General features: G+C 42.0%; 2 protein-coding genes across 2 annotated transcripts; one reads left to right on the top strand and one right to left on the bottom strand.

Moving 5' to 3' along the window:
• The first annotated feature begins 108,835 nt into the window (after window positions 1-108,835).
• LOC144258944 (vertebrate ancient opsin-like) lies at window positions 108,836-231,654 on the top strand. Its single transcript, XM_077807088.1, has 4 exons — window positions 108,836-109,181; window positions 156,898-157,223; window positions 198,614-198,847; window positions 231,409-231,654. The coding sequence occupies exons 1-4, from the start codon at window positions 108,836-108,838 to the stop codon at window positions 231,652-231,654; spliced, it is 1,152 nt and encodes a 383-aa protein (XP_077663214.1).
• Window positions 229,090-255,107, bottom strand: ST6GAL2 (ST6 beta-galactoside alpha-2,6-sialyltransferase 2). The gene is made up of 5 exons (XM_077807087.1): window positions 254,162-255,107; window positions 250,141-250,238; window positions 247,739-247,840; window positions 245,477-245,651; window positions 229,090-229,358 (listed from the first exon to the last, which is right to left on the bottom strand). Exons 1-5 carry the CDS (start codon window positions 255,105-255,107, stop codon window positions 229,090-229,092), a joined length of 1,590 nt encoding a protein of 529 aa, XP_077663213.1.
• Window positions 255,108-288,358: the final 33,251 nt, after the last annotated feature.

The raw sequence follows: 288,358 nt of genomic DNA, 5'->3' as shown, positions 1-288,358 counted from the left end.
TTGGGCTTTCATAATATTTGTTAGTTTATATCATGCCCTCTGGCCCGGGTCAGGAGTTGTGGGTACTCTGTACCTCTCCAGATCATATTCCTTGTTGTTTCAAGACAGGCTTTGCACAGCACGTAATGGCTTTTCTGATAATAGTTATATTTTGAAACCCTGCAGCCTAGGTTCTAGATTGAACCAGTATTTAGTTACCTACTGTAAATGATCCTTCATCTTGTCTAAAACAAGCTGTTGTGTAATACTATTTACTGCACTGTAATGGATAAAGAGGTCTGCAATAATCCTTGCAGGTTAAGTGCTTATCTTTAAATAAAGAAAAAAACCCAAAACCCCACCCCTAATTGAACATATATGTGAAGGATGAGAGCAAAATCCTCAGAAAGTCCTTTTTTGATTATAGTAATTTGGAAACAAAAAATATGACTTTCTCACTAACCAAATCTCTCCACTGTGGCTGTAGAAAAAAGATTTTCTCTATTCCCAACCATCAACGATAATTTTTAACTTCAGGGACCTATTGGTAGCAAATAGGATAAAAGGGGCATAATATTACTTTTACCACACTGGCCCAGCAAAGTTAGCTGTTCCAGCAGAGTTAATGTCGTGCTTTTCATAGCATTTGCTAGATATTTATATGGCATTTAAATAGATTTAATTTTAGATGTCTCCATTAAATGAAGGAAGGAAAACTCTATACTAAAAGTTCTTTGTTCTCATTAAAGCTTTCATTTGGATTTATTTGTGTTGGAGCATTTATGACTTGAATGTCAGTTACTTCAGAGGGAGGACAAAGTGAAAGACATTAAACAACATGGCTCTAAGAAACAGAACCTGGACAGTCGGACATTTCATAGCGTAAGTATACTGCTGTTAAGAAGTTTTAAATGGTAAATTGAAAGATTTTTCTCAGTGTAATCAGAATTCTTACGTCAGAGGCCCCAGGATCACACAATACATAGACTAGGATTAACAGGGGAACAAAAGCCTCTGTCTCTAACACAGTAATCATATGACTAGTGTTATGAGTAAAGCAGGCCAGAAAATGCATACCTTTTTCTGCAACATTTTTTGCATTTTTGAAAAAAATTTCCCTACCAAGCCAGCATGAAACTAAGAACTGTGACATTTTTCACTGGAAGGGATTTAAAGAAAAATTCCATTTTGGAAAACCCAAAACGGACTATTTCGGCGTCTCAGCTGCCCACTTGGAAGGCGCCCATCCGCTGTCCAGAAGCAGGTTGCTATAACTGTCTGGAAGCTGGCTACCCCAGAGTGCTACAGGTCCATTGCTAACCAGTTTGGAGTTGGAAAGTCAACTGTAGGTAAAGTGGTGGTGGAGGTTTCTGAGGCAACCAGGACTGTGATTTAGCCGATGTTGGTGGGCACAAACAATATCCCTGAAGTAATTGCTAGTTTTCAGAGAATGGGGTTTCCAAACTGCACCGGGGCCATTGATGGAATTCATGTTCCTATCATTTGCCCTTCTCAAGAAGCACATGAGTACATCAACGACAAAGGGTACTACTCCCTTATTATGCAGGCCCTTGTGGACCCCAGAAGCCAATATATAGATGCCAAAGTGGGCTGCATGGGAAAAAATTAGCATGCCAGGGTTTTCTGACAATCAGGAGTCTACATTCATAGACAGGATGGGACACTATTTCCACCACATGATCTTCTCATAATGGAGTTACTGTCCTCCCGATTATCCTGCGAGGGGCCACTTTCCCCCTTTTGCCTTGGCTTATGAAACCGTATCCTGATCCAAAGCCCTGCACTAGGACTGGGATCCCGCGGGTCCCACGGGACTGCTGCCATAATAGTGGGAGCGGGTAAAATGTACTTAGTTGCAGGCAGGATTGGATAGGCAAAAATAAAAAAGAGACTGTGGTAATTTGCCAGAAAACACTTAAAACTTTTAATACTTACATTTAAGTGAGGGACAGAAGGAGATTTGATATCTATTATAATGGGAGTTAAAGTATTTCCCCCCCTTGGTTTAAGCAAGATTTGTTTTATTCATGTAGTGGTAAAAATTGTGTCTGAATTCCATTATGTATAATATATTAACTGACCATTGTGGGGTTTGGGTTTTTTAGTAGTATGAGGGAATCTGTCTCTCTGGCAGGGTTTGTGGGATCTAAGGTTTTTGCAGGTGGGGACTGGGATAAAAATGCAAAACACAATGTGGGAGAGGGAGTGGGTATTGCGGGGTGGGACGGGAGCAGGATTTAAAAAATAGCCTGATGCAGAGCTCCCTCCTGATCTCAGGGGGCCTGGCGAAAGAAGGTTCAATTACTCTCTCATCTGGTGCAGAATGGTGGTTGAATGTGTGTTTGGAAGATCAAAATCCTGCTGGTGCTGTTTACAGACACATTTAGATGCCTCTGTCATTAATGCTGTCCTCACTATTGTGGCTTGATGTACTGTTCATAATCTTTGTGAGGCATTTGCCCTTGAACTGAGCTGTCACAGTAGTGGATTGCTGAACCTGTACACTCAGCCCGAGAGTGCACCTATCATAGCCGGGGCAGGATGCCCTGAGGCAGCGCAAATCAGGGATGCTCTGTGCTCCCATGATATGGACTTGCATGGACTGATGGAGGAGGGAGACTAGTATGTTTGTGAATGTGCTCATACAATCTTTATAGTAAATGAGGCACTGTCATATCATGCAGTGAAAAGTGTATGGGGGGATGGATTACCATGCACTGTAGTTACGAATGACACGACCGCTTAAGAACTGTGGATTTACGGTATGGCTTCATGTAGAGAAATGTATTGAGAAATAGTGTTTTCATAAACTTCCCAGTTGTCCCGTACCATGTATCTGCTCTGACCAGGGGTACTGAAAGCAGAGACCGGGCTACACTGGCGTTCCCAAATTGCTAGTAATAGCAATGATGGGCAACTTTTATATTATTTCCTCAGGCTAAAAAGAAAAGGAGGACTCGTGGCACCGTAGAGACTAACCAATTTATTTGAGTCTGAGCTTTCGTGAGCTACAGCTCACTTCATCGGATGCGTGCACTCTTCAATATTAAACGTAAAAAACTAGCCCGGACTCTCCTGTCTGCTGCGGAGGTACCAGACAGGGCTCTGCGGGTTCGTGCCGAGCTCCAATGCTACAGCACAGGCAGCATAACGAAAATGTAACCTGACAACATGCAATGTTTGTGGTCGCTGAAAGGTTCAGCTGCGTGTTGGCGGAAAGCAGCTCTAAAGCACTTCAGAAATAATGACATCAATCTGAATGCTCTCAGCAACGGAAGCAAGAGTCACTGTAGAGGACGCCTTTGTCTTTGCATAATTTCTGACAGTTCATGAGACCCACAGGGGATCTGCATAGAGCAACGCGCTGCTTGTTTTGGTTTGCTTTCTTTTTTATAAAGAGAAAAGGTGCCTTAGAGGTGCCACAAGTCCTCCTTTTCTTTTCGCGAATACAGACTAACACGGCTGCTGCTGCTCTGAAACCTTTCTTTTTTGTCTGGAATGTTTATTGGTCTCCAGTCAATCCCTGTTGGAATTGCTCTCTTGCAATATATATGGCTTCTGTTATGCGATAAATAAATAAATAGAGAGACAAGGTGGGTGAGGGAATATCTTTTATCGAACCAACTTCTGTTGGTGAGAGAGAGACGCTTTCAAGCTTACCCAGAGCTCTTCCTCAGCGTTCTCTCACAAATAAAGTTGGTCCAATAAAAGATATTATCTCACCCATTTTGTCTCTCTAGCCTCCTGGGACCAACACAACTACAACAACACCGCATACATAGAAGAATAACTAAGAAGAAAGACTTTGCAAACTTTTCTCCACTGACATATGCTTCCTCTAATTCATTAAGTACTAGTGAAGTACTACTGCCATATCTCTAACACAGGAAACCCAAAGATACTCTTGGTTTCTGTGCAGGTCTCTCATGCACAGTTCTTTATTTTAGTTGTTCTATTGACCCCTCCCATCACATACACTGACATATACCCCCAGCCGCCAAATGCATGGGGAATCTCACCGGGAAACATTCAGGTTTCCTTTCTCAGAGCTGTAGAAAGTGATCTTGTGGGGAGGGGATGGCTCCAATATCCTTGCACTCAGATGCGATGTCAGTAGAACTGGAATACGACAGATGTTGTTACACTTGGGCTCTCCCCATGGCTCCTCTTATTCAAAAGCCTGACAATGACAGCACATCTGTACATATTTGTCACTGATTGGCTGTCAGAAGATAAATCTGCCAAAAGGATAAACAACATATACAAGCTCCTATCTCTGTCTGGGATTGTGAGTACAGCTGGCAGTAAGAGTAGGCATGATTTCGCCCATCCTTCAGATGAAAAGTGGGAGAGAGGGATGCACACTGTTAAAGAGAGGTCAATACATACCTTTAGTGCCCCCACCCCAACACCAGTGTACGTTCATGGGTATAAGAGATGAAATATGGATATACACAAAGTTCCACATTCTTGTATAGTCCCCTCATTAGTCCTTATTCCCCCACAGCTGTTTCTGAGGCCTCAGCTACGCAAGAAAGTAGTTCCGATACAACCTGAATTGGCTTTTTAAAAAGATATAGTTAAACAGGTACAAAAGGGCTGTGTGGCCACATTTATTTTGATAGAAAACATGTTTACCTTGGATTAGCTTATATCAGTTCCTAATCAATTTAAGATAACCCAAAATAAGATGCTCTTAAACCAAAATAAGAGTGTCCACACAGCCTTTTGCATCAGTTTAACTATGTCTGTTTACATTCACACCTTAAATTATATGGATGCAGTTTTCTTTTGTAGGCCAGTCATTAGCTAGAGAAAAACACCTTAATGAAAACCCCGTGATCCTTCAGGAAATGAAGTTAATGTGCCTTATAAACAGAGCTGTGTGAAATTCAGCAGTGTGAACAACTTTTTTTGTTTCATTTTGCACGTGATTAAATGCTGCCCCTTGAATTTCACGGCAAGCTCTGGGTTCTAATGGAAAATGTCAGAGGAAATGGTTTATACAGCAATTTATTCTGATTTCAGCACAAAAACCGGGGAGTGGTTTTGATTCCAAGGCATAATTCCTGTCCCCTGAAAGTCAGCCCAAGTTCACTCAAAACTAAACTCAGTTTTCCTGTAAGGTTCACCAGCCTTGGCAAACCACTCAGATTTGTAATTGAGTAAGTTTGGATTTGATTGTGAAAGTTTACTCTCTTCATCAAACCTTATTCTCTGCAGAGAAGAACCTTTTACATCTCGCAATAAGAGAAAGATTTTCAGCCATGCTTGTTTTATGTCATGTTTAGTGCCATGTGAAATTTCACGTTCTCTCTGCAATAAAGCAGGCATTTTCATGAAAGCACAGAAGTTTTCTGTTGTTAAAATGTTTACCTCTCTTCCCAGAGACAATCCCATGTCTAATTTAAATGGGATAATAGCAGTGATTTACTTCCAGGAAAACAACAAACCCTGGCCTGATCCTGCCTAACCTTCTACTGAAACCAATGGGAATGGAGGGCACTTCGTAACCAGCAGGTGATGCTCAGCACCTCACAAGATTAGGCTCTGTGTGCATGGCCAACAACTGGGAAAGAAACCAGTTTCTTTTCATGTCTGATCATTTCTGGCTGCACCTTTCAGTAGACACATGGGAAAAAGTGAAAATCTCCTCAACTGATAGCAGGGTCTAATGATGACTCCCTCATAGAGCAGAAGAGATATTTAGAGTTGAAAGCTACTGGAGTGGTTTCCCCCAGTGTATTTCCAAATGAAATTTTCTCTTGTTCCTCAGGATGCCACTCAGTCACCATTAAAGTAAGGAACATGCAATAAAGCAACAGCAAAGAGTTCCGTTTTAGTGAGAAAGTGTGCAACCCTCCAGGGTCCCAAAGACGGTACATTTGCAAATGAAGAATCCATTTGTCTGACTCACATGAACCTATTTTAAAAGCGCTCTTTCCTTTGGGCCAATTACATGCTCTTTGGTTTAGCTAAATGAAACAATGGAAAAATACACCTGGGGCATTCAGTAGAGTCTTGTGGCCCGGTGGTTGATTTAGTCTTGAAGGAGTTCTATAATCTTTCTTGGGGACTGTAACTTGCTGGGATGATCACATCTGAGCTTTCTCATAAGGCTGACTAACAAAGAAAGTCAGACTCTCTGAACTTTGTTTCACTTCCCTTACACTAAGAACTTACATTATTGAAATGTAACTTGATTGTTAGTTGTTATCGCTGTCCTTTCTTGAGCACACCTGTTATTTATTTAGTTGTAAATAAGCTGATTGATGTTTTTCTGTACAGAAAAGTAACTATAGATGAGAGGGCATCAACTTTAACACTCCTTACTAAAAGTTGTAAATGAATGCTGTAAACACTGTAGAATTACATTACAATTTTGATTCTGTTAAATAACCCATTTCATGACAGTCAATATGTTTTACACTTATTATAGGAGGTGCAGACAATAGCTACTACAGCTAAGGTTATAGTTCTAGGCATTCAGAGAAGGAGGTGCTCAGATATTACACTGTTGGGGGCATGGAGCAGATAGGTCTTCCCAATTTCAGATGCTTATTTAGGTCCATCAGACCATCCCTATTCAGCAAAGCACTTATGGACATGCTTGACTTTAAGCACGTGTTTAAGTGTTTTGCTGAATTGAGGTCATAGAGCTTGATCTAAAGTCCACTGAAGTCAGTGTGAGTCTTTCCAGTGGGTTCAGGGTCTGACCCATAATTTTGAAACTTTCACCTTTTGGACTGAAATGTTCCCATCTCAATCTTGGTCCCCTGGTTGATTGTTTTGGAAAATATGAGCAAACCCTCATTCTTTTTTGAGTTAAGTAAGGATGAAAAAGGTACATTTCTTCTCACTGCAATTGTCCTCACTGTCTTTTTTGTGGGGGCTAAATAAAAAATAGCTAAACTTAGAAGATGAAACATGACATGAAGTATAAAAGTCTTCAAAATTGAAAAAAATATGATTGTGGAATAAAAGTTATGAACCTCTGGCAAGATATGTGCCGTTGAGTCTCTTTATCAGAAAAATGGTATCCACTTTTATTCAATAGGAAAATATGTAAGAGAAATTAAGCCTTCAGCCTATAGCAGCTAGGCTAATCTTCTTCTCAATATGGTCTACAAAGCAAGCCTAATTTGAATTCCTTTCTTTAGTAGCCATAGAAGTATAGAATCACAAACCTTTGGTGTTAAGAAACTTAGAATGCACATGCATCTGAGCCCTGCTTTCTTCTCTCATTGAGAGTTCCCCATTCTATATTTAAAGTTTGTTACATTTGAATGCAGCAGCTTTCTGATATTTGAAGGTAGAAATGACTGGATGGGAAGTAGCCAACTAGAAGGGAACTCTGATGCCCCTGCACATCCATGTCCACCTATGACTTATTTAAATGTTGTAGCTTTCTGAGGAAGCATTCTGGTTTAGCGTGTGAGATGCCATTTCTTCTTCTGCTGCGGCTCCAGTTTTGAGATGTAATATTCTGTTCCATGCAGAAAGCTACATTCAAGGAAAGTACATGGCTAAGCACTCCCAGGTTAGGGACTAACAGAGTAAAGACTGCATGTGCTACCATAACCCTACTTTCTAGTCTATATGGATTGTGATATAGTCTTTAAATCATGTAATCACATACTATTCTCAAATAATATATCCAGGGTTTTCTTATAAAAATAGGAGGTCTCCAATTGTAGGAGCTCCTTTTCTACATCCCCTCACCCTTTAAGGTTTGTAGGAAAGGCGCTTTGCTGTTCTTCTGGAGACCTTTGTGAGCCAAAGGAGAGGAGCATCACTACCGTGTGCCTTCTAAGGTGTGCAAGGGTTAGGCTCAGAGCTCCTGTGCACATCTTACCACATTTTTTCAAATGCTTCACACCTTTCAAGGCCTGCAGAATGATGCAAGGGTTCCCTGTTCAACCTCTCTCTACAGCAGCCCACCTTCTAAGGCTGCAGAAGCCGTGTTCTTCTCAGGACCTAGTCCAGATTCACATCAGTGTAAATGAGATCAGCATTGGTCCCAGATTTTTACACAGAGGATGCAGTAAGCAATTACAATGGCAGTCAGATAAATAATATTAATCAGAACCGTGAAGTAAACTCTGTTTCCAGTTGGTTTTATCTATTTAATTCCCCAGCACACACACTTAAATCCTTTCTATTATCACCTCTGCTCATGCTGTCCTTCCATCTGGTGTGCACACAGTTTTGGTACCAATGTAACGATTTCAGTGAGGAATCTAACATTTTACCAGAATAGTAAATCAGTATAACCCCCTCGTGTGGGTGTAGTTATACTGGTATAAAGGTGCCTTATGCTGGTACAGCTTGTGGGAGTAATAAATATATCCGCACTCTGGGGTTGTACTGATTTAACTATTTGACTATTTTGGTATGGTTAAAGCTTTACCATTTTTGAAATTTTACAATTTTTTCTTGTAGTCAAGCTTTGAAGATCACTCCCCCACCCTTGCCAGTCAAGCGGCCCAGATGTCAATCAATATTACCCGAGCCTTGGAATAGAACACATGTATCTGCACTATTAGACCAAAGGAAGCCATCCCCGCAGTTCAGAGGAATCTGTGTCCTTGAGACAACGAGTGCTCTGAGCTCTCTCTCAGGGAGACAGAGTGGTATCAGTAGTTTACATTGCTCATTTAAATGCCTGCTAGTGGGTTGGCTCAGTATCCAGTAATGGTTTGAAAATGTAAACCTTCTATGGGAAATCTCTCTCCTGAATAGATTTGGTTTCGTATTGTTTTCATTACAGTGTGTTATGAATAGAGATGGGCTAGACCGCTGAACCGCTCAACCTGCCAAGGCCCAAAGGTGGGACCCAATGCATGACAAAGAGCCAAAATGAGGGACACACATAATTATTCATGGAGGAAACTTAAAAATGTTGTCAGCTTCATTCCTTTGGTGCAAATAACTATTTCTGTAACCTCAATGCCAGGATTTGTGTGTGTGTGTAATTTCTTATGTGTAAGGCCCTACTTAATTTGTGATATTGAGGAAATTGCTGATCCTGCAATACTAGGCTTCCACCATAATTTTGGCAGTGGGAGCCCCGGACTGCCCGAGCTCCCACTCTCAGCCCCAGGTGACTCCCGCTCTCAGTTCTGGGTGGCTGACCGCAGAAAATCGCAGCAAATAATAAGGTCCGTCATTACTTTTTTGTGATTTTCCATGGCTTGTCCACAACTCAGTTGTAATTTTTGGACAATCATCCCGTGATTCAGGTAGGGCCTTACTCATGTAAATAATTTGACAATAAAAGTGGTGGACTCCACTGAATGCATCCGATGAAGTGAGCTGTAGCTCACGAAAGCTTATGCTCAAATAAATTGGTTAGTCTCTAAGGTGCCACAAGTCCTCCTGTTCTTTTTCCAAATTTTTGTGGACTGGCAGTAACTATCAATAAGTAACACTTGATAAGTTTGCTGAGCTTCACAGGCCTTGTCTAGACTAGGATTTTAAAGTGTATTATCACTAAGAATAAAAGGTACATTTTTAATTCACATTCAACTCACCTGTGTTACAGTCCTAGTAAAGCCAAAGCAGTTGTAAACCCTAGACTTTGGCTATGTCTACACTTAAAATGCTATAGCAGCACAGCTGTGCTGCTGTAGCGCTTCAGTATAGATACTCACTAGAGTGATGGGAGGGGTTTTCCCGTTGCTGTACTTAATCCACCTCCCCAAGAGGTGGAGGGCTGTCTACACTAGGGGTAGGTTGGCATAGTTATGTCTCTTTAGGCCACTTTTGCACAATCATTACAATTGCTCTGCTCTGCATGCAGAACAGCCAGAACCAAGAAACTGGGCATGAGTACCAAATACTCATGGTAATCTGTTCAGAAGCAACGAATAATGGTAAAAATATTGTGAACACATTTGTCATGTAATTGTTAAGAACAAGAAAATTGTGATCTGATTGGACATTCTGCAAGCAGAAAAAGAAAATTATGAATTGCCAATTATATAGAGAGCTCTATTTTTGATGTTAACTCTATCAGAATGGTATATTGTTACAACTATGAACTAAAAAGTCCTATTATAAAGAGAATGGAATAGTTGCATATGAGAGAGACCACACTGAGGAAGAGTTCTTGCTCTTCCGGCACAGGAGGTAAGTGTTGTTTTGTTTTAAGAGAAATGTGTGTCTAGTGGCCTCTGGTGATTTTCTCCTGCCTTTGCAAGTAAAAACAGTTATTCCATAGCCTGGAAATGCAAAACCAGATTATTTTCAAAGAATAATCTTTGAACTCATTTCCATGCTCAATACATTTGTTGTTGTTGATGGAAGGAAACATCTGTAAGGTCGAATGGCAGTCATCATTCTGGTTTCCAGTTGTGATTAATGGCAAGACCATCCCCTACAATAATATAGGTATTTTTTATTGTTTGTTTGCTATCTGTATCCTATGATCTGTGGTTTTAGACCATCATTTATTTGTAAATAAGCTTCCATCTTCCTATGAAAGAGGGCGCCAGGCCATGTGGAATCTGCTGCAGACTACTTTTCCCCACCTTGTAAAGCAACCGTGGCTAATGAAATTCAGAACTTAGGTCCGGATTTAGCAAAGCACTTTAACACAGATGTAACATGTGCTTACCCCCATTCTTTTCAGCCAAGCATTTAAGTACATTTTCAACCTTAATCATGTGCTTAAGTCCCATTGTCATAACTGGAACCACTCCCATGCTTTAAGTTAAGCATACTCTTTGGTGCTTTGCTAAATCAGGGCCCAAGTCTTGGAAATCTCCTATAGTCCTGACAAAGTCTTGATCTAGTTTTGTTGTCCTGATACACATCATTATTTCTGTCTGTGATGGGGCTCCTGCACCACACTGGGCTCTAAGGGTGTTAATAGAGCCCTGCACAGGAGGCAGCCTATCAGAGAAGGGCTGAACAGAGCAGCCAATCAGGGCCAAGCAGGCCCATATAAAAAGGGAGCTGCAGGACTGAGGAGGGCAGTTCTCTACTAGAAGCCCAAGGAGGAAGGATTGTGTCTCTGGAGGGCATAGAGAATTGCCAGCACCCTGGACAGAACAGTGCTGCGAGCAGGGACTGGGGGAGCGAGAGACAGCTCCTGGCTGGCTCCTGGGTTTTCAGGCTGAGGCCCTGAGGCAAGGGCAAAGAGGATGCTGGGGCCATGAGGAAATGGCCAGACAATTCGCTACAGTAGCCAGTAAGGAAAGTGGCTGAACAACTGAATGGAGGTCCCCTGGAAGGGGGGAGTCCAGTGTGTGGCACAGCCAGAGGGCTGTGTCACTGAAGAGGATGCCATGGGCCTTGGAAAGGGTGCAGGTCCTGGAACAAAAGTGATGGCGGTGAGGCACCACCAGAGGAGGGTACATTGGCCGACAGAGCTTATCCCCAGGACAGCCAGCAGGAGGTGCCACAGCGGTGAGTGAACCCCGTTACCCTCTCTCTCTGGTTTGGGGATGTGCAGACCAGGGCTCGGGAGAGCTTCTGCCCCAAAGGAGATGTTTCCCCTATATTCCTGCTCCCATCTTGTTCTGCTCCTTAAGATCAATAAAAACTACACATGGGAGCTCTGAATTGAGGAGGGAGGATGAATAAAATTTAATTTTAACTTCACCCTCTCAAAGTCTAATCCTTTCCTAATGGGCATGTTTCTTAGCTATGACATTTTTAACTCCTTTTTTTTTTTCCAAACTGGCCTGTGAAATGTTTTCCTTTTACATACTCTTAATAAAATACCTCTCGTTTAGAAATCTCATTCCAAATAAGCTGTAACACAAACAAACTTCTTTGATTAAACTTTTAGTTTCACTTCAGATTTCTTTGGAGATACGGTAATGTTCTTTTTTTAATATGACTGATTCTGCTTGTAAGTAGTATCACAAGGTTAAATCCTAATGAAGTCCTTTCAATGCCTACAGCTAGATGACCAATATCTGGATTGCTTTAGTCATCTTATTGATGACTTTCACAGGAAGATCATTCTCAATTAGCTTTCATTTCATCTAGTTAATGCACTTAAGAAGAGATCATCAAGGTACTTATTATCTGTAGTACATCATGTCAGTGACCTAGAAAAAAACATAGTACTAGTAATTATGTTCCTCTTAACAAGGATAATGAATCATGATTTTCTCTTCATCTCTTTGTCTCTTTTGTGCAGTACCTAGATGTATAGAATATTTCTCTTTTCTTGTTTCGGCAGCAATTTATGGCCATATCCTGGTTTTTTAATTACAAGTAGCCCCATTGACTTATTTGGAATTACTTGGGGGAATAAGGAAAGTAGAATTTGGCCCTACAACTCAGATCCACAAAAGGACTTAGTCCTTGCAACACCTAACTTTTAGGTGCCTAGAAAATCCCTGGAACAAAGCTGTGATCCACAAAGCTGAGTTAGGTGCCTAGGCCCCCTATACAATGCATGGGAGGGAGAAGTGCCTCAGAATGTGATCCATAGAAGCCATCACGCTAGCTGCCTAAGCTGGCCAATCGGAGATGCTGAGGACAGGTGTGTGTGCTAAGCCCCGTCCTCTCACAGAGATAGGTGCCTAAGCCCAGGCTGCAGGGAGGCGCCTAGCTCTGCTTAGTGATTGACGAATGGAACATCTCTCTTTGAGTCAGGTAGCTTAAGCACCTGATCAGTTTCCTGTAGGAATAAGTGGGTGCTTGCCTTGCTTCACCCAAAACGGGAGTAGGGGGAAGCATGAAGGAGATGTTGGTGGTGCCCACCTTGTAACTTTTAGCTTGCTCTCTCCCTGTCTCTGGCCCAGTGGCTATTTAAGTATTTATTCTCAGTGGAACAGTCACTGGGCCAAAGAGACAGAGAAAAAATGACTCTGTAGCCCAGTGGTTAGGATACCAAGCTGGGAGGTGGGAGACCCCAGGTCCAGTCCCCCTGCTCCAATCACTCTTTCATTATTTATCCGCAGTGGACTGGTTTCAATGGTAGAGAATAATGGAGCCCCACATCAGAATATCCCATAGGTCAGTGGCTAGAGCACTATCCTAAAAGGTGGAAGACCCCTGTTCAAATCCTTTCTCCCCATCAGGCAGAGAGGGGGAAATTGACCCTCATAGACTCATTGACTTTAAGGACAAAAGGGATCATCATGATCATCTAGTCTGACCTCCTACACATCACAGGCCACAGAACCTCACCCACCAACCCCTGTAATAGACCCAAAACCTCTGGCTGAGTTACTGAAGTCCTCAAATCGTGATTTAAAGACTTCAAGTTACAAAGAATCCACCATTTACCCTAGTTTAAATCTCCAAGTGACCCACATCCCATGCTGCAGAGGAAGGCAAAAAACCAACCAAACAAAAACTCAGGGTCTCTACAACCTGACATGGGGGAAAATTCCTTTCCATCCTCAAATATGCTGATCAGTTGGACCCTCAGCATGTCGGGAAGACCCACCAGACATCTGGGAAAGAATCCTCTGTAGTAACTCAGAGCCCTCCATCTAGCATCCCATTACTGACTGTTGGGGATATTTGCTTCTAGCAGTCGCAGGTGGGCCACATGCCACTGCAGGCAGTCTCATCATACCATCCTCTCCATACACTTATCAAGCTTAGTCTTGAATCCAGTTAGGATTTTTGTCCCCACTATCCCCCTCGGAAGGTTGTTCCAGGACTTCACTCCTCTGATGGTTAGAAACCTTTATCTAATTTCAAGCCTAAACTTGTTGACGGCCAATTTATGTCCATTTGTTCTTGTGTCCACACTGGTGCTTAACTTAAAAAACACCTTCCCTGGTGTTTGCCCTGTCATATAGTAACAGAGAGCAATCATATCTTCTTCCCAGCCTTCATTTTGTTAGGCTAAACAAGCCAAGTTCCTTAAATCCCCTCTTGTAAAGCAGGTTCTGCATTCCTCTGATCATCCTCGTAGCCCTTCTCTGCACCTGTTCCAGTTTGAATTAATCTTTGTTTAACATGGCAGACCAGAATCGCATGCAGTATTCCAAATGAGGTCTTTCCAGTGCCAAGTAGTGCTTTTACTGGAAATACCTCACCTGATGCATCTTAGCATTGTGTTAGCCTTTTTCATGGCTGCATCACATTGGTGGCTCATGGTCCTCTTGTGACTAACCAGCACACCCAAGTCTTTCTCCTCCTCTGTCACTTCCAACTGAAAAGTCTCCTGGATCTCCCACATCCCAGGCAAGTGCTTTAATCACAGGGCTAAAGGTTGAGATGGGTAGTTGGTGTGTGTACACTATTCCTTTCATTGGAACTCTACAGAGCTGCCTGACTGTCTAGGGCAGTGTTTCCCAAACTTGGGATGCTGCTTGTTCAGGGAAAGCCCCTGGCGGGCCGGGCCGGTTTGTTTACCTGCCGCGTCAGCAGGTTCGGCTGATTGCGGCTCCCACTGGCCGCGGTTTGCCGTGCCTGGCCAACGGGGGCTGAGGGAAGCGGCGCAGGCCGAGGGACGTACTGACCGCTGCTTCCCGCAGCCCCCATTGGCCGGGCACAGCGAACTGCGGCCAGTGGGAGCCGCGATCGGCCAAACCTGCGGACGCGGCAGGTAAACAAACTGGCCTGGCCTGCCAGGGGCTTTCCCTGAACAAGCAGCATCCCAAGTTTGGGAAACACTGGTCTAGGGTATAGGCTAAAGCCTGGGTGCTGCTGCTCACACTCCCTGATAACCTGCCCACTATGCATGATGGACACAGGGTAAACCAGTCCAGTGCTGATTGTCTGTCTGTTTTTCCAATGCCTTCTCACAATTCCCTGCATGCAAGAAGGACAGATAATTCACTGGGAAAGAATCATGCAGCAGCTCCGCTTACTGAGATGCAGAGAAACATGGGATGTGCCCCCAGAAGTCCTAGCACCTCTCGTGGGGGAGTACAGCATCCAGTGACTTGGCTTTTCAGTGCGGCCACTCACGCCCAGGCTCAGTTAACCTGGGCACTGATCACCCCGGATAATTCTGCAGTGAAGACACACCCTAAGTGCAATATAGGAAATACAGTTGTGATTAATGTTCCCTCTAATTTTTGACAGGGAACATTAATCACAAAAAAAAATGTGTGCAAAAAATTTCTTCTGTGCAAATTGTTGTGCTTCTGTGCAAATTTTTGTGCGTGCGGTGTTTCGCTGTGTGTGTTCCCACACGCGCACAGCTTAGAGGGAACAGTGGTTGTGATGTTCCATTCCAGCACCCCTTGCAGTGGGACAAGACCCTGAATTGCTCGAATTTTGGTTTTCCCCTGACTTCTGGTGCAAAAAAGGCCTCATGGATAAAACTGGTCTCTTTCTCCCTGGATAGTAGAATCTAGGAGCTTCTGCTTTCCTCTCTTCTGTCCAGGCTTAGGCAGGCTTATGTCTTCTGTACCTGCTAGTTTCAGCTGGTGGCTAGTGCTTACTTGTTGCAGGGGAACTGGCTTCCAGATGCCTATGGTAGCTCAGGTTTTTGGGGACTGCTAGCTTAGAGCGATATTCCCTGTAAAGCTGGGTGTTTCAGGTTAGTTGGCTCACTTTGCATCTCAGCAAGAGGAAATTTTGCAGGTGAGCATCAGATTAAGAAAACTCCAGCCAGAACTACTTATCCCTAAGAACAATGGATAGGCTCATCAGAAAGCAGCCAATTTGGTGGGTCAGGTGAATACGTGCAGGATGACTTGTGCAGTGCTATACTTAAGATTTAGAAACAGAGAAAAAACTCCCACTGGGATGGAGGTGCCCCAGCTAGGGGAGGGGTGTAGACCAGTTAGGTTTTGGAGAGAAAGGTTACTAGGAAGGATTATTTTCTAACCATACAAAATTCTTGCTTGTTTCTTTATTGCAGCTCAGAATGCCTTCCTAGTTTATCTTATGAGAAGTGTAAATCTAGGTATCATAAATGATGTGCCTGAATTCTATTTTTTAATAAATCTTTTAAAAATAATTTTACTGTTGTATGGGTGTTTCAGACTGACCTCAAGGGTAAAAGAACCCTGCAACCTGGAAGGAGAGAGAATGGAGAAAGAGCTTATGGGACCTACATGACATACTCAGTTTAATCAAAGGACACAGGCAGAGCTGTTCTTTCCCAGTAAAGTGTGTTGCCATCAGGCTGTGGTGGGCAAACATCTGTAGAGGTGCCACCATGACCAAGGAAGAGACATGACTTGGACAATGGTTTTAGGTCAATCCCATCCCCAGGTGATGTATGAACCAGTTGCAGGCAGTTGTCATCAGCAAAATGTACTATAAAGTATGCTAAGAGATTAAATTTAATTGCATCAGAAAGGGGATATAATGTGTACTCCAAATAAAATGTCTCATCTTCATATCAGCATGAATGTGTGGTTAAATTGCAGATTCTGTGAGACCGTACATTGAGGAAACCTCTGTTCTCTAACCGCTCTGTTCTACTCAGCTTCAAACCATTTGTCGGCAGGAAATAGGCTACCATGTGTGTCAATGGTTAGATGAGACAGTGTAATGTGGTAAATCTGCTACAGAAGGCAGAGTGCAATTCTGGAGTGTCGCTCACTGCGGAAGGGATTCACTATAACCAGCAATCATGCCAAAATAGTAGAATAGAGAAACTCTACACAGAGACCAAGCTTTATTCACTGCCTTAATATACTGAGACAGACATTTTTGTGATATGTTTGATAATAACAATATGTTGCAGATGCAAGGCGAGACTTCTGGGCACTGGGCCTCTGTCCTAGCTGTACAAAGAAAACAAATTGTCAAGCCAGCATTCTGAAACAGGTGTTCAAGCACATTAGAACCTATCTGAGGCACTTGTACTTCAGCATAAAGCAATACATATTGTACTTGCTGTATGTTGGCAAGTACATGAGGACTAAGAGCAGATGTTCTCTTCCTCTTGTGATGGGATCTAGTTAACAATGTACTTTGCCCATTTGTACCTTTTGCTTAAGAAGCTAGCAGAAGTTATGTATATACCCTATGTTGCCTCTTATGGCTTCTCTAAATTACTATTGCAAATAAATGCACGATTAATTTAAAAACAAAAGAAGGTGTTCCCCCCCATACATTAGTAGATATAATTATCACATGTAAGCTCTCTTTCTTACCAGCAGGGGTCATGCCATGACCATGGCTGCACTGATACTTCTGTGTTCGTGCTAACACATTTCTAGAGGAGATCCATTTGGAAATGCAGTTCAAATATTTCTACTTATAGGATGGAAAAAAGGGAGGCTATGTAAGGGCAGTATGCATTTGATAAACAAGACCCATAATGTTTATATTGTGTTTTTGAAAGCTTAGCTGTTAAATTAATTCTTGTATTTATTGTTTGAAAAAATGAATCCATTCTGCACTTCACCTTGTTTGCATGTCTAATTCAAAGATCAGTTGTTCTGTGTCATTGTCTTTTTACTTAAATATGTTTTACTTGACTTGGCATTACATTAAAGTATAAAACTTCCTGGAGGGGTGCGGAAGTTGATTATTTCAGCTACACTATGAGAAGCAGAATGGCTTTCAGGAATTTAAATGAAAATCATACACATTTTTATGAAGACTATGCTTTTACATCAGATTTCTAGAAGTGCCTGTTCTGACCATTTGCTTAACAAACTTTGGTCTGGGGAAACCATAGAAGTATCAGCATTTAAGATACAGAAATTAAGCATGTTGCAAGTCAATGTTGAAAAGCATCAGTGGAGCTGTGGTGTGACACTTCTAAATCACCTGTCCACATTATTATTATGTCTACTGCAGTAACATCTAAGGACTCCAATCAGCAGTCCATTCTTCGAGGCAGTCTACAAATAAATATCACAAAGACAATCCCTGATCCAGAAAGCTCAAATCTAACATTTGTACAAAACATGAATAAACAGATAATATGGGAGGGCTATATGACGATATAGGAGACAGGTATTTTTGCAGAAATTAGCCAACATACTGGTCACAGAAGATACATGACTTCAATTTAACTAGTGCCAGATGGCAGTAATATGTAGGTATCAGAACAATGGTAGGTTTTGAGGGGAGATCGGTTATATCTGGCTCCTTCTAGTATTGTCAGTCCGTCATTTCTATAAGCAGCAAATTCATTCAAGTGAAAACATATATAATCTCCTGAATTAAGAGCAGCTGGCTCAAATTCAACCAAGGCATGACCAAAGTGATTCTGGTCAGAAGAGGAGAAACACTAAAGAACCAGTTGGGACGTTATTGCTTCTCTTCCACTGAAGGGACTGGACTCCACTGAAGAGGAGCCCCCTAATTCATCACTGTGATTAGATAGTTTGGAGTCCTGGCTGACTCACTGCTATGCGTGGATGACCAGATAGCGTCAGTGACTAAAGATATCTCCTCTAGCTAACTAGGAAATGTCACCACTTCCTCTCAAGCAAGAACTTGGATGCAGGACCTGTCACCTCCAGGCAGGACTACTGTAATTCACTGGATGTAAAGCTGAATGCAAAAACAATGCAAAGTCTTCAGCTGGTATAAAATGCAGCTGCACACTTCCTCTATTATTTAGGCCATAGTGAGTAAATCAACCTTGTGCTCCAGTCCCTCCACTAACTTCCAGTCAGTGGCTGAGGCCACTTCAAGGCCCTACAGCCCATGCCTCAAAGAATTTACTATCCAAGTTTAGATTTAGCAAGTAATTTTTGTTTCATAATGGCTCTACTAAAGCCTGCTTCATTTCATGTTTTTATTGAAGGGAGGTCACTGAGTGTCACAGGGTTGATCTCCCACCTTGAGGACTCACCAGCCTCTGGTCCTCAATGTCAAGGCAGTCAACAACACAGCTCCAGCTGTGGGAGATTCAGCCCTCCAACTGAGTCTCATGAGAGTTGGTGCCTTTGAGGGCTATTAAAGATTCAAAAGGAAAAGAAACATGAATGAAGGAACACAAGCCCTGAGTTGCCCTCCCTTCCTTCAGGGAGCCTATGGTAGGCCATAGTCCTGTTCAGCACCCACAGGTGATCACTGGTAATAATCCCAAGGTGATTGTTCCATACCAGGCCCACCTTCCCCTGAGGGGGGAGAGAGGTGCAAGAGGGGACACATCAGCAGTTGTTTGAGCAGTTCCTGCTCTCAGTCCAGCTCCAGGAGCTGAGGACTGAAGGTCTGCTTTGCTCCCAGGTCTGCCACTTGCTGAGCTGGGCTTACCCCTTTTAGGTTCACCCTCCAGGCCAGACATTCCTTGCAGGTTGAGCTTAACTGAGCTCAAAGCAGCCCATTAACCCTTGCCTAGCCAACATGAGGTGGTGAAAGGGACAGGCAGTAGGAAGTGGGGTTGGAGAGAGGGCAGACCAAAGGTACCAAAGGATGAATGCAAAGGGCCTGAGGCAGTGGAACCAGCAGTAGGTTAGCAAGATTAACGACTAGCAATACAGGCACAGTGAATAATGGCAGTGATAGGTACACACCAAGCCACCAGCTTGAGAAGTAAGGGCTACATTCTGCTCTTATTTACAGCCTTATAGTACCATTGTCTTCAGTGGGACAACAGACTTGTAAATGATTGCAACAACAAACCCAGAGTTTTCGGTACCAAAATATACATTACAGTGAATGTTTGCGCATTTCTGCTAGGACGGTTTCGTAACCTTCATCTATTGTCATTGTACAAATGGACTGAGGCATACTAAAATAAAGGTAGAGAAGCAGCCAACATCTGTAACCATAAGATCTTACATTCCATGCATCATTATCGTTTTTTAAACCATTGAATCTTTAAACTGCGAGAAACAGGTGAGATTTGTACGTGACACTAGATCGCATGATTGGTGAACAGTCATTACCTTGAACAGCTGGTAATCTCTTCCTTTACAATTTATCAGTATTATTTAGCCCCTTCCGTCAAACTGGTTAAGACAATGTCAGGCATTTTATAAGCAAGTCACCCTCAATAACGAAATGTGTAGGGCTACTGACTGTAGTTAGTGTTACCCCTTCAAGCTACTTATATGAAAGCCTTTATGTGGTGCAAAATTATAGTACAGTTCAATATATTAATGTATGACATACGCATGACAATACAATCCTTAACTCTGATGTACTGTTGTTTGGAAAATTAGCTGTTCACTCACGAGCATTAGGTGAAGCACTCGTGAAGCACTTTGAGATCTACTGATGACAAGTGCTAGATACGTGGTAGGTATTATTATCACTATGCCTACCTGATACAATGAATGGTCTAAGAGAGCTACATAATATCAGACACACTACTCAGGAAGAGGTTTAATATTGTAGTGAACATATAGGTTCACTACAGAGCCCATGCCTCTACCTGAATGGAACCTGATGAAGGTCCCTGATGGACTTTTGGTCTAGGTTATATTGGTTGTAGACGCAGATATGCCTGGAAAACTGTAGGAGGCCAGTATATCCACTGTCTGGGAGGACGGTTTGGCCGTGGAAGCCAGGGAGTGTGCTGATTCAATAAACGACAGCACTCAGAGGAGGGTTTGGCCATGGAAGCCAGGGAGTGCGCCTCCAATAAACGACTGCACTCAGTTGAGCTCCTAATGAGTTTCAGCAGGAACTAAAGCTGCTCCTACTGCAGGAAGTCTCAGTAACAGCTTAAGTAAAAACAACTGAGTAAAACGAAGCAAGTGAGATGCAAAGAGGTGTGGTTTACTCCTTTCATGACTTCTAGTGAATCTGCCCCCCTAAGTTCAGGAGCACCAGTGAAAAAAGCTCAAAGTCAGGGGAACGCAGTTTATTCAGAACCAGACTTAGGGTTGGTCTTCAGCAGGTTTAAGTGAGCATTGCTCCATTGAAGTCTCCAGCTGAGGCTCTAGCCCAAAAACTCTGAAGTGGAGTAAACAGGTGCAAATCAGACTTAGGTCTTGAAACTGCTCTAAAAAAACTTATATCTCCATGTTCTTGAGTCTTAGGCCCCTGCATTTCTGTGCCCTTTTGGCCTATAGGATTTCTATTGACAGTGGAAAGGGAATAGAGTATTTGACAAACATCGCCAGGAGCCTGGCACCTCATGACCTCCAAGACCACTCTCGAGCTATCAGCATTTTATGCTGTTTTACGTCCCTGTGAACCTTCTGAATTCCTTGCATTAAGGAAAGAAAAGACAAGCAGCAGCCGTGCAAGAGAAAGGAGAATGCATCTATCAGTTAAGTTATTAGCTCTTAGATGTAGTTGCAGAACAATGGTAATTTTGAGTTGTCCTTTGTCATGAACGTGTACATCTTTCAGTAAATCCAATTTCAAGATTGTTTCAGACATGGTCCTGGAAAGATTGTTTCCCAGCTCAGCCAAACTGCAGTTCATTTCAGAGTTCCTGCTAAACTAATTGCTGACTTAGAGCTACCAGACGGGTCTCTGCCCACCACAGTAATTTCACTTCTTTTGACATTACGGATGGTCCTCATGACCCTCTGTTTGGCCACACAGATATGACACCTTGGAAGTGTTGTCTGATCTCATGAGCACTACCTTTTAAATACTGAATAGTTTTGGATCCAGCACTGCTCAAAGCACTGCCTCGAGTTCTGGCTCATTAAAACGTTTCCTCTTCTCCTGCTTTGAACATTTGTCCTCACAACCACAAAGTGACTCCTGAGAACTATTCACATGCCTTGCAGAGAGGATGAGTGTGTACTGATTATGATCCATAACAGCTTTGTCAGTACATCCTCTTAACAGATTGTTAATGTTTACCACCACCTGGGGGGAATTCTTTATGTGTCTGTAAACATCACTCAGTCCAGATGCTAAGCTAATTGCACTTAGAGGCAAGTTCATAGAGAGTATGAGTGAAGCCTTGCCCATGGAACTATGTCTAGGCATGATGACATTAATCCTATTAGGCATACTACTTCTCTTAATGTTCACATCTGACTTTATATTACCAGGACTGTAGCCTCTAATTTTCTGTGCTTTCCTGAAAAGGAAAATAATCCAAACCACTCTGTTGAATGGATCTTAATTGTCACAGAAGCTGGCCTGGATATACAGAGGTTTTATTGATGTTCACTACAGAGCCTAGACCAGGGGTCGGCAACCTTTCAGAAGTGGTGTGCCGAGTCTTCATTTATTCACTTTAATTTAAGGTTTTGCGTGCCAGTCATACATTTTAACATTTTTTAGAAGGTCTCTCTCTATAAGTCTATATATTATATAACTAAACTATTGCATGTAAAGTAAACAAGGGTTTCAAAATGTTTAAGAAGCTTCATTTAAAATTAAATTAAAATGCTGATCTTATGCTGCCAGCCCGCTCAGCCCGCTGCCAGCCTGGGGTTCCGTTCACCTAGGCCGGCAGCAGGCTGAGTGAGGCCTGCGGCCAGGACTCCGGCTGGCAAGGGGCTGGCAGCCAGAACCCCAGACCGGCAGTGGGCTGAGCGGGGATTGCGGCCGGGATCCCAGACTGGCAGTGGGCTGAGTGGCTCAACCTGCTGCCACTCAGCTCACTGCCGGTCTGGGATCCCGGCCCTGCCCACATAGAGTGGGTACCTAGCTTCTCCCTGGTTCTAGCCCATTCTCTTCCTCTCTCTCCGCACTGAGCACAGGGCTGGGGGTGAAGGATCAAGCTGGGCGTTGGGGTGTAGGGTCTGGCTAGGAGCTAGAATGAGGGAGGGGGCTCAGGGTTGGGGCAGGAGGTTTGGGTGTGGAGTGCTTACCAGGTCAGCTCCCATTTGGTGTGAGGGGGGCAGGTGGGAATGTGTGTGGGGAGGTGCAGGTGCTCCCGTTTGGTGCTCAGGGTGGGGGTGGGAATGTGGGGGGTGCAAGAGTCAGTGCATGGGGTGTGGGGGGCCTGGGTATGTGTGGGGGGTGCAGGAGTCAGGGCAGGGGGCTGCGGGTGTGTGAGGAGGGTGCAGGAGTCAGGGCTTGGGGTGTGGGGGGGGCTGGGTATGTCGTGGGGTGCTGGAGTCAGGGCTGGGGTTGTGGGGGGGTGCAGGGGTCAGGGCAGGAGACTGGGGTGTGTGAGGGGTGCACAAGTCAGGGCAGAGGGCTGGGGGTGTGTGAGGGTGCTGCAAGGGTCAGGGCAGAGGCTCACAGCAGGGGGCTGGAGGGGATATGCCCTGATTCCATCCCCCTCCACCAAGGCCCCGTCTCCACCTCTTCTCCGCCTCCTCTCCGGAGCAACGAGCGCTCTGCGGCTCCATTTCTCCCCCTCCCTGGCAAGAGCCATCCGCTGATGGGCGGCAGGGAGGGAGAGGAGAAGGGGCAGGAACCCCGCACCCTGGGGGAAGAGGCGGGGGAGGAGGGAGCTCATCTGCCCTGCAGCAGCAGCCGGCAGGACCAAGCTTCTTCACTCTGCCCCCGTGGGTGGAGGTGGGGGCGGAGAAGAGAGGGCTGGGGTGGGCAGGATTTTTAATGGCACGCTGCTGCCCGCCGGGGTCCCAGCCTGGGTTCGGCAGCAGGCTCATGTGCCATCTTTGGCACGCGTGCCATAGGCTGCCGACCCGTGGCCTAGACTTTGGTGCCTGTTTCTTTCCCTGCTGAAAAGGAAGTTGCCTTTGCAGTTCAGTCACCTAGACACGTGACAGTTGAATACTTTGCAGGCTGTTCACAACTGCAAGTACTTTTGGGAAGACTTGTTGTGGACAGCCACTGGAAACAGGACTACCAGTGTGCATAAAGTTGCTCACATGCATAGTATTTGCAGGATCAGAGCTTAAGGTTAACAGTGAAATCTTACAGCATTCAGCATTTCACGTGACAGGGCCCATAACCTAGTGCCTTGGTTCACTTACAGTTTGTAGCATCACAACAGTGTGGTATTAAAAATCTATTATCATAATGTTAGCTATTCCATGAAATGTAGTCCAACTTTGTAGGCATATTAAAAATGTTTTTAAAATAATTCTTACAGTTCTATCCTGTGAAATAAGGTCATGAAAATATAGTGCATAGGGTAGTATCCTTCTAAATAGTTTGTGAGCCTTCCAGTGTTTCTCACTGTATTTAGACGTTACCAGAAACCCATCAGAGCAGCAATAAGTATGTAGCTAGGCCTTGCATGTTTGTGTATCTTTAGTGAACAGGGTTATTTGGGATCCAAGAATTCAGCGTGGCTCCTCACATTGATTTTGTTTTGTAAAGAGCAAAAGACAAAAGAATTACCAAGAAATACCTCTTGTGTTTTCCTATCAAAATGCATTATATTTCAGAAAAAACACGTTATTCCGATTGACCCCTTCCCTACATTTTGAAGTGTCTACTTTGACAAAAATATGCATTCTGGAAAAACAAAATAACTCCAGATGGTAAAAAATGAATAAAACGAAGCTGGGATCTATTTTATAATAATACTACAGGTGGATTGGATGTAGTTAACAGACTGGTTAACAGACTAGCAATACTTTAAGAAAATGAACTTTCTATGACTGAAATTTTTTTTAATCAAGTTGGCAAAATGGCACCACTACAATGCCATCTTGTCATAGAAAGAGGTAACATTCATGGCTTATAAGTTTTAAAATGTTCTTTTTGCAGCATATAGTAATAGTTACTAGGGCAAATACTTCCTAATTTATGAAAAAAAAAAGATATTTAGATTTTTGTGTAGGCACTGAGACATACAGCCAGGCCTTGACCCTGCAAGTCCTTGAATAGCATGTAGCATGATGCATAAACAAGATTATGTGCCTTCCTTTCCTCTCCCACCCAAAGCCTTCCCTCCTGGTGCCTCTGTCCAAATTCACATATTTTCAAATGTATGGTGCAAAATAAAATGGAAAATAAGTTAATAATTAAAACAATTAATGACACATGCATAATCTTGTGTGGGTCAACGCAATAGAAGATTGACTCAACTACATGATTTACATAGAAACAATATTTCTGCTCTCAATATTCTATTGGCAGCCACAAATGTCTGTGCATATACAATTGTGTGCACAGATTAGAAGAAGCTTTGATGCACCTTTGAAAATGTGGTCCATTGAAACATCTGGTCTATCCTCCTTCCATAGTAGGATTATTCCTCATGGCATATTCACCACTGAACACTGGATGCCGAAATATGTCTCAGTGGTAGTTGATAACGATATTATAGGTCATTATTTTTCAATTGATATAAACGATCTGAGCTGGGTGGGAACCAGATTTTCCATTTCAAAGGAAATCTGTGATTTTTAATTTTATTCCCATTGTAAAACAAAAACAAAAAAGGAAGTTTCCTGTGAAATGAAATCTCCCCCCCCACACCAATTTTTTTGGTTGTCTGAAACATTTTGTTCTAATTTTGACCTTTTTTAAACTTTCTAAAATTTCTGTATCTAACAACAATGAATTTCTTTTGAAACCAAAAGCAAAATATTATATTAAGAAAATGTTGAAATGGGATGTTTTGATATAATAATTGAAATGTTTCATCCAGGGGGTTTTCAAAATAAAATTTCATCAAAATAGACGCGCTTTTCAGAACATTCCAATTTTAAAGAATATGGCATATTTCACTGGCAAACTGTTTCAACAAAAAAATTCCAACCAGCTCCATAAATATGGTTAGTCCGTTTCTTTGGAACAGTTCCAACCAGTAAAAGATAAGTTATTAAGAGGACATTACGAGTAAAGAAGCACAAAAATAGAGTTAAATTTTTAATGTTCAGGAAGTAGTAAGTTGTTTGATATAAGAAGTTTTGTGTTTGCTATAAAGCTTGTCAAGCTATTGTTCTAAAGCAAATTTATGTTTTTAAGGTCTCCAGGGAATATTTATTTTAAAACATCTGTTCCTCTAAAAATCTGGAGGGACTTGGAATATTTTGTTTTAATAAAATGACATTTTATCCATTTGGATATTTTTAAAAAGAGTAATATTTGATCTACATTTAAGCACATCGGAATAGCCTACGTGCTGCACAAGACATGCAAATGGCAGAGTCAGAGATGAGAACTATTTGACAAACATAGAAGACAAATAGCCCTAGGGTGCAACTGAGCTACACAGGGGGAACCTATCATTCAGAATCCAGTAGGACATTCTAGCTTCCCAATCAGCTCCTTCCTGGGCAGCAGGGGTCAGATTTGCTCTGGTGGTATCTCATTTTGACATCTCAAATTTGGCTTGTGTGTGGAGTTTGAGGAAGTATTAATGTTTTTTTATCCAGATAGGAGTAGCTGCCAACTGGGCCTCTTTTTCTGCACTTGGCAAGAAGGCGGTATTTTTTTTCCAAATGCAAACCTCACCTTGTGGTTAGATTGTTACAATGTGTTGTACTTGGGGCTACACCTTGAAATCATTGGATATTATAGCTAGTGTCATAGGCGCCGAGTTTCTAATCTGCCTGGGGTGCTCCTCCAAGCTCCGCCCAGGCCTCGCCCCACTCCACCACTTCCCCCAATGCCCCGCCCCTGCCCTGCTTCTTCCCACTCTTGCTCTCACCCTGTCTTGCCTCTTCCTGCCCCTCCCCACTTCTTCCGCGCCCAGTTCTGCCCCCTCCCCTGAGCACGCTGCTCGCTCCTCCCCACCAGCGCCTCCTGATGCTGCTAAACAGCTGATTTGCAGCAGGCAGTAGGCGCTGGGAAGGAGGGGATGGCGCTGATCGTCGGGGCCTGCTCGCAGGCAGAGGGCACTGGGGGAAGGAGAGGCGTTGATAGGGGGCTGCTGGTGGGTGCTAAGCACCCACCATTTTCTCACGTGGGTGCTCCAGCCCTGGAGCACCCACGGAGTCAGCACCTATGGCTAGTGTCAAATGAGGCTGCCCATTTATTAAGCAGTATTTCCCTCCAGGAACATGTTATACTCAAGTTCTGTATTGACTGGCAGTTGCATATCAAAATATAGTTTTTCTGTCTATACAGCCCTAAACGGTTTAGGACAGTCCTGCTTCCTTCCTCTTGTGACACTGCAGAAGTGGAAAGCATCTAGAGTACGTGAGCTAAAAACACCTGGCATAAGCAGGCAGAGGCAGGTGGGAAGACATTCTTGGTGTGTGTGGGGGGGGATGGAGGTGTCAGTGGCTCTGGAACATGTTTTGAATCTTGGTACCACAGAACCCTCTTGACTTTTTGTGCATTGCTGTCTGAAGCAAGAGAGTGCATAATTTCACTGGAGTACATCCCCTTGTCTGATTCCTCTTGTGTATGATATGTAGATTGATGTGTTGTAAACCAAAGCCCTTAAAATATATAGCAGCTGAATAGCTACTGAGACACATGAACTACAGAATGTTTCTGTGTAAGGCTACAATTTAGTCATGGGTAGTTTTAGTAAAAGTCATAGACAGGTCATGGGCAATAGACAGGTCATGGGCAATAAACAAAAATTCACGGCCTGTGACCTGTCCATGACTTATACTAAAAATACCTGTGATTAAATCTTGGGGAGATAATGGGGGAGTGTAGAGGCTGGGGGAGACATCTTGGGGGCAACACCAAGGGCCAGCAGCACCAGCTGCTGGGGGCTGTGGACCTTGGCTGCTCCAGCTGGCCGGCCAGCTGGGGACCGCTGCTGGGGCCAGTGGACCATGGCTGCTCTGGCGGGTGGACTATTCAGGAGGCCTTGCTTTGCCTTGGATTTACAGAGAGATTCTAAACTCTGTGCAGAACTGACTTTGCAGGACTGGAGCAAAGCTTCACCCTTTTTAATCAAACAGCGAGCAGATTCAGACAATATGCTTAGCATCTATTGCTTTCTATAAAGTAACCCATATTAAAATATGGACACAAATATAATTTGTAGACTTATAAATAATGATGTCAACTGTCAATGGCATTAAGGAGGGGAAAAAAGAGGATTTTAGATCTAGACTTTGACACCAGAGGTCCACAGAAATTCTCTGTACGTTTCTTATAGTGCTTAGCTACTGAGCCTCATCACAATTCTTTGAGGAAAATGTTTCTTCTTTAGCAGTTCTCGGTACAAAATGAGACTCCAGTCATGCAATGAGCTTTGTGTGATCTCAGAGAGCCCCAAAGCTCATTACAGGTTTGGAGCCTACCTGAGGAAAGTGGCAAGGAATGTTTACATGCATCTCCAGAGCAGAATCTTCATTCAGCCCAGCCCAAGTGAGACAATGAAGTAACATGACGTCGACAAAGGCTAAAACTTCACCTCATTCAGCCCTGATATTTGAAAGAAAAGTAACTGTAATGATAATAATTACGCACATACAATTAGAATAAAAAAAAGGCTCCAACATAAGTGGAACCTGACCCAAGCCTAGAGCTGTATGCTACAGATAGAATCTAAAACAAAAGCAGAGCAGAAAGCCTTAAATACTTGTATTTTCATTATGATAAATTGCCGGTGATAAACACTGTTTTGTTTAAGGTTACAAAACAGTTTTTATTATAACTGCCTGTTTTCAGATGCTGATATTTTTCATCTCTTAGGCTGGCTTAGCCTCCTTCTTGAGTTATTACTCTAATATTTTTCCAGTAAAGTAGACTGTTTTGGGATGCATCTGAAGAAGGGGTGGAAGAGTTAAAGCTGCACGCTTCAGTCTAAAGCATGCAATATCTGACTGGAGTGCTTTATTGTGCAACCTGAAAGTTACCATTTTTGTACACTAAAAATTAAGATCTAGAAATGTTCTCTTTCAGAGAATGATGGACATTTTTTTCCAAATGTGAATGCAAAACAAATATATTTACAAATCCAGTATAATTTAGTGCCTATATTTTAATATGCCTATATTTTAATGGCACCATGCCATGTACTATCTGATGGAATTACAGTAGAATAAAGTCACTGAAAAATGTGAAGTCTTAATTGTGAATAATGTAGCAGCCACTGGGAAGCTTGGTTTGATTCCAGCACAAGGAGCTGATGCCATTTTGGTTTAAAAGCCAAATCAGTGGTTTCTGAATTCAGCATATCTTTCCTGTATATTTTATAGAGCTGGGGACTAGCAATGTCAAATCTATTCAAAGCTTATGATTTACACAAATGTTCATGATGCGACTTGTAAGGGAAGCTTTTTAAGAACATGCCTTCAGAGAATTGCTTTAAGTGAGATATCTTTGCACAAGACATTTAGAAAGAGTCCAATAAAATTATAGCAGGAATTATACAGTGACAGAAAGAGCATGGCATAATCATTTAAGACAGATTGTCATCAGATGGGTGGATCAACCATGCAAGTGAGTTTCTAAACAATCACAGAAATTAACTAGATCTTTGCTGGACAAAAATACAAATCTTGGCCATATAAAGGCAAAACAGAACAAATCCAACCTCATTCTAATTACATAAAAAGACTAAATTTATCTTAATTGCAGTTTCATGTGACTTGTTAGAGTCTAGCCATAGAGAAATGCTGGAAAAAAAGAGATATTTAAAGGAAATTATTTAGCTTTTACATTAACTTTGATTAAATATCTCTGGAGGTTCCCCCCAAATCCCCCTATAAAATGGTGCATTTAATAAGGTTCATTTTCTTCCTAAATGTTGTAGGTTTCAAGGGATTATTGTGTAGTCTATTCTGACATCTATTCTGGCATTAGATATGAATGTGGGGCTCCCATTACTGGCAGTGGGAGCTCCATGCAGGCAATTGAGAGCTGAATCTGTTTCTCAAATTTTAAGGCTTATTTATTGAAATTAATTTATTTAAATAACTTATTTACTGCCCCCTCATTATGTCCCTTTACTGAACTACCCGCTCCCAATACTATTAATTGTAATGTGCGGATACCTGGTCAAACTGTACATCTTGTCATACGTCACTGCTTTTCTTATAGCATGGTCCTTCATGTCTCACTGCACAAACCATATAGAGTTCTATGTAGGTTTTTTTCCACACTCTTAATAGAAGGATTAGGAATTCTAAATATGACATATCCCATAGCAAAAACCTCAACCTTTGAATATCTACTTTTGTAAGCGAGAGAAGGTTGCAAAACTATTCCAAATGATCAATTGCCCTGCTTGGCAATGTGATTAAATCCATTCAATAGGAAAGCTCCGGTACTTTTTTCAATTTGATTATTCATTAAAATGTCCAGTGTACATTCTAGAATCATTACGATCAAACACTGAGGTTCTCAGTATTCAAAACTAAATCCAATAATATTGTGGTGTTTTGAGGATTATGAACAAATGTGCATTTAATTTGACTGCCTAATCATCTTGAATTTTTTTTCCACAACAGTGTTAACTCTGTCTCTCTCCTCTTATATAAGTCCTGCTCTACTGCAAGAACAGCTGCAGTTCTCTGCTTGTTTATGCCCAACAGAATAAAGGTCCCCATAGAAAAGGGATAGTACAGAGCTGGGACCAAGTCTGATTATTTGAAATAACTGAGCAGAAACTGAAATAACTTTAGCTCCTACAGGCTTTGAAAGGTCTTTTAAAAAATAAAATTATTTCTCTGTATGAGCATAACATTTCATTAATTAAAATGCAGCTTGCCAGAACCTTAGAGAGTTCATCTGGCAGTTTACCTACTTATCTTCAAATAAACAACCTTTAAAAAATATGACCCCTTATAAGTTTTAAAAACAAAGGATATTTAAAATGTATGTTTCTGCAGGTGTACTATATCTGACCAACTCCAAATGCCCTGACATCTCTCATAAGTGTGGTGACTGCGTAATATAAGTAGTCAGGGACAACAGGATAACAGTCATGCCGCTTAGGGACAAGTTGTCCATGGATAGAGCTGAAACGTAAATGCAAGATTAAAGAGCTGATTATTTTTATTTGCTGAGGAGAAAAAAATGGTGGTTGTCAGATCCACTTTTATTTACTTTTTCCTTCAATTGTCAGCACATTTTTCCAAATTAGGACCATAGTTAAGGTGAGTGTGTAGTAAGTGGGGAAAGTCTGGATACTGCAGTGAAGAAAGTTCTGCACATCTGCTGACACCATGAAAGTGGGCTTTACACAAAGCTGTCCCAAACTCAGAATTTCCACAAACTGTACTCTGAAAAACATTTGTTTCAAAAATACAGAGGCATGCTATTTCCAAAACAAATCTCCACTGTTCAGTGGTGGCTGGTCATGAAATTGACAAGAAGCATGTCAATTTCACACAGCAGCTGCCAGGAATTCAGTGATCTGTGTGGCTCTGGCTTAGCTCTCTGATGTGGACTGCCCCAGACTGGAGACCCTGGAGCTACCAGTCTTCCTGGCTAGCAGGCTTCCCAACTCTTAGGGCAGCTGGCTTACCAAGTGGCAGAGGTTGAGCAGCCTGGAGAGCCAGATGGCCCAGGAGTCTGGAGGCTCTGAGGTCCCCAACCTGAGGTAGTACACATGGAGGGGCTGTCCCAGAGCTGAAGACACTGGGAGCACTGAGGTGCCCAGTCTCTGGGGTCCTCCACTGGAACTCTGCAAATAGTTCAGCAAAAGTTTGTTGAATCTTATATGTTTTCATGAAACATTTCAGGTTTGGCAATCAGCATTTTCCTATGAAGCTAAGTTTCATCAGATAATTCCCAACCAGCTCTAGCTGTACACCCAGTTGGCAGAATAAGTACCAAGTCAACCAATTTGTGAAAGCCATTTAAAAAAATCTTTATATGTTGCCCAAACACAGGGAGGTTAGGAGTGCTCTGCACTTCACTAGAGTGTGCAATGTCTGATTCCACAGAAATTATACATTCATGCATAGAATCATAGGACTGGAAGACACCTTGAGAGGTCTTCTAGTCCAGTTCCCTGCACTCAAGACAGGACTAAGTATTAGCTACACCATTTCTGACAGGTGTGTTTCTAACCTGCTCCTAAAAATCTCCAACGACAAAGATTCTACAACCTCCCTAGGGAATTTATTTCAATGCTTAACTACCCTGACAGGAAGTTTTTCTTAATGTTCAACCCAATTTGCCCTTGCTGTAATTTAAGACCATTGCTTCTTGTCCTATCCTCAGAGAACAATTTTTCTCCCTCCAACCTTTTATGTACTTGAAAACTGCTATGTCCCAACCTCAGTCTTCTCTTCTCCAGACTAAACAATCCCAATTTCTTCAATCTTTCCCATAGGTCATATTTTCTAGACCTTCAATCATTTTTGTTGCTCTTCTCTGGACTTTCTCCAGTTTGTCCACATCTTTCCTGAAATGTGGCATCCAGAAAAGGGCACAATACTCCAGTTGAGACCTAATCGGCATGGAGTACAGTGGAAAAATTACTTCTTGTGTTTTGCTTACAACACTCTGGCTAATACATCCCAGAATGATATTTGCTTTTTTTGCAACAGTGTTATTCTGTTGACTCATATTTAGCTTCTGATTCACTATGACCCCCCAGATCCCTTTCCGCAATACTCCTTCCTATGCAGTCATTTCCCATTTTATATGTGTGCAACTGATTGTTCCTTCATAAGTGGAGTACTTTGCATTTGTCCTTATTGAATTTCATCCTATTTACTTCAGACCATTTCTCCAGTTTGTCCAGATCATTTTGAATTTTAATCCTATCCTTCACTTGCAACCCCTCCCAGTTTGATATCACCCACAAACTTTATGAATGTACTCCCTCTGCCATTATCCAAGTCTTTGATAAAGATATTGAACAGAACCAGACCCAGAACTGATCTCTGTGGGACTCCACTTCATACACCCTTCCAACTTGGCTGTGAACCACTGATAACTACTCTCTGGAAACGGTTTTCCAAGCAGTTAAATATCCACCCAGTTAAATAAAAGTCACTTGCCATTTCCACATTTTCTGTTATTGTTTCCCTGTCTCCCCTTATTGAATAATGGGTCTACCTTGTCCTTGATCTTCCTCTTGCTTCTAATGACTGATGTTGGTTATTTGGTCTCTTGAGAATCTTTCACAATGAAATAATGAACCAAAGTGTGGTCAAGAAATTGAGTATACAATTTATCAACAGTCTTGCTATTTTTAATATTACCTGTTTTTCCTGTCTGATTGGCCTGGTCATTCCTGACCTCAGTTTAAAGGAGAGACAGCCAGTAGTATGGTCTGGAAATATTCCCCTTCACTCCAGAACGCATGAGGGAATAGAAGCATCTCTTCCTGGCTTATATTGGGAATTGGCCTGGCACGTAATGAGGAGTGAGCCCCGTTCAAATACGGTGACCACATGATACTGGCAGGTTACCATAGCAGAGGTGGAGAGCACCATGAATATTTAACGCAACCTTTCTCTAGCTGCAACAAGGGGGTTTAGGCAGGGTTTCAAATTGTGATTAGACTTTTCAGTTATTAAATCTAGGCAGCCTGTGGAGCTTCGTCTGGCTCTCTTGAAGTGCAGGCTTTTATTTTAGTGCAGGACCTCCCCCCCCTTCCCACCACCTTTCTCACACAATTTTAAAATTATAGAATTCTTTCCAGTGTCTGCAAACTCTTCTGCCCACCATGAGGTCTCAATTTTTAAATCAACTCATAAATTTGCATACATGGTTTTGATCCCCTTGGCACTTTTAAATTAGGTCGTCAGAAGTTTACACAATTTGGACTTGGTCCAATGCTCACTGACATCAAAGGAGAGGCTCCTGTTGACTTCAATGATGCAGGTGTTTTGTGTACAAAAAAAAATCCACATACAAAACTGAAGATAGAAATTAAGAAACCAAGTTGAGGCTACTTTGAAAATTTGTCCACATGCTGTACGCATTTGGGAACAGTGGGCCTTATCCTGGGAGGAGGTGAGCACCCGCAACGAGAATTTTGTGTGGTCAGCCTCTTTCAAAATCAAACCCTTTATGCTCTACAATTACCCCCATTCATTTTAAAAAGCCTGTTATTTTTAGCTACAAATATACGGAGAATATTGCTGTAGTTACTCATTTTCATTTCAATTATTTGCACTTTTCCAGTTGTTTCTCTCAAAGGCCCTTGGAACTGATAAATATTGATGGCCTAATCTGGAAATCCCTACTTATATAGCTAGAGTTTTCTTGAGTAAAGGGTGGAGGATCTGCCCCTGAAATTGTCTTTTTCCCTGTTACAAACACCCACACAACACAAATGTGTTAGCAGCTGCTGAATCAATGTCACAAGTGCTTTTCAGAACAACTTTTTATAACAGCTGCAACATTAGTTTCCAATTACAATACATCAGGTACTAGCCAAGCAAGATGAAGAAGTTTAATTACTTATTCATGTGATTACACATTAAATTACACTGTCTTAAAACCCCCGAGATGAATACGCAGCATTACCTGCATCAATAAACTCTAATGCTGCTTTTGTATTCTAGCCAGCATGGAGAAGGGCTCATGTTCATTTGGGAACTCTTCTCTTCTGATGTTTCACCAGCAACAGTCATCTTGTATCTAGCACACAAAATATTTATTTTGTTACTTAGGAAAAACATTGCAATTCTAATGGAAATGATCGGCTAGATTAGTCAATGACAGAGCTGGTCAAAAAATGGTAAGTACATTTGATGAAATTTTGAAAAAGTTTTAAGTTTTCCAATATTTTGACAAAAACAACAAACATCTAAAAGTGTTCTGTTTTTACCCTTTTACTACATTTTTCCCTACCCCACCTCTGTTAGTGACAAAAGAACGTAGGGAGTGTGGAGCGAGAATACACACATGGAAAAAATAGAAAATGAAGAGTTCTCTGCTCTTTTATTGAAAAATTAGAAAAAATCCACAACAACAAAATTCTCCATGAAAATGTTCATTTTTGGGGGGGGGGGGAATGGTGATATTTCATTGCAAAAGGTTTAGAATGAAAAAATGCAGCCAGGTCTAGTCAACAGCATTTTCCTTTCCACAATTGATACTAAAATTTACCAAACCCAAAGCTCTTTTGGTTACATTAAATTGAAATATTTTAGTCCTGGTTACACAAAAAGAAATTTAGTTCTCATTATGTTTTAGATACGATGGGCTGGTTCTCCAATTCTCTTCTTTACAAAGTTATGAAGAGTAAATATCTTCCAAAATCGGAATCATTTTAAAGCACCTGGGAGCCTGATACTGGAAAAAGAATTATTTCTGGAGAATTGATAACAGGTAGATGCCTCTGTTCTTCCTTGTCTATACTCCTGATTGAGGCCTATGCCAGCAGATATAATGGTTAAGGTGAATATACATGTGCCCTACCAAAGTTTTAAAGTTGGTATTTTGAACTCAGTTATTTGCCTTAAATGCAGCTTGTACTGTTATTGAGTAAGGGCATCATACGCTTTTGGTTCTGAGTATTTGGCTAAGGACTGCAGTACGAATGTAATATGGACCTTGTGCATGGGCTAACTGGGGACTGCAACATCATGCTCCAAAATAAAGAAAAATTATAGCACCCTCTTTTTTTTAATCGCACTGGCTTGTATGTAAACAGAAAATAATCCCCCAAAAACGAAAAACCAGAATTCCCTTAGCTATGGATCAGTTCAGGGGAATCCCCTGAAATCCTGCTGGGTGGCTCCTTTCCATCTCTCCAACAAAGGAAATAAGGAATCTTCAATATCTGCAGTCTTTCAAGGCCCAATCCAGTCCTTTGGCATCCAAGAAGCACTCGGGTTCTCCTTGGTCTGGCCTGGACCCTTTCCTTCCTAACCAAGTAGAGGGAGGGAGCGGATTCTCTTCCCCTTTGAGGTTATGTCTACCATAGATGCTGGAACTGGGGGTGCTGCCATACCCCCTGGCTTGAAGGGGTTTCCATTATATACAGGGTTTACAGTTTGGTTCAATGGCACCCCCACTATACACATTGTTCCAGCACCCCTTAAATCTCCTTCCTTGGAAGTTTTTAAGGTCAGGCTTGACAAAGCCCTGGCTGGGATGATTTAACTGGGAATTGGTCCTGCTTCGAGCAGGGGGTTGGACTAGATGACCTTCAGGGGTCCCTTCCAACCCTGATATTCTATGATTCTATGATTCTATGTCTATGCTGCACCTGAGAGAGACCCTCCCAGCCTGGGTAGACCGCCTCGCCCTAGTGGGGTTCATGCTCATGGGGCTCAAAACGGTCACGTGGAAGTTCTGTCTCAGGCTGGAGCTCAGGCTCTCACACCTGGGGAGCAGGTGGGCTTGAGAGCCCAGAATGTCCTCACTACTATTGTTAGTGCACTCGCTCAAGCTGTCTACCTGGTCTGGGAGACTCCCTCCCAGCTGCAGAGTGGACATACCCCGAGAGGCCCTCTCTCTGCTTCCTGGTCTGGACTGAATACTCACCCACCTGGCCTGATGAAAGCTTTTTCACTCCAATTGGCAGGGAATACTGGTTCTAGGGAGAAAGGCAGGCCCCCTGCCTGGTCTCCTTTATAGGGAATTAACCCCTTGTTTCCCTGTTCCTGAGTGGAGTATACACCCCCCCATCATAAACACCTGGTATAGCCAAGGAGTTACAGAAAAGGGTACACTTTCTTTTACCATAGCACAGAGGTGTACACTAAAGAAATGGGCTCCCAAGGAATTTTTTATCTTTGAATCCCTTGCTATTATGCAATATGTCACTGATTATGGTCTTACCTGCATCTGAGCAAATAGAGACACGGCGAGGCCTTGGTACCTATTTACTCAACAATTACCACAAAGCATCCAGGACTGTTTTTGGAATTTCACCTCATAAGAGATCTATAAGAAGTTTAGGAAGAAACTGAATTACACTTTAGGTGATGAAAATAATTTGAACGCCATCTGGAACAATGAAAATAAAGGGGTTCCTTCCTCCTTGAGATTGATGTATTGGGTTTACATTTGTTATGATTTGTAATATTTCTTACTTGTTATGTACTGAACAACATGTTTACATTTGAATGGTTACATGCTTGGTATCATTTTGCGAAAATGTTGCAATAAAATGCATGAAAAAGTCTCTATTTTCCAATGTCTTTTCAGATATGGGAAACATTTCTGAGAATTAATATGACCTACCAAGAAAGCACACCACTGTCTGGTTGAATCAGGATCAGACAGAAAACGAGCTAGGCCCTTTGGGAAGATTTCAGGGTATGGTTCATATTTCTGCACATTTATTTTATTAATTGCTTGTTCAGTATTCAGAGTGACATGTGGAAAATGAGGATGTTAACTGTGCGACTGAGCCCCCCCAAAATAAAGCTGGTGTGCCTTTGCTCTCCTGCTTTGGTTCTTTACCTAGCATAGCTCAACTGGTCCTGAGGATCAGGTCCGAACAGTAAAAAGAGGGATTCCCTCTTAAATCAATGGTCCATCTAACCCAGTATCCTGTCTATGATCATGGCCTTGCAACCACCAGGGCCGTCTCCAGGCCCCAGCGTTCCAAGGAGGTGCTTGGGGCAGCACTCAGAAAGGGTTTCCGCTGCGGCGGCAATTCGGCGGCAGCTCCTATGTCCCGCCGGCCGCAGCGGCAAACCGGCGGCACCTTCTCCCCTTTGCCGTCCGCGGCGGCAGTTTTTTTCTCTGCTTGGGGTGGCAAAAACTGTCGAGCCGGCCCTGGCAACCACTACCTGCTCTCCAATGATTAAAGGATTACATTTCAGCCCAATTTCCCCTCACACCACTGCAGAGGACTATATAAGTGTATTCTTGGGCGACAGAGGAAGCAGAATGCTTGTGGGAATGTAGGGCTACACAAATAGGTGTCCCAAGAAGGGACTGAACACCAAGCTGGGGAGTTTTCAAGCTACATTAAGGGCCTGCTGCAAAGCCCACTGAAGTTAGTGGAAAGATTCCCATTTATTTCAGTGGGCTTTGGCTCATGCCCTAACATAGAAAACATCTTGCTGTAACAAGAACATACAACATCTTGCTGTAACAAGAAATTAAATTGACAGTTGAAGAAAATACGAAACTAATGCAACTGCTTTAAATGTTCTGCTGGATTCTGTTCCCAACTTTCACTACTACATAAGCCAATGAGTACAGGTGAATTGGCCATAAGGCATCAAATATGATCACATCTGCACTATATATTTTTTTCACAGTGAAGTCTGAAATGTCTGGCTATATACTCCTGTCATCATCATCTTTGTTTATATTGCTAATGATTGGTATAAGAGTCAATGTCATCTGAAGGATTTTGTTGTTTTGTAAAGGGAGGTGTAACAGAGTGCAATAATTCATTTGCATACAAATCCTAAATTGCTTATGTTAATTATTAGTTATATTATTGTAACTCCTAAGAGCCCCAGTCATACACCAGGACCCCATTGGGCTAGGCGCTGTACAAATAGAACAAAAAAAGACAGTATCTGACTCCTGTGTGACTTTCTACTGGAGAGACCCTACTTTTGTGTTAAGCCATGTTCTTTTTTGCAGTCATAATGACCAGATGGAAATAAAAGCATACTCCTAAGGATGGCATCTTTCTAATGCAATTATAACATGACACCTTTTGTGGCATCTGTCATTACTATGCACTCTCATTAGGTCTACAAATTTACCCAAGAATTTGGACCAAAAAGAGCCAGCAATGCACACATGAAGTCTTCGAGCATTAGTATTACACAATGGGTCAAGTGCATTATGGGTTTATTCCACCTTACTCTGAAGTGTCAAACATACATCATTGTTGGAAGCAGGGGCCAGGGTTTGATGGCAAATCTTCTCTTCTTGTGGGTAGCATTAGGCAGAAAGGGAATAATCTCTATGCTTTTAAATATTATTTTTCAATATGTCATTGCCATATGTTATAGAAAGAGTTGTTTTAGGTTTACGGTCTTTCATGTATCATTAAAAGTATGCCTTCCAGCACTGCTATTTGCATTTCAGAAGGGAAGATGCTATTTCAATCACAAATTTCTGATATAATTCAGGCAAAACGGCTTCTTGTGATGTAGACTGCATGAGAAATTTAAACTCTGTGTCACAGTCAGATTTTATATGTATATTTCATTTGATTATTTTCAGTTTATAAAAATGTACTCATCCAACTTGCTAGGTATATTTAATATTTTCATAATGTATCATAGAGCAGGTTGGAAATTTTCTAACAAAACAGAGTTTCACTGAAAAATGTCTGAAGAAAGTGAGTCAGCTTTGACAACTTTACTCAGGTCAAAGGCAGATTTCTGTGAGAAACCAGCCTGGATCCCTGTCATGTTGCCAAGGAGCCCAGGGCTTCCATGGTCCACAGCTCCAGGGCAGTCCTGCAATACAGACTGACCCAGGGCCAGGTCCCCCTGGATTTCCACGGTCCATGGTTCTGGGGCAGCATGCCCCCCTCCCTGGCTGTTTCTTGGTTGCATTTCGAAATCTTGAAATTTCTTATTAACCAAAAATCCTGAGTTTCAGACAGCTTTAGTAATAAAGATAGGTTTGCCAATTTATATTTTCTCCTAATGACGGCAGTTTGTCACACCTGGAAGTTTCTCTCTGACTTTTTGGCTTATTTCATTCAGCGTCATTATATTTATGACTCAAATCAGACTATTCCTCTGTCAGTGTATAATGCAGCATCTATGTTCCATTTCCCACTCTGCATCCTCTGTGAATTACCATGTTTTATGACTAACACTTCTACCAGGCGGAGCAAGCAAGGAGGGAGATGAGGGGAGATATGATGCAAGGGGTTTGCATGCTACAATTTCATCTCTAGAGTTTATATCATCATCCTCCACTGGGGACACCACAGACAATCTTGGATGTAGCCACAGTGATCCACAATGGTCTGGGTTATGGTGATTCTCCATAGCTAATTATGGACCCATCATCTTTTAAAAAGCTACTTTGATTCAGAACACAGAAGCCATCTGCTCAGTCATACAGGACACCCAGAATACATCCTCCCAGTGGTCTGCTTTGTTATCTATTCAAGGTTTTGGTTTTTATCTTCAAAGCTATTCATAGAAATGGCCCAGATTATCTGAGTGATCTTCTGTGCTACTGAGGAGTGGATCTTCACACAATTGTTGCAAGGCTAGAACAGTGGTAGTAATTGTGGTTCCATTGAACTCTGATGCAAAACTCCCAGCCAGGATGCCAGCTGGAGTATAGGACTTGCCCATCAGTATTTTATTAACTGCACGGCAATACTTAAATGATGTCTTTTAGGACTCATTTCATATTGATATTAGGCCACATTCACATTTGGCGTAAGCAGGTGTAAACGTCCTTGATTTCAATGGAGTTGTTTCTAGATTGTGTCATTGTGACCAGATGAATATTTCTGTGCTTATAGCGGTGAGGCTTTAAAACTGTAGTATTCGTAGGTTGAATCTTTACATTAGATGAGAAATAAAGCCAGAACAACAAAATAACCAATCATCCCAAACATACATGGACATGCTTTCAAGACTTACACCACACATCTTTTAGCAACAAGGCTGTGTCGACACAGCCTTGTTGCTAAATGTTGGCATGTGTAAGCACTCTTTGTTGGCACTTTTGCTGACCAAATACTGCTAGCCCCGCAAACGGCTGCCGACAAAGCCGCGTTCACACTGCCACTTGCTGGGCAAAACTTTTGTCTTTTTGGGGTGGGGAGGGGCTTTTTAAAGTGCCCATGAAAGACAAAAGTTTTGTTGACAACTTGGCAGTGTAGACAGGGGAGGAAAGGAAGGAAAGAAAAGGACACGTCTCCAAAGCTACCGACTGCCTGCCAGGAAGAGTAGCAAATTAATGGCTGGTGGCTTTTGGGTGCTTTCGGCAGAAGGCTGACTCCATAGGCTGCCCCTGCAGACATTTGCAGCAACAGAGCAGCCTTCAGTCCGACAGACTGGCATTATGCATTGCTACATCGTGAGTGACTGATAAGGATGGACACCATGGTAGACATAATGAATGGACTTAGTGGACCAAATTCAGTCCTGGTGTGAGACAATACAACTCCTTATACCGGGTCTGAATTTGTCCAGACAACAGAAGGGTTTCTTATCTGCATTCTAGTGGCTGATGACAATCACAGATGAGCCCAGGGCAGAGCTATTACTTTTGATTCATTACTCCCAGCTTCCTTACCATCTCTTCCTTTTTGTTTCATTCTTGCTGCTTGTTCTATAGCACAGTGGTGCCCTAGACCTCTACCATTTTTGCTGCTCCAAGCAGTGAAAAAAATCTCTTGCGCCGAATTGCCGCCGCGGACGGCAGGAGAGAGAGAAGCTGCCGCCGAATTGCCGCCGCTGAAACACTGCTGCCCCTTTCTGACTGCTTGGAACGCTGGGGCCTGCAGCCGGCCCTGCGTTTAACACACACATTTAGTTTTAACTTTGAAAGAGTCAATGGTGGTTTTATTAGATGAAAGAAATACATCTGAAGGGAAGCATGGCATTAATGACTGTGCTCCCTGCAGAATAAGTAATAACACAAATGGCCCATGAAACAATGAGATGTTATTTGTTTATTTCTGCTATTTGCATCAAAACAGGTAGCCCTTAAGTAAATAAATCCCTTTTTCAATACAGATGTTCCCTATCTGATACACTTAAAAATGTATAAAACTGGACCAAGCATTTATAACAGTGTATGACATAGTAGCAATAATCTCCTTAATGTTGCTTGTTGTTGTAGTCATTTTTGATAATGAATGTGTGCCAGGGTCATGGCTCTAATATAGGGAACACAGCCATTTACTGTTGTGCAGAAAGTAATGCGGATCATTGTTACCTATATAATTAATCTGGACTATGAGGACAAGTAATTACCAGGAAAAAAAAATCAAAACTTACTGCAGCATAAGGAAAATCATGTGCTTACTCTCAGATACCAGGTTTCCCTCGAGCACTCCCCCACGGTTCATTACAACAAGGTCCATTGTTTAAATTATTGGGTACCTATCTGAATCTACCTTTCTGATTCTAGGGTTGTGCAAGTACAGAACATGGGACAAAGGCTGGCCACACTGCATCTAGTTGTTCTTAGTCTTAGTTCGTTTTTTTTCAGATGACATCCTCCTAGTACAATATTTTCAGCTTTGATGAGCACCAAATAAATGTCTTATATGAGAAAACCAATTGAGTAAAAGTATGCAGCTTTAAGCCAACTAATAGTTAATTAGTTAATAGTTCAAAAGTTGAAATTCTTCTGCACAGAAGTTTTCTAATTCTATACAGGTGCAATGCATACCTTTTAGCAGAGAGAAAACATACTAATAACAGAAGGATCAGTAAAGAGTTTTTTGATAGTAAATAGTTCTGGAATATGTAAATAGTTCTTTTTGGTTTAGCAAACTTGGCAGGTTGTAAGTGATATTTGTATCCAATGAGGCCAAATAACGGTTTGTATTTTTCATGTTTTAGTGCACATTTTTTGACTGTTAGAAAGCGGAGTTGGCCAATTCCACCATGGCCCTGTCTCCCTCCTATCCACTTGGGGGTGCTATGCATCTCCAGGACAGTAGGGTGTGAGCATGCCTTGTGCTCCCAGAGCTCAAAGGCTACAATTCTACTTAACTATTATGTAGGCCTTGCAAAGGGGGAGTATGGGAGAGACTCCTTATACCACTCCCCACATCCACAGGAAAGACTCTAGTTTTGATCTAATAAAGTTCCTTCTGCTACCATAGTTGTAGTGCCAAAATATCAGGAAAATTTGTGTGGTCTGCATGGAGATGGGAGGTCCATCTAGAAGCGCTCTCCACCTTATATGCCATCCCACACTTCTCTACTGCTCCAGGTTTCTGCAAATTAATTTCTAAGGAAAACACTGCTTTTCTGAAACTGATTTGGTGATCCAGCAGGCCACTGAAGCAAATTCATTTAGATATCAGGAAACCCATAAAAGCCCTGTGGCACCAAACTGCAAAGGTGGACAGAGTGGACTCTGAGGTCTTGTTTTAGTCCTCAGTTCAATATTTCTCATGATTTTTAACCTCTACTGGTGGCTTATGTCAATTTGCCATCCAGATGCCATCCCCATATATCAGAAGGCTTCATCCTTCAGTTTTCTTCATCTCATTTGATATAGTTTAGGGTAAAATATGTGCTATAAGAATGCATCCCCTACAGCAGATCCATTAATCAAACAAATAAGCAAACATGCACAAACAATCCCTAGCAGATATTTATCTCACATTGGGTGCCTTGCCTTTGACATGCTGTGGTTTTACACTCACCCTGTGTGTCTTGTCATGTTGCATCACTTTATGTCAGTCTACAAGAGACTAGAACAGCAGGAGACAGAACTTGAGCAACCTTGATGGAAATTGATGACTCCTACTTTAAAGCAAAAGGCCTACTTTTTACCAATATGAAGTCTGAGCTGAAGTAAAGTAAACAGCCATCTTGTCTCTTTGAATATTTTAAGAATACTTTGGCACAGTGGTAAACCTTTTAAATTTGCTCGTTCTGTTTTCCACATGGTCTCACATTTTTATAACATTTTAAATTCCTTTTATGAATTACCTGTATGTTAGCCTATTCCCTACCTAGTTCTCAATTAATTTGTCCGTTTATCTTTATGGTCCATGATGTGCACCTCATCAATTCCCTTGTAATAGTAATACTCATTTAGATTAATGTACATTTTTAAAATACAGCATATTTCTAGCAGAAAGGACATCTCTTCACTCCACATCAGACCTGACACATTTCAGGCAAATGAGCAATCTGACACAAGAATATATGCTTTTACAGAAATTCTTAATTCAGCTCCATATTTATACTTCTAGAACTGCGCAAAATCTTTTGTCCAAAACTTTTTTTTTTTTGGCTGAAAAAAAATATTGATTCAGGTTGACCAAAACATTTCAAATTCATGTTGATTTTCCCAAAAAACCCTCTCCCCTTCCAAATCCAAAACAAAACACCCTTTCCCCCCAAAAGAAAACAGAAAAAAATCAAAATGTTTCATTTTGACATTGTCAAAATGAAGCATATCAATTTCTCAATTTAAAATTATTTTGTTTAAACATGTTCTTCAGTTTTATTAAAATACAAATATTTTTAAAATGTTTAAATTGAAACAAAACATTTCATTCAATACAAAATTTGCACTTTTTGGTTCAGACCTTTTTTATAAAATTTTTTTGAGCGACCCAAAATTATTTGTTTTTAAATTTTTCAGAATTACCAGTGAATCATAAAATCTGTTATTCACATCGCTCTACTTACTTCACAAAAATAGAACATGCAGACCAATTGACCACCCAACAACTGGAGAAGATATAAAAAAGAAAACTTAGCTCCCAAGTTGAATATCTCTTGTTTACATCAAAAATCTTTCTTTTTTCTGGCTAGGGTAACTCTAGAGATGACGAGAACTTTTATCCCGTAGAACAACTTCTGGCAGCATTGGTGGACCAATCAGAAGCTCTAGTCTCTTTTGTAAGAGAAAAGAAATGTTATTAACAGTTTTCTTTACATTTTGTCTGGGATGGGAACTTCTTGTATCACAGTCTCAGATACGTGCTTCTCAGATGCCCCAGTTAATCTTTCCTTGGCTGCGGGCTCCACAGGTTGTGGCATTTTACACTGGCCAGAAATATGCCTTCCTGGCTGGACAGAGATTTTAGGACTTAGAGATGGAAAGTAACTAATTTATTTTAAATCTATCCTGGGTACCTTCCCCCAAGCACGTTGGGAAATCCCTGGGCTCATATGCAGTTATGAGGTGTTTTCAGCGCTGTTATTTGTGTTTAATCCAGAACATTAGTGACAGGTGCTCAGATACTATAATGAGGAAGACCATATGTAGACACCTAAATAATCTTTCCTAGCAGTATCAGTAACTGCTTCCAAAATGAATAGCTTTGTCCTGTCCAAATCAACCACTTTCTCAAGTCCTTCTGTCGATTTCTCTGTAGTTCTCCTCTGTTTCATTGTACAGAAGGATGATTTGCAAGGATCCATCTTTCTGGAAAGGAATTTTTCTACCCTCACTACAGGATGCAGTCGAAGAGAGCTCTTTCCACTAGAAATACCACTCGCTATGGTATAACCTCCACAGTAGGGCTTTTATCAAAGAAATGCTAAGGGCCACACCACCTCCTTCACTATTTTAGGAGTAGGTGTGAGTAGAGCCGCTTGCAGCCTGGCAGTCTTGAGACAGATCAGAGTCTGTCTGATCTTGGGTCAGTGCAGAGTTTTAGCTCTGGGTATTAACAAGTGATTTTCCATTCCATATCCTGTACTCCACAACATTGTGTAACCCCCAAGGAGCTTACCTAGGTTTCTGGGGCTCTGTGTGCTGGTAGCTCGGGGAGAGGCACACTGAACCTGGTAGGGATGGGGAGCCCAGGGCAGACTCAGAGTCTGCTTGGCAACCACTAAGGAGTGAGAGGGCCTCCCAGGGAGCTGAGGAGAGGGGAGAAGCCATTTTGGAGAGGTCTGGAGCCAGCCAGGGGTCAGGACTGGCTGTGTGGGGAGCTGGTGAGTCCGAGGCCTGCATGCAGGATTCCCCCTGAGACCTGGCCTCTGGGGACCTGAAAGCAAGGTCCCTCAGCTTGGCCCTTTCCTTCTCCAAGGTGACTCCCAGTTTGTAGAGTTTTGCTGGGAAAACTTCTGCCAGCCAGGCTGAGTTAGTGCTGCAGGAGATCAGTCACCACATGACCAGTTCTGCTCTGGCTGCTAGGCCAGGGCTGCTGCCTGCTGTGAGTGTGTCTGAGACTAAAGTTAGGAGTTTAGGATAGTTTTGTAATCTGCACCTTGAGCCCTTAGGTGGTGAGGGGAAATCTGGCACCAGAAGCAGCCTGACTCCTGCATGAAGAGGATGCCTGCCAACAGTGATCCTCAGCCCCCTTGCAGAGATTGAGGAGTCCAGAGCCATCTCTGAGGATCATTCATGGAGTTTGCGAGTGCACCATCTTTTAGTTAGCTAGTCAGGGAAATAGTTTGGGAGACCCCCTCACTCCTTGAACTGTGTCCTCAAACCAAGGGGGAAGGGTTTGGGGATTTTATTACCTGCTGCCTGTGAAACCTGAGGAGGGATTTACCACCTTATCCTACTTGTGAGTCCTTTAGGCTGTACTGAACCCAGTCAGCCACATTGCTAACCACTGTACAGAAGATATCATGGTCACAGGTCATCAAGCCCCCCAACAAAGTATGCGTACCAACGAGACCCAGATTTGACATTTGCTATATCAGTCATGTGGCTGGGGAACTTCACAGGTATTATCAGCATCACCACCGGTGACCCCAAGACTAGTGTTTTACTCTGTTCTGTTTATCTCCCGTTTAATATAATTACTGTGTTGAATATATTGTATGTATTTTTGTTCTTTCTTGAGAGTCTCCAACTATTTGGGAAGTAAGTGGGAGTTACCCTGTGGTTAGAATTTTCCTCCCAAGCTGCCCCTGTCAGGAAAGAGTGAAGGGGGTGGAGAATACTGCCAATTAGATTCATATGGGAAGAAAATAAAGCAGTTATACCCTGCTAAGTGGGTGGCGGGATCCAGAAGAACCCAGGCCTGTCCATCTAAACCTGTAAGCAGACTGGTATTAAAGGCTGTAACTGGGTGGAGAGGGGGGCACTACAGTTGCATGTTCAAATCAAACAGCCGGAGCCTGCCTACCTACCTGATTTATGCCTGTAAATATCATTAGCACAGCGCAGGATGTGTTAGTTATTTATCAAGGTTACATCATTGCACGGTGTATCTTTAAATCTAATTTTTAAAACAAGGGTCAAAAAGGACTTTTAAATAATATTGATTTAGTGAAGAATGTACTCCATGCTACAACTTCCTTTGTCCAAACAGTATTCTTTTGAAGAGGTGTAGCAAAAAATTCTGAAAATTTGTAGCTCGTATGCCGGAGAAAATATAACTAACATATGTATTATATATGCGGGATAATCATAATACAATTGGAAGTGTGTGCTATAGTATATTAGAAAAATGTTCTTCTAAAGAAGTCAGAAAGCATTATAATATCTGCACAGTGGAACAGACATTTTTATTTTTACTGCACTTTGGAATATCATTGATTGCTCTTTAGTCATGGAATAAAGAAGATCTGGTGATTTGATCATAAATAATTTATTTAAGCAAACCTCTCAGGGCTGCTGAAATAGGCTATAGAATAAATGAAAAGAAGTTTTTGCAGACTGACTCTGAAGTCAATGGGCCTTGAATCAGGCACTTCTTCATTATCGCAGTGTTTCTGCAAGCCCTGTTAGTCACTTGGAACCCAAGTTAAACAAAGTCTTAACTTTTTAGAAGGTTTATCAGAAGGCTGCTTTTCCTACCAAAAATAAATAAATAAACAAACAAAAATTTAGCATTCTGTATAGCCAAGATAGAAGACTTGGGAATTTCCTCATATAGTAAACTGATTTGTTGTTCTTCATTGATAATAATAAAAGTTGAATTTAAAAAGCAGATGCTGTATCTTAGCACAATGCAGATGTACAGTTCATACACCGCACTGCAAAACCAACCAAAATGCAGTTGAGGGAGCATTTTACGCATTGTATGTATTGACATTGTCAGTTGTCAGCTTCTGCTGAAGCAGGTCTTGGAGGAACTTAAACCTTCAGCCTAGGCTTTCACCCTATATACACTTTGTAGCTACATACTGGCTAGTCCAGTTGCCTGTTACTTTCAAGCGCACTTGCGTTTCTCTTTGTCTCCTTTTACTTCTAGGAATTGATTCCTATCTCTATCGTTAGTGACCTTGAAACTAAGTCTTGTCCACTTTCACACAAAACATTACATTAGTCAAGACAGAGAAGGATCAAGACTCCTTTGTTTTTTGTGGGAAAGCATCAAACACCCTTGTTTTATGTGTGAATATTCTGCTCTGTATACACCATTCCTTCCCAGAGCCCCTCTCCCCCAAGACTAGCACATACTCCTTGTCTAGTAACAACGCATTCAGTTGAAATCCAGGGTCAAAGCAGTTCCAGCTAAGGAAGCTAAAATCATTTTTCATAACTCATTTACTATTTTTAACTTGTCCTCTGGTGTAAGCAGCTATGCCTACATTTTCATCCACTTTACTATGCATGAAGTATTAATGAATTATACAACTGTCTAACAGTGCAGCCGTGCAACTTAAATAAACTCGCATAATAATAGTTACAAGGCTAGATTACTGGGTTTATTATGTTGCATAATTTCAAAAAAATGTCCTAGCCATTTGACTCTGGAGAGTACCCTCCATTTAGTGCTATGGCCTCCAGATTACAGATGCTTTGTTCTACATTTGGAAAAAGAACCAGCTCCACAATGACTTCTCTTGTATTATTCACAATACCACGTTTCACCAACTAATGATTATTAGATACTAGGTCCCACATACAGCTATAAAGAGTGAATTTCTTGCATGTTTGGCATTTGATGGAAGTAGTGGTGGATTTTATTATTCAGAGAAGGAAGTTGCAGATTAGAATGTCTCATGCTCTGGCCCTAAATGACCTTGAATCTTGCCCAATTTTTTTATTGGCAAAGATATTGCCTAAACTAACCCCCATTCCACACCAACCTCATGTTATTTCATGTTTATTGTTGTAGAGCACTTAGCTCTGGATCCAAAGCCCACTCAAATCAGTTGGAGTCTATCCACTGACTTTAATAGGCTTTGGACCTGGACCTTACATCAGAAATGCTTACTGATCAAATTGGGCTCATGGAATACATCATTTTTGTTTTAAGTAGCCATGTGAGTAATGTCTGGCTTTACTGCACTATTTTCTTTTGCTGCCTTTTTTTTTAATTTGTCTCACAGTAATAGCAGTTTGTTAGGTAAAGGTCACGGTCAGCTGCTTAGTTTCTGCTGATCGTTTACATGCAGTCAGAGAATAAGGCTGCTGAAATGAAGTTGATGCTGTTTTTCATGCCTGCATGGAGAGTGCTGCTTTGATTAGGAAATAGGTTTTGACGTGCTGTGAGATACAGAAACAGATGACACAATGGAGTGTCTCTCCATATGCTGGGGGTAGAGGGAAGGAAAAAGATGGAAAATGAAGGTCACGGAATCTGCCTCCTTTATTTCTGGCTCTCCAGGCAATAAAGATAATTTCTTCCCTGGCAGATTCTCAGTTTACATATAACTGATGTGATTAAGATGGTATTTCTGTACATATTTATAAATATCAATAGAAATTCAAGAAAGCGCGAAGGATGATGGGAACTGGCTCATGGCAAGAGTGGGGCCAGAAAGGAGGGGTTCAGGGTGCAGGAGAGGGCTCTGGGTTAGGGCAGGGGTTTGGGAGGGGGTGAGGGCTCCAGGGTGGGGCTGGGGAGAGGGTTTTGGGGTGCAGGAGGGGCCTCCAGGCTGGAGCAGGGGGTTGGGGTGAAGGAGGGGATGAGGGCTCCGGATGGGGATGTGGCTCTGGGTGGGGCCGGGGATGAGGGGTTTGGGGTGCAGGAGGGGTCTCAGGGCTGAGGCATGGGAGTGGGTTCAGGGTGCAGGCTTTGGGCAGCGCTTACCTCAGGTACGTCCCCCCTCTAGCTCCTAGGTGGAGGGGCAGCCAGGTGGCTCCATGCGGTGCCTCTGCCTGCCAGCGCCACCCGCAGCTCCCGTTGGCCCTGGTTCCCAGCCAGTGGAGCTGCAGAGCCAGTGCTCAGGGCAGGGGCAGCGCACGGAATTTTCGTGGCCGCTCCTGGCACCTAGGAGCCAGAGGGAGTTGCCAGCACTTCCCAGAAGATGCGTGGAGCCAGGCAGGCACCCTGCCTGCCCCGCTGAGGGAGGCCAACCGGACTTTTAACAACCCGGTCAGCAGCGCTGAGCAGAGCTACTAGGGTCCCTTTTCGACCGGACATTCTGGTTGAAAACCAGACACCTGGCAACCCTAGTTGGGAACAGCGCTGCTGAGTTCAGCTGGAGCTTATTCCGATTCTTCCCTGTTGGTCGCTTGGCACTTAGCTTGGGGGCAGCATCCCATCAAGAGACTGCGGTGATGGCTCCCCAGCCACTTGAAGCAGCATTTCCCTTGTCCTACGGCTGAGTGCTGTATATTCAGGGTGGTGGGGTATTGGGGAAGGTGAAAAGTGCTCTAAGATTGGGATATAAAAGCAGCAACATGAGAGAGAAAGGAGGGAGTTGTGCATTAGTTTAATTGTTGTAATCTCCATTTTTAACAACATTTTATACGTTTTCCACCATTTTTGTTGTCAGAGGTTACAATATCATACAGTGACATGCATGTCCTAATATACTGCTTAGTATAATGAGCCAGTGCTAAACAACGCCCAATTTCCAGTCTCCTGTGGTTATCAAATATAAGGCATACTATTATGCTCACTGTGTGCAGTAGGAAATATCTAGACAAAGCACTAGAGAATCAAACCTTGTGTCTCTAAAGCATGACTAATATCACAGGAACTGTGTTCCTGAAGAATCTGACAGGCAAGTTTATATGTTGGATGTAGTCAGGGAAACTTAGGGCCAGATCTTCAGCTGGGATAAATCCTTATAGCTCCATCAACTTTGGTTTACACTAGCTGAAGATCTGGCCCACAGACTTGCAAAATCATTAAATGGTGTAAGAGGTGGTGACCACCCCTCCCCATCAGTCTTTGAGGGAGGCCACGCCCTCTTACTACAAATGGTTTTGTGGGGAGAAGGGCAACACTCAGGCTGGAATTAAACCAACCTCAGAACCACCACCACCACTTTAACGAGCCAATATAAACATTGGGACATGGAGATATTGGAACTATCCTTTTAAAAAAATACCAGATTTGCTAAAACTGGAATGCCAGGTTATTGATGAGAGCTATAAATCCCATATACTGTAGTATTAAGTACATACGAGGCTGTTTCTCTTTCCTATTACATTGTACTGGTAGGTCTGCCCCTCAATTTGTTTAGATGAAATAAATGAGTCTTCAGAAGAACTTGAAAGACTTATTCTGGTAGAAGGAAAGAGAGTTGGTTTATCTCTGCATGCATGTCAGGTGCCTTTAGGCACAGTACTTCAAAGCTAATCAGCAGGAGCTAAAGAGCATCTGTGAATTCAACAGCTGTGTCACCTGTGTAGGCATCCGATGGAGTGAGCTGTAGCTCACGAAAGCTCATGCTCAAATAAATTTGTTAGTCTCTAAGGTGCCACAAGTCCTCCTTTTCTTTTTGTGTCAGCAGAGTTACATTATGTCCTTATAAGCTATCATGGGCAAGGCTTGATGGGAGCCAGTTTAGCTGACTAAATTCAGAGTTGGGAAGGAGCTGCAGAAACCACCCAGCTGGTTTCTGTGAAAGATGATAATTTTTGCCCCAGTTTTCAGTGACTAATTTATCTAATTTTTATATTGATGCAAAGTTGGACAGGAAAAGGAGAACAGAGGAGTTTTATATTTTACCGTGAACATGCCCCCTGGTCATTCATGGCCTGCATATTCCGTTAAACAACTGTCCAAAAGGAGAGCTAACTGAGTCTGAGGACAGGGTTTCAGATTCTGATTTTAACTTTTTTTTTGTAAGCCTGCCATATCAAGGCTCAGATATTTCGTTTCTTGTAGATATTTCATTATGTTTATTTCTTACATCTGTGTGGTGCCTTCATCCTAAAAGTTCAATAAGTTCTTTATGAACGTAAGCAACTGAAATACAAACTATGTATCCTACATTTCTATTTTATGGTCCCCATTATCTGAGCATCTGTCAATCTTTTAATGTATTAATCCCCCGTGAAGTAGGAAAACCATTACTACCACCACATTACAGATAGGGAACTGACATACAGAAAACTCCTGCATGTTCCTCTGCTGTATGGGTCAATCTACTAGGACATGGATGAAGTCGAGGGCGTGTCTTAACAGGGTCCTCAGGAATTGGAGCAGTACGCAGAAGGCAGCAGACTGGGTTATTCCTGTGGTCTGGCCTATGACCCTCTGGAACAATCTGGAACAAAGTGGTAACCTGGACAGGCACTGTTGTGCCACAGACTCGAGATCATCACTGAGGAGATTGCAGAGGCTTTGGATGTTCTTCTGGGTCAGCCTATATCTCTGTTCGCAGACTTGCTTAGAAAGCTGCTGTACAGGTGGTAGGCGTGAGAGTTTGGGTATAAGAGTCACCCACCCCTCCTTGGATTTGGGCTCAGGCTGGAGTGCTGCTTTGATTTCTAGCAAGTACAGGACCATGCAGTCATTCCATATGATCTTCTGCACTCCAGCCTTCCCCCTCCAGACCTAGCAGTCCGCTCCCTCTTCCCCCCACTGGCGATCCTCTCGGTTTCCTAATCCTAACCCATCCTGCCCACCCCTCCCCCAGAATGCCCTCCCAGACCAACTTATCTGGGTTCCCTGCCTTGTCTAATTACCTGGCCTGAACCTATATATTTCTCTTCTCCCCTCCAAGTGTTCGACCAACCCCATCCTTGACCCTGACCAGCTAACCTACAGCCTGTCTATCTAAATGAAAACTGTCCTCCAACATGCATCTGTTGCTGGTTCACACTCAATAGATAGCTCACTTTTGCCCTCAATTTCCCTTTGCACCTGCTGCTTTTTGAGCAATTGCAATGGTACCTAATGGTGGCCTGCAAGGGGGCCTTCTGGATTCAGGCCATTATAGGTACTGGGTGTTATGATTGATCCAAGCAGGCCTACATGATTAGCTGCTGACAGCAAGATAGGCAGGCCCCTGCCTAGTTTAAAAATGGCAATAGGTGCTCAGGGAACTCCACATCAGGTAGGGGGCCAGGATTAATCTGTACAGCTAGTTGAGACTGTAGCTGTTCCTAGGTGTGAGCCCCAGACCCTGTGGCTATTGCTGTGTCAAGGTTCCTTCCCCACTCTGAACTCTAGGGTACAGATGTGGGGACCTGCATGAAAACCTCCTAAGCTTACTTTTACCAGCTTAGGTTAAAACTTCCCCAAGGTACAAACTATTTTACCTTTTGCCCTTGGACTTTCTCTGCCACCACCAAACGTCTAACCAGTATATTACTAGGAAAGAGTCCGTTTGGAAACGTCTTTCCCCCCAAAATCCTCCCAAACGTTACACCCCCTTTCCTGGAGAAGGTTTGATAAAAATCCTCACCAATTTGCGTAGGTGACCACAGACCCAAACCCTTGGATCTTAAGAACAATGAAAAAGCATTCAGTTTCTTAAAAGAAGAATTTTAATAGAAGAAAAAATAAAAAGAATCACCTCTGTAAAATCAGGATGGTAAATACCTTACAGGGTAATTAGATTGAAAACATAGAGAATCCCTCTAGGCAAAACCTTAAGTTACAAAAAGACACAAAAACAGGCATATCCATTCCATTCAGCACAGCTTATTTTCTCAGCCATTTAAAGGAATCAGAATCTACCGCATATCTAGCTAGATTACTTACTAAGTTCTAAGACTCCATTCCTGTTCTGTCCCCAGCAAAAGCATCACACAGACGGAGAGAGAGAGAGGCTTTGTTTCTCCCTCCCCCCAGCTTTTGAAAGTATCTTGTCTCCTCATTGGTCATTTTGGTGAAGTGCCAGCGAGGTTATCCTAGATTCTTAACCCTTTACAGGTGAAAGGGTTTTTCCTCTGGCCAGGAGGGATTTTAAAGGTGTTTACCCTTCCCTTTATATTTATGACAGGCTGTTTGCCATGGAATAGCACCACCGCTTAGAACACTGGTGGTTAGATGCCGCTGAGTCCCAATGGATGGGAAAACAGGCCCCTGGGATTAGGGAGCAGATGAGCAGTGGCTTTAAAAATGTCAGGGCTCCTAAATGGTGGATTTAGATACCCAAGCAACATGCCCGACTGATCAGAAGTTGAGGTTTGTGGGTGGTGGGGTTTTGCAGGGCAAATGCAAACATGAGGGTGGGTACTGTTTGGTGGAGGTGTGTATGTAATGTGGCCCTGAGAGAAGGCCAAGAAAGAGCTTGATGGGCAGAGTGCTGGCTGGAAAGAGGCTTGGAATTGTGAACAAAGAAAACACCACCTATTGTCAGATTCCTACTATGTTCAGGAAAGCAGGACTTTGTCATATTTATTTACAAAGAATCAAAGAAATATCTGAGTCCATCATCTATTTCTCCTCCTAACATAAACAAGCTGCAGCAAGACCCATAATATTAGCTGATCGCTCCAGTTAAAAGGAGAAATATAGAGTATATAGAGGAGTCTGGAATTAAAGAATGAAAACATGATATTCTGCTATCATATTTGTTGAGATACCTGCTGTATAATGAAGATTTCATTATTAAAAATTATTTGTCTTTCAGTCATGCATTCATTTTTGTCCTTGTTTTTTTCATTGCTGTTTTGTTGTTGTTCTATCTAGAATGTTTTGGGGTCTATTTTGGCTTTTGATGGTGGAGCAAAAGAGGATTTGGGCTGAGTTAATAACTGGACTCCAACATTTTTGTTTTAAGGAAATGATTATTTAAAGAAATTGTTACATACTGAACAAGGGTTTTCAGGTAACTTTATAAGTTTCTCAAATGCATAAGTTACATTATTTCTTTCTCTCTCAGAGATATGGATAGCCAGGTCAGGACAAAATGTGATGTTTTCTCCCCTCTTCCCCATTTATAAATTCCATTTTACAATAGGAATATGATGATTCAAACAAAGTTCCCCAGCAACTTGTGAATTTCCCAGAAGGTTAAAGTCAGTTGATGCCTCATAATTAGTGATAGACAAACTGGTTTGGGTAAATGAAAATCAAACTCAACCTTTGCATAAGTTCAAAAAAGCCATTTACAGTTTTGTTCAATTTCCCCCCCACCACTATATGCATACTGGCATTTCATGCGGAACAGGAAAACCAACACATAATGAGAGGCTATTTTTGCAGTAATTGTGACTGAGGCTGAAAACTGGAAGCACTGTCAATGTCATTAGCAGAGTCTATTCTCAAGAAAGAATCTGATTTCTCAAAGAGTTTTGAGAACCTTCTGATCATCTTGAGAGTGTTTCTTAATTTCTGCATTCAATATTTATGGTGTGTGATTAGTTATGAAGTCACACTAGGGTGAAATCTTGGCCGTCCTGAAGTGAATAGCAAAACTCCCATTGGTTTTAATGGGCAGAATTTCTCCCATATAGCTATTGTTTCTGCTCCCTCGTTAGATGACAACATTTTTAAAAACAGAAGAATGTCAAATGACCAACAGGGAATCATGAATTTCTGGAGAAATATTCATTCATACTAAAATCCATAGAACTAGAGAAAATTTTAACACCTGCTAAGCAGTCATCTGACTAAGGTCACTTCACAAATAGCCGTGGGGTGATGTTAATCAGGTTATATATAAATATGGTCAAACCTATTTTCCCATTGTTCAATCAGCTCCTCTCAGTACTACAAATACACAACACCCAACTGCCTTAAAAGAATATCATGGTTGCAAAGTCAAGCACTCAAAAGTAAGGACATGTCAGAATGAAGGTTGCCTGTGCAATTGGCCTCAGTTGTTCCCAGGGCAGCCCTAGGTGCTTTGCCAACCAGCCAGCCCTGGGCGGAAAATGTTTTTCAACAACACAAACAAAAAGAAACAAACAAAAAAAGCCACTGAATGGCACAGCAATGTGGTGCCCCCTGAAAGTTAGCAGTGACCCTGCTCCTCAAACTGGCCTCGTTGTTCCCCCCTCACCACTCTTTCCTCCCTCCCTGTCTCCTTGTCCCAGTCAGTTCCAGTTCTCCCCCTGCACCCTGGCTCCTTGTTAGATACGTCTCCCATTCCCTCACTCCACCCCCCCCCCCAAGTCTGAGTGTTCTCACCCATCCCCATTTCCCTCATTGGCTCCCATAGTCCCAGCCTCCTCTGGCTCCAGTCCCACTCTCTCTCTCTCTCTCTCTCTCTCTTTCCCTCTACCACTGTTCTCAGTCATGGTTTCTCTTTCTTTCCCCCACCCTTCCCCATCTCACCAGGCTCCTTGTCCCAATCTTTTCCTTTCCTTCTCTCCTCCTTCCCCCCCTCCCCCAGCCCTGGGGTCTGGCTCTTGTCCCCTTGTATTCGAGTCACGCAGCTTCCTCCTGGTGCCGGCAGGGAAGGTGTGTGTGTGTGGCAGAGCACAGGGGAGACAAGCTCCTTGCTCTCAGTTCTGGTGCCTGGCATCTCCCGATCCTTGAAGGAGCAGCTGGGAGCTACAATCACAGGGAAAATCCTGCTTCGCATGCTCATTCCCTGTGGAGATGGTTCATGTGCAATTTGGTGAGCGCTAGGAACTATGAGGGGCTAGAGCATGCCCAGTGTGCACAGAATCTTTGAAGATTTTTGCTGCTACACTCTAAGAAGCCTCTACTGACCATATGGAAACCGAGTTTTTTTGGAGGCTTGTAACTTGGCCAGATTTGGGTGGATTTTCACAGAAACAGCAGAAGAAACATCCCTGATACTAAAACCACCCCTTTTAAATTTCAAGTCGCTACTCCAAAGCATGATAGTGATAGAACTTCTCAAAGAAAAGGTTGTCAATTTCTTTAAATTACAAAACAACAACTATTTCCTAGCTTCATTCTCAGAAGTGGCTGAACTGTTTTAGCTGAAACTTTCCCAAAAACAATCAGCCCCAGGCAGACCCTTGGCTTGGAAAATTTCAGCCCAAATGGTTAACGTGGATTAGTGTTATAAGCAACTGAAATCAGAGGCTCATAATGGGAAGTGCCAGGCAACCAATAGGCAATGTTACCAGCCCTGCCTATAATATAGGGATATATTAGCACCTTACCCTTTTCCAGATATGGTTTGATTTTAATTTACTATCTTAGTACTTATGTTATGGCAAGAACAAATGTAGTTCTGGACAATTCATGTAAAGGGCTTCAATTTAATTCTAAACTGACTAATTCCCTTTTATGTGTAAAAACTGATCCTCATCTATAATTATATCCCCTTTTGCTTTATGCTTGGTGATATTGTGCACTCATTTTTTTTCCAATACTGTATTACAAACAATAAAACCAACTGCAGTATAGATACCATTTGAAGTAAAGTGAGAGGTTGTATTCCCGACTGTAACTGTGCCTCCCACCCTTCAGACCTACAGCTCTGTCTTTGCCCAGACTCATCACTGCCTGCTCTCTCAGGCCACTTTTAGGAAGAGACCCTGATGTTCTTTTCCCTTTGACAGAGTGTCTAGGCTGGACCTCAACCCTGACTCAGTTTATTCAAAGGTCAGACTGCTTCACTTACATAAAATCCAGTCATACTTTCCCACAAATATAACCACTACAATTGCATCTATCCTAACTAATGCAGCATTTAATTGCCAAAATGATTGGAGAGAGAATTAAAAAAAACAAAAAACCAAGTAAAATATAAAACAGAGCTAAACAAAATCACTGTAAAAAACAAAGGTAGCTGGGACCTTACATGTTGTCAGGTCAATATATATAGTTCAGATCTTACCCAAATGTCATGCTGACAGCCAATCCTTAATAAACCAAAGATTTATTAATAAAAGAAGAGAAGGGAGAGTTATTAAATGGCTAAGGAATCATATACATACAAGTGATTTTCACTATTCATAGATCAGGATCATAGCAATGATGTTATATCTGCAGGCTTGTAAAAGTCTCTTTGGAATTATCTACAGGTCAGAATCCAAAGGCAGCTTAGATGTAGTCTGTTAGAGTTTTTCCATGCATTTTCCAGGGTATTCCATAGAACTATTTGGAAGATGTCAGCCCCACAGCTTAAACTTTCCCTGTTCAAAGTTCAGCAGACTAGAGATGTAGGATCAGCCCCAAGGTTCCTTTTTCATAGCTGAAGCAGGCTGGCAAGCTGACAGGCAACTTCACCATGTGGGCATGGAAGAAAAGCATATGCCAATAGTTTGTGATCTTTATTCAAATATAATGCCCTTTGCAACAGCCGTTTAAACTATCAAGATAGTTTACAGATGTTTCACAATATGGAATCACAAGTTTCAAAGAGAGATGAGGACAATTATTACTTCCCAAGCTTCATTTAAATATTAATATCTCTTTTGATCTAGAGACAATTGAGTATAGTAATATAGCATTACAAGGCATGAAAAGGATTTAGCATCTACAAGCTAATTTGGTTTCTTCTAACAAGACATAGGTAACCACAGATAAATACATTTAGCATCTACTCTTTAATTCTTATCGATACAAACAAATGGGTTAGAGATTGCTAGCCTAATTAAGATGTATTTGCTATCCACACAAGTGAATTGTCCTGTTTACAACTGTAATGTCTCTTGTTAAATTGTTGTAGGTCATACACAGGTTGGCTGGTCTTCCAATGTCACATCAAGGGAGACAACTTGTGCTGAGATGCCCCAATAGAAATCCTCTTCCACTTGCTTTATATGTCAGACTGGCTGAAGGTTTCCTGCTTTGGAGCCAAGTGTTCTGAACCTCAGCTGAACAGATTCTTTCAGTGAATGTCATCAAGCCAGCATCCAGGCTCTCAGATGTAATGGTGCTGGGTCCAGGTGCAGGATCAAACCGTTGTTCTGTGAGCTTGTTTTAGGTAGGGTGGGGACTCTGTTCAGAGGTTCAAACAGAACTTAACACCAGATTACCTGTCCCAGGCTGGGGCTATCATCATCACCAGTCTTGCATCTTGACTCAGTACCTTCAGTATCATGGGGATCAGTGGAAAGTATACACCGGTGACAAAGATACGAGAAAAATGTCTGTCAGGGAACCTTGGCTCAAACCCCTGCTTGAAGAAAATGTTTGACGCTTGTTATTCTGCTCTTTGGCAAAACAGATCTATTTCTGGGAATTCCATCTTGCGAATGTTGTGTTGGACAGTCTTTCACAGACCACTCACTCGTGGTTGTCTGAGAACTGTCTGCCGAGTTGATCTGCTGAGGTGGTTCTGAAAGCTGGGATGATTGCAAATCAAATCACAACAGTGGCTCAATGTACCAAGTCCAGAGCCAAAGGGCCTTCTAACAGAGTGGAGAAGGCCTGGCTCCTCCTGTCTGTGGACGTAATGCACAGCTGTGGTGTTGTCTTTCTGACTTGGATTGTGGATCCCAGGAGTAAAGGCAGAAATGCTTTGCATGCCAGATGGATGGCACTGAGTTTTGTGACATTTATGTGCAGATGAGCTTCCAGAGGGGACTACTGGTTTGCTCAGAGTTTGAAGGCAATCTGGATGAGCTCCCTTGTCCCTAAATGGAGGTGTCTGTCACAATTGTATTGATAGATGGAGGTGCAGGGGAGTATATTCCATTGCATCCCTGAAATGGATCTGTCCACCAGTTTAATGAAGAAAGGACTTGTGCAAGACCTTGTGCAACCATGTTCATGTGGTGTCTGCCGGGCAGATAACACTGATTTTTAACCACCATTGCATGGAGCATAGGTGAAATGTGATAAAGTGCATCATGCAGGTGCATTGAGGCCATATGTCCCAGGGTTCTGAGGCATTCTCTCATTGATGTCTTTTGATGAACTTAAAGTTAACTGATGAGGTTCACTGTAATTTAGAATCTTTCTTTTGGAAGGTAAACTCTCACTGTCCTGGAATCTAACATGGCTGCTATGAACTCCCTGCTATAAGTTGGAATAAGTGTGAATTTTTGTCTGTTGACTCTGAGGTCCAGAGAGGCAAAGAGTTTAAGGTTACTTGGATTGAGTGGGTTACCTGTTGGAGTGATCTTCTTTGGTTCAGCCACTTGTCCTTGTTTTCTTAGATGAGCTGTCACAACTGCCAAGCACTTGGTGCCATGGAAAGACAAAAGAGAAGGACCTTGTACCGGTAGCAAGAAGTTTCTACTAGGAACCTGAGGTATTTCACATAGGCTGGATTAATGGATATATGAAAACAAGCATCTTGCAAGTTAAGAGCTGCAAACCAGTCTTGAGGATCTAACGATGGAATTATGGAGGCCAGCGGCACCATCCTGCACTTGAAATGATGGCTAAATTTAGTGAGACATTAAAGGTCCAGAGTGGGATACCAATTCCCTCTCTTATTTGGGATAAGAAAATAATGGGAATTAACCTCTCTGCCCCTGAATTCTAAGGGCATCCAGTCCTAGTTGTAGAAAGGAGTCTGCTTCTTGTTTTAAGAGTATCTCATGCAAAGGGACCTGAAAAGGGATGAGAGAGGAGAAGGGACTGGAATTGCATAAAATACCTCTTCACTGCAATTTCAAGAATCACACTAGACTATTTGTCCAGGCTTTGCAAAAATAATAAATAATAATAATAATAAAAAAGACAGCTGCCAAAGTGGGGATGGAGGGTAAGGGTAAAAGGGAAGAGATCTTCTGGAAATTCTGCCAGGCTCTCAACGCTGGCATCAAACCTGCTGCTTGATGTAGGACACTGACTGTGCAGAAGTAGAGTGTCATTGTCACAGAAATTTCTGCTTCTTTCTCAGCAGCTCCAGGGGGCATTGAGGCGAATAATAGTGCTGAGCAGAGGAATATTGCCTAAAGGAAGTCTGTGGTCCTGCTTGCTTCCTTCTTTGGCATGGAACATAGAGGCCTAGGGAATACAAAGTTGCCCTAGATTCCTGTAAGGAATGGAGGGCCTTATCCGTCTTGGAATTAATAAGTCAATTGTCCTCAAAAGGAAAACCCTCAATTGTTGTTTGGGCCTCCCTGAGAAGTCCTAAAGATTGGAGGCAGGAATATCTTCTCTTGGTCACTGATGTAGCCACAACATGCGTCATTGCATTGGACGCATTCAGAGCAGCTCATGAGGAAGTACAGGTTATCAGTGGTCGTTTACAGATGATGGTCTTTAGTTCCTCTTGGCATTCTTGAGATAGCCTGACCACAAATTAAGACAGTTTGTCCTAGTTCATATAGTCATATTTAGACAGATGCATTTGGTAGCTAGCCACACCCACCTGGAAGCTGGTAGCTGAACAGATTTTGCTTTTGAGAAGGTCTAAGGAGGGAGTTAGGAAGTATATCATACTTTTCAGACCCAGTGCAGTGCTTTAATACACATGGGACAAAAGCGAATAGTGATCCCTTTGATGTTTTGAATTCTATCAGACATAGCTGATGTAATTAATTATGGGTTCCTGAGGGGAGAGCTCCCCTGCATCAAGGAACAGGAGTCTGGCTGCTCTCACATTCAGCTATACCAGTTCAGTCTTCTTCCGCATCCACTCCCACAGAATGTGGCTGATTTTAGTAATCAATTTAGTCTGAGCCCTCTTTCGTTTCCAACCTTACTCTGAAATTATTCCTTAAGTTTAAGTTCAGTCAAATGTGTAAGATGTTTTTATTATAAAAAGTGGGCTCCCAGGCTCTCACAACATTAAGATTTACAGGACACATGGCATGCAAGAAAGACTACAGACACTGATATCTAGATGAACCTATTAACTTTGCAATGCACTCAGATTAGAGCTGAGTTTTGCTACTTCCAAGGTAATTCAGTCCATGAGCAACACAATAAATGTCTTCAGTGAAACATTATTTTTCACATACCCCCGAGGCAGTATTTCCGGAAAAGGTACAAGACATTGGAAAAAAACAGAAAAAATGTTTTTTTTCCCCTTCAGAACAGGATCCACTGAAATGTGTCTAGCACTATCTAAACAAGTATTGAAGTACTTGTTACAGTCCAGTGAGGACAGAGATAATGGTCCAGTTTCTGCTCTCCGAAACACCAGTCAAACACCACTGAAATCTATGTAGAGTTACTCCAGATTCACTCTGGAGAGCAGAATCTGGTCCATTTTTTCTATTGAAATAAAAATTTACACATTTTAAAAATGGGTTTAATAGGCTGTACAATTTTAGCTTTACAAATCTGTTCTGCTGGGTTTTGACCTGCTCTTCCCAACCCGTAACCTAAAAAGTCACAGGTTCAGAGAGCACCACAAAAACAGATACACCATTCATGTTTTTGTGGAAAACGATGCTGAATGGACTGAGACCAAGATGGCCATACTTATTTGACAGGTTCATGAACTTAGTTACGCTGAGTTTGGTTGATAGTGAAACCCCTAACCAGTTGTATTTTTTTGCATGGTTTCATAAAGAAAGTTTCACACAGCTCTCATGTGAGCTATCTGGTGTTTTTGTTTGAGTGAGACAACCTGACAAGTTCAGTGAGATGCACTTATCCCTAAATGAGAATCTGCAAAAGAATGATGCCTTTTCAAAAACACGTCAGGAAGTTGTTCTCTCTTTCACACATCATCCAGTCGTACCCATTTATCTCATTTACTAACCTGATCTCCCTTTCCAAATGCAGGGCAAGAAGATACAAATGCCCAGAGAACTTTTTAGCATAGCTGGTAAATTTTATTATTGAATATTACAAATAGATTGTAAAAAGAACCTAGCACTGTTAGAAACTGCATCATTGAAGAGTAAAACCTTCATAGACGGTGTCAGTTTTTACTAGGACTTGAAGGGTATGGGGATGCAATTACAGGGGAGGAAGGAAGTAGGGAAAAGTTGTGGTGAGGTCAGTACTGGCACCAGTGACTTACTTGATTGAGGTAGAAATGGGGAGGGGAGGAATCAAGTACTGATCACTTCTTACTAGATGATTTAGAAAAGGGAAAAAGGCACTGAAGCTAACAACTAGACTTGCTCAGGAATTTTCCATGAAATGATTTTTTTTTCTTTTTTTTTTGGTGACAGAAAATACCGTTCTGCAACATTGAAATTTTTCCCCACAGGAAATGTTTAATTTGCTGGAATTTTTCAATTTTCCTGATGGAAAATTGAAACAAAATACTTTGTTTCGGGTAGGTTAAATCCGAATCAAAACATTTCCATTTGTTGAGCAAAACCAAAATATTTCCTTTAGAGTCAGTTCAACATTAAACAATATATGCTTATGGTGCCCCAGTGCCTCATGGGAATTCTAGTAAGACTTCATGCTCCCATTCAGTCTTATGGGGCAGACTTTTTGGCTAGACCACATGATCCACTGTGGTTTCCCCTCTAACTGAATGTTTGGTGTATCATGGGAGATGCAGTCCAGCCGGCTAACCTGGCCTATAGAGGGGAATAAGGTCATGAGGTATTCAAACTACTACTCCCATTGAGGCACTGCAGCGCCATAGGTAGATGCAGTTTAATGTTGAACTGAATTAAATCAAAACTTTTCGATTTAGTTCAACATGAAAATGAAAGTTTTGATTTGGGAATGTTGAAGTGTTTTGATCAAAGATGTGAAAATTAAATGTTTTAATATTTTTGAACTTGTTTTTTGGAACAAAGTTTGATATTTTGAGTTTTTGTCCTGTTTTGGACAAAAACAAGTATCAAATATTCTAATTCCCCACAGGATAGAAATTCCGATTTTCACTCAGCTCTAATGACAATACAATTCCTGAAAGGAAAAATGGTTATGCTTTTTCTATTGTCCTAAAGTAGTATTGATTATTAATTATTATTATTATTATTGGCATAAGCATTATGATAGCACCTAGAAGCTCTAGTCATGGACTAGAACCCCACTGTGCAAGGCACTGTACAAACATAGAACTAAAAGATGGACCCTGTCCCAAAGATCTTACAATCTAAGTATAAGACAAGAGAAAAACAGCTGGATACAGTGTTACTTTACAAGACGAATTGCAGGAGGCAAGAAAGAGTAAGTATCAGCAGACCTGGCAGATACTCCAGCCCCCACATCACCAATGCAGACCTCCCGTAAACATGAACTTCTAATAAAGAGATTTATAAAAATTACAGGGGAGAAGTATGATGGATGTAACTGAGAGGCAGCTGCTGTTTCTGTGTTTCAGTTCAGAGAGAGAATAAATCATTTTGTTCTGTCTCTCTCCTGGAGACTCTGTTCCTTCTTTGTTTCCCCCTTAAGCTGAAATAATTAAAATCTATACAGAAAAATGTATGACTTGGTCTTTGGGTAAGAGAAAAGCCAAGAAATCCAAACATGAAGCTTTATAAAGCCTTCATGAAGAACTGTAGTTTGTAAGCTTGGAGTGTTTTGTTCACTAGAGGTTGCATATCTAGCAAGCCTTTTACTAGATTGTGCTCCCTAAGGACCAAATCCTGGTTCCAAGGATGTCAATGATAAAACTCCCATTGACTTCAAAAGGAGCTAGGATTTCCCAGCTCCCCAGGTGATATCCATAGTTAATATTTCTGAGTTTGCTCTGTCAACAGGCTCAAAATTAATAAAAAACCTTTAAAATATGTAGTCTATTGTCATTTGAGCCTTAAACATCAAAGACCAGTATTTAATATTATTTAATTTGATGTTTGGTCATCTTCTATTATGACATAAAAGCAGAATCAGATTTGTTTATATTAATACATGCCCCAGAGTCTGTGGTGTCTTGTGTAGAATTCAGTCAGAACAAAAGGTCTCAGACTTTAACCCAAGTGGCAGCCTTGTTCAAAAAGGTAAAAACTAAATTAGAACTAAAACTGCAAGAAAAGATTGAGCGTGTGTGTTTAAAAGCAAAATAGCCTTCACTCAGAAAGCTTGATCTAAACATTTCAATAGGCAGTCGAATTCAGCTGATACTGTGTCTTCTTTGACTGCCATATTTTATATAGACCTGTAGAATCATGGCCATTGGGCACATAAAAGCTCCTTTAGATCATCCAGTCCATTTTGTGCCAATGCAGAATTGTTTACTGTAGTACGCTTCTAATGCTTTGTCCAGTCGAATTTTAAATGAAAATGGTGGAAGCCCCGTTGCTTAACTAACTCAACCTTAAAACACTACTAGGAGAGAGGTAGAGGTCACAAAGCAAATTGGGAACAAGAATTTAGAAGATTCTGGACTTCAGTACTGGGCTTGGTCCAGGAGTCCCGTCTGTCCCAGGGGTGCACATAAGCAGTTCCCATTAACATTAAGTATGTGTGGCAATAGTGATTGGACAAGGAAGTGCTCCTCAAAGGCTCCACTCCACTGAGTTTTCCAATTATATTATTACCTTTCCAACTAGAACTGAATTTGAGCATGGTTCCCTTGGTCCTTGTCTATGCTAGGTGAGAAAGTGTGGCAACAATTAAGTGGTAGGGTCACCTTAAGTTGCAACACCTATACATCACCTTGCCCCCACAAACAGGCATTCAAGGTGTTTTAAAAGCACTGGTTAGACAACCTGCAGGTGGGCAGGGTGCATCAGATTCAGAACAGTTTGCAACATTTCTGTGTGGGGACAGAAGGATGGGGGAGGGCTACATGTCATTCTTACCTTTAAAATTAATTTCACAACATGCCCTAACTCTTCAGTTTTCAGCATTTCTCATAAAAGGAAAAAAACACAAGAATATGTATTGGAGGTTGATGTTTTTAATTAAATATTTTAAAATTAGGGTTCAATAATTATTTTTAAATTTCAAAATAAATAAATTGGTATTCTAATTGGTATTCTAAATACAGCAGCCGTGTTAGTCTGTATCCGCAAAAAGAAAGGGCGTACTCGTGGCACCTTAGAGACTAACAAATTTATTTGAGCATAAGCTTTCGTGAGCTACAGCTCACTTCATCGGATGCATTCCACTGAACGCATCTGATGAAGTGAGCTGTAGCTCACGAAAGCTTATGCTCAAATAAATTTGTTAGTCTCTAAGGTGCCACAAGTACTCCTTTTATTATAAATACAGTAACTCCCCACTTAATGTCCTCTCACTTAATGTGGTTCCATCTCACATCCCTGCTCCATTACAGAACATGCTCCATTTAAAGTTGTGCAATGCTTAACGTTGTTTGGCTGCCTGCTTTGTCCACAGCTGGCAGCCCCCCTATCAGCTCCCCTACAGCCCCCCACAGTGCCTCCTGCTCGCTGGCAGACCCCGTGGATCAGCACCTTCCCCCTCCTCTCCCGCCTCCTGCCTGCAGCAATCAGCTGGCTTGTGGCATTCAGGAGGCAGAGGAGGGATGGGGAGCCTGTGCGCTGTGTCCTCTCTCCTTCCCCCTCCCTCCTGCCTCCTGAACACTGGAAGCCAGCTGATTGCCGCGGGCAGGAGGCAGGGGAGGGAGGGGGAAGGAGTGAGGATGCAGCGTGCGGAGTAAAGGGGGAGGAGTGGGGGGAAGAAGAGGTGGGTTAAGGGTGGGGGCTAGGGGGAAGGGGTGGAGTGGGCGGGCTGAGGGTTGAGCCCCCCCGCCCCTGGTGCTTGCAAAGTAGGGGAAGCTGCTGTTGCTGCTGCGCAATGTGCTTTTCCTAGCCTACAGCACCTTCAGCCTCCTTGCCTGCCTCATTGTCTCCAGTGCCAGTGGGCTGTGCCTGTGTGGGGTAAGGCAGGGGCACCTCCCAACTATAATACTGTACTTACGGCAAAAAAAAATATCCCTGGAACCTAACCCCCCCATTTACATTCATTCTTATGGGGAAATTGGATTCGCTTAACATCATTTCACTTAAAGTCACATTTTTCAGGAACATAACTACAATGTTAAGTGAGGACTTACTGTAGGTATTGTATGGTGCCAAGCATTTTAGCTATCCAAACTTGTTTTGAGTGTATGTGGGGGAAAGGAGCTGCGAAAGACACAAAATCGCCAACAGATACAGCTCAACTTGACTGATTTATATGCTAAAGTTCCAAAGAAAAATAAGTTATGGAAATGTAACACACCAGCCTGGTGTATGTGCTCATGTGCCACCTTAAAGGATGGTCCCAACAGCAAACAGCCTAGTGCTCTCTCTCAGCTAAAACCAGAGTTTTCTTTTAAGAGAGATAGACGCCTCGTGTGATAAAGGCCAGTGATTTTAGTGCTGAGAATCTCTGGTTCCATCTCCACCAGTGACCAGGTGGTGTCCCTCTGGGGAATGCATGCAGGGTTTGTAACAAATAGCACTCTAAATGGGCTTGAACTTCTGTGGATCTCAGACACCTGTGATGAGCTCATCCAATAGAGTATTACTTTATCATCACACACTTGGCCAGTATATTGTAGATCTCTCTAGCGGCTAGTTTCAGCAAAAATACACCCTACAATTAACTTACAACTGAAGGAATTCTCCTTTAGATCAAGTAGTAGAGACCTGTGGTTATGGTGCTGAAGGCTTTGAGATTGATCTTCCACTGATGTCAACTGTGTGATGTGTTTCTGAAGGCAACTGGGATGAAGTAAATTCAGGACTTCAAATACAATAGTCCTTAATCTGACTCTGCGCAGGGCTTTTGGAAAAGTCCTGAGAAGACAGAACTGTGTCCTGTGATTCAGCAGAGTTAAATAGAGGTGCAAGAAAGACGAGTGTAAAATTTCTTTTATATAAGATTCCCCTATCCCATTTTACACATACACAAGTGTCACACATGGCATTCTGGATTTCAGATCTGCTTCATGGAAACTCCAGTGATTAAAGGAAGATTCCAGTGAGTCATTACAATTCCTCTGTGACATTACCCCCCATATTCTTATATGGAAATATGCTTATAATATGGACATGACATAACATACATATTTTATGCAAGATGGGTCTCGTAAGATATTATTGGAAAGGTTATAATATACTGAATGTAATTATCCAATTTGTATGCATGTATCATTTCTGTATCTAAAGTTAGGCATACTGGCTATGTAACAATTACAAGTGTGTGTGTATTTGGGAGACTCCCACCAGACAACAGGCCATCAGCTTTGATGGGCCATTAGGAAGAAACAATAAGACTTTAAAGTTATGAATCTCTCTCCTTCCTGAGAGGTGTCCTGGGACGTAGCTGTGACACTACTAGGTCAGGTGGTCCTGTCACCTGGTGCTAAACACTATCTTGGACTTCTAGTAATATTCCACTCAAAGGAGGTGGAGAGTAAGACTGGGAAACATCAGCTTCCTGCCTTATGTAAACCTTGCTTGAGGCTGTGGAGTAAGGCAAACAGGACTCTTCTCCATTGCCTTCCTTCCCAAGAAGAAAGACTGCTGAAAGTACCTGAAGGGACAAAGGAACTGAGCTGTGGGAAAGGCAAAGGCTGAGTCCAGACTGAGACAGAGGAGTCTAGTCTGTAAAGAGAAATATCTGGAATTCTAAGCTACAGAAACTCTGCGAACTCACCTAAAACAACATTTAGGGTGAGAAATTATTTCTTGAAACCAGTCTCTTTAAGATCTTAAGCTTACTATATGTGTTTTGTTTTATTTGCTTGGTAATCTGTTTTGTTCTGTTTGCTATCCCTTATAATCACTTAAAATCAGCCTTTTATAGTTAATAAACTTGTTTTTGTTTATTATTAAACCCAGTTCAGGCAATTTCTAACTGGGGGGTGGGAGGGGCAAGAAGTTGTGCATATCTTCCTAGACATTGAGAGAGGGGGCGAATTTATGAACTTACATTGTATAGATTTCTCTACAGCACAAGACAATATTATTTTGGGTGCATTTTCCAGAGGGGAGCTGCACTTGAATGCTGGGCGATTTCCTAGCTGAGTCTTCTAATAGAGAACCGTTTGCAGACTCTGTGATTCTACAGCTGGTGCGTCCCTACCTGTGTGTGTGTGCTGCCAGAGGCCGGAGAGCCTAATTCAGCAAAACAGGGAGAGGGAGCCTAGGCTAGTGGAACAGACGGGCTCAGTGAAATCCCACTACCTCAGGTGGCGTCCCAGAAGGGGGTCCAACCTGTCACAACTTCAATTCTATTCACATTCTATTCTATTCTATTCAACCCGTCACAAATTCAATTCACATAACTTCAATAGTTAAATAAATGGTTCCTGAAAAATATATATAATAAAATGAATGTTCAAACTACCTTTTAGAAATAGCTGCCCTTGTTTCAATGTCTCCATAACTTAAATGATCTACCAGCGGCTATTCTGATACTTCTCAGTAGGAGTCACGTTATACAGCTCACCATTTGGATGCATAAGCAAGTCGGAGACTTTCAAAGCTGTTGAAAGAGAAAACTTGATTTTTTTAAAAACTAATGGAACTTACCTTAAAAAAAACCCACAAACTTTGTAAGTGCCTCTTCATTCAAAGATGAAAGACAACCCAAAAGTCAACACAGCAATTTTATAGCCCCGCAGCCCAAGCCCAATTCAGCAGACCTGAGCCAGCTGCAGCCGTGAGGTGGGTCTTTTATTGCAGTGTAGATGATCTTGGTCTTCAGGGTCAGCACTGACTAGCTGCTATTCCTTTATGGACTGATCTAAAGCCCACAGAAGTGAATTGAAAGACTCCCATTAACTTAAATGAGCTTTGAAGCAAGCCCCTAGTCAGCTGCTCCTACTGTATAAGATTATATAGAACACTTTCCAGTCAAGGACTGTACGTCAGCAACAGGATTGCTTTGAAAAACTTGGCTGGATACAGCACTGATTGGCTGGTTTGGTTGGATCAGAGCACTTTCAAAAGTGCTCTTAATTACAATTGATTACCTCCAGTAATCTAGAATGCCTGTACATTTAGAACCACCACTGGCATTTACAAATTAATAGCACCGCCCTGCTGTCGAGTTTTATAATTCAACCTTAAAAAATTCAGGGTTACTGCCCACATAAGTCTGTCATTTTCCTGTAACATCCAGGAAAGGGGATGCAATACTGGAACTTTTGTAATGGATACACAACAAACCTGACAGGACTCTGTCTCAAAGGATGCTTATCAAGGGATTCACCCACTCAAATACATGCTATAAAGTGTTGGTTCAAATTTTCCCATAAACTATTTTTGTTGCATGCTATATATTTTCTGAACAGTATGATTCATATTTCATTAAAACACAGGTAGATCAAGTTTTTCAAAAATAACTAGTGATTTTGGCCCAAAGTATGGTTTGAAGAAAAATTCAAAAGTTATGATGTTTATACAAGGCTTTCCTGTGTTATTTGCATTTTTCTAATCATTTTTCCATCTAGAAATCAGATTAGAAGTTTCATAAAATAGATTCTATCAAGATTTCCTGTGTTTCTTTGTTCTATCGACCTCACGGTATTTCCGACAAGGATTTTTTTCTTTCCACAATGTTTTTCTATTGAGATACAAGAAGTTGTACAACTAGCAGGTAGTAAATACGGGTAAAGGTGTGTGGTTCAGGTAACAAACTAACAGAATTGAGTAGAAACAGAAGTCTGTTTAAATATACACTATTTGTTTGTATATTTTGTTTAAATTGTGTATAGCACCCAGATGCTACAGGAATAGGGGCTGAAAAAAAATCTATCTTAAAGAAATTAAATACAAATAAAAAGAAAAACACATTTAAACGGACACCTCAGAATCTGAATTCTTTCATCACTATTTCAAATTTAAAAGAGTTCACAAAAATTCATCCTTATTCTCAATCAAATGTAGAGAATTCTCATTTTTCTCTCAGTTTTTTGTAGAGTTCTCCTCAAAAAGGCCTAACAGCAAATTAGACATGCTATACAGTTACTATAACAACGGATGACAGTATCTGGGAGAAAGCTTCGCAACTCTGAGGTCCACTGAGTCTAGTTGCAGGCATTTATTGAGCTGTTCTCTGTTTCACTTCATGAATCAAACAATAGTGGACAAATTACAGAATTTCTGATGTGTACTATTGGTGGTGAGGTATGAAATAAAAATAAAATAATAATAATATAGGGTACTCACAATTTGCAGAAGCACTGCTGGCAAGAAGGAAAAAAGCCCAGTAATAGTTTGTAAATGTCAACTGAAAAGAATTTGATGCAGAAATCAGAGAGGTATTTGTACCTGATATCTAGCTGACTTTCCCACAGTGTGACCTTTTGCAGCACAGATGCAAGGGAAGAGGCCAATATAACTCTGAAGTATTTATTTTATGAATAGCAAATCTCTCTCACTGAGTCAGTGTTAAGAAACAAATTAAGGCTACTGGGAATTACAAATGGATGGAAAAAACTCCCTGCAAGTTACATACTCTCTATTTGGCACAAAAGTTACCACTTGGAAGCAATTGCATGAAGTGAAATTTGGCCTCAGTGGATGCCTGCATATTTTTCTAAAACTCACCAAAAAAGTTAGTCGCACAAGAGGAAATACCAAGCAGATTGTTTAATTATTTTCTTTACTATAGTTTCATGAAAACCATCTTCCTTGCAGTTTGCTCATGGGAGTTAGAAATGTGTTACAGACCAGGTGAGTGAGGTAATATCTTTTATTGGACCAACTTCAATTGGTGAGAGAGACAAGCTTGCACACAGCTCTTCTTCAGGTTTGGGAAACTTTCTCATGACAGGTCTACACCACAGAATTAGTCCGGTATAACTACATCGCTCAGGGGTGTGAAAAATCCACGCTGCTGAGTGATGCAGTTATACCAACCTAAGCGCCGGTGTGGACAGCGCTATGTCAACAGGAGATTGTCCTGCCGACACAGCTACCATGTTTTGCAGAGGTAAATTAACTACATTCACAGGAGAGCTCTCTCACATCAGTGTAGAGTGTCTGCATTAAAACACTAAAGCGGTACATCTGCGCCGATGAAGCATTTTAAATGTAGACGTGCCCCCAGAGCGTGACAGCTAAATACAAGATGGAACCGATTGTTATGCATAAGTAGTTAACGCATATTCAAGGTGAAGTAGCCCATTAAAGATAGTACCTCATCCACCTTGTCTCTCTAATAACCTGGGACCGACACGGCTACACCACCACTGCTTTATAGACCAGTGAGAATTTTTCATTTGCATGTTAATGAAATTCTGTCTAATAAGAGGTTGGGCACTTTACCAAACAAAAGATAGCTAATTGAAAATATGCCCAGCTTCATATTTATCGTGTCACTGGAAGGAAGAAGAGGGAAATGTTCTTGGTAGGAATAGCTGAAATTCAGAAGGGAGTAACTTTAAGTTTGAGGAGTCCAGGCTTCGCTGCAAGAGTCTGAAGGAAGGATCCCTGCTGTCTACACAGTCTCTGTATGTCTACACTGCAATTAGACTCTGGGGCTGCTCTGTAAGCTCAGGCTTACGGCACTTCGGCTGCAGCCTGAGCTCTAGGACCCTCCCACTTCGTAGGGTCCTAAAGCCTGTGCCCCTGCCCAAGCCCAAACATTTACATTCCAGTTAAACAGCCCTTCAGCCCAAGCCCCGTGAGCCAGAGTCAGGTGGCATGGGCCAGCTGCAGCTGTCTAACTGCAGCGTCGACATACCCTCAGTGCATAACATAGTTACATGGGCTCTTCCCTAAGTATTGGGTATGACCCTTATATTTTAAGCTCCTTAGCTCAGGAGGTGCTTAGCTCAGGTGTACAGCATTATGCACAGAGAGTGACTCCGTCACCCTGCCATCTCTCATGTAACTTCCTGTCAATTGTCTCTCTAATAATGTATGGTACCTTCCCATATTTAATCCATGTTTACTGTTACAGATTTTGAGAGAGCTTCATTGTAGCCTAGCCTGTGCTAACTAACAAGGCTTGAATATAGTAGTCCCGTCCAGTTTTAGCACTTCATTCTTATCTCTTCATGGTTAGTCATCTCAACTGTTTTGTGACACAATTTGGGAAGTCCCAGCCTACACAAATTAAATAATAATAGTTATAAAAATCACCGTGATTGCTGCTGTCTTTTGTACACCAGTCAATTTTTTTTTCCAAATTTTGTCCTACAGAAGATTAAGTGCTTCTGATGTTTGTTTCCTTTCCCTTTCACCTAACATCAAGATGTATTCAATTATTTGAGTATATTATTCAGGCAACTAACTTTGATTCCTATGACTAGGGATAAATGCTTCTGCCTTTTTTCCCCCTCTACAAATCAAGGTTCAGAAACAGAGGTCTGTCTATTCTGCATGGACATTCCCGCAGTCTCCACTGGCCTGGAACAGCGAACCACGGGCCAGTGGGAGCTGCAATAGGCCGAACCTGCGGACGCTACAGATAAACAAACTGTCCCGGCCCGGCAGTGGCTTTCCTTGATGGGCCGCGTGCCAAAGGTTGCTGATCCCTGGATTAGATCTTTTCCCAAGTAGCTTTAGCCAAAACTTTCCCTCCTCAAATTGGTGTGAAATGTGCTCTGTACCAGACAACTGATGCCCCACAACCCATAAGAATCTCCTTTTCAATGGTGTATTTTTATAATTTGGAAACCCTTAAGAATCATTCAGGTTGAAATGTGCTTTATAAATGTAATGTCTTATCATTCTTCTGCAGGGCTTTACACTAGGCCTGCACAGGGCTCTCATAGAAACAGTAATGTCTTGCAATTTTACTGCCTATTTATTAAATCTTCAGCTATACATGCCAAATGATGCTAGAAATTGACAGCTTGCAGAAATATTACACAAGACTTGGCCCACATTCTGGGTTGTGAGGAGGGGCCATGTTGCAGAACAAGGGAGAGAACATATTGGGATCAACAGCCCTACAATCCTTTGAGAGAACAATGTATCTACCCCCAACACACACAGAGCCAGCTCTGCAGAAAGAGGGAAAAGGGGCCATACCCTTATTTCCCACCCCGACATCCCTTGTCTTTTTTGAGAGACTATCTGTGATAAATGAAGCGGTGTGTAGCTCTCTTTGAGAGACACCCACCCAGCCAGTTAGCTGTAAAATCCCTCTGGGTAGCTGTTTTCTGCTTGCTTTACCTGTAAAGGGTTAACAAGCCCACAGGTAAAAGAAAAGGAGTGGGCACCTGACCAAAAGAGCCGGTGGGAAGGCTAAAACTTTTTAAAATGGGAAAGAAACTTTCCCTTTGTCTGTTCTCCAGAGAAGCAGGGGCAGAGCAGCAATGCTATAAGCAGGAATGCTGTGTAAGTTTTGAATCAGGTATAAAAAATTATCTTCTGTGCCTAGAAGGAATCATTTGGATAGGCAACATTTAAATAAATGCGATCAGGTTTATTTTTTGTTTTGGCTTGTGGATTTCCTCTGTGCTAACCCCAGATGCTTTTGTTTGCTTGTAATCTTTAAGCTGAACCCCCGAGAAAGCTATTTTGGGTGCTTCATTTTTGGAACTGTTTTTTAAAATCTAGCAAAAGCCTAAGTTCCAGATGTATATTCTTTCTTTTTGTTTTTAACAAAATTTACCTTTTTAAAGAACAGGATTGGATTTTTGGTGTCATAAGAGGGTTGTGCATATGTTGTTTAATTAGCTGGTGGCCACAGCTAATTTCCTTTGTTTTCTTTCTCAGCTCTTCCCTGGAGGGGGGTGAAAGGGCTTGAGGGTACCCTACAGGGGGGAAACCCCAAGTGCTCCTTCCTAGGTTCAAAGGGGTTTTTTTGCATTTGGGTGATGGCAGCATTTACCAAGCCAAGGTCAGAGAGAAGCTGTAATACAAGTTTAATACAAGCCTGGAGTGGCAAGTATTAATTTTTAGAATCCTTGTGGGCCCCCACCTTCTGCACTCGGAGTGACAGAGTGGTGATTCAGTCTTGACACTATCACTGACAGCACTTCCATTCCCAGTGGAAATTGTTGCTGTCCCCTGCAGATGCACAAGGGTCCCTCTTGCACACCTGTGCAGGACTGATCATACACAAGTCAATAGGAAATATACTCCATACTGAGAATCATTTTCAAACATCCTCACTAATTTTGGTTGCCCCACTTGGGACCTAGTATCTCATTTTCAGAAATGGCGACTTCAATACAAGCAATAAGCTCAGCACCTCTGAAAGTCAGCCCTAGGAGTCTTGTGCTGGGCACCCCACAATTCACACATTCAAAATACTGGATAGCTTGGAAAATTCAAGCCCTAAAATAATATGGACACTACAACTTTAAATCTCTCCAGAACCCCTGGACTCGGTTCTGTCTTTTCTAGAGCTTCCTGAAAGCAGCCTATACTCTTAAATAAACAAACAAACAAACAAAACCCCTCAACTAGACTATTCTTTCACACAGGTAAGACACCACTGAATTCAGTGGGATTACTCCTGATCTACTCAGACATAAGTGCAAGGCTCTAGGGTCTGATTCTCCTATCCAGACTGAGGAGCACCGGATTATCTCATGTCTGGGTGCGAAGCCTTGGGCTGCTGCCCTTAGTTTCTTTTAGGCAGTTCCAATGACTCTGGAAACACTATTGGCACTTAACCCCCACACTGACTTAGTAGATTTCTACCTAGGGACTTAACTGGCACAAGTGACTGTCATGAAGGTCCATGGGGGAACTGGCTCTCCTTACCTTCATATCCATTGCTGAGCTTTACATCTTTGAAGACTTCCAGCTCAGCCTCATTTCATCTGCCTGGCCCAGTGAAGTTCTCATGTAACCAGTTCCTTGCTCCTTGTCTCTCCTTGCCCGGAATACACCTTAAAAGGGATGCATGGGGTCATGCCCATTTTATGAAGTGGACCAAACAATAGGATAATTTTTATAGGTAAGTATTTTAACTAGTCCATTAAAGGATTAGATTATATCTAATCAAGATTTTAATGATGTTTAGCTGTATTTAAAGCTGGAATTGTTACAGCTGAACTGTTTTTGACTAGGGGGATCCAAAAGAGAGTTAGTCATTTTTAAGCACCAAGAAATGGTTTAACTAGCTACCTTCAAATGTTCAGACTCTAATTCTAGTCTGCCCTGAGCATAATCATAATGGTTGAAAGCTGAAAATGCATTTTTCCACTTCAAAAATATAAGGGGCATAAAAAAATTGTCTGATAATGGAACCCTGGTTGAAACTTGAACTAAGAGCTCCTACTTAGTGGGTCATAGTGAGTATATTGAATAACCTGCAATTCCAGAGCTCCTGGAATGTCTACTGGATCCTCCCAACTGGGCCAATACATAATTTTTGGCAACCAGGCATGATATTCTGAATACTCAGCTGCAAGATGTTCTGCAACAAACCCATTGCTACACAGAATTACTAGACCACATGTGCCTGGAGAGTGCAGGTTAGTGCATTAGAACATAAGAACATAAGAATGGCCATACTGCGTCAGACCAAAGGTCCATCCAGCCCAGTATCCTGTCTACCGACAGTGGCCAATGCCAGGTGCCCCAGAAGTGAACCTAACAGGTAAGGATCTAGTGATCTCTCTCCTGCCATCCTTCTCCACCCTCTGACAAACAGAGGCTAGGGACACCATTCCTTACCCATCCTGGCTAATAGCCATTAATGGACTTAACCTCCATGGATTTATCCAGTTCTCTTTTAAACCCTGTTATAGTGCTAGCCTTCACAAACTCCTCAGGCAAGGAGTTCCACAGGTTGACTGTGCACTGAGTGAAAAAGAACTTCCTTTTATTTGTTTTAAACCTGCTACCCATTAATTTCTTTTGGTGGCCCCTAGTTGTTATATTATGGGAACAAGTAAATAACTTTTCCTTATTCACTTTCTCCACAGCACTCATGATTTTATATACCTCTATCATATCCCCCCTTGGTCTCCTCTTTTCCAAGCTGAAAAGTCCTAGCCTCTTTAATCTCTCCTCATATTGGACCCGTTCCAAATCCTGAATCATTTTAGTTGCCCTTTTCTGAACCTTTTCTAATGCCAGTATATCTTTTTTTAGATGAGGGGACCACATCTGTATGCAGTATTCAAGGCATACCATGGATTTATATAAGGGCAATAAGATATTCTCTGTCTTATTCTCTATCCCTTCTTTAATGATTCTTAACATCCCATTTGCTTTTTCGACTGCCGCTGCACACTGCATGGATGTCTTCAGAGAACTATCCACGATGATGCCAAAATATTTCTCCTGATTAGTTGTAGCTAACTTAGCCCCCATCATATTGTATGTATAGTTGGGGTTATTTTTTCCAATGTGCATTACTTTACATTTATCCATATTACATTTCATTTGCCATTTTGTTGCCCAATCACTTAGTTTTGTGAGATCTTTTTGAAGTTCTTCACAGTCTGCTTTGGTCTTAACTATCTTGAGCAGTTGAGTATCATCTACAAACTTTGCCACCTCACTGTTTACCCCTTTCTCCAGATCATTTATGAATAGGTTGAATAGGATTGGTCCTAGAACTGACCCTTGGGGAACACCACTAGTTACCCCTCTCCATTCTGAAAATTTACCATTTATTCCTACTCTTTGTTCCCTGTCTTTTAACCAGTTCTCAATCCATGAAAGGATCTTCCCTCTTATCCCATGACAACTTAATTTACATAAGAGCCTTTGGTGAGGGACCTTGTCAAAGGCTTTCTGGAAATCTAAGTACACTATGTCCACTGGATTCTCCTTGTCCACATGTTTGTTGACCCCCTCAAAGAACTCTAATAGATTAGTAAGACATGCTCTCCCTTTACAGAAACCATGCTGACTTTTGCGCAACAATTTATGTTCTTCTATGTGTCTGACAATTTTATTCTTTTCTATTGTTTCAACTAATTTGCCCGGTACTGACGTTAGACTTACCGGTCTGTAATTGCCAGGATCACCTCTAGAGCCCTTCTTTAATATTGGAGTTACATTAGCTATCTTCCAATCATTGGGTACAGTAGTTGATTTAAAAGACAGGTTACAAACCGTAGTTAATAGTTCCACAATTTCACATTTGAGTTCTTTCAGAACTCTTGGTGAATGCCATCTGGTCTCGGTGACTTGTTACTGTTAAGTTTCTCAATTAATTCCAAAACCTCCTCTAGTGTCACTTCAATGTGTGACAATTCCTCAGATTTGTCACCTACAAAAGACTGCTCAGATTTGGGAATCTCCCTAACATCCTCAGCCGTGAAGACTGAAGCAAAGAATTCATTTAGTTTCTCCGTGATAACTTTATTGTCTTTAAGTGCTCCTCTTGTATCTCGATCGTCCAGGGGCCCCACTGGTTGTTTAGCAGGCTTCCTGCTTCTGATGTACTTAAAAAACATTTTGTTATTACCTTTTGAGTTTTTGGCTAGCTGTTCTTCAGACTCCTTTTTGGCTTTTTTTATTACATTTTTACATTTAATTTGGCAGTGTTTATGCTCCTTTCTATTTACCTCACTAGGATTTACTTCCACTTTTTAAAAGATGCCTTTTTATCTCTTACTGCTTCTTTTACATGGTTGTTAAGCCACCGTGACTCTTTTTTTAGTTCTTTTGCTGTGTTTTTTAATTTGGGGTATACATTTAAATTGAGCCTCTATTATGGTGTCTTTGAAAAGTGCCCATGCAGCTTGCAGGGATTTCACTCTAGTCACTGTACCTTTTAAATTCTGTTTAACTAACCTCCTCATTTTTGCATAGTTCCCCTTTCTGAAATTAAATGCCACAGTGTTGGGCTGCTGAGGTGTTCTTCCAACCACAGGAATGTTAAATGTTGTTATATTATGGTCACTATTTCCAAGCAGTCCAATTATAGTTACCTCATTGATCCTACAGTTCTGAAATCAGACATCTAGCATGTGATGTAAAGGGAACTCAGTGTATATAATCTAAACTTTCATTTAAAATTAGAGTTTTCAGCTCTTCTAAATATGCTGATAAGCTTTAGAATGTAAGCTAGTGCATCGTAGACTTTTTGAGCCTGACAGACAATAGCATCATGCAAAATATGATCTCTTAATAACCCACTCAAGTTAAGGGACAATCACAACAGAGTTTAAAATTAAGTGTCAATATTGTTAAGGTTTTCACATTGGTCACTGGATCAGTAATATCCTGCTATTGAGCTTACACCCAGCCACGCTTTCATGTTTTGATGTTCCAGTCATTTATTTCATAAAGTGCTCTTTAAGAACAAGGCTGTATTTTGGTATGCAACTACTTTAGCATTCAGCTCTTTCAAAAATGAACGCAGTTGCTATCCTTAAAAATGACATTAAAATGTAATGTGTTTAGTAGTGTCAGCTAGACCAGTGGTTCTCAAACTAGGGCCGCTGCTTGTTCAGAGAAAGCCCGGGCCGGGCCGGTTTGTTTACCTGCCGCATCCGCAGTTCCAGCCGATCGTGGCTCCCACTGGCCACGGTTCGCCGCTCCAGGCCAATGGGGGCTGCGGGAAGCAGCGCGGGCTGAGGGATATGCTGGCTGCCCTTCCTGCTGTCCCCATTGGCCTGGAGCGGCGAACTGCGGCAGGTAAATAAACCAGCCCGGCCCGCCAGGGGCTTTCCCTGAACAATCAGCGGCCCTAGTTTGAGAACTACTGAGCTAGACCACGTTGCTCTCTCATGAAGAAACTTGCAAGATTGTAGGAATTCTCTCTCACACTTGCTACAGCTGCAAAGGCAGTAAATGTACATAAGCTGCACTGGGCAAGTCAACTAGGGACATATTTTTAAAGGTATTTAGGCATCTAAAGATGCAGATAGGCATCCAGTGGAACTTTCAAAAAGTACTTAGACACTTCACTGTGTTTAACATTAATGAGAGTTAGGTACTTTTAAAAATTCCAAAAGGTACCTATCTGTATATTTATATGTCTTTAAAAATCTGGCTCTTATTCTGCCTCAGTTTCCCTAGCTAACATGGAGAGGATACTTATCTACCTCACATGGGTGTTGAGAGTTAATGTTTGGAGAGCACTCAAAGCAAAAAATCCCTTCAGAAATTCCACAGATTTTAGGAGGAAAATCTCCCCCCCGTTTTTTAGAGTTGTCAGTTTCCCATCCCCCTACCCTTTTTTTTTAAAACCATGCCTGGCAATGAACAAAGTTGAGTTTTCAGAATATCAAACCCGGTTGCCAAAATTCATGCATGACCACCGTTGGGAGGATCCAGTAGACATTCATTCATTTATAATAAGGTGACAGAGACATGACCAAAATAAGTCTGAAACCACTCAAAAGTTCCCTGTTCACACAAAAAGGTTGGCAATTTTAGTAAAGTTTTGTGAGAAAAAGCATGTTCAGGAGATAATTATTCTTAATCACCCAATATAAGCTTTGGAATAGCAAGAATTATGATGAAAAGCCTGACCAGCACAATTAGAAATGGCAGGTTTTGCATCACCTTGAAGGGTTTGGACAACTGCAGCTTGTGCAGTTTTATGGCCTGCGTAGCAGTGCCCAGTGGAATGCTGCCATCTTTTGGTTGTAGTCAACAGAAGCAGGTACAGATATCTAGAAGATTTTTCTTTTCTTTTGAAGGTAAACAACTGTTCTGAATAACTGAAATACAAATGCATGGCAAGGCCTCAATTTATGTTTCTGGAGCAGGGTTCCTATCCCCCCTAACAATGGTTACTACTATTTTTCTTGTGACGCTCTTTCTCTCACCCCCGCTCCTTTTAATCCAATCAAGTAATGAGAAAGAGCAACAGGGTACTTTGGACATCTATAAGAAAGATCATTTAATAATTCAATAATTTAATGGACTCAGCTGAGACAATAGAAATTCTTGCTACTCCACTGACTTTAGCATAGTTGACTCAGTTTTGCGAGGTCTCAGTTTTCTATTCTATGCATGTTCTCATCACTGTAGTATTAGAGAGCCTTCCAGCAGTACATTAAGCAACATGACTAACGTGTAGCTTTGGGCTGGCGCAGCAGGGACAGAAAGGAGCACTGTGAGTAAATGTAATGATGATTTACAATGGGAACCCTCACATGTTTTGGAATCAGTCTCTTCAAGCTAAAATATGACATGCAGATGACATGGTCATGAATTGAAACAGAGTATTTAAGTTGGATAGCAACAAATGCTTGCATCATTGTCCTTAGGATGAAACTAACATATTGGGTGGCTACTAATGCTGAGGAAGGTTCTTGGGTCAATTCCACACCAGTTTAGTAGGGATCAAGGCCCAGACTTTCAAAAGTATTTAGGCTCCTGACTCCCAATGGAATCATGACAAACTTGTTGCTTGTCCAAAATATTGAGGAGTGAGCAGATCAGAAATCAGGCAGTCCATTGGAGATTAGGAGCCTAAATACCTTTGAGAATCTGGGCCCAACAGACTGATGGCTGTTTAACAACCTCTATTATATTAGTTGATGGGGTAAGAGTGTGTCATGTGGTACCTGGCAAGGAGAGGACTGCCTGATTTCTGACCTGCTCGCTCCTCAATATTTTGGACAAGCAACAAGTTTGCCATAAAAAGTTTAAATTAATTGCCTGAATAGAATTGAAGAAAAAGATGGATTCCTGTTAATAAAAAGGTAACACAAGTCCCAGGCCAGCTGAATCATAGCATTGAAAGCTGCACCTCTGTGGATCTTTGCTGAAGGCACAGCAGCACTGAAAGACACCAGACAGGGAGACTGGCCAGGATTACAAAAAATATTCTTGGACCTTCTGGCGATATCACAGATATTAAATCTTACATGCCATACTTGGAAAGTGTATTACAAAAACTGCAGTTGAAATGAACAAGCTTATGGATGCAACTGCCTCTTTGGAAAAAACCCCAGAATGGACAAATACAAAGAAAAAGAGGACAGGCTGGCAAACAGACCTAGAAAAAACGACATTTATATATTAGAACTGTGTGAAGAGACGTGCTATTGGTTTTCTTCAGAAATTGCTCTCTGACACCCTTAAACTGAACCCTCAGTTTCCCACTCTTTACATAGGAAGGCCTCACACAGGGTGTCAGATCCAAAATTGGTGGGGTAGAGCGGCAGAAATAACACAAGCACAGATCTGCCTACCTATCCTTAAACTTTTGAAATCTAATAAGGTAACAAATGCTTCCAAGAAAGCAGGGGAAAAATACATCAGAATGACACAAACATTTCAATATTACTTTTTATTGTCTGCTGAAGGGACAAACAAAGGGTGGGGGAAGGGAAAGAGGGGTTGCATTTAAGGAAATTGACAGTACACAGATATCAGCTTCCCAGCTAACTTCACTATGGACCTAGCAATTTGCCACAAGATTTTACAAGGCACCAGCAGAGGCTTGGCTGACACTTCAAGGTCTAAGACCAGATTTTACCTAAATGCTTGTCCAAGATTGAAGTTTCATGCACAGCACTCAATATCCTGAGAGAGAGCATTTTCATTACAACTTTGCTCAAATTCTAGGGAACGAAACGATTTCAGTGTGGTGTAAAAGTGAATCCTTTTATCCGTTGCTTTGGAACTTCAGTATTTCATTTCATAAATGCCATCTATCACTATTTAAATGAGCATGGAGGGGGGGGGGGTCACTTCTAGAAATATCACAAGTGAAATGTGGACAGTTATATAAATAAAAGAATTTAGTTGGATGAAGCAAACTGTCAAAGTTACAGTTATATTGGTACAATATAGCTAGCTCTGCTTTGAAGAATTTTATAGATTCTTCAAAGTCTGAAACCAGAGCTTGAAAAGACAACCAGAACGTTACCATTAGCTTTAGCTTTCAGCTGTCAGAATTCACACTTGCAATTCTTGATTATTGTCGTGCAATTTTCCATGACTATAGGAGTGTGTACTATGGGGACGTTTTGTCCTCTCCATTCGGTCTGGATCCTACAAACCTTTAATGAACGGTTTACTTTTATGCACTTAAGTAGTTCTACTGGATTGAATTCTACTATCGGATACAGCAGAATATCCATACTCACTGTACTCTGCATGGATGCTGGAGGAAATGTGAGCAGAATTTGCCCAGTTTAATCCAATGACACAACTTAACTGCATAATGTTACTCCTCTGACTGAATGTTTTCAGGTTTGAGGCTTTGTTTTTAACTATATGATTTATTTAACAGTTAATTGTTGTTTGTACTTTTAAAAGGTTGCCTTTTTTTTCTCCCACAAAGAAATGGGCGGAATTGAAGGAAGGGTTATATACCATAATTAGTTCTTTGGTTTCAGCTCCACAGTTGTCTGAATAAGTTTTGTTATGTCTGTAGGGCTGTTATTCACCTCCCTTCAAAAGGGTGTTAAAAAAAAAACACAACAAGAAAGGAAATGTAACTGAAAAACCTGTTGATAAACTTTGGGCCAAATGTGCCTTATAATTTTGCACTGAGATAATGCCTAATTTTAACTACAGCTGGTATCAACAGAACACTGTTTTCCCTGACCCCTCTGAGCTTCATCTACTAGTAAAGCTCATCTAGTACTGACTTGGGGCCTGATCTCACAAACATGTACACAAGTAACTGTACTCTCTCTTCCTGTAGAGTTCAATGGAGCGGATCAATGGGACTATAAGTAGATCACTCTCCTTTATGGACTTCAGTGGGACTACTTGCATGAGTAAAATGACATTTGCAGGATAAACCTTCTGTGGTTTATTCCATCTGGTGTTTCCTTTCAGGAGATTATCCTCTGGAATTTTCTTTAATTTTCTAATATAGCAGAAGGGTGTGCTACACTGGGAACCTTCCAGCTCTATAACACCTTTGCAATAAATAAATGGGGGAAAAATCTCAAGGGTGATTTTCCATTCCTACATTTTGGAGTTCAAAGGACGAATCCATTCTGTAAGTGACAAAGTCAGGCTGGACAGCTGAAAGAGGGTGGTGGAAAGTAGGTATGTTAGCTCCAAAATGATAAAGGCCCTTTTCTACAAGCGACTCGTGCCTCCCCATAATGGGGGGGCACAATCAAAGGGGGGGGATACGTGACTGCCCCACGTGTCTCTTCTCCCCAATGACCCCCCACCCCGAGCCAAGCCTGGGGCTTCCAGCGCTCCCTGCCCCATGTTACCTGTGTGGGGGGTGTGATGGGTTGGATCACAGAAACCCCCTTGGGGCTGCCAACTGATGTGCCAAGACTACTTCTAACCCGTTTTCCCTGCCAGCTTGGGACTCCTTCAGTGCTCTGACTGGTTTGAGCCAGACCCACTAGCCTGCTGCAAACCCAGACCCAGGTCTGAACCATGTCCCCCAACAGCTGCAGGCTTAACAGAAAACATCTTAAGAAGTGTTCTTGTCTCTAACACTAGGATGCCCAGCTCCCAATGGGGTCCAAACCCCAAATAAATCCCTTTTACCCTGTATAAAGCTTATGCAAGGTAAACTCATAAATTGTTCGCCCTTTATAACACTGAGAGAGAGATACGCATTGCTGTTTGCCCCCCTCCCCCAGGTATTAATACATACTCTGGGTTAATTAATAAATAAAAAATGATTTTATTAAATACAAAAAGTAGGATTTAAGTGGTTCCATGTAATAATAGACAGAACAAAGTGAATTACCAAGCGAAATAAAATGGAATACGCAAGTCTATGCCTAATACAGTAAGAAAAGTGAATACAGATAAAACCTCACCCTCAGAGGTGTTCCAGTAAGCTTTCTTTTACAGACTAGTCACCTGCTAGTCTGGGTCCAGCAAGCACTCACGCCCCCTGTGGTTACTGTCCTTTGTTCCAGTTTCTTTCAGGTATCTTTTGGGGGTGGAGAGGGTCTCCCCAGGGTTTAAATAGACTTTCTTTTGTGGGTGGACACCCCTCCCCACCCTGTGTAAAATTCAGCTACAAAATGGAGATTTGGAGTCACATGGGCAAGTCACATATCCATGCATGAGAACTTACAGGTAGCAGCCATTGTTCAAATGCTACCTTGAATGTCCTCAGGTAGACTTCTTATGCTGATTGGAGCCTTCCAAGATCCATTGTCCATTCAGTGTTTCTTGATTGGGCACTTAACTTGCACATTCCTCTCTAAAGAAGCTGACCAAATGCCTTACTAAGGCTACTTAAAATCAAACAGGCACACAGCCAATATTCATAACTTTGAATACAGCGACAACACATGCATACAAATAGGATGAATAGATTCAGTAGATCATAACCTTTACAGAGATATGTTACAATGCATATGTAACATAAAACATATTCTAGTTATGTTATATTACATTCATAAGCATATTCCCATAAAGCATTGTGGAGTCCAACATCACAGGGGGGAGGCTCTGTCCTTCTCTCCCTATGCCTCTGACCTGAGATTGTTCAGCCACTCTCCCTATCAGCCGAGTGGGGAACATGACAGAGCTGCTTCTGCCTGAAAGAGCCTGGCTGGGAGGCAGCAGCAGCCCACTCCCTGCCTGAGCTCAGCTGCCAGGGACAAGGGCTGAGCATGCCAGGGAGGGAAAAGGAGGTTCTGGCTCGCTTGGCCCCTGCGCCTGTCAGCTGAGCCTGGGCAGGGAGCGGGCCAGTCCTGCCCCCCAGCCAGAAGCAGCTCCATCCCACTCCCCGCCCAGCTTCCAGGGTGAACTACTGTGCCGGGGGGACGCACAGGGAGAGAGGACAGAGCCCCTCGCCCTTCCCACCCTCGACAGGCCAATCAGGGTGGGGGGGCACTTTACCCTGTATGCCCCTCCCCCAGGCATTGCCACCCGAGTCCAATTAAGGGCTGCCTGAGACCTTTCAAAACCCCTCCTCTGGTGACAGACGGAGGAGACACAAGCTGCTGCAGGGCTAATGGAAGCGGGGAGATAGGTTTCTCCAGGGTGAGAGGCTGTTCTCCTCCCCATAGGGGAAACAACCAAACCTGTGTTCCCGTTTAGGGGAAGGGCTGACATCCCGGGGACAACACCAGGACAACATCCACAGCGAGAGGGCAGGGAAAGGTATCTCCCCTTTGTTTTTGTGTTTGTAAATTTGTTTCTCTTTGTTTGGTGGAGGAGCATTCCTGGGCTGCCCCAAGGCCTACCTTGAAAATACTGATAAGTAAAACCAGAGTGGAGGAAGCCAAGCACTGTCCAGAGTGGGGCTGATTTACCCCAGACTCCCCATTGCCAGAGGGGGAAGTGCTGAGTCCGGCAAGACGGAGGAGGTGCCTTGCTACATATAATAAAGTTTTTTTTCTGTTTGACGTAGATTCAACGTAGCTAATGCCTCTATCGGATATTTGGTCATGCCACAATGTTTCACAAACATCATATTCAAAACACAGGCATAAAAGTGGTTAGTGACCAAGCACTATTACTTATTTAAATGTCTGCAATCTTGTTATGCAAGTAGCGTGCAAGAGAACTTATAGTGCTAGTTCTCATTTGTTAAACATAAACATTTGAATCTAAGCACAGCACACTCACAAGCATCATTCCCAGTTCTCCTTCTCCTTCTGTCATCATCAGTCACTTGCTATGTCAAGATGAGTATGCCTTTTATCTTGGCATATCATTGTTTGTAAAATGTATGCTCATCCCTGCCTATATCCAGCTGTACTTGTGAATAATGTAATATTTATAAACATGGGTTGCAAACATCACCTGTTTGCCAATTACCAATGATTCTCTGTCTGTAAGTATCCAAAGATCCTGGAAGTGTAGACTGGTACATTTTACACTTTTTAAGAAGCAGCATTAAAATAGGGAGACCAGATGTCCTGATTTTATAGGGACATAACCGATATTGGGTCTTTTTCTTATATAGGCTCCTATTACCCCCCCACCCGCATCCCGATTTTTCACACTGGCTGACTGGTCACCCTACATTAAAACAATGTTGGCACCTACAAATGTGATTAAATACACAAAACATTAACCACAGGTACTACAGTTCTGTAAATATAACTGTATTTTCCATAATTTTACCAAAATTAGCTTAACAAAATCATAAGCTGACTTTGAAGTAGTTGTATACATAACTCAGAGACAACAGGCCAAATTCAGATTGTTTCCCTATACCCATGAGAGCAGGCACCTGAGTGGGGGACCCATCCCATGGTAGGGAGTAGCTGCTCTGTAGGCCTCCTGGCAGAACAGGGTTCGTGGGCCATTTACATTGCTACACCAAAACCAGGTCTACACTACAGACCTATATCGGTATAGCGTCACTCAGGGGTATGAAAAATCCACACCCGAGTGACATAGTTATACCAACCTAACCCCTGTGTCGACAGGAGAACTTCTCCTGCTGACATGTCTACCACCTCTCGGGGAGGTGGATTAACTACACTGGACAGGAGAGCTCTCCTGTCAATGAAACATCTTAAGTATAGACCTGCCCCTACACTCCTAGTGCACTGCCTGACTCCAGGAGCAGTCTGCCTCCCTCCATTTATCAGTGCAGATCTCAAGGTTGAATCCAATTCCTTAATTCTACAATAAAAGTTGAGCACACACATAGGCACGCACACATTCATCTTAGACATATAGTCTCTCTCTCTTTCTTAAGCCTCTCAACATTCTAACACTGTAACATCTTAAAGTCAAAACATAAGTGATTCACAAAAACAAAAGTTGTCTGCATAATAGTAACAACCCCCTCCCAGATATTATAATGGCAAAATAACAGGTTTCAGAGTAACAGCCGTGTTAGTCTGTATTCGCAAAAAGAAAAGGAGTACTTGTGGCACCTTAGAGACTAACCAATTTATTTGAGCATAAGCTTTCGTGAGCTACAGCTCACTTCATCCGATGAAGCTGTAGCTCACGAAAGCTTATGCTCAAATAAATTGGTTAGTCTCTAAGGTGCCACAAGTACTCCTTTTCTAATGGCAAAATAGTTTCCTTTGGTTTCTTACTGCTCAGCTCATAAAAACTATTCTGTTCCCACAACATCAAGGAAATCTTACATTATACGACACCCTCTCCCCCAAGACTTTCACAATGTAACATTCAGTCATCCACACTCTACTGAAGGATTTTCTGTCCAGCTCATTCAACAACAGTGCTTAACACCAAAATGCTTCAGCACCAAAGTCTAACACAAAACCCCACAATTGTCCAGCAAGTCATTCTTCAAAAACTCTGATCTTTATTCAGTTACATTTTGACAAGGATTTAAGAAAAATCCCAAAGTGCTCTCTCATGGGGTTTGTAAACTACCATTGCCAAGAAAAAGCAGCTGTTATTGTGCTAAAGGAATGTACATATTTTTGCAACATTCATCTTCTGGGGTAAGGTAGCTGCTGCTGGCAAGATGTAGTAAAGTTGCAGCTGAATCTTATCTTACAAGCAACTCTAAAATAGGAAGTTCAAAATTGTTTTCCATTTTTAAACTTTAAAGATACGACTTCTTGTCGGCACATACACCTATAGAATCATAGAATAATAGAAACGTAGGGAAGGGACCTCAAGAGATCTTCTAGTCCAGTGCCCTGCACTCAAGGCAGGACTAAATATTATTTAGACCATCCCTGACAGGAGTTCATCTAACCTGTTCTTAAAAACTTTCAATGACAGAGATTCCACAACCTCCCTCGGTAATTTGTTCCGGCGCTTAATTACCCTGACAGTTAGGAATTTTTTCCTAATGTCCAACCTAAACTGCCATTGCTGCAATTTAAGCCCATTGCTTCTTGTTCCGTCCTCAGAGGTTAATGAGAACAATTTTTCTCCCCCTCTCCTTGTAAAAAAACTTTTATGTACTTGAAAACTGTTATGTCCACTCTCAATCTTCTCTTCTCCAGATTAAACAAACTCATTTTTTTCCACTATTTCCACATAGGTCATGTTTTCTAGATTTTTAATCATTTTTGTTTCTCTTCTCCAGACTTTCTCGAGGTTGTCCACATCTTTCCTGAAATGTGGTGCCCAGAACTGAACACAATATTCCCGTTGAGGCCTAATCAGTGTGGGGTAGAGCGGAAGAATTACTTCTTTTGCCTTGCTTACAACACTCCTGCTAATACATCCCAGAATTATGATTGCTTTTTTGGCAATAGTATTACACTAAAATCTACACAGGAGTAGATGCTCTTAAATGCACAAAATACACAAAAGTGAGTTAACTTTTTACATTTCTATAATTAAGGCACAAATCACAGCCCAACTATTGCTGAATCTCATACAAGAATTAAATGGCAAATTAAGAGGGGTGAGCGATGACAGGAGGCCGTTTTGATATATACACCCTTTATTCTGTGAAGATGTTAGTGTAAACAAGCACAGAATCGTTAAATTGTGATGGTGATGACCAAGAACAACGTATGTCAGAAGAAAGCTACATTCACAGGTAGAGAAAACAATTTTTTGATCTGACATTTTGGGAAGGCACTGGTGATATTTTTGGTCTTTTTTGAGAGAGAGAGAGAGAGAGAGAGAGAGAGAGCGAGCGTCTCCTTGGGGTAGTCCTTCCACCTCATTGTTTCAGGGACTCTGTAAACTCAGGCATCTGTTTGCACTCAGTTTATTAATCAATAGCTTTCTTTGTTCATTCCCTCTACAGCCCCTGGCATTGGCCAATGGTGGAAGACAGGACACTGGGCTAGATGGATCTTTGGTCTGATGGATCTATGGCCGTTCTTATGTTCTTGGAAACATAATAGCTAAAGATTTACTTTAATTTTAAGACAAAAGCTTAAAATCGCACAGCTCAGGCTCCAAATAGCACTACTGCTTTAAAAACCATGAGATTTTTTTAAAAATAGGGCTGTCAAGCAATTAAAAAATTTACTCGTTACACATATAATCCCAGCAAGGATACAATGCACAGAGCTCTTCCCACTTCAAAAACAGAATAATGCTAATGTAAACAGCAGGTAATCCAAACCGCCTTCCAGCTTCAATTCCCAAACTAGAGTACCTCCTTCTCCTGGGGGTGTTTTGTGAGCAGCTGAGCTTGGAGGGGCAAGCCCCCATCTCTGGTGTGCCGTCAGGTTTGTGTTCCCCTGATCACCATGCTAATCGAGGCTTCCTGGTCCGGATCCTTCTGCCAGCCTGGTTGCAGCTGCAGCACTAGTAGTTCAGGTTGTATTGGAACCTCCTCCAGCAGCACACCCTCCGCCCCCCGTCAGCGCTGTGACTTTGAATGAGAGATTCAAATGAACTTTTAGTGGCATTGGTTTGTTTGTTTTTAATTTAAAAAAACCAAACCAAACCAATTTTTCTGAAATCTACAAACCATGAGTGCTGGTTTAGGTCCTTAAAACCTTACATAATTACTCAAAAAGATTCACACCCAAACATTCTCTTTTGCCCAACAACCCTTGCACTGCTTTCATTATTTTTTTTTTTTTACACAACTCTACCCAGATTACATTCCCATCTTGTACAATCAGAGACAGTCAAGTTTCCATAGAAACCCCCCCATATTTCTTTAGTGATTTTGATTAAATCATATTTACAAACCATTTATGTGGGAAAAGGGCCCATTTTCCTTCAGAATAGCTGTAAAAGCTCCTGGGGACAAAAACATAGTGGTGGTAGTAGTCACCTGACTACTATAATTTTGTATAATTTGTTTAACTACCACTGTTCCATTCAATGTGACTGTACCGAGTTGCACATATATTACATTTACATAACTGGGTTTTATTCTCAAACCACAAACTTCCTTCTCATGACACCACAACTTTTGCTCTTTAACATCTTCACAACTGTTACCTTTTAATATTTCCACAACTCCCAACTGTTTATTTCCCTCCAAACTCTGTAGTATTAATTTCTACAAAAGCTACTTGAAACTTTTTACTCACTTTAAAGCACTTACTTCTGCATTCAGTTCTTTAAGGTGGTACATTTTGCCTGTAACCCCTGAGACACAACTGCCTTACCCTCTGCTTCTTCAACCTTGGGATTATTTAAAAAGGCAGTAAAATATTTGTCTCCATGGTTGCTCAGGGATCTTTTACTCCAAAAATTTCAATGGAATATAGCAGACCTCTGTCCTGCTTTGTCCAAAAATTTCCCATAAGTATCCAATTAAACTTCAGAAGAACAAAAGTGGGAGGGGGTGGGTGGGTTGGAAAGCAACCGATTAACCCTGTGAGGTTAGTTTACAGTACAGGCTAACAGTTAAAACAGTTAGGAACCCTTACCCTTAGATTTGTATCCTTCTTCTGGGAGAAGAGTGGGGGTCGTTACTCGCTTCTATAAACCCTGAATTTGTTCCCCCAGAGTCTGTTTCTTTTGTTTGCAACCCAAGTGCGTTGCAGGAGTGCCCCTCTCCATTGCAGTTAACTGCTTCCAAGCACCTCTATGGGTTAACCTGCTCACTCTCTGTTTTCCACTTTGAAACTTTTTTTCCTCCTTCACTCCCCTAGGACCAAGTCCCAGCTCCTCTCTCTTAAGGTGGTCTGTTCACTCTGCTTTTGAATCCAAACCTTGTAGTGCCAAATTATTTTTAGCCACCCCTAACTCTAATTTACAATCCTCCAGTTGCCTTTGCCAGAGTAGCACCAAACTTGAAAGATTACTGGCAGCCTCCCATCATGCTGTCTTTACTTCAAACCTCTTACAAGTGGACTTAAGTGCCTCTTTTCCCTGGAAGGCATCTTGTCCCCATGGGCACAGATCTCATTCTGCTACCCATTTACCAAGGAGGGTGGGGTCCTCAGCCAGTTCCCATCCCTCTGAGTCCCCTAACACTATCCCCATTTCCTTTTTAATCTCATCCACGTAGCTCAAATGGGCAGTTACCCCAGCTTTCAAGGACTCACAACTACCATAATGAGAGCCCACCATACCCCCTCCAAACAGCTGTACAGGCTGTTAGGGAGGGGGATTTACCTGGCTGCCACCCTCCTATCCAACATGATGCATCTGAGTCATGGCACCAAGATATAAGAGGGTTTTCCCTTCACCCCCTTCCCTGGTTCTTGTCATGCAAACGGAAAGCAGAAGACCAGAAGTCTGAAGTACAGGCAATGCGATGTTTATTTGGGTTTAGTTCCAAGCAAACATATTCTGAAGCCCTTCACACCAGTCAGGCTTATCTGTATACACCGATAGAGTTTTCCCCTTCGAAGAGGGGGAATGTTTATCATCTGTTCCCCTGCAACCAGACCTTGAGGACAGGTAAGGTACAGGGATGTCTCCAGTTATTTCTGTTTTCCATCCTACTACCCAAACCAGCAAATCTTCTAAGGGCTGCTGCTGATTGAGCCTTGACTTTCGATAGCTCTTGTTGCTCCCTCCTGCTCATGACTTGGCAAGCAACTCGCAATATGAGGCAGGACTTATTCATGGACAAGGCTGAGGGTCTGTCTGAGGTGCCCCCAAAATAGCTAAATTAAAATGTATAGACATGTAAAATAGGACTATGAATTGTTTGGGATTCACCATAATCCTCAAAGTGAGAATCACCACAGGGAGGACAACTCCAGTCCAATTTAAGCCTGCAAGTGAATTGGACAGCAGCAGGTTTGTTTAAGGAACTTAGATCAACTACACAAACCAAGCTTTTCTGAGCCTTCCAGGATACTGAGTAAAAGCATCCTCAAGGAATAAGACAAACTATAAGAATACTTCACTGAAACAACAGAGACAAGGTGGGTGAGATAATATCTTTTATTAGACTAATTTCTGTTGGAGGAAGGAATAGGCTTTTGAGTGTTACAGAGCTCTTTCTCAGGTGTGGGGAAAGGAACCAGAGTGTTCAAGCTAAATACCAGGTGGGTCAGATTAAGCATCACATGCATCATTTAAGATGAAGTGGCCAATTAAGGGTTAGCAGGAAATAGGTTGTGTTACAAATTGTTGTAATGAGCCATAAACCCTGTGTCTCTTTTGAGTCTGTGTGTTTTAGTATCTAGCAGAGTTATGAATTTAAGTTCCTAGACTCATCTGTTGAAAGGGTTGTGTAGGTTTCTTTTTTTAGGATGAGAAGTGAGAGGTCAGATATAAAGTGATTGCTTTGTGAAAAGTGTTTGTCTATGGGTGATAGGGTGTTTTTGTCTTTCATCATTTTTCTGTGTGACTTAAAATTCACTAACAGAAGTTTGGTAACTAGTGATCCTGACAATGGGACTCTATGTCCTAGCAGTCTCTAAGAGCACACTAACTATTTTATGGCTCTCAATAATTCTCACAGCTCAAACATAAAGAATAATCTGGTGGTTAAAGTTAGGAAATCTGGGTTTTATTGCTGGTAGAGCTGGCTGAAACGTGGAGGTTTCAGTTCTCAAAAAGATGTGGTCTTTTGGAATTTGCTTTTGTTCCAAATTGAATTAAAACTTTTGTTGAAAAATTTATGATCAGGTCTATTGGCTGGAGTTCTTTGTGCAAATTATTGAAACTCTTTGTGGTGTAGTTTACCCAATTTGTGGAGTAAGCCAATACACACTAGAGCTGGGCAAAATCTTTTACACACAATTGTTTGGGGGTGAAAATGCAGATTTGGCCACTCCAAATCATTTAACATATTCATACAAATTTTCCTGAATTGCTTGTCAATTTTTTTTAAGCATTTCAATATTTTGGTTTTAAATAACTTCATTTCAAAATTTCCTTCAGTGTTTCTGAATGTTTTTAAAATAAAAATTAACTGCTCAAAATCAAAATTCACAGTGCATTTTGAATTGAATGAAATGATTTGCTTGACCTAAAAAGAATATCTCCCCTCCCCACTTTTTGATTTGCCAATTAAAAAAGAATTCACTCAAGGCTTTCCTTGAAATAAATAGTTTTTCAATTTTTCAGAACTGAACTGAAAAATCCAATTATTCACGCAGCTTTACACAGCACTACTGGGATACTTAATCCATGTTTGCAAAGCTCTTGTCATTTCTATAGCACTCACCATCTGAAGATCTCAAAGCATTATTTTATATTCCAAAACTTCTATTAATTGTATCAATATTTAATCCTAGCTGTTATAGCAGCCTTTTGAGGTTTATAATCATATGCTTTGTGCACATCAAGAGGATTATGAGCAGTTTCATCTTGGGTTCAAGTCAACTATTCTCTCTCCAAAAGTCACAAAATAGGCTTTCTGTGCCATCCAAATTGTGTTTAAACATGTATTCCAAGCCAATGTACCTGTCGTGTGCTGTAAATAAGTATTCTTCAAATCAGCTATTTGGATTTGCACATATAGATTATAAACTGCTGTGACTTTTCTAAGATACTTCTGTTTGAATTAAAATATACAAAGAACCTTTCGAATAAGAAGCTCAAGACTTACACATGAGTCCAGTGTTTGTTTACGGATCTCTTGGTAGCTGTGCACAGGCAGAAGGGAAAGGTTTCCCCCTAGTCTCACTGTCCTTCCGCCAAAAGCAACATTAGAGACCAACCAATTGACAACATGGATTTTTAATAGGTGTTTGTCAACCACCTACTTGAGTGATGTTGGCACCTTAGCAGACTTTGACAATCTCCAGCAGCAATACACCCACTATCTTTTCACAAGATTTTGCAAGCTGAGAAGGATATGGTCCAAATCACAGGTCACAACACTGTTTTCCCAGGCATTCCACCCAGAACCTCAGCAACACACACCAAAACCCAAACAGAGATCATATTGCATTTTATTGCCTGCCTCTTCTCCACTATCACAGATCTGCCACTACAGGGGCTTCTGATCTGAGAAACCAATGGAATCTCATGGTGGCAAGGGGGCATGTAAATTGTTTAGCAACCTGCTTATTGTTGGTATAGGTTATCTGAAAGTGTACCCTCCTTTGACAACTTACTCCTATGTTTCCTGTGGCTTGGAGACTTGATATTTAGGACTGAATTTTCAAAGTTTAGATAAGAGACTGACCTGACCTGGTTTCATCTGACAATAAGGTTTCTTTAATGCCTGCAAAAGATCACTTTCGTGCACATGAAAGGGCATTAGTATATGTCAGTTTGGTAACTGTGTATCTACTTGCACACTGCTACACCAAGCTGATGGGGGTGGAGGTACATTCCTCAGGACTTACATTGAAAAAATGGCCATTCAATTTTTCCCCCATTTTGGGTGGCTCTCCACATAGCGGATCCATTGGGGCTCACATGGAAAGGGGGCCTTGAACAGCTGAAAACTTGTAGGGGCCATCCAGTTCTTTTTAACTTACCTGCAAGGGGACTTCCAACCAGCAATTAGTGGAAGTGGGATATTGTCTCTTTGTTCACAGGACTGGCAGGCCTGTGTTAGGTTTTCTCCGGCTTATTGCCTGAAGTAGCTTTGTTTCAAAACTATTTCAGAGAAACATTATTTATTGTCAAGTATCAGAGGGGTAGCCGTGTTAGTCTGGATCTGTAAAAGCAGCAAAGAGTCCTGTGGCACTTTATAGACTAACAGACGTATTGGAGCATAAGCTTTCATGGGTGAATACCCACTCCGTCGGATGCATGTGACATGCATCCGACAAAGTGGGTATTCACCTGTGAAAGCTTATGCTCCAATACATCTGTTAGTCTATAAGGTGCCACAGGACTCTTTTCTATTATTTATTGTCTGTATTATCAGGATGACAGTCATAGATCAAGGCCCCATTGTGTTAGACAGTTTAAAAACAAACAAATACAAAAACCAAGCTTATCTCAATTGTTTCTGCTTGAATCTCTGAAATAACCTCTCTTTCTGACCTGTTACATGCATCGGACTAGCCATCTATCAGCCAGAGGAAGTGGAGAACTGCCTGAGTCCAGTTTTATAAAGGATCTTGTTCTACCTAACTGAGGTGGAGTAGGAGGAGGATGTTCAACTGCAGGCTTTTACCTCCACTTACAGTTTTAAAAAGCCTCAAGTTAGAAGCTCAGGAAGAAACGGAGCTAGAAGGGTCGTGTTAAGAAAGGTATAGCCCCAGAATAATTTTCTCTGTAAGGATTTTGTCTACAGATGCACTCCCCAGAGTCTTTTCCCCCCTATTAGAAGGAATTATTGATGGTATAAGTTTTTGAATTTTAAATTTGTATTTTTGTATGTTTTGATCTTTTTTGGACAATATATACTTCAGCACAGAATAAACCTAAGCCTAGAATTGCCTACTTTACCCCAAGTCATGAAAGTGCAAAAATAGACAAAGCTGCACCTGGCAAATGTGGATAAATCTGCAAACAGATAACTGCATGCAAAATAAGTCTCTGAGGGCAAGATTCACAAAGGGATTTAGGCTTACTGACGCTGAGCATCACAATGCTTAATTTATAAGTGCTTAGAAAATCACAGCAATAACACTGAGTTTCACAAAGCCTGAGTTGTGTGCTTGAGATCCCTGTATGACGATGGGGGAGAGAGATGGGCTTTAGAATGAAATTCACAAAAGACAGCATGCTAGGGAGAGAGCCACCTAAGCTAGCCTATGAGAAATGCGGACCAGATAGGTGTGTGCTAGATCCCATTCCTCTAACAGAGAGAGGTACCTGTAGAGTTTGGGCTGTAGGGACCTGCCTGCCTCTGCTTGGAATTCATGAACTAGGAACCCCTCTACAGGAGTCAGGTGGCTCAGGAACATAAAGTGTTTCTTGTGAGAATGACTTAGGTAAGCTTCTAATCCACACAAAACAGCAGTGGCGGCAGGAGGAGGAGGTGATGGGGGTGGTGCCCACTTTATAACCTGTGGCCCAGTTGTGAGAGCGCTCCCCTGGGATGTGGGAAACTTGTATTTATTTCCCCTGACCCCCACCAGAGGAGAAGAAAGAAGTGGGAGACCATCTCACAAATCATCAGGATTCTGCCCTAAGCACTGAGTTATGGGATCTTCTGATGTGTGGCTCCCTAAGTCTCATCTGGTGAAATGTCTTCCACTGTGGATAAAAACCTAGATAGTCATTGGGCCACCTGGTGGCTAGGAGGGAAGTCCTAGAGTCCAGTCCCCCTGCTCCAGTTATAGTTTAATTTGCCTCTAGTCAATATTACTGTTTCCCCAGTGTAGACAATTAATCAATTCCCCCCTTGTCAGTGGGTCTTTCACACAGCGACAAAGGAGAAGGAGAACGGGCTTATTAGCCCTGAGGGAAAGCCCCTTCACCTGCTGCCCTAAATTGATGAAGTCCAAGACCCTAGAGTTAACTTTTGCAATCCTAGTAGAGAGACATAAGAGATTAGAAAGAAATATTGGAAACCCAGTTTATCATCTAGCTATAAAGACGTAAAGACCTACATTTGTTATCACACACACTTTGATCAAATTGTATTACTCTTTGAAGGATACTGCCTTCTCTGCAACTCTGCCACGTTAAATATTCAGGAGCTGGGTTCCTCAGTCGTTGCAGGTTGTGTTTTCTTTCTTGAAAGAACGATCTATGTGTAACTAGCTTCACATTATCACTGTACTCAGCTGGCTACCTCCAGTGTGTAACTCAGTAAATCACGTGACACAACACTACACAGCAACACAACTCAAAAGTGACTGTATACACACGGAGCGGGTGGGAACATCAGCATGCCGTACAGCAGATACTGGGAGGATCTGTGCTGAAAGCCTGAATTGTGGATTATCCACAGCCCAGGTCATTCAGATTGCTGGATAATCTCGTGATCTCACTTCTGTTTTGTTTTCCAAAATTGCCTTTCAACTAGCAAATGATTGCTTCTCCCTTCAGAAACGAATTTTCCCTAATTCCTTGTATTTTGCTCTGGCAAAGCGTCTTCTCCTAAACGGGGAGGCTGCTTGTTATTATTTAAACGGTGCGGGCCAAAACCCTGGAGTTTGAGAGACAAAACTGTCTCTTTCCCCATTCGATCGTTTCCGAAGAGGCACACAGAGCCCACGCTGGGGGTTGAAGTGGGAGGACAGGAATCGCCGGAACGCTTCTCATTAAGGGAGCAACAGGGGACAGAAAGTGCCAGTGATTTCAGACAGTGTTTTAGGAGCAACAGGGGACAGAAAGTGCCAGTGATTTCAGACAGTGTTTTAGGAACACAGTGTCCAGTCCGCCTTCTGCCCCCGCTGGTTTTTAATGTGCAGGGGCAACAAGTAGGTTTGCCAGCTTTGGCTGGATGTATTCCTGGACGTTTTATCTCCAGATAATCTTTAATTAAAGATTAATCTTGAATCCCTGACTCCAGGACAATTCTGGAGGGCTGGCAACCCTAGCAAGAGCATAAACCTGCAGCCTCCTCCAGCTCTTAGGAAAGGGAAGGAGCCAGGGCACTGAGATGCGGAGCTCCCCAAGCTGTTGCACTAAGGGCGGCGGGGGTTGAGGGAGAAGTGTCTCTTAGAAGTGCCCCCCCAGGATGTGCACCCAGAAGCCGAACGCAAAACAGGATAAGCAGCCCCCACTCCAGGCACACAAATGCGCGCGTCTGTCATCTCTCCTTGGGCACGTGGAGCCGGGCTGGATGTCAGTGCCCGAGGCCGCGGCCACAGCTTGAGCCCTGGCAGCCGCGTCTCTTCCAGCAGCAGCTGCTACCCCGGGGGCTTTTGGGGGCGGGGCTGCGTTTGCAGCTTTCTCTGCAAGGCTCCTAGGGCCCCCCGGCCAGGCGCCTGGGGCGCCCTGCGCTGGCCCCGGCCACCGCTCCCCCCCTCAAAGCTCCCGCCGCCGGGGCGGGCAGAGGCGCCCCAGGGAAGGTGCGCGCGGGGAGGCGGCGAAGGGGCAGCAGCGCCGCTAGCGCTGGGACCCCGCCCCCGCAATGGGCCGAGAGCGGGGAGGAGCCGGGCCGGGGGTCGTGGGTGGGCTGAGCCGCTCGCCCTTTTTGAGCGCTGGCCTGGCGGGGGCGGGGTGGTTGCGGAGCGGCGCTTCCCGAGCCGGCAGCGCCGAGCCCCCGGCCCGCAGGGAGCGGGGCGGGAGACGGAGACTCACCAGCCGGCAAAGTTGGCGGGGACCCTCCTCGCGCCGGTGGCCGCGCCACGCGGGGCGGGCTTCGGGGCGCCGGCTGAAGGCTGCCCGGGGCCGGCTCCCACTTCCCCCGTGTGGCTCCGGCTGGGCGGAGCGGGAGCTGGACAGCCCCCAGCACCTCGGAAAGTAAGTAGCGTTTGCATAGACTGACCTCCCTCCCGCCTGCCCGGCTGGGCTGAGTCGAAATCCCGGGACTGTGAGTGCGCGGGGGGATTACAACGGCCAGGAGCAGCAGCCTTTCTACGTTGAGGACTAGGGAAGCTAACTCCGTCTTGCTAGGGGTCGTCAGGCTCCCTCCAGCTCTGCCCCTCTGCAACGTACTGGTAGCAAGAAATTAAATGATGCAGGGTTCCTTGCTGGTGGGGATGAGCTCATTAGGCGATGGGCATGTTCCGATGAGAATTATTTTTTCACTTACCCTGTCTTTAGCCTTGTTCCTACCCATAACTGAGAAACCTGCATGTAACTTTCAGACATTATTATTGTTTAGAGTAGCAGCCATGTTAGCCTGTATTCGCAAAAAGAAAAGGAGGACTTGTGGCACCTTAGAGACTAACCAATTTATTAGTCTCTAAGGTGCCACAAGTCCTCCTTTCCTTTAGACATGATTATGTTTTCTAATTCCTCGGGCTGCGGGGAAGCAGCCTGGACTGAACTGCAGGAGATTACATCTCATCTACATCACGTCTAAGAATCCCCGCGCGGAAGACCTGATTTTCTTTAAATCCTGACTTCTAAACAGATGTAGATTAAAATTGTTGTCTGAAAAATCTATAAAAAAAGTTTTGATAAATCAGATTAGGTCGCAAACAAAGATCTAGTCAGTGTGGTATTTCTTTCCCCTGGCATTTGGCCATACATAGTTACTCTGCTGACAAATGTGAGGGAGTTTACATGCTTGGGGAGTTTTAAGGTACTCAGTGAAGATGCTGTCTATTAATCTGTTGAAGAGTTGATCTGTTGCAGTTGGTAAAGCCTGAAATAGTTTCCCAGAATTACTCCCCAAGTCCCCAAAATGGCACCTCTTCATCACTTTTGCTCAATTGTTGATCTTAACTGTGTTGTCTAGTTGGCAGTTAGAATTGAACTGTACTGACAATTGTTTGCTTTTCCTTGTTGAATAACAAAGATCTCTAGGGTGTGAGTTTAATTTTTAAGGTGCTAAAGAAGTGTTCCAGCTACAAAGGTGGCTCAAAGTTTTTCTGCAACCCATTCACCCCCCTATTGCTTTAATATTCAAAAATTCCTTGCCCATCTTTACAACTAGTACATTTTCCCCTAAGCGTGGTAGGCTAAATAGTCTAGGTTTTATAGTTTGTTTTACTACACTAGTGTAAAGAGAGGACAAAGTTTTCAAATGTTGGTTTCTAAAGTTAATTATCTAAACAAGTAATTTTCAGAGGTTTGGGGACCCAGCAATCAATGGGATCTGTGAGTGATTCAAAAAATTTGGCCTGAGTTCTGTTTCTTAATTGCTTCTAAGCACTTGAATCTAAATCTTTCCTGTGCCATCAAATGTTGCTTTGGGCATGTACAAGGCTCTGCCATCCCTGTGTATCCTGGGTCGTTCTTTGAAAGTTCCATAAATTCTCTCTCTCTCTCTCTCAGTGGTGTTCAAGAGGGATTCTTTTGGTCTGCCCCTTTTGTATGTGGAGAACTCAAATAATTAATTATATTAATTTGGTTTGTCATATATAAACTAAAAAGGTCAGATCTGATCATGCTTATATTTACTATTTCAAAATTCAAAGTCAAATTTAGCCTTTTATTCAACAGATTAAGATAAATGGTGGATGTTCATTAATCTAGCATAAAATCCAAGAAATTAGTTGTTTGCATCTTTAAAAGACTTTCAGCCAAGATCTACTTTGAAATATCAAAACAGTTTTAAATGTTACATTTTTCAATACACTTTTATGCTGAATAAATGTATTAAAGTCATTATTTTTTTAAATGAACCACTGCATTTACAGTGAAATCTTAAATCAGGTAACTGTTCAGGGCTATATCCACAAAAAGATACAAGTTTGTTATACTGCTCTGATGTGTCCCAGTAGAATGAATCTTTTTTTTTTTTTGCAAGAGGTTTTGGACATCTGAATGTGTTTTTTACAATTTTATCAACAATTAAGTTTGGAAGTGAATCGAGGACCATTCTCTGGCATAGTTTACAACTTTGCAAGATAATGTACATTGAGAATCTCTCAACTGGAAATAAAAATGCAATTTCAAAAATATAAATAAAAACCCCTTAATGCTAGCAAGCTCAATAACTTTCAAGTCACAAGCTATGCCCTTCTTTCTGGGCAAAGTTGAAAGAACTGTTTAATCAACGCAAAGCACTGATCATACTTATTTCCCTCTTTCCCATAAGATCGCTTCAGAAGAAACTGCCAACAGTGATGGGAGTCCCTGCATTCAGCATCTTGTTGACTCGTATTTGTCAGAACTATTTTTGAAATTTGTAACGCATAAAATAAAAAAATGTGCTATTGAATTTAATTGGTGACTTGTACTGATGTCCAAGCCATTTCTTTAAACCAAATGCTTTAGATCATTTTCAGTGTTTTCCTTCCCACCCAAAAACAAGTTAATACAGAGAGACCTTGCAGTGCCGTTTGATGAATGCTACGCAATTCATTTACTAGTGCCATTTTTTAAATGTTGGAAAGCCACTTAGAGATCTAATATTAAAAAAAAAAAAAAAAACAGGATTGACTGTTCAGTTAAGAATTTCCTAATCAGAAGAACTGAAAAATCATACTGATCTAGGGCTCAGTCCTGCACAGTGGTGAAGTAAGTTGGCATTGAAAGTACTTGAGCATCTCACAGCAGAACTGAGCACTTGGGAGGATCGAATCCATGTTACTCAATTATACGCTAATATTAAGCCAGGATAAATCCAACTCAGGGTCTCAAATAAATAAATAAATTAAATGAAGCCCAGGGCTTTCTTAACACCATCATTTGGCATGCGGTTTGTCTAAATCTATAAAGAAATTTAGGATATTTGTATCTGCATTTGTGTTTTTAATATGGGACCTATTCTTAGCTAGCACGGAACTTCAGATTTTCCCCATTAGATACCTTTATGTTCTCTTGGGGACTTAAGCAAACCTTACTCAGCCTGCTTTTTATTTTATTTGGCAGTATCAGCAGACATCCCCAATGTGTGTGGTTTTAAAAAAAATAATATTTTGTTTCTCTAACCCATACATATTTCTGCATAGGAGCTAGGTATTATTGTCATATACATAAGGAGTTTATGGCACTTTACAGCAACGACAAACGCATACCTTGCCTTAAGGAGTTGATAGTCTGAGGTCCCAACTCTGCAAATATGCAGGTATATTGCTTTGTGCACCAAGGATTTATTCATAAACTCAGTAGAGATCCCCCCCCATGTTAAGTTACTCACATGCTTGTTTATAAGTTTGTAACCTAAGATCTTGTCTATGCACAAAAGTTATATTGTGTGCTGGTACGATTAAAGTGATACAACTCTCATTGTTTAGATGCAATTATATTGGTATGAAAGTGCTTATACTGGTATAGTTTATTTCCATACCACGTGAAAGGAAATAAGCTATACTGGTGTAAAGGCACCTTTACACTGGTATAGCTGCATCCACACTATGGGTTGTACCAATATAATTATTTTGGTTTAAAAATATTCCACACCCCTATGGTCTGGTCTACACTACGAGTTTGTCAGATTTAGCAGCGTTACATTGAATTAACCCTGCACCCGTCCACACAACGAAGCCATTTTTTTCGACATAAAGGGCTCTTAAAACTGATTTCTGTACTCCTCCCCAACAAGGGGATTAGTGCTGAAATCGACATCGCCGTTTCGAATCAAGGTTAGTGTGGATGCAATTCGAAGGTATTGGGCTCCGGGAGCTATCCCACAGTGCACCATTGTGACCGCTCTGGACAGCACTCTGATGAACTTGGATGCACTGGCCAGGTGTATAGGAAAAGCCCCGGGAACTTTTGAATCTGATTTCCTGTTTGGCCAGGCGAGCTTATCAGCACAGGTGACCATGCAGTCCCAGAATAGAAAAAAAGAGCTCCAGCATGGACCGAACAGGAGGTACTGGGTCTGATCGCTGTATGGGGAGAGGACCATGCTATCAGAACTATGTTCCAAAAGATGAAATGCCAAAACATTTCAAAAAAATCTCTGAGGCCATGAGGGACAGAGGCTACAGAAGGGGCGCAACACAGTGCCACGTGAAACTTCAGGAGCTCAGACAAGCGTGCCAGAAAACCAAAGAATCAAACGGACGCTCCGGGACAGAGCCCCAGACATGCCGCTTCTATGCTGAGCTGCATGCAATTCTAGGGGGGGCTGCCACTACTACCCCACCCCTGTCCATGGACTCCGATGATGGGTACTCTCTGCTATGCCTGAGGATTTTGCAGATGGGGAAGATGAAGACGAGGACTACGAGCTTGGGGAGAGCACACAGCACACCTTTCTCCCCGACAGCCAGGATCTTTTTATCACCCTGACTGAAATACCCTCCCAACCCAATGAAGCCGGAGAAGGGACCTCTGGTGAGTGTACCTTTTTAAATATAATACATGTTATAAAAGAAAGCGTTTTTTAATGATTAAGTAGCCCTGAGGACTTGGGATGCATTCGTGGCCAGTACAGCTACTGGAAAAGTCTGTTAACGTGTCTGGGGATGGAGCGGAAATCCTCCAGGGACATCTCCATAAAGCTCTCCTGGAGGTACTCTAAAAGCCTTTGTGGAAGGTTTCTGGGGAGAGTAGCCTTATTCCGTCCTCCATGGTAGGACACTTTACCATGCCATGCTAGTAGCAAGTAATCTGGTATCATTGCATGACAAAGCCTGGCAGCGTATGGTCCCAGTGTTTGCTGGCATTCAAACAACATCTGTTCTTTATCTCTCTGTGTTATCCTTGAAAGAGTGCTATCGTTCATGGTAACCTGGTTGAAATACGGGAATTTAATTAAGGGGACATTCAGAGGTGGCCGTTCCTACTGGGCTCTTTGCCTGTGGCTGAAAAGAAATCCTCCCCACAGTTAGCTGCGGGGGGCTGGGGGGAATTGGCGCTGAGCTGTTCGCGTTTGGCTAGCAGGGATCTTCCCTGATACCAGCCACACTGTGCGGGGAGGGGTAAAGCGATCATCCCAGAGAATTGGATGGTGTGGGGGGGGGGTTAGTTTGGTTTCTGCTGCTGCATGTTAACAGGAAAACCACAGCACGAAGTGGCCAACTAACGTGCTTTGCTTGGTATGGGAGAGGAGGGCGCTGCTGTTATGAAGGTTGCAGAAGCCGAAAGACTATGGCTTACCATGGCCGCCTGGAAGCCGAATTCTGTTGCCCGGCCCTGCGTGTGTGATCTCTAACACCAAAGCCACAGGCACTCAATATAAGATGTAAAATGCGACCTTGTACCAAAATCACATGTGCTATGTAATGTGAATGGCGTTGTTCACCATGAAAGAGTATAGTCATTGTTCTGTAAAATGTATCTTTTTAAATACTTCACTCCCTTTTTTTCCTCCAGCAGCTGCAAATGTTTCAAGCCTCCCTCCTCCGTCCCAAAGGCGATCTCAGATAAGGCGGCGAAAAAAACACACGCGCGATGAAATGTTCTGAGCTCATGCAGTCATCTGGCACTGACAGAGCTCAGCAGAATGTGTGGAGGGACACAATAGCAGAGTACAGGAAAGTGGGCGATGAACGTGAGGAGAGGTGGCGGCAGGAAGATCAGAGGAGGCATGAGGCAACGCTGGGGCTACTGCGGGATCAAATGGACATGCTCCGGCATCTGGTGGAGGTTCATGAACGGCAGCAGGATCACAGACTGCCGCTGCAGCCGCTGTTTAACTGCCCTCCCTCCTCCCCAAGTTTCATAGCCTCCTCACCCAGATGCCCAAGAATGCAGGGTGGGGGAGGCTCGGGGCACCCAACCACTCCATCCCAATGGACAGCCAAAGCAACAGAAGGCTGTCATTCAAGAAGTTTTAAAGTGGCCTTTTCCTTCCCTCCTCCCACACCCCACCCGGGCTATCTTGTGAGTTATCTCCCTATTTTTATAATCAATTAATAAAGAATACAGGTTTTTTAAATGGTAGTGACTTTATTTCCTTTGCAAGCAAGCTGTGATCGAAGTGGGGAGAGTGAGTGGCTTACAGGGAATTTAGAGGCAACCAAGGGGGCGGGTTTTCATCAAGGAGAAACAAACAGAAGTGTCACACAGTACCCTGGCCAGTCATGAAACTGGTTTTCAAAGCTTCTCTGATGCTCAGCACTTCCTGCTGTGCTCTTCTAACTGCCCTGGTGTCTGGCTGCGCGTATTCAGCGGCCAGGTGATTTGCATCAGCCTCCCATCCCGTCATAAACGTCTCCCGCTTACTATCACAGAGATTGTGGAGCACACAGCAAGCAGCAATAACAATGGGAATATTGGTTTTCGCTGAGGTCTGAGCGAGTCAGTAAACTGCACCAGCGACCCTTTAAACATCCAAATGCACACTCTACCACCATTCTGCACTTGCTCAGCCTATAGTTGAACATCTCCTTACTACTGTCCAGGGTGCCTGTGTACAGCTTCATGAGCCAGGGCATTAAGAGGTAGGCTGGGTCCCCAAGGATAACTATAGGCATTTCAACATCCCCAACAGTTATTTTCTGGTCTGGGAAGTAAATCCCTTCCTGCAGCCGTTTAAACAGACCAGAGTTCCTGAAGACGCGAGCGTCATGAACCTTTCCCGGCCATCCCACGTTGATGTTGGTGAAACGTCCTTTGTGATCCACCAGTGCTTGCAGCACCATTGAAAAGTACCCCTTTCGGTTTATGTATTGGCTGCCCTTGTGGTCTGGTGCCAAGGGGATATGCGTTCTGTCTATAGCCCCACCACAGTTAGGGAATCCCATTGCAGCAAAGCCATGTAGTATGACCTGCACGTTTCCCAGAGTCACTACCTTTGATAGCAGCAGCTCAATCACTGTGTTGGCTACTTGCATCACAGCAACCCCCACAGTAGATTTGCCAACTCCAAATTGATTCCCGACTGACCTGTAGCTGTCTGGCGTTGCAAGCTTCCACAGGGCTATTTCCATTCGCTTGTGAACTGTGAGGGCTGCTCTCATCTTGGTATTCTTGCACTTCAGGGCAGGGGAAAGCAAGTCACAAAGTTCCATAAAAGTGCCCTTAGACGCATGCGAAAGTTTCGGAGCCACTGAGAATCCTCCCAAACCCGCAACACTATGCGGTCCCACCACTCTGTGCTTGTTTCCCAGGCCCAGAATTGGCGTTCCATAGCCCCAGTAAGACCATGATCTCCAAATTGCTGGGGACTGTGGTTTTAGAGAAATCTGTGTTCATGTCCTCCTCACCGTGCTTCTGTCACCTCCTCGCCTGTTTTTTCAGGTGCTGGTTCTGCATAAACTGCACTATAATGCACAAGGTGTTTACAATGGTCATAACTGCTGCAGTGAGCTGAATGGGCTCCATGCTTGCCATGCTATGGCGTCTGCTCGGGCAATCCAGGGAAAAGGGCGCGAAATGATTGTCTGCCATTGCTCCGATGGAGGGAGGGGCGACTGACAACATGGCTTACAGGGTTGGCTTACAGGGAATTAAAATCAACAAAGGGGATGGCTTTGCATCAAGGAGACACAGAATGGCCCTCTCAAGGATAGAACTCAAAACCCTGGGTTTAGCAGGCCGTTGATTTCATGGAGGGAGGAGAAAATGAGTACAAAACAAATCTGGTTTGATTCTTGTTTTGATCCACTTCATCTATCTTTATACATCTTGTTAGCAGCAGACGGTGCAGTACAACTGGTGGCCCTCGTCGTCTCCTGGCTGCTCATTAGAAAACGGTGCAGTAGGACTGTCGCAGGACTGAATCGCCATTAGACAAAACTTAAAAGGGAAATGACCTGGCTGAGTCACTCCCATGTTTGCCCGGGCGCCGCTGACCAACCTCACCGAGGTCGGCTAAAAGAGCACCCTGGAGTACAGCGATGATGGCTACCAGTCATATTGCACTGTCTGCTGCCAAAAGGCAATGAGCTGCTGCTGTGTAGCAATGCAGTACTGCGTCTGCCAGCACCCAGGAGACATACGGTGATGGTGAGCTGAGCAGGCTCCATGTTTGCCGTGGTATGACATCTGCACAGGTAACCCAGGAAAAAAGGTGCGAAACGATTGTCTGCAGTTGCTTTCACGGAGGGAGGGAGGGAAGGGGGGGCCTGACGATATGTACCCAGAACCACCCCCGACAATGTTTTTGCCCCATCAGGCATTGGGATTTCTACCCAGAATTCAAATGGGTGGCGGAGACTGCGGGAACTGTGGGATAGCTACCCACAGTGCAACGCTCCGGAAGTCGACGGTTGCCTCGGTACTATGGACGCACTCCGCCGACTAAATGCACTTAGAGCATTTGTGTGGGGACACACACAATCGACTGTATAAAAACGCTTTCTACAAAACCGACTTCTATAAATTCGACCTAATTTCGTAGTGTAGATGTGGCCTTTGAGATAGTTATACCACTACAAAATCTGTGTGTGGATGAACTTTGAAGCCAAATTCTTCAATACTATTGGTTGGGTATACACAAGGACAGAGTTGGGGGGCTGAGAGCAGGATGAGTCTAAAATAAGTGGTCAGATGCAAAAGAGATGGGTAAAGCTGTATGGGATATGGGAAAAAAGTAGACTACATTTTTAGATTGATCTGAAAAGCATCTATAGTTTATAATTCACAAAGGTAAAGTCATAATACATTGTGTACTTTAAATACAATCATTACAGTAATGAGATGGATGTAGCAATATGGCTGTTTGGAAGTGCACAATAACTTGTAAGTATGGTACAATATAAAGAAAAAATACATGCTAGAAAAACGCATCATGACACCAGAGAGACATTGCATGAAACAGGTAAACAGAATTTTTAGTAAATTCTGTTTAGCTGTTTTGTGCCATACCTTTCTGCTGTTGTGATGCATCTTTCGAGCAAGTACTTCTCAGAGAAACTACTGGTTAGAAGAAATGCAAGGGTTAACACATTTCATTTATCTATATCCTTTCTTCTTAATGAATAATCTTTCTGGGAACACTTGGCTTCAGAAACAGAAATTTTAACTCCCCTTTTTTAATTTGTCTTTTAGTTCAGGAAGCTAAAGATACCATGTACTTTTAAATTCAGAATGGAAATCTCTACAACATCGTAACTGTCCTTTTAGTTCCCCTTTAACAAAAAAACTATATAAAATAAGAATATAGACTAATTATGTTCTCAGCAACCTGTCCTGAAAGCTGTGGCTAAAGAGTTAATACATCTTTCATGATATTGTACTTTACTAGTTTCCTTTTTCTTTGTGTTATAGTCTCTGTGGTATTAATTAATTACAATTTAATTAATCAAATACAATATATTTATATAATGAATATATGATATACATATTTAAGTCTGTGGGGGGAAAAAGCATTGAGAAGCTGGTTGGAGTCTATGAATCATGGAGACTAATGTCTAGTAGCCAGTGAATGCAGTAGATATGAAATAGATCTCATATGAAATAGGTCTTTCAATCTTGCAATGTGTTCTACCTTCAGGGGATGCACTAAAATGCTGCTGCTTGGGTATGAAAACTCTTCCTATTTCCCTTCAGATTGTTAGTAATCAGTAATCACATATAGTATAGTAGGCCCTGCCACCCCCCCCCCCCAAGGCCCCAGTCAGGATTGAGACTTTGGTGTGTTGGGAGCTGCACAAACACAGCAGGAGAGACACTGGAGAGCTTAAATAAAACCATATTCCTTACAGTGGTGAGCTGGAGCCAGTTCACCGGTTCGTTAGAACCGACTGTTAAATTTAGAAGTCCTTTTAGGGGACAACCGGTTCTAAAACGGCTTCTAAATTTAACAACTGGCCAAAAGTGGTGCCTTTGGCGCCAACTCCGTGGGTGCTCTGGGGCTGGAGCACCCACGGGGAAAATTTGATGGGTGCAGAGCACCCACCGGCAGCTCTCTGCCCCACGCCCAGCCCCAGCTCACCTCACCTCCACCTTCTCCCCTGAACATACCTCCCCGCTCTGCTTCTCCACCCCCCGCCCCAGGTTTCCCGTGAATCAGCTGTTTGCGTGGGAAGCCTGGGAGGGTTGAGAAGCAGGCGGCGGCTTCGTGCTCAGGCCCAGGGAGGCGGAGGCGGAGCGGAGGTGAGCTGGGGTGGGGGGGGGCGAGGAGGGCTGCCCGCGCCACAGCAGGTAACCCAGGGAGGGGAGGGGCGCGTAGGGGAACCGCTCCCTGCCCCAGCTCACCTCCGCCACCCTGGGCCTGAGCGCGAAGCCGCCGCCTGCTTCTCTGCCCTCCCAGGCTTCCCGCGCAAACAGCTGATTCGCGGGAAGCCGGGGGAGGGGGCGGAGAAACAGAACAGGGCGGCACATTCGGGGAGGAGGCAGAGGCAGAGGCGGAGCGGAGGTGAGCTGGGGCCGGGCGAGGGGTGGGGCGCTGCCGGTGGGGGCTCTGCACCCACCAAATTTTCCCCGGAGCACCCATGGAGTTGGTTCCTAAGGCGCCACTTTTGATGTGATCAGTGGGGGAGCGGCCGCTCCATCTGCTCCCCCCCCAGCTACGCTCCCCCACCCCTAGGAGCCAGAGGGACCTGCCAGGTGCTTCCTGGGAGCTGCCCCAGGTAAGCACCCCCTGGACTCCCCACCTCGGCCCCTGCAGGTCCCTCTGGTTCTTAGGGGCGGGGTGAGCACCGCTACAGTGGCCCATGAGACCCTCCTGCCAGTTCTGTGGGTAGTCAGGGGACAGGGGAGGGAGGTGGATGGGGCAGGGGTCTGGAGTGGGGGCGTCAAGGAACGCGGGGGGTTGGATGGGGCAGGAGTTAAGATTTTGGCAGCTCATCACTGATTCCTTACTAAATATTTTCTCACACTAGTGCCTGGGTTATAAAGTGCCTAAGTGGTCTTTTGCGTAATAGACTGCTGGCTAGAGGGAATCCTTCTAGAATAGCTTTCATAAATACAAAAAGCACTCTAAGACTTCAGATAACGGATTTTATTTATGCAGAGAGAAAACAAAAGACTGAGTTTTAACAAAAGTTCTTTTTGCCAAAGGGGAAGAACTGTTAACAGACAATGTAGCCTCTTGGTATTAATATGAAAAGAATTGTCTTGGAGATAATGCTTGTTGTTTTCTTTCCATGTGTGCAGGATGTTTTTGCCATGAAGAACTCCTTTGTGACAACGGGACTGATCACAATTACTAGAACTTGCTTTGCTCTGAAGACCTGGCAGTTTTTTAAGATGCCTTCTACCTTTGGTCTAAAAGTACTTCTATAAAGTAGCTAGAAGATCTGGGAGTAGAACTCTCCAGCCTACTATAATGTCAGAAATGAGCACCAGCTGGACAGCCAACCTGAGCTTTGGAGCATCTACAGATCCTCATGAACCACGACCTGGACTCTCTAGAACAGGGCACACCATAGTGGCTGTTTTCCTTGGATTTATCTTGGCATTTGGCTTCTTGAATAACTTGATTGTTCTCGTACTCTTCTGCAAGTTTAAAACCCTGCGCAACCCTGTGAACATGCTACTGCTGAACATCAGTGCCAGTGACATGTTAGTGTGCATCTCTGGCACCACACTCAGTTTTGCATCCAACATCCACGGCAGATGGATTGGAGGAGAGTATGGTTGCATGTGGTATGGCTTTGTCAATTCCTGCTTTGGTAAGAGTTTAAAGATTTTGTCTTTATTATTTATTATTATTATTATATGACTATTATTTATAATATGGTGGCTGTGGAAAATGTATGTGTACCATCAGTGCGACTAGCACAGTTCTAAGACTTCTAGCTTTCTAAGACCACACGTGCCACTTTGGATTATATACCCCTGTAGTATCTGATGTATAGTCATGCTCCCATGCAGCATAATTTCACCAAATGTAGCCTCCCTAGCCCCAGACTGATGCTCTACTGACGTTAAACATCCAAGACAGCCATCTTCCACTGGGCAATTGCCACTTTACCACAGTGAGCTGTCAATAGTAAAGTGGCAGTGTATAATTAAAGTGTATTTTTAGATTATCTGAAAATAGATTCTCAGCACTAAGACTGTCTTGTTTTTTAAAAACATATATCCAGATCAGCTTATCATCTTGCTCTGCCTGTCAGTTCTGTTTTTGTGAGCCACCAATGTATTGAAATATACAAGAATTCTGTTCTCTGGATTAATTGGAGATCAGGTTTGCTGTATACTTTAGTACCCAATCTGCTCACATGAATATATTAGATATATGACCCTTGTGCCAGTGATGAGCTGCCAAAATCTTAACAACTAGTTCCCTCCTCACCCCACGAGGGGGTCGTTGCCCACCCCCGCCCCCCCGGGACTCCTGCCCCATCCAACCCCCCCGCATTCCTTGACGCCCCCCCGGACCCCTGCCCCAACCATCCCCCTCCCCTGTCCCCGACTGCCCCCAGAACCGGGCAGGAGGGTCTCGTGGGCCACCGTAGTGGGTGCCCATCCCACCCCAAGAGCCAGAGGCACCTGCCAGGGGGCTACGTGGGGAGTCCCGGAGATGCTTACCTGGGGCAGCTCCCAGGAAGCATCCAGCAGGTCCCTCTGGCTCCTAGTGGTGGGGGAGCGTAGCTGTGGGGGGGAGCAGGGGGAGCGGCTGCTCCTCCACTGATCACATCAAAAGTGGAGCCTTAGGCGCTGACTCCCTGGGTGCTCTGGGGCTGGAGCACCCACAGGGAAAGTTTGGTGGGTGCGGAGCACCCACTGGCAGCTCCCCGGCCTCAGCTCACCTCCACTCTGCTCCGCAGCTGAACGCGTCACCCCGCTCTGCTTCTCCGCCCCCTCCCCCGGCTTTCCGCAAATCAGCTGTCTGGCGGGCCGGGGAGGGCTGAGAAGCAGGCGGCAGCTTCCCGCTCAGGCCAAGGGTGGCGGTGGTGAGCTGGGGCAGGGAGCGGTTCCCCTGCGTGTGCCCCTCCCCTCCCCCCCGGTTACCTGCTGCGGCGCGGGCAGCCCTCCTCGCGCCCCCCCGCCCCAACTCACCTCCGCCTCCCTGGGCCTGAGCACGAAGCTGCCGCCTGCTTCTCAGCCCTCCCAGGCTTCCTGCTGAACAGCTGATTCGCGGGGAGCCCGGGGGGGGCAGAGAAATAGAACAGGGCGGCACGTTCAGGGGAAGAGGCGGAGGTGAGCTAGGGCTGAGGGTGGGGTGGGGAGCTGCCGGTGGGTGCTCTGCACCCACCAAATTTTCCCCTTGGGTGCTCCAGGGCTTGAGCACCCATGGAGCCGGTGCCTAAGGTGCCACTTTTGGCCGGTTAAATGTAGAAGCCCTTTTAGAACCTTCACGGAACAATCGGTGCGAACCGGCTCTAGCTCACCACTGCTTGTGTCACTTCAGTTCAACCTATACATGCGCACACCAAATCCTCTACTGCCCTGATCTTTGTTACTACTGGAAGGTCTGAACAGGAGATTTGAAAAATTCAGTCTCTGTCCAGTGCTTTTTGGGATAATAGATGGGGAGGAATAACTTCAAGATGTATTCCCCTCCTTATAATTTAGCTTATTGCTATCATTGATGGAGGGAGGTGGAGGTGAAAGAATAGATTAACATGTACATTTAAGGGGTTAGCAAATGTACATGGAAGTGACATTTGTAGTGCATTTGGCATGTCAGGTCTCCTGTCTGTTACCAGCTCTTCTGTTGTGGCACTGGAAATAAAACAGAAATAAAAGGATGTCTTAGTTATAATCTGCTACTGTTGCTCTTTTCACTCAAAAGGAAAACAGAGACAAAACTACTTATTGAACAGTTTTTCTAGATAAAAGGAACTGATCACATCAAAATTTACCTAAATAGCCAAACTAGTAGTGGTAGAGTTGAAGAGGAGTCCTCAGCTCATATTTAAAGTTAGTGTTTATGTGTAATCCCAAGTTTACTCCAGTGCTCATGAGAGTTTCTGATGCACTCTCAATGTCAAAAGGACAGTTCTGCAGGAAAATATCTAAGAGCTCGATTTGTGAACTATGGTTACCTACAACGGGCCTCATCCCATCAGATATTGAGTAGAGCTGGTCATGAATGTTCAAAATTCACAATTTGACAATTTTTCCATTGCGATTTAGAATTTTTTGGGAAAAAGAAGACAATGTATGTGGGGGGTGATATCCACTCAGATTCAATTTGCCCTGCAACTCTGCCTATCTCACTTGCATTCTGCCCACTGACCTCCAGCTTCTGGGGCAATTTCTGACATTTCAATCCGCCGGGCAGTTTCAAGCAATTGTCATTTAAACAAAAACACCCTCTGACCTCACATCCACATCCTTCAGGCAAAGACATATTTCCTTCTTTTTCCCCAAACGTATGTTTTATTGCCCAAATTTAAACCTTTCCAAGGAGTAGGATAGGCAGTATTCAACCAGGGACCATTTTAATGTCTGATATCCAGTGACCCATCAGGACTATAAATTAAATAGGAGCCTTATGCCATTGGAAATATGAGATTCTTCCCTGCCTAGTAGAATCCAGCACTGGATTCTAGACCTGGAAAGCGCTGCAAATATTGGACTCTGAAATGAAGACAGTGTTGTGCATAGAAAAGCTTTTTGGCTCACTTTTAGAGATGTTTACAAATTACTAGTTTTTAATTTTTTATTTCTGAACTCTGAAGGGATAAAAAGAGTAGAGTTCCAATAGTTAAGAAAAACCCTCAAATGTTTCTAAAATAGTTTTGTTTTTCTCCTGTGAATTGTATGGGTGTATACCAAATAGAGGATAATGTGGTATACAGGTTGTACCAGTGCACAGAGAGGAACATACAGTATGGCAATTCCTATCTGACTTCTGCTATACCAGATCATACCCTTCAGTCCATTATCCTATCTTAGGCCCATATTCAAGAAAGCACTTAAGCATATGCTTAAGTCCATGCCTATTCAAGTCCAAATTAAGCATGTGCTTAAGTGCTTTCCCAGATGGGGATCCGTCCCTGAACCAGGGCTCAATCGGAAACATCAATTATGGAATAATCTGCCCATAGGAGATGTTTCTTTTTAATCACGTCAAGTTAGTGGTTGGTTTATGCCCTGAAGTAAAAGCACTATTTGGAAAGATAGACTTATGATTAAGACACTGGACTGACTCTGGAGCACTGGATTCTATTCCTGGGGTCCTCAGGAGACACTGCTTAGTGACCTTGGGTAAGTAATTTATTCCTCGATCATGTAAGCACTTCTGCATGTTCACTTTATGCATTTCACATAAAGAAATATGCTAACTATTGCAAGATACTCTCACTAGAAGTGAACGAGAACATGGAACTACTAAAAATACAGGATAACTGTGCAACGACTGGGGGTACATTTGTACCCCACATACATTTTTGATACAATTTTTTTTCATATAGTCTTTTTTTTTTTTTTTTTTGGATGAGTTGATTACATGTACTGAGGTGACAGTGTCCTAAAACAGCATGGTTGAAGGGTTACTAGTTCATGAGTTATTGCAATGTATATGCTTGCAGAGTACAACATTACTCCATGAATGTGGATGAGGATTAAGCATGTGCTTAACTTAAACATGAGTAGACTGCCCATATACTCAATGTTTAAATTAGGCACATGCTTGAAGTACTTTGCTGGATTAGGGACAGAATGCTCAGCACTTGCAGGATTGACCTGTCTGTGCCTCAATTTCCCATCGGGAAAGTGGGGTGATACTTCCGTAACTCACCAAGTATTTTGAGGCTAAATCTATCAGTGTTTGTGAGGAGCCCACATACCATGGCAATATGCACTGTAGAAAGCCTATATATCAGTAATAAAGTTTGAGTTGATCTACATGACCTTGTGACTTTACTAAAATAAACACTGAACAAAACAAACTGGACAGTCTCTACGTAAAAGAATAAATGGACACAAATCAGATGTCAAGAATTATAACATTCATAAACCAGTCGGAGAACACTTCAGTCTCTCTGGTCACGCAATTACAGACATGAAGGTCGCTATCTTACAACAAAAAAACTTCAAATCCAGACTCCAGCGAGAAACTGCTGAATTGGAATCCATTTGCAAATTGGATACTATTAATTTAGGCTTAAATAGAGACTGGGAGTGGCTAAGTCATTATGCAAGGTAGCCTATTTCCCCTTGTTTTTTCCTACCCCCCACCCCCAGACGTTCTGGTTAAACTTGGATTTATGCTGGAAATGGCCCACCTTGATTATCATACACTTTGTAAGAAGAGTGGTCAGTTTGGATGAGCTATTACCAGCAGGAGAGTGAGTTTGTGTGTGTGAGAGCGGGGGGTGGGGGGTGAAAAGACCTGGATTTGTGCGGAAATGGCCCACCTTGATTATCGTGCACATTGTGGGGAGAGTGGTCACTTTGGATGGGCTGTTATCAGCAGGAGAGTGAGTTTGTGTGTGTGTGTTTGTGGGGGGGGGGTGAGAAAACCTGGATTTGTGCTGGAAATGGCCCACCTTGATTTTCATACACATTGTAAGGAGAGTGGTCACTTTGGATAAGCTGTTACCAGCAGGAGAGTGAGTTTGTGTGTGTGGTTTTTGAAAGGGGGAGAGGGGTGAGAAAACCTGGATTTGTGCTGGAAATGGCCCACCTTGATTATCATACACATTGTAAAGAGAGTGGTCACTTTGGATGGGCTATTACCAGCAGGAGAGTCAGTTTGTGTGTGGGGGAGCGGAGGGTGAGAAAACCTGGATTTGTGCTGTAAATGGCCCAGCTTGATTATCATACACATTGTAAGGAGAGTGATCACTTTAGATAAGCTATTACCAGCAGGAGAGTAGGGTGGGAGGAGGTATTGTTTCATGGTCTCTGTGTATATATGACAGGTTTCAGAGTAACAGCCCTGTTAGTCTGTATTCGCAAAAAGAAAAGGAGTCCTTGTGGCACCTTAGAGACTAACCAATTTATTTGAGCATGAGCTTTCGTGAGCTACAGCTCACTTCATGAGCTACAGCTCACTTCATGAGCTGTAGCTCACGAAAGCTCATGCTCAAATAAATTGGTTAGTCTCTAAGGTGCCACAAGGACTCCTTTTCTTTCTGTGTATATAATGTCTTCTGCAGTTTCCACACTATGCATCCGATGAAGTGAACTGTAGCTCACGAAAGCTTATGCTCAAATAAATTGGTTAGTCTCTAAGGTGCCACAAGTACTCCTTTTCTTTTAGTCAAAGAAATGGCTGTATATATTGTAGGCAATAGAACTAAGGAAGCAGTATTCCAGAAAAGGTCACGGCGGATAATCAGATATTTCCATTTTGTTTATAGTTTGAAGTTATTGGCAACTCCTTTGCTGTTACAGAAGGTTTTGTACGTTATTTCATCAATTTAAAGGACAATGATGTGCTCCTTCAAAGTGAATCCTGTAGTGAGAATTTTATACGGTTACTTATCACCTTTTTATCTTGCATTGCACGAACTAAGGAGCTCCATGTAAGTCAAATCCCATTGACTTCCGTGATACTCACTGAGGCAGGGACAGTTTTGTTCTGTGTTTGTACAGCACCTAGCACAGTAAGATCCTAGTCTATGACTAGGGCTTCTAGTTGCTATGATAAAATAAATAATAATAATGCCACTCAAGGCTCTGTCCATGCAGAGCTTGTTGCAGCAGCAAGGTCTTAATTCTCTTCTGTAAAAAGGTGTCACGGGGTTCACTCACTGTATCTTGCACCTCCAATGGCAGCTCTGGGGATTAGCTCTTGCCAGATGCTGCCCTCCTCTGGTGGTGTCTCTCTCCATCATCTCTTTCAGCCTGTGCCCCTCTCACTCTCAGAGCTGCAGCTTCCTGTTTGTGGCTTGGTCCTCCGGCCAGGTCACTCAGGACCTCTCCTTCTGGGGAAATCAAAGTCCTTCCAGACTGGCTGGCATCTCCAACGCCCTGCACCACTTCCCAGTGGGTGGTGTCGTCAGACATCACCGGTGTGGTGCTCTGCTCTGTTTAATGTTGATAACAGTCGGCTGCGAGCATGTGTTCCTTCTGTGTGCTGCCCCGGCTCTGCAGGTTGCTGACACAGCAGACCCCGAGAGAACCCCCAATGACCATAGACTCTGATAAGGTACGAGGCACCTGGCCAGGTTTATTGCCAAATGAAGCACAGTAATAGTTTCCTGCAGACTTTATAGGACATACTACGAATATGTGCCCCCTGACAGTGGACCGTCTCAGTCAGTGGCTGGACTCTCCACTTCCGCCTAGACTGGACAAAGACACCGCCCCAGGGATGCATTCTTATACACAAGTACAAACAAGTTACACATCACTCCTGACGTATTGAGGTGCAACCCCTCCATGTATAAGGTGCTAGCTTTCACCTTGTACATGTTGGTTTGAATAAAGCAACTCTATCCATCATATTACCCTTTTGCCCCGTCTTTAGGATGGTCAGCCTGTTCCTTGTTATCTATGTTGAATGTGCTTGTCCTGGACTCTTCTGGTACCATCGTGGTGCATGTTTATATTATTAGTGCTTAGCACCTTTCAGGTATGTGTTTAATTGCAGCAGCAGCCTTCTTCTTGACAGCTTCTGTGAGCAGGGCCTGCCTCTGGCTCACAGCTTAACTTTACTTTGTGTGAGGAAAGTCTTGACCATTACTTTAGTTCAGGCCTTAGGCCTCATACCGGGCCTCTGATACAAGGGCTTATGCATCAGGGCCTCATCTTACCACAGCTGGTGGGGGAACCCAGGCCCACCCTCTACACTGGGTTCCAGCCCAGGGAACCTATAACAACCATCCAAGGTCTATATGGACCTACCCCTTGCTGTTGTTTTCCTGGGCTTCCCTCTCTTTCTGGGTTTGCCAGCCCCAAGCTCCGTCCTCCCAGGGAGTGACTGTAGACTATGTCCTACCAGCCTATTGCTGCTCACAGATTCAGGGCCTTATATGGGTCCCTCCTATTCCTGCCCAGCTAAGCCTCTTTCCAGTTACTGACCTGCTTCCTGTCTTCTTCCTCAGGTGCAGCCCGGGCAGTTAATTGGCCTGCCTAGCCACTTTAATCCCTCGAAGCTTTGCATGGGGTGCTCACCCCATCACAAAAAGGTTCAATCCTGCAAGGGTCTAAGCATCCTCAGTTCCCAATGAAGTCCGGTAAGATTGCTTAGCATCTTGCTGGTTGGCACTCAGACTGTGGTTTAAGGGACGCTTGTTATAAACAAGTCTGAAATGAAGCATAACCAGTCTTATGTTACAGAAGCTTTAGTTCCCTGGCTAGCCTAAAAGCTCTCCTTTCTGAGTGAGTAAACTTGATTCTCTCTTGCACTTATACGCCTGTAGTCATCAGTGTGATGTAAATGAGTTTTCATGGGTAGTAGTTTTTCATTAAAAATATATTGCTATTTTAAACAAATGAAGAAAAATGATGACAACCAGTGGGAGTGCACTTCGGATGCTTACAATACCATCATTTTTACAATGCCATTTCCTTTATACCCCCAGAAATAATATTAAAACCTGCAGGGGAGAATGTACTTTTAAAATTTCAAGCGAACAATGTTAAAATTGGTGCTTGCACTCAAAACAGTAAGCTAAACACAGCTTATAAATAATGACAGGGCCTCTGCTTGGATATAGTTTAGAAAGCCAAAATGCCTTAGTCCCATATTACTTTAGGACGACAAATGTATGGGGAATCTTGAGCAGAAAAGTTATTTTACCTCTGTATTTGGCACTGGTGTGACTGCTACTAGAATATTGTGTCTAGTTCTGGTATCCACAACTCAAGAAGGATGTTGATAAATTGGAGAGGGTTCAGAGAAGAGCCATGAGAATGCTCAAGGGATTAGAACATATGCCTTCTAGTGATAGATTGAGCTCCTTGAGTCCATTTAGTTTAACAAAGAGAAAGTTAAGGGGTGACTTGATTACAGTCTATGAGTACCTACATGTGGGACAAATATTTGATAATGAGCTCTTCAGTCTAGAAAGGTATAACATGATCCAACGGTTGGAAGTAGAAGCTAGACTAATTCAGACTTGAATTAAGATGTACATTTTTAACAATGAGGGAAATTAATCATTGGAACAATTTTCCAAGAGTTGTGGTGAATTCTTCATCACTGGCAATTTTAAAACTAATCAGATGTTTTTTCTAAAAAATGTGCTCTAGGAATTATTTTGGGGGAAGTTGCATGACCTGTGTTATACATGAAATCAGACTAGATGATCACAATGGTCCCTTGTGACCTTGGAATCTACAGATACCTCATGGTGGAGGGGGCACTTCATTTAAGTGAAGAAGTACCAAAGTTTTCTAATTTAACACCCATATCACCAATTTGGGGGCCAGATTATGGAACCCTTACTCACATTGGCTGAGTCTGAGGTTCAATGACTACACTGCTATTTTTAGCCCTGCAGCGCAAACCTAAGACAGTTTACCTGACCTCTGAGACTTGCTGTTGCAGATCTGTTTTTGCAGTGTAGATATTGAACTCAGTGAGAGGGCGGTCGTTTAAGACACAGCCCTCTCATCAGCATCTCCCACGGGCTAACTTAGATAGTTCCGCGCCTAGCATGTTGGCTTTGGCTTTTGTGGATTGCAATCTAAAGTGACCCTCTCTCCCCATTTGTTGTAGAGGGACCCTCAGGCTTTGTGGATTGTAGTGTTGTTCCTGTGATTTTCTAGGCACTTGGAAGTTTGGTGTTGTGAATTCAGCTTCTGGTGAGAGTGACAAAACAATTTCCACTTGAGTTTGTTGTAACACAAGCAAACACCATGTACAACTCATGTAAGCCCTCTCAGCATGGTTACCCGGGTGCCTCTAAGCCAAATACATGTTACATAGTCAGAGAGAAAAAGTAACACTGACACCACGCAAAATAGTCTCTTACCAGTTTAAGCACCTGATCCAGCAAACCCATACTTACATTAGTATTTACTCATGCGAGCAACTCCTGAAGGATGGGTTTGGAGACTTGGGCTGTGCATATGTTGAAACAGGTTTGGTAATTTTGTAGGACATTCTTCTTTTTTATTAAAAAGAATGACTAATTCTAGAGTAAGGCTGACAGAATGAAAATATCCATTTAATAATACTAATGCAGTGACTAACACTGTGGTCCTGATCCTGTAAATTTCTCTTCATGCCTGGATCCCTGCACCCCACATGGAGTCCTATTGAAGTCAATGCAGCACCATATATATGCAGGGCTCTGCCTGTGCAGAGGAACTGGCAGGACTGGAGCCTCTATTAGTATAGTCTAATCCCTGTGCTTATTAAAACCGTTTTTACATCTAAATGTGAAGCTCTGATCACCGATTGAGACCTGGTGTCTGTTGACCCTTCTTCTTCCTCTTAAACTTTCACTGTTCTCTCCCCACTTTTCCTTTTCATCACATACTTTCTTGTTCAGAAGGCCCTGTTCCAGGACATTGGTTGCTGTTACTTTATCATCTCTAGCTCCTATTGACAGCTTAAAAATAGGGAATATTTGGCTAAATATGAGTGTTCAGGAAACTTACCATTTATTTCCATGAGAAGATAACTCAGAAACCTGCCAATAGATCCTACATCTATTGTGCACCAAAACCTCCCTTTGGCTTTATTCAGAGAGTTTGGAATGCATAAGAGCTGGGACTTTAATTTGGACCCATGGGACATATACTTATGACCGGGGTCAGAAGCCGGGAGCAGTCTCCTGGTAGCACCTTGTGTGAGTTTGTAAATCATATGCTGTAGGAATGCTGCAAAGCATTATAGCCTACAATAGTTGTACTGCACTGTTTGAAACATTAATATTGAATACTCATACATGAATAGGGTATGGAGTTGAGGGTCAGAGGAAGTGTGCCCATGTTAGGATATATGCCCATTCTCTGCCCTATTGCTAACTTTCAGATGACATTTATCAGTCTTGTTTTTTAAAAAGGGAAATCCTTGGAGGTGCCGGGAGGTGCAGCTATTCCTGCTAACATCATTGTGCTCAATGTGCCTCAAGCACTATGGCCAGGTCTCTGTTCACTGTCAGGTAGCTGTTGTTAGCACTGTCTGCTCTACCTGGTTCACAGCCTTCGGGGATTATGAAAGCAATTGCCCTCATTTTGATAGAGGAAGGTCTGGAGCATGTTACTTATTCACTGCCCAACAGCATGCAGACATACCAACAGTTAAGGGTGGCATGCAGTAGCGGATTGGCCAACGGGGCCCATGCCCAGGGGCCTTGACCAATTGAGGGCCCCTGCACCCTGACCCCACTCTGCCTGCCTGGCACTCCTGCCATGGGGCAGAGGAAGCCCCTGCGTCCTGACCCCTCTCTCCGCAGCAGAAGCGCTGGGCGGGCAGGGGAAGCTCCCGCTCCCAATCCCACTCCCTGGCAGACGTGCCAGACGAGCGGAGCTGGGCAAGCCCCTGGACCTCGACCCATTTTCCCGGCAGGAGCGCTGGGGGTGGGGGGAGATGGGACGGGACTGCAGGCAGAAGGGGTAGGGAGGGAGCCCCACTTGCTCTGGCCCAGGGCCCCACAATACCCTAATCCATTTCTGGTGGCATGTAGTCTTTTTTTCTGTGCAGTGAAAGTGATCGAAACACAGAAGCACAAAACGAGTAAACAGGGCAGTTGTGCTCCGTCTGTAATGTAGGTTAGGCTTCTGTCTCACTGCTAGCGGTTGTCTCTGTGTTGCTGACTGTCACGTTTTGTAAAACATGTTCAGTCCATATCCAGTCTGACTTAGAGTATGTCTACACTACAGAGTCCAAATGTAACCACGTAACCCCATAGTGTAGATGCAGCCTTCACCTATAGCAGGGTTTTTTTTCACCACCTCCTCTCATTCTTCTGTTGACATAGCTGTGTCTACACTGGGGGTTATTTCAGCATGGTTACTTCAGTCAGGGATGTGGATTTTACACATCCCTGACCAATTTAGCTGTGTCAACTTAACTTTTAAGTGTAGACCCTCACACAAACAACAGAACACAAAGCCCTATTCTGTACTTGATACTCAGTGAAATGGAGAAACTCATGGTATTGTTGCATGTTTTAGGTTCCATTACCTGGTCACATGTGAGGGCCATTTTTGATTGCTTGCTTGCAGCAACCAGAATACACATCTATATTGTGTAGAGAAAATATGTAAACAACATATCAGATTATAGCTAGCTGAAAGGGGCTTAGATCTAGGATTTCCTGCAAAGTGATGTTGAATACGAGCCAACTATAAAAGGTCGTGGTTGTCAGCTCTCTTTAAAAAGATGGAACATTTTTTCTGGTGAAGTTAGTTTTAGTCAGTTGCATTTGATAGCACTATTCCTTAATCTTAGTGCACAGTGTTAATGCAGGAAATGTTGTGCTTTATGTCAGACATGCTGTATTAATGGCCTCATGTTGATGCAATAAAATGCCAAGGCCAACCGTGTCTTTAATCATTTAACTTATCTATGAAGTAATATATTATTGAAATGTATTAGGCCAAATCCTATCTTCAGTTATAACTCTGCATCCTCAATGACATCCATGGAAGTGGATGGGTATAAGTGAAGTTAGGAACTGTATGGTAAAATGTATTCTATATAATCAAGCAAAAGAACCAAACCAAACCAAACAAACATGGGAGAACTCTTAACTGCTTATCATGAAAAGCTATTAATTTTCTTTGATTTTAGTAGACTTTGATCTTCTTCCACCTGCTCTAGCACCTCCTAATTGAAGGTCATTAAAATCACTTTCCTAAATTTTGTAAAAGTTAAAAACATTTCATGCAGCAATCTCTGAAATTTGCCAACGGTGAGAGACATTGCCTTTTCTCTGCCTATTTAAATTACAATTAATTAGGCAAATGGCTCCTTCATAATGACTGACATTTATTTTCCATTACAGTTTCTTTTAGGAAATGTTTAATTAGGACATAGACGTTTTCCAGACCACGAGCCAAATGAATGCTTAGAGAATGCTCATAGACAGTCATTGATTCAATGATTCCAAATAATTACATGATTCATAGATTCATAGATATTTAGGTCAGAAGGGACCATTATGATCATCTAGTCTGACCTCCTGCACAACGCAGGCCACAGAATTTCACCCACCACTCCTACAAAAAAAACCTCACACCTATATCTGTGCTATTGAAGTCCTCAAATTGTAGTTTAAAGACCTCAAGGAGCAGAGAATCCTCCAGCAAGTGACCCGTGCCCCATGCTACAGAGGAAGGCGAAAAACCTCCAGGGCCTCTTCCAATCTGCCCTGGAGGAAAATTCCTTCCCGACCCCAAATATGGCGATCAGCTAAACCCTGAGCATATGGGCAAGATTCATCAGCCAGATACTACAGAAAATTCTTTCCCAGGTAACTTGGATCTTACCCCATCTAAAATCCATCACAGGCCATTGGGCCTATTTACCATGAATATTTAATTACCAAAACCATGTTATCCCATCATACCATCTCCTCCATAAACTTATCGAGTTTAATCTTAAAGCAAGATAGATCTTTTGCCCCCACTACTTCCCTCGGAAGGCTATTCCAAAACTTCACTCCTCTGATGGTTAGAAACCTTCGTCTAATTTCTAATCTAAATTTCCTAGTGGCCAGTTTATATCCATTTGTTCTTGTGTCCACATTGGTACTGAGTTTAAATAATTCCTCTCCCTCTCTGGTATTTATCCCTCTGATATATTTATAGAGAGCAATCATATCTCCCCTCAGCCTTCTTTTAGTTAGGCTAAACAAGCCAAGCTCCCTGAGTCTCCTTTCATAAGACAAGTTTTCCATTCCTCGGATCATCCTAGTAGCCCTTCTCTGTACCTGTTCCAGTTTGAATTCATCCTTCTTAAACATGGGAGACCAGAACTGCACACAGTACTCCAGGTGAGGTCTCACCAGTGCCTTATATAACGGTACTAAAACCTCCTTATCCCTACTGGAAATACCTCTCCTGATGCATCCCAAGACGACATTAGCTTTTTTCACAGCCATATCACATTGGCAGCTCATAGTCATCCTATGATCAACCAATACTCCAAGGTCCTTTTCCTCCTCCGTTACTTCTAGTTGATGCGTTCCTAGCTTATAACTAAAATTCTTGTTATTAATCCCTAAATGCATGACCTTACACTTCTCACTATTAAATTTCATCCTATTCCTATTACTCCAGTTTACAAGGTCATCCAGATCCTCCTGTAGGGTATCCCTGTCCTTCTCTAAATTAGCAATACCTCCCAGCTTTGTATCATCTGCAAACTTTAGTAGCACACTCCCACTTTTTGTGCCCAGGTCAGTAATAAAAAGATTAAATAAGATTGGTCCCAAAACCGATCCCTGAGGAACTCCACTGGTAACCTCCCTCCAACTTGACAGTTCACCTTTCAGTAGGACCCGTTGTAGTCTCCCCTTTAACCAATTCCCTATCCACCTTTCAATATTCCTATTGATGCCCATCTTATCCAATTTAACTAATAATTCCCCATGTGGCACCGTATCAAACGCATTTCTGAAATGGAGGTAAATTAGATGGACTGCATTTCCTTTGTCTAAAAAAATCAGTTACCTTCTCAAAGAAGGAGATCAGGTTGGTTTGGCACGATCTACCTTTTGTAAAACCATGTTGTATTTTGTCCCATTTACCATTGACTTCAATGTCCTTAACTACCTTCTCCTTCAAAATTTTTTCCAAGACCTTGCATACTACAGATGTCAAACTAACAGGCCTATAATTACTTGGATCACTTTTTTTCCCTTTCTTAAAAATAGGAACTATGTTAGCAATCCTCCAATCATACGGTACAACCCCTGAGTTTACAGATTCATTAAAAATTCTTGCTAATGGGCTTGCAATTTCTTGTGCCAATTCTTTTAATATTCTTGGATGAAGATTATCTGGGCCCCCCGATTTAGTCCCATTAAGCTGTTTGAGTTTCGCTTCTACCTCAGATATGGTGATGTCTACCTCCATATCCTCATTCCCATTTATCATGCTACCATTATCCCTAAGATCCTCTTTAGTCTTATTAAAGACTGAGGCAAAGTATTTGTTTAGATATTGGGCCATGCCTAGATTATCCTTGACCTCCACTCCATCCTCAGTTTTTAGCGGTCCCACTTCTTCTTTCTTTGTTTTCTTCCTATTTATATGACTATAGAACCTTTTACTATTGGTTTTAATTCCCTTTGCAAGGTCCAACTCTACTTGACTTTTAGCCTGTCTCACTTTATCCCTACATATTCTGACCTCAATAAGGTAGCTTGCCTTACTGATCCCTCCCTTCTTCCACTCCCTATATGCTTTCTGCTTTTTCTTAATTACCTCTCTAAGATGCTTGCTCATCCAGCTTGGTCTACAACTCCTGCCTATGAATTTTTTCCCCTTTCTTGGGATGCAGGCTTCCGATAGCTTCTGCAGCTTTAATTTAAAATAATCCCAGGCCTCCTCTACCTTTAAACCCATAAATTCTTCAGTCCAATCCACTTCCCTAACTAATTTCCTTAATTTTTGAAAGTCAGCCCTTTTGAAATCAAAAACCTTAGTTGCAGATTTATTTTTGTTAATCCTTCCATTCAGTTTGAACTGAATTAGCTCATGATCACTTGAGCCAAGATTATCCCCTACAACCATTTCCTCTATGAGGTCCTCATTACTCACCAAGACCAAATCTAAAATAGCATCCCCTCTAGTCGGTTCAGCAACTACTTGCTGAAGGAATCCATCAGCTATCGCATCTAGGAAGATCTGAGCCCTATTATTATTACTAGCACTCGTCCTCCAGTCTATATCTGGGAAGTTAAAGTCTCCCATGATCACACAGTTTCCATTAGTATTTACTTTATTAAAAACATTAAAAAGGGCTCTATCCATATCCAAATTAGATCCCGGCGGTCTATAGCACACCCCAAGCACTATCCCAGGGGAGGCTCTAATAGTTTTCTTCCCCAATTTAATTTTTGCCCAGACAGACTCAGTCATATCCATTTCATCGCTTCTTATTTCTTTACATTCTATCTCATCATTGATATACAGTGCTACTCCACCACCTTTACCTTTATTTCGGTCTTTCCTAAACAGCACATACCCTTCAATACCTGTAGCCCAGTCATGACTACTATTCCACCAGGTCTCTGTTATACCTATAATATCTGGTTTCACTTCCTGCACCAGTAACTCTAGTTCCTCCATTTTGTTACCTAGGCTCCTTGCATTAGTGTACAAACATCTTAATTTTTGCTGTTTAGCCTCACTCACATTCTGTACCCTATTAGGCACGGTTATTTTACTACCAGTATAACCTATTAGACTTGTATCTACACTGCCCTTCCTCCTACCTACAGCTGTATCCACTCTTACTTCATTTTCTTTCCACTCTATGCTTAATTCTGGCGTGGAGATTACCTGGACATCTCCCAACCATCTCCCCCAAATTCCTAGTTTAAAGCTCTCTTAATCAGTTGTGCCAGCCTCCATCCTAGAAGTCTATTTCCTTCCCTACTCAGATGAAGTCCATCCCGAGAGAACTGTCCTCTATCCATGAATGCCTCCCAATGGCCATACATCCCAAAGCCCTCCTTATAGCACCACTGCCTAAGCCATCTATTGATAGTCATAATCTTGTCACACCTTTGTTGCCCTTCTCTAGGAACAGGCAGAATCCCACTAAAGATCACCTGAGCCTCAATTTCCTTAAGCGTCCTCCCCAGCCTAGCATAGTCTCCCTTAATACTTTCCAGCGAGAATCTAGCCGTATCATTTGTTCCCACATGAAGGATAATTAGGGGATTCTTTCCCGCTCCCTTTAGAATCCTTTTCAACCTCAGGTCTACATCCCGTATCTTAGCACCCGGAAGACAGCACACCCTCCTATTTTCTGGATCAGCTCTGGTTACAGGCCTATCTATTCTTCTCAGTAAAGAGTCCCCAATCACATAGACCTGCCTTTTCCTAGTGACTGTGCTATTCTCCAGTCTATCCCCTGTCCCCTCTGGCTGCAAGTTCTTTCCATTCCCATTCTCCCTTGTAATCCTTTTTAACCCATCCTGTATCCTCCTGGGGCTCATATTTGGTGTAATCTCCATTAACTCTTCCCCTTTTCCTATAGGACTAACCTCTCTTCTCTTCTTCCTTGCCCTGTCACCTTCAGTGACTACCTGCTGAGCCCCTTCCTCATTTTCCAACTCTGCAAACCTATTCTTAAGCTCTATTTCTCCTTCACTAGCCCGTCTTTTCCTCTGCCTAGTTCTTTTAGTCACATGCTTCCACTGACCACTTTCCTCACCCAGTCTCCCCTCAGAATTCCCTAGTCCTGCTTCCATCCATGATGATAGGTGATAATTAAAATATTTAAGATTGTCCAACTTCTCAGCCATAAGATATTTCTCATGTAGAGCTATTACAGTTCTGCTTGTTAATGTGTCTGCCAGTGTCCTCAGTAAGTAAAAAGAAAAGGAGTACTTGTGGCACCTTAGAGACTAACAACTTTATTTGAGCATAAGCTTTCGTGAGCTACAGCTCACTTCATCAGATGCATTCAGTGGAAAACTATGCATCCGATGAAGTGAGATGTAGCTCATGAAAGCTTATGCTCAAATAAATTCGTTAGTCTCTAAGGTGCCACAAGTACTCCTTTTCTTTTTGCGAATACAGACTAACACAGCTGCTACTCTGAAACGTCTCAGTAAGAAAGTTATATGTAGAAAATAAAAACCAGCAGGATCTTATTCAGGGGATAAGGCAATATGCCACGTTTATTGTGAATACAGAAAGAATCAGAGTAAGCAATCAGTTATAGCTATAATATTCCATTCACTCACACATTCATTCACACACACACACACACAAGTTCTGCAAGGTTGTTGTTATAGTTACCAGCATCAGAGCTGCTCATGCCCAATCACTGGCCAGGTGGCCTGGACACGAGGAGGGAGCGGGGCCTTGTCAGATGTGCATCTGATGCTCCTGGAAGTTGGTTGCAGAACCAGACTCAAAGTCCTCAGTCTTCAGGGTCTGTTTTTAGGGATTTATCCTCATACAAGTATATAGGGTTTGCTTCGTCATGCTGTTCTCACGTTTGAAGTGACAGTTAATCACGCAGATGGCACAGCAATGACGGCTTGTTGTTATCTTGTTCTTCGGCTCCCCTGTCCTTGGGGTGGCTGTGGATGGATTCTGCTGTGCCCTCAGGGTTATCAGACTGTCTCACCCAGCGCATTCTTCAGCCAAATGATCTTGGGTAGTTGTTTTTCTTATTCTAAGGCCGGCACTACAACCTTTTATTACCCGTCAAACATCCCACCGCAATCACACGCTATTTCACTGAACATATTTCCTCTCACATCTACATTTTATTACCGATTCATTCTTTAACATAACCATTCTAAAATCATTGGGGCATGACAGACTTCAGTAAGCCCATTCATACCACTTGTTACATATGAGAAGAAAACAAGCAAGATAAGAATGAAAGAGTGAGGGGTTAACAAATTTTATTCCTGAGTTCCGGAAAACAGAGTTGTAACAACAGCTGTCCTAATGTTATCTTATCACTTTAGAACAGACTTTTTGTCTTGGGATGTTCTCCTGTAAGTAATGCAGACCTTGTAAACTTGTCAGGCATATTTCAATTAGCACAGACTCAGTCAGGCTGAGAAGCATATTTCTTTCTAATGGTCAGGCCAAATCCAGGGTCTGTTCTGAGCCTTCCCTTTCTCATACTTTCCCCTATAACATAAATGTATTAATTATTGCTTTTATCCAACAAGAACACTTCCTGAAATGAAAAAAAAAACTTTGCAAATTTTTGTCAAATAAGTGTATTGTTGGAGAAAAGTGGGGGGCTTCTGAATGATATATCTAAGTTGTTTAGATTTGTATTTTCCTAAACTTCGAAAAGGGACCAACATTACAGGGGAAGTATCTTCCAAACGCACTTATTCGGTAAATGGCATGTGAGTCAATAAACCACAGCCTCTATTGATTCACAAGCCATTTATAATCTTTGTGTATTTCACAGCCAGTAGAAGTACTACTTAAATAATCTATACCCCCGCCTGGGAATCAGAAGTTTTCTGGATTATTGAACTAATATGACCTCTTGTTGCTTTAATCTTTTCCATAATTGACACAGATGGGATGCTAGCGATTGACTGGAAATGCTAGGGAGAGTCACTCTGGGGGCAGCTGCAATACACTGACGTCCTTGTCCTATTTTTTCTTTTAAATGTTCATATTGCATTTCACTTTTATGGACCCTAAGTGATTGGGGATCTGGTTACTCAAGAGACCGCCTCTTTCCCAGTGCCACACAACCCCAGATGAGATCAATGGAGGTACCTGATCTAGAGAGGGAGAGGGGAGGAGCAGGGACGCGGTGCGCTCAGGCGAGGAGGCGGAGAAGAGGCGGGGCCAGGGCCGGAATTTGGGGAAGGGGTTGGAATAGGGGCAGGGACGGGGCAGAGTTGGGGTGGGGACTTTGGGGAAGGGATTGGAATGGGGACAGGGAAGGGATGGGAAGAGGCAGGGCAAGGGTGTGGCCTCATGGACTAGACGAGCAGTCTGAGGTATGAAGTTCAGCATGTATGAGTCTTTGCTGTGAGTAGTTGGGAAGAAGGTTTGTTAAAAGTGGCAATGTATTTTGTATGAATAGTTACTTTAAAAAGTTCCTACCATTACAGCTATGTTGATAGACTGTTAGTGTAGATCATCATCAGTGTTACTGACCACATAAGGAATAGTTACAGGTGTTTATATTTTATTAAAACCCCTCTTTGCATTACAGTTTTTAAAAAGTTAATACCTTGACTTTTAATAGCATACTATATTACTCTTCATTTTTTATTATACTTTTGTATCGTTGTATGAAAAGATTTCAGTGATGTGGCCCTCGGGCCAATGTACTAGTTCTCATGTGGCCCTTGGGGTGATTTGAGTTCGAGATCCCTGCTCTCACACCTAGGTGCTTTGAAGCAGGAACATCTTCCTGGTTGTAAACCTCTGAAAAGATATCAGTTTGCACATGCTCAGAGGTTTGTTAGAGGCTGCCATTTTTTTTACTATTTACCATGTTCTTGTTCAAACATTTCAGCTGTAGAGTCAGGATCAGAGACAACATGTAATTAAGGGATCAATCACGCCACACAGACAGCAGTTAGACAAAGTGGCAAGTCTTCAATCAACCAATAGGCTGAAATTTGTTTGCATAAGCTGGTTGGATAATTAAATATATTTGTAAAAATCAAAACCTATTTATGAACAATTCATGAACAGAAAAAAGAAAGCTAAGTAGGTAGCATAACTTTTTCAGAATTAATAATTAAACCGTCTTTTAAAATCAGCAGTAGCTCATGGCTCTGCATAAAATATGTATGTAATTATTTATAAGGTTCAAAACCATCAGTTATTTCTACCCTTCTGGGTTTTGCCTGGGCCTGAAGCAGAAATACTGAAATGCCAGTGAGGGAGCAAATCCTACTATACTTTTAGTGTATTTGGAACTAGAAAATAGTGTACTTTAATGAGATTTCTAGAACTAGCAGCCAGGGGTTGGCATTGACTTTGGATACGCATCTAAACTGTTACTCAAACTGAAGCTCGTGAGTTTCACACCTCACTTTTATATACAGAACCAATAATGTGCACGTCAGTGGCCTTCTGAGTTCTGCCTACTGTGTTAGCAGAGGACCTCATTAAATCCACCTAACTAATAAGCCTAATGAAGTTAAATAAATCATTAGAGCTCCACACAGCAGCAAATGTAATACAGACTAGAAACTAGCATAGCAAAGCTGACAAGTTACATATAAACCCTCTCAGAGTTCAGCATTTCAGGGAGGAGACATAAGTGGTTTTATACTGTCTCTCTGTGGCTTTAATATCCATGTAGTAAAAAAGTGAATTCTAGTAAATATGTCTAGGACTTTGATGAGTGTAGAAGCAGCTTCTTTTCCCCAAGTCAGCTACAATTAAAATTTTGTTTGGTCTGTACAGGCCTTTGGTAACAACTCCCCAGGACTCAGCCTTAATTCACCAAAAGATTTGCTGAGTTTCACAAACCACTTGGTAAATCCTGGCAGAATTTTCCAAAGGAAGAGTGTGGAGCAGCGTGGAGCATCTCAGATCTCAGGCTGAGGTGAAACAGTCACAGCATCAGCTGCAGCAGGAGCAGGCAGAGCATGTACAGTAGAACCTCAGAGTTACGAACACTTTGGGAATGGAGGTTGTTCATAAATCTGAAATGTTCGTAACTCTGAACAAAACGTTATGGTTGTTCTTTTAAAAGTTTACAACTGAACATTGACTTAATACAAATTTGAAACTTTACTATTCAGGAGCAAAACGCTGCTTTCCCTTAATTATTTTAGTAGTTTACGTTTAACACAGTACTGTATTGTGTTTGCCTTTTTTTCCCCCGTCTCTGCTGCTGCCTGATTGTGTACTTCTAGTTCCAAACAAGATGTGTGCCTGGTCTACACTGGGGGTGGGGGGATCGATCTAAGGTACGCAACTTCAGCTATGAGAATAGCGTAGCTGAAGTCGACGTATCTTAGATTGACTTAGAATCACTTACTTCGCATCCTCGCAGCGCGGGATCGACAGCTGCCGCTCCTCTGTCGACTCCACTTCCGCCTCTCACCATGGTGGAGTTCCGGAGTCGACAGCAGAGCGATCAGGGATCGATTTATCGCGTCTACACTAGACACGATAAATCGATCCCCGATAGATTGATCACTACCCTCCAATCCGGCGGGTAGTGTAGACGTGGCCATTGACTGGTCAGTTCGTAACTCTGGTGTTTGTAACTCCAGGGTTCTACTGTCCTGCGAATATTCCTGTACATATAGGTGTATTGCTTTTCCATCACCTACAGGACTGCAGCAGAGGAATAGGATGATGGCATGCCAGGAAAAAATATCTGTTAGTCCAGATTTAAATAGTCTTTTTGTAACACCCTGTTGTACACAAACACTTTATGACACAAGAAATAAAGCTAAGGATTAAACATTCTTCATGGTGAGAGCTGACAGTGGAAGTACTTTATGAAACTTTGCCTGCATTAGACAGAGCACAACTGATAGCTTAAAACTGAATTTGAGGATGCGCATAAGTAGGACTTTGTGTTCTTTAGGACTGGGACAGCTCATTACAAGACCACTGAGAATAAAGAATAATGTTGTTGGTGGAGGAGGATCATTGTACCTAGCTGTCCTACTGTTACCTGTTACCGTTTTAAAAGTACAATATATTGTTCATTGTGAGGGAGCATGGCGTGTGTGTATGTCTGTCCATACTACACATTATCCATCCCCCCAAAATAAACCACCTAGAGTTGCACAGTTGCACACAACTCAGAAAATTAAGGTTCTGGTAATCTGCAGTTGTCATATACAGCAAACCACTGCACCCATACTTCTCCCATTAATCCATCTCCCTTGGGACTATTCACATTCCATACCTCTGAGCAGCTTTCAAGAGACACCGCTTTATTTAAACAAATAAAACAACCTGCTAAAGACACACTTCCTTCTTTCCTCCTGGGGTGAGGACTCCCCTCTTTGCTAGGCAGTTCCAAACTCCTCCTGCCTCCCAGAAGGCAGGAACTCACACAGGAATCACACCAACACTGAGTGCTTAATTTGCAATGAAAGAGCTGCCAAGGCTCAAGCAATCCTTTTACATTCATAACTGATTCAGCAGGCCCAGAGGTGCTGGGGCTATGAACTGCCAAGCCTAGAAGTGCCAGGGCTCAGCCCTGGTAAGACCTGGCACAAATTAAGCACTGCCAATGCCTAGTTGTAACCCAGTGCCATCATTAGTGCAGGCAGAACCCCAGCATCATTACAAAGAAGAGTCAATGTGTGTAAGGCATAAATCCATGATGCCTAAAAGAGAGTCAGTTACATCTAATGCCCCTCCAGTCTCAGCTTCATAGTCCTGCATTAAGGCATATCCTTCCCTTTGAATAGTGGCAGAATCGTGTACACAGAAAACTCCGAGAGGAGACCACCGAGTCGCTCTGCTCCCTGAGCCTGTTCCCCGCTCAGGCTCCATTGGAGCCTGCTGTGTTTCTGAAGCAGCAGCACATATATTCTCTTAAAGCCCATGCCCTCCCCTCTCAAATGGCATCCCCCACTCCAACCAGAGAGCAAGAAATAAGCACAGGATTTCCTGCCAGCTTCCTAGCCACCCAGGGCTCTATGAGAGAGGAAAAGTGAGCTTTCTTTTCAGTGCACATTGTTGAGATACGTAAGGATTAAGTAAAGACACGGAAAACCGCTGGTGTTCTGGCGTGGTATCAGGGAGTAGGACCAGGCACGCACTATTCCTTCGCTTGGTAGATAAAGTGTTACCCCTTTCCCCTCCCTTCTCCTTGTTAAGGATTGATAAGTGTTGCAGCTGCATAAGGAATGTGGGGATTTGAAGGATACCTTTTGGGTAAAGAAGTGTTATCTCCTCCTCCCTTCTTTTCCCAGCTACATAAGCGAGCCCTGGGTCAATGCCCCTTCCTCCCGCCCCTGAGGATTGCTCATGGCCCCTTCCTCCTTCCCTTTAGAACTGCAGATTAAGGGAAGTTGTAGCAACAAATTACTGCAAAGAAATGTATTTTCAAGTAAAAATGTGTGTATAATATGCGTAATGCTGTAATCAGTCAAGAGGGGTGAGTATGATCATAGTATGGGAGTGTCTATTACTTAATGAGGGGTTTTGGGGTGTTGTAGCAGATGTAGGTGTTTACACACTAACTCAACTAAAAAGAGTGTGCTGTAACTAATCCAGTGCTTACTCGACAATTGGGTCGAGGGGAACAAGTATCGCAATAAAGAAGCCCATACTCAAATCTGCCTCTGGGTCAACCTGCTCCTTTTTTTCTTCTAACACACATTTCCAGTCAATCAGGGCTCTGGGGGCAGGACCAGTCTTCTCAGCCCTGCAGCTCCATACTCCCCTATGTACAATTAGAGGTGCTGGATGCTGACGTAGTATGAGAAACAGCCCTATGTACAAAGGTCAGAGTTAACGCTGCTATGTATATTTTTATTTCTTATTCATCTCTATATGTGAGTATTGACTGCAACATTATGTATTCAAAATAAAGCAATTTCTAAAAGGTGGTGAAAGAACCTTAACTCAGCATATCCTATATTGTTAGTGTTTACTTTGTTAGGCAATGGACTTCAGCAATGTTAACACCATGTTAGAAGCATGGCCCTGGCACAGTGAAGTGGTACTACCACAGCAGAAGTAATTATGGTCTGCTAATTCTTTCCCCTGGCAATTGAGAGATGTAATACATAGAATCATAGAATATCAGGGTTGGAAGGGACCTCAGAAGGTCATCTAGTCCAACCCCCTGCTCAAAGCACGACCAATCCCCAACTAAATCATCCCAGCCAGGGCTTTGTCAAGCCTGACCTTAAAAACTTCGAAGGAAGGAGATTCCACCACCTCCCTAGGTAACGCATTCCAGTGTTTCACCACCCTCCTAGTGAAAAAGTTTTTCCTAATATCAACCTAAACCTCCCCCACTGCAACTTGAGACCATTACTCCTCGTTCTGTCATCTGCTTCCACTGAGAACAGTCTAGATCCATCCTCTTTGGAACCCCCTTTCAGGTAGTTGAAAGCAGCTATCAAATCCCCCCTCGTTCTTCTCTTCTGCAGACTAAACAATCCCAGTTCCCTCAGCCTCTCCTCATAAGTCATGTATTCCAGTCCCCTAATAATTTTTGTTGCCCTCCGCTGGACATTTTCCAATTTTTCCATATCCTTCTTGTAGTGTGGGGCCCAAAACTGGACACAGTACTCCAGATGAGGCCTCACCAATGTCAAATAGAGGGGAATGATCACGTCCCTCGATCTGCTGGCAATGCTCCTACTTATACATCCCAAAATGCCATTGGCCTTCTTGGCAACAAGGGCACACTGTTGACTCATATCCAGCTTCTCGTCCACTGTAACCCCTACGTCCTTTTCTGCAGAACTGCTAGAACATTCGGTTCCTAGTCTGTAGCGGAGCATGGGATTCTTCCGTCCTAAGTGCAGGACTCTGCACTTGTCCTTGTTGAACCTCATCAGATTACTTTTGGCCCGATCCTCTAATTTGTCTAGGTCCCTCTGTATCCTATCCCTACCCTCCAGCGTATCTACCTCTCCTCCCAAACTTGCTGAGGGTGCAATCCACACCATCCTCCAGATCATTTATGAAGATATTGAACAAAACCGGCCAGAGGACCAACCCTTGGGGCACTCCACTTGATACTGGCTGCCAACTAGATATGGAACCATTGATCACTACCCATTGAGCCTGACAATCTAGCCAACTTTCTATCCACCTTATAGTCCATTCATCCAGCCCATACTTCTTTAACTTACTGGCAAGAATATTGTGGGAGACCGTGTCAAAAGCTTTGCTAAAGTCAAGGAACAACACGTCCACTGCTTTCCCCTCATCCACAGAGCCAGTTATCTCGTCATAGAAGGCAATTAGATTAGTCAGGTATGACTTGCCCTTGGTGAATCCATGCTGACTGTTCCTGAACACTTTCCTCCCCTCTAAGTGCTTCAGAATTGATTCCTTGAGGACCTGCTCCATGATTTTTCCAGGGACTGAGCTGAGGCTGACTGGCCTGCAGTTCCCAGGATCCTCCTTCTTCCCTTTTTTAAAGATGGGCACTACATTAACCTTTTTCCAGTCGTCCGGGACTTCCCCCGGTTGCCATGAGTTTTCAAAGATAATGGCCAATGGCTCTGCAATCACATCTGCCAACTCCTTTAGCACTCTCAGATGCAGCGCATCCGGCCCCATGGACTTGTGCTCGTCCAGCTTTTCTAAATAGTCCCGAGCAACTTCTTTCTCCACAGAGGGCTGGTCACCTCCTCCCCATGCTGTGCTGCCCAGTGCAGTAGTCTGGGAGCTGACCTTGTTTGTGAAGACAGAGGCAGAAATAGCATTGAGTACGTTAGCTTTTTCCACATCCTCTGTCACTAGGTTGCCTCCCTCATTCAGTAAGGGCCCACACTTTCCTTGACTTTCTTCTTGTTGCTAACGTACCTGAAGAAACCCTTCTTGTTACTCTTAACATCTCTTGCTAACTGCAACTCCAGGTGTGATTTGGCCTTCCTGATTTCACTCCTGCATGCCCAAGCAATATTTTTATACTCTTCCCTGGTCATTTGTCCAATCTTCCACTTCTTGTAAGCTTTTTTGTGTTTAAGATCAGCAAGGATTTCATTGTTAAGCCAAGCTGGTCGCCTGCCATATTTACTATTCTTTCTACACATGCAGGCTTGGAAGGATTAGAATTTTAACCAGTACATGACAGTAAATGTCTTTTACCATACATACACAAGCCAACACATTTTTTTCCCATCAATAATCGAAATTTACAGATAGGCAAAGAAAGAAAAATGGTGCTTGAGAACTTAGTAGCGTTTAATTGAAGGATATTTAAATTTAAATAGATAAAATAGAAACTAAACAGATTATCCAATTAAATTATAAAAATAGAAAATCAAATTCTTCCAAGCCTAAATACTTAGTATAAAGCTATTTCTATCATGTCATATGAGAGCATCATCTAGTATTAGCAATGTTACTTTACATGTTCTGTAACCCAAAGGCGGCTGGATAGTAAAAGGACCATGGTGGCCTGCTGAGAGTCTAGGAGGCTTCATGTTCACACGCTGGCTTTGTATTTCATGATGGAGCTGGATACTGGAGAGTGAATATAAAACTAATCTTCTTTGTGCTCTGTAAGCTCTAATGAAAATGCAGTATACACAGAAATCTACAGGTAATGATATTTTTGATATCTGTATTGATATCATTCAGACGCAAGAGGGAACTCTTTTCTAAATTAAGACATTTTTAAGGAAAGTGGGTGTATATGTGTATGTTAAAAACATTATTAAAAATGGTGCTATGTATTAGAAAATGTCAAATCACCAAGCAGGAATAACAATTAGAATCATCCTTAATGCAAAGCAGAAAAACTTTATATTAAATCGCTCTACAGAAAAAAGATAAGGAAAAAGTGGTCTGATTTTTTTTAAGGTATCATTTACCTAGGGCTTTACAATTAGAGTAAAACCTATTCCCTGTCCCAAAGATCTTACCAGATAAAGAGAAGAGAAGCAAAGATAGGACAGAATTTCAGGTAAGGGAAGATGAAGAGAAATAATAGGTAAGGAGAAAAGAGTAGGATAAATTATTGAATGAGACTGGTACTTTGTGCTTCCAGGCTTGTCTTAGAAGGTTGGGCTATGGGATGGTTCCATAGCAGTTCCTTTCAAATATAGTCAGAATTCAACTGATCTTATGCCTGGCAGAGTCAAGTAGAGAAGAGCTATGCTTTAAAAAAAATGATTGCAAAGTTGTGCTGGTTTAATAGACCACTACTACAAGTTATACAGGTAGAAGAAGAAAAAAAGCAAAAAAGCATATAACAAGTTCTGGTCTCTCAAGATGTAGTTGATGTCTGAAGTCGGCTCTATTCTGAAAGACTAATTCAGAGACATTAAAAACCTGGGTTTTAGAACTAATTGATCGTAAGTGATTCTGTATGAAATGCTTTTCCAAATTTAAGTCACTGGAAGAATGTAAGACATAAAAGAAATGGTAATCTGATAGTTAAAGTCTGAGAGTATCACACTGGAATAAAAGGATCTAAATATAAAAGTATTTTTTGGTTTTGGCTGATAGTTAAGTTTATCAAAAATGTTCAGTAGAGATACTGAGTATGATATTTCCAGCAGTTGACAAGAACGTCTGAGGAAGGGGGGGTGGGAATAAACATGGCGAATAAACATTCCACACACACACACACACACACACACCCACCCCCGCTGTTCCTCAGACGTTCTTGTCAACTGCTGGAAATGGTTCACCTTGATTATCACTACAAAAGGTTTCCCGCCCCGCTCTCCTGCTTGTAATAGCTCACCTTACCTGATTACTCTCCTTACAGTGTGTATGGTAACACCCATTGTTTCATGTTCTCTGTGTATACAAATCTCCCCACTGTATTTTCCACTGAATGCATCCAATGAAGTGAGCTGTAGCTCAGGAAAGCTTATGCTCAAATAAATTTGTTAGTCTCTAAGGTGCCACAAGTCCTCCTTTTCATTGATTTCATGTATTTTCTGAGAGTGGTGTAAGGACAGAAGGCCATCTGCTGGAGTTCTTGTGCTCTGCACTGGCTTTGGATTTATATTCCTGCTCCAGTGCATGCCCCCTACTTTTGTGGTTCTATCCTAAAAAAAATGACTTTGTAAAAAATGGCATTGTGGTCTTCTATATTCACTGTGTCTCACTCATTTCCATATCAAATTTGCTCAGTGTATATGATTTTTTTCTTCTCTGTCAGCCCCACAAACTCAAACTGGGCCCTAACAATCAAGATAAACCTCTTTTCATCCTCTGCACCGTTTCCAATAAGAGAGATTTTGCAGAGCAAAGTATGCTCGGTTCCATCTGTGCAAGTCTGTTGTGTTCACAGATGTTGCTGAGGGCATAATCTGTAAACTCCCTAAATGCTGATGGGGTTGCACAGTTGTAGTTGAGGATATGATTTAATCTGCAGAACATGTTACTGGTGATTGTGTACATGATGGGGAAAATCCAGATTGACTGTCAAAATTCAGAAAGTTTGCAGATTTCAGAGTTAGAATAAAACATTTTACTCATACAGTGAGCAAGTTTTGTTGTTCCTTCATGTTTAGGGTTATGTTTTGCAATAATAATTTCTTGTTTCTGCAAACATGCTCATATTTGCTATGGGGACTTCAACTGCCAGGTCATCAAGCTCCCCCTACCTCCATTCTGCACAGTGAGTTAGCTTTTGGAAATTTCTGCTGTTGCTGTTATATTATTTCTACATCAACACTCACAAGAAAAATGCTGGCAGCAGCAGCTGTTGTAGATTTGGAAACCTCTGGGGGGTTGTGTTCTAAGTGCTTTGATCTGTTATAGTAAACCTGATGAAGGAGTTTTGCTCAGTAGAATAACTAGTCATTTGCATGAGAAATGATCCCAGAGGCCCAAATGGTGCCTGGCTTACACCTTACACACTCTTCTAGGTCTCCACGGACCTGCAGCAGGTGGTAGGCAAGATGCAACTGGGCCTATTTGAAAATGACATCTTCATACCAATTGCCTTTTCCTCCAGTCGCACTTGTATGCACTTCACATAAAGCTTCCTGTGCTCGTATTTCATATGCTATTGATTACGGGAATGTATGATTAAAAAGGTTTTCAGAAAAGAAATGGAAGGATGAGTGTGCTTGAAAGGTCACCTTTTTACTTTTGAATTGCTTAAACTATGTATTTCATACATACAGTGCATTATTCCCGTAGGAGACTATAATAAAACACACTCTAGTTTAAATACAGTAAGAAAACTATTTCCCCTGAAAGCCAGCCCCAGGCCTTCTCACACTGGGTCAGAGCAAATTATTTATATAACTGAAGCAGATATTCAAAAACTAGCACTTACTAACAGTGTTGATTTAAGCCTGAAATCTTAAAATGGAGCCACCCAAGGAGCCTCAATGTACAAGGTATTATCAGGACTGGAACTGCTGTACAAATTGTTCTCCCAGGGGCCGATATTTAAGTTCTTTTTTGAGTGCTTGCATATGTCCCTAGTTGCCGAAATTTTCCCCCCTAGTGATATCCATTGGCTCACCTCCAGTGCCCTCTGGTGCTGCGTGCTCAGAGCACCGATATAAAGGGCCCTGACAACCCCGCTCCTCTTCAGTTCCTTCTCACCGCCCGTGACAGCTGCTGGAACCCCTCATTGCTCAGGCAATTCATCTCCTATGGGTTTCCCCAGTTTTTAGTGTAAATTGTTGTTGTAGTTTAGTAGTTAGGAATTAGTTGTGGATGCCTCCACGCTTAGTTAGTGGGATTGTCTGCTTCCCCGGTGTCAGGGCAGGCCTCGGTTGCCAGATTTCAAGCCCTGCGCATCCTGTGGTAAGTCTATTCCTTTGAGTGACCTGCACTTGAGCTGTCTCAAGTACTTGGGGAAAGCTCATAGGAAAGACCACTGCCAAATCTGCAGGCCCTTTAGACCCCGAACCAAGTAGGACCAAGCTGCACAACTTTGGGTCCTCCTCATGGAGGCAGCCTTAAGACCTTCCTCGGAGTCGCGTTCTGACTCAGCACCAAGCACCTCCGCCTCGGTGCAGAGCTCTCCTCCAACGATCCGTGAATCTCTGCACCGATCCTCTTCCCTGGTGCTGAAGCAGCAGCACCACAAGCACCAAAAAGAAGAGCTGGTCCCTGGTGCTGAAGGCGAAAGGAAACAAAAATAGAGTGATGCGTGTATTGGGGCACTCTTTGTCCCTGGCACTGCATTGTCCGGTGCCTGCAACTCTGGTGCTGCCATCAGTTCCCCTGTCACCTGCACAGGAGCCACCTCCCCAGAGAAGATGGCATACCAGCCTGTTTGCGGTGTTGTCGAACCCTGAGGTTTTTGCAGCGGCTGGGGAGCTTCTTACCCTACCAGTACCAGTGTCCATGGAGGGTCAAGATTTGGCACTGTTGGTGCAGCCGAACAGCAGGGAGTTATCACCAGGTCCTTGCCTGGTGCCAAGGCCACTGTCTAGGGGAAAACCTCCACTGACGGCCTCAAGATCTCCACCCCGGCGACCTTCTCCCTACCGAGAGGCACACCACCACCTTGGTCTCTGCAGAGCAGCTTGTCGGACTTGGAGGTGGGATCTTATTCCCCTTATAGCGCAGCCAACCTTGCTGTTCCCCGGGCCATTCCTATTCCATCCACGGCCTTGAGTTCAGTGGTACCTCCAAACGTTTGGCCACCAGGTCCATGGGGATTGGCAGCTACGCAGTGGCCCTTTTGGAACTCTTGGGGTACCTCCTCAAGGCACTCATACTCCATTGTCTTGGAGGCTAGGTCATACCTGGTACTGCACTGAGAGACTCCCAATACAGACTCTGGTACTGAGCACAGCACCAACCCTCAGAAGGAAGCCCTTGTTAGAACAACAACTCCATGAGGGGAGAATATAAAAAACAGCTAGAGGAGTGGAGGGAGAGAATGATCTGGGTGATCTTATTTGAGAGGAGAGAGGTTCTGTGTCCCCAATCACTCTAGTACCCAAGAGCATCCTCTCTTAATTATGATCACACTCTGGCTACTGAAGCAGTTACTTACAAGTAATATTAGGGAAGTTTTAGTATATTTTTAGCTTTCTCTTAATGCAATATCTTAGATGAAAAGAAGGAGATTCAGCATCATGTGACCAGCCAGCTCTCTGCAAACTGCAGTTAAACTGAGGGCCTAGATTGAAGTGAGTGTCCCTTCTGAGAAGGGAACATCTTCCAGTGTAAATAGTGTCATCACACAACCTACAGTACATGAGTACTAAGAGGTGTAGTACTGTGAGGGTGTAGTAGCCCTTCTTTTAAGGCAACCTGCCATCCTCACCCTCAACCAGTTCCTTGCTACTAACTAATGAACAAATCCTGCTCCTGTTTTCCATAAAATCTGCCAATAGTCCTCTTAACTTTTCGTGCACTATTAAGATTTCCCACGTTAAGGCAGAACCTCCACAAAAAATAGAGCACTTTTGGAGGCGTAAAGCAGGCCTGAAACTCAGCATTAGTATAATTCGCATGGGTGTTGAAAGTAAGACTTATTTCCTATTAATTCCAACACTTAACAGATCTTTGTATATTGTTACACAGTATAGGAAAAACTCCACAATCAGTCATACCTTCGATCCTACTGAATCAGAACCGGCCCACGAGTCGAGGATCAAGATAGTGTCTGGACATGGACCGGGGTAATCAACAAATTTAGATCCATGAAAAGTAGGCTACTGCCAGAGAGTCCGGGGGGGTCCATCCCTAGTACTGGGGAGCAGCAGCAGCAGCATGGCCAGGGACCAGGAGTGCCACCTGACAGCTGATTCCTGGCCTTGACCCTGTCTCACAGCTGATTCCCCTGCCTGGCTCCAGACCCAGCAGCTGATCTTTTTTTCTTAAGCTGAGTGCTGGCCATCGACCATATTGGTGCACAGACGAGGGAGCATCTGAACACCCCTTGGCTCAGCTTAACTGGGGCTTCCACTCATTTTTATTGGCCATTCATAGCCAGAATATGTAGGAGGATGAGGCCTGCTGTCATGCAGCCCTGCCCTGTGCTGCAGGAATTGAGCCATGATCTGGGGTTGTGACCCAGGAGACTTGAAGAAAGAGGATATTCATCAGTTAGCAGCCAAAAACCTTATCAAGTACATGTTGGAGCTTTGGGCTGTGCCGGCTCTTCGCAATCCCAAAAAGTCTCAGCCATCTGCATCCAAATTCCAGTCAGTTCACAGGGTGAGCATTTCAGAATGGCAAAAAGGAAAATATGACTTTAAGGCTCTAAATGGGGGCTCAGAAGCCTGGTGATTTACTGTGTCCCTCCACTAGCATATTACTATCTACTGTACTTGTTCTGGGAGTACAAATATATTTTGAACAGAGATAATAGATCATAGAAAGTAGGACAGGAAGGACCTTCAGAAGTCATCAGTCCAGCCCCCTGTGCTGAGGCAGGACTAAGTAAACCTAGACCATTCCTGACACGTGGTTGTTTAACCTGTTTTTAAAAACACAATGAAGATTCCACAACTTCCCTTGGAAGCCTATTCCAGACTATTCCTTAGTTAGAAAGTTTTCCCTAATATCTGTTTGCCAGAAGCTAGGAATGGGCACCGTTACTTCTTGTTCTACTTTCAGTGGACATGGAGAACAATTGATCAGCATGCTCTTTGTAACAGCCCTTTACAATTTGAAGACTTATCAGGTCCCCTGCTCAGTCTTTTTTTCTCAGGAATAAACATGCCCAGTTTTTTAATTGTTGCGCATAGGTCAGGTTTTCTAAACCATTTATCATATTTGTTGCTCTCCTCTGGCCTCTCTCCAGTTTGTCCACATCTCTCCTAAAGTGTGGCACCCAGAACTGGACACAGAACTCCCGCTGAGGCTTTCTCAGTGCCAAGTAGAGTGGTAGTTACTTCTCATGTCTTACACACTACATTCTGTTAATACGGCCCAGAATTATATTAGCCTTTTTTGCAACTGCATCATATTTTTGGGGCCTTTTCAATGTGTAATCCACTATAACCCCCAAGTCCTTTTCAGCAGTCCTACCACCTAGCCAGTTATTCCCCATTTGCAGTTGTGCATTTGATTTTTCCTTCCTAAGTGAAGTACTTTGTCTTTATTGAACTTCGTCTTGTTGATTTCAGACCAGTTTTCCAATTTGTCAAGGTAGTTTTGAATTCTAATCCTGTCTTCCAAAGTGCTTGCAACCTCTCCCAGCTTGATGTCATCTGCAAGTTTCCTAAGCACATTCTCCTATCCAAGTCCTTAATGAAAATACTGAATAGTACCAGACAAAGAATTGATCTTTGCAGGACTCCACTAGATACATCCTTCTGGTTTGACAGTGAACCATTGATAATTACCTTTGAATATGGTCATTCAGATAGTTGTATACCCACCTTACATATAATGTATAATTAAGCCTCAGTTAATAGTTCTGGATTTGTCTGAATGTCCTAGTTTGTGATATTAACTTGAATTTCTTACAACCTATTCTCTGCAACTAATTGCCACACAAGAAATTCCCTATGCCTGAGACCCAATTTAGCCAGCTATTAGGCTTTTATTTTATTGGTTGACACTTCATTTAGAGAGAATTCTGTCCAGTGCTTGTTTATTATATTGAGGAATGGGGGTTAGGGAGTTACATCTGAGACCTGCTTGTTCTATTTTCAGGCCCATTTCAGGGTAATAGGAAAGCATTGTGAAAGCTAGCTATTCAATTAGAACCTAAAGCCATGGTGATCAAACATCTACTCTAGCTAACAAGACCAGATTACAGCCAGCTCAGTTTTGAATTGCAGTGTGGCCAGAGCACATATGAGTAAGCTACTTTCTGAAAAGCAACTGTCAAGAGAAGGCAATGTATGTATGTGAGAAAAATAAAATGCATTGAGCAGAACTCCATGAATAACACTGTATGTACACATTGGCACTGTATAGTCCCAATATTGCTTTCAAATGTCATTTTAACCACACTAAGCCCTATTCTGACTTACGTCAATGTTGTACTATCTGAAACCTATTGCTTTTTTTTTTTTTTTTTGTAATTAGTATAGACTGAGCCTAAGCAATTTTGGGGCAGGATCTGTCACTCACTAGGTGTTAGTGCAGTGGGGTCCTGATACTAATTTGAGTCTCCGGAAACAACCACAATACCAGGAATAAATAACTATATATGTAAATCTACATTAAAATAGCTTTATTAAGCTTGCAAAGTCAAGCATTGAAAGGTTAGGAAATGCAAGAATTGAGGTTGCCCATACAGTGCTAATTTGTTTGTATGCACTGTAATAGTCTAATTATGTGATCACAGGCAACCTTAATCCTGGCATTTCTTAGCTTTTAGACTTTGCAAACTTAATGATGCTCTTTTAATAATAGATTTGTATGCAATGTTGATAAATGCAAAGTAATGCACATTGGAAAACATAATCCCAACTATACATATATAATGATGGCATCTAAATTAGCTGTTATCACTCAAGAAAGAGATCTTTGAGTCATTGTGGATAGTTCTCTGAAAACATCCACTCAGTGTGCAGCAGCAGTCAAAAAAGCTAACAAAGTTGGGAATCATTAGGAAAGGGATAGGTAATAAGACAAAAAATATCATATTGCCTCTGTATAAATCCATGGTGCACCCACACTTGAATACTGCATGCAGATATGGTTGCCCTATCTCAAAAAAGATATATTGGAACTGGAAAATGATTAGGGGTTTGGAACAACTTCTATATGAGGAGAGATTAATAAGATTGGGACTTTTCAACTTGGAAAAGAGACAACTAAGGGGGGATATGATAGAGGTCTATAAAATCATGACTGATGTGAGAAAGAAAGGAAATGTTATATATTCCTTCTCATAACACAAGAACTGGGGGGGGGGGTCACTAAATGAAATTAATAGGCAGCAGTTGTAAAACAAAGAAAAGGAAGTATTTCTTCACACAGCGCACAGTCAACCTGTGGAACTCTTTGCCAGAGGATGTTGTGAAGGCCAACACTATAACAGGGTTCAAAAAAGAACTAGATAAATTCATGGAGGATAGGTCCATCAATGGCTATTAGCCTGGATGGGCAGGGATGATGTCCCTAACCTCTGTTTACCAGAAGCTAGGAAAGGGTGACAGGGGACGGACCACTTGATTACCTGTTCTGTTCATTCCCTCTGGGGCAGCTGGCATTGGCCACTGTCAGAAGACAGGATACTGGGCTAGACGGACCTTTGGTCTGACCCACTATGGCCATTCTTATGTATTAGTGTGGATATTCCCTGCTCCTTGTCTCAGGCCTATTCTCGTGGCCTACCCAGTCTCAGAATCCCCTCCTGAAGCTTCTCAGAGCTGTTCCAGTCTCTCCCTCCTTCCAGCTCTTCATCCAGTCTCAGTGCTTTTGTACACAGGTTTTTCTAAAGCCTTGTATATATACTAGAAAAATTAGTACTTTTATTACAGCAACTTCCTCAGAGGTTGTGCTGCATCAGTATCAATAGCAGAAGTCCTAGAACATGACACTTTAACCTATGAGCAGATTCTCAGACTGAGCAGATTGCCCGAGTTCTATCTGGACTAGCAATATAGCACAATTGCTAAATGTAACTGTAATAACAGATACTAGTTATTCTAATGTAGCTGTACTTCACTGACCAACTATCCCATTCACCTGCCTTTTTCTTCAGTGTGTCCTAGAAGTTTCACTCACTAAGATTAGATTATATTAATATGCAACAGCTAACAAACTCATTAAAAGCTCTCTATTTATTTCATGTACTGTAGATCTTACAAATACAGTATTTTTATATAATGCAGGATATTGGCCATATTTTCTATTTTATAGCAGAGCATCAGAAAACTGTCTACACTACAAAGGTCTCATCCACTTTAGGACCAGTATATAAAAATGCATGTGCTTCAAGTAGCAACCATTTACTAATAGCATGGGGCCCAATTCTCCCACCTCTCTTCTCGCTAAGTGAATTCAGTGGGACACTGACATGCGTAAGTGCTGCTCAGTGGGAGTAGGAGTTGAAGGGTCAAACGCTACCAGGTGTTTAGTGCTATACAAGATACAAAATGAGACATGGTCTTTGCCCTGATGAGCTTAAGTCTAACTACATCAGTGCTTAATTTGTGCCAGGGCTGAACCCTGGCACCTCTAGGCCTAACAGTTCATAGCCTCGGCTCCTCGGGGCTTGCTGCATCAGTTATGAATGTAAAAAAAAATTGCTTGTGCCCCGGCACCTCTTTCATTACACATTAAGCACTGAACTGCATTGATATACAGTCAAGGTATAATAGGCAAACATACAGACAGGCATCATATGGGTTTGGCAGGTAACCGACTTTAACTCTTACAACCCTTTTATCAGACTAACTTACAACAATGCTGGAGGTTGGAGGTTACAACATATATGATTGACAAACACCCCCACTTTACATCAGGCAAAGTAATATGCACAGCGGCATAAGTCGTCTTTCTCCAGCCTCTAATGACACTTTGTGATCTAAAGCCTACTGATGTCGGTGAAAGTCTTTGTTGACTTCAATGGGCTTTGCATCAGGCCCTAGATCTTTCATCAAATAGACCTAACCCCGCCAATGATTCATTCATATAATATAAAGCTAGAAGGCACCATTGCATTCATCCAGACGGCTGTATAATAGCACCGGCCATTAGGACTTCCCTGAGTTAATGCCAATACCAGACTTGTAATCAAATCCAAAAAGATATCAGGTGAGTTTGCCAAGATTTATTTTCCATAACCCCATGTTGACTGACATTAATTGTATTACCCTCCTTTAATTCTTTATTAATTGAGTCCCATATCAGCCGCTCCATTATTTTGCCCACAGATTGATGTTAGGCTGACAGGCCTATAGTTACCCAGGTCATGCCATTTACCTTTTTAGAATATTGTCACAGTAGCTTTCTTCAAGTCCTCTGGACCTTCCCCAGCATTACAAGCTTTACTGAAAATCAACATTAGTGGTCCAGAAAGCTCTTCAGGCAGCCCTTTTAAACACTTGGATGCAAGTTGTCCGGATCTGCTGATTTAAATATTTCTAGCTTTTGTAGCTGATGTTTACCAACCTCCTGAGTTACTGTTGAAACGGAAAGTATTCCATTGTTGCTTTTAACCCAAGTACAGAATAGAAATATTTATTGAGCACTTCTGTCTTTTCTATATTATTGACAGTTCTGCCATTTCCATCCAGTAATGGACCAATACCATTGTTAGGATTTCTTTCATTCCTTAAGCTCATTTTCATTTTCTTTAATTCTGCTGGCCATAGATTTCTCCATGTGTTCTTTGGCTTCCCTTATTTTCTGATATTACTAACTTTTGATTTATTATTACTACTATCAGGTTCTCCTTTCTTCCCCCCATTTGTTATATTGTTTTGTTTGTTTTTATTAATATAGCTGCTTTCACTCCCCCCCCAAGTCAGGTTTGTTTGTTTTTTTAAATTAGTGTGGCCTCTCTTATCTGTGGCTTTTTGGCATCTAGTAAAGTGTTCTTAGATAGTTCTCATTTATCATTCACATTTTTCTGTTTAAAAACTCTCTCAACTGATTTGGTTCATAATTGTTTTCATCTTTGTGAAAGTTGGCCCTTCTACAGCACTACAGATGTATATTACTGGTTTGTAAAAAAAAATATGATCAGTTATACCTCAGCTGCCACTGTCTTTTTGTTCTGTAATCAATTCCTCTTTATTTGTCAAGATAAGGTTTAATATAGAACTCCCCCATGTTGGATGCACCATTTTTGAGTTAGGAAATTGTCATCTGTACATTTTAGAAAAAGAGGACATTTTTGTACTGGCTCTTTCCCTATACATTATAAGATATGCTAGCGAACAGGATGACCTGATTTGGTGATCTGTAGTAGACCCCAGTTAGTATCCCATCTTGTCCTTTATCACTTAGAACATTAATCCATAAGCATTCGAGGTCATTTGCTTCTGAGTTATCAGTGTCCCCAAAACAGCTAATGCTATTTTTGACTCAGAGTGCCTGCAACAGAGTCTGCTGCCTTCCAAGCATCCCCTCATGACTAGGTACCCTACCTCAGTTTCTATTCTTCCTTGGCTCCTCAATAAACTTTGCATAGGCCTGTATTTGTGCAGACATCCCTCCGTAGGGTCTGGGTTTATTAACATAAAAATTCAGAACAAAAACACAAAGTCTCTAAAATAAAGTCCAACTCAGTCCCCTCTTTCTAGCAATTCCCACTTCCTGCCTGGCTGGAGCCTTGTTCCCCTCGTGTCTCCAATGCTCCTGCAGCTTTCTGGTTCCTGCAGGAAGCTCCTGTCTTTCTCCAGTCCCAGGTTTCTCAGTGTTCCACGCCACGCTTGGCTCTTCGAGCATCCCCCTCTTCTCTGCAGCTTTCTGTTTGCTCTTCATAGAGGGCAGCTGATTTCTATCAGGCCCCATAAAGAAGCTGTTAATGAGGTGGGCTGGACCTGTTCTCTCGTAAAGGGCCCAGCCCACCCTATGACAGTGCCAACATGTTTTAACCAGTCCTAAACAGGTTTTAACCAGTGCATTTTAACATTCCAATCAGGCACATCTTCCTAACCGGTTTCAGTAATACCAATTAAGTCAAATTTAGGCTCATAAGTGAGAAATTCCAATTTCTCTTGTTTTTCACTCCAGCTCCTAGCACTGGTGTATAGTTTATGAATTTCCTTCACATCCTTTGGGGACTTGATTAATTTTGTTCTCAACATCTTGATTTATGCCAAATAAATGCTAATTTGCTCCCTCTTTTAACCATCCTCTTTTAATTAGTTTAAGACCATCCCAATTAGGTTAGCCAACCTCTCCCCTGGAAGACAGATTCCCCTTCTAACAAGACAGAGACCATCCAAACTGTATCACCTCTTTCCGCATGCAAGGTGGACTAGTATTCCACAAAATGAAAACCCTCTACCGTAACACTACATACCTAGTCAGCAGTTCTCTTCAAGAATCTTCTGCCTTCTGTCTTCCATCGCCAGTGGGACAGGAAGAATCTCCAAGATGATCACTTGGACAGTCTACTCTTTCAATCTACTAATGAGAGGAGCAGCTGTTTTCAATATTTTTCTAGGCTTTTGAGAAGAGCTGCTCCTTTAATTAGCATAGTGTGCATCACCTTTTCTTGTTTAAAAAAAAGTATTAGTGTCAAACTGCTGCATTGTAATAAACAGGAGATCCTTTGATCTAGAAAATAAAATAAGATGATTAATCTATACTAAGTAGCAGCTGCCCTTAATGATTTTAAAAATAAACTTGAATATTTCAACTATTATGTTATCTCATATTATGCACTACTCATGACATGTAATACAATAAAATAATATAAAACTGAAAACAAAGTAAATTTGGAAACAGAAGTTTCCTAAATAGTTTTTCAGAGCTTCCATTTTGCAGGAAATTTTGCAAGTGTGTTTTTGTTCAGATTCAGAATGAAAAAAAATTTTGAAAAGTCACAATTTCCCACAAAATGTCAACCAATTCTAGTTATGAACTGCTGATTTTCTCTTTCTGGGTTTCCTTTCTTCCTTGAATCTGAGGTTCTTCCCAAATGTGGTTGTTCAAGAACTCTTCAGCCTCTCCGATACTCTATAGTGTCTGTACTTAGCCTTCCAATCCATGAATTGTTTCTTCCAGCACAGCCATCAGATCATACTTAGGAAGTCCCTTCTGGCTTCGGACAGAAATGAAAACATGGCACGTCTATTGTAAGTCCCAAACACTATTCCACTGATGCCCGTCATGGTTTTGAGAGTAGAACTGTACCTGGAAAGCAAGCCTCTCAAACACCCTCTCTAAAGTCCCTCTAAAAACTCTCGTTTCCACCTTTTAATCGATTTGGAAAAGAATCAGGCAGAAATGGGAATAGTCAGTAATGTGACTATTCAGAAAATAACCAGGGCTGAACTTGCAAATGAAACTGGAGGTCTTGTCTACACAAGAAGCAGATTTAACTAATTTGGTACAACTTTCTCATGGACACAATCTCTGTGAGCGTTAGTGGGGTCTACATGGAATTTATAAAGAAAGAATACAACCTGTTCAAGTAAAGTTTGTAGTGGGATAGATATGTAAAAGTTTCAATTTGTTAAAGAGGAGGTTATTGTTTATCACTGGTCATGTCTTGTTGCCAGTAAAAGTTGCAGTTCATAAATGAATTCCTTATTTCATAAAGGCAGCACAAGGACAACTCATTACTAGTAGAGCTGAACATGCTTATTATTGTTATAATGATGTTGCTTACTCAAAAAGTTAAATCATTCATACCTCTTTGATTTGCAAAGCTGGGCTGGAAATCTTGTACTATCTCTCTGAATATTTCAGCACTTCCATTTCAGGAGACTGAGGTTAAGAGGCATACTACAGTGAAAACAACTCAGGGGAGAATAAATATGTAAAAAACCTACTAAACTTTTATGGAAGTTTTATTAATGCTTCGGACAAAGTTTTGGGTCAGTTCTTCGTTAATCCAAAAATAATTAGTCCATTCTTTTATATTATTTTGTAGATTAGCAAGTGATAATTAAACTGAAAATATTTCATGTAAGTATTAAAAAAGCAAGGTAATTGAATTATTTGTAATAAGCACACATTTATAGCTTGACTGGAAATGTTCAAATAAGTTATTTTTTAATTATAATGAAATACATTATAATTTCAGGAGGAAATTGCATGAGGGTACAATATCTTTATCAAAGAATTCACTATGGTTCTCTCTAATCTTCATCTCTTTCATGTGGCTTTCAAACCTACCCAGACAATCAGGAATTGAGCCGGACATCCTCCTAGCTCTCGTCACATACCAAAACGTTGAGACCAGTAAAAGGCATCAATGCATAAATCACTCCACTCTCCCTTTATCTATATATAGAAAATATAGAAAGATTTTTAAGTGTGTTTCAGCAAGTATCCAATAGTACTGTCACCAATCACTTTGAGTTGTTAGTTTTCTTTTATACAACTGTTATATATAGACAAGGTTCACTCATCGGGGGGGCTCTTCCACCTCCCTTTTATTCAGGTTGGAGTTAATGAGCCACATCTGCTGCAATGAGTCTTCAGTGGGAAGCAGCCAGTGTCTCCTGATAAGACTCTAAAATCTCCTAACATGGTGGGTCACCAGCAGAATTACAGGCCTTAAGGAAGTCTTAAGAAAAGGGAAAAGAACCTCTACAGGTAATCTTATGTGTTGCTGATTGGAATTTCAGTTATATCTCTGTATGACTTCTTATACAGCTGAGCAAACCTTGTCTACATATTACAGTTGTATAAAAGAAAACTAACAAACTCACAGTGATTGATGACAGTAGGATTTAGATGTTGTTAAGTGTTGGATTTAGGTGTTGAAGTCCTTTTGTAGATCTGGGCCAAAGTTCAGAAGGGAAGCCCTAACAATGGCCACACTCAGAGAGAAACTTGTGCTGCAGTTTGTTATGCTATTGCTTGTTTTCAAAATATGAATAAAACCAAACTACAGAAATGGGTCAGCTGAGGGTTCCAAGAGTACAAATGGAAGGCTCAGTCCTGCTCCAACTGAAGTGAGTGGTGACCATATCCTTTGTTGGTATAAACCACTGTAGCTCCAGTTACTCTGATGGAATTAGACAGATTTATACCAGCTGAGGATTTGGCCCTGAGCCTTTTTGCTGTTGTCTTTAAATTGAAAACAGATTCAGGTCTACAATTAGTGGGTTTAGTTTGGTCCCTATTTATAGAAGGCATTTCTTTACGGACATGGATATTCACCGTGTTGCCGATGCCAAAGGGCAAACCATCAAACAAGCCATGAAATATCATGATTGGCTTAAAAATCATGAGATTATGAAAAAGGCCAACACTGAAGTTTGCGTTGTTTTCATTTGCATTATGGTGATTGAACTGTTTCGGTACACTAGGGGAAGGTGTCACATTTTTCATGCTTTTCTCTGCAACCATGCAAGCTAACACATTGCTTTTCTTTTTAAAAAGCTGATTCTCACATTCACATGACTGCAGCAGCTGGGGATTTTAGGAAAGCATCAATTGCTGTGAAAGTCACAATAAGAAAATCACAAGAGTTGAGAATTATATTGCATCAAGTAGACTCTGATTTTATAAACATAGGAAATATAACGGAGTAATATGATTTATACCACTTTATCTAAGCAAGGATTCCAAAGTTGTTGACAATTCTATTTCTCAATCTATACACCAGTTCTTCATTGGTGGCACCCTCTGAAGCTTGTGAAATCCATTTAGGACCATCTTATTTTCATTGCCAGCTAATACATAAAGTATAAAAAAATATGCAGAAAGTTTTGTGAAGAATCATCTTTTGGAGAGTTACACAAAAAACTCTTTGGATCCAGTGGTAAATTTTCAGTCTATCCTGCGAGTTCATTCGCTATTTGTTACATTTTCCTTGGTATTTATGTAGTTTCAGTTTCAAACTAGAAAATCAGCACCTGTTTTTTTCCGTTGGTATGAAATTAGAATCTTTCAAGTTAGCCAGTTAAACCTGTTATTTCTCACGTTTTCGGTGATTCAGCTGTCAGTGGTGATGGTGAAGAACTTAACTTTTTACAAATAAAAGAATAAATAAAATAAAATAAAAATTCTTTTAAATAAAAGAATCTTTGAAGGTAGAGATTGAAGAGAACTGTTTGGTCCCCAGTCCTCCTTTCCACCTCTGTGTTGATATAAGATTGGTCCTTATTGTGTATCTTCTTCTACTTTGTCTGGTCTTGTTTAAATGTTGAAGTGAAAGGGCTTCCATTATTTCTCTTACAAACCTATTTCATTCAAATACATCTCATTCTTAGGAAGTGTTCCCTCATGATAACCCTGGGTTTTTTTTGTTTTGGTTTGGTTCTGGCTCTTAATTTTATCTCATTGCTCCTTTTTGTACAATCCCTTGTACAACCATTTTCCCTTTCATCAGTATTTGTAGTCTTCAAGAGATAGTTGTCTCATTACTGTTTAGTCTTTATTTAGCCAAGTTACAGTGTGTTCTTTAATATGCCATGCATAAATCAGTCCCCGCTTAGCACCTCCATATTTTTTCCCCGCTTTTCTCTGAATTCCTACCTATTCACATTACAGTCAGCAATCTACTGTTTTAAAAGCCCCAGGACTCAGTGTGGCCTGATATTAGTTTCAACACCATTATATGCTCAACTACAATACATGGTTTAAAGTCTTACGGTAACAAAAAGAGGAATATGAATTTTTAGAACTCCTCTACTGTGGGATCACATATATCATCGCCCTCGTCCTGCAGAGAGTAGTCACGTCAGTGAAACTCAATAAAAGAGAAGTAAAACTGAAAAGGCTTTTGGCAAGGAATGTATGTGTGTAAATTTTTGTGTAGATAAGAAAAATGATTTCCTATGCAATATTCTAAAGAAAATGAGTTTTGGGGGTAGTTTATGTTTAAACTGATTGCTAATATTTTGTTAGTTCATGGTTGACAATGCCCTGGTAGCTGAACTTCAATTCAGTGTTATTTCAAAAGAGAACTTTCTTTAGTTCAAAGAAAGTGCAGTGGTAATAAGATTTTTATCAAATAATTAAATAATTAAAATGCAGGTCCGGGAGCTACTCAATGTATTTACCTTTACCCGTAAATAGGTTGTGTTCCCATGCTGAAGTTTTGAGAGAGGAACCAGTCTTGTGTGTTTTATGGATTTTTTAAGATAATTTAGCAAACAAATATAAATTTAAGCAAAATGTCACTAATTTATTTCCAGTTTCCCTAAACTAATCAGATACAACACAATGCGATGATCAAATCAAGGTTACAATTAGAATTCAATCAGTAAATCAGTGGTTCAATTTATCTGATTTGGCAATTACTATTAAGTCAATGTATAAGGTCGACACAAGAATTAATTCAATATTTCACAGGACAGTTAAGGAAAAATGCCTCTCTTGTTCATCTAACCAGTTGGGCTAAGTCTGCTAAAGACAGAAGCTGGCTCTTGCCTTTGTTCTAAGGAAGTATAACTCTCAGAATGATTTCTTTATAGCTTCCCACTTTGGTGTTCCACTAAGTTTCTCTGAACATACCACCCATGTTAGTCTATTTACTTAAATTATTCTCTTTTACACATTATACAGCATCTGCATCTTTCTGACACTTTTACAAAGAGGCAGAAGTGTTAAATCAGGCATTTAGCAGCTTTGGCATAACACTTTTAACCCAGACTAGTCTCTTACAGATAAACTTGCCAGGTGTGTGTGTGTGTTGGGGGTGGGGAGGTAGATTACTGTCTTCATGGGGAAATGGTTAGGGATGTACAAAACCACACACTCACTCTATGGCATTGTTGGAGAATTCTATACAAAAGCACTCACGTCACCATGTGTGCACGTGGAGTGCTGCAGCGCATCTGGTGAAGATGCTTTAGGCTGGCAGAGGAGAGCTCTTCCACAGGCATATAGCTATGAGCGGCAGTAGCTATAAAGGATATCTAGTTAAAGTGCCAATAGCATATGCCAGGGGTTCTCAACCTTTTTCTTTACAAGGCTCTTCTGACAGAGCTGTCCACACCAGCGCTTATGTTGGTGTAACTTATGTCACTCAGGGAGGTGGTTTATTCACACCCCTGAACATCATAAGTTCTGCTGACATAAGCTGTAGTGTAGACATTCTCAAACTCATGTGGTTAGTCTTAGTTAAGAAGTAGTTTTGATGTTGCAAATACCTTTATCTCATTTAGCATGCAGGTAGGTGTCCCTGCCTTGTTTGTAGCTTCAGGCTTGGTTTAGCTGATGGTCGGGGTCTTTCACTTCTCTGGATGGCCAATCCAGGGATGAGAGCAGGATATAACTTCAGGTATAATTTTTATTTTGAGAATCCCCACCCTTTCCTTCCACATAGTTAGAGTCTTTTGTAGGGTTCAGTGTCCTCTTGCTGCATCTTGGGGACCACCCTTTTCCAATAAAAGAGTTGAGCATGTTGGCTGTAGCTCATCAGGGACCAATAATTTGGTATCTTGATCTGAGGTCACAGTAAAAGATTCCAGTCTAAGATGGACATTTTCTTGCGGAAGTCTGTTGATGATCACAAACAGATGTCCTCCTGGTAAGCAGGACATGTAAGAGGCCCATCTGAGAAGGAACTGGTAACAGATTTATGTTTAGGCCCTACATAAGTAGCTTAATCGTTTAAATATATGTAATGGCTAGTTAGCATTAAACATTCACTCACTTCCACAGTGGCACTGGAACAGGTTTTAGAGTGGGGGTGCTAGAGCTGGGGCTGGGAGCAGAGCCATTGCTCCGGGAGGCGGGAACATGGACTGGGTTAAGACGGCCGAGGCTGGGTCCACAGATGGGGATGGGGCGAAGCCCCAGGCTGAGGCCAGGAGTGGAGCCCCAGGTGCGAGGCTGGCAGTTGGGACCCTGGGTGGTAGAGGAGCCCCTGGGTACGAGGCCGCTGGCCGGGATCCCATGTAAAACTTGGGGGTGCTGCAGCACCCCCACACCCGTAGTTCCCATGCCTCTCCACTTCCACATATCCTCATGACAGTAAGCACTGGCACGGGAAAAAGGGACTCTGAAAGGCAGGGTCAGAGCCTAGGGTGAATGAGTGACCTTACCCTTTTGCTTACAAGCCAGAAAGCTGCTTCAGGCATTTCTTAATAAAGGTAACTTAAACATTTTGCCAAATAAAGTCACTCAGGCCTAAATTCAAATATGGCCTATGTTCCATACAAAAGGAATAATTTACTTATGTTCCTGTAATTATTTTCAGATCACATCCATCAAATATGGGAATGAGAAAAGCTAAGCGTACTTTTTCATATTAATTATTTGGTAGGTAAAAGTGCAAAGAATTGAAAGAGCAATTAAAGTTATAAGAACGTAAGAACAGCCATACTGGGTCAGACCAAAGGTCCATCTAGTACAGTATCCTGTCTTCAGACAGTGGCCAATGCCAGGTGTCCCAGAGGGAATGAACAGAACAGGTAATCATCAAGTGACACAAAGTAGGTAAGGTAATATTTTGTATTAAGCCAACTTCTACTGGGGGAAGGTACAAGATTTTGAGCCACACGGACTTGAAGAAGAGCTCCAGTAAAAGATACTACCTCACGTATCTGGTCTCTCTCATATCATGTGATCAACATGGCTAACCAATACTGCAAACAATAACAGTTGTGACAGGGTAGCATATGTGAGAATCTATAACAAAATAGTTTCAGCTACAGTATCAATTATATTATAATAACTAAGCTATAACATTGATCAATCACATTAAGACATTTTAACTCAAACTGAGAAATGTAGAGGGCTGATATTTTGGAATTCAGAAGAGATCTACAAGAATGACTTGAGATCTGGAAAATTGCTTTACTGGGAAAGACTTAAGAAGCTCAATCTATTTAGTTTAGTTCAGGACAAGAGTTGACTTTACCACAGTATATAAGTATTGGCACAGAAAAAAGATTTCTGAAAGTAGATTAGAAGCAGAAGCTAAATAAATACAGCTAGAAATAAGGTTCAGATTTTTAACAGTGAGTATAATTGGCAACCTACCAAGGGATGTGGTGGATTCTCAGTTACCTGAAGTCTTTCCATCAAGATTTGCTGTCTTTCTTTGACAAGATATGGGCTTGATACAGGAATTACTGTGTGAAATTCTATGGCCTGTGTTTTGCAGGAAGTCATACTAAACCACAATAGTCTCTTCAGGCTTTAAAATCTGTGGCTCAGATCCTCAAATTATGTAAATTGTTGTAGCTCAAATGAAGACAGTGGAGCTATGACAATTCACACCTGCAAGTGTACATATACTGCTGGCCTGACTTTCCATTGTCTTCCATCCTACATAGTCATATATGCCTGTGCAGCCTGAGTGCAAAATGTTATCAGGCCAGAATGGTAGCAGGGCTAAAGTGGTTATCCATGTTCATCTCACTTTGCACAGGGGTAAAATAACTATACAAGATGCAAGACAAGGAAAATCAGGCTCTCATGAGAGGAAGAATGTATAATTTTGGGTGTAGTGACAACAGAAATTTCTACACCCTCCAGCTCCTCCAATCCAGAATTTATGCTGTTTGTATGACTGACTAGCAATATGCTATTTGAAAATTCTCCCAATTATAAAGTCGTAATACACGTTGGAAAGTAATATTTTCAAGAAATTTATTACTTCATGTTGAAAATGTATTTCCACTGGGAAAAACTAAAAATGTTAGGGCTTCAGAGAGTGATCTTGAATGTTAGTATTTTGAAAGAATGAGTGCCTTTAAAGAACAGTTTAGTCAAGAAGAATTTGATATACTGTATAGAGTTACTGGCTCTAGTGTGGATTTGAATGCAAAAAGGCATTTCCACTGATACATCAAATACGCTAATAATGTAGAAAAGGGTATTTAGTTTTTTGCTGCTAGTCATAGTCCAGTGCAACTGCAGCCGTATTCCCCACTCTATAGTCCAGAAAAGGGATCCACTCTAGGGTTCCAGCTCCTCAGCTGTTACCTCCTTGGGCAGAGATTTGTGTCTCTCCCTCTTCTGAGTGAGGTGTTTCCAGGCTGCACAGTTCCCTGATTATACTATGAGCTTCCCAGAAAAAGACAGACTGCCTAAGCAGGCCTGCTTCGCTTCTCTCCTCAGAGATGGCACACAGTGTAATTGCCACAGTTAAGTTACCACACAGCCCTTTCTAAACAAGCACATTTATTCTTAAGGTGAAAGCGTTGCAGAGAAAACATATTAAAAACAATTTAAAAAACTGATTAGCATGTGTGTAGTTCATCAGGCATCTCCCTGTGACTCCCAACAAGGGCTCTGATTGGTGATTAGTCCTTCAAACCTCACACAGTGGTTTTTCCTGTGGTCACAACTTCATCAAGGCTTCAGGGCAGAACTAGCTCCCAACTCTTATGGGGCTTCAGTGAGCCAAAGACCTTCCAACCCTCCCCTTGGGACAGAAGGTTCTGTCTGTTTACTGTATCAGAGAGAAGGCTCTGGGTCAGTTTTAACTCGGGCTATTTAACCAAAAATCTTTTCTTTGACTTTTGGTCTCTGGAGAATCTAGTCTAAACCAATATTAGTGATTATCTCACCAGTTGGTGGCACCTCTCCCACTGTTCTAATCACCCTCCCACTGTTCTTAGTTCCTGGAAGACTGTGGTCCCCCTCCCACATGGTAATTCATACAATCCTTCAATAGTACGTAAACATTTGCACTTTGAATACAATGTACTCCTAAAATACTTAAACGTAATTCAATAAGGTTTAAACTTATAATTCAGTAATGTGTGTTCAGGATATTGTCATACCTGTCACATTGGTGCCATACAAAACAGGGGTACTAAATCCCTAAATTGTTTGGTTTTTTTGCAGGTATTGTGTCCCTGATCTCCTTGGCTATCTTGTCTTATGAACGCTATAGCACCATCACCCTAGGTAACAAACGGGGCTCTGACTATCAGAAGGCTCTGCTAGCAGTTGGTGGTTCCTGGCTTTATTCTCTCATCTGGACAGTACCACCGCTCATTGGCTGGAGCAGTTATGGGATTGAGGGGGCCGGCACAAGCTGTTCAGTACGTTGGACCTCCGAATCAGCTGAGTCTGTCTCCTATATCATCTGTCTCTTCATATTCTGCTTGGTCATCCCTGTAATGGTAATGATATACTGCTATGGACGTCTCCTTTATGCTGTTAAACAGGTAAGCTATGATCTGCTAAATATAGGCAGTATAAATGATCTGAGAGATGTTACCTCTAGGAAATATTTTCCTTTAAGTATCTGGTTTTAAGATGCAGTACTGATAAGGAGAAAAAAAAAAGGCAGAAAAAGTTGTGGAGAAGGAAGATGGACCGCACCAAGTTTTCTTATTTTTCTCAACTTGAAACAGTTGTCTGGGTAGTGAGGTGGGTCCTATAGAGCATACTGGCTCTCAGATTAACAAAATGGAACAGCAAAATATTATATGTTAAACAAGCCAATGCATTTGGATGAGCTCTGCAGTCATAACGAGGACTTTCATCATTGTTCCCCATTTCAGTCCTACATAGATTACATTCTCATATCTCTGCCTTTTAAAATACTAGGTCCGAATTCAATACTCACGTAACTCCATTGCAGGCAGTGAAGTTACACTAAAGAGGAGTTTGACCTTTCAACTCTGATACGCTTTTAAAAAATTGATTAAAAAAAAGACTCATTACATAGCCCCCTCTTACTTAGAAGAGAATGGAGTATCAGGCACTCTGAATTTTATCTTCAGACATAGCTGGCTGGAAGATAGGGGACTGTGAAGTTTTACTGTTGGAACAGTGGTGCAGCTTAGTGATGAATAAGGAAGGAAGGAGTGAATGCTTAGGTCTTGTCTATATGGGAACACTAGAAACTTAAGATGGATTAACTAAAGGCGTGAAGTTAAAGGGCATTCATTCCCTGAGTGGATGCTGTCATTTAGAAGTAAGTTAGCCTTAGGTCCTGCTTTGGCGTAAGCCTTGGAGATTCATTTTACATCTTTAGTTAATTAGTCTTAACTCTCCTGTGTGTCCCTGTGTATGCAAACTCTTAGAGGCAGCCCAGAATAGAGTGCATACTCCTAGCAGTGATCACAAAAGTATCATTTTCATACTCATCTCTTGCTTCCCTAAATATTTTGTACTATCATCCATCATCATAGCATACGAATATTTATATAGATAAAGTGCCAATACCATATGCCAGGGGTTCTTAACCTTTTTCTTTACAAGCGCCCCCCAACATATTATAAAAACTCCACGGCCCAGCTGTGCCACAACAACTGTTTTACGGCTTATGGTGTTAGGGAGTAGCAAGGAGGGCAATTGCCCGGGACTCCACACCATGGGGGAACCGCAAAGCTAAGTTGCTCAGATTTTGGCTTTAGCCCTGGGTGGTGGGGCTTGGCCCCAGGCTGCAGTCCCATGTGGCAGGACTTCAGCTTTTTGCCCTGGGCCCTAGTGAGTCTAATGCCAGCCATGCTTGGTAAACCCCCTGAACCCTGTTCGGCGGCCTCCCAGAGGGCCCTGGACCTCTGGTTGAGAACCACTGGCATATGCCTCATTTGCTAGGTACTGCTGTAAACATCAATGTCACTTTATTCAAAGTTTTATTTTTAAAAAAAATGAGTAATATTCTTTTCTTACGTATGCGTGGTTGGTCTCAACCTGGAATAGTGAGCATGCTGAAAGAGCAGAATGTTGGAGACAAGATTTGAATGCAATCCATAGCCACACTGAATTTAGACCCAAAGGGATTTCTGCAGCATGTGATATAGAAAAAAGTCTTGATTTTATTGGCAATTGACCACAACAGAGAAATAAGCAGTAGGAAAGGTGTGAATTCTCTCCTGAGGCTTTTAAAAAGACTGGTTTCTGGTCAAGTCAGAAGATCACTGGAAAACATTGGGACATTTATGTTCGAAACACATGGATTTTATTAAATGATGGAAGTGGAAAGGAATCAAATAGGAGTCTTGCATATTTTTTAGAGGGGTGATCCCAGGAGACATGGGGAGCTTAGATTAATTGAAAACAAAAGAATTACCATATTGGATTAGACCATATCAATACATAAAAGATGTATAGATCCAGGTCTACAGAAGTGATTTGATTACTACAAAGTCTGTATCAGATAAACATTGAATTGTTAGACAACATCTAATTCACATCCTGTCAATATTTTAAAAATCTCCTTAGTAAGACTTCTGCTGCTGAAAAATAATATAGCAAAATCCTGACCGCATTCATAATGTGTACTTAATATTCAGTGGTATGAATTTGCTGTAACACATTCATGTAACATGACTTTTCTGAAGATTTCCATGGTTTCCAGAAGTTTCTACATTTGTCTTCTATAGAACTTTCAAAAATTTTCCATAGCAGTCTTACTTAGAAGATAGAGAGTTTTTTCTCCAGTTTCATGTCATCTAACTATTCATAATCTTACTATATGCAACCATCTTCTATAAAATGCTATAGAACATTATGGCTTGATATGCTGTACAGATGAACTGTGGGTGATAAGAAATTAGTTCCTTTCTATACAGAAATAGAGGGAGTATTTTTGGTAATAGAAAAATATTTCAGAGGCTACTATATGCATGTTAATGTTGTTACTTTTTTGAGTGAGCAAAAGAGTCCATTACCAGAAAGCAGAACCATATTCTTGTTTTATAGATGAAAAGGTGAGTCTTTTTGTAACGTTACCAGTAATACGTTAGAAGTAATGTAGGTTTGCAGCACACCATAATAAGCATAATAACTATGCTGTAGCTGCTGGCAAGTTTTCTAAGTATGCATTATTACATTTTTATAAGCTATAAAAGAAGTTTGTACATTAGAAAATTACATGCATAAATTATATTATACCCTGAGATTAAGAACACAGGAGTTATGCCACTACTAATCCTGTCATGTAAATTCATTGAAGTAGAAGAAATATCTTAATAGACAGGGAATAGATAATGCAAGGACTGGCATGGTGCCTACATTTTATTTTCAGGGACTGTAATTGTGGGTCTACTTTTCTCTTTTCCATTTCAAAATTTAACAGGATATTATAGTTTTCTGGGATACTAGGCATTAGTACCCTGGGTAGTCATTTGTAGGTAATTCATTGGCAGAATTTTGCAAGAATTTCATTAACACACGAGTGTTATAAAGGATAACTTTTCCGAAAGAATGTAATAAATTTATAGAAAGTTACATGTCAGTAGAATTTGTGTATGAATATTGAAGAACACCTTTTAGACGCAAATAGTATTAAACTAAACTAAAAAAACCTGAGTGATCTGTTATCAGAGTCCCTGTGATTTAAGGGTCTCAGAAGACTTTTTGGATGTTTTTTTCAAGTATGTTACCTTAGGATAGGTTTTCCCGAAGAAGATTTATCCTGGATGGCTGGGATTGGTTAGACTGTGTGCTGCCAATCTCATGGGCTGCACCTGGGAAACAGAGGTGTCCACCCCAGTAAGGGCTGGACTTCAAAAGAGTCATGGGACAGTGATTGGGAAACAGTAAAATAGGGAACGGTCTGTATTGTGAGAGCATAATTTAGGCAGAGAATATTCTGCATAGAGAGCTATAAAATAAACCATGGCTTGAGAAGCTGTTAGGCTTCTCACGGGTATATCAAAGTTTTAAGATAGACACACTGTCATAAATATAAAGGGAAGGGTAAACCCCTTTGAAATCCCTCCTGGCCAGAGGAAAGCTCCTCTCACCTGTAAAGGGTTAAGAAGCTAAAGGTAACCTCGCTAGCACCTGACCAAAATGACCAATGAGGAGACAAGATACTTTCAAAAGCTGGGAGGAGGGAGAGAAACAAAGGGTCTGGGTCTGTCTGTAGTTGTCTTGGCCGGGGATAGACCAGGAATGGAGTCTTAGAACTTTTAGTAAGTAATCTAGCTAGGTATGTGTTAGATTATGATTTCTTTAAATGGCTGAGAAAAGAATTGTGCTGAATAGAATAACTATTTCTGTCTGTGTATCTTTTTTGTAACTTAAGGTTTTGCCTAGAGGGGTTCTTTATGTTTTTGAATCTAATTACCCGGTAAGATATCTACCATCCTGATTTTACAGGGGGGATTTCTTTATTTCTATTTACTTCTATTTTTATTAAAAGTCTTCTTGTAAGAAAACTGAATGCTTTTTCATTGTTCTCAGATCCAAGGGTTTGGGTCTGTGGTCACCTATGCAAATTGGAGAGGCTTTTTATCCAACATTTCCCAGGAAAGCGGGGGTGCAAGTGTTGGGAGGATTGTGCATTGTTCTTAAGATCCAAGGGTCTGGGTCTGTAGTCACCTAGGCAAATTGGTGAGGCTTTTTACCAAACCTTGTCCAGGAAGTGGGGTGCAAGGTTTTGGGAAGTATTTTGGGGGGAAAGACGCGTCCAAACAGCTCTTCCCCAGTAACCAGTATTAGTTTGGTGGTGGTAGCGGCCAGTCCAAGGACAACGGGTGGAATATTTTGTACCTTGGGGAAGTTTTGACCTAAGCTGGTAAAGATAAGTTTAGGAGGTTTTTCATGCAGGTCCCCACATCTGTACCCTAGAGTTCAGAGTGGGGGAGGAACCATGTCAAGGTTCCTCCCCCACTCTGAACTCTAGGGTACAGATGTGGGGACCTGCATGAAAAACCTCCTAAGCTTATCTTTATCAGCTTAGGTCAAAACTTCCCCAAGGTACAAAATATTCCACCCGTTGTCCTTGGACTGGCCGCTACCACCACCAAACTAATACTGGTTACTGGGGAAGAGCTGTTTGGACGCGTCTTTCCCCCCAAAATACTTCCCAAAACCTTGCACCCCACTTCCTGGACAAGGTTTGGTAAAAAGCCTCACCAATTTGCCTAGGTGACTACAGACCCAGACCCTTGGATCTTAAGAACAATGCACAATCCTCCCAACACTTGCACCCCCCCTTTCCTGGGAAATGTTGGATAAAAAGCCTCTCCAATTTGCATAGGTGACCACAGTCCCAAACCCTTGGATCTGAGAACAATGAAAAAGCATTCAGTTTTCTTACAAGAAGACTTTTAATAAAAATAGAAGTAAATAGAAATATGAAATCCCCCCTGTAAAATCAGGATGGTAGATATCTTACCGGGTAATTAGATTCAAAAACATAAAGAACCCCTCTAGGCAAAACCTTAAGTTACAAAAAAGATACACAGACAGAAATAGTTATTCTATTCAGCACAATTCTTTTCTCAGCCATTTAAAGAAATCATAATCTAACACATACCTAGCTAGATTACTTACTAAAAGTTCTAAGACTCCATTCCTGGTCTATCCCCGGCCAAGACGACTACAGACAGACCCAGACCCTTTGTTTCTCTCCCTCCTCCCAGCTTTTGAAAGTATCTTGTCTCCTCATTGGTCATTTTGGTCAGGTGCCAGCGAGGTTACCTTTAGCTTCTTAACCCTTTACAGGTGAGAGGAGCTTTCCCCTGGCCAGGAGGGATTTCAAAGGGGTTTACCCTTCCCTTTATATTTATGACACACACAAAGATACAAACACTTTATCTGACTTTCCTTCAAAGTCTCCAAGTACATTCTTGTTAAGCTTGTGTAAAGTTTATGTCATGTTTTTATGAGAATCACTTTTTCCGTGTTGCAGATGTTGAATGTTTCATTTATACTTTAAGATTTTTGTTGATGAGCAAGATTCACTAGAGGAACTTGACTGAGGAACTGTTGGAAGGGAGAGGGGACAGAAAAACTACCACCATTATCACAGTACACTATTCACATATATTCTGGTCACATTTTGCACCTTAAACAGTAGAGGGAATTGGGACCAGTTTATTTATTAAACTGCAGTTTGGGTTTTTGTTTTTCTCTTGGTCCTTGGATGATGATACTTCTAAATAATTCTATCATTGTGTACCTCTGAGAAAAAATACCTATAAAATTGACATAGTTGTTTTATACTTTGGAAACCCGACTCCCAAATGTAGAATTACACAGATTGGTATTGAGAGACCTGCCAAAAGGACAAATGACAAGCCAGAAAAGTGATCCATTAACAAAGAGATTCCACACAAAGCCAGTCTGGAATCGATCTCCTAATCTATTTCATCAGGAGACTCTCTCTCATCAAGGCTCAAAAACGCCTTACAAAAGGAGTGTGAGTAGTAGTTCAATCAAATGTGCAATTTAACACACGAGTCTGAGCCTGCAGTTCTTATTCATGCAACAGACCTTAAGTGAACAGTCCCACTGAGGAACATGGAAAAATGGCCAATTGACGACTGATTCCTTTTAGAGCTGGTTGGAGGAAAAAAATTAGTTCCCCGCCCCCAAGAAAAAAAATCATTTTTCAACAAAAATGAAAATTTTTATTTAGTTTTGATTTTTGTTTGGTTTTCAAAAACAAAATTTTTTCCTCCCATTTTTGATTGAGATTTTTAGATTCCACTTCCCACTTCTCTCCATTTTTATTTTTTCTGCCTTTTTCCACTGGAAAAGGGAGAGTGAGAAGGAAAAAAACCTGGAGAAAAATCTGTTTTCCTCATCTTTTCTCCCTTTTTTCACTCCCCCCATCTTTCAGTGCAAGAAGGTGTGAGTGGGGGGGAGGGGGAAGGAGAGATGAGATCCCCAAATACAAAGACTAAAAATTGAATTTCTTTTGAAAACTGAAACAAAATGAAACTTGAATGTGAAACAACATGAAAAATGTTCATTTTGATTTTTTATGGAAATGTCGAAATTAAACTGTTTTCACAAACAGTTTAATTTTGACAAAACTGTATCTTTGTAAGGAAAAAGTCATTTGGTTGAAAAATTTCATCCAGCTCTGGTTTTTTATAGATGTCATCTGGAAATGCTGGGGGGAAGAGGGGAAAGGAAGGGCAAGGAGAGAGAGCTTAAGGCTATGTCTACACTAGAACTTTTGTTAAAAAAAACACCCTTGACTGACGTAAGTGCCGATGTGGACAGCACTACGTTGGCGGGAGACACTCTGCTGCCAACATAGCTACCACCGTTCATTGGGGGTACAGCTGTGCCGCTGTAAGGTCTGTAGTGTAGACATAAAGCTGTAGAGTATTTTGTGGTCACTACAAAACAACTTCACAGCCCACTTTGGGCTAGAATCACAAAGCTGAGAATTACTGCAATAGGGATGGCCATTGTGACTACATATGTAGGATTAAAAAAACCCCAAAACTGAGATTGATAGAGCTTTGTAATTCATAAAGAGTAAGAAGAGAAGTTGACTTTGAACTCATTCATTCTTTCTCTCCCTTGAAGGTTTGCCCAGTGTAGAAATTTGTTTTTTAACATATCGCCAGAGAAGTATAGTCCAAAGGTTCAGATTTAATTCCTAATTGGGTACCAGCCCACAACCATTTTGAATATGTGGGGAGAAAATAAACTAGCCCACTTGAGTGAGAAATGGGCAGTCTGGTAATGCTTTCCCCAGTGCCCCTCCAATACTCTGCTCCTTCTACCTCTACTACTTTGCCCCTCAAAGCCACTAATTAAGCCACCTGGGAAATGAAATATTTGTTTCTAGTACAATACTACTGTTGTTCTGTTAAAAAAGTGGCATGGACTCTGCTTTCAATTGGACCCCACCAGATTGGTTAGAGAAACTAGCTCTTTAGGTTTTTTTGTGACCCTGTTCACTGACCATTACTGTTTTTCTTTTTGTAATAAAATATAAAGTCATTAGCAAAATTGACATACCAAAGAAAAGTGCCACATCATAGGCTGCCCAGCTGTGCTTCTCCCACTCCCCTCCAAGATGTAAAACTTCTAAAGGTTTCAAAAGAAAATTACAGATCTTTCACTATTTTGTGGAGGAATAAAGTCCTAGTGTGAAATCTTGGTTCCCTTGAATCAGGCCAGAATTTCAATCGGTCATGTATTTCTACTAGTAAACCTTTAAAGATACTTCTTCTCACATTACAATACTCTGCTTAACTGGAATTTACACCAACAACACGTGTATTTTTTGGGGTTAGCTTAAGTAGGGAGAAATACAGTGTTGACTATTAAGTTTTTCTGCCTTATCTTCAAAATGTTGTAATTAAAGCACATCCGATCCATTTGACCACAAATGAGAGTGTGATACTAAGAACTTAGATGACAATCTAGTGATAACGTCATGCTCATAAGAATGAGAATGTTTCCACAAGTTTGTGTTCATAGTAGTGAATAACTGAATTAAAACATATATTAAAATGTATACCCTGGTCGCTTTCTCCACACATATGGATCCTCACTATGGGCCCTCAAATTTGAATCCTTTGGCTGCTGTTTTTAAATCAGTGTCATCATCCAGGAGTTTCCTATTTCCTTATTTATGGATCTGTATTGGTCATTAGTTTTGACTACTGGGAGTCATTTAGAAAATATAGAAACACAGATAGTAAGTTGCTTTTTTGATTTAAAGGTAACTGTACAGAAGATCAAGACACTGTTAACTGGAGCTGGGAGGGTAATAAAAAATTCATGACTATTCATTTGAAAATATGAAAATTCTCTTATGATCGTAGTTACTCTCCTTTTGCATATGCTTTCCATGAGCACTCAAGCCTTCTAGGTTTACTGACCCCAATGTTCACAGAAAATGAATTTCAGTATTTGCTCTGTAAGTGCTTGCACACTCATCCAGTCAGAAACAATACCATATGATTTACCTGACCAATCATAGATTCTGCAAACAGAGTGTAAATTTATTGAATATGTACAAAGTAGACAATATATCATGCCTTCAGAGTCATTAAAGTGGAAGGCCGGAACTAGCCAGCTTTGACAACTCTGGCTTAGTCCTCTGCTGGACTGGTTTGACTAGGAGGAAAACCCCCAAAACAAAATGCCAAGACTGTCTGACAAAAGAATCCTGGCAGGATTTAAAAAGATATGCTCTTAGGAGCGCAGGGGAAAACCAGATTAAAAGCAGACTCAGGAACCCACTGGGAGTGTCTGGGGAAGCTAGGCTTGCCTAGGTTGCCAGAGTGGGGGGTAGGACTTTAGGTAAGAGACATGCATGTGGACTGCTTGTTTTAAAGCTCTCTCTCACTAATGCTTTGTTTCTACTGCTAAATAAAAAATATTTTAAGAAGGTTATTAGAGCAAAGGGGAGAAAAGCAGGTGCCCAAACCCAGTCAAATCTGCTCAGCAATAAGTAGTTGGTTCATACAGATTAGTGTCCCCAGATCCCAGTCTAAGGGTATGTCTACACAGCAAAGAAAAGCCCACAGCTTGCCTGTGCTAGCCAACTTGGGCTCAGGCTGTGGGGCTGTTTCATTGCTGTGTAGATTTCTGGGCTCTAGCACCGTGCGAGGTGAGAGAGTTCCAGAGCTTAGGCTCCAGCCTGAGCTGGGAAGTCTACAGAGTTATAAAACCTGCCGAGTTATAAAGTCTGCTGAGCCCTGTGAGCCGGAGTCGCCTGGCATGGGCCAGCTGCGGGTTTTTCTTTGCTGTGTAGACATACCCTAAGAGTGGACAAAGTGTGTGATTACACCCTGAGACAGGTAAAGGTAAGAGGCTCGAGACCTGAGCTGGGTGCTCTCAGAGAGACCAGAAGGGGGCAGAAATCCAGTTAGCTCTGTAACCATGGCACATAGGTCACCTTTGATAAACTATGCTGACATGTTCTGGAATTTGCATTCATAGCCTACATAGAAAAATGCTGAGAGAGCACATGATGCCACAAAGGCTCCTGAGAGTTATTTGAAAGTGATCACATTCTGGGAAGCAGATTAGGAATGTCTCACAATGAGGGAGATCTACATATATTTACATTTTTGTGCATATGCACTTCCGCATGCCTGCATTTCAGAACACTGACTGACACACTGCATCTAGAAAACATTCTACAAATGTCACACTGTCCATTTTAGGGCGAGCGATATTGGTAAATGTTGCTGGTCAGAAGGTATGATGTAATGCTATTTTGAATGATCTTCAGACAAACTAAGTAGCATTATTGTTTTATTATGTCTTTCATAATATTTTACTACACAATTAAAAGGAAAGCCGTGTAGGAATTCCATATCAGAATCAAAGAAATAGAATGGGAAATGGAGAACCACTAGGTGACTTTGAAACTTTCTGTGCGAGTAAACAATGTCAGAGTTCTGAAGAACAGAAGAGGTTATGAATTAGTGATTTCTGACTGCTTCCTTTGCTTTATGGCCCTGTTATTTGGAACAGTTAAAAATCAGATTACATGAGCTTCCTTTTAAAACAATCAGGAATGCATAAAGAAGAGATTTTGAGAGTTTATCCAACTGTCAGGCCCATTTGGTTATGATAAGCTGTGTTAGGAAAAATTGTCCAGTGATTCAGTAATAAAATACATTATCTTCACAAGATTAATCAAATGAGGGAGGATAGGTAAAGTATAGATTTATTCCATCACACAGTAATATGCCTATAGTATGCCTATATTTGTGGATAAACTTAGTTTTCTAAAACTTTCTCATACAATTAATTGATCTGAGATGATGACTCATCTTCAGAAATCTAATAAAGCAATTAATCTGCAATGATGGTGCATCCCAAATTTGTGGGGAGAGCGTGCTACAAATATGATGTTCTGGTATTCTGTGAAGTCAGTGGAGCTGTGCGTGTTTACACCAGCTGATTGTGTCAATTCTCCCTACCTGTTTAAAATTAGGAAATAAAACTCAGTAAAATGTCCACAACTAGCCATGAAATAAAAAACTCTCAAAACCTGAAGGTAAACTGTAGTGTATCAAAAGTGGGTACTATCCCTTTAAATAGTTTGTGAGCCCTCCAGTAGTCCTCACTATCTTCTATGTCTCAAGTCACCAGAACCCTGCCTGAGCAGGATGTGTACAGTTAACTAGGCCTTACATTCTATATTTAGAGAATGCTGATATTTGGACTCCACCGGGCCTGTGTGGTTCCTACATATTATGTATGTGTGCATATATATATACACACACACACACACACACAGTCTTTTGCTCTGTATGCAAAGTTATACTTCCTAATGCTTTGGAGTTTTATATAGTAAATATAAAACAGGATCCTGGGTGATAATATACCCATTTTACTATAATTTATTGGGCTGTCTACATACAGTCTCCTCACAGCCTCAATTCACTCTGTTCTTTGTGCTATATAGTATCAAAATAAAGAGGCTTAACCTTGACTTTTTCCAGCTTTAAGTCTGAACTTTACACTTCGTTGAACATTTTCCCTTGATTATTCTTATAGAAGACAGTGTGCATCTGATTAAGATCTTAAAACCATGGGGCTAAACAAATGTGTCTCTAGAGTTAGGATTTTTTGGAGTTGTGTTTGTTTTTAGCTGATGAAATGGTGTTTCATTTGTTTTAACTAGTAGAACTGATATCCGCTAACCAGCTGTATATTTGTTACAGCTGCCCTTAGGGTATACCCCAGGCCTTATGTTCTAGTTAAGACTGGTAATATAAATTCAAATTGGATCTCTCTCAGCTATGCAAATAGATTCTAGCTGAAAAACGTTTGTGAGATTTTTACCAAGAGACTGGTAGTAAGACTGCACACAATTTTATTTCTAGGCGTGTTAAAGAGAAATGACACATAATGCCAAAATGTTTCAGAAGGCTGTAACATCTGTTTTAACTAGTAATATAACCCATTCTCCTAATATTGGCCTTTGTGCATGGAGAGGAAGTTACATTCAATAAACACCATTATTTATTCTGAGTTTTAATATCTTCAATAGGCTAAATGAGAGGGAGAGAGATTTATTTGGAAGCAGAAATAAAAGCAGCTTATCAATACACTGAGCCTAAAAGATAAGAAGGTAAATATTACTTTGAAAAAAAAAAAAACCATGGAGATTTCCCCAACCCTGCAAACACTTAAGTACATCATAACTCTATTCACATAAGTATCGCCACTGAGAATGTACAGGATTGGGGCTGTACTCTGTCAAGCATTACACAAGAAATCAGTGCTCTATTGTAATAGGAATCAGAACAAGGGGTTTGATAACGCCACTAGCTTTCGGCCGCACCCTTCACTAGGGTACAGCCTGTTAGTAGGCAAAGGCCGGATTTTCAAAACGGCTCAGCTTCCAGTTGCTCCACTTATTTCGGTGCCTAAATAGGAGCCGAGCCCTAAGAGTTATCCACCTTCAGTTCTAGGAGCTCCATAATAGGTTAGCACAACTGAATTTTGCTTTAAGTTTCACCATGTGCTGGGCTTGCATGTGTGCTAGATCCTTTCTTGGGTATTGTGAATGTTGTCTTAGTGCAATCAGGCATGACAATCTGAAGAGATATAAAGTTAACGTCGGATGGCTGTTGGGATGTGTATCTGGGGGCCTCCTTCTAGTTTCCCTGGGAGAGGTGTCTGCATAAAACAAAACCCAAAACAACTGGCACTTACTGACACACTTTTAAGCCATCTCAACTGAGAGGCCAAGAATTGAATATTCATGAACTATTTTCTCAACCTGGTCTCTCCAAATCAAGCTTTAGGCCCATCGTGGGGAACCCTGCATTCCTGCTGCTGCTGCCAATCTGGACCTCAGCTCTTTAATATTTGCATGCTACTGTGGGTTTCCTTCTAGTCGTTTTCTACTACCAACAGTTATCCCCAGCATATGATGATTTACTTATCTGCCCCTGCTCACTATTCTCTTTCTGGAATGGACAAGGGGTCTGTGGTAGGGAGCTTGGAGAGCCGGGTGGCCTAGTAGATAGCACACTGGACCAACCCCTTGTCTATCGGGGGGAAGTAGCAGCTAACCCCAGGCTAGGAGTGTTTGGGCCTCCCAGTTCATCTAGGCCTTTGTCCTTAAATGGGGCATGGCAGGGGCCCCCACGTCCTCCCTTTCCACCAGGGCCCAGCCCAGGGCCCTGTAGAAAGTAACAGCAGCAGGATCCTCCCTACACAGAGTTTAAGCTCATGCCCTTGGGCTATTTCCTACCTATGCGTTCCTTAAGTTTGGGGCACGACCCCTACAGTTTAAAGAGTCAATAGCATCACACAGCGTCCAAAGCCCTACAAGACCTCATGGTTCTCAGAGTGGGTGGTGGTTGGAGAAGGCTCTACCTGGTTGGCGGGGGTGGAAGAGGAGGGTCCTTACCTGCTCTGTGCTCCCCCCTCAGGCACTACCTTCTGTCTGACGTCTCTTCTCCTCTCCTGTAGTCTGTCCACCACCCTTTGACTGGGGGCTTCTGAGCTCCTTTTAACCTGGTCCTTCCTCTGTTCAGCAGGCCTGTAGGGATGGGGCTACATGGGCCCAGCATTGCCTTTTAACCCCCTTCAGGCCACAGGTTAATTAAGCAGTTAGTCATGGATACCTGACACATTTTAATATAAAACTGAATGGATTTAGGTTGAGCTCCAGCCCTTGACAAGTACGTTTAGAATGTTAATTCTGTCTAAATGCCAAGTTACAAGAAATATGCTTTCAACCTGTTCAATCATCTGGTTATCTCAGCATTATTTTTGACTCTGACCTTTTCTTAGGGAGGCTCATGACTTGCTTGATTAGGTCTTTATATCCAAATTACAGAATTTTCTAAGATTACGCCATCCTTTTCGCTGTGGGCTGCTGAGATTCTGGCTTTAAACGGTGTTTGAATTTTAGCCATTACACTAATTATTCATTGCACAATGACAGAGTCTTTTGGCACAGAACTCTGCTGCTGGAGTGCTACCTAAAATTGAACTGCATCAGTAATGTCACACAGCAGATTTTAAAGTTAGTGGCACATGTATCACTGAATGTAATCCCCTTAATTAGTCTGCCCTGAAATAGCTTCCATCATGGAACCTATTGTCCCAGTCATTTGGCGGAACTTTTCAAGCTGCCGTCAGTGCAGTTGTGTTTTGCATGAGGATAGAGTGCTTTAACATGGAGAGCTGTAAATGGTACAACGTAATGAGCAACACCTCCCTTTCTACTTGCCATCAGTTGTCAGCTGTGTGTTGGTTTTCTCTGTGTGCTGTGCTGGCTTTGGTCAAGTAGCCAGTACAGCACACCTCTATCAAACTGCCCAAAATGACCACAGACTCGGTTCAGTAGCGAAGGCACTCGGCCAGGTTTATTGTCAATGAAGCATGGTAATAGCACCTGTAGACTCTACAGGGATACCAAGACATGTATGCCCATTGCAATGGACCCACTCAGTGAACGGCGGGACTTTCTGACTTTCTCTATTCATCACCCTGCCATCCTGATCTTTAAGAAGGGTCGGTTTGTCCTTGTATTATCTTCAGGGAGTGTGTTTACACCATAACCTTGTATTGGGGTGTTCTGGTACTACCTTTCTGGAATGTGTTTACGTGAATACTTAGTGCCTAGGAGTGCTTGTGCTTTTGCAGTACCAGCCCTGTTCTTGCCAGGTTTTGTGAACTGGCAAGTAGGCATGTATTGTAACAGGGCTTGACTCTGTGTAGGCCTTACACTAGGCCTTTCCTACTGGGCCTCAAGTCTCAGGCTCTCTCTTTCTACTATACTACTGACCCCAATAATTAGGAATGCGTGACCCAGTTCTGAAAACCCAAGACCCTCACCCCATGTAATAAAAGATGTGACACATATAAGTGATGGCTTCTTCACCGCTTGAACATTCTTTGGGCTTAGGTCAGAGTCTTAAGGAATCCAGAATCCATCCTCTCCCACTTCCCTCCTGCATATGGCTTCTACTCTGGAACTTGGTGCCTCCAGAAGCAGACTGCAAAAGTGACAGGAGGCACCAGAGTTCCAGAGTAGAAGCCATATGCAGGAGGGAAGTGGAGAGGATGGATTCTGGATTCCTTAAGACTCTGACCTAAGCCCAAAGAATGTTCAAGCGGTGAAGAAGCCATCACTTATATGTGTCACATCTTTTATTACATGGGGTGAGGGTCTTGGGTTTTCAGAACTGGGTCACGCATTCCTAATTATTGGGGTCAGTAGTATAGTAGAAAGAGAGAGCCTGAGACTTGAGGCCCAGTAGGAAAGGCCTAGTGTAAGGCCTACACAGAGTCAAGCCCTGTTACAATACATGCCTACTTGCCAGGTTTTGTGAACTGGCAAGTAGGCATGTATTGTAACAGGGCTTGACTCTGTGTAGGCCTTACACTAGGCCTTTCCTACTGGGCCTCAAGTCTCAGGCTCTCTCTTTCTACTATACTACTGACCCCAATAATTAGGAATGCGTGACCCAGTTCTGAAAACCCAAGACCCTCACCCCATGTAATAAAAGATGTGACACATATAAGTGATGGCTTCTTCACCGCTTGAACATTCTTTGGGCTTAGGTCAGAGTCTTAAGGAATCCAGAATCCATCCTCTCCCACTTCCCTCCTGCATATGGCTTCTACTCTGGAACTTGGTGCCTCCTGTCACTTTTGCAGTCTGCTTCTGGTCTCTTCTCCCTCTCTCTCTACAAGAGCCAGTGAGAGATTCGTCTGTAAGCGCAAGTCCCCTTTGTCAGGTGACCCCCACTAGGTGATCTGTTACTTCCCCCTTGGAGTTCAGACTTAAAAAAACTGGTTGCCCTAGCCAACTCTTTGTCCAAGCGGGCTTTCTTGTGACTACAAGAGCATCAAGGTTTAACAACGCTTCATTGTTAGCTCAGTGTCACCATCCCCCAGAATTTTAGTGCAACATGAAGATAAGAAGACAACAGAGAAGGAAAACAAGACCCAGAATGGTGTTTGCAGTCTAACAGATGCACAGAGACAGCCCCCAACATCAAATAGAATTTATAAACTGTATGTTATAACTAGGGCCCTGTGTTTTCAGTTTTTATTTTATTTAATTTTTCCCAGGAATTTAGTGGTGTTTATTACTACAACAACAATAACAGGTGAAAATCAGTGGAAAATACCATTAATAATTTTTTCTGGGTAAATATCGGGGTTTATTTTGGTGGACAGAAGGATGCGGGGGGGGGGGATATTCCGTAGATTAATGCTTTGATGAATAGAATTCAATACCACCTCTGAGTTTAAGAAGACAATATAGCTCTAATCCCCCCAAAAAAACCTTTCATTTGAATAAAGAGTTTACTGTTGTAGACTTAGAACTTTTGGCCTATAAATATTTACCTTTAATAATTGGGCCCAATATTTTAAAATATTTTATAAACACTCACTGTTTTATATGAAGTCCTTCAGTGTAATTTCCAAAAGTCCTGCACAGCATAGGCTCGCAGCAGTATTTTTAAGGAGTCTTTTCCAAGGCTCGTTCTCTTCAGTCTTGGATGTAGCAAAATTTAGAAAATACTCTTGCCACAACTTCAGAGCTTGCGTACGTGCCTGTTTGTTTACCATGTATATCTTCAAGACTAATACATAGCCTTACTTCAAAAGGCAGCTTTGCATATACACACAGATTAACGTATTATCGTAATACATATATCTCATGCAATGTATTGTATTTTCCTAATAAAACAAGTTATTTTTTATCTATTTGACTGATAGAAAAGTAGGGTGGAAATGGGAAAAAAAGAATAATACTTTTTGGAAAATGGGGGATTTTTTTTGTGGTAAAAATCGGTTTAAACAGAAAACGAAGAGCCGTAATTATAACACACTGTTACCAGCACACCACTTGCAGCACTGTGCGGTGCAGAAAACATTCAGCCTCATTTTCCCATCTGGTTTCCTGCTGGTCCACCAAGCCCCCGATTCCTTCTGGGTTGCAGAGACCCTCTCACCTTCCAGGGCACTCCAAAATCCAAAACAAGTCTGAAGCAACACAAACTTAAACTCTTCTCTTTCTTCCAGGAGATCAGTTTGGCATAAGTCTTTCCAGGCCCTGGCCAGCCTCTCTCCCCCTTGCCAGCAAGCAAGCATGCATATATGCACTCCAACTGACTAGGGCTCTTTCTTTTGAACCCCTCCCTGGAAGCTTGCCTCCTGCTCTAGGTGTCTCAATTTGATCTGACTGGGCCTTCAAGTAGCTCATTAATCCTTCCTACCTTGTGTGGAGGCTTGTGTGCCCCAGTACACTGTATGTAGACAAAACATCACATGAACATTTGCCAGTTACTGCAGCCTCTCAAGCTCCGTCACTTTCTGATCACATTACCACTTCTTGTTCTCTGAGCAAGGACTTCTACAGTGGCCTATTCAGTGCTGAGGTGGCTCCACCATATGGAGCCTGTGTTTTCTGATCCCCCACATTTATCACTCTCAGTGACTGGGTGAGCATGTGTTAATTCTGTCAGCATACGAGCCAGTGAGTTTGGGTGGGCCCCAAATTATTACAGATGGGCAATATATAATAGGTATGATGTGAAAGCAAACCATTTACATTGAAAAAAGATCACTAAAATAAAACAGTTAAAATCCAGAATCTATCACATATATTAAATGCATTTAAAGTTGGGGAAGCAGCCGGGGCAGGTGCCAGAGTGTCCTCAGCCTGGCTGCAGGGCAGAGGCTGCCCACATGTGCGGGAGGCTAGGTCCTGGCCCCCAGGGGCGGCTCTTCCACAGACCCTATGTGTCTGACTCGGGAGCGCTCTCCCTCTCTGCTGCTTCACGGGGTGCCCTGGGAGCCTGCGTGCGCCCAGCACAGCTAATTCCAGCCACATGCTCAGCTGGGATGAGGAACTTTCTGATCCTTCTATTCACCGCCTGCTGGAGTGGTGGGTCGGTAAGTCAGCTGCTCTTCTCTGCCTCTCCCAGAGGCCCTGGGCACCAGCAGGCCAATCCCAGAGATGGCAGTTCCTGTGGGTTAGTTAGTAAGAACCTTGATGCTGGGAGAGCTGCCTGGTTCAGGGCAGAGCCTGGCCCTGCTAGCAGCAAAGGGAAGCTGCTGCTGCAGGGCAGAAGCTAGAACTTTAATGGCAATCCCAGTGCTGAGAGTCAGCCCACAGCGCCATGCTGCTTTGCCAGTGCAGCTGCACTGCCAAGGGCCTGCAGGGGCAGGTGCTGTTACTTGTTTTCGTTTCCAGGGTGCCCCCCACGACAGTGCCCCCGAGCCCAGTGTGCTGCAGCAAAGGGGTATGGCATGTCCCCAGCTGGGCTCCCCCCACATGCTGCCCAGTGGCGTGCCCAAGCCTGTGCCTGCGATCGACCGCTCGGTGTGCGCGAGATTGCTACTTTTGTGCTAAATGTGCAGTGCGATTCATTTGTAACCCATGCTTTGCGCGGTGCTAGTCATCAACACAGGCAGACATGAAACTCTGCCGGGTGAACTGCAGCCGGGGCCAGCGCGGTGAGAGGGGGGTCTTGTAACCCTCCTGGCTTGCAGAGAAAAGGTGGACCACGGGGAAGGCGCTACAGTAGCACATTGCTTGTGTCTCTGTATGTATTCGGGTGGCCCCGTATGCTAAATGGGTGGGCCGCAGCCACCTGGGACTACACCCCTGATACGAGCGCTGTCAGTAGCATTCTGGAGGATACCATCAAGAAACACAACCAGTGTCTTCCGAAGTTTTATTTAGGTGTCTTCTATTTCTCCTGCAGGGCTGACTCTCAAGGGAGCAGGAAACCCAGGAGGAAGGGGAGCCAGCAGCACAGGGATAAGGGAGTAAGAGGCCAAGGAACAAGGAGCATAAAAGTGGGGGGCAAAACTCCCACAACTGTACTGGAGGAGTAGCTGAGGGCATTCTGGCCCCAGGAAGTCAATGGAGTTGCAGCAGCAACAGCAGAGCCGTTCAGTTGGGGGTTTAGCCTAAACAGGGACCAACCATATCCCACTGCTATGGGGCTCCATAAAAAGCATTGACAGGGGCACCCCCTAAAACATTTAACCCTCAAATATCCTGAGTACCTGCCCATTCCACAACCACCACAACTCTTTAACATATTGAAGAACTGGTTTATTTTATTCATACAGTGAATAAAGCAGGGTTAAAAATATAACTTTTCAATTAGGGTGCAACGTAATACAGGGTTCCACGTTTTGGCACATATTCAGATAATTTGTGTCACCCACTGGCAGGTTTGCAAGTTGAGAGGTGTGGTCTTTGGAGTCCAGTAACCATCCTGGTTGGCTCAAACTACCAGTCTAAGATTCATAATACGCATTGGGTGCTGCCATATAAGCAAAATAAAATAAATGCTGCAAACATAAATCCTGGTGATAGAGTTCAGTGGTCGCTGTCCACCCCACTAATCAGTTATTATGACTTAGCCTGTATTGTTGATCAGCTATGGCTATGGTTATAAATGCAGCCACTTGCTTAAACGTAATCTTTCTTCAATTTCTTGAAAGTAATCTGTAAAGGAAGAGAAAAGTTAGGTTGTGTACTTTTTTCTTCTGTGTGGTTTATACAGAAGATCTGAACATTTGTTTGTTTAAGTGCTTTCTTTCTGATTGTTGTTCACATTAGAAATCCAGGTCTCATCTACTCTGGGAAGCTTGTGTAGGGATTAATAGAGTTTAAGGCCAAAAGGGACCTTCAGATCATCTAAGCTGACTGGTTTTATATCACAGGCCATTAAATGTCACCCAGTGTCCCCCATATTGAGCCCAATAACTTGTGTTTGGCTAAAGCACATCTTCCAGAAAGGCATCCAGTCTTGAAGGCACCAAGAGATGGAGAATCTATAACATTCTGCTAATCCTAACAACAAATGAGCTTTTCCTTTTTCATAATTCTTTTGCAGCTCCTCCAGTCCATGGGCATTTCATAGAACTGTTTTAGAGACTGAATGCAGGAAGGATACTGAAAGGTTTGGGCCTGCCTCTTTGTTGGGAGTTCTTTTATAGTGCTTCACAAGTGAGAATTGTGGACCATTTTTCCTTTAATCTCTTTTCTTTATTTTGTTTTCAGATAGATGCATTTTAGCTTTAGTTAAAAGAGAGTTTGCTGAAAACAACTGTTTTTATATTAATTCACAAGTATATTAAGGTGCAGACATGACTGCGTTGCCTTTTTGCTGTCTGAAAGCTTGAATGGAAGCATATTTCTGACTCTTATCTTAGATTACTCCTATATTTCTCCTGACTAAAAGCTGCCAGAGCATGAGCAGGTACTGCATTATGCATATCATAGATGGCCTTACTGGTGAAAAATTAGCATGTTATCTACTAAACTGCCACCACACTTCTCTGCAGTTATAACCTATTAAATATTAAATACAAAAAAAAATCTGTAAAGTAACATTGTGGTCAATTTTAACTCATAAGAGTATAAAAATCCAAAGATAAGACTGCCTCCTAATGTGCCTTTATCCCATCTCAGTGTATGAGGGGCTTGCATACCTACCAATAGCCCAGATGAATTGGTACAATACGGTACCAAATTTCTGGTAAAGCATACAAAAGAGATTTTCAATCTATACTGATTTTTGAGCTGCCACCCCTACTACAATCTTTTGACCGTTATTCTTCACTCCATGCAGAATCTGTATAAACACAAATCTATGCTTCTTTCATACATCATTGGTAAAATGTGCTATCCAGAACAGGGCAACAGAGCAGCAACAGCAGCATAGAAATGCATTAGTGAAATGTTTAGTTTTCTCCTTTACGGGATTTTTTTTTTTAAAAGGAGAAAACAACATTCTTAGAAATTTAGGCTACAGTGCCCTATGTCTCATATCCAGCTGCTCTTGGAGGTAGTTATTGTCAGTCTCTCTAAAGCCCTTTCTCAGAGATAGAAAGACTCAGACCACTAGCGGTTGTTTCCAATATCATGTCGGAACTGAGTGGTTAATCAATGTTTGGGGCCCTGGAGCTGTTTCAGTTGGGAGGAGAAATTGACAATTGGTATTTCTTTGGTGCAGTTTTGTTTATTTACAAAGAATATACAAAATCCAGTGTACCTGGACAGAGAAGGAATCAAACAGCAGGAAACAGCTTCTTTTGCTCACAGCACCAAGAACGCTTTTCAGCCTGCATCCCTGTCCCAAAAACCTCGACCCCAGGTTTCTTCTAGGGTCAGACATCGTGATTCAACTGCTCCTTCTGTCTTTCTTTCACTTTCTTTCACTCAGTTCTTGAATGTTCTGCCTTACCTCCCATACACACCCAAAACAATACTCAGCAAAAGCTCCTGGGTCAGTTCACCTACTCCTTGTTTTAGGTGGGGATTTATCTTATACAGTTATATTTATTGAAGGATGAGTTCACACCTCTCAATCTCAATGAGGTTTTAACTCAATCCATAACACTCAGCTCATAGCAGCAGCATTCAACAAAGTCAATGCAAAGTGACAGAAGTGCTAATGTCTTTCATTCCTTTCTTTCAAACCAAGTGGGCCTATTGTATAAATCGGTAGTCTCCTGCACCTTTTTTAAACACAAAAACAAAAACAATTTTTCGTATAAAACAATCTTTGCAAAACCGAGCACTTTACTTCAGTACATAACCTTCCCATCTTGCCTATAGACTAACAGTATATTTTGTAAATGTTCTCCAATACCTTATTTGTACTGGATGTTCCACAGAGAGGGGACAGGGACTTGTCTGATGGTGATGGAGTCAGTATTGCAAAACCACTTTCTGCATGCTTGGCCCATTAGTGATACCAGTAGGTCTCTAAAACATAAGAATGGCCATACTGGTTCAGACCAATGGTCCATCTAGCCCAGTATCCTGTCTTCCAACAGTGCCAGGTGCTTCAGAGGGAATGAACAGAACAGGTAATAATCAAATGATCCATCCCCTGTCATCTAGTCCCAGCTTCTCACAGTCAAAGTTTTAGAGACACCCAGAGCATGGGATTGTGTCCCTAACCATCTTGGCTAATGGACCTATTGTGCAGGAACTTATCTAATTCTTTTTTGAACCCAGTTATACTTTTGGCCTTCACAACATCCTCTGGCAATGAGTTCCACAGGTTGATTGTGCGTTGTATGAAGAAGTACTTCCTTATGTTAGCTTTAAACCTGCTGCCTATTAATTTAATTGGGTGACTCCTGGTTCTTGTGTTATGTGAAGGAATAAATAACATTTTGCTATTCATTTTCTGCACACCATTCATGATTTTATAGACCTCTATTATATCCCCCCCTTAGTCATCTCATTTTAATCTCTCCTCATATGGAAGCTGTTCCATAAGCCTAATCATCTTTGTGGCCCTTTTCTGTACCTTTTCCAAATCTATCTTTTTTGAGATGGGACGACCAGAACTACATGCAGTATTCAAGGTGTAGGCGTACCATGGATTTATATAGAGGCATTATGATGTTTTCTGTCTTAATATCTTCCATAACATATCATGTTTATCTATGTGCATGATAAATATGGGTGGAAGTCTTAAAGCAGATCAGCCAACCCATTTTTTTTAGTCATAAGGACGTAAAAAGTAGCATGTCTGGACTTGTGCAAAGAGTGTTATTTTTCTCTTTCAAAAATGCTCAAGAGAGCAAATTTCCCTTTCACTTAGTGCTTCATGAGGACTGTGGCATGGACTCTGTTACAAACCAGCACAGAACCCCTCTGTATGGTCACCGATCTGTTACAAGTGGGTCCCAATTGCTGGGTCCTACATGCTTCCAAGCCACCTGGATCTGGGTGAAGTCTAGTCACTGTCTCCAGCTATGCATTTGTCAGGGTTTGGTTGAGACCTAGGGGCCTTGGCATGAGCTGGCACCTGGTCTGCCAGCGTCACAGTCTGTAGAGCAGAGAGGGCAGTCACAGTCTTGACGCTAGAAAGGGATTCTTTAAAATAAATGTGTTTACATAGATTGAAAACATACACAACTTCATGCTACTACTCTGTGGTTTTTTAGTGGAGTTATTAGAGACCCAGTGCAGCACCTGAGCTTACAAGGTAAAGTTGTTGAGAATTTATTAAGCAATGTTTCATAAAGCGAATTTGTTTTACTTTATTAAAACTTTGTCATTAATAATGAATAAAAAATTTGTTTTCAAAAATATTTCTCCAGGCCTTTGGTGCCTGAGACATCTTTATTAGCAACAAATAAGCATTGGTCTAAAAAGGCTTAGTGTTGTCTTTTAAACTTTTCCTAATTTTGAAAGCAGTGTGTAAATGCCATTTTGTGAGTCAGATTCAATGGGCCATGACAACGAATGGACAAGAGGTGTAGTGGGCTAGTCCTGTTCTTCCCTGCACATCAGAGTTGGCAGCATGAAAGCTTCAGACACCATGAAATATCAGAGCAATTTCTCTCCTGAACGGCTGCCTATCTGTGCTTGCCCAGCTCCAATGAAACAGGCTAGGAGCACTGGCAATTCATTCTGCCATGCCATGTCATACCATGGGCTTAGATTGTAGCAAGGGAGATTTAAAACTTCCTAACTGTAAAGATAATTAAACACTGGAACAAATTACCTAGGGAGGTTGTAGAATCTCTGTCATTGGAGGTTTTTAAGAACAGGTTAGACAAACACCTGTCACAGATGGTCTAGATAATATATACTCCTGCCTCAGTGCAGGAGACTGGACTAGATGACCTCTCGAGTTCCCTTGCAGTCCTACATTATTATGATTCTATGTACAGGCTTACCTCTGCCTACTTCTCCTTACTCTTACTGACTAGCATGAATTTCTTTGCAGGATGACTAGTGAAGGGTACAGGGAGAAGGAAGAGATTGCCCTGGGATGGAGTGCCCAACCAAGGTCAAGAGAACACAGCTCTGCCTTGCCTATGCTAGCAAACTTTGTAACTGTAATTCATCACCAGTGGAAGCTGTAGTGCAGACAGGGCTCAGTCATTTTCACCACTTGTCTAATCCTCCTCAGACTAGAGTTAGATGCCCTATTAAAAACACCTGAGCTCTGTCAACATTATAGCTTCCACCATTTCTATTAGCAGTCGAGCTGCACTGGTGGTGAATTACAGCTACAAAGTTTGCTAATGTAGGTGCAAAACTTAAGGTATTATTCACTCAAAAGCAGATGGACCATCCTGTTTCCAAGAGTGTAATATGCCTATTTTAAATAGTCATTTTGCATTTACAGACAACAGTGCTTTTCCCCCTTGGGAGGCCTGTGTTACAGTTGCTAGGCAACCAGGCCTTTATTTTCATGCTGGTTTGTTTCTCTATGCCAGAGCGCAGGTGCACAAATGTCTGTGGTATGCTCACACAGCAGCATGGCCACCTGGCTGACAAATTTCCAAAACATTGAGGTCAATGAGCCTGACTGCCCATGGATTTATGACTACAGCCATACCCATCTTGTTATCATATACAAATCCATCATCAGCGTACGCAAATTGGCCTGATACACAAAAATATCTACTGCATATTGCGACAGGCTGCAATGCCAGACTCAGACTGACAAACCGGCCAGGATGGACTCTTTTGTTGCCACTCATAGTGGTGCCTGGAATATTTCATGCCTAACGGTTCTCTCTGTTAGAGATCTGGTGTTCCTTATAGACTTACTGAAGGTCTCCTCTGTACAGATCTAGGGATGGACCATGGAGCCAGGTGCATAGGGGAAAGTCTCTGTATCCTGTAAATGAGCGTAGCTTGATTACTCATTGACACACTATGTAAGTACATGTGTTTTTATGTAAAGTGACTCAGGGCAGCCTCACCCAGCAATCAGCCTCCTTGGAATGAACAACTGTGGCTTCCAAGTGTTGGGCCACCAGAACAATGAAAGCCTTCCTGGTGATACAGACAGCCCATATGCTCATAGGCTAGCTGGCACTCATCCAAATTAGCATGGGCACTCTCCTAAGCAATTCTGAAAATAGATTGTGGGCCTCTACAGATCCAAGTAATAGAATTTAAGGCCAGAAGGAACCACCCAATCATCTAGTCTGAATTTCTGTATATCACAGGCCACCAGCACCCAGACACAAAACTAAACTCTGGAGAATAAAGGCCCATCTGTGTCCGTGAGCATGTCCAGAACTTGGTTCATTAGTGTGTGTATATCCTCTAGGGCACCCAAGTCCTGCACATACCCAACCACCAACTTTAAAAAATCCAATACATGCTCATATCCCACTTGCACCTAGAATTAAATGCTCATGTGGGGATTTAGACATGCCCAAGCTTCTGAAAATTTAGCCCATACATCCTTACTGGACAATTTTGTATGAACATCACATTCCGGAGACTTCCTGACCCCTAACTGTGAGGGATTTGGTGGGAGGATTACATAGTATTTAGTGTAGGCTTTGGTTTTGTTTATTATTTGTATGTTCAACAAGGGCTTTTTGCAAGCAGAAATAACTCTGCACAGTCAATGTTTGACTTACAGGATAGTTTATCAGACTGATAAAAACAATAGTTTTGTCAGAAGTCAGGAAAAGCAGAGAAAATAGAGATAAGATAATCTAAAACAATATAAACCTTTATTACAAAATAAATACATTTCCTAACTGGAAGCTTGTAAATTATATTTAATTTCTAGAAATTTGTCTTTAGTACCCAAACTCTAGGAAGTACTTAATTCTGTCTAGGAGAAAATCATGATGTTATTGTGCATTCATTTTATAAATAGGTTGAATATTCATTGAAGTAATTTCATTATGTTCACCATCTCTGATATTCTCAAGGCAGAGGTTAGAGAGACCTAACTCTTCCCAGTTAAGATGTAATTATTTTTTTCAAGCATTTAATGGTCCTGGATACATGACCTCCCTTTTAAAATAACAAATAAACACCTATTTGACATGTAAATTTGAGGTAGAGATATTTTTATCTCCTTCAGGTTTACACTGAAACCTTCTTTCCTCCACAAGCAGTGAGGAAGTAAATGAATGAAACCTGCCTGGGTACTGAGCCCTCTTAGCTTCCACTGGCACCAATGGAATGGGTGTTGAGGACACGCAGCACTTTGCAGAGTCAGCGTATGTAACTTTGCTATTACAGAGTACTTTCCATTACGGTGAACACTCCAACATTTGAGAGAAATGAACTACCAGCACGTCCCACTCTGTCATTCCTCTATATTTTGGATCCTCGTATTACCATGTCCCACTGATTAGCCTCATTCCACTATGCCTATTCTACCAATATCCCCAATGCCTATTCTACCAATATCCTCATATAATAGCAGGCATTCTAGTCCCCTCATCTTACTAGCTAGACTTCTAGCATTTATATACAAGTACTTGTGCAGTTTGTCAATATTTAGTTGCTTGCCTTCATGTGTTATGTTTAACTGGGACTCTTTCACATTTGACTTTTCCTCACTAGCTCCTATCTTCTGCAGTAGGATACTAAGTATCTGTACCGGGGTCAGCACCCAGCTCTCACGAGCACCCCCTCTGGTTGGGTGCGTCTGCAGTCTTAAACTAGTCCAGCCCTGGTATGGGGTCATATCTCCAGGGCTTCCTCCCTGGAGGCACTACCTTCCTGAAGCCCTCCCCAGGCTCAGTACCTACTCAGTCCCCGCAGCCAGCCAGGAGCTTCTTCATTGCTTCCCCGGTCGCTGCTAGCAATCTCTCTTTGACTCAATCCTAGCAACCAGCCTGGAGCACTATCCATTCTCCTCCAGCTCTAACAAGGAACTGAACTCAGTCTGCCTCTGCAGCTCTTCTTATACTAGCCTGCTGGGCCCTGGTTGGCTGCTTCCCACACAGCAACTCTAGGCAGGTTGGAGGACCTCTCTACTGCCCTTTTCTGGGGCGTGGTGTAGCACAGCCACCAGGCCTCCAGCAGGGGGCCTCAGGGCCTAGTCCACCCGTCACACACCACCTCCCTCAGACAAGGTTGAAGTGGTACCCTTGCAGGTAATGTCTCTGCTTACCCAGTATTTCACTCTACTTTGGCAGGGTATTTACTCTCTCCACCTTTCTGTCCGTAGAGTTCCTTTGCCTGTGCCCCCATTTGTCCGGGCTCTCCCTCCCTGATCTCTCTTACCTAGGGAGCTTTAGTAGTCCTTTCCCTGGTTTTTCAGGGTTTCCCTTCCAGCCTCTCTGCCTGTGTAATCTGGCAGTCTCTCACCCTTGTGGATCAAGATCTTCTCCCTCAGGCCTTTCTACCCAGAGGTCTTTTGTAATCTCTGCCCCTTTTGGTCAGGGTTCCCTCCCAGGCCTCTCTTACCTGGGGAGATTTTCTAGTTCTGGCTCCTTCCTTAAGTAGCTCTGTGACACGCCTTCTACTAATTTTGCCCTGCTTCCTCAGGGTACTTCTCTCCCAGGCCTTTCTTCCTGGAGAGCTTTTATAATCCTTGCCCCCTTTTTATCCGGGTTCTCTCTCAGGCCTTTCTACCTGGAGAGCTAGTCACAGTAATCTCTAGCCCTTGTTTATCAGGGTTTCTCTCCCAGGTCTCTTTCTACCTGGAGACTGTTTAACAATATTTTGCCCCAGTTAATCTGGGTCCCTCTCAGACCTCTGTCTGGAGAGCTATTCACTGTAGTCTGCTGGGTAGCTGAGGGGGCTACTGCCCTTATTGCAGCCTCCGTTGTGCATGGAATCTTAGTATTTGTGCCACAGGACACCCACTTCTTTGTTAAACTGCTGCCTGTTCCTTTTGCAGGGGGCTTTCTGGATGCCTGCCACATCACTGGTATCCACCACTGGCCCTGATTGGCTGCTTCCCACATAGGCGCTCTAGGCAGCTTGGAGGACCTCTCTATTGCCCTTTTCTGGGGCAGTGTGGCAGGGCCACAAGGCCTCCAGCCGGGGGCCTCAGGGCCTAGGCCATCCTGTCACAGTACCAGCTTAAAAATTCATCCGTACCTTAAGGGACGTCTCCATCCAGACTGTGTGGTCCTCCATACCTGTTGGCTCTCCGAGACTTTAGTTTAAAAAAATCCTCTACCACCTTTTTCATTTTATGTGCCAGCAGTCCGGTTCCATTTTGTTTGGGTGGAGCCCATCCCTCTGTATAGGCTCCTCCTTCTACAAAAGTTTCCCCAGTTCATAATGAACCTAAATCTGTCTTTCCTACATCATCTGATCCACTAATTTAGACCTTGCAGTTATGCTTGTGTTACGGGCCCTGCATGTGGAACTGGAAGCGTTTCAGAGAGTGCTATCATACTGGTCCTTGACTTTAATCTCTTACTTAGAGACATTCACTCTAGGACCCTTGAGAACATATTGCTGTTGAGGTTTTTGTTGTTACAACTAGGCTGCAGTGAACTGAAAAGTGATGACTGGATGAACCTTTTGAAATTCTCCTTTCTGTCAGGATAAACAACCAAAAGTTCTTCAAACTATCTGCACTGCCCAGGGGTTAGTAGAACTTGAGTTAGCGGACTCAAGATTTGTAACCTAGGGCTCAATCATCTATACTAATTTGTAACCCCAGGTTATGAATTGTTGAAACCTGGGTCCCAACCTGAGGCTCCAGTGTCTACACTGCATTATGGGGGCCCAAGTCCAACCTGTCATATCCCAGACTTCTCCTAACCAGCTGTCTAATGAAGACATGTGACTGTTCTTATTTTCTACTTCAGTTATCGTTGTTTCACTCTATCTTGACACTGTTTTACTCTTGACGTCCAATGCTACACTTCCAGGGGTAGGTGCAAATTCTATTTCCTACACACAAATAATTTTAACATTTTATTGCTTGGCAACCAATAGCAACTTCTGTAACTGAAGCTTCTCATCTGTAATTTAACTTCAGTCTTTGAAGAGTTCAAGCACAGTGCAATACTGCAGCCATCCAGTTGAACAGATACTATCTCTGAGAGAAGGTGCATGTAAATGAGCAGGGAATGAATGAATTACACTGAGTACAGGTCCTTTCACACTCTGCTTTAGCAATTCAGTCAATGCAAAATACACTGAAGCCAGCTTTTAAATATTGGCTTGCTTTATTTTCCATTTTTCTTAGCTCTCACTGAACAGTTAGATCAGCTCAAAGCATTAAAAGATTTAATAAAAACAGAGAATAATATAATAGAACTTGGTTATTGGAAAAATGCAAAAAATTTCTGCATAGCTTATTGCCAAGTTTTTTCAAAAACTAGGATCCTTACGTTAGACACATAAGTTCATATTTAGACATCTAAATTAGTTCCCTGATTTCTGAAAGTGCTCCCAGGATCTCCCATTGACATCAATAACAGCATGCCTCATTGCTGAGTAGCATGTAATAATTTATATTCTTTTTCCTGTTACTTCATGTCATGGTTACAGCACTAGCTGCACCTCCGTCTCCTCTCTGAGTGCAGCCCCTCTGGTGTCAGGCCTTGTGCTTTTACTAATCCTGGGGTTGAATTCTGCAATTCTCCCAGTCTTAGTCTGGGCTCTGGGCTACAGACCGTGCGTATCCAATGTTGTCACCCTGCAGATCCAACTGAGTTGAGCATCTGTGGTTCTTCCCTTCAGGAGTCTGTGATCAGTGGTGTTCAGTGACAAAACAGCCTTACTAAAACCAAAGAACTGTTTGTTTTGATAGAAAAAACAAATCATTCAGAGAATAACAATGTCACGCTGTTTGGAGTGACTCACGACTGTAAGTGCCTGCCTCAGTGCAGACTGTCAAAAACAGGGCAGACACCCCAAACTGGTGATGTGTACTATAATTACACGTCACCACGCCCGTAACAAATGTGAACTCTTGGGTCACTGTAACAGTCTTACCACAGAGCTACAGACAGTCCCCTTAGACTCTCCAGTCCATCTTGCCACCCTGGCAAGCTGGACTCAGTGATAAATGGTCACACCAAAAATCACACAATATTCAGGTTGCTTCCAGTCCCAAGAAACCAGTCAGTCACTTACCCCAGATCAGTTGGTATCCTAAATCTTACACCTAAGACAATGTCTGTTGCCAGTCCTGCAATAAATGATCTAAAAGTTTATTAACTAGGAAAAAGAAATCAGTGTTATTTACAGGTTAAAGCATGCAAACATATACACACAAATGAGTTGCAATCTAAATACTAAGAGTGACAGAGTGGTAGTGATCTGTCAATTCAAAATATCTTTCAGGGCAAACCCAGGGATAACCTTAAAGAGGAATCTCTCACTTCAGTTTAGAGTCTCTGGCCCTGTGAGAGTTCAAGCAGCAAAGAGATGAAATGTTTCTCTTGTGACTGTTTTTTATCTTTTTACATTTGGCCTTCCAGCCCATGAAATGAGCTCCCTTGCACATAGCATTTCCAAGGTGTGATAGGGTGTCAAGGTTCCTTGCCCACTCTGAACTCTAGGGTACAGATGTGGGGACCTGTATGAAAACGTCCTAAGCTTACTTTTACCAGCTTAGGTTAAAACTTCCCCAAGGTACAAACTATTTTACCCTTTGCCCTTGGACTTCCACTGCCACCACTAAACTTTATCTGGGTTCCTGAGAAAACATTGTTTGGAAACATCTTTCCTCCCAAAATCCTCCCAACCCTTTTCCCCACTTCCTGGGGAAGGTTTGGTAAAAATCCTCACCAATTTGCATAGGTGACCACAGAACCAAACCCTTAGAACAATGAAAAAGCATTCAGTTTTCTTACAAGAAGACTTTTAATAGAAGTAAAACAGAATCACCTCTGTAAAGTCAGGATGGTAAATACCTTAAAGGGTAATTAGATTCAAAACATAGAGAATCCCTCCAGGCAAAACCTTAAGTACAAAAAGACACACTGACAGGAATATTCATTCTATTCAGCACAGCTATTTTCTCAGCCATTTAAAGAAATCATACTAAATGTGAACAAAACTAACATAGAGGTGAGTTGGTTTGGTTTCCAGCTATGAGTTTGTCAGTTCTTAGCTAGTGCCTACAGCCTTGGCCAGAGCTGGCACTCGGTTTACCAGTGTCACAGTCTATACTCATGTCTTACCTAAAGTCTAACCATTCTCTGATGGTAGAGTAGGCACGCGTAACTTCTTCAGTCACCCCTAGCAGGGCACTGTGTCTTAGTCTGGTTCCCCAGAACAACTCCACTAGCGCCATTCCTGAGCTGTTCATAGATCATGTTCCCTGTCTGCCTTTTCCCACTCTCTTCCCGAAAAGATCACACAATTCTCTCTTGCTTGTTCCTTCTGCAATACTTGTTTCTATTGCTGTTGTCACTTACTGGAAATTTGCCACTGTCATGAACCCCCACACGCTGCCACCAATAAATCACAGTTACAGAGCTAGCTGCACCTACGTCCCCTTTCTGGTCTCTGTGTGAGCTGAGGCATTGCTCAATGCTCCCCTGCCAAGGGGTAGGAGGTGAACCTCTGAATTCTGGGTCAAGGACAACCAGCTGAGAATGGGATGCAGTGGAGGGAGAGGGGAGTGATGTGCTAAAGGCACATTCATTCATTGGACTGGGAAACTGAGGCAAGGGACACTGTCCAATGTACTGTGGGGTCTGCTTTGCTCATGAACTCATGCTTTTGGATGTGGTTGTGGTGTTTTCCCAAATTAATGTTTGGTTCCCTTTCCCTTTTAATAAAAGTTCTCTTTTGTTGTACACAGACTCAGAGCTTGTATTGCCTCTTTGAGGCACCCGGGGTGGTGTTAAGTTTTCCTAGATTACTGGGTGGGTACTTGAGCTGGGTCTGTGTTGTATTGTTAAGATGAACCCCTAGATTTTGAACTCCGGTCTTCTTGCTGCCAATTCCACCTCCAGGAAGGATAGCAGATATCTATTTTTCTTTTTACAGATTACTCTGCTTTTCATTTTTTATTTACAAAAAAAATCCAACTATTCGATATAGTTTGTGCAAGATACACACTGCTGCATGCAAGGAATGGTGCAGAGCTGAGAGAGCACCAGGAGAAACTGCTCCAGGAGACACAGTCTCTCCCAGAATTCCTGGTGTGCCTCAGGAGTGTGCATTCAGCACCATCCATTGAGATGGTGCAACTTGTTGGCCTTGGGATGTTAGCTCTGCTCTGCAGGCTGGTATTATAGAGGAGGAATTAGTCCCACCTCAGTCCCACTTATGCCTGTCCCCTTTCAGGTAATTTTCTCTAGAGAGGTAAGAGATGTCAAGCAGTCCCTGCTCACAGGTGTAGTTTACTCTGCATTAAGTAGGGTGACCGGATGTCCCGATTTTATAGGGACAGTCCCAATTTTTTGGGGTTTTGTCTTATATAGGTGCCTATTACCCGCCACCCCCTGTCCCAATTTTTCACACTTGCTGTCTGGTCACCCTAGCACAGTGGTTCCCAAACTTGTTCTGCTGCTTGTGCAGGGAAAGCCCCTGCTGCGCCGGGCCGGTTTGTTTACCTGCCGCGTCCACAGGTTCGGCCAATCGTGGCTCCCAGTGGCCGCGGTTCGCTATTCCAGGCCAGTGGGAGCTGCTGGAAGCAGCAGGGATGTACTGGCCGCCACTTGCAGCAGCTCCCACTGGCCTGGAGCAGCAAACTGCGGCCACTGGGGAGCCACAGTCGGCCAAACCTGCGGACGCGGCAGGTAAATAAACCGGCCCAGCCCAGCAGGGGCTTTCCCTGCACAAGTGGTGGAACAAGTTTGGGAACCACTGCCCTAGCATTAAGGCACAGAGATTATATTTAATCACACCCATGCCAACTCTCAGTTTTATCACAGGTCTAATATTTGGTGTTTTTGTTAAAGCTCCAGCTACTGGAATCATGCTATAACCTGAGCATCTCCGCTTTCATTAAAAACAAAAACAAAAAAAACCCTTCTAACCCATACATTTCTACCTTTCATTGTTGCAGAGAAAAGTCAAAAAGATGAAACCTAAAGGCTTCAACATCAGGAGACAAATTGTAATATAATTGTTAAAATTTCATGATTTTGGGGAGGCCTGGCTCATAGAGTTTGAACACTTGGGGTTGGCAATACTACAATTTAATTATTGTTATTTAATTATAGCAAAACACAGTAACCAAAGCCTGTTGTCTGCAGCTCCCTGATGAGTTCTGGCAGTCTAGAATACTGCCTTCTGGAGAACAATCCTTCAGACGCACAGTTACAAATCAAGGACTGCTGCTCTACCAAACAGGGGGTCCTGGGGCATTTGGTCCTTTCATGGGGTGACAAGGCAGGGAGAAGCCCCTGTGCTTCATGTGTGGGCCAGGCCAAGCATAATCTGGCCCATTGAAAATATTCTTTCTCCAGGGGACTGATGAACTGAAGAGGCTAAAGGAAACTGTCAAGTAGATGGAAAAAGAGAAAGTCAGACAATGAAGTGTGAAAGTCTGTGGGGGTAATAACGGAAAAAACCTCTTTCTAGGGTCAAGAAGGATAATGCTAAAGATGAAGTCCCTGCAGCATTTTTGTCTAATTTCATAACCAGATGTATTGTTTATGGCAATATTCACTTCTCTGAAATGTTATTTTTATATCCTTTAGTGGTAGTGGAGTATGTTTGGTGCAAGCCAGGGCAATAGAGCGCATTAGCTGACATTTACAGCAGCACTTCCACATCATTCATCTGTCTGAAAAAATCATATATGTGAAGAAAATAAGATGTGGAAAATGGAGACTGAAAGGACTGTGAGGTGTATTTGATATTCAGAATACAACAGTTTGCCAGAAAAGCCTGCGGGCGTATTAATTCTCAAATGTTACATCCAAGGTTATTTACTTTCAAATTATTTTTCTACCAGCAGTGATCAGTAGAAACTATTTGTTACAAAATTTGGGGTGGGAACACACCCAGTCCCTTCTTACGATTCCGTATTTTCTGTGGACTAGATGGTTTGGGAAATTCTTAATAAGATACTAGACCTTTCACTTTGAGATCATCAACTGTAGTCTGACCCAGACGGGTAACAATCAGAAGCTCTGCTTGTACTTGGTTGCTGTCACACCTCATACTCAGGACTGAATGGACCCATAGATTGAATTATTTCCTAGGAATGGTTCTCACAAGTCCCAGTGGAGGCATGAGGGAAGGTCAGGGATGAAGTTCCAGAATGCACAGGCCACAATAGTCATGACTCCCCTCTACTGAAGATAGCTACTTGCTGTGCTCCAGTGAAACCCCAACCACCTTATGAGTTGGTTCTGGTGGGTGGTGAGGCTAGCTGTGGCTGCTGGGTGCAGGGAAGTTCTAAAAGTCTAACGCTGTAAAGTACATGAATGTCATTCCAGGGGTGATTTTATTCCTGGACAGCCAGGATCAGTGAGTAGAAAGGTGGCTTAGTGCACAGGTGAAGATTAAGTTCTCTGCGAGATCAGTATCATATAGTTTTGCTGATCCTGAAAATGAAAGAGCTTAAATTGTATTCCAACAAACTGAATTAATTTCAGTGCTACCCCATAGAAAGGCTTGCATTCAGTGTGATATATGCCCATTAGCTTCAGTTTGCTGGAACAAGAAATGGATGAGGCATAAATCTGATGCACCAAAAGAGGGCAATACGTTTCACTTTCTCAAAACCAGGCTTTATTATGGAAACCAAAATAACTGTACTCGCTGGATTTTGTAATTCAAAGATATGCAAGAAAAAACACATGAATTTAACTATTTTAGGACTTCTATGCTGTGTGCTAATCTGGTCCTGGGAAATAAATCCTACCAGCAGTTTATGATGGAGCAATAACTGGTTGACTTAATGCATGAGAAGGTGTTTACCAAGTCAGAATATTATTAAGAAACATTTAGCTACTATGGTAAGAGAATCCTCTCAGCTAAAATGATTAATGGTAGAGGAACATAGACTTCCCTAAGTTCACAAGAGAGTTTACTTGATATTAATGAATAACATCTGTGGGTCAAGGGCTGTATGTGGCCCTCAATTTGGGTCTATCATTGTATTTGCATTTTAGGCTGAAACATTAATATTAGGATCAATAACTATTCCAGCTTTAATACCCAAGATTCCAATAATGCCAGAGTTAGGTTAATAAAATATCTTTGATTTGAATTGACCTTGTAATCATAACAACGGTATTAAAATAAATAAGAGTAAAGCACCCTTTTTATAATGTCGTGACTTATTCATTTTGTGTTTTCTGCTGATTTTAACAAATGCATTATGATTCCAATTCAGCCAAAGCACATCCCATTTAAATCAGTGGGATCTAAGCATGTACTTAAATTGCTGTGTTGAATCAGATCCCATAGGAGGGTAACAGGCCATTGATAAAGCAGAAATTTTTGTTTGATTCCTAATTTCTAGAGGGATCTTACATATCTTTGGTATTAGCATTTGTTTTGAACAGTCATTTGAAGTTAAATACCCCTTTTTACCAGCTTTCCCATGGTAATCTACCTACTGTAAACTCAAAGACATTGTGTATAGCTTGATATTCATAAAGTGCCAATAACCATGTTACCAGGCTTGATAGCTACATTGAGACAGATTACCTCTTCCATCTCCTGTCTTTTCCAGTAGCTTTTTAATAGCTCATATTTAATTTTTTTGAGACTGGTAGCCAGATTGTGGAGAGAGAACCAAGGTCATCAACTGCTGGCTACCAACATTTTAATCACTGCCTATCTTGGGAGATGCCTGGGCTTTTATAGAAAGTGTGTGAAGTATTTAAGTGTCTAATGATTGACAGTTAAAAGAGAAGACTATCTGGTTTACTTGAGTAGTTGTTGAAGGAAGAAAAATGATTCTTACCTGCTCTCATTTTCTCTACTGTGACTTTCCCATTAAAACGTCTAGCTCCCTTCTGTTTTTTCCTTTTCATTTCCAGAAGTTTTAACTGACTAGATAACCCGGGACTGGCACTTGATTATGATTATTGCATTATGTCTCGGTTTTTGGTAGTATAGCTAAATATTTGGTCATGTCCAAGTAAGAGTTCATAACTAACATTGGGAGGTTTTTCCAGAGCGGAGAGCAGGGAGCCAGTGTCTACTGTGCTCTCAATGGCCCCATGGAGGAGAAAGCTGCCTGACTGGAATGCAAAGGGGAATCAAATGCAGAGCTGGAATGGGGGGGACAGGGAAAGGAGTCGATAGGCACAAGGAGTCTAATAAGATTGGGACCAAAGAGGGAGAAACTCTGACTGGGAGTTGGAGCGGGAGACTGGGACTGGTTGGGAAAGGAGACTAGGAACCATGGTGGAGACTGGTACTCAGAGCTAGTGAGGGAAATTGGAGGGGGGACTGGGAGCCAGTTGACTGGGGGTAGAGAACACTGAGATTGGATGAGGAGCTGGGTTGCAGGATGGTGAAGACAGGGAGTAGCTGGACAAGGGGACTAGGAAGCAGGGGAGGCAGGAGAGCATATCTGACAAGGAGCTGTGCTGAATGAGGGAGGAAATTAATAATAATAATGGAATAAATAATGTGTGATCATGTAATTAAAGATTGTGCCATAAGGCATATGTACAAGAAAGCTGAATTAAGGTTGCACAAGAAACCTTAATTGTGGCCTTTTCTAACATTTGAGTGCTTGACTTCGCAACCTTATCAAACAAATTGTGTTAAAAGAACATTATGTATAATATAGAAGGAGTTTGCAACATCCTGATATTTCATCTGATTTAGAAACCCATCCAGAGCCTGTGTAGTCTAGAATCTAGAGACCACAGGAAGTATAAATGTCATTATGATGACAGGCACAAGTCGTCACTACATGAGTGTTTTCAGCCATACTACGTCCTTTCCAGGAGTGGCTGTAACTATAACTTGTCTTCTAAGATCAGTGGTAACAAAGCAGACATGTAAATTTTGGCCCAGGACAAGTCCATCTATGTGTTGCCTCCCTAATCTTCAGAACAAATACAAACTTTCCCCACACTGGGATTTCAGCCATGTGCATAGTTGAACTGATGCAAACTCCTAACGTAGCCATGGTTTACACCAATGCAGCGTGACTTGTAGAACCACATCCTTTTTAATCCAAGATAAAAGCAGGGCAAATAAACTGCACTGCTACAGATCATATCTATACTAGGGGTGAGATTCTTTGCTGTGCCTCATTTGACAGCCATGGGAAGAAGGGGAGCTATGATGGCTTTAAGCAACGATCATTTTCTCCCAGTCATGGGCTGCTCCTCAGCCCTTAGTGTTACTTGGGTTACAGTCACAGCAGCCTGTGAGTGCTGTCCTTTGGGCTGCTGCACAGCCTGGAATCCCTGCAGTGCAGCTCCTGCAGCCCCAACACACCCCTTCCACACCCTATAGGTATGCTCCCTATGTCGGGGCTTGCCCTGAGAAGGCAGACTTGCAGCTGTGCCAGGGGAATCAGAACTGGGGCTTAGAGAGCCACTTCACACTGCTTCAGCCTTTCCCCTCAGAGTACAGGGATTGTAGCAGGAGTAAGAGTTTCATCCTAGGAATTTGCATTGGGGCAGCTGTACAGAGGTAGCTAGTGGTTTCAAGCCCAGTGTAGATAAATCTCTATTATAGATACAAAAACAGACCTCAATATATATTTTACTATCATTTCAGTTTACTGCTTTATTTAATTAAAATACATTTCACTCAAAATAGCGGAAACAAAACGTTTGAACCTCATTGCAATTAATTTAGGCTTAACATAAACTCAGTTGCCATATACATGGAAACAGGTTTTGAATACTCTTTCGGTTGTTGTTGTCCAATACTCTCTTTGTCTAGACACAAAGCTTTCTCTGGGAGGGGTTCATATTTGATTATTGCAAATAAGATCTAGTGGTTTTCTTAATATCTGTTTTAAAATATGGACTGTAACCACTTCTTTATTGTTTTATTGCCTAGTGTTCTTGATCCTGGCAAAAACATAACTTTTCAGGCCTCTGATAACCTTGAAGTGTATTGTATTTGAGGCTCTCTGACACCTATAAAGGTGAACTTTAAAAGGTAACACCTTTTAAAGGTGAACTATAAAGCTGCAATGACAACTGAGTTAAATACATAAAAATACATTGTATGTCCTCAAAAACTAGACTGTTGGGATGGCACACCAGTGGTGCCCAACCTTATTACACAGGAGGGCCACATAAACTTAAGCATGACCTTGCGTGGGCCAAACAGCATTCGTTAATAAGTTTTAAAGTCACCTGTACTGATTTATATTTTAAGTTCAGCTTATTTAATATGTATTTACATATATTGTTTCTCTGTACAGTATTGTCTATTTACACACTTAGAATAATAGAATTCTAGGGCTGGAAGGGACCTCGAGAGGTCATCTAGACCAGTCCCCTGAACTCACGGCAGGACTAAGTATTATGTAAACCACCCCTTTCAGGTGTTTGTCTAACCTGCTCTTAAAAATCTCCAGTGATAGAGATTCCACAGCCTCCCTAGGTAATTTATTCCAGTATTAACTACCATGACAAGAAGTTTTTCTTAATGTTCAACATAATCTGCCCTTGTTGCAGTTTAAGCCCATTGGTTCTTGTCCTATCCTCAAAGATTAAGAACAACAATTTTTCTCTTTCCTTCTTGTAACAACCTTTTACGTTAAAAACTGTTACCATGCCCCTCTCAGTCTTCTCTCCTCCAGATTAAACACACTCAGTTTTTTCAGTCTTCCCTCATAGGTCATGTTTTCTAGACCTTTGATCATTTTTGCTGTTCTTCTCTGGACTTGCTCCAATTTGTCCACATTTTTCATGAAATATGGCACTCAGAACTGGACACAATACTCCAGTTGAGACCTAATCAGCGTTGGGAAGAGCGGAAGAATTACTTCTCATGTCTTGCTTACAACACTCCTGCTAATACATCCTAGAATGGGGTTTGCTTTTTTTGCAACAACATTACACTGTTGACTCATATTTAGCTTGTGGTTCACTATGACCCCCAGATCCCTTTCTGCAGTACTACTTCCTAGGCTGTCATTTTCTATTTTTAAAGTGTTCAACTGATTATTCCTTCCTAAGTGGAGTACTTTGTATTTATCTTTATTGAATTTCATCCTATTTACTTCAGACCATTTCTCCAGTTTGTACAGACCATTTTGAATTTTAATCCTGTCCTCCAAAGCACTTGCAACACCTCCCAGCTTATCATCTGCAAACTTTATAAGTGTAGTCTCTGTGACATTATCTAAATAGTTGATGAAGATATTGAACAGAACCAGACCCAAAACTGATCCCTGCAGGACTCCACTTGTTATGTCCTTCCAGCTTGATGGTGAACCGCTGATAATTACTTTCTGGAAATGGTTTTCCAACGAGTTACTCACTCGCCTTATAGTAGATTGTATTTCCCTACTTTCTTTATGAGATGGTCATACAAGACAGTATCAAAAGTCTTATTAAAGTCAAGATATACCACATCTTCCAGTACCCCCCATCCACAAGGCGTTATCCTGTCAAAGAAAGCTATTAAACTATTAAAGCTATTCAAGTTTATTTGTGTAAACTAAAATGATGTAACCATGATGACAAAACACTAATGAATGGACCTCTAGTATATTGTGTTGAAGCAGGCTGGGGGCTTTATGAAATGCTCTGGTGGGCTGTGCATAGCCTGCTGGCTGTAGGTTGAACAGCCCTGCAGAACGCAATTACATTTTAGCTACCCTTTTAAACCTTCCAGCACTTCCTGACACCCCCCTCTGTGCCTCAGTTTCTCCATCTGTAAAATGGGGCTAATGCTGCTGACCTCCTTTATAAACTGCTTTGAGATCTACGAATGAAAAGTGCTATATAAGAGCTAGGTGTTATTATTAAGAAGGAGGGTAGGGAAGAACATGATATAAAAAAATCAGGAAGCAGAAGAGAGCTTACCTAACTTGCATGATCACATAAACGCATAACAATATTGCCAACGCCAACCATTAAAAAATCATGGGTCAGGTCCATTAAAAATCATGAGATTTAAAAAATATACCTTAGGCAATTTTTTTATTTGCCTTCTGGCTTTTGAGCCTTTAGGGTTCACTTGGGTCCCATTTTCAAGCTTTTCTCTGTGACCATGAGGGCTAGAAATTTCCTTTTTTAAAGGACTGTTTAGGTGCTCACATAATCCCTGGTTTCCAGGAGCTGGGGCCTTAACTAAAACATCAAACATTGTGAAACTCACAATGAAATCGCATGAGTTGGCAACACCGGTAAAAATAAACCCATAAAAACCATGGAACTACCTAGATGTGTGCCAAACATCACAGCCCCAGTACGATGCTTTTACATGGCATCCCTTCCCTTATCACTCATCTATTTCATCTACTTGGATTGTAAACTCTTCAGGGCAGGGCCATTATCTAAAATAGGGAGCACAAATGTGCTGTCTGAGGCCTCTGCCTTCACTGGCAATCTTTAACTCTGATTAACATGACTGAGCTGGGGACTTTGCCTGCCTTTATTAATATTAAGTCCCTAATATTATTCCACCTCCTATAGGAGCTGGACCTGCACTCTGTAATCAGACAAAATTTCCATTACAGCCAGTGGGAGTTTTATATGAACAAGCAATGCATGATTGGACCTTTTTATCTATTAATGTGTCTCATAGGATACAATTTATATATAAGCAGCTTTGTTCCTACTAAATGTTTTTCCCCCTACATTTTCAGAAAAGCTGGATTTCTTTATTGCTACTTACAGAGAGAATTGGTATTAGAGGGCCCTGGGAAATTTGGCAAAATCCTTCTGTGTAGTGCAGTATTGTGTTTGCTTTATGTACACACTCTAGAGTAAAATGTATTTGTTTTGCTACTGTGGTACCAGACAAACGCCACACCAAAAAGAATGACATCACATCATATTACTCTGCCTTCCATGTAACTTAACATTAGTCACAGTGTATAATAATATTTGTTGATAACTTGCAGTCAGGGGTGTATATACTCTCTCTCTCTCTCTCTCTCTCTCTCTCTCTCTCTCTCAGCTTAGTATATAGAGGGTTGAGTATACAGCTGTCATTAGAATTTGCGTGGCTTATATGCCACAGATTGCAATGGAAGATGCTATACCTCTCAAATGGTCAACAGTTACCACCTTCGGCTCTAATGATTTAATGTACATGTTTTTCCCCTGAAACAGAGCCTTCATTATGTGCATTTCTGCAGTTTACAACAGAATCTGTCCAAAATCAGTTCACTTCAAATTCTTATCTGTTTTTTGTTTGAAGTGTTCAATAATTGATATTAATGTGAGCTGCCTTTTTGTTTACAAATTCTCAAAGTTCTAGATCCTTTGGGTCTGAGTCATTTTCACCAAGGCCCTTCCATACCCCCCTGCCATGGCTAAGAGGCCTTAATGAGAGTGTCTTTTAGAATTACACTTTTTATGTTATTAATGAGAGGATCATTGTTTAAAATATTGTGGGAAAAGTTGGGCTGTAAATATGGGGGATGGAGGAGCGAGGAGGTTCTGTGGCGTAGATGTTCAGGAAGAAAATTCCATGTTTAGGGGGCACGTAGAGAAACCAAAAAAAAGGGAATATATTCACAAAACACAGTCTATTCCTCTTCAATATCTAGTGAGGTTTCTTCCTAAGGGGAATATGTGTTTTCTGTGCACTCACTAATATTACCAAGGCCATCAGGGGTATAGATATAGTCGAAACAGTCCAGTAAGAGAAAGTTTGTAATAACTCTAAGGAGATGTGCTAATAATGTTTTGTTCATTTTGATCTCTCAACCAGATAAACTTTTAATGGTCCTTTGTAAATATCATGAAGTTATTCCATTTCAAACAAGTCCTGTATACTGGAAGAAACTGAGTTAAATTATTGTACATCTTTTATAAAACACCTGGGGATGTTTTAGGAGACAAGAAAAACTAAGTGATGACTTTGTCATTTTCCTACCTTTTCTTAAAACTCTAGTGGAATTCTGGTTTCTGTTGACAGTTAGCATTATGCACTCAGCGCATCATCCAAAGCCCAGAGGAATCAATGGAAAGATTGCCATTGACTTCAATCAGTTTTGGATCAGGCCCTCAGTTTGCTTCTATAGTTATTTTTGTCAGTCAGAATGTGATAGTTTGAATTGTAGTCCAAGATTTATAAGCTGCTTTAGTGATAAAATGACTGTTCTAGCTTCTTCATAAGTTGATATTATTGTTTACCTTTCACCAGGTTGGAAAAATCCGGAAGAATGCTGCCCGCAAAAGGGAATACCATGTCCTCTTTATGGTGATTACTACAATAATCTGTTATCTAATATGCTGGATGCCTTATGGAGTTATAGCGCTGCTCGCAACATTTGGTAGTCCAGGTGCAGTTTCTCCAGTAGCATATATCATTCCTTCCATCCTGGCAAAGAGCAGTACCGTATGCAATCCAATTATCTACATACTTATGAACAAGCAGGTAAGGAACATTGCTGTCACTACGTGTTCACTACTGATTAGCAGTCTTTTAAAATGGCTCATCTGTTACTACATGATCAAAACCGAAAGGAAACCTCATGCCCTGTTGACCTCAGGGCTGAAAATAGTTTGGACTCATTTAAAGGGATTAATACCTAATATTTGTACTGATTGTCTTCAGATTGATCTTATATGATTATCATCGGTTTCTCCCCATCCCAACATCCTCTGCATATCTGACAGAATCCCACATCACAGCTACCCTCTTATTCCCCATCTTCAAATGGGGATAACCCATATCCAGCTCTGTAAAGTAGTCCTTCTATTAAAGGTGCAAAGTATTATTTCGGCGCCTCACAGCCAGAGTAACAAACAGAATAAAATGGTCAAGAGGTTTTGGGTGCTTTAGTAAATGAAGTACTCCACTAGCCTTTTTACTCAAAGAGCTGCATCATTGTGGTGGTGCCAATTTACTGCCTTGTGGAAAAAGATGTGCATGATATACATGATGTCTAAAGTGTCTTTTTTAATTGGGCATGGTTGGTTGAAAGCCCTACAGAAGCTAGACAGGACTGAGTAAGAATGTAAGAGGAATTGCATGACGGTCTGAGAGATCAGTTCTTCAGTTGGAAGACATCGGGTAGACGTACATTGTCCTTAGGGATACTGTACTCTGTTCACAATACACCTGGGGTTCTCAGTCTGGGGTCATAACCAGCCTACCCTTCCCATATTGCTAAGTAAAAGGGGTGTTTTAGCTAGATGAGAAGCAACATCGGCAGGATCCCAGTATAGAAAAGTTTGAGACCAATGTAATACCACCCTGGAAATGTATCTGCTTACTGAAATTGCTTTCTCTCTTTTTTACACACACTGGATGTTAATTTGTAAGTTGCAGAGTTCCCTATGTAAGTGGGGTATGTTGGCATATATTTACCAAAAAGAGCCCTTGAACCATTTGGGGTTTTTTTTGCGGGGCGGGGAAGGGTTTTTAAAAATGCATGACCTGGATATACAAGAAAAGACGGCTGGAGAAATATTTATTATTTATCAGCCTTGACAATGACCCTTGAAAACAAATTGCCATTACAATTGCAAGTTTGAGAGCTAAATGCTACATTCTTCCCCTTCAAATGCGGAGATAGCTGAATGCTAATGTATGAGGATAGAGTTTGGCTCTTAACGGGCCAAGTGCTCCGCTGGTATAAATCGGCACAGTTCCGTTGAAGTGCATTCACAGATTTACACCAGCTGAAGATCTTGCCCAAAATGTTTGAAATTAATGAGTTGGTGTAGAACTTAAATAGTGGGTGCTAGTTATTTTGGAAAACAAAACTGTTAATTAAAAGAAAGACATTAAAAATAACATCTAGCAACAATTTCAGTGCAACTATGGAATATTTTGCTGAGGGAGGCTGTTGAGCCACCAGCTGCAGAGATGTTCAAAAATAGCCTGGATAAAAGACCCACATATTTTTCTACAGAACAGGACTGTAGAAACCCAAGGGACAAATTAGACCCTCCAGCAGGTGCTTTGTAGCCACAGATGCTAAATTTGCAATAGGGAAAATCTGTGGATGTTTTTGATGTTGAAAATTGTGAATCCATTGTTGTAAATTCTAAACATACATTGAAATTATGAATTCTAAAAGTTCCATGTTGTCAAGGTTTCCTCCCCACTCTGAACTCTAGGGTACAGATGTGGGGACCCGCATGAAAGACCCCCTAAGCTTATTTCTACCAGCTTAGGTTAAAACTTCCCCAAGGCACAAATTCTTTGCCCTTGGAGGGTATTGTGCCACCACCAAGTGATTTAACAAAGAATCAGGGAAAGGACCACTTGGAGTTCCAATTCCCCCAAAATATCCCCCCAAGCCCTTATACCCCCTTTCCTGGGGAGGCTTGAGAATAATATCCTAACCAATTGGTTACGAAGTGATCACAGACCCAAACCCGTGGGTCTTAGGACAATAGAGAAATCAGTCAGGTTCTTAAAAGAAGGATTTTATTTAAAAAAAAAAGGTAAAAATCACTTCTGTAAAATCAGGATGGAAAATAACTTTACAGGGTAACAAAAGATTCAGAAACACAGCAGAACTTCCTCTAGGCTTAGTTTCAAAGTTACAAAAAGCAGGAATAAACCTCCCTCCAGCAAAGGAAAAATTCATAAGCAGAACAAAAGATAATCTAACACACCTTGCCTGGCTTTTACTTACAATTTTTGTAATACGAGAGACTTTTAGGATGGTTTATAGGTGGAGTTTTCTGACCTGATGCTTCTCTGCTTCCCAAGAGAACACACAAAACAAAGCCTTCCCCCCATCCACCAAGATTTGGAATTATCTTCTCTCCCCATTGGTCCTTTTGGTTAGGTGCCAACCAGGTTATTTGAGCTTCTTAACCCCTTACAGGTAAGGAGGAATTCTAGGCTACCCTTAGCTTTATGGTTATGGCACATGTGATTTATAAAGATGTCTTTTTTGATACTGTAAGTGTTAAAATTACTATAGAATTTCACCCCCAGTTCAATATAGTATCAACATATTTAGTTATACTATAACAAAACAAATAGTGGCTCTGGATTCTTTATTATATATCCACTGGAATCTACTATTAATATATATGACCAGCAGTATTATGTTCAGCTTAGATATGGAAAAATGAGATTGTAATAAACAAAGATATGCTAACATTGCCTTTCTTATCAAACTACCTCCGAGCACTTAGCTGCTTCACTATGATTCATTTAGACCCATGTTTCCAAACAGGAAAAGGAAGTTTGACTGGAACTAATATACTTCTTGCATCAAGGGTTGAGCTTGCTTAAAGATTCCAGGCAGATACTAGGGCCCTATTGACGTCAATGACAAAAGTCCCAGTGATTTCAATAAGTTCAGGATTTTGCCTCTGAAGTCCTCTTTGAGCCATTGGGGAGGAGGACAAATTGCTCCTACTGGAAGGTGCTAAGATGGAAGCAAAGCAGCAACTTCCTTTTCTTCCCCCGTACACCTCAAAAAGCTCCTGGGTAGTCCTTAGAAGCAGCCTGTGTCTTATCTGTATTTATTCTGAAAGGGTTCTGAATGATTAGGTCTTTAGTTTCAGTCCATGAGTACTGAGATTGCTGCAGGAAGATTCAACAAAGGGGATATGTTTTGGTATCATCTGCACAAAAAAACCACATCATCAATGATAAAATTATGGAAGCCTGAGGAACAATATAGATACTGAAATACATAAGCATAGCACAGTGTCTTGGGTATCTCAAAATTTCACAGGAACAATATCATAAGAATAATTATATGTAGTGTATAAATTGACACCCAGAGAGATACGCAGGACTGAGGTCTTGTCAGAAGAGCATCGGAAAGACCACACTGCTCCAAGCATGTAATAAGAACCCTGTCTTTCAGAGTGTCATAAGCTCATAGGAAAATCAGACTGGATTGAAATTGTTTGTGTTATAGATTCCACCTGCAACAGAAGATCTTTACAGTCAGGGAAAATACAGCCAGGCAGTTTCTCAAGAAGAAAAACTTTTAGCACATATACCCAAGGAACATAGCTGGCACAGTAGCAAGACACTCTACTGTTGCGACACCTCCCCTTTCCTTCTTGGTAGATACTGTATTGGGATGGTGTTCTAGCTACATGATCCAAATACTATAAACTTTGGAAGGAGGAGGAATAGCTATAGGAAAGTCTCTTTGTTTAGGGACAAAATCTGTTGGAAGAGTCTACAGTGTGGCAACATCAGGAAGTGAACAGTCAGTCTGCAGAGATGCTAGGAACTTTGAAAAAGTTGCAGATGTCTTCGATTCCTTCTGAAATGTCCTTGCTTAGTCTCTGATGATATAGGATATTGGAGTATTACATTTATCTTTGCCCTTAGACAGCTTACACCACTTGTTCTTACTGTCTACCTTAAGATGATAGCCAGAGTTTAGCAAAGCAAAGAGGAGGGACAAAGCTGCACAGCTATCAGGGCTAGTGCTTAAAATTGTGGCTACTCTTTGTGTTGCTGTTTCTTGCTGTTTTGGGGTTTGGTTTTTTTTAATAGTTACTTTCCTCATTCTCAGTTTTTGTAAGCTTCATGGCAGGAGTAAGTTTTAAGAAAGGACTTGGGTCAGGTTTCAGTGTAATGAAATCAAAATAATAATAATTAATAATGGGGCTCGATTCACTTGGGCATTGGGCATTGCGGAGTCTAACCTTTAGGTGCCCTGCCACCTAGTGGAATTTACAACCCTGTTTATTAGCCAGACTCCCTATACGATGCATGGAGAGAATTAGGTGCCTAAAAAGAGATTAACAGAAGCCATCACACTGAGCCAGAAGCAACCTAAGCTAGCTGATAGGAAACACAGAAGAGAGGTGGCTGTCCTAAGCCCTGCCTAAACTCTAGGCTGAAAGGAGATGCCATCCTCCACTCAAGGTGCACAGCCATGAACTCTCTCCCACAGCTAGGTAACTAAGCCAACTCACTTCTTTCTTGTGAAAAAACAGAGGAGGTAGCAGTGGTGCCGCCACCCACATACCCAACAGCCCGGTGGTTTGAACACTGAATATGTGGGAGACCAGATCAGGCCCCACAGGTGAGGGCAGGAGAATATTTAGTTTGTGAATCCTGTTAGGGCTTCAGTGTGAGCTAGACACCAACCAGCTCAGTGCAGCGTCAGGATTCTGACACGGTGCATATGCCTACCAACAGAAATGTAGGTGCCTAGGGGGACTTTAATAATGGAAACATTGGTGCTTAGGGACTTTAAGTCCCTACAGGGTTAGGACACAGCTGAACAGGGTTTTTGTGATTGCCAGGATGCCTAAACCTTGAACCCTCTAAATTCTCTAGCCCACAGAGCGGTTTTTCAGCTCTCATACCATTTAGAAAGTTGAGTCAGAAGTAAAATAGAGTGATTTTTTCTCTCGAACTGTGGAACTTAAGTGTGTAAGTTCAACACAAAAGTAGAAGGTCAATACAAATCCATATTTTCACCATTTTTTCAGAACAGGAACACTCTGATCTGCTGGGTCATGGATCGTCATAACAACTCAATTACTCTGCATTTGTTCTAATTCTGTCAGCTAAGCAATTTTGGCAGCTAAAGAAGAGATGTCAATGCATTTCTCATGCTATAAGGCTCCAATCTGGGGTTTTCCTTTCACTATTAATATCTGAAGAGTTCTGGAAGTGCCATATACTTCATGTTAGTCTAATTTAAACCAAAGTAAATTGTTTAAAGCTCTGTAGAACCTCTTGCTTGGATGCCAGTGTAAAGATTACAAGCCACATCCTCTGTTGATGTTAAGTACCATAAACTCCGTTGAAGTCAATGAAGCTATGTCTAATTACACAGAACAAGAGCCATTCCTAAATATTGACTGTTTCAGGTTCTGCTCCTGAAAAGATATCCACTAAAGCTTGTATGGGTAATACTGCATTGTGAAAAAATCATATCGTGATTATTAATGAACTCTTCCTGATGTTGAAAAAGTGCTTCTGAGCATAACTGAGGAGAGCATGCATGAGAAGGGCTAAATTAGATGTGAATGTGAAGTCCCTGCTTAGTGGTTTGATTTCCATGCAGTCTGTCTTTTTGTATTAAAATAATTATGCTTATAAAAATAGAAGCTGACTGTAATTTTCTCAAAGATTTGGGGAAAGAAGTGATGCTTAAAAGACTAGGCACATCACTTGAAAAAGTTTAATACTGTGACCGTCCAAAACTTCTCACACAACAGAGGAGGGACAGTATCGTGGGAAAATATAAGTGAACTCATCAAACTGCAAAGATTCCCATTGACTTCAGTGGACATTGGAGCAGGCCCATAATGCATTTGAAATCGCCTCTAGACAAGACATGGGTCTAAATTTGTGCAAGCCTTAGGTGAGCACCTATTCATGCAAAGACTCCCATTGCCTGCAGTAGGATTGTTCACATAAATAATTAGTTCAGTGGTGTGAATAAAGGTTGCCCAGTGGAGTGTGTTTAGGGACAAGCTGCAGGGAGACTGTGGGTTTGTGTACATTTGAAAGTGGTTGCAGATTCATTTGAATTATTTCATGATAATGTGCCTTGCAACATTTGTTGTTGTGAATCATCTGGCACTTTAACCTGCATTGATAAACCCGCTTTGGAAGTAAATTTACTGAGATGTGGAAGGAGTTTACCTGAAACCAAGAAGGTGCAGATGCACTCCTATCCTCAAACAACTGTACCACATCTATATGGCAGGCCTCCCATTGGTATCCTACACTGCATTGTTGGCTACCTGTGTTGGCCTCTCTGTTCACCTGTGTGCCTTCTACTGCTCCAGAGTCATCTTAACTGGATGTCACCTCCCCATTTAAATGTTGGCATACAGCTAGGTGTGGCCTCTGCAAGTCAAACTCATGGTGAGTTCTCATATCTAGAATTAAAAAAACCCAATACAATTATTCAGCAGCCAAGCTTGTGCTTATATGTGGGCCTTTGCTGAAGTCCTGATCTATATTGCCCTCTGGGGAGAGGAGTGTGTCCAGGTCCTGGTGAAGAGCAGTCACTGTAATGCACTGGTCTACAAGAGGCTATCAGAGTAAATAAAGGGAGGAGGCAATCTTAGGACCAGAGCCAATGCCACAACAAGAGGTTCCTAAGAATGTTAGAGACAACAATAAGGTTTTGGGAGAGCTTGCAAGTCTGCAGCTACCAAGAGGAGCTGGACTGTCACTGAACCACGGCATGTTATGGACACCATCCAGGACATCTCTGTGGTTGTCGAGTAGGACACCGAGACATAGGAGAATGATCCTGAAATCCCGGATTTTGTCACTCTGCTGAATCCACAAGGTAGAACCAATGCTGGAAGCCCAGGAGTCCCCCGAATCATAGATGGAGACTCAACATGGGGAAGGGACCTCTTCCAATAAGTGTTTTGTGCTATATTACAATACAACTGTCCTGGAGGATTTAAACAACTTTGTTCTGAGTACTGTCAGAGCACGGCCATGTTGGTCTACCTTTTCTCCGCCTCTGTGTCTTTTAATCCCCCCAATCCTCATTGCTCAAGATGTTGACTGTGCCACACAGTTTAAAAATTCCATCCCATTTATTTCTCAAAAATATGCAGATACACAACTCCCAGTTAAAACTTGCCAGAGCCCTCCCTCACCCCTCTGTACCATGGTGCTTATTGCTCCCTCTCCTTCCGGGTTGACTGTCACCTACCATTCAAGACAGCAGTGATGGAGTCTCCTGTTGAGTTTGGATGAGCTACAGTTACTTATTGTGGATCCTGAGGTGAGACCGAAGACCAATTTCAGCCCTACAGTCCCATCCACAAGTGCCACTGGTGAAGGCAATTGTAGATGAATATGAGCTGCTTTTAGCTTTATGCCTCACATGTCTCTCCTTGATTGCCACAATCTTTGAGCTCTTGGAATCTTTCAGTCCAGGGTGGCAAAGCGGCTGCCATTGGATCTTGTCATGGGCTAAGAGCTCACAGACGTTGAGATCAACATTACAAGATTGGAGGTTGGCGTTGAGAGTGTCCCTGTAACATTTTCTTGGTCTGCACCTGAAACAAGCTCCCGTCTGCAATTGTCCATAGAAGATGGTCTTCAGTATTCTACTGTCAGACATATGGACCACACAACTGCACCAATTCATCTGCGTGCTCACTATAAAAGCTTCAGTGCCTGTGATGTTGTATAGTCAAGGAGCTCAGAGTTTAGAACCAAATCTTGCCATTTAATTCCCATTATCTGCCATAGACATCATAGGTGGAATTGGTCCAAGCATTTTGAGTGGCATCGATAAGTATTCCACGTATCGCAGCTGTAGAGGAGTGTGGTGATGATGACATTGCAGAAAACGCCAGGTTTTGTTTGCACTCTGACACTGTGTTCATGCCAGAGACGACATTTTCTGAAGTTTTGTGAAGGCAGTGCTGGCTGCACCAATGAGCTTTGTAATATCATCAATCGTTGTATCTCATGAAATGACACTTCCTAGGTAGCAAAATTTGTCAATGACCCTGAGTGGTACAACATCAATGGATACAACTGAAGTAGTTGCAATACTTTCCGGTCAAGGCTGGACCCATGACTTCTGTCTTCTTCAGGCTGATTGTTAAGCCAAAACGTTTTGCTGCATATGGAAAGCAATCACAGCAAATGAATGTCCCTGAGGTTATAGGCCAGTAAAACACAATCATCAGCAAACAGTAATTTGCAAATGACTGTCTTAATAACTTTTGTCTTTGCACACAGGTGATGCAGATTCAAGACACCTCCAGTCATATGGTACTGCATATAAAGACCATGATCAATGTCTCTGAATGCATCTATTAGAACAGCTGCAAACATGATGCTAAATAATCTCAGAGCAGGAACAAAGCCTTGTTTGACTCCATTGGTAATAACAACGGTAGCTGAGAAGCACCCTTGGTTAAAGGCATGAACCTGCATTTCTGCATTAAGAGATTTAATAATGTTGACAAACTTATCGGGGCAACTGAATTTGTGGAGGACTGTCTACAGGCCTTCGTGATTTACAGAGCCAAAGTCCTTAGTAAGATGGACATAAACTATATATAGGACTTGATTCTGCTCACAACAGTTCTCTTGAATTCGCCAGAGTGCAAAGATCATGCCTGAAGTACCCCACCCAGGACAAAAGTCACATTGGATTTCAGGCAATATCTTTTAGGCGGTACAGCATGGGTTAAAAATGAGATGGATTGAACAGGATGCATGTTGAGTGTAGCAGAAGATACAGGAAAGAAACATCACTAGCAACATTTCTTTTTTGTCTTACAGTTTCATTAATACCCTTGACTTTGAGCAAACTTGATTCGTTATGAGATAAACTGCCCAACTTAGGCTATACAGACACTTCAAAAGCAAAGAGATTTTAAGGCCTTTTAAGCATTCACTCCCTCCTCTTTGGATTACAGCAGAATTCTGATTTTTGGCGGTGCACTTTCTGCTGATCTGTGGGTGTTAACAAAGAGAACTTAAACCAAAGATAGTGCACTATCGTGGCACAAAGATTGCATATGCTACAGCTCTCTCAGCACTGTTCATATAGCTTGAGGTTCTCTTCTATTCCTGCACGAGCTCTAAGGGCACCATCTAAGATGGTCTTGTGATTTAAGGTACTCCAGGATATATGTGTTCTGTTCCTGGTTCTTCCACAAACTCTGTATCCTTGGGAGAAGCCAACATTTTCAAAAGCTCAGCCAGGCATAAATGGGTGTTTGTGCACCCATCTGCTCTGACTTGTACTACATTTGGGAATGAGCTGAAATATAGAAATGTGTACTGATTCAGATATACTGTCAAACATATTCATACATTAATTCACTAATTAATCCACTAATTCAGAAAGCTAATGGAACTAAAATATTCAGAAGAAAGCCAGTCATGAAGTGCTGAGTTCACATACACTATGGATCAAGTAATGCAAGAAAATGGTAGGCCAATGTAGTTGAATAAAGTCAGGCAGGTTACTCTAAATTAAATTCTGATCTCCTGAACCAGAAAGAGAGAGACTTCCTTTGTGTGTATCCAGAGTCATAATTGCTTATTTAAAATAAATTCTTGATAGGTTTCACTCCTTTTAAGAGATTGTCTGCACCACAGATATCATAGCCTCCCTCGTCCGTCCATTGCTGTAGTAACTGCACTGGGTCCAGGACAGCATGGGGACAGTCAAAGCCCATTGAATTCAGTGGGAGGCTTTCCATTGACTTCAGTGAACTTTGAATCAGAAGAATTGAAATTACAAGGGAAATGTAGATAGGCAGGATGTAATACTTACTCCAAAAAAATATCCAAGATATATTTAAAAACCATCAAAATATCTCCACTTTTATGCTTTGAACTCTCCAAGAAATGGGAACTAATAAAATAATCTGAAAATGTTCATTGAGTGTTATGGCAGTAATAGACGCTTTATTTTTTATCTTTAAATCAAATGTTGCCGTAGTGGCTGGTAGATTTGCCTCTGGCACTGTCCGCCTGTATCCATCAATCAGATTTCACTGTTCTAAATGATTCTGACTTAAAGGTAGAAATAGGAACTAGATGCAATGGCCTCTTTAGTACTGTTCAATTCAGTGTTTGGGAGGTTTTTGTTCTACAAATTACTTTACCTCAGGTTGCATGTGCTGGACTTGAAGTAATGTACTGGGTTTAGTTTCTCTATTGAAATCTGATGGGTAGCTTGTGTTAGATAGATACATACAACGTTTAATTGACTTTGTAGTTATAAACAAAGTCCTGTAACTATCATTGATTATATAGAATTATTTTTAAATGCCATATTAATACTTGCTACTTTTATATCAGTTGTGTAAGATCAAAAGCAAATTCCACTGGCAATTCCACTGAAGTGTTTCTATGACATGCACACCAGTAGCAGCTAAGGTAGGAACTTCATGGTGTGCGTGCTAGGAAATAAGACAGGTCTGTTATGCAAAATAAGATGCTACATTAATAAGTCACAACAAGATGTTTGTTAGTGATCATCACAGACAAGCCAAATATTTTATACCACCTCAGAGTTGTGCATGTAGGCAACTAATGTAAACTCTGGTGTCCTATTGTTTTTAGATATGGCTCCTGGATTATAGGTGGGGCTGATAGTAATGCCTATTATTAAGGTTGCCTGTCACTTCCGATTATAAGATTATTTTTTCAGTTGCTTTTAACTTTGCCAAGCTTTAACTGTTTGTGCTGAAATTTTCCATGCTGATTGTCTGCCTCAGGCTGATTTTTTTTAAATTTAACCTAGAACTGTTTATCTGTTTCCAGGAACAAGGCTAGGGAAAATACATAGTTTTGGCCATGGTAAAAAACTCTTAAGATCTTTTCTTTGCAATGGTCTTGGTCCCTCATGCTTTGGAACAGGGACTTGACTTTTGGCAGGGGAATGGCCTTTTGCTATCCTCATGAAAATCCTCCCAAATTTGGCCAAGTTATAAACCTTTGAATAATCTTAGTTCACACATGTTCAGTAGAGACTTCTTGGATTTTAGCTGCTCAAACCTCTGAAGATTCCACCCTCACTGAGCATGTGTGAGCCTCTCACAGCTTGTAGTGCTAACCAGACTGCACATGTGCCATGTACCCAGAGCAACTGGACATGCTCCCTCCATCCCAGGGTTACTGGGGCAAAGCTGAACTTTCCGTGTAATGGCTGCTCTGGGCCAGGGTGAGGCTGGGCACTGGAACTGAAAGCAGGGAGCCTGTCTCTCTTCTGCTCTCAATAACTCCTCCTGCTGGCACACCTCTGTTGTTCTTAATATAATTCTTGCCATATGTCATTGCTGTATTTCCTTTTTGTATCCTCTTTTCTCTTCTCCATGTGCCCCAGCTGCCCATTACCCAGCCTAATGGCCTAATATCTATTTTCAGCCCAATTTATTTGTAAAATCTAAATTAGGACTATTGAAGAGCTTGTAATTGAGTTTTTGTAATAGAAAGTGATTGCTGAAGGTGGCTTGAGGGCCGCTTACTGTCTCCAAAAGGCCATCTTATCTCGGAGGGGTTGGGGGAAGAGAAAGAGGCAGTTTAAAATCACAAGGAAGCTTAAAAGACCGTATTTGGTTTCAGCAAACCCTCATGTGCCACGTTTTACCTAATCTGCCCCTGGTGTTTGACAGCATCCCTTGTCTTAACTTGTAGATTGTAAGTACCTCAGGGCAGGGCCATCATCTTGTATTTATCTATAAAGCACCAGGCCACATAAAAGTAATATATGATCATTTTTCCCAGTGAGTTTTAGATACATTCACACCAAGTTTGTTTTAGCCAATAAAAATGGCAGGATAATGCATAAAATATGGAAAGGAGACTGATTGGATTCTTGTTATACAGATCACCAAGTGAAAGTGCTACAGAGATCAAAAATCTCTTCTTTATCCAAACTCCTATCGGTCTCAGCAGCAGTGTATTGCAGCTTCCTGCAATGTAGGATTTAATAAGCATACTAAATGTATAAGAACACAAGAATGGTCATACTGCGTCAGACGTATTGGTTCATCTAGCACAGTATCTTGTATTCTGACAGTGGCTGTTGCCAGATACTTCAGTGGGAATGAACAGAACAGGGCAATTTATTGATTGATCTCTCTTCTATTGTCCATTCCTAGCTTCTGGCAGTCAGAGGTCTAGAGACAAAGTAATGCACATTGGAAAACATAATCCAAACTATACATACAAAATGGTGGAGTCTAAATTAGCTGTTACCACTCAAGAAAGAGATCTTGAAGTCATCATGGATAGTTCTCTGAAAACATCCACTCAATGTGCAGCGGCAGTCAAAAAAGCGAACAGAATGTTGGGAATCATTAAGAAAGGTATAGAAAATAGGATAGAAAATATCATATTGCCTCTATATAAATCTATGGTCCGCTCACATCTTGAATACTGCGTGAAGATGTGGTCACCCCATTTCAAAAAAGATATATTGGAATTGAAAAAGGTTCAGAAAAGGGCAACAAAAATTATTAGGGGTATGGAATCGCTGCCATATGAGGAGAGATTAATAAGACTGGGACTTTTCAGCTTGGAAAAGAGATGACTAAGGGGGGATATGATAGAAGTCTATAAAATCAAGAATGGTGTGGAGAAAATAAATAGGGAAGTGTTATTTACCCGTTCACATAACACAAGAACCAGGGGTTACCCAATGAAACTAATAGGCAGCAGGTTTAAAGCTAAAAGAAGTACTTCCCCACACAATGCACAGTGAACTTGTGGAACTCATTGCCAGGGGGTGTTGTGAAGGTCAAAAGTATAACTGGGTTCAAAAAAGAACTAGATAAGTTCATGGAAGACAGGTCCATCAATGGCTATTAGCCAAGATGGTTAAGGATGCAACCCATGCTCTGGGTGTCCCTAAGCTGCTGACTGCCAGATGCTGGAATGGACAACAGGGGATGGATCACTTGATAATTTCTCTGGTCTGTTCATTCCCTCTGAAGCAGCTGGCATTGACCACTGTCAGGAAACAGGGCCATTGGTCTGACCTAGTATGGGCTATTCTTATGACACCCAGAGCACCATGGCCATTCTTATAATACCCATCATCCATGAATTTACCAAATTCTTTTTTGAACCCAGTTAAATGTTATACCAATAAAATAAAACCCAACAGGATCTTTTAAAAGGGGATATGACAAAACGCCGCGTTTATTGTGAATACAAAAAGAGGCACAGTAAACAAGTAATCATAAACTTTCTATCCCATGTACTCACACAAAATACCAAAAGAGGCAAAGCAAGTAAACAGTCATATTTACTACATCCCATTCACTCCTACACACATACACATGCCGGTTTTGCAAAGTTGTTATAGTTACCAGCCTAGAGGTTGCTCATGCCAAGTTACTGTCCAGGTAACCTGGGCCTGAGGGTGGAGCTGAGTCTTTGCCAGATGCGCATCCGATGCTCCTGGTGGGAGGTTGTAGAACCAGACTCAAAGTTCTTAGTCTTTAGGGTCTGTTTTTATAGGAGTTTATTCCTATGCCAATCTATGAAGGTGGCTTCATCATGCTGTTGCTGAATCAGTAAGCAGATGACAGATCCCTGACGGCTCCGTGCTGCCAGATGTTATCTAGTTCTTCGGTTCTCCCATCCTTGAGGCCGTTGGGTGGGTTCTAGTCTGCCCTCCGGGGGTCATCTGATTATCTCCACTTAGCACATTCTTCAGCCAATCAATACTGAAGTGGTAACTCTTAGGCCGGCACTCCAAACCATTCATCTTCTATTTACACACAACATCCATTCACATGCATTTTCAAGCTTTATTTCAACATATATCTCTTCTGACTTTAACAACTCTTAGGGTATAACGAAACTGCTGAACCCCCTTACCATATAACATACATAACAAGCAAGATAAAAAATGTGAGAAGGGTGGGAGTCTCTGTGTGCTATTTCAAGGAACAGTTGTTTTTGCAAAGTCTTATCTCTTCTGAGAACAGACTCTCTGTCCCAAGATGCGCTGAGCAGTTTTGCCTTGTAAGCCGCTCACAGAGAAAGGAAAAAGGAAAGGCCTTCTAATTAACATTGCTGTGGGATCTTTAAACCATATAAAATTAAAAATCATACAGAAATCCTCTGGTATAGTAACATATACTTTTAGTCTTCACAACATCCCCTGGCAACAAGTTTGACAGCTTGACTGTGTGTTGTGTTGTTTTTTATCAGCTGCTGCCGATTATGTTGAGAAAAAGGGTGATTTTAATAAGTTGCCAGCTATTACACAGTAATCAGGAATCCGTCTGTGAGTAAACACTGCAACCATTTGGTACAAAACACCTAGAAAGACCAAAGTCCAGGACCAATAGGAATCAATGGTAGCAGAAACAGTCTCAAGTCATATCTCTGCAGGCAGCATTGTTGGCAATTTCCCCCTCCAACTACTTCTACAAAATCAGGACAGCTGCAGTCCCTATCCTCTGACTTTCCACCATGCTGGGGTTCTGGAGTCCCCTTGCTACAGCACAAGGGATTTCTTCCCTCCGCCATGATTAACCCATACCTGCCAACAGTCTTTAATAGAAAGGACAGTACACTGTGCACTTGCATAAGTTTTCATGAACTCAGGCACAAAATCCCAGAAGCCCGGACTTTCTCCTTTGAGAGTTATGTTGGAACAAAGTGCTGAGAAGGTGGAGGAGGAAGTCTTTGATAAGAGTTATAATCTGGCCCCACACCGCACTGTGCAGACACCAGTCTGTTGTGAGTGGGCCCAATCACTGAGTCCCATGTGCTTCCAAGCCAACTCAGTCTAGGTAGAGTCTAGTCACATTCTCATGCTCAGACCCTGTCTGACCCCTTCTTTAGATGTGGGGCACTGTCTCATAGATGGCATAGACCCTGAAACCAGTGCCTCATGTCTTCTGGGTCCCCCCAGTCACTTACACACATTCCACCTAGTCTGGGCTAGTTTAAGCCCTTCAGAGACAATGTGGCAGGAAAGCAAGGGACAAAGACTCAACAAAAGGAATTTCTTAACCACAGTGACTTAAAAGGCACTAAAGGGTTACAGCTCTTTACAAAATAATGAAAGTCCTGAGATGTAGCCCTCCCTAATCTGATCTTACTCCTACTGAGAGTCCAAGTTCTGTTAGCATTTCAGGCCCAGCAGAGTCCCTCCTGGCCTCTCATCCCTGCAAGCCCTTCGGTTCTGTGGCGATGGATGACCTCTTTTTCTGAGCAGCACCCCGCTTTTAAACATTCTTTGCCACCTGCTTGGTTGGAACACTTGTCTCTACCCACAAGTGGATCCCTGTGCAGAAAAAACTATCGTTCCAGGAGGATGGGTCAGCAGTTGAGGGACAGTCAGTTAATAGCTTTAGATTGTGGTCTGATGGCTTCTCCTTGATGGCCCTACAACAAGGGGTTGAACATCTTCCTTGGGCAGGGCACCCGTCTGGAATGCATCACAATAACCTGCCTTCATTGTAAAATAGAGGCAATTTGACACAAAATATCTCCCTCTGTCACAGCTAGTAATTTAAGGCCAGACTGGGCCATTTAGGCACAACTCAGCATGGTGCTACATTACCCTAAGGGACACCTTCCAAACACCTGTTACTACAGCCTCTTGTGGGATACAGTTCATTCCCTTCTGTGCAGTTGGACAGCTTTGCTGGCTGATGCATGTAGGGTCAGATGAGGAGGAAGCCAAATGCTCTGCCTTCTGCCCACCCTTCCCTGCCCCCTTTGGGAGACTTGAGTAGTAGGGAGGGAGCAACCCCTAAACTTCCTAGAGTGCAAAGACTGCAATTCTGCCTGGTCTTTCCTCTCCTTCTGCATGCACCTTGTATGGACCAGGCAAAATCTGGCCCCTTAATTATCACTTACTCTGACAATGTCATAAGAAAATGGAGAAGTGTCAAGCTGAGCCATTTGAACAACTCTGTTCAGTGGAGCTTGATTAGAACTTGTATAAAATGTGACAGTTATACTCCGGAAAGTCACCAATCCATAAGTTATGTTTGCATGGAACAAGCTAACCAATTCTAAGGTTGCCTCAAGAATTCCTCAGAGCAAACGGAAAACTTGAGTGCACTGAATCAGGAAGTCAGAGCAATGTGAACATGAAAGACCAAAACAAAAAAAAAACCCAATGAGAAAATTTGTGCTTAGATTTATGCTTCATGTAGAGACTCTGGTGAATCTGGGGTTTGATCATCTAAATTCTGGGGGCAGTCAGGCAAATAGAAATGGACTTTTAAACCTTTTAATACCAGGCCTAGTGTTTAATACTCTCTATATTCATATAAAATGGATAGCACTGAGCCTAGCATCAAGTACAGCAGTGGATTGGTCAGGTTTCTCTGTAGATATTATAAAAAGAATAAAAAAGCAGTAGCCAGTAGGGAACAGCAGTTTTATCTGTTTCATTACTTCTAACCTCTCCTTCACTTGCTTCTCTTCTCTTCCACCTTTTCTTCACTCTAAGTGTGACCTTCTCTTTCTTACTCTCACAAATCTTCATATCATTTCAGACTTATTCTTTGCCTCCTTCTCCCCTCAGGTAATGTCTCTTCCAATCCAGGTCCACCCTTTCATGCCCATCCATCCTCTCCCACTCTATCCAGTGTTTATGTTCAGCTCCTGCCAACCTTATTTCTATCCTTCCCTATCTCCTTTTTTCCTGCTCTCTCAGAATCTATATTTAAGAAATCCATATTGATCGAGCACCTTTTTATCCTCTGCTCCCTTCACTCATTAACTCATCACTCCCTCTCTACAGGTCAGCATCTGCCTCTGCCCTCTCCTTAGATGGTGAGGGGGGGGAGAGAGAGATGATGCTCCCACTGTCAATGGCTGCAGCAGGATTCATCAGTTCTCACCTTCACAGATGTAGCTCCCTATAAGTAAAACAGGTTTCCATGTTCTGTCCACTAAGTGCCATTTCCTTTCTTCAACTTTGTCCTTAAAACCTACAACTCACACCAGGCGGTACCCATATCAGCAGCAGGTTTCCAAGATGAAAAGCCTCTGGCATGTTAGAACAACGTAGGCCTGGCCTGACATAAGAAATGAAACATGGGGATGTGGGGGAGGCCTTATTTGCTGGAAGATAGGAGTAGGGAGATTAATTAGCAGGCTGAAAGCACAATATTTATGCCAACTAAGATAAGTGGATGGGTCAGTAAACTAAGAGACAATGTCTGAGCTAGCCAAGATAAGAGGGAAAACACACAGGGAACCACTTACTATGAGCAAAATAACGATGGACAAAATAAGCTGGAAATGTAAAAATGAGATAAAAAGTAGGTCAAGCGCGGACAGTGCATAAACAGAGTATGCCATACAGGAATTGATTCCTACAGAGTAACCAAACCAATCCCAAAATGTGTAAAGCAATATATAGTAAATGCAGTGTAATGTGTCAATGGATATGAAGGAAGAGGTTTGCTGTGTAACTTTGGATGTGTATGTCCAACCCTCACACCCAATGCTTGAGTCTGATCAACTCGGCATATGTTTGCTTAATGCCAAATAAAAGAACCTAAGTGATGAGACAAATTGAACTGAGTTCTTGGGGAACTGAGTGGAAGAGGTCTTGGGAAAAGCCCAACAGAAGGCAGCAAGCTGGATCTGTAACTTCACTATAAAGGTTAGCTCTAAGAGCTGGGTTGGGTGGGCTAGGGGAGTGAATCAGGAAATCTGATAACCCTGAACCACATATGTAAATCATTCTTATCTTCTCCCCAATTCTTCTCTCCACTCCCTCCCCCCTTAATGGAACTCATGTCCTGCATCTCAGGGAGTAAGTTCTTAGAGGTAGGAAAATGTTTTCCCCTATTGTGGTTTGTAAAGTGTCATGTACATTTACAGTTCTATAGACATTAATTGCCTATACTCTGTGCTTATCCTGACATAGCAGTACATCATTCATTTGGAGGCACAGTCCAACTGAATACACCAGGAACACTCCTGATCTTGACAAACTAATTCAGATTCTGTCCCAGCCACTCTTCTTTTAGTCAGCTACTGCTACTGGTACTACTTTCCCATTGTTGTGGAAAACGAGTCACACCATCTGTTTGGTTCAAACAGTCTGAGGTCTTTTATTGAATACAAGCATGCAGGGAGAGGGAGATAGAGATGGTCTCACGCAGGTGCCACTCTGGTCTCTCTCTGTCCTGCCCCTTTAGTACCAGTCTTATATCATTTTTTTTACATCCAAGTCAAATGATACATTTCCTTAATTTTTTTTATCACTCAAGCATTGTTAATAAAGCCTTATAAGGAGCTAAAATAAACAATTTCATAATTAGCACTGTGCTAACGCACTTCGTTATTATCAAGATCTGCTGTTTGCTTGTGGCAGCGTTTTGTGTAGGGGCTTTTGCAGGTTTGGGGGGGGTTGCATATAATGGACAGCTAGGGACTTGAGCTAGGCTAGAGGTTGGCCTGGTTTGTTATCTGGGTCAAAATACCACGGCCCATCATATGCAAATGCTCTTAGCTTAAGCTAAGTCTTACAGGATGCCGGCCTGTAGGTCTCTTGTGTTACCGCTCTTGCCTATGCTGCATATAGTGCATGGATCTTGTCACAGAGTGGGCTGGGGTCAGGTCAACAATACTTTCCCCCACACCATCATTGTGAAATTTTGCTTTCATGAATTTACGTCAACCATCTCTAATGTTTTGCCAGTAAAATAAAAATCTTCCATTTCACTGACCGGTAATTTCTGTAATTACTTTGTTTTCTTAGCAGCAGCCATGACTGAATGAGACATTTTTTTGTTAATGTACATCTGGTTATATCATTCATAGCTTCTTCGATATCTTCCATTATATCTTATTTGTACTTGCTGTTGCAGCTGCAATCTTTTCGGTGGACATCTTTGATTCCCCCCTCCCCCCCCCCAAATCTATAAAATCTACAAAATCTACATTAAAACATTAAAGTTGGATTCAAATGTTTTAATGAATCTAATTAACATTTCCATCAATCTTGATAAGAATTTAATTGAGCACTAATACATTTTTAGTAAGAAGAAATGACAAGAAGTGCATTTGTAGCTTGCCTTGGGCAACAAGGCACAAAGCCAGAGACTGACTGAATTTAACTTCCAGAGATATGCAATCACTGCTTTGAAGTGCATTGCATGGAGTGACGTATTGTTATTGTGAAATAGAATTTAAATAAGGAAATATACCCAGGTCTGTAATAGACATTACTGATGTATGATATGTATTAAAGAGATCCGTCATTGCCACGCCAGTGAACCAAGCAAATCAGCTAGTCCTCAGTAGATTTTGGTCCCAGAAGATCCTGGAATAAAAAAACCCACCAAATCAAAAGATTAATGTGTTGAAGAAGAACACTCCAACTTACTTCTTAACAAAACCATTGACAAAATAGCCCCCAAGTGACCCCTTCACTCACATCACTGCCGCAGGGACCACGAGTCTCAGAAAAGTTGCATAAGATGGTTGGAATGCCCATGGCACAAGATTTGCTCATCCACAATTCATTAATCATAGAATCATAGAATATTAGGGTTGGAAGGGACCTCAGGAGGTCATCTAGTCCAACCCCCTGCTCAAAAGCAGGACCCATACCCAATTAAATCATCCCAGCCAGGGCTTTGTCAAGCCTGACCTTAAAAACTTCTAAGGAAGGAGATTCCACCACCTCCCTAGGCAACGCATTCCAGTGTTTCACCACCCTCCTAGTGAAAAAGTTTTTCCTAATATCCAACCTAAACCTCCCCCACTGCAATAGCTCAAGCTAATAGCTCAAGGAGCCCCTGAAGCTATAAAGGAAGATATAGTGACCTTCCTTACAACAGCAAAATCACAACCAGCAAAACTGTTCCATGCAGTAGACTTGCTTATTCATAAGTTCCAAGGCCAGAAGGGACCATTGTGATCATCTATTCTAATCTGACCTCCTACATAACACAGACCATAGAACTTCCCCCAAATAATTCCAAGAGCAGATCTTTTAGAAGAACGTCCAATCTTGAATTTAAAAATTATCAGTGCTGGAGAATCCAGCACAACCCTTGGTAAATTGTTCCAATGGTTAATTAACCTCACTGTCAAAAATTCATGTCTTATTTGCAGTCTGAATTTGTCTAGCTTCAGCTTTCCACCATTGGATCATGGTATACCTTTCACTGCTATTTTGAAGAACCCACTATTGAATATTTGTTCCCCTTGTGGGTCCTTATAGACTGTAATCAAATTACCCCTTAACCTTCTCTTTGTTAATCTAAATAGATTGAGCTCTTTGAGTCTGTCACTATAAGGCATGTTTTCTAATGTTTCAATCATTCTAAGGCTCTTCTCTGAACCTTCTCCAGTTTATCAACACCCTTTTTGAATTGTTGGCACCAGGACTGGACAGAGTACCCCAGCAATAGTCACACCACTTCAAAATACAGAGGTAAAATAACCTCTCTGCTCCTACTCAAGGTTCCCCTCTTTATGCACCCAAAGATCACATTAGATCTTTTAGTCACAGCATCATACTGGCAGCTCATGCTCAGCTGATGATCCACCATAACCTCCAAATCTTTTTCAGAATCACTGCTTTACAGGATGGTCCCCTATCCTGTAAGTATGGCCTACATTCTTTGTTCTTAGATCTATACATTTACATTTAGCCATATTAAAATGCATATTGGGAACATGATGCATGTTCCCAATTTGCCAAGTGATCCAGATCACTCAGAATCAGTGGCCTGTCCTCTTCATTATTTACCACTCCCACAATTTTGTGTCATCTGCTAACTTTATCTGTGATGATCTTATGTTTTCTTCCAGCTAATTGATAAAAATGTTAAATAGCATAAGGCCAAGAACCGATCTATGTGTGCCATGTTAATTTTATATTGTTCTAGTTTTTTAATCAAGATGTTGGCCGGAAGCAAGTCTAATGCCTTACAGAAATCTATGTATACTACATCCACACTATTATGTTTATCAACAAAATTTATAATCTCATAAAAAAGATATAAAGTAAGTTTGACGGGATCTATTTTTCATAAAGCCATGTTGATTTGCATTAATTTATTATAATACCATGCTTTAATTCTTTATTAATCTAAACCCGTATCAGCCACTCCATTATCTTGCCCAAGTATCGATGTCAGGCCTATAATTACCTGGATCATTCTATTTACCCTTTTTAAAAATTGGCACAAAATTTACTTTCTTTCAGTCTTCTGAAACTTCCCCAGTGCTCCACAACTTATTGAAAATAATCATCAACAGTCTAGCAAACTCCTCGGCCAGTTCTTTTAAAAATCTTGGATTATTGATGCAAAATATGTATGCATGACCCCAGATCCAAGTTCTACTTACCACAAGAAGTTCTTGGTCTACTCCAGAGACAAAAAGTATCAAATCCAGACAGGATCTTGCTGGGATAAAAGTAACCACCCCAGTATGAGGAATGTCTGCTACCATCTGTTGTGATGAAATTTGGACTAATTATCAAACAAGAAATCCTGGAAGTTCTAAGGAATGTCCAACGTCACCACCTGTAAAACAGAACTATGCTCTTCATGATTGCTAAAGTCTAGTAAAGAACTTCTGACTTCCATTAATAAATTAGATCATCAGTACCTCCTTCCAAGAAGACAAACTTCCAGTCATTCTACAGCATACAGTAGTTGACACTGATGAAATCTATACAGGACATCTACACCAGTTACCTCTGTTTCCTTGCAGTGTCATCAGAAAGGTAGTGGCTCACCTTCCACAGCCATCATCACTGAGCACAGAGTGGGTTAAGACAACACGTCATCTTTCCTGATGGGTCTCAACCTCCTGCTGAAATGCTGGATAGCTCCCACATCACTGCATTTACTCTGATCTACCTGATAAAAGGGAAGAGTATTCAAGTGATCCCAGGCTCTGTCGGCCCAAGCATGTGAGGAGCCAAGAACCTTCAACTCCCAAATAAGTCAACCTGAGTGGACAGTGTTCAGCACCTCCCAGGAGGCCCTCAGCCCACCATGCAGACAGCTGATTAGCGCAGGTCCCCTGCTCACTAAGGGAAATGGAATTTTCCCATATTCTACTCTGTGACCAGTGCCAAAGCTGTAGAAATCCACGAGGTTTTGGATTCTCGATAGTTGACCTGGAGGTGTGCAGGTTAAGCCCCACACCATAAGATAAAATTACCACTTATCACCTTATGAAACAGTGGAATTTAAATAATAGAATCAGAAATGTAGGACTGGAAGTGACCTCGATAGGACATTTAGTCCAGTCCTCTGCACCGAGGCAGGACTAAGTATTATCTAGACCATCCCTGACAGGTATTTATCTAACCTGCTCTTTAAAACCTCCAGTGATGGAGATTCCACAACATCCCTAGGCAAATTGTTGTAGTGCTTAACTACCTTTTCAGTTAGAAAGTTTTTCCTAATGTCTAACCTAAATCTCCCTTGCTGCAATTTAAGTCCTTTGCTGCTTGTCGTGACCTCAGCGGTTAAGGAGAACACTTTATCATCCTCCTCTTTATAACAACATTTCACATACTTGAAGACTGTTATCATGTTCCCTCTCAGTCTTCTCTTATCCAGACTAAACAAACCTATTTTTTTCAGTCTTTCTTTGTAAGTCATGTTTTCTAGACTTTTAATCACTTTTGCTTTCCTCTATTGCTTCCCTCTGGACTTTCTCTAATTTGTCCACATCTTTCCAGAAGTGTGATGCCCGGAATTAGACACAATATTCCAGCTGAGTAGAGTGGAAGAATTACTTTGTGTGTCATGCTACTTACAACACTCCTGATAATACATCTCAGAATAATACTCACTTTTTTGCAACAGTGTTACATTGTAAACTCATATTTAGTTTGTGATCCACTATAACTCCCAGATCCTTTTCCTACTCATTTCCCATTTTGAATGTGTGCAATTGATTATTCCTTCCTAAATGAAGTACTTTGCATGCCCTTATTGAATTTCATCCTGTTTATTTCAGACCATTTCTCCAGTTTGTCAAGACCATTTTTAATTCCAATCCTGTCCTCCAAAGTGCTTGCAGGCCCTCCCAGTTTGGCAAACTTTATAAGTGTACTCTCTTTGCCATTATCCAAATAATTTATAAAGATATTAAATAAAAGCAGACCTAGGGCAGATCTGTGCAGGACCCCGCTCTATACGCCCTTCCAGTTTGATTGTGAATCACTGATGATTACTCTTTCCGAGTATGCTTTTCCAACCAGTTGTGCACCCACCTTATAGTAGATTAATCTAGGCTATATTTCTCTAGTTTCCTTATGAGCAGGTCATGTGAGACAGTATCAAAAGCCTTACTAAAGTCAAGATATATTACATCTTCTGCTTTCTCCCGATCCATAAGGCTTGTTACCCTGTCAAAGAAAGCTATTAGGTTGGGTTGACATGATTTGTTCTTGGGATAGTTTGCTCTTGCAACCTTAATAATGCCTCTCTAAAAAACTGCCAACTCTACTGAACTCTTTTTTCCCTTAGACTTGCTTCCTATGGCATCTCACCCTACCAATTCTCTGAATTTACTGAAGTCGTGTCTTTTTGAAGTTCATTGTTTTTATTCTGCTGTTTCCCCGCTTACCATTACTTATACTCATGGGGGTTCGATCATTTCATGATCACTTTCACCTAAATTCTCAAGCAGTTCCTCCCAGTTTGTAAGAATCAAATCTAGACTAGCTTTTCCCCGAGCTGTTTCTCCACCGTCTGTAGTAAGATAGTGTCTCCAGTGCATTCCAAGAACTTGTTGGATAATCTGTGCCTTTCTATATTAGTTTCCCAACAGATATCTGGTAGTTGAAGTCCCCCATCACCACCGACTCCTGTTTAAGGAACTCTCTGAGATAAAAAAAACGCAGGCTACCTAGATTAGTCCACCTCTCTAAATTAGGGGCCTGATCCAAAGCTCTTTACAATGAGCTGAAAGACTCCCATAGACTTCAATGGGCTTTGGGTCAGCCCCCTCGCGGTTGCACAATGTTGTATTTTATCCCCTAAGTGTGTGTGCGGTTATGTTTTCCCTTTTGTCGTTCATTCTTCACTTTAAATTATGATCTGTATAAAGAAATTTTTGCTTTACTAACTTTAGGACATGATTTCTTGAGAAGGCAAATCATTCACTTCAACAGAAAGTTGCCTACATTCTGAATCGAGCATCTAGTCAGGAGAGTGCAGCCTTTTCTTAGTACTTGTCTAAGCAGAGAAATTGACCAGCACAGCTATAGTGAAATAAACTATTCTCTATAGCTATGCCAGAATAACTGCCCATGAGGACGCTCTAGTCTATAGCAACAGGGACTTGATTCTGAAATAATGATTCCACGATAGATATTCCGGCCAATTTCCCTGTGTACACCAGCCCTCAGCGTCTGTGTATTCTCCCTATTCTTGTCGCTGAGCGAAGTCTGTTCACAGTCATCCCACATCCTTTTATTGATCAGTGGTTTATAGCAACCATTTCATCCATAATCCCTTTTATTGCTCTGTATCCCAATCCACTTCTATTGTATGTTTTCCATTTTTAATTAAACAAGCTACTTGTCAGCCTCTACCTCTGTTTCAGTCTTGGTCTCCTCACTATGTAAAACTGACCAGTAACATCCTCATTTCATGTCATGTGCAATTTCATCCATTCAAGCTAAGGACCAGCACTGCTAAATAAATGAAAACAAATGTTTTATTTACAGCAAAAATCTGTACACTGTGCATACATAAAAATATACAAAATCAAAATAGAAAATAGAAAAGTGTTAAAATGTATACAAACACTGTTTAAAAATGTGACTCCTGTAAAATCTTAAGATTTAATTTGTTGAAGAGTACACATTCATTTAAAAAAATCATCATACAAAATAATTCTCAAAGCTATTAAAAAAGTACACAGTCTTCCATATTTGAATAGTTCAATGACTACATTTCACAGAGGATGAGATGATATGGATATATGTAAGACTTCTACATAGCTGATATTTAAAGAACAAAACTCTGGATTTGATTGCCAAGTTGAAGAGAAGAAATTCAGAGTGTCAAAATTCATTTAATTAAATAAGCCTGTGAGAGGCATGCCCAGACATGGGCTACTTTAAAAGTTCAAACAGTTAAATCAGGTATCCTCTTTGCACTGTAGAGGATAGCATTCAGGAAATCTGTATATGCTCTCTAATGACATTTCACAGTCTGCTTCAAAAAACAGTCTAACATATCTATGGATTGGAGATGAAGGGAAAGAACTCAAAGTGACACTTTCACAGACAATGTATTTCACATTACTTTCATCATAAGTTTGTACCAGTGTCTGAATAGCATTTCCCGGTTTATGAGAGCCTTACTGAAGAGGAAGACCAACACAAAAGTAACCAGGTGTGGTCACTTCTACACACAATTTGAGCACCCATTTAATTCAAACTGTTTCTAAATGGATTGAGTTAAATCTGTGCAACCTCTTAACGTGGCACTCACTTCCAGTTAAAAACAAACTATTTCAATTTTGCTTAATTTGGCAAGAAATTGATGCAAATAGAATCAAGAAGGAATCCTTAATCTGAAACAAAAGAATGTCAACACCAGTACGTTGCATTGATTGAGCTAAATATTTGTGCTCAGTGTGTAGACCAGCCCTGTGTGTGTAGATCAATATAATTATACATAGATCTCTCTGTCTCTTTACCACATACAAATCTGTTACAGTGGTGTAACTTCACTGACTAACAGTGTGGAGAATGAGGGCCAAGTAAGCCTTGGGAAAACAGAAGGAATGGAATATCAGAAATATTTTCCCCCTTAAAAACGTGTGGCTCAAAATGAGTCAAAACTTTAATAATTTCTCTGGAATTAACAGAAGAATACCTTGATTTAACCATCTAAAGGCTTCATGCATAAAACAATACAGCCACCACCTGTTGAAAAAGCTGCATAATTCACAGTGGAAAACACAGCAAACCAAAAAAAATTAACATAAATTCAGCGCATTTACCCAAGCTTTGTGGGTGATTTTTCTTTTTTCTTTTTTTTTTTTAAGTGCAACCGTCTCACCTTTTAATCATATATCATCAGTGCACAGCAACTAGGCTTTTGTAACTGTAGAGGCATAAAAGGGGGATGAGTCTAACTTGATCATTTGCGTCATGTGTGTTATGTTGCAGGAACGTGCAGGCCTTGCCTAGGCAAATCTCCCACTCACTTCAAGTGGGAGTTACATACATACAAGGGTGACAAGATCGCACCCGAAAATATCGATGAATGATTTGGATGGGGAAAATGTATCACGCGTTCCTTATGTATATATAAAATATCAGTCACCAGTTACCATTATTAAAAAGCTATCCAGATGTCTATTGAACACCTAATACACATTCATTCGCTCTTTTAAATGCAACTGATTTGTATGGATTTTTGATAAATGATTTCTGCTCTCAAAGGTTTTTAAAAAAACCCAACACATAAAAAAACCTCAATGGCCTCCCATAAAAGCAAAGAATACCAAAACTCAGGAGGGAGGCACCATGACGGGAGGGAAGGTTGGTGAAAGCAGCAGTTCTGTAGTTCTCTTCATGTTGCCCTTTGCTTCCCCCTGCTGGCCTCTTGTTGTTCCGAAGTAAAATTTCAGTTGAATTCTCAAAAAGAAAAGGAGGACTTGTGGCACCTTAGAGACTAACCAATTTATTTGAGCATAAGCTTTCTTGAGCTACAGCTCACTTCATTGGATGCATACTGTGGAAAGTGTAGAAGATCTTTTTATGCACACAAAGCATGAAAAAATACCTCCCCCCACCCCACTCTCCTGCTGGTAATAGCTTATCTAAAGTGATCACTCTCCTTACAATGTGTATGATAATCAAGTTGGGCCATTTCCAGCACAGGAGAGTAGGGTTGGGGGAGGTATTTTTTCATGCTTTGTGTGTATAAAAAGATCTTCTACACTTTCCACAGTTTGCATCCGATGAAGTGAGCTGTAGCTCACGAAAGCTTATGCTCAAATAAATTGGTTAGTCTCTAAGGTGCCACAAGTCCTCCTTTTCTTTTTGCGAATACAGACTAACACGGCTGTTACTCTGAAACCAGTTGAATTCTCAGTTAGCAAATCAGGCTGAGCTAAACTTGTACTGATGTTTTCTTTCTTTCTTTTTTTTTTTAAGATAGCAGGAGTGGGAGGAGAAAATCTTAAAGTGTCAAGATGCCTGTGTTTGTAGAACAATGAAATATCACAGGGGAAACCAGGGTTTGGAAGCCACCTTAAGGCCCTCCCTCCTTGGGACGATTGAGACCCTGTGCTTCACAGAGTTGATGCTGGCCTCCTTTCTGGGAAGAGGCTGGTGCACTTAGCACAGCTCTAAAGCAAAGCTAAGCTCGAGCGTGAAGATATAACATTCATATGGTTGGTGAATTGTAATATACACGGGGATAGAATTAGGACAGATGACATGGTGTTTGAAAGATCCACACCAATGTAAATAATTATATCATCGAGGGAAAGGTGACAGTTTCTTGGCATTTGCACTTTGCCAAAAAAGATTTTCTGCTCAGGTGCCGCAAGTGCACACTATTACTGCCCAAAAAAGGATGTGCATGCAAGTATAAAATCCATTGGATGAATGCGTACCCAGGGTTGTGTGAGAATTTTAAAGGGCAGCACTTCATTTAAGCAGGAGTGCTAAGTATGCAGCCTCTTGTTTTTCTTTACGGGAATCTTTAGAGTCCACAGGGCTGCGTACAAGCTGCACCGTGATGACAGACTATCTAGTGTGTAATACAACGCACTCCTATTGTTGTGGACAATTGTTAGTATTGCTGGTTAGCTTTTTTTATTCCTGATGGAAACAAGAGTTTAAGTTTTAGTAGGAAACTGGCATGCTATTTTGTGGAGTCTTAGAGACTTCTGCACAGGGCACAGTGACTTACGGTACTCATTTGTACTAGAAATATGATCAACTCCATTTATTGAAAGGTGTGGGAACTAATCTAATTTGAACTTGGCACATGGGAAACCCTGATCTGATACTAAGATCACTGTATAAAAAAGTGCCACTCTGCCCGTGCAGAAAAAATCTGATTTAACGTGTTTCACAGAAGGTGAATTAAGTGAAACAAATATGTGGGGAAAGTTTTTTTCCCCTTTGTAGGCTATATAGCACTACTAAGGCTGGATACTGTTAAAAACAAAAACGGAAATAAAAAATTATTATAATGTGTTTTCCAAAATCAATATGTAATGCATCCAGATACTAAGGCTGAAATTAATGAATGCTGTCCATCTGGCAGTATGAAAAAAATGCTTTATGAACATACCTATCCAATCAACACAAGGCATGTCTGGAACACATGGACACACTTTGTCAGCTAGGAAGAATTTTAGAAGGACGGCAAAGCCCAAGATAATGACAACTTGAAAAAAGAAGGCTAAAGTGCAGTAAACTAATTCTGCTCTTGTAGGGAGGAAAAACAGCAGGAAAGGTTGGATGGGAGAATTACAAAATTCTTCTGATTTATATTTATATCAGTGATTTTCAACCTGTGGTTGACAGACCCCTGGGGGTCCACAGACTATGTCTAAGATTTCCAAAGGGATCCACACCTCCAGTTGAAATTTTTTAGTGGATCCAAAAAAGAAAGAAAGATTGAAAAGCACTGATTTTTATAAACAAAGATGACCTAAAATAATTAATGTGGGTTTCTCCATCGCCAGCTCTCTCTCAGTAGCCAATAGCTAAATATGTGAAATATGCTTTTCCACTCCACTGCTGTTAATAACACAGTGTTTCTACCAGCCAATCACCTTTTTGCTGAATGGATATGGATAGGATATGTATAATTTCTTGTACGTAATCACTCCTACTGAATTTTGCTCACTGGAAAACCAAATTTTAAAAAGCAAACAAGAGCATTAACCAATCTCCAGCCTGAAATTGAACTCTTGTCAGAGAAAACGTATTTTAAATGCATTAACATCCAGGTGGATTTAGAAGTAGTTTAGAGAATACCCATGCTGGGTTTTTACAATGAAATTATGAGATTGTCTCAGTGTGTAAGCCAGAGTAAGATTGCTGAAGGCTTTACAATGTCTCCAGGATATAGACTTCATAATTTTGAATTAAAAAAATACTGACATCCCGTTCTTTCCTCACAAAAACAAAACACAAAATGCCATGCTTTTTTAAAAGCAATAATAAATGAATTTAACTTGGCTTACAACAAAATAGGCAAACACCTAATTTCTGAAATCTCCCCATCCAAAATGCTTATTTCCTTGGAAAAAGCAGGCCTACATTTTTGTAAGAAATCTGTTTCAAATGTATGTGTGCAAGCAGAGCACATTGTCTCCCTTCCCCTGGAGTGTTTATCTACATATGTGCACAGAGGGGGGAACTGCCCTCAGGCAGAAAGCCCATGCACCATTTCGATCTCACTTTCGCTCTCTTGCTGGTCTTCTGCACAAGCTGAATGAGGGCAGAATGAGAGCTTTCTGAAGAATGGAGAAGATTCTCTTCTCTTTACCCTGTGCCTGAATGCAGCGTCTGCATGGACCATGACAGATCTGTGCAGTAGTACTGTATTTATTTAAATAACCTGGCTGTGTGTACAGTAATATCTCTTTAAAAGTGAGTAAATATCACTTGTTAATTTCTGGCTGCAGAAACTACCTGAATACAATGACTAGCTATTGGGCCTGATTCTTATTTATGAAGGTCCCTTTATATTGGTAATTTACATTCACTTTAAAGCCTGTTTACCTTGCAAGAATGGAGTAAAGGGAGCTTTGTGTAAATGAGAATCAGGCCCATTATACTCATAGCATGCCCAGTTCAAAACCATGATTATTTTATCGGGGGGGGGGGGGGGGATGTGAAAATCCTGTGGTATGAAGAGAAATCATCCATCTCTCAGCAGACAGCCCTGTGTATGAATGATACAGGCTGCTTCATAATGTCAGATTTAACTGTTAAGTTTGGCATCTAGTACATGTGGCATAAGAAACCTCTGATGTTTTCTGACAGGTCATGCCCACAACAATACATTGTATTTCTACCTAACTGTGCCTTTGCACCTTTCATGAGCGAAGCTTTTTTTCTTTAACTATTTGCAAAGCAGTAATACATACTCAGGCTTAGGAAGGAAGGAACTCTCATGCCTGCTACTTAATTACAGTTTATAGACTCAAGACTAGGTTGGTCTAAGATACATTTTCAAGTATTCCTTTGTTGTTTATAGTACGACAGTAGTACCTTATTGCACATTTTTCTGAACGAGTCACTTTTACAAGTGTGGGAAGTGATTCCGTCCCAGGCACTTTACAGACCTGAACCCTGGCAAGATTACCTTGCCCTTCCGATACAGATCATCCTGTAACCCTTTGTTCATCCTCTGCACCAGCAGTTTCTCATACAGCAGTGGATGGTAAGCCCCTAAGGTACAAGCTGCATCATAGTATAGTTCATGGTAGTGACAAAGGTCAGTTTGTCGGACTGAAGGGATGTATTCATACACGTGCACTTCGTTACACATGGACATCATGATGAGGATTCCTGAAATGAAATTTAGAAACAAAAATATAGCTATTTCACCTCCTTACAATTTTTCTGCAATCCTGTGATCTACTGTCTTTCACCACTGCATTTCAAAATGCTTTATTGTACTTAGTTTAAATATATTCAAATGTAATAAAACAGTTGCCCTGTTACACCGTTATATAAAGACCATGATCTCTTGCAGTGTTGACATGATAGGACAGCAGGCTTATGAAACCCATAAAAGCCCTTTAAAACCCTGGACTACCATCTCCATCCTGCTCAATTCACCGAAGAGATTGCCCCTCCAAAAATTCCATGACAAAATCATGGAACTAACCCAGGCATATCCTAAACCTTACTATTCAAATCACATCATTACCCCCTTTAATGCATTCCCTTATTATGTTGTCTATTTATATAGTTCTTTAGCAATACAGACCTTATCTTTATATCTGTCTGATGCACCTAGCACACTAGATGGTGTGTAAATTATATGTAACCCCCCCAAAGTATTTCTTTGATACCCATCATCTTCATATCTAAACAATAAACAAAATTATGTAAAGGCAAAGAAACTTAAGAGTCTTCTCCCTTCTCTTCTTCCTGGTGTCAGATGTTTATCTGTACCCTGATCCTGTAAACATTTACGCACATTCTTAACTTTAAAGACATGAGTAGTCCCACTGACTTCAATTTAGTTTTAGGAAGTCATTGGTATGGGAAAAGCTAAATTGTCCACCATTCACCCAGATTCTTCCCACCATTTTGACAACCTCTGGTCTTGATGCTACTATTCAGTGGTGAGGTTACAGGACTAACATGTTCTTCAAAGCATTTCTTACTTCCAGTTATCATAATTGGTGTCTTTCTTAGAGTGGGTTTGAGCCAGTTCCTCTTAATCCATCTGCTGGTTTCTTTCGAGGCATTGAGACATTTTGGAGACACAGAAATTGCAAAGGTGGACAAAGTGATATAGCTGAGTGTCATCTGTATATTGGTAGCACTAGAGTCTGTGGCCTCGCAGATCTCTCCAAAGAGTTTTATATAAATGCTTAAGAGGATCGGATTCTATGTGACAGGGACACTGTAGATGAGGACAAGCAGGTGCCCACTGTGACACTCTGGGATTTGAGTCTGAGGAATCTGTGGATCCAGCATAATGCAGACCCATTTACTCTGGCTCAGTCTTGTATGTATCATCAGCACCATATCATCAACTGTGTCCAAGATTTCTGAGACATCCATCAGTATCAGCACAGAGATTCACTTCCTGTTTAAAGCTAAGAAACAGTCACCTCCACTGTTCCAGGCATTGTTGTCTCTATCCCATGTCTATGCATGGAAATATCCTGGTTCATTGAATGGGAATGTTGTCTCTCATTGCAGGGCTACATTAAAAATAATACTGTCCAACTTTTGGTGTTACAAATTAGAAGTTAGATAATTAGCTTTCCCTTTACAAAGTTTTAGAATTAGAGAGCCACAAAGGGGTTGAGAGCTAAGTCCCATGATTTAAAATCAATCAACATTAAAAAAGTTAATTTACTACTAAAATTAAGCAAAACAATTGTTTAAAATGTAGTTTGCAGCATTAAAACTCAGATTTCCAATGCTTATTAATGTAAAGGCTGATTCTTTTCATCCTGCCCTGCATCATCAGATAATCAAGGTGGTGGTTTCCATTCTTTTCTTTTCTTTCCTTTTAAGTCACTTTAAAACAATGTATTTTTAATTAACTCTTCTTTTATCATTTGATGCAATGATTAGAACATGTTTTCAATTATACTGAAGTTTCCTTTTACATTAGACGGAATTTATGACTCTAAAGAGTAACAATACTAATCCAAAAGAAAAGATTCCCAAACGTATGTGAAATTTACTGTTTCACTTACAAGCAACAAAGAATGTGAGTGAGAAATGATGAATTACAAATTGACAAAAAATATGAGACTAATCATTCAGAGTGAATCCATGACACCAACCTGTAACTAGAGATGCACTGAATTTTACATTTGTCTAGCAGCTATGTGTAAAAAAGAAACTCTGATCTTATTTTGTTTTTCAGTTTTACAAATGCTTTCTTCTACTTTTCCACTGCTACCCTCCTTCGGCTGCTGATGGAGAATCCCTATGTCAGTCTAAGGTAACCGTAATCCAGCTGAATCAGAAAGTGGACAGTGGAGCCACATGTAATAATCAAGTACTTCCTGAAACGGATGAACAAGTGGCCTGTCTACGGAGCCCAGAGTCAAACGTAGAGACAGCTTCAGAAGACACACCACAGATGTTAAAGGAGAATTCTCTCGGATGAATAGGCACACACCTTAACCAGTGTATGTTGCTTTATTGCCATGCTACCCAGTTTACTTTAACATTCCTAAAGGAAACTGCTATTTGTGGAATAGGAAAAAAAACATGACAAGAACAAAAACAGGCTTCTGTTACTACTTCTTAATAGCAACGAAGATTGAAAGTCACTGAAGAAACTGTTTGATATGGCAGTTTTAAAACAAAACAGGTGACCTTCCAGGTAAAAGTGAATTCTTTAATGGAGAACTGAAAAGCAGTGAAGGTTTAAATCTTTATAATCTGATGAGCAATGTCTCCAAGAGTCAATCTATATTAAGGACATATGTGTCATCTAGTTTATCCCTTTGCCAGTAGATTTTTCCCTACTAGTATTTTGGTCTCCTATACTTATAAAAGTGAGTGATGGAGATTCCACCCCTTCCCTTAGGACAAAGCCTAAAAAGCTCCAAGATTTTCCTGATATTCACCCTAATTTCACTCAACTACTCCTAGTTAAACCCCTTTAGCCTATAGCATTAATCTCCATCCTTAGCATTTACAACAATTCCACATTTGCATGTGGCTATTTATTGGTATTCTGCACCCTGCCTGGCTAATACCTATTTATTTCCAGGTGCAGTTCAATCTTTTTAAGTGGTTGATGACCCAGGTATCAGACAATGTCTTTCTTTCATTGCTTGTTGCAACTATTACAGTCTGGTAGGGCATGCTGTCTGTCTGTTCCTGGGGTTGAACTCTCCAGGACCAGCAGCCAGACATTTACTTCTGGGCCTAAAGTAGTCTTGGGGGGGGAAAAAGGGGGAAAGTGCTCCCTGTACCAGCCAAAGAATAAGGGAGATGTGGGAAGTACTGATTGTTAAAAGCTCCCTCCTCCCCCACCCATGGCTTGGATAAAGGTGTGGGAGGCACACTTTGCCCTTCTTCTGCTTTCCCTATTGTTTATGTTCCAGAAACATTTTCCCTCATCTACCACAGCCTGAATTTTGTAAGATTTACATGAGCAGTGATGAAATATTTTACTGAATTCACATCTACTAATTTAATTCTGTCCCAAACTAGAATAAATGCATCAAGTTTGCATTTATTTATTTATGTAAACCTATGCTACTTACTGTTCACATAATGGAATTATTTCCATTATCCTTTATCGGCCAAATTTCCAAAATGTGATGTATAGATGAACACTATCACTTGTGCAAGCAAATTATCAAATTTACACATGCAAACACAATTTCTTGGATAAATCAAGCACACGTCTGTGCATGTGATAAATATCTAATTTGCGCACACAAATGGTAGGGCACAAAAAATCAGTTGTGTAAATGAGTGCTTGCAAAGTTGCACGCACTCAAATACGGGGTGGGTCACCTTTTAGAAGCATGAGTAGATATTTAAAGCATTTCCTCAATGCTTATTCCACTATTAAGACATTTTAGAAAGAATTCCACCATTTTTCCAGTATCCTTCTGGCTCCAATAGCAGTTGATTTAAAGACTAGAAGAGAACAATACTGTGATTTATTCTGGTGAACATACATGCAAGTAAAGACAAAGCTTAACAGAAGGGACAAATATTAGTTGTTTTTAAAATGTAAACAGAGTCAATTGGTAAAGTTCTATTTTCAAGCCTCTAAAAACGTGTTGAAAACAAAGAACAATAAAAACTACAATAACCAGTGATGTTCTTTTAATTGGGTCGTGTCACTGGTGCAGAGTACTTCACAGTTCAATGCATCTAACCAACCTTATTTAGGGAGAAGATTAAGTCACTAGAGAGTACATACTGGCAAGGGAAATATACTATATGACTGAATAGCTCTTTTCCATCTGTAACTTCTGATTCCCTTAATAAAACTGACAGCATAAAACTTGCCAAGAAATCCTAATAATCCAGTAAAACATCTTTTAAAACTAGCGATGAAAACTAAAAAATGAATAAAATTCTAAATTAGAGATGACATTCCATTCTTTCCTCACACAACTGTAAAAAAAGTGCACAAACAGGAAAGTTAACCTCTTCATTCTGCATGAGCGTGACTAGACATCCTAGGTTTATTTAAAAGCTTTTAGATACTTTTTTTAAAAATTTTATATTTATAACAGTTCACCATTCGAAGAACAAACCTACTGTCTGATGGATAACCTAGGACTAAATTTAGAAAAAACGTTAAATAGAAGGCAAATAGTAGGAATCTAAAACAAATAATAGAAATTAGAAATGCAAAGAACTAGGACACTTAGTCCAGCCCCCTGCCAATATCAGTATTTTTTCCCTACTGTGCATTTTCTAATGCTCTGCACTTTCTGCTCTTTAGAAGTTCCAAGCAATAGGGCTACCAACATTTATCTGGGGAGAGCATTCCACAGCCTCGTAAATCTCACAGTCAAGCCTCCCTTTCTGAATTTCCTTAGTTCTCTTATATCCTTTTGCACCATTCTACTCATTTCCATTTTCTTTAGTGTTTATGACCTTCAAATGGGAAGTTTATGTCATCTGGCCCCAGCTAGTTAGTTGTTGCTGTGCCAAGTTACATTTCTTTTAAGTTTTCACAATTCAATTTCTTCATCCCCTGAGCATTTTGGGTGGTCTTCTCAAGGCTCCTTGATATTGTCAGTAGCTTGGCATTGAGGTGCCCAGGAATGAACACTGTATTTCAAATGAGCAATAACTTAACAATGAGACCTACTCCCCTACAGACTAGTTCTAAGGAAATTGGGGAAGCCCTATCAGTTGATTCATGTAAAAATTAGGCCAGACAGACTACTCAAGAATATGCCGTGGGGATCCAGAATCAAGAAGTGGGCAGAAAAAATTATTTATAGGCCTTTTCCAGTTCTGATGTCTCTAATACGCTATTGTTGAGCTCTCGGAGCTTAAACATCACATCTATTTTTAATAAGGAAAATACAAGAGAGTGTGGAGATTACGAAGAAAAATTTAACCTGACCTTAGATGTGGCAAGAATAACTGGTGAGGCTATAGTATTACCATATGTGCAAAAAGGGAACTGAAAAGATTTCCTGATAAGCCAAACCTAGTCTGCGCTATTGCCCTAGCTCTTTTTTTTTATGGTCCAAAAGCCATATTTGGATTACAACAGCTGTAAAATAGGACATTTTAAAAATAGTTTTGCCCAGATACAGAAAAATCTAGAAAAGTTGCTGTATAGACTATGTGTGTGTGACTTATGAGTATTCTATAGATAAGTTATTCTGGGGAAAATTACGATTAGCGCTAAAACATTTTCATTTGAAAAGAATCATAGAACATCAGGAGGTCATCTAGTCCAACCCCCTGCTCAAAGCAGGACCAATCCCCAAGAGTTTTTAAAATATATATTATTCAAATAAAATTATCAAGTTATCAAGCTTGCTGCCCAGCTGTTTCTGTATTATAATATTACAGTTTTGGACACTAATAAAAATTTAAATATTTCAAAATACTCAATAGGATATATTATATTTCTATTAAAAGGAAGGTAAACTAACTTTAGAATATTTAGATATGGCTTAAATTGAGTCTAAATGGCACAACTAAACTCTTGGGATTTTGCCATCTGTGCGGCTGAAAATATTTAAACAGAATTAAATGAAAAATATTAAGTTACTTGCATGGATGGCTTATGCAAATGAACACAGATTCTAATCAAAAGGAGAAAATGTGTTAATTTGTTTATTGATTTTAATAACTCAAGAGGTTTTTAATTTCCAACATGCATCTTTTGCACAGTACAGTTGCGCATTGTGGTTAGCAAATTAATTTTTAAAACATTTTTCTTAGTTTGTAAATATATAAAATGTAATTTAATATACCTGAGTAGAACAGATGATGTATAAAAGCATCTGAAGTAAGGAATCTAATTCAAACATTAACCAAGACTTCAGCTCAGCTTCTGATTTAGCAAAGCTGTTTAATTATTTACAGTGTAGAAGTACGGATACAGGACTTGATTTTCAGAAGTGCTGGGCACTCACAACTTCTGTTAAGAGTTGTCGATGTTCAGTAACTCTGAAAAATGAGGCCCATAGGCCCATTTCACTTTTTTAAAAAGTCAGCATTAAAGAGACCGTAACAAGCTTATGTGAGAGAGACTGAACAAAATCACATATATGTAATCTGATTATCACATACATGTAATCTAATTATCACACACTCAGTATACACCAATGTTTTCCCACACATCACAGCAGCAGCTACAGAACTAAGTTTAACAATGTAACTAACTATTTTTAATTAATTTAATTAATTAAGTACATTAATTTAAGGTTTTTTGAACATAGGGCATAAAGAAAATACAGTTTTCTGCACATTAGTCTGCATATGTACACTGTGTGTTTGTCATTCTTTGAAGAGACATGGATGTCAAAGTAAAAAAGTGACATTCTCAGGTGGATGCTACTGACTCCGTCAAATTTAACAAACAAAAGGCAAGAACAGAAGCAATGGTAAATACTGTAGCTAAGCTATCATTGAGGTGTATCCCTAGTAATATTACAAAACACATGTATATATGAAATTTACTTTTTTCTGGTGTTCAGGAATGCTGGTTGCAGGAGTATTTGTTCATGTTTGTAACTGGGGGGCTATACAACGCCACAGATATCCACGCGGATTGACCGCAGTGTGTTACCCACAGTTCTGTGGGTTTAATAGACTTTTTAAATGAAGAAAAGTGCTGTGTTCATTTTCAAGAGAAGGTTATTTCATGTCTGTTTGGTCAATCAAAGATGACAAATATTAATCACAAGAGAACACTACTTGAATTTACAGAAAATCAACACTAATTAAAGAATTTAAATGTCACCAAATGGCATTTGTGCCTAGACATAAGCAGTAATATACTGGTGTTTGATGTAGATTTTTGCATCGTGTAGCTTGATTAGAAATCAATATATGTTACTGTAAACCCAAAAAGTTATTTATCAATAACTATAATGTATTCTGTAAATTCATAGATATGAAAATACTAACCAAGATTACCATGTGCTGTTAAGTGTTTTATTCAAGGTCAAATGACATGCTGGAGTATTAAATCCGCCACACAGAATGAAAAGATGAAAAGTGATGGATAATAACATAATGCCTGAAATGCTATTTGAAATGAGTTTACTCCCCTCTCTGTGTATACCGGGAAGCTGAAGCTTCTTAAATATTTGAGTGTTTTCTGCCTGCATGATAATATATCTGAAAAGAGTAACCATTACACCAGTCCAATTTTGTTTTTTAGCAACTAGTTACCAGATTACTAGCTAAACCAAAGTAACAGTAACACAGGCAAATGGTTTTAAAACAACTAATATGTTTAACATTGTCACTGTTTCTTTTCAAGTTATGCAAACATTCTTTTTAAGCCAAGGTAGAGATCCCCAGCATTCTTCTTGTCAGCATGCCATTTGAAATGGTTTTATATCCGTGTCCTGAAGGAAAACAATCTGATAATGTACCAGTGTTATAATTTGCTTGCTTGTGTTGTCATTTTGAATTATGCATGCAAAGGAAGTTGAACGTAGTGTTATCGAGAATCCTTAATGCCAACCTGTAGTTTTGAACTGTACCGTGAACTGTAAATGCTGAAACAAGAATTTCTTTTTCAATAATAATATATGTATTTAGTTACAGTTTATATTTTCTTAAAACCCAGCTCTCTTTGAATTTTCCCCTATCCTATCTCATTTCCCTTCTTACACTTACTCGGGGTAAAGTCCTACTAACTAGTAGCAGTGACACTGTTTAATAGGTGAAGCAGGTGTTCTTTAGCACATAGGCTACTATAAGACTGACTTATTTTACTACCACCACCACACTGCAAATCAGGCAGATATGCAACTGTGTACGGCTCTGTACTCACAGCCATAAGAACCTATTCTGTGGATTTGGTATAATTCCCATGTACCATGTCACATGCATGAAGGGTCATGAAAGGCTCTAGAAGCAAGAGAGGTATGCTCCCCTTCTACATACTCCAGATGTAGCCAGAGTGATTCAACACCTGATGGCATCTTGCCAAAAATTAACTGTGAAAGGTAGAATCCCTATTTACAGCAACAAAACGCAGCGTGTGCACGGAAGATGAGCAACAGCGAGCCACTGTATTAAAGGGAAGAGGCCATTACAGCATTAGCCAATTAAATGTCACAACTCCAATGCCCAAGACTGCTGGTGCAGATCCCTCAGGCACATGGTGACTGGAGCACACCAGCTGACACAAGAATCCCTTACCCTAGGCAGCGGCTGAAGAGAATGGTTGCCTCCATACAGTGATACACCGCCAGCCAAAGGCACATCCTTTCCATGTTCTAAACGGGAAGCTGTCCCAACGACAATCTTTAGCACACGAGGGTGGGACCACAGAAAGGCAACTGCCTCTTGTAAAGTGACTTAACAGGAACCGTAACGACAATACAAAAAAATTCAGTGGGACGTGAAGGGTGCTGATGTCACAGCGAACCATGGCTTATGGCCTGTTACTCCGGGACAGTGCTAGAAGTAACTTGTGGCTTGGAATGCTGGCTGTACGCACCACAAAACAAGGGCCCATTTCTTCTGCCACCTCAGCAGTTACTTGTACCAGGGGCCATTGCTTCCTTATAAGACCCAGTAAGGATATACTGCTTTCGAAGTCAGAAAACTGTCCCTCTTCTTCCTCCGCCCAACCCTTCTGACTCTGGTGTATGGGAAGTGAAGGAGTCTGAGCAAATGAGTGCTAACTGCGGAACAGTATTTATACTCTGTGCAGAACTGGAACTGTGACCCTGATGTATTGTGCAGTGGCCCGGTTTAGATCATAAGCTCTCTGCGACAAGGACCGTGTGTTTGTTAGCACTGTGAGGCCTCAACCCCGATTGTGGTCCCTGACCACCACTGTTGTATAAAACATGTATATTAATATTTTGAAGCAACATATCCACCACTGCCACTGCATGTTTCAGTACTGAACTAGGCCAGCGTGATGCAATAACAAGTGCCACCAGTCACACAGAGGGGGAAGTTCCATATAGGCTTCCAAACACCAGTTTGCTCTAACTAGTTGCTTTATACGATGGCATAACAGAAGTAAATACCCAGCTTTCTCCCAACTTACCAAGTCCCCAATTCAACATCCCTTTCAAGAGTAGATAAAATTCTTTCAGCTCGAAGTAGAAGATTAAACAAAACGGAAATGTTCCATTCATGTTCAACCTTCCTGTGCTGATGAACTGTGCTTGAGGGGGTTATGAGTCATGAAAAACATGCAGTGGTCCCTCCTCTAATTAAAAGTTCCTGTTTTATCTCTGGCTCATAGCCGTGCTTCAGTTAGTTAAAAAAGCAGTGGTATTCATTCCAAAGATTGCCTACCTCTCTCACAAACATCATAATGAAGCTCCCCCTCCCCACCCCTCCACCATCTGTTCAGTGCCTTTTTGCTACTGGCGAGGATACAATTGTGTGCTGTAAATGAAACACACCATTTTTCTAAACAAGGTGGTGTGTGTTCTTACTTTGTCTGTACTTCCATTTGCTTATTCCTCTTTTGTTATCTTTCCATTTACTCATTCCTCTTCTTCCATTCCTCTCTCTTTCATTCCTGCTGTTTTTTTCTCTCTAGTGATGCACCTCTGTCATGGTGTTGTGCCGTATCAAGCCAAAACTGGCACCTCTGTCTGCTTGTATGTTGTAAGTCTCACACTCTATGTTCTCTCTCTCTTTAGTGTCTCACTTTTCACTCAGAATAGCTTCATCTTTTGTGGTTCTTATAATGTGCAGTATCCAATGAATGCAACTTTTATCCCAGTAATATGTCTCATTGCATGGCTGAAAATTAAAAGACACTACTGAAGTGGTGCTGAAACCATGTTTTGTTATATTTCCATGATTACAGACATGGCAATCTTTGTATGCATTTCTTTTAAATGTGTGCACTGCTCGAAATTCATTATCATCCAGTCTGATTATGACAATCCATAACTATGTGTTACCTATCATTGATGGATGAAGCATGTGCCATTGCATAAATGGACAGGGTTTGTTGGTAAGCCCCAAAAGGCAGCATAAACTTTCTGTACATTGGGTGACTAATCTTGGAGCAGTCAGCCCAATGGGGAATCATACCTATTCTCAAGGCTGCAGGAGTGGAGCTGTTTCACGCACAGGGAATGCATGTGGAAGTTTCCCACATCAGGATGTATAGTTATTTTGGCGCAGATCCACAAAAGGACCTAGGTGTTGCGATGTTCAGGATCTCCACATCTAACTTTTAGGAGTCTAGGAAAAAAAAACTCCCAGGAACAACATGGTAATTCAGAAAGCCTGGGTTAGGCACCTAGGGTCCCTGTACAATGAATGGGGAGAGACAGGCACGATGAATGTGATCCACAAACCCAGCACCCGAGGTTGGCAGCTTCTTAAGCCACCCAATGGTAGATGAGGGGATGTGTGCTAAGCCCTGCCGCTCTCAGAGATAGGTGCCAAGGTGTAGGCACCTATCTCTGCTAGCGATCCATGAACTAGGGGGAGACAGGTGCTCCTCTGCCTCACTCGCATGCAGGGTCCAATCCAGTAGGTGTGCTCAGAGACCTACTAGATCTCCTTCCTTCTGCCTTTCCCCACCTCTGTTTTTGGCAGGAGGAGGAGCAGCTCTCTTATAACCTTAATCTCAGCGGTTAGAGCATTCGCACAGGATGGGGGAGACCCAGGTTCGATTTCCACCCCCAGGCATGAGGAAAAGAGATTGGAACTGCCACCTCTCAGGGGAGTGCCTGAACCACTGAGCTATGGAATAAACTGACGAATGGCTCCCTCAGTGTCTCCTTTGGAAGCTACTGCACTTTTAATTAAATAAATGAATAATTAAATATTAATTAGGCCAGAGAAAGAGAATGACTCTACAGCCTAGTGGTTAGAGCACTCACCTGAGAGGTGCTGATCTCTCTTCAAATCCTCTCTCCCCCTCAGGCAGAGGGGGGACTTGAACTGGTTGTCCCACATCCCAGATGAGTGCTCTAACCACTGGGCTAAAAATTATAATAGAGCTCCTCCTCCCCAGTTCTGTGTAAATCTACTGGATCAGGCCTTGCAGGAGTGCCGCCGCCCTCCCACAAGTTCATGGATTGCTCTGAGGCTTATGGGGGAGATAGATGCCCTGACACCTGGAGGGAGGTTGCATATGCTCAGAGTTAGAAACACATGTATCAAGGGAACTTTTACTGCAAACACGTAGGTGCCGAGTGAGTTTAGGTGCCTAAAGGGTTCGGCAGCCACAAGCAGGAATGCTGTGGCTCACAAAACAGGACTTTAGCACCTAAGTACCTGTGTGGATCTGGGCTCTTCGTCACAGCCATCTTTATGTTTTCCTCCTGGCTACCTTCCAGAAATGGGTGCCTTCCCTGAACTGACCCATAATGCCACTTACCTTTCCTTCTTCCAATCTCTCCTTGAGAACCAGTGCTTCTGAAATGCTAACATACAACTCACTAGCTAATCAAAGAGAGGTTGGAAGGCAGTTACAGCTATACTTTAATAAACATTTTTTCTTTCTATTTTAATATAAGGTACAAAACATGAAGATTAAAATTGTAGATATGTATGCATCCCCTCCAGCCTCTGTATGTGCTTACACTTAGTCTGTCAGCTGTTCAGGGCAGGAATTGTGTCTTCCTATATGTCTGAACAGTACCAAGCTCAATCTGGCTCTGATTTCAGTTGGGGCCTCTGGAAACTGCCAAAATATAAATAATTCCACATGTGTCTACCCACACTGGGGTGGGACACTGAGCTAAGTATGCAAAGTCAACCACTCCAAAGTTAGGAAATGCCAGAATTAAGATTGCCTGTGCAATCTCCCTCCCCCAACCCCCGCCACACACACACCCTTGTGCATATACATTAGAATACAGTCTTTAATTACATGGTCACATATTATTATGTTCTTATGTATTTTTCCCACAGAGGCCCTGCCTCATTCAGTGTATAGGACAGAGCTGATCTGGGGATGAATCAGGGTTATGTAATAAAGTAAACTGTTGTCTGTAGGGCCCCTGGGCCTCATTTGTTGCAGAAGGTGGAAGGGGTGTATTACAGTTCCAGGTAACTGCACCCATATCTTCCCCTTCCCTCTCCATCGTCCACTCCTGGAGTGCTCAGTCAGGTCTCAGGTTGCCTGCCATCATCTGTCACTGGGTAGGGACCCTTGTCCCATTCTCTTCTGACTGGGAGTATTAAGGCTGCACAAGCCCCTGCCATCCACTGTGATATTCACAGCAAGCCAGTCTGCGTAGATTTGATTTTTTCAAAGGCTTATAACTTGGCCAAGTTTGGGCAGATTTTCATGAGGATGGTAAAGGAGACAGCCCTGACACAAAGGCTACTCCTCTGCCAAATTTCAAGTCCCCACTCCACAGCATGGGAGCGCTAGAGCATTTCCAAAGGAAAGGTCACCAGAATTTTTGTTTAATGTAAAAAATGGAAAGTATTTTCTCCTCAGAAATAGGTGAACAGTTTTGGCTGGAGTTTTCCAAAACAATTTAGCCTGTCATGGAAAATTTCAGCCCAGATCGTTTAAATTTAGCAAAGTTATCAACATCTGAAAACAGGGCTTTAATATGGGAAGTGTTGGGGAACCTAATAATAGATAGTGGTACCAGGAAGGCTGCAGAGCTCCTGAAGACTCCATACCATGGATGTACTTTTACCCAGGTCTGGGCTCAAAGTATGTACCCTTTGCAATGAACGAAATGTGGACAATACAGAGCAATCTCACTAGTAACATCACTAAAGATTTGCTATCCTGACTATTGTGCTAGGAAGGTTTTCAAGCTCAGCCAGCAAAAGGGTCACTTAGTGACCTTAACAATATGTGGGTGGGTCTATCCTTCTGTACAGTGTGGTCAGCTGGAATCTCTCTCTCTCTCTCTCTCTCTCTCACTGCATCCCCGGACTGTTTTCAGTTGTACGCCCCTTTCTCAGTATATAATAAATAGCTGGAAACTTGGTGAACCACCTCCAATGGGAGAATATCCAGAACATATGTGTTAAACAGGAGAGCGACATTCCCCCATTCCTTTGTTTAGTTAGATACAGATTATTATAACCATGTTAAGTAGAACTTTACTCCAGAAGTAATCCCAAGGACTTCAATAGGACTACGATGAGTAACATGCTACACAATGTGAGTATGGATGACAGAATCTGTCCCTTTAGGAGAATATACAAGTGACAAGGGCTATGCATCTGTTTTAACTGTACAGCTGCAAATCTTGATTTAGAAAAAAGGCATTCTAATAAACTGATTTTAGGCATGCTTATTTTGGTTCAAGGTATAAATGCAGGCTTAGATTAAAAGGAAATAGGTCCCTCTACCTATGGACATTCGTAAGTGCATTTTAGGCTACTATAAACAGCAGGATCTTTCTTAATTTGATGTTTTCATGCTAATAATGAGATTGTGCTAAGATAGTATGGGCATTTAATAAATCATTTCCTAGATGTCATCTGTAAAATAAGTTACTGTTATATTTTATAACAACTTTCATTTATCTAGTCCCTCTATTCAATCTGAATTATATTTGCTAGGGATATTCATCCCTAAATATGCTAATTTTTTAGATTTACAAACAAACAAGCAGTGCCGTGCAATTTAGATTACATGGCTATCATACCGTCCCTCTCATTTGTGTCTGTCAGCTTCAGTTCCAAACAGATATTTGCCACTTGAGTTGCTGATAGATAACCAATCTGAACACTAACATGTCCCATCAGATTTCTGCCAAATTGAATTACATTATTTATGCATTATCAGAGATCATCAGGATTGGAAGGGACCTCAGGAGATCATCTAGTCCAACCCCCTGCTCAAAGCAGGGCCAATCCCCAATTTTTGCTGCAGATTTCTAAATGGCTCCTTCAAGGATTGAACTCACAACCCTGGGTTTAGCAGGCCAATGCTCAAACCACCGACCTATCCCATTTATATCTACCACTGACAATACACAGTTGCTGTAGTATGCTCGCTTTCAGTTTAAACTACATTACATGTGCACTGTATAGGTATATATTCAATATGCTCTTAAATGTGAAATATCTATTTTGAAGAGCTTTCAAATGCACCTAATGGAATAGTAGCTAGATGACAAATAAGGCAATTAAGGCTCACAGTCGGTTTGTCCAATTATCTATTTTAGCATTTTATACTGCTGTCCAGAGTGCCCTTCATGTAATATCAACAGCAAAAGCAATGTCCTTAGTTAATTTCATGGAGTCTTGCACAGCTCCCTTTTTGGGGTTAAAAAACTGCAAGAGGTAAAGATGGTGGTGTGGGTTTTTTTTTAAGGCTGATTTGTTTCTGACTGCATTTCTGATTTGGGTTTTTTGGGGCTTTTATTTTGTTTTGTTTTGTGGGGTGGGGGGGGGTAAGGCATTTACAAGGTGGAACTTTTTTAATGTTTAAAAAAAAAAAGGTATTTTCTGCTAGCCTTGTTCTCAGAAATAGCCTAACAGTTTTGGCTGAAGTTTTCCCGACAGTTTAGCCTGTCATGGAAAATGTCTCAGTGTTGTCTCTCTTACAGTGCAAAGGTCTTTTCAGAGAGGACGTTTTTGCAGCATTCCTAAAGACAGATTCTGGATTGACAACTGGGCTCTTCCTCTTCACCATTCCCAGGTTCAGCAGCTGTTATTTTATTTTATTTAAAAGTTTTCATTATTCTAGGAAAGATTTGGCTGAACAGTGAACTTTGAGCAATGCCCTGATATCATTTCCAGAATTCTTTGGCTCCAGCTTCCAAAAATTTCACGCTGGGAACTGGCAGCTTCACCATTCTGATGAACACAGCTCTTCTGGTGGATCATGACTGGACAGGTGATCTTGATCCTATGCCACTGAAAGCCTAAAAACTTTCACTAAGACCTTGAATTGGCTCTGGAATCCAATGGGAAGTCACCAGAGGATGCAGAGCACTGGGGAGACATGGCTTTTCCTACCTGCTGTACTAGCTCAAGTATCCAGGTAATCTTCATCTTCAGCCCCAGTATTTTCTGACTGTGATAAACACATGGATCACTATGGTTAGACCCTTATCCGTGGAGGGAAGGGTAAAGTCTCAAACCAGAGGTGGAAGGCAACCTTTGCTGAACTGTTGTTATCTGTGTATCCACTAGTAGTGATGAATCCTGTCAGATCTTGAGACTTCATAATGCATTGCTTACATGTATCCCTACATGTTAGTGATACGCATCTACCAGGCATTGACAGTCACACAACAGGAAATGTGACCTCTGGGCCAAATCATCCCTTCTTCAGGGAAATATTATGGAAGGGCCAAGAAACTGAGTTGAAATTCTGTCCCTCCTAGTGTAAGGGGAGGGTGGCATGCACTAGCTACTCTGAGGCTGGAGTAGTACCACAGAGCCCTGCTGGGCAAGAAGACTCCTCCTCCCCCGTCGTTTGTGGAGGAAGCATGCAGCTTGACTGGTTGGTTTAAGATTTTAAAACTTTACAATGGACAGTAATAGCCCAATAGGAATTTCAATGTATCTATAACCTGCGGTGGACTTTAGCTGTAAGTAAAAGTAATAGTTTTGTTTCACACAACCCCCCCGTATATCTCACTGCAAAACTCCATACACTTGAGCATTTCATAAACTATTGATTTAAGGGTCAAGAACCCATAACATTCACAGTGAGTCACCCTGTTCTTTTATACCATGTTTCCCATGCTGTGTATTTTAATTGGTCATTGTCATTATACTAGCACAATAAATAATGCATGAAAACAGGCCTGATTATGAGGAGTGTATCTATTTAACCATTATTTAGATAACATGTCTTTTAGGGCATTGCTAGACACACCTACCAATGAAACCTGATGAAGGTGGGTTGGGCTGTATCTTCTCTTTAGTGTTCTCCTGAATGATGTCCCAGAGCTGCCATATAAACTTGGGATGGAGGATGTAAAATGGCTGGTTTGGATTCCTCCTGCGATGCTGCACATAAGGCGTGAACAGGTTATAGTCTGGCTTCTTAAACCACTGCGGGGGGTGGAGGGTGGAGGGAAAAAAACAAAGTGAGAAACTGATCAGTCCTAGGGTGCTTCTCAATACACACTAAACAGTATATAAAATACAACACCATTAATGATCTGGAGGATGGCGTGGATTGCACCCTCAGCAAGTTTGCAGATAACACTAAACTGGGAGGAGAGGTAGATACGCTGAAGGGTAGGGATAGGAGACAGAGGGACCTAGACAAATTAGAGGATTGGGCCAAAAGAAATCTGATGAGGTTCAACAAGGACAAGTGCAGAGTCCTGCACTTAGGACGGAAGAATCCCATGCACCACTACAGACTAGGGACCGAATGGCTAGGCAGCAGTTCTGCAGAAAAGGACCTCGGGGTTACAGTGGACGAGAAGCTGGATATGAGTCAACAGTATGTCTTTGTTGCCAAGAAGGCCAATGGCATTTTGGGATGTATAAGTAGGGGCATTGCCAGCAGATCGAGGGATGTGATCGTTCCCCTCTATTTGACATTGGTGAGGCCTCATCAGTTTTGCGCCCCACACTACAAGAAGGATGTGGAAAAATTGGAAAATGTCCAGCGGAGGGCAACAAAAATGATTAGGGGACTGGAACACATGACTTCTGAGGAGAGGCTGAGGGAACTGGGATTGTTTAGTCTGCAGAAGAGAAGAATGAGGGGGGATTTGATAGCTGCTTTCAACTACCTGAAAGGGGGTTCCAAAGAGGAGGGATCTAGACTGTTCTCAGTGGTAGCAGATGACAGAACGAGGAGTAATGGTCTCAAGTTGCAGTGGGGGAGGTTTAAGTTGGATATTAGGAAAAATTTTTTCACTATGAGGCTGGTGAACCACTGGAATGCGTTGCCTAGGGAGGTGGTGGAATCTCTTTCCTTTGAAGTTTTTAAGGTCAGACTTGACAAAGCCCTGGCTGGGATGATTTAGTTGGGGATTGGTCCTGCTTTGAGCAGGGGGTTGGACTAGATGACCTCCTGAGGTCCCTTCCAACCCTGATATTCTATGATTCTATGACCAGCAGCTCTGTGTACTAAAGTACGAAAGCATAGTCACCAAGCTGGCCTGGGTTGCTGGACATTTTCTTAGTGAGCCAGTCCTGAACTTGGGCTGCTCTGCTCCCTTCTACATGCATGTGCTCCCAATATGCAATTCACTCTAGTGCATAGAATCAACACAAGGCCTATGCACCATTCACAAACCCGTGTTAAGTAATTAATTAGGGGTTAAATAGGTTTAGTGGAGAGAATTTCATTCCAAAACATCACATCGCTACAGCACCTCTCTGTCCCCACCAGCTGCAGCAGCTCCTGGAGGAGGCTGGAAGCACTCTGTCAGCTGCACTAAAGGGGGTTCACCTGATGAAACAGGCACACTTATCTCCAGCTGCAGCATGCTCAGCTCTATGGCTTCCCTGGGCTCCCACTGCTAATAGCTTCCTTTTCTACAGAGCCCCTCCAGAGACTGCAAGATGGATTTTTGGGGGGTGATGGTGACTGGAAACAAAGGGATTTGGGAGAGGAGGGCACTAGCAAATTAATTTGGAAGTCTGGGGACTTGTGAATAAATATATATGGGGGTGTGCTTGAGGGCAATGGATTTGGAAGAGACTAGGTAGTGTATTATGTATTTTTATTTAAGTGTAGGGTTTTTGTGGTGGGACATAGGGGAAGATGGAAAATACAGATGTGATGATTTACCTTAGCTCATGCCCCTCCACAAAAATCCAGCACTTTCCCTACCTGCCTCACACACAGCAATTTCTCCCATATTTATTATCTAACTCTCATTTTGAATACACAAAACAGTAAAACCTCACCCCAACTCCCTACCAATCCATCTGTCCTCAGTATCTCTTAAAATAAGTAGTCTGCTCAGGTAGAAGTGAGGGCCATTCAAAAGACTGCCCAGTGAATATATATCTCCATATAGAAATAGTGTGCTTAGTTATAAGTACCACATTAAAATCTTGAGATCATTGAACTGACCGGTAGCTATGAGCTGTAGAATCAAACTATTCATTGCAAGTAACTTTGTCCACCGTTTTCAGCTGGTTGGGAGGAAATGAGCAAACTGAGGACTTACCACGTTCAGATTTGCAGAGTAAGGAGCAGGATCCCAGGCCACTAAAACAACATCTTTATATAATGAGCTGTCAATGAAGTGATGGTTTGGATTGGTGAGAATCTGCAAAGAAACACACACACAAATGTTTTCAATGAAACCTGAGCAACATGAATCCTCTCTCTACAAAAGACCATGCAAAAGAATAGCACTAGTAAATGCAAACGTGTACCAGAGTGAAGTCCAGGAACTCTATGAGCATCAAGCTTTTTGAAACACGGCACATCAGTGGCAACACAGATACACATCCATGTTGTTGTTGGACGCTCAACAAGCCAACAAAAATGGTGGGGGAGGGGGAAAAGGGGGGTTATCATCAACCTTTTCTTGCTAAGGCTAAATGCAAGGGGTTTGGGTTTTTTTAAACATGTAAAAAGACCTGAGCCCACAGGAAGTACAAAAAGAATAATCAACTTCCCCAAGGCTTTCTCATCCCCCTCCACAGCTTCAGATGCTCCTAGTTATCTGGTGGCCCTGTGGATACACATAGGGTGTGTGTCCAGAAAACAGTCAGGAGTTCCTCTCTGAAATTAAAGCTTCCCTCAGGCACTTGTGCTACTTGAACCTTCAGTGAACTTTTATCAATTTTACATGTTAAGAGTTTCACCGTAAGCAGCACTCGTGCGTGTGTGAAGATTCAGTTCACTGAATTACAACTGTGTCCACAGTGGATCACCAGTAAGGAACATGTTACAGGCCCACCCAGAAGCCCACCAGTTATGTGTGGACACAGCTATGTATTTTGGAAATTTAAAATTAAAGTATTACTAGCCCAAACTGTACATCGGAACCTTTTCTTGGGGAGCCAGCAACTTTCACAGAGAGATGTGATTCCAGGATTCTACTTTGGAGTTCTGTTGTTTTTAGCTTAAATAATACAACTCAGATCCACTGCTGTCAATTGCCCTTCTGTTTCTCTCCAATACATCTTCTCCCTAATCCTTCTAGCCCACTGTGGCTTTCCTTTCATTCCTCTTGGCCCATCCTTTCCCTGAGCTGCTATTCCTTTGGCTCCTAAGCAGATCTTACTGATCCCTGGGTCATCCAAACCCAGGGAGGATTGGGAAGAATGATTTCAACAGTGATTAAAACAGCATTAATTTGGCTCCAGCTGTTTTATTAATGTGAATTCCAGACAAATGAATTCAAAACTAATTGTCATTTCCCTTTAGATTTCAATGAGCCATATTTCCTTGAGAAAAATAATTTTATTGCCATAGCAGTATTTTCCCTACCACAAACTTTGAGCTTAGATGACTTTTCATCAGGTTTCTACAATACCAGAAAAATCAGTCCAAACCACCACAGTATCCCTAACCTCCCATTTCTATGGGTAGTGCTTTTTTAAAATACTGTGAACACTTGTCTTCAGAGTATAAGCTTATTAAGGCAGAGATCATGTCCTCTTTTAAGTTTGCTCAGCACCTATCACATTGGGGGCACTGCTAAAAACAAATAGTTAAGAAAAGGAATAATTTAACAGTAATGCTACTAAATTGAATTATGCAAGGTTTGCTATGACACAATTTTGAAAATGCAATAATAATAATAATTAAAATTTATATAGCATGTTTTATGTTCAAAACACTGTAAGGGCACTAACTAATTAAATCCTCACAATCCCCAGATGGGGAAACTGAAAGGAGAAAATGAAGTGGTTTGTCCAAGGCCAGAGCTTAGGAAATCAGTTTTAGCAGTTTTTGAAAATTGAAAAAAATACTTCAACCACAAGATGTCACTACAGCTCAACAAATGTTAACCTGTGTGGAGGAAAACTTTTTTCTGGTTATCTGAGGAAGTTCAGCTCAGATGCATTGTTTAGTTTTCACTGAGATTTCTGTATTTTGTATACATTTCCAACTGGACTTACAAAGAGGTGCAGTGACTTGGCCTAGGTCATGCTCAAAGACAGCTCACTCCCAGGAAAAGGTGGGGTGGCGGTTTGTAATGGAAGATAGGGAAGTTCCAGGATCCATGCTCCTACGGGATCACGGGGACCCAGCAGCAGTATGCAGGCACAAATCCTCTGCAGTGATGACTCTGCCTTAAGCAGGTACCCTGAAATCTCCAGGCTTCATCCAAAACTTTGCAAACCCATCCTTGATTTCTTTGTCTCGGGGAACTCTGTGATTCCAGACTCATCAAGTTTCCTGCCACTATGCAAGAATACCCTGTAGGGGAGAACTGACCCTGAATGTTTCATCAGTTCTACATCATGGTTATGTCATTGGTGTGAATCACTAGTTGCTCACCAGATTATCCAACCATCTTTGTCCTTAAAATGTTTGATTTCTAAGATGTTAATTAAGCAATGTTATATTGTATAGAAATAATAAACACATGAGTTCACAAAAGATTCTGACCTGAGAGTTAATGATGCGCATGGTCGTTTTATTTCCAACATCTTTTTCATAGCCACGTGTAGGAGCAGAATTAAATCTCAGAACTGCATCATGAGAATCTAAGGGCACAAAAGGGCTACATTTATATATTTCTTAGTAAGATAAAACAATCTAATTTCAAGGAAAATGGATTTGTAAATATTCCTAATCCTGGTATTCAGAGGATAAATATTCTACCATGAGGCAAAGCCAAAATCCTCTTTATCTGCCATATGTTACTACAATTGTTCAAATCCACTGGAAAAATACAGAACAATCCAATACTAATTTAACTTGCAATGCATATGCAGTGTAGTTGCAGCCATGTCATACCTCGCCCACCTTGTCTCTTGCAATATATACAGATTTACCCTCACTGGATAAAATTAGGACGGAAAGGTCCACACAACTTTGCATATTATTTCTACTGCAATATATTAAAACAAATACTTCATGCAAAGATGCGTTAAACTAGGTCAGTATGCAGCTGTGTAATGATCATCACTGCTTAGATACAGAGGTCTATAATAGGCTTATATTTTATAAAGCAGAATTCTGTCCTCCAAACCTGCAAATCCAACCTCATTCCCCAAATCAGTGCAGCTCTTGTGGAATCTGTGGGTGGGCAGAGCTGTCAGCACACAGGCCCTATTCCTCCACAGCAACTTTAGGGCCCTCTCTGGCTTCCCGGACCCTGGGCTCCAATAGGGCTGCACTGCTAGGGCTTCCACACAAACTGGAGTCGTGTAATTAGGAAGAGGAGCTCTGTATAAGAGACAACTGACTTTGGCCCCAATTCAGCAAAGTGGTCAACCATATACTTCTCTTTAAGCACATGCTTAAGTCCTATTGACTTCAGTTTAAGCACTTTGCTGGACTGAAGCTTGCATCAGTATTGTCTTTGTGAGTATTCCCTACTGCTTATGTAGATTTCAGAAGAGGTTGGAAGGGGGTGCAGAGGAACTATAAGAAAGGGGGTTAGTGAGAATGGCACTCCCACTACAGACAGTACTCTCCTGCTTTCTTACAAGTTTTGTCCCTAGGCCTATGGAGAGAGAGAGGATGATCTAGGCCAAAGCATGTTACCCACCTCTTCTCATATGACAATTTAACTGATGAGTACAATGAGTTACTATAACAGTTATTAATTTAACTATATTTAAAATGCACCCATCCATAGCTCTGGGCACAGCTACAAAATCATTCAAAATGGAGCCCAGCATTTACTTTGCACGCCAGTCCCACCCAAACGGACTCTCCCCTCTTCACCCAGGCCCTCTGCCTGGAAAAACAGTGGAGAGCTACTGCAATGCAACACATCCCAACTCTGAGGTCAACGGAGCTACTTGTGTGAATGTGAGATTCGGGACTGAGCCCTGCAGATCTGCAAGGTGCTGAGCACCTCAGCTCCTTCTGGTACCAAGCAGGGAGGAGAGGCTTCTTGTACATCCCTGTGCGCCATGTAATTGCCTCACAAATCTGGCTCTAAAGATCTTGGCCCCTTCCACCTAAACATAAGTGACCTGATTTTTTTCCCCCAGAAACATCAATGGGAGCTGCAGGCTCAGCACGTCTGAAAATTAAGCCCCTTATATTTAGGTGCCTAAATATGGATTTTAGGACCCTAACTTTAGGTGTCCAGATTTGAAAGTTTTGACCACAATCTTGTGACAAGGGGAGTTATACAGTTCACTGTGTGTTTGTTAACACATTTTAGCACAGCATCTTAAAACTTCCAATATCCACTAGTGCTGGCTTTTATATCATGTGTAAAAACCTTTTCTTTTAAAAGAAAAGTAAACTGGGGTGCAGTTTAACACTTACATTAGCTGCTTTTAAGAGAAGTGATTTTAAACCTTGTGAAGTATTTTGAGGTATTCAGGATAAAGCTATAAAATGACTGACTGCTGTTCACATGTTAAGGGGAAAATAAAACCTCCCCATGACTTCACAACAGACTGTGATGCTGCCAAAACAGTTGTGTTTCCATTAAATAACATGACCTGCAATGCAAGTATTTACAGTTGCAACATCGATCTTCTTTCAAAAACACCTATGATGAGAGTGCAAAAAGCAAATTAAAGTCTGTGACAGCATTTCTAATAGGAACACAGAAGAGGGAGCTAAAGGGCTACTAATAAAAAGTCCCTGTGATCCTCTGTTATCAATTTTTTACTTCTGGAAAGGTATCTAGTTCCAACCCTGATATGCGTATCACAAACTACGAGAAGGCGCATGCAACCTGGAGCTGCACCCCACGTCCTTCCATCAGCAGATCTCTCCCTTTCTAGATGGCCTCTCTTCGGGATTGAAAATCTGTGCCTCAGGAAGGAGAAGCTTGAATCATAGAATCATAGAATATCAGGGTTGGAAGGGACCTCAGGAGATCATCTAGTCCAACCCCCTGCTGAAAGCAGGACCAATCCCCAATTTTTGCCCCAGATCCCTAAATGCCCCCCTCAAGGATTGAACTCACAACCCTGGGTTTAGCAGGCCAATGCTCAAACCACTGAGCTATCCCTCCCGGGGGCAGAAGGGCTGATGGCAGGGCCAGCATCACCGTTCTACCACACGCTATGTGTGCAGCGTGTTATATCCCCCACCCTGACTCCAGTGGAGCATTTCCAAATAGCTGGAGTGGGCATTAGAGCTGGTGCAGCAGAACAGAGGCCTTGCATGGGTGGCTCTAGCATTCAGCAGATCCCCAAAGACATACAGGTTCTGTGATCAAGCACTCCGCTAAGCCCTGACTGCCTGACAGAAAGTTCTGGAGCAGGCTTCTGAGGGGAACCTTAATTTTCATTCCCCCGTTCCTTCCCCACAGGCTTTTCCGATAGAGGGGTTTGAAATGTTAGACGAAGGCCTTATTAATGGTGGCATTTCAAACCTGTAACTTTTATTAGGACTCTTCCACTCAGGAGAGAGACATCAGCTGAACATTCCCAATTAAACTGAAGGCTCCACAAGAATATGGAGTGAGTGGCATGAGGCTGCCATGACCAGAATAGTTATGAGGGAATGCTTAGTGCCATGGAGTCAAACGGGCACTAAAGGCACCACGATGTCAGGGTGAGCACCCAATACCACACCGAAAATACCTGTGCTGGTTTGAGACTCTGACACTAAAGGATTTTGCTTCATTTCAGTGACAGCACACAGTGGGAGGAAGGAATTGTTGAGCTATTTCACCTCAGAGGTTTCTAAATCAGTGGGACTTCTCATGAAATTGGGGGTTGCTCAGTTTTGATTTTAGCTGCAGGCTGGCAGGGCACTTGTGCTGTGCTGGAAGCCAAGTAGAGTAGTTTAATAATGACAGCGGTTCTAATAGATCACAGAGATTTAAGGGAAACCCGTGGCAAAGAGACAAAGCAGTAAGATGAAGCAGATACGAGGATGAGAAATCCTGGATGATGGGAGGAATTACTAGTGTACATCCAAAGATTTCTATAGAAAGTTGGGACAGATAATTCTTTGTCCTCCAGAAGCAAATGGAGGAAATTTGATGCATACATTTCTTCCTTCTCTTGATCCTTTTAACATACTATGATTATGTCACATCAGTAAAGAAATCCTAAGACAACAAACAAAACAAAAGCTTTTCCTTACACTGTACTAATGTATAGACAGAAATACAATGAATCTTTTAAAAATGAAAGCCCGAGAATAAATCTAACCTGTTAAGGAAGTAAACATACATCATACCAATATGTAAAACTGTCACTGTTCTATTAAACTCAATGCATTCTTTGTGACCCAATCCATAATAAAATAAATAAAATGTCACCCTCTTAAAATGAGTGACTACCATGGGCCTGATCTTCTCTCAGTTATACTGGTTTCATACAGGAGTACTCCACTGAAGTCTATGGAGTTATATAGATGTAAAGCTGGGGAGAGAGAAGAATAAGGATCATCAGGCCTATCCCTGAAAAAGGATGGACCCTTTGATAGATTAACACACACACAACACACACACTTATGAGTGAGAAGCATTTTCACCCACCTATTTCATCCCCTAGAGAAGAGTTCAGTATTGCACCAGCAGACATAACTACAGCACAGCTTCCGAAGCCATGTGGATACAGTTTGCCCAGTGGAATTTGAGGAACGTGCTTTTCCCATCCAAGAGCTGAAAAGGGGGCCTCCTTGCCATCTATTGTTTTCACATGCACCCTGTCCTTGAGCTCACAGATGAGCTGGTCTCCTGTCAGTCTGGAGTTTCGTTTCCCTTTGAACCGCACCCCATGCTTGTTGGTGTTCAGATAGTCTTTCATAGCTTTCTGCAGACGAGGGTTCAGCATCTTGGAGGAGACATCCCCTTTCCAAAGCCTATAAAGGACGGATTTTGACATTGTGGAATATAACCCATCCCAATCATCAGACTCATCAAACAGCTGGCTTCTCCTGTGCGTCAGGTTTCTTTTCTTTGTTCTTTTCTCATGGGTCCATTTTTCCTGTAAAACATTTTCCTTCTGATCATCCTCATTGGGAGAGATGAATTTCACTATCTGTTGAATGTTGCTGTGTTGCCGAGGCTGGCCAGCAGCAAATAAATAGTTGTCATCCCCTTGATAGAAAGCATTTTTTGATTTTCTCCCTATCTGGGAAGGAAAATACTCTTCTTCATTTTCAAAGCCATCTTCTAGATCAATCCACTTTTTAATGCTTCCGGTCCCCAAATTAAATGAATCTAAGAGCTCTTCGTTAAGAAGCACCTCGTTCCTATCTATGGTTTCGGAGGATGATGGGTCATGTATTGCTCCCATAATAACTCTCTGCTTGCCCTGAATGGGCATGAGCCTCTTCGTCTCAGTGTAAGAGAAGGAACTTGGAACTGGTTCAGCAGCGTTGCTATCTGTAAAATAGATGAAGATCACCAAGAAAAGGAGACCCCATGCAAATAGCCCAAACAGCATTAGTTGTTTCCATTGCTTCAAGTTAGGTTTCATGGCAATGCCTGTACCAACTCCTCTGTGCCTTGAAGTATTGGTGAAGGGGAACGAAACCTGAAAAAAATATCAAATATTAATCAAGAGCTGTTCTGAAAACAGAGAAAACGTAGAAGTATATTAACAAGTTCTGGCAGGGGTAGGCTCAGTGCATACACAGCAGCGTGGGAGTCTCAGGGGAAGAAACAAACATAGGCACTCAGGGACACCATATAGGTGACACACTTTGTCTCCATCCACATGGTGACAGCTGCTGGCTACAGAAGTCGTCTCTGGTGGCCAGTTTATAGAGCAACATTGGAACCTGCTTTGGAGGAGGTCATTTACTTGTCGGCTTCTGCTGTACCCAATACATCAAACTTAATAATGTGCATTATGGAGAAAGTCCAGCTCCCTCCTCTGTGGCCACGGAAGGTTATGTGCAGTCAAACCACTATGATTCTTCTGAATAAATGTCAAGGAGTTACGTAGACAGTACAGGTTTCAGAATAACAGCCGTCATCTGATGAAGTGAGCTGTAGCTCACGAAAGCTCATGCTCAAATAAATTGGTTAGTCTCTAAGGTGCCACAAGGACTCCTTTTCTTTTTGTAGACAGTACACACGGCCTCTACATGACACAGAGCCTTGCTGTGCATAGGAGCTTGTGAGGGGAGGCTCATGGGCAGGCTGGGATGGGGCCTTATTCATTTACATGGGATACCTCCATTTTATATGGTTAAATTATGCAAGTGGATGTACACACCGCTGCAAGTTGTTCTACAAACTATTCAGCAACATATTAGCCTCAGGCTGTGCTGTGGATAACTGTGTAACCTCAGCATGAATTTCAAATATGGATGGGTCTTACTGCAGACTGTGAGCCCAATTCTTCTCTCACACAGGTATAAATCAGAAATAACTCATGTGAAGTCAATGGTGTAACACTGGAGGAAAGCCAGCGCAAGTGAAAGGAGAATTAGGCCCACTACTCCTACAGAAACAGAAATCGGCTGCATGTAGCAATATGCTGGCGGCACATTTGTATTTTGAAGGACAAATTTCATTTGTCATAGAATAACATCGAGCACAAGGTATGTCTATTTCAACGGTGTCACCTCATGCTTATACTACTACTCCTATGGCCTGATTATCCAGCATTGCACTGGTTTTACATTGATGTATCGCTACTGAAATTTTCCTCAGCTGGTGTAAATTGGTGTTGCGTCATTGCACCATCTGAACCATCTTATCTGGCCCAATGGCTTTAAAACTGGTGTAGTCCAGCAGAAGATCAGGCCCTTTATATGCAAAACAACTGTCTTTTTCACATCCCCTGTACAACACATTCTGTGGTATTAGTGGAAAGAACACAGTGGATTTTTGTATGCCAAGAGTTAGCCAATTTCTAAAAGAGCGAACTTTTAGACAAGCCACTAAATATGCAGACAAATCGGACAAGCCACTAAATATGCAGCTCAAGGATAGCAACAGACTTTTTTTTTTAAAAAAAAATCAGGTATAGGCTCGGAAATTTGCACTTTACCCACAATGCTGGGATTGTGGAGGACTTTTAGGGACAAAATCCTGGAAAAATGAAGTAAAATCTGAGTGACAGGACTTTACTCCAAGGAAGATACATTGCAGGGCTGATGGCTTGTCACAGACATTGGGATGCTCTTTACCACTGAGCTGACCAGCAACAGAAGAGCATATTATGGCAGAGTGGGGCAGAGAATCGGCCCATACATCCAGACGCACATGGGGAGGATGCAGTAATGCAAGTGGGGCTTTGCAGATGCTAAGACCCGGGGGTGCCAATTACCCAAGTTAACAGTGTAGTAAAGCTATTTCCTGTTTTTCTAGTCTAGGCAAAGCCTTGAGCAGCAAAAGAGCAGCTGACTTGGGGCCTTACAAATGTCCAAGCAGAGACACAATATCACAGTGTCACAGCTGAGTGGCCAAGTTTCACTGCAAACAAACTTACTTCTAATACACAGAAGAAATTAATCAGTGTAACAATGAACAGATAATTCCCATGCGCTGCAAACACTCAGCTTGGGTTATACAAAACCCTTGGAAAAATACCTATTATGCACACTGACCCATTTCCTACTCCCCCACTCTGTCGGTGCAAGATGAGTCTCTTCAGTATGTTCACGAGCGCTGTTTCCACTTTTAAAAGACTCAAGGCTACTTCTGTCAGGAGACTGCTTACAGTATGATTGTTGTGTAACTTAGATCCGCATTGACGTTATTCTAACCTGCCCACTCAGCGTTCAAATGATTTGCATTTGTTAATCAGCATTCTTTGCCTGTCTGAACCACTCTCATCCCTTTTTATCATTTTCCCTGCTGGTTTCCATCCACCCTCCGCTTTTCAATGACTGCCTTCCGGACAGCACACATGACAAGTTACCCTTTGCTCATTCAGGTGTGTTCTTCTAGCTAAGTATACATTTCATGTTTGCAGTGTTGGTCCCAGAATATTAGAGAGATGAACGGTGGGTGAGATAATGTCTTTTATTGGTCCAACTTTGGTGAAAGAGACAAGCTTTAAGGCTTACACAGAGCTTTGCTTCCGGTCTCGGAGCTCTGTTTAAGATCAGACAGCTGTCTCACCGGTAGAAATTGGTCCAATAAAAGATACTACCTCACCCACTTTTTGTCTCTATACATTTCATGTAAGTTTCACAAAGGAAGTATCTTTCACAACCCTTCTAACAGTCCAGTTTTCAGAGGCTTAAGTCATTGAGGAAGAAGGCACTAACATTTTCCACTGATTTGTGAAACACATCTATTTAAAAATAATCCAGCATGAAATCTTACATATTTCTCATTTTCACTACATTTTATTACCAGAAGACTGTAAGAGGCAGAACAGTTTTGGTAGGCGTTGGCTTGTTTGTTTTTTGTCACGCAATGAATTTTTTTTCCAAAAAGCAATGGACATTTATACGGATGTATAGTTGTTAACAATGCAAACAGAAATAGTGACATATCAAGATTAAATCAGAAACCTTAGTAAAACATGAACAATTTACAGAACAACCTTTGGATGTATAAGATCCTTTGCAAAGTTTTTATGATACCAGGGATCTCATGGACACCTGGGCCATCCAGGTGAGTCTCCGTGCTTCTTCACCAATTCTGGGCTTCCAATAAGGCCACATATACACCCCATTCCCCCACAGTTAGCATTGACTTCTGGCCACCACTACCCCAGTTAAAAGGGGAGCCACATGACACAAGTAATATAGCCCCAAGGAGTATCTGCAAGTCCAGAGAGCCATCAGTCCGACCTGGCCCCCTCCACCAAGTATGCAGCTACCAACTCTCCACTCCTAGTAAATCCCCTCCCATCTCACAGATCCAGGCTTTGTGAGGTCTTGGGAAGGTAAGGAAGTAAGGCAGTGCAGATTTGTCCAGGACCCCTCCCTCCCCCCCACACATTTTCCAGAGTAGAAGGGGTGGAACAGTCACACATGGAGGGGGTCTCTCTGTGAGCAGCTCTGAGGCTCATAACTGGGCCTGAATGATTTCTCTTGTTTTATTTTTGTTTCTTGAAAATGAACATGCCAATTGTTGAGATGACAAAAATGCTGCATAGGAAACAAAAGATGTTTAGTAAAGACAGAAAAATAACACCAAGCTCATAGTATACGAATTAATCGGACTAAGGACTGCCGTGGATTTCCAGTACTTCTGTCCAGGCAGCTAGCTCATGATGCAAATCTCAGACTATAAAAGGAAATCTAGACCAGTCTCCATGTCTTCTCCTTGGTCCAATAAGTTCTAAATGTGCCACCCCAGATTTACCTACCCCCTTACTTACACACAATGAGACTACTTGGGTATTAAGAGGCTACCCACACTGAGCAAGGCTGGCACAATGGAGAATGTAGTTGAAGATAAGATAGTATCTTCTTCAGCAAAGGTAATAGTGTCCCTTTGGCAGCCCTGTAGCTCAAGATCTTATCTTGCTGCATCTCTCCTGAGCAGTGGACACTTCTAAGCATTAGCTGATGTCTAAGCTCCAACTCCTGTCTGGAGAGTTTTTGTCTTCAGCCAGTTTGCTTGCAGAAAAGCCAGTTGAAACTATATCTCGGTCAGGGGGTCATTTATTGATTTAATAAAATACTAACAGTGTATGGACAGCAAAAGGCAAAACCATGTATATTTTTTAAATTTCCAGAAAATGACCCTAATTCTCAATCAAAATTAAATCAAGCACAATTTTTCCAATGAAAGCAGCAGTCTATGGGAGGCGTAACTTTGTTCTGCTAAGATTCAAGTGACTGGTGTGCTGCCTCTCTGCTGTAACTCCCATTGTTTCGTAACAAGGAGCACTTTCAGTTTTTCTAAGCCAGGCCTCCTGACTATTTATTAAACTGAGAAGAGATGGGTGAAGAAGATCCCTTTGGAACATTCCTCCCTTTCAAGGCTGCCTATTGTTAAATTAATCTGCATAGACCCTAGCAGCTAAGAGGTCGGCATGGTTCAAGTTGATGTTCTAAGTTTTGCACTGTTATGTTAAACAGGGTTTTTCTTGGCTGCCGTTTTACAAAGAGCAGGTCACCTTGGGGTTATTTGGGATACTGAATGTTAGTTGCAGGCAGACATTCCCAGGGTGCTGGAAATCAGACTAGAGTTTATTTCATGGAAACCTTACGTAGCCTGAGTAGATAGGATGTGCTTCTTTAGTCAACTAATTCCATGGTATTAAGAAACCTCTGTCATGAGTCAAGACAGCTGGAGGCTGCAATTCTAGGGTAAACACCACGCACCCTTGCATGAGGGAGGTGCCAAATTATTTTTTAGCATTATCTCACTATTGCTACATAGACCTGTACAGTATGCAGCAAAACTGACAGACCCCTGCAGATGGTGTCTGCCAAATATATATATTGGTTTGTTTATGGCATAGGAACTTGTCTATTGGCTATAATTAGGCCTTCTAATTAATGAATCGCTCTTGGATAGCTTTGTTACTATCTTTAATCATTATTTGCCAGATAAGTCAACTGTATTCAGTTGGCAGCTTTACATCACCCATGGGTTCCACAAGTAGAATCCCCAACTGGCTGTTTAAACCAGCTTTCCATCCTCGTTTCGATGCCACAACAGTACAAAGAATACAGAGAAGAGCCAAAAATCAGCTGAGATATTATATAGATCATCCTCATTTCAAATAGGTTTCCTGTAAAACATTATACAGTATATAACAGTACCTACTGATGTTTCTAGAAAACAGCATGTTATTTGTCTAATCAACAGAAACTATCAGTATGTGTTAGCAATATAGAGCTGCTGAAAGTGTCAGTTATCTCTAGAAATCTAGACTTCTAGATTGATTAACTTCTAGAAATGAACTTCAGCATTACCACACTGTTACACATAGTCCTGAAAGAGATCCATTTCTCAGCTTGTCACAACAGTACCTGGTAAGGGCCCAAACCTGCAACTCTCACTCATGTGAGTAGTATTTACACATAAACAGTCCAGTCTCACTGATCTCAGGCCCTAAAGTAGCATGTTATTTTGTTTCAATTTGCTCTAGTCTGACATTTTTTATTTCCCTTCGCCTATCATGAATTGGAATAGAGATTATTGTTAACGTTTATTTATAGTGTAATAGTGCCCAACAGCTCTGATTAGCATCAGGGTCCCATTGAGCCAGGAGCTGTACAGACCTACTTATCTACGTGCAGTCCCTGCCCCAAAGATCATAAACCTAAAAGGCAAACTAAACAAAAGATGGGGATAAGGATGAAACATACAAGTAAAGCAATCGTGTTGATTGGTGTGTGCTTTGTTAGCTCTTCTTCTATTTATTCAGTTATATTATTCTTTTTATTGAGAGGGACCACAGTAAAGTGAGAGAGAATGGCAGGAAGGAGGGAACTCAGATGAAAGGAATAGGAAAAGAGGAGGGAAAGGTGATACTGAGGCTCAGAGAGAGGACAGAAGGAAGGAAGGGCTAGAGTAGAGCATTTTAATGGGGTCGCCAAGGCTGGCATTAGACTTGCTAGGGCCCGGGATCAAAGCTCGAGCTCCAGCACTTGAGGCCGGGGCCAAAGCCCAAGCCCCATCACTCAGGGCCGGGGCCGAAGCCAGAGGGCTTCAGCCCTGGGTGGCGGGGCTCAGGTTACAGGCTCCCTGCCTGGGGCTGAAGCCATTGGGCCCCCTGCCTGGGGTGGCGGTCTCGGTCTCTGTCCCTACTCCTGGGGTCGTGTAGTAACTTTTGTTGTTGGAAGGGGGTCGCGGTGCAACGAAGTTTGAGAACCCCTGGGCTAGAGAACAGCACAGAGTGAAGCTGGCAGCACAGAGACTGTGAAACAGGCAGCCAATGAGACAGAAAGTGTTCACAGTTTCAGCTGGGGAAAAAAAAAAAAACCAGCCCACATCCAGGAACTGTGACACCTGGGGATGGGAGAGGGGCATGATGTGTCTCTGCTGGGCTTCTTCCTGTCCTACTGCCGCCACCAGTTGCACTGGGGGGTTCCTGCTGCTCTGGAGCAAGGCTGGCTTCACCCATGTGTGTCCTACTCTGCTTTCCTTTAGCTTATGTCATTTGGGAAAAGGAGGCCATTGATGCCTTAGGAATCCCCACATTACAGTCTGGGTGAATTGCAGGACCCTAGCTGTGCATCTCCCTGCCACTCCCAAAGGGCTGGCTCAATCCCAAGGAGGTGCTTCACTGGTCCCCACAGCCCATGTGTATGAGGAAGGGAGAAATCACTGGGCCTGGTGGGTAACGTATGCCCCTTTTATTTCTACTATTCTATGAAATCAGATTTCCTCCTTGCTCTGAGTTCTGTGATGGACTTGTTGGTCTGTATTTGAAACAGAATGCATATTTTTTATCATAAGCCTCATAGGAGTGTTATTTGACACACAGTAGTAACTGTTGATGAGAGAGGAAATTCTAAAATACAAGTGCATTGGCACGGTGTGACCAATCATTTAGAACACAAGCAGGAAACTGTACCCATTTTCAATCCTCTCTGATTTTCTGTGAAACCGATTCCCCCTGCCCACTCCTTTCAATTTAGAGAAGTTAATGAATTTCTCTTCTCCTGCAAAACCGCAGTTCAAAGCGGCATGCTCCTGTATTCTGACCTCAGGCTTAACCAAGCATGACTACAGAAATCTTCTATAGCATTGCAGCTAGAAATATAGAGGGAGGGAAATAAATGGCCCATTCAAGAAAAGGAAAATACTCAACCAGCATATTTTTTAGGGATAGCTTCAGATATGTGTTTCTGCAGAAACACATAATTTAACAAAAGAAAGGAAGTGTTTTGAGTTTGTTTGTTTTAAGCTTGACAGGATGAACAATTTGCAGTCTCACCAAATCATACAAACCACAGTGATGACTCACCAGAAAAAACGTTTTAAGTCTTTGTGCAGTTCTATACGGTATGCAACAGCTCATTTTATTTCTGCTTTCAGCCAGGTTAAAATAAAAGGCTTCTTTTCTTTGCTCTATAAAGGTTTGTAGTCGCTGTATGACTCTAACTTAACACAGCAGTTATCGCAGCACAAAATAGAACTCTAAATTGCTTCCTGGAAGAGGGAAATGTTTATGCTCACAATCATATGAACACAGTAATCATGGTTCCAAAAGTTATTTAAACATTATTACAAAAACTTAGCCCAAACACACATCTGATATCTAAGCAGGAATGGTTTGAAGAGTTTGATTTTCCATTTGAAGTCTATAATGCTCTTGACATTTTTCCTTCCTTTAAACTGTCAGAATATAATGGTAAATTCTACACCTCCAGAATAAATCTCTATTGTATACTCCGGTAATGTATGAACTGTACCACTTTGTTTTTTTTAAATCTTGTATTTCAATTATATTCACATTTAAACTTGCCATTTTCCATTGGTACTAGAAAGGAAACAAGACCTTGTTTTAAAATGAACTTTAAAAATATGAAGTGTGGTAAAAATAATTCTCATTTCGTAGTTCTATCTTTAGGCTAAATAATACTTGCCTTACACAAGCATATCTTTAGCAGTATAAGGGACTACTCACACAAGAAGTAAATTCAACTGATCCTTCTTTAACTGTATAATGTAATTTATTGAACTATAAAGAGCATTTGAGTCTTCACCATTATAATTTATGTTTTATTTATATACACACACGCACATATGTATATACAGTCTTCCCTACAAACTTACTTCGTCTGGGCTGAAAGTTGGAATGAAAGATTTCATCCTGCGGGAAAGATTGCCAAACTAAAGAATAAAATCAGTTTGGCCCATTTTAGATAAGTATAATCAAAAATTGAAGTTTTCTAGAATGACATATATTCATTTTTCTTTTGCATGTTTAAAAAAAGACTACAGACTTTAACATGCCAACATTGCTGATGACAAGCCAACCAATACTAGCTAGATATTTTGTTTGGCTTTATAAAACAAAATAATGTGGTATTAATGCATTTTCTCCATTCTGGCACTGTTGTGTGCATGGCTCAGTGATTTACTACTTTAGACCAACTTTAGATCAACAGATCTTTTCTTCTGTATGTAATCTGATGCTAACCACCGGACTTGGCCATGAATTCTACCTGTTTGGAAACTTCGCAGCTATGCAGGAGGTCTAAGCATTATCATCATTCAAACAGTGTGAGGAACCTTGTAAATTAAATGAAGATTATGAGTCTGATTCTCTCCTGCCTTGCACATTGTATAGTCATTTACATGTGCATGCCGTAGATATAAAACATTGCCATTCTGAACTTTTAGCACTTTATATTCACTTTGCATACATGTGAATATGCAATATGCAAGGCAGTACAGAATCAGGCCCTGTCAAGGTTCCTTCCCCACTCTGAACTCTAGGGTACAAATGTGGGGACCTGCATGAAAACCCCCCCCAAGCTTATTTTTACCAGCTTAGGTTAAAACTTCCCCAAGGTACAAACTATTTTACCTTTTGTCCCTGGACCTTATTGCTGCCACCACCAAGCGTCTAACAAAAAAACAGGGAAAGAGCCCACTTGGAAACATCTTTCCTCCCAAAATCCCACCAAGCCCTACACCCCCTTTCCTGGGGAAGGCTTGACAAAAATCCTCACCAATTTGCATAGGTGATCACAGACCCAAACCCTTGGATCTTAAGAACAATGAAAAATCAATCAGGTTCTTAAAAGAAGAATTTTAATTAAAGAAAAAGTAAAAGAATCACATCTGTAAAATCAGGATGGTAAATACCTTACAGGGTAATCAGATTCAAAACATAGAGAATCCCTCTAGGCAAAAACTTAAGTTACAAAAAGACACAAAAACAGGAATATACATTCCATTCAGCACAACTTATTTTATCAGCCATTTAAACAAAACAGAATCTAATGCATATCTAACTAGATTGCTTATTAACCCTTTACAGGAGTTCTGACCTGCATTCCTGCTCTGGTCCCGGCAAAAGACAACACAGACAGAGAGAACCTTTTGTTTCCCCGCCCTCCAGCTTTGAAAGTATCTTGTCTCCTCATTGGTCATTTTGGTCAGGTGCCAGCGAGGTTGTCTTAGCTTCTTAGCCCTTTACAGGTAAAAGGGTTTTTCCTCTGGCCAGGAGGGATTTAAAGGTGTTTACCTTTCCCTTTATATTTATGACAGGCCCTTTGAAAACAATGGCATTATATTGGTGAAAAACTGGTGTAAGCAAGTCTGTCTGGACTGCAAAATTAGCCTGGTTAGTCACTTTTGCTGTGAAATTTAAAAAGAAGGGTCCTAACTGTTCCCATGCTAATTTTGCACCTCAGTAATTCTATAATTTACTCCTGATTTACACCAGTATAACTGAGACCAGAATCAGGTCCCAGGTGTATTTTAGATCCATAAACCAGTGCAGAAGATCTGTTAAACAGTAAATATATTTCTTCTAAAGCCTTAAATTGTAAGCTCTTTGACCATCTTTTTGTTCTGTGTTTGTACAGCACCTAACATAGTGGAGTCTGTGTCTGTGATTTAGGGCTCTCAGGAACTACATTAATACAAACAACAACAACTTTTGATCGAGGCTGTTTGTGTGCCTTTACCTCTCGAGGAAAGGCTCAATTTAAATAATGACTGAAGTCGGAAGCCAGTCAGTTTACGTAGAATATAATCCCCTTCTCCTATTATCCCAACAGGTAAAATTCTCCAGTTTCACGCAACATTTGTTAGCACGTGTTTCAAATGTTGTGTCTTTTTGGTTTTCAGCCAATAAGTAGATCTATGAAATACCATTCACTTCACTTGAACATGTCTCTCTAATCACCTTTAAGTAACAAGGATAAGCAAATTCTGCTTAAGACATTTTCCTCACGAAGGGAAGGGGAAGCGAAGACACACAGCTGGTGGGCAGTTTGCTTCAAGCCCAGAGACAACCCCTATTCCCAGATGCTGCCCCTGGGCCCTGCTTGGGATTCTGTCCTTCATATCAGCTAGCAGATGTTAGATACATTTGAAGTTCTCTTCTCCTCTCTCCCCCAACCCAATCCCTTACACTCCTGTAAACAGATCTCTCAGAGTAGGTTTATTGTGTTATAATTTGAACTATATCTGAGGGTCACCCCATCCCAAAACCACCGGCCAAGATTTATTTAGTAATGGTCCGTCACAGTGGCGATATAATAATTACCCGGCAGGAGAGAGCTGGGGTGTGTGTGTGTTACACTGTGATAAAAAGTATCCACGGTAATACAACTGGTTGTCCAAAAAAACAAAAAACAAACAAAAACAGGGATTTTATTTAAACCAGAACAAATGGAACAGGATTCCACCGACTTACAACAACATTAAATAGATGAAGAATATATATAATAAAAAAAAAATCAATGGTTCAAATACACATACACACACTCTCACTTACTACTAAGTGTACTTAACTAACTATAACTCTCTAAATAAATAATCTCTATCTATCTCTATATGCACAGGCTGTTATCTTATAGGTCATCATAAGTTTGTTCAAGGTTCCTCTTTCCCCAAATTTCTCACTGGGTGCTAACACCCAAGTCTGTCTTTGAGTTTCAAGCACCCTTGTGACTTCCTGAAGAGATGGATTCAACTCCAGGGATGCTTGAGGGGGAGGGTTGCTGAGCACTAGAGCAGACCCACTGGATCTGAAGGACCTTTGGTTCTCCTGTTCTAGATGTCTGGGACAACATGACTCAATGATAGGAAATGACTGGAACCGATGCTCAGGAACAAACAGGAATGAATGCTCAGGAACACACCATCACACATGGACTGACTTGACCAGTCAGCCTTAAACTAAAGAGACCCTCATCTGCGGTCTGTCCTGCTCAAAACTCAACCTCTCCACTTACTCTTGGTTTCTCTCAGTCACTCCCAGTTTTTCCTCAGTTTACTCACAGACTCTCTCGCTCAGACTCCACACTGGCCTGCCTTTGTCCTTCAAACGTTCCCTTGTCCTCCAACTTGCCCTTCGTCTCAGGGGCGGGGTCACCTTCCTTCCATAGAAAACAGATGATACATTCACCCTGAACACACCCTAAATTATATATCCCCATACAGGGTGGAGTCCCTTTACAATATCTACACAGAGAGGGATCTCCTGGAAGCTAAAAGTGGTAGGTTTCCACTGCTCAACCCTTGCCCCAGCCTGCCCATCCTCCATCTTCTTTCCTGGGTCCTCCTCTCTTGAACAGTTCTTAGGGCTAGATTCGCAAAGGAACTGAGATGTCTAACTGCCACTTTAGATGCTTAAATCACAGATTTTAGCTCCACTGGTATTCACAAACCCCCTGCTCAGCTTCTGTCGAATCCTGTAGGCTCCTAAACTTTATTCTGTAAAACAGGGGTAGTCAATTATTTTTTATCAAGTTCCAAATTTCTTGGTCAAGGTCTAGATTCCAGAGAAAATAATAAAAAGAATAATAATGGTAATAATAAGTAAACAAAAAGATTTTAGGGTCCATTCAAGAGCATCTGGTGGTCCAAATATGGACCACGGTCCACTTATTGACTACCCCAGCTGTAAAAGTTTCCTAGGCACCTATGTTTCTGTCTCTCTGAATATGTACTGCTGCCTCACTCTCAGCATCCAGATACCTATCTCCTGCCTAAGCCCCAGTGCAATGCACGAACTTGGAGAAGACAGAGAATTCCTCTGCCTAACTTGCCTCCGGGGCCTGGTCTGGTAAATGTGCCCAGACCACACCTAATTCCATACAAAATGGCTGAACGCATAGGAGGAAAGAAGGAGGATGACCTCCCTCAGAACTTTTACCGCAGTGGTTAGGGTACTCACTTGGGATAAAGGAAAGAAGGGATTTGAACAGGAATCTGCCACCTCTCAGGTGAGTGAGGTTGTCCTTTTCCTCCAAAAAAGGTCACAGCTGAGAATCCCAAGCAGAGGGAGTTCCCTCCCTCCAGCCCTGATTCAGGCACCCAACTTCCTGAGAGAGGCAGAATTTAGCATACACCCATCTCCTTGGCATCTCCCATTGGCTAGCTTAGGCGGGAAACTGCCTAGCACGTTGGCTTTTGTGAATCCCATTCTTAGGTACCTATCACCCTCCCTTCGTTAGAAGCCTGAGTGCCTACCTCTAGCTCTGTGAATCTCAGTGAGTTTCTAAGCACCTGAAAGTTAGACACTGGGATGCTGAATGTCTCAACACCTAAATCCTTTTGTGAATCTACCCCACTGCCTACCTTTGTTAATTCTTCTTCTCCTCCTTCTCACAAAGCATCTTTACAGAAACAAGAACAAGTACCGCACCACCATTCATTCTTGTCCATGACGTCTTCCTCCATTAAGTTCAGCGTGGTCATGTCCCAGCCTCTGACATCCTGCCATCTAGGCTTATCTACACATGGAAGTTATTCCAGAATAAGGTAGACTGTGAATTTAAAGTGGGATACTCCATGTGTAGACACTCTTATTCTGGAATAAATATGCCTTTTTATTCCTGAATGGCTCCATGTGTAGTCAAGCTCTTAGCTGGAAGGTGAACAACTGAAAAAGCATGAAGACTCAATTACCCTCTGGCCTCGAAAGACAGGTTTCAGAGTAACAGCCGTGTTAGTCTGTATTTGCAAAAAGAAAAGGAGTACTTGTGGCACCATACATAGAGTCACTGTGCAGCCCGCCACTGCAGAGGTGTGGAGGGGGAGGGGTCTCTGCACGCTGCTCCTGCCTGCAAGCACTGCCCCCGCAGCTTCCATTGCGCGGGAACGGGGAACTGCAGCCAGTGGCAACTGCAGGGACAGTGCCGGCAGAGAGGGGCAACGCACAGAGCCACGTGCCTCCCCAGGGGTCGGGTGCATTGGCCCCTTCCGGGAGCGGCATGGGGCTGGAGCAGGCAGAGAGCCTACCTTGCTTAGCCCTGCTGCACTGCTGCCTGGGAGCTGCCTGAGGTAAGTGCTGCCCAGCGGGAGCCTGCACCAACCCCCAGCCCTGAACCCCCTCCTGGAGCTAGCCCCCATAGCCCCTCCTGCACCCTGTACCCCCTCCTGCAGCCTAACACTCTGCCCCAGCCCAGAGCCCCCTCCTGCACCCAAACCCCCTCCCAGAGCTTGCACCCCTCGCCCCCTCCGGCACCCCAACCTCCTGCCCCAGGCTCAGCCCGGAGCCCAGTCCCACACTCTGAATCCCTCGGCTCCAGCCCAGAGCCCGCACCCCCTCCCGAACCCCAACCACCTGCCCCAGCCTGGTGAAAGTGAGTGAGGGTGGGGGGGAGCGAGCAACGGAGGGGAGGGGGGATGGAGTGAACAGGGCAGGGCTTCAGGGAAAGGGTGGGGCCTCAGGGAACGGGTGGGGTAAATCCTGGGTTGAACTTAAATTCAAAAAGTGATCTTGTGCATAAAAAGGTTGAAGACCACTGCTCTACGCTACCTTACACCCGCCACCTAACTCTGTGTAGGGGATGTGCCAGGGAGGGTAGAATGCCTTATTATTCTAGACTGGCAGAACACCTCTTGGGACCACTACCAGATGGCACAATTTGAGCTGCTCTGAGGCTGCTGTAAACTTGCACCAGGGGCTTAATTGGACCCTGGCTAACCTCAGGTCCAAGAGAGATGGGAAGGTGGCGTAATGATATTTCTGTCTCCTCTCCCCACTTGGATCTTTTGACAACCGCAGTTTAGGTAAACATGAGAATCTGGCCCAGAATTTGACTACAATGCTCGTATATACAAAATATTTTGTGTACGTAATTACTGAAGAATTCCAGGAGAAACTAAGAGCAGGATGCCATAAGGGATAAATAAAACCAGAGATTCTTTGTGAAAGATCTGCATTAGCCAGTGCAAATTATTGGGCTCAATAAATAGGTAACTAGGTGAAATTTAATGGCCTGTGATATAAAGGAAGTCAGGCTTGGTGATCTAATGGCTCCTTCTGGTCTTAAACTCTATGAATCTATTCATTCCTCATATTCATAAAAATAAGTGTAGGTTATTTTCTGTAAACTTGGTCTAATAAATTGCACTGCTCAGAACATTCTTGAGCTCCTGCTGCTGTATGAATAAATTTCACAGTGGTTCATCAGTGAGCTTTACATTAAATGTTAATGGCCAAATTTTACCCATGCACAGCTCGCATTGAATTGAGTGGGAGCCAGATTTCCCCCAAGTGAGGGGGAAAGTTTAGTTCACAGGCACAGCTTGAGTCCTTTGTTGAAGTCACAGGGACTCTGCACCTTGCAATGTAAGGGCCTCAAGTAGGTGAAAATCTGAGAGAACAAGAGGAAATACCTTGTATTGGACCAATTTTGGTGGTGAGAGAGACAACCTCTGTGCAAGCTTGAACGCTTATCTCTCTCACCAACAGAAGTTGGTCCAATAAAAGATATTTCCTCATTCGCCTTCTGTCTCTAATATCCTGGGATCAGCGCAGCTACAACAACATTGCATACAACAGTGAAAATCTAAAACAGATGGGAGTTAGTGCTGATTATACTAGGTCAACACTATGAAATTCTCTCAAGCTTTCCACAGCAGTTTGGAAAAGAAGAGTAAAATCTTCCAATCAGAAAGATGAGCCAAATAGTGGATATAGACCAGTTTGGATCTCTCTCTTTACTTGTCAGAGGTGGGGCATTCCAGAGTTATGAGGACTTACACTGCTCAGATACCTAGTCATTGTTCATCCAAAATCTATGGCTAAATATAAGCTGTAGTTTGTATGTCAAATGCCAAACATAGGCTTCAGAGTGTATCCTCCTCACCTGGGCCTAATGTTGCCTGATGGACATTTATTATGAAAAATCAGGGCCACAAAAACTAAACGTGAAATATTGAAAAGTAAATTATTCAAGATAATGTTTTTTCAAGATCACTGTGTATCATACATAGATTAAAATTCCTGGAGCTCTTCTTCTGGACCCTCTGTCCAGTCATTTTGATTGTGCTTATAAGACGCTAAACTTCATAGAAGCATGAAACGGAGGTTTTTTTGGTGGCATGTGCATCTGTGTTGGAGGAACTCTGTGTAACTGCATGTATATCCTTAAATTCTACTTAAAGACATCATTGTAGTGCCGTGAACATTGTTGGCACTAAAACAACAATTTCAAATCCATGCAATGGATAGTGTATTTTTGAAGGTAGTTTGGTACTAGAGAAGCATGAAGGACATATAGTCTTCTTACCAGAACAGGTACAGTGTGGTCAATGGCAGGGGTGAGCAAGCCTCCCAACACTTGGCTCTGCCAATGTGTTTTAGCTGTGACCATGAAGGACCACCTTTAGAGGCTAAAAGAAAAGGAGTACTTGTGGCACCTTAGAAACAATTTATTTGAGCATAAGCTTTCGTGAGCTACAGCTCACTTCATCGGATGCATACTGTGGAAAGTTTAGAAGATCTTATTATATACACACAAAGCATGAAAAAATACCTCCTCCCACCCCACTCTCCTGCTGGTAATAGCTTATCTAAAGTGATCACTCTCCTCACAATGTGTATTACAGTACGTAGTGTAGGAGCAGTGCAGGTAAAGGAGCATTCGGTTTGTGCTTTCACACCTGCACATGACGAAGTACAGCAGAACCTTGTTAGTTTGCACTAGTGACTGGCAAATCTGTTAAGAATCACTGAACTTGTGAACTAGCGAATAAATGAATAAAGTAAAATAACAGAATTTATGCATCACAAACATGTAATTAGTTCATTTATTTTTCAACTGATGCTTAATTTTAATTATTCATGATAATACTGCATAGTATCCTAGTCAATGTAATGAAATATATTTACTAAAAATAATGAAGTCTTCTCAATAGGAAACCTCAATCCAGCACCCGCTATTAAAGCTAATAAATCTTTGCTGAAGAAGGATAGGGAAAGACTTCAGATATGAACATGTGCAGTTTTTCAGGGGAGGGATTGTTTCTTCCTATGTGTTCATATGTCTCTCAGCACATTTTGGGTATTACTGCCATATAGTAGTACAGAGACAAGGTGCGTGATATAATATCCTTGATTGCAGTGGTTCTCAAAGCTGGTCCGCCGCTTGTTCAGGGAAAGCCCCTGGCGCGCCAACCGGTTTGTTTACCTGCCACGTCCACAGGTTCGGCTGATCGCAGCTCCCACTGACCGCAGTTCGCTGCTCCAGGCCAATGGGGGCTGCGGGAAGCGGCGTGGGCCAAGTGACATGCTGGCCATCCTTCCCGCAGCCCCCATTGGCCTGGAGCAGCGTACCGTGGCCAGTGGGAGCCGCGATCGGCCAAACCTGAGGACGCGGCAGGTAAACAAACCAGTCCGGCGCGCCAGGGGCTTTCCCTGAACAAGCGGCGGACTGGCTTTGAGAACCACTGCTTTATTGGACTATCTTCTGTTGGTGACGCGAGACACACAAGCATTTGAGCTTACACAAAGCTCTTCTTCAGGTCAATACAGTAATATAACAATACAGTAAGCAAGATAATATATAGGAATACAGTATGACTTCACTAATTATTTATCAGTATTTTTATTGAATAATGGGTGGAATCCCACTGTATATTCTTACCATGACTAGTATGTGGGGAAAAGAAAGATTTGAGCAGGAACAAAGACAAGAACTGTACATCGGACTGGTTGTTTTATACTGTACATATTCAAACAGCTCATATTTTGTTTCAGCTTAACATATTTAACTCAGGCAAATCATAAAGGGTCCAATTCTGCAAACTTTACATTAATCTACACTTCACTCATGTGTATAAATTATTCCATTAACTTCAGAGTAAGGAAGTGACAAAACAGCTCTGCTTCTATTAAGACATGCTAGCTATTTAATAAGGGCATGCTTAAGTTCCGTATCGTATCAGAACCTAAAGGAACATGATTTAAAGGAAGAGAATTAATTTTATCACACTCCCATCTGGAGCCTGCTTCTGCAGTTTTTTCTTCACACAATTCCCATTAGCTTCAGCCAGAGTTGCATGCAAAAAATGACTGGTGTGGAATTAAACTCTCCAGGCCCGGCGACTAGATTTGTAAGATCAAAGTTGTCACTATTTAAGATCTAATTTTAAAGACTTACCCCTCCTCCCCAACACATGTACTGCTTTTCCAGATTTGAAAATAATTTCAAAGATTGCTCAGAAAGAGGCAGATATTAGTAACAGTGAACAAATTGACACTGAAATGGACTTATCACACCAACTGCTAATAATGTTTGAAGCTTTAATTATTAGGATTTGATTAAGCTTTTTATTAATCCTGTCCAATGTGCTTCTACATTTCTCAATGAACAGTGTTTATCTGACTTATTTACTAATTACTTACCAATTACAAGTGTCCCTCAGGTCTGAATCATTTTTGGTGTCTTTATAGAAGACATATAAAGAGAAACTAAAGAAGCGTTTCTGTGGACTCGGCCAAACAAATGCAAATGCTGACTATTTGTGGGCGGGGGGTAGAATTTCTAACATTACCACCACACACAGGTAACAGCTTGTGTGTGTCAAACCTTTTCTGCCCCCAACAGTCCCGGATTTCTCCTTAAAGTTTTCAGCAACAAAACAGGGATAACCATTAAAAGCTAGAGCAAAAGAAATGCGCCAGCCTGCAGATACTATAAATGTCACTGTCTCCATAAGGATACAGAATCTGGACAAGCATGTGAAGCATAATCACATATTTTCAAACCACTTAAATAGAACATGCCCAAGGGCATGCTGTAGAGGAGCCAGCATTTTCAGCAGCAGGTAACAGATGCAGTTTCCTTTCCAGGAATCACAGAATCCAAGTTTATGTGAATTCTAATATATCAGTTTGCTGCCAAGCACATTGTTGTAAGAAATCGGCATGTTGGTGTCTTTAGTTTAAAGTTAATTTTGCTTGGCTTCGTAGGGGATCAGAGCCTTTCAAGAAGACTCTTTTAGCATACTTACTTTATAAAGTGTTGTCTTGGGTGGCTGTAGCATTGCCAATATCATTCATACTTAATTTTGTTGTCTTTGTGCTCCATTTCTACTCCCATTTTAGTGTTTTGATCATGAAAAAACCACAGGGGCTGAAAGCTTAAAACTGCATCTTATCTCAAATGCTTTCTTTCCAAGGTGGCTACTCTAAATTTCAAAATCCCTCTGAATAGCAGCATTCCTAACTATATCTGTCACAGGAAGAAGACCTGTGAACCAGTTACTACAATGGTACGCCTTGACATAACCTGTCTTTGCTGTTATGAAATTTTCATTCAGTTAGTTTGTTTCCAAACCATTTGAAGTGTCAATGACTACTGTGATCTTCTTCCTCTGCTGTCTCAGCCACAGATAAATGAAAAGCGACTGAATGTTTTGATTAGAGAAAGTATTACATTTCAAAGAGGAAACAGACCTCAGTTCTGTTTGGCAGATATGAATTAGAAATTCAGTGTCAGATTATGCCTTGAAGGTACCAGCTCACATTGGGGATGATCAGGATTCACACAAAGGGAGGTTGGGATGTTGGAGTAGTGCAGGGTTCCCTCTGTGCAGGACAAGCTCCGCTACTCAGTCCAGAGGGGTGAAAACCCACAGTGCCTCCATTTTATGGTGGGTCATGGCAATCTAGGTAGAAGACTCACTGCAAGGAGTTACTGAACTACTGTGCCTGATCTTAGCATGTGGGGTATGCTAGGAAAGCACCTCACACTTTCTCAAACACACACACACAAATTAGGCAGCTCTCCCAGGGACAGGCACAATCTCACCCCATGATATAAAGAATTCTCAGGGTCCATTACATGGACTAGTGTTTGTTTTGTAGCTGAATCACACCCTGGCTATTAATCATTTACTTGAGAGATATTAGATAAAAGTTACAAAAGTATCACAATGTTAACAGGATTTATTTTTGTTGAGACCAGTTAATGATTCTGCAATAAATAAGCAAGCAGTTCTAGAAATGTAGTAGAGGAAACAACAGCACTGTCAATGGATAAATACAAAATATCACAAAAATAATACTTCTCTTTCCTGAGTTCTCTCTTGCCGGTTTTAAATCTGGACCAGATAGCCGTTTTAGCCTTGCTCACTCACTCTCTCAGTAGCTCTGGATATGATTTACTATTGGCTTTTTCACCTATTATTAAAAAATGTTACTGGTACGTCTGGGGCTTCCCTTCAGTCCCAAGCATACATAGCAGATAGCAGTCAATCGCTGGCAGTGGACACTAACGTCATTATTGACTTTGTCGGTACTTTTGGATTTGCAGTGTCCCTCAATAATCTATTCTCTCCCATGTTGTTCAAAGCATCTATGGGACTTTTTTCTAACTTCATCTCTAAACACAGGCTGGATTGTCACTTGCATAGTACTAGTCAATAATGTACAGCTAACTAGTTTTTTGCAGCATGAACCTTGCTAGACCAGTTTCAGCCCTGAAGGAATGCACGAATGCTACCTGAATGTGACTCTCTTGGCCTCAGTTCTGAGAAGACAATTCATTAATAAGAGGGGATTCCCTCTTCCATTGTGGCCCTGCTTACTGAGGTACTGAACCAAGTGAAAAATCCTGCTGTCACTTTTGACCACAACTTTTATAAAGTCCATGTGTCAGACATGGTACAAAAGTGGTGGCGGTTCCACCCCCCCCCCCACACACACACACAATTTGCTCCGGCTGTGCCTTTATTTAGCTCATGAAAACCTTGCAAGAGCAACATATATCCAAGTGATGGCAAGGCTTAATTATTGTAATTCCTTTGTACCGGAGCTTCCAGCAGGGTCTCTCTTTGACTCTTGCAGCTTTTGCAGATGCGGCAGGATGTCTGCTCACTGGTTTAAGTAACTGTGATCACATTACGCCCACCCTGCATTCTTTACATTGGCTGCCTATAAAGTAGCAGATTGATTTTTAGATGGCCCTGTTGATCTTTTTAAAGCCCCTAATTATATAGATCTGGCTATGTATGAAAGTTGCCGACAGGTATTTCATGCAAACACCAGTCTTTCAGGGATTCGACCATCACCACATCCTACCTGGTGTCCCCTTTGGTGTGGCACTCATTCTGCCATGACATCCACACCAGTCCCGCCTCTCTCCATTTTTAAAGGGACTCTGTCAAGTAAAACATTATTTTAAAATAGTGAATTTATCTACAGTACCTGTCCCATGAGTGGCCTCTCTGTCTATATTTAGTTTTCTCTTAAATGTGTGGTTTGGGCAGGTAAACCGCTCAGATTAATGTTGTGGAGACCTTATAAAGAACAACTCAAAAGTGAACCTGAAGAGAATAGACTCCAAGCCTACACTACTCTATTCTCTCTCTAAACTAGATTATTAGAGAAAACACAGTCAACCCCAAAAAAGAAACAGCAGTGAGCAATTAGTCATTGTAAAAATAATCTGTTAAAGTCAGAAAGTAACTGAATACAAGCAGGTAGAACTATTTAACATGGAAAGATGTTAGTCCCTTCCATACTGAAGCTTTCCCATTATAACCTCCAATTTTGAGCTTTGTCAAAGTGAAACACATTCACATGAAGTTTCACAGGCATGATGATCTTATAACAGGGTAAAGATTTTCTGGAAAGTTTGAGGCAAACCAAATAAGGCACTGAGGATATGAGTGTTCCAAAAAAGCGAGCTGTTTTCATTTCTTGGACAGTTTCACATTTTCCCCCCTCATCATAATTTAAGAACTATTTGGCTTAGATATCCAAATTTGCTTTAATATATCTTGGTGAGGGACTTTGACTAGTTTCAGGCTATTTTGTTATTAAACATGGATTCCATGCACGCTACGAGCTCCACAGTGTTGTTAACACCACTTGCTGGCTCGTGCACTGTAGGAAAGTTCTACTGGCCCACTACAAGCTATCTAATTCAACTCACCACTTCCATGTGCTGTTTAGAAAATGTAAGAGCAAAACACTGGGTGCTCTCAAGCCCAGTGGGGTTTAGGAACTCCTATGGAATTTACAAGGCTCACAGTCAACCTGTTTCTCCCTAAGTCAGACGGAAATGTTTCTGTGGTGCCTACAAGCTTTGCAACGACTGATTTCCTTTCCTGCAAATAATACCAGCACTTCAGGAATGGCAAATCTGTCCCCACCTCACTGTCCACTCTGCTCCATCAATCCACGGTCTTAGCTTCTGAAGCACCTGTTAGCTCCACAAGAAAGGATCTTCACACCCTATGAAGTTCACAAGTATCCTATTGGCCTGATGCTCTACTTTGGTTTATGAGCATCATCAGGGCAAAGGGCTCCTTGCTTCCTGGATGGATGTGGCTTCATTATTGCAGTCCCTGTTCTCCTTCCCTGGCACTTTCTTTCTCTCTGCTCCTTCAGCCTCCACTCCCCTCTTCCAGTTCTGGATGCCTCTTCCACATACGCACTGGCTGCTAAACTATGCCCCATAATGTTCATATGGGTATGTCTATACAGCCCACAGGAGTAAGCCTACCAGGGTCAACAGATGCAGGCTCTCCGGGCTTGTGCGAATGCTTGAAAAATAGCTGTGTGGATGGTGCTTTGAAGTTGCAGCTTGGGTACTGAAGCCTTGGGAATGGGAGTGGGCTTCAGAGTCTGAGCTCCAGCCCAAGACACAACTTTAAAGCACTGTCCACACGGCTATTTTTAGAGCCCTAGCATAAAGCCCCACTAGTCCAAACCTGTCAACCAAGGCTGGGAGGCTTGCTTCCGCAGGCTGCATAAACATACCTTATGAGTCCCTGCCCAGCTATTAAGCTCCACAATTACTCCTGTCGTTGATCAGTCCTTAAACTCATTAAACATTCTAAAATTCCTCGACAAAAAACTTCATTAAACTTCAAATACAGTGAAATCATGTGAGGGAGTTTCAGCCCTCAAGTTTCAATTTCCTCTCCACAAACCTGGAGCTTGGATGAACCCAGGAAAGCACGGGAGTCCGGAATTGGTTTCCAGCGGGGACTGCACTGTAAGTAAAGCTTCCCAAACATTTTGTTTTTGGTAAAGGATAGTTGGACAGCCTCATGCATTTATTGACACGGCCATCAATACAGGCAACTATCTTCTTCAGCATTTCCCCTCTATGTTTGTCACTCTCTTTGACAACAACAATCACCAGCTACGTTGTCTGGAAAATTTAAAAGTGTACAGATGATCAATGGTGGAAAATCTTAGGAATGTATTCTTGCTTTAAAAATGATTTTCCATGAAGTACATTTCTGCACACAACATACCTCAGCTACAAAGGGACCTATTCTTTTTGAGATGCACAGATGCATGATTCCCATTGACAGGAGTTATGAAAGTGCATCAATAGGAGAATAGGCTTCAAAGTGTCTACATTTACCAAACATTGATCCATCCTAGAAGCACTTTTTAAGAATGACACATTCTTTCCCCTACTGCATTTTCCTCTCGGCTCTTCAGAAACAATAGACTGCAGTAGCTGACTAGACTCAGTGTCATGAAAAACCCCCTCAAATTTAAATACCATTAAAGCTATGGCACAAAACCTCTAAAGCCACAAAATTCAAGTTATTTGTTTAGGAGATAAGAGTAGCATAAAGACTTTCCACATCTCTTGGTCAGGGCTGTTTTATTTGTTATGACGTGGAGAACACTGTATTGTATTGTTGTTGGGGTTTTTTTTAGACACACACTTTTCTCAGGTAAACTGTCTGCATTTAGAACACAACACAGATAATTTTCCTGAGAGAGAGACGTGTCTCAGGAGAATACCCAGGGCTCAGTCAAGCAGCACAGGCATCGTCTCATGTTGGAGCAGTGCAAATCCATACTGCTCCCCAGGGGAAGTTACGGAAGATAGGCTTCTCTCCCCCTCACTCCAGGGCCTCTCCAGTGCACAAGGGAAGCCCGCCGACTACTAGATCTCTTAAGAAGGCACAACGTACTTCCCTTGCTGTGTTGGGCCCGTTCAATGGGCCAGTGTGAAAGCAGCACCCTCTTTGGAGTGGTGTGAACCACCATGATGCACTCAGGGACAGCACTGTGACAAGCCAACTAGTAGGGCATGCAAGGACTGGGGGAGGCTCCTTATGCATCTTCACCCCCTATAGACGCACATAAGGCCCGACACAGTCTGACCTCTGGTTAACACTTGAATAAGGATGGTATTTCTCCCACTTGATGGATGGCAGCATATGGCTCTTAGGACACTTTTTTTTTCTTTTCTTTTTTATTTTTTTAAACAGATTATGGTGTTTGGTGTAAATACATGTTTCAGCACGTAATAAAATTCTTAAGAACTGTTTCTCAAATGTTAGCACTGTGCTTGCACAGAAGACACTTTTCAAAGGTTTGTCAAAATAATGAAAGAAACTGACTGTTCTAGTGGACTTGCAGCTTTCTATCTGTCAGTTTTAAGTCTAAGGCACCCAAAACACACAAAATCTATTCTGGGCTGAAGCTTGTTTTTTAAAGGTCTTCCTCTGAGAAGGAAAGGTTTTAATAAAAAGTTTAATAAAAGTTAATTGCTTGACAATGTTTACGTAAGGCAGCTTTAACAAAGGAAGTTGTCTGTCTTTTGCGTATGTGTACCTTGAATCATAAACCTCTGAAAGTAGATTATTAAGGAAGTGCTGATACAACCTCGGGTATGGTCATGCAAACCCATCAGCATAAGAACAGTCTTTGGGCATGTTCTTTATTTTTGTACTAAACTCACATTAATGTTTGTTGCAAGTCTGTGCATGGAACTAGGTTAGGTTGGCCTTGTATCTGTATCTTATATACTGTATGATATCTGAGTAACATTTTCTTAACATTTGTCACTACCTATTTTTAGTACAAACCACATTTGTATTTATATTATTGTAAACTACTTCAGTTATGTAACTGTAACTTGTACAACAGAATGATTGCTGACGCCATGATTTTTAGAAAGTTACATAGTATACATTACATATTTCAAGAACTCTTATTATAACCCCATTTTTCTGATTCCAAACGCTTATTCTATATGTAGGGTTGCCAGGTGTCTGGTTTTTTAATGGAACACCCGGTCGAAAAGGGACCCTGGCGGCTCCAGTTAGCACCACTGACCAGGCCATTAAACATCTGGTTGGTGCGAGGCTGGCAGGCTCCCTACCTGGCTCTGCGTGGCTCCCAGGAAGTGGCAACATGTCTCTTGGCTCCTAGGTAGAAGGATGGCCACGGGGCTCCATGTGCTGCCCCGCCCTGTGTGCCGGCTCCGCAGCTCCCGTTGTCTGGGAACCACAGCGCCCGCAGGCGGGGGCGGTGCCTGGCCACGCCTCCGCCTAGGAGGTGAGGGACATGTCACCACTTGTGGGAAGCTGCTCGAGGTGAGCACCGCCTGGAGCCTGCACCTTCACCCAGCCCCAATCCCCAGCCCGGAGCCCCCTCCTGCACGCCGAACCCCTCGGCCCCAGCCTGGAGCCCCCTTCTACAGGCTAAAACCTTCATTACCCGGACTCACCCCAAAGCCTGCACCCCCAGCTGGAACCCTTACTGCCCTGCGCACCCTAACCCCTGCCCTAGCCTGGATCCCCCTCCCACACCCTGAGCCCCTCATTTCTGTCCTCACCTCGGACACCCACACTCCCAGCCCATAGTCCATACCCCCTCCCAAACCCCTGCCTCAGCCAGGAGCCCCCTCCCACACTCCAAACGCCTTGGCCCCAGCCCAGAGCATCCTCCTGCACCCCAAACCCCTAATTCCTGGACCCACCCCAGAGCCTGCACCCCCAGCCCAGAACCTGCACCCCCAGCCCAGAACCCATACCTCCTCTTGCACCCCAACCCCCTGCTTCAACCCAGGGAAAATGAGCGAGTGAGTGAGGGTGGGGGAGAGCAAGCAACAGAGGGAGAGGAGATGGAGTGAGATGGGGGGGGTGGGGAGGCAGGGCCTTGGAGCAGCAAAGGTGGGGCCTCGGGGATGGGATGGGGTAGGGGTGTGCCGTTTTGTGCAATTAGAAAGTTGGCAACCATACTATAATGCCTTATGATATAGTCACCCCTGGCAGTTTATTCTCTTATAACCAGTGAGCTTCTTTGATACATCAAAACTTGTCACCCTAACTCAGGGATATTTTCTATGGTGTTTGTTTCCTGCCTCTTAAGTTTATCGTTTGCTGTTGACAACAGCTTCCGATGAGAATACAAACTGGTCTAAAAATCATACATATCCTGATCCAAAGCTTATTTCAGACTGATGAGTTTTGGATTAGGCTCATAATGCACTGTATGGATTACTAACCTTATAGTTTGGTAAATATTCCTGCACTGTATAAAATTGTCTTTGCAACCATCCTGTGCATTTGTTTTTTGCAAACATATACTTTGCAAAGACACAGGGTTTTCAAGATGTCTGAATATCTGATGGATGCAATAAACCTCCAATAAAATTACAATGGGTATAAGAGGACTTACATTCAAAGCAAATTTGTTTGTTAATAATTGGACACTGACCTCTATGTCAATGCATTGGTATCCGACACACATTCCTGGCGAGATCCTGCTTCCATTACCTTCAATGGGACTGGATTGGGCCCTCAATAATTATATGTGGTGAAAACCTTGACCCATTGAACTCAATGGGAATTTTCCTATGGCCTTCAAATACAGCCTTGATTTCTCCCGTATTTCTGTGGATTCTACATTTTGCTGCTTTTGTGGTGAGTGATAGATTTCCTGTGTCATAAAGTATAGGAAGTGCTGAACTGGCCATTCAGTTGTTGGCCATTCTACTGAGTCTTACCGCAAGGGTACTGCTTAGTTTAATTGTGATAGCAGTTTCTGTTTCTTTATGTTAGCCTTAGCAATCTTCATGTCACCAGAGTAAGGGAACATTGATTATGGTACTGGAGCTAACTAATGTGACAAAATATTCTTGTCAACCCCTTGTGAACTTGCTTATAGGCCTACCACTCTTGAATAGATATAGTTAATGTCAAATACTTTTGTTGGGCCAACCTGTACATGCTTTGTCTGTCAATGCCAGTGTCTCTACTCAGTATTCTAGCATAGAGTGCTGTGGGCCAGCTACGTTCAAATTCTTGCATTTGATGAATTCCAGTTGTAAGCATATAATCTACATTGGCTGGTGGTGCCACTCTATCACTGACAATGTTTACTATTGCTTTGGGTGTTTAGTGGGATCTAAGGGATTGGTGAATGAAGAAAATAGCTGGCTGGTTTATAATGTTTATAATTTTCCAGTATTTGAAAATTAATTCTTATGAGTGCATGTAAGAGTTTACATGAGTATGCTCTGAGGGAGCAAGAAGAATATGCCTTGTGTCTCCATTCAGGCATGGAGGGATGACAAGGAGGTGTACTAACAAGGTCTACTAACACGGATATTAACACAGACATAAGATACTTAACTCCTAGTGAATTATGTTCCATAACAAAATATTAGCGTGAAGTCATCATTTAAAAAACAATTGAAATTCAGAGAAAGTGGTTTCTCTGCCATTTGGCTTGGGAGGGGGATGGTAATAAGTTAAGTTTTCATATTTCAAAATGACAGGTTTTAGAGTAGCAGCTGTGTTAGTCTGTATCCACAAAAAGAACAGGAGTACTTGTGGCACTTTAGAGTAAAAGTTTCAGGACCGGATCAAGAATGTAATCTAAGATTACCCACAAGATTTACAAAAAGCTTGTTGCATGTTTTTAATGTTATGTCATAATAATGGTCTATAACACTAGTATGCCCCAATCCTGCAACCACTCATATGTTTACCTGGAAGCACACAAATCGTTCAATTGTGGGGAAACAAAATCCATTATGGAACAAATGCATGTGTTTAACTTTAAGCAAATGCATAAGTGTTTGCAAGACTGGGGCCTTGACTGTAAGTTCTTCAGGGCTCAGATGTGTCTGTACAGCAGCTACCATAACTTCTTGTATCTTTGAAAGCTATTTTCAAAATAGTCAACATCTGTGAATGAAATAATCACCAAGGGAAACTCTGATTTATATACCTGAAATATTTTAAGTTTCTAAATTTTCAGGGGTAAATACATGTAACTTGCTAATTTGTGTAAATCTGTGCCCACAATTTAATAGATATGTGCACCCAATTTTCATGTACCCCAAGATATACAATATATGATGAAATACAGAATATTGATCTGAGTCAGTACAACCAAGAGAATCATATTAGATGGCTCTTTTTTTAGTTATGTAAAGTGTGAAAAACAAGAAGCATATTTACAGAACGGAGCCCTAAGGGTACAAAGTTCAGGGTAGATCAATGCATGCAGCTACTCTAAAAGTAAGCATGCTCAGATAAAAAAAATCGGAAAGTAATTATTTTTGCTGGATACAGTATACATAGATCACTGCATTAAGCTTACATAATTAAACAAGACAAAAGGTCAGATGGTACCTAATAAACCATTTATAACAGTAATTATAACTGAACTGTGCCAGTCTAGTACTTTATAATAACTAACGGTTGTTTAATAATTAGAGGAAAATCTTCTGTTTTAAGTTTCTTTCGTTGTAAATCAATACCACCAGCATTACCAACCCATATTTTCTAATACACTAAGTGCACAAAAAGGGACTGTTGTATTAGAAAATGCTATTTAATGGCTTAATCCTGCTAACCCTTACTGAAGAGAAACCCCACTGAAGTCCCTAACAGTCTGATCAAACAAAACAGTATTTGGTTCTGCACTTAAAAAGTGGGAGCAAACCCAAGTATTGTGTCTTCTGTATCAAGGTTGCAACTCCTTAGTTCCAAAGTTACTGAAGCACAGGAGAAATCAAACTTTTTCATAGGGTGGACTGTATCCCAGAAATTGTCTCACTGATCATCTGCAGTCCATTTGTATTCTGGTGAACACCCTCTCTTACCATTTGTAAAAACCCAACAGAAACAACATCAGTTGCTTAAACGGACAAGTAATACTAAAAAGTAGTACACGTTTAGCATTAACAACTAACCCAAGGAAGAGGAGCCAGCACCACATGCCAACTAGCTCTACATAAACCACCAGCACGTGCTCTGTAAACCCTCAGTAGTCCCCAAACCACAGTTTGAAAATTGCTGCTATAGCAGAGGAGTGTGTTCCTGCTGAGAGTTTTACATACAATTCTGGACTAGACAAGCAGATATTCCAGCACCTTGTGCTAATATACTATGGTGCAAATCCAGAGTATTCCAGTACTGTAAATCTTCAATAACTTGACCATGACCTAATTTAGCAAGGTCAGTCTGGTCCTTCATTTTATTTACCACAGCTCTTACCAAACTGAATTGAAGTATCAGATTCCATGAAAAAAAATTAAGACAATGTAAGTTTTGCATGAGAAAGCACTCAAAATCAGGAAATGGATATGCAGATGTTATAAATGCACAACCTTAATTCTGCCCCCAAATGCACTGTGATATTGTATTGTATAATGAGAAATCCTGTAAACGCTACTGTGACACACATGCCTAAGGGACAGATTTATGGTTGGTGTGTAACTTTCACTTTGGCATTTCCTTACTTGAGCATTTAAATGGACAACCTTAACATTCTCTTAAGATCATTTTATAATGCAATATCCTAATTGTGTGGTTTTGTAGTTTTTCTTTAACACAGGGGAAAGCAAAAACATAAAGGAGACGGCACTTCACAAGTCAGCTGACCTGCTGTCTTCCAGTAGTTTGTGTAAACGCCAAATCTGGCATTATTTGCCCAGGCATCCCTGGATAACCTTTGCCTGTGCACAGGTGGGGTCACTTGACAAAACATCTTCTATTATCAATATCAGGAACTGCACAGTTCTTAAGGTATATCGCAGTAGGCTTCCTCCGACAAACCATGCAAAGTGCAGAGCAGCCCTCACTGAAGTCCCTATCTTATACTGTACAAGCCACAGGCAACTGCCGTGCCTACGTAGAGCTTCTCTGACTTGAATGGCTTCTGCGTAGATACTGTAGTAGTCAATCCACTCAAATTGCGGAATCAGGGCCTAATTCCTTGCTCATTAAAAGGTGCACAGGACTTACCCCATGCACAACTTTAGTACGCGTCTCAGTACATAGTTAAATTAGCCAGTCGTACATGCACAACATAGATGTTCTCAGCTGTACAACTGAAAATCTTGGTTAAAAAAAAAAAAAAAAAAAAAGAGATGATGCAAAATGTACTACACATGCCCAGCCTGTGATTTTCAGTCAAATCAAATTAAATTCACCAGAAAACTCAAAAACACTTCTCCTGAATAAGGTCTAGTTCCAAGTCAAATTCCAAATCACAGCCATTCAGAGTAAAGGGTTATTTTAAACAAAAATTGCAAGAACTTTAAGTGGGAAAATGCCCCCTCCCACATTATCAAAACCACTGAATTATTTTTTCTCAAGCTTTCAAAAATAAATAATCTTCAGGCAGAGACCAAGCCTGGAAAGTTTCATCCCAAAAGATGAAAACTCAAAGTTCTGAGAGACTAAAAACAGAAGGCTAGAATAAAAACTATTATGCAACCTTGACTATAATGATTGCTGCTGGCTCTACTATAACATCACTGCTGATTTAACATTTTTACATGCAAAAACAAATTAATCTTAATACTCCATAAGTACGGCCTTACGAAATTCAGTCTGTTTTGGTCAATTTCATGGTCATAGGATTTAAAAAATCATAAATTTAATTATTTCAGATATTTAAATCTGATATATCATGGTGTAACTGTAGGGGTCCTGACCCAACAGGGGATTCTGAGGGGGTTGCAAGGTTATTGTAGGGGGAGTTGCGGTACTGCCACCCTTACTTGTGCGCTCCTGCTGGCAGCGGCACTGCCTTCTGAGCTGGGTGGCTGGAGAGCAGCGGCTGCTGGCCAGGAGCACAGCTCTGAAGGCAGCACCACTGCCAGAAGCAGCGAAAATGTAAGGATGGCACAGTATGGTATTGCTGCCTCTCTGCGCTGCTGCCTACAGAGCTGAGCCCTTGGCCAGCAGTTGCCAGTCTCTGGCGACCCATCTCTGAATGTAGCAGCAGAGAAGCAAGGTAGCATGGTAATATATGGTATTGCCTCCCTTACTTCTGCGCTGCTGCTCTTGAGACACTGCCTTCAGGGCTGGGTGCCTGGCCAGCCGCTACCACTCTCCAGCCACCCAGCTCTGAGGCAGTGCAGAAGTAAGGGTGGCAATACCATAACTTCCCTACAACCCCCGCCTCCCACAACCCAATTTTGGGTTGGGACCCCCAGTTTGTGAAACACTGGTCTCCTCCGTGAAATCTGTATAGCATGGGGTAAAAGCACACAAAAGACCAGATCCGTTTTTCACTGCCGTGAATTTGGTAGGGCCCTATCCATAAGTGATTAAAGAAATCATTCATATCAGTAATCAATTCAAAGTATTTTTCTAATATCCATTGACACCAATTATAATTAAAATAACTATAAGAATAGCTGAATATTACTGAGGCTAAAATTCCTGATAAAAATATAATCATTCAACAGAAAAGACCAAAGTTGCATATTAAAGGTACATTGGTAAGGAAGTATCTTTCCCCCCCTGAAAATACTAATTCTTACAATATTAAACAGTTGCATAACTATTCCAAGTTCAACCTGAGAAAACAAAGAGGGAGCTAGTAAAAAAGCCTTGGAAAGCAGTATCACAGAAAAGGTCTCATTTAAATTCCTGGAAAGCGCCGCTTCTCTAAATAGATCTCTTCAGCTCTCTGAGCAGGCAAGTCCTGCTAAAACACACGCTGCCGACTGCAACGCAGAGACGGAGCGATGCCACCGGGAGACTCCATCCGGCGTCACGTATCTATTGCCCACCCAGTAAACGGTGGACAGCAGAAAACCGCCCCACAAAAAGTACATTTTGCGAGTGAGCGTGTTTGCAGCCCAGCCATGGGCTTTTCCTCGGATCTTTATATTCGAGATCGCTACCGGAGGAGGGGGGGGGGGGGGAATCAATCTTGTAGCCTCCAAACCCGGAGCTCTTTGCTTGAATTCGGATTGCTCTATCGGCAGACGAGAACTGCACGGAGGGGGAGCAGAAACCGCGGCGCTTCTCTGAAGGGCAACATACTCCCCAGCCCCTTCAGCGCCCGGCCGTACCCCTCCGCGCGCGCGCCGGGGGCACCCCGCTGCTGGCCCGAGCGCCGCCCCGGCTCAACCGAGCCAGCGGGGGGCTGCGGAAAGGCGGCGTCCCTCGCTCCCGCCCGCCCGCCCGCCCGCCGACCTTCGCGCCTAGCCCAGGCGGCGCAGCCCGCCCCAGGGGCGCCTCGGCATCGCTCTGCCGTGCTCACCCGCTGCCAGCCTGCGCCCCACCCCCGCGGCGGGGGATGCTGCTATTGTCTCTCCCCGCCTCGCCCATCGCTGCCCCTGGGAGCTGGGCTGCTGCTGCGCCTCCTCCCGGGTCGGCAGCGGGCGGCGCGTCCCCCCATTACCTAGCAGGAGCAGGGCGGCGAGAGCCGCGGGGCGCTGGGGCGCGGCGGCGGGGGCTGCAGGGCGGCTGCCCGGCGGGCGGGAAGCGCAGCTCGCTGCTGCGGGGCGGACATGCTGAGGCGGCGGCTGCTGCTGCTGTGCCGCCGGGGTGGGAGCTGCCGCCGCCGCCGCCGGCTCCGCGTCCCGGACTGAGGCGGCGGGGGAGGGAGCGCGGGAGGGGCGGGCAGCAGCAGGCTCGGCTCTGCCCGGCTCATTGTTCGGGGAAGGGCGGGGGCGGGGTCACGGCTGCCTGCCTGGGGGCGCGGTGCCCCGCCTCGGGCTGCGGGGGGGAGCCTCGCATGTGCCGCTGCACAGCCGCGCCGCCGGGTGCCCGGGGACGCCCGCCCGTTGCCTTGGCCGGCTGTGGCCCCGCGTGTCCGGGGGTGGGTGCGGCTGGGGGCGCTGCCCGGCTGGGGACCCCGAGCCTCAGCCCTCTCCCGCCCCCCCCGCACCTTCGGGGGCCGCTGACACACGGGAGGGGCCTGCGGCCGCTCAGCCACGCCGCCGCCCCCCCAGCTAGAGACAGGACCGACGGGGAGCTGGCCGCGTGAGCGGGGCTCTCCGGCCCGGCCGCGCAGAACCGCTGGAGATCGCCGCTGGGTGAATCCCGCAAAACCTGTGCGTGCGGAGAGAGTTGGGGTGGGGGGTGAAGCCGGGGCCGGGGCCGGGTGCGTTGAAACCCCGGCTCGAGCCTGCGGTTTCTAACAACCGTGAGTTTGCTGGAGGGTCACCGCTGCCAATGCCAACCTACGTGTGCAAGACCGCTGCCTGCAGACAGCCCGCAGGTTGCCTTGCAAGTGACCTTCGGGCATCCGCAGCAGGTCCAGCGGCGCCACGCTGCCTTTTAGTTACTGCCCTGTGGCTCCTCCTGCCGTACATGCCCCCAGTAGTGCCCTCCAGCTGCTTCACTGGCAGCTTTGGAGGCTACATGAGGATGATATAAAGCATCTTGCAAAGTAGCAACAGCGGGTGAGGGGAAGAGGGGACGTATTTTGCCCACACAAGAAAGTTTTCGGTATGATTTAGTTTGATGTGGCGGGCGCAAACACCAGAAAGGGGGCTGATGTGACCGTTCCACCACCTCGGTAGAAAGCACGACAGGCAGGAAGTATTGAAAAAGGTTTTAAGATAACACTCCATTCATTAGGGAAACATTTTAAGCTACTAAAGGCTTGGTTGAAGTTATTATCTACATGTCTACAAATTGTGTATTAAGGACTCAAAAACAATACAATGAAGCCTGTAAGATCAGCCCCAGCAAAGAAAATGAAAAATAAAATAAAGGTTAAAAGGAACTACTGTAAATACGCCTTTGTACCTCTGCATTTGTAAGTAACCAACCTAGACTGGTTGATTCCTGCTGGATTTTCAGTTAGCTCCCACAAGCAGATGTATTAGAAAGTTATTTGCAAACTAATCCTTGCAAGGCAAGTATTTGGAAAGCCATTGATTTTATTATTTTAGTGCTAGA

This window comes from Eretmochelys imbricata, chromosome 1 (genome assembly GCF_965152235.1).
Source record: "Eretmochelys imbricata isolate rEreImb1 chromosome 1, rEreImb1.hap1, whole genome shotgun sequence".
Taxonomy (NCBI): Eukaryota; Metazoa; Chordata; order Testudines; family Cheloniidae; genus Eretmochelys; species Eretmochelys imbricata.
The sequence above is the reverse complement of the archived record's forward strand: the minus strand, read 5'-3'. Positions and strand labels throughout refer to the sequence as shown.

What these genes read in the sequence shown, in the direction of transcription:
- LOC144258944 (XM_077807088.1), top strand. Translation starts at nt 108,836, where the DNA reads ATGTCAGAAATGAGCACCAGCTGGACAGCCAACCTGAGCTTTGGAGCA. An exon ending in CTTTGTCAATTCCTGCTTTG is followed by an intron (nt 109,182 to 156,897) that starts GTAAGAGTTTAA and finishes GTTTTTTTGCAG; the next exon opens with GTATTGTGTCCCTGATCTCC. An exon ending in ACATACTTATGAACAAGCAG is followed by an intron (nt 198,848 to 231,408) that starts GTAAGGAACATT and finishes TTTGTTTTTCAG; the next exon opens with TTTTACAAATGCTTTCTTCT.
- ST6GAL2 (XM_077807087.1), bottom strand. Translation starts at nt 255,107, where the DNA reads ATGAAACCTAACTTGAAGCAATGGAAACAACTAATGCTGTTTGGGCTA. An exon ending in TGCGCATCATTAACTCTCAG is followed by an intron (nt 247,841 to 250,140) that starts GTCAGAATCTTT and finishes GTTTCTTTGCAG; the next exon opens with ATTCTCACCAATCCAAACCA. An exon ending in ACTCTGCAAATCTGAACGTG is followed by an intron (nt 245,652 to 247,738) that starts GTAAGTCCTCAG and finishes CACCCCCCGCAG; the next exon opens with TGGTTTAAGAAGCCAGACTA.